Genomic DNA, 258,270 nt, shown 5'->3' with positions numbered 1-258,270 from the left:
ACGCAGAATAAAGTAGCACTCAGAGACTTGGCATGGGTTGAAAGTGGGATTAACATCATCAGGAAAGTAATGCACTACTGCATTGACCTGGAGATTAGAGTCCTAAACCAAACTTTGACAAATTTGGTTGGAAGGTGGATTGTAACCAATGTGTTCCAATATAACCAATGGTGGATGTCACCAATCTGAGATTTAAGGACTTTTTTAAGTATATCAACAACAAAAAATTCCTACTGAATATGATTTCTTTAAATAGAAATATAACTTTGATGCTTCTTCAAAAACCCTGTTATTGCAAGTTTTGTCAAAGCCTTGGACACCCAAATATGTTTGTCAAAAAGTGCACACACAAAACCTATTATATCTCACAAACCATGAATGGAAAGACCTTACAAATCTTAGATGCTATGATGGATGATAAAAGCAGGGGTATTGTATTTTGGGAAATTCAAGACACATTGAAACTACAATTTTTACAAAACAAATGGACTGTAACACTTTATTACACACACAGAGATTTTACCCTCCTGCCCTTAAAATGGGACTTCCAAACATTTTGTTAAAGCAAAACACAGCTTATCGAACTTGCGGTATACTCTGATCATGTACCAGAAGATTGAAGAGGAGGAGACAAAGGGAAAAGACTTCTCCAAATAGAGACATACTGAATCTTTAAACTTGATACCACCAAACTGAAGTGTTTGAAGGAACATCTGTCTTCTGATAACATACCCTAAAACCTATTCATCTTATTTACAGTTCTGGGGCCAGATGCACTAATCTTCATAAAGTTATAGTGGAGAGCGAGCAACAACCAGCCAATCAGCTCCTACCTGTCATCTTTCACACCCAGCCTTTAATATGGCAGTTAGGAGCTGATTGGCTGGCTGTTTATCACTCTCCACCTTATTACTTTTGAAGCTTAGTGCATCTGGCCCCATATCTCTTACATGATTGATATGTTTTTCCACAATTTTATGCTTATTTGTGTGTTTTTTATGTATGCTTGATTTTTTTATGTCTTTTAGTGTTATTTTTTGAAAGTGGCAATATATGCTTCTGGTGTGTTTTGTGTCATAGACTGCATCACCCCTGTACCGAAGTCCAGCATCAGCTTTGCCTGGCAACAAAACAACTTCATGATGCTAGTGACACATTGTTTGTGACACCAGAAGTGATGGACAATCCGAAAGTGTGAGGTCCGCTAGCAGGGAACCGCATGCTGGGATGATGCTAGGGGATGATATCCGGTCACTTGGTATTTACAGTATGTAAGTATGTTTAAACATGTCTTGGTCTTGTGAACCGAGTAAAATCCGAAACTTTGACTGACTGACTATCACTGTGCCCGGAGCCTGCTATTTATTTAGTGTGCCACCAGACATACTGCTCTACTTACTACTACTAGTGTAGTACACCCCGGCGAGTTTTGGTTGTTTTATGGAGTGCCGGATTACTCTCTCGCTGCAGTTCCACTGTTAAGAATTCCAGCGGTTCTGCTGCATGGCTTTATGTTGATTTCTATGAGTAACAATGCACTGGATGTATATGGACACCAGATGCCGCTGTTGATCTTTTAAGTTTGGACATATGTGCAGAAGTGTGTGTTATTTTGGTCAGTTATATTTTTTATTAATCAGATACAACCCTCTTACATTAAAATAGCACAGTTTCTTAATGTCATTAAGACTAGTATTGTAAGATTTTATTCCATAACTAGTCTATATATACAGTTGTGCTCATAAGTTTACATACCCTAGCAGAATTTGTGATTTTTCTGGCCATTTGTCAGAGAATATGAATGATAACTCACAAACTTTTCTTTCACTCATGGTTAGTGGTTGGGTGAAGCCATTTATTGTTAAACAACTGTGTTGATTCTTTTTTTTTTTTTTTTTATCATAATGACAACAGAAACTACCCAAATGACCCTGATCAAAAGTTTACATATCCTGGAGAGTTTGGCCTCATAACATGCATACAAGTTGACACAAACTAGTTTGAATGGCTACTAAAGGTAACCATCCTCACCTGTGATCTGTTTGCTTGTAATGGGTGTGTGTATAAAAGGTCAGTGAGTTTCTGGTCTCCTGAAAGACCCTTGCATCTTTCATCCAATGCTGCAATGATGTGTCTGTATTCTAAGTAATGAGGAAAGCAGAAAAATTGTCAAAGGATCTGTGGGAAAAGGTAATTGAACTGTATAAAACAAGAAAGGGATATAAAAAGATATACAAGCAATTGAGAATGCCAATCAGTAGTGTTTAAACTATAAGTAAGAAGTAATGAGGGATTCTGTGGAAACCAAATCATGGTCAATGTAGATCAACAAAAATTTCAGCCACAACTACCAGGAAAATTGTTCGGGATGCAAAGACAAATCCACAAATAACTTCAGCTGAAATACAGGACTCTCTGAAAAAATGTGGTGTGGTTGTTTCAAGATGCACAATAAGGAGGCATTTAAAGAAAAAAATGGGCTACATGATCGAGTCACCAGAACAAAGCCATTACTACGCAAATGCCACAAAGCATCCTGCTTACAATACTCCAAACAGCACAGAGACAAGCCTCAAAATATCTGGACCAAAGTCATGGAGTGATGAGACCAAAATTTTACTTTTTGGCTACAACCATAAATGTTACATTTTGAGTTGAGTCAACAAGGCCTATGATGAAAGGTATACCATTCCTACTGTGAAACACGGAGGTGGGTGGCTGATGTTTTGGGGATGTGTGAGCTACTGGAAGGCACTGGAAACTTGGTCAAAATTGATAGAAAGATGAATGCAGCATGTTATCAGAAAATACTGGAGGAAAATTTGCACTCATCAGCCCGGAAGCTGCGCATGGGATGTACTTGGACATTCCAACATGACAATGATCCAAAATAAAAGGCCAAGTCGGCCTGTCATTGGCTACAGCAGAATATAGTGAGGGTTCTGGAGTGGCTATCTCAGTCTCCTGACCTCAATATCATTGAGCACTTTGGGGAGATCTCAAACGTGCAGTTCATGCAAGACAGCCCAAGAATTTACAGGAACTGGAAGCTTTTTGCCAAGAAGAATGGGCAGCATATATGAGGTACATTTATCTAAACGTGCAAACTTTCCAGTTGAGATATATTCTTGTCATAGTTTTAAAATATATCTCCAAAATATTTGTGACATTTTACTTAAAAGCAAGCTAAAAATATGCAATGAGGATAAGTGAAATATATCACGAAAAATAAACTTGAAAAAAAAAAATACCTCCATATTTCAACACAGGTTTGCCATGAGAATGTAAGCTTTAACGAGCAGCTCCCTCTATCCTCATGTGTTTTTCTTAGAAAACATGCATTTCTGCCACTCTAATAATTGCTTCTGTGTACTGTCCCCTGATGCAACTATATTTATTCACTATATTCTTGTCCTAACTTACCTTGTACCACAATTATTTTCTTGGTTTTGCCCATTTATGTATTGTTTATCACTGCAGAACACTTGTGGCGCCATATAAATAAACAATAATAATAATAAAAAACGTTACTTGTTTAGTTTCATGGCGGCCGATATATTGGATGCGATATCGGCCAATCCGATGCGATTGTTTACTTTTTCATAACCCCACTATCCACTATGCATGGAGTTGATTTTATATAGTGTGGCGAGCGCAGTAATCCACGTCCTCTCACCACGCTTCGGGCTCACTGCGCTCGCCACACTATATAAAATCAACTTCATGAACAGGTCAAGAATCGGATTGGCCGATATATCGGACGATATCGCATTAGATATATCGGCCGCCATGAAACAAGTACATAACAAACTAAATAGAAAAAACGGTACTTCTTTACTTTCACGGCGCCACTAGAAATCGCGGTCATCGCTGGCATTGAATGCACTAAAAAATCGGGTGCGACGCGATGCCCGCGATTTCCCATAGGGACCAATGTTAAATTTCTCAATGGACACGATTTTCTGTTCAATGCCTCAATTGACACGATTTTTACATAGGAAAGAATGTTAAATGGCCCACAGAGGCCGAGATCAGAATAAGGGCCATTAAGAAGATGAAAAAGTAAAGAAAAAAAAATCTTAAACAAAAAAAATTATAATACAATACATGCAAAAGAAAATAAATGCTTGGAATCAAGTTTTTCCACTCACATTAATTTTATTTTACCTGCTCCAAAACTGCACATCTTTGTGTCCGAATGTTTATTGTGGGAGTCTGATCCCCTGTGGTCATTTACCCACCCACCCCTCATTACTCGTTACAGAAAGAAGGCGGAGGCCTGAGGTATGACATAAATATTTAGGATTTGGCAGTCACAGATTAAATTCCCTCATAAAGAGGATTAACGAGAAACAATTTGAGGGGATACGCCATAGTCCATCTAATTTGAAGCTCGGAAATGACTCTTCCATTCAGAACAAATTGTTTTCATCTGCAGCGGTTAATTGTAAACATACATAAACTTTAACAAATGTGGTCCGGGGTGAGTCCCTCTTTACATAAAACAATTCCCCAATGACTTCAAAACCACATTTCAAGGCACTCCCATATGCTTCCAAGCAACAATAACAGACACAAAACAAAACTTGGATGGGTAAATACATTTAATATGCCCAATTATAAGAGGAGCAAGATGATAAAGTAGGCTATATAGAAGCCAGAGATGATCTGCATTGTTTATTTCTGTCCTAGCTTTAAAAATTAATAAAGTCTAAGCTAACTTGTTATGTTTAAAGAGTGCCCAAAATCTAAATCTTAGTATCTGAAAACAATTGCTTAGAAAACACTTTTACTTCTAGGTTTTAATCACCTGAGCTTGATCTCAAGCTGACTACACCGGTCAACGCGGTATTTCGTTCTACAAATTGGCTGAATAATAGCTTGACTCATTCAAGTCAGTGGATGCAATGGGCCGTATTAATTTGTTGTTCTCTCTTCCTGCGTGGCCACTATTCAATTTCAGAGCCGACCATGATGAGCACTATGAAAAAGATCAAGCGCTGGTCACATTTTAGTCCAAAGGAATCACCACCTGGCCACCATCAACTTCCATTGACCAACAATAAGCCTGCCGGGATTTATACTCCAGTGGCCTTTGAGACTACGCCATATCATCCCCACAGCACAGTCATCTTTCCTATTGAGGAACCTGCTCTATCTAGGCATGGTCATCATATTGGTGGATTGGTAAATATTGCTGGTATTCACTTTCTACATCTAATACCAATGAGATGACATATGTGGACAACAAGGGCATTATAGGAACAGACTTTTTATCAATTTGGTGCTCGTAAGCAGCTATCCAGTGCATATTTTTACTACATACATTTATGTTGTTTTGTATAATTTTTTATTTACTAATTTATTGCTTGATACCCTTCATATGATTAAAGAGTAATATTGTAACCCCTCTTGTTTCCTTTCTCTTTTACCATCAACATTGAGTATGACAACAGAAGTGGGATTTATCTATCGTACAGAAACCTTGAGATCAAGCATCACTTGTGATCTTCTGGAGAAAGGATCTGTTGGTGTGATTCACATAGATAGTAAGAAGAATCCGGCGTACATGCTTACCAAAGGGATTATGTTGCAATTCTTGATCAGTATTCTAGAGAAATGTGAACTGGAATACACTTGTTAATATTAATATCTTGTTTCTAATGTAATGGGGCACACATGCAGGGTGATTTTAGCCCCATTTCTAAGCGATCTGACTAGATTGCTTAGAAATAAGTACGGGTCGATCAGGGTGTATGCCCCATAGTGATATGTTGTCCTGTGCTTTGCCATTGCCCACAGAGATTGACAGTGCGTGCACTGTATACCCTGCTAGATCTAATTTTTTTGCCCAGCAAAACACTGCTCAACATAGATCACTCAGCACACATCGGGAGTGCACCACTTGTGTGCCGCAATATGTGCTAAGCACCTCGCACGGAGGCTCTGTCGCCCCATGTGTATGAGGCTTTAGTCTCATTTACAGATTATTGCAGAAAATTTTGAATATGTATAAAATGGAGTAGCTTGTAACACAGGGGGTTTTGAAGATGTATAGTGTTACTGTAATCATCCACATTTGTTCTTAATGAAAAGATAGGGGGCTAGATGTACAGTACTAAGAGCATCTGTAATGTTAAATATTAATACTGTATTCCATACAGTATCCAGTGTATAAAAAGACCAATTATCAGGGCTGTTACTGCTCCCCCAGACTCCCGTACTTACTGCAGAGTAGGAGATTTTGGATTACATTTGGAAACCACCCCCTCTAAAAATCAGTCATTAGCCCGACGTCGGGATCCCGACTGGCCAAACTCAGACAGCGGGGCAAGCGCAACAAACCCCTTGTGGGCTCGCTGTGCTCACCACGCTGCGGTCACGGTGGCTCGCAGCGCTCACCAACTATTCTATTCTCCCTCTATGGGGGTCGTGGACCCCCACGAGGGAGAGTAGCCGGTGGTCGTCTGGACCCCGAGTGTCAGGTATTTGACTGTCGGGATCCCAACGTCAGGGTATTGACTGTTGGGAAACTGTCCGGCACCCGAGTATCCAACTATCTACATACACATACTTCGAGTATGGCTGTACAAACAACTTCTGCTACACTTCAAATAAACCAAACACTGGTTAAGAACTTCATCTTTAGTGCACACACATTTATAGTACTGATTTGCTTTTTAAAAGCGGACTCCTGTATTATCTAATCTCCAGGTACTATATATATATATATATATATAACCAACACATCCCCATGTACACGCAGGGAAGACCAGCACCAGTTCTTTTGAATTTTAAAATATGCAATTTATTGTCCAAAAGCAGGGCATCTCAATGCTTCACAGCTCGATAAATCATGTAAAGTGACACCCATTAGGCAATACTCATCATATTCAGCATCTCCTCGACAGCCGTTTCGGTGCCCATAGCACCTTTTTCAAGAGGGGTCAGCCAAAAAGGTGCTATGGGCACCGAAACGGCCGTCGAGGAGACGCTGAATATGATGAGTATTGCCTAATGGGTGTCACTTTACATGATTTATGGAGCTGTGAAGCCTTGAGATGTCCTGCTTTTGGACAATAAATTGCATATTTTAAAATCAAAAAGGCCTGGTGCTGGTCTTCCCTGCGTGTACATGGGGATGTGTTGGTTGTATTATTTGGACCTGGCACATCACGAGGCGGCACTCTCCGGATTTTTTTGAAAAAGTATGTTAAATCACAGCATACAAAAAATGGTTGAAAAACTCCGGTCATGGCTGTCAACCGTTTTGGGGAGCAATCCCCTTCATCAGGACGACCAACAAGGTGAGGTGATGAACAACAAAATAAAACATTAAAAGTGCAACATTTACAGCATTTATATACCTGTGTGAAGTGTCAAGCCGCTGCGTGGGAGGACAGAACTTCCGCTGGTGTCCCAGAATCAGCTGTGCTGCTACAGCTGATTCCGGGACACTAGCGGAAGTTCTGTCCTCCCACGCAGTGGTTTGACACTTCACACAGGTATTGACACCCATTTTTTGTATGCTGTGATTTAATTTACTTTTTTTTAAAAATCCAGAGAGTGCCTAACATTATGAATAGGGGTATGGTAAACTTGCATGATATAATTTAATTATCAGATTATAATGCAATCAAGTAATTGATGGCTCTCAAAACACATATTCCTCACCACTTCACATAGAATATTTGTTATTTGCATCAGTCTATATCCCAGTGAAATTTACAATCTCTTAGATTTTACAGATTAGGATTATTACTATGGATAATGTATTGAATTTTCTATGAACCATATAATGATACATGGGAAGACTTCTGCTATAAATCTTAGAATTAAACAGAGCAAAGAGCTTCCAGGTTGAATTTATTAAGAATATTTTATAAAACAATAGAAGCAGACAGGCAATTTGTCCGCTTAATACCCATCTGCAGATTCCATATGCTAAAATGCAAAGCTTGTGATGCTGTCCTTGTCCACCACAATAGCATTCATTTCTGTAAAGTTTGGCCACCTTTGGAAATCCATAAAATAATTTGTCAGCAGTCCAGAATTTATATATTTACTTACATTGAATATTGGGCCACCTATAGCAAGGATAGGGGTTACTTGATGAGTGACCGATCCGCTATCTCTGTTGGGTAGATGGGGCGCCCACGGTGATATTTTTTTTACCATGGGTATATAGAGCCACTTGCTTGTTTAATCAGAACGTATTCTAATATTGGGATAGTTCATAGAATAGAGGCGATCATACTTTTAGCTCCTGCATCATAGTTGCTGCAAATAGTGTACATCTCAATTGTACACTATGAGGTAAATTTACTAACGCGTCTACAAAACAAAAGAAGGTGATGTTGCCCATAGCAGCCAATGATATTCTGTCTATTTTTTCGGTACTCTTTACTTAGAAGGGCGCCCACGATTTTGATCGTGGGCATCGTTAGTAAAAAATCTCGGGCATTGAATGCACTAAAAAATCGGGTGCGATCAACCGACGAGATGCCCGAGATTTCCCATAGGGAACAATGTTAAATGTCTCAATTGACCCAATTTTCCTGTTCAATGCCTCAATTGACCCGATTTTTCCATAGGAAACAATGTTAAATGGGCCACAGAGGCCAAATAGGCACCCTGAAGTGTATAATGGCCACCCGAATTGTTAACGCCACCCCACGATCAACGTCAACCCGATGCGTGGCGAGCGCAGCGAGCCCGCGAGGGGCGGCGGTACGCGTCCTACGACCTTTTCATACCCCCACTATCCACGTCGGCGTGGAGTTGAGAATAGAAAGTGTGGCGAGCGCAGCGAGCCACCGAGCCCGAAGCGTGGCGAGCGCACGCGGACAGCTGTGAAGCCCGCGAGGGGACGCTGTGAAGCCCGCTCGCCACGCTTCGGGCTCGGTGGCTCGCTGCGCTCGCCACACTTTCTATTCTCAACTCCACGCCGACGTGGATAGTGGGGGTATGAAAAGGTCGTAGGACGCGTACCGCCGCCCCTCGCGGGCTCGCTGCGCTCGCCACGCTTCGGGTTGACGTTGATCGTGGGGTGGCGTTAACAATTCGGGTGGCCATTATTCACTTCAGGGTGCCTATTTGGCCTCTGTGGCCCATTTAACATTGTTTCCTATGGAAAAATTGGGTCAATTGAGGCATTGAACAGGAAAATCGGGTCAATTGAGACATTTAACATTGTTCCCTATGGGAAATCTCGGGCATCTCATCTGTCGCATCGCACCTGATTTTTTAGTGCATTCAATGCCCGAGATGGCCGAGATGGGCGCCCTTCTAAGTAAAGAGTACCATTTTTTCTCTATTGCATCCTCTTTTTTTTGTCATCCTTATTCCAGTTCTAGGTTTATGTAACTTCAGCAGAGTAGAGGTTTGTACTGTATTATGATTTCGGTACTTGTTTCCTAGCACGGCCACAATCGCGTCCATCGTGTACCTTAAAGTTAAGGTACACGATGGACGCGATGGACCCGATTTCCTTTGAAATCAGGTCCATTTTGCCGGAAAAGGCAAAATCGGGGGCATTGCGTCGGTTGCGCGCATTAACATGGCCCCCGACGCGATGGACGCGATTTTGCCATAGGCTTCAATGTTAAAATATTTTTAACATTGAAATCGGGAGCATCGCGTCGGTCTTGTGCCATTATAATGGCACAAGATAAGATGGACTTGATTAAGTCCATTTTACATAGGAAACAATGTGAAATGGGCCAATATGACCCATTTCACATTGTATATGGGTCCGTCATGGTAAAAAAATTACGCAACCCCATTGTGAGCGTCACCCCACGATTGACGCCAACCCGAAGCGTGGCGAGCGGCGGCGGTGCGCATTCTCCAACCTTTTCATACCCCTACTATCCACATAGGCGTGGAGTTGAGAATATAAAGTGTGGCGAGCCACCGAGCCCGAAGCGTGGCGAGCGCACGCATATACCTGTGAAGTTATACGCGTCCCCTCGCGGGGCTCGCTGCGCTCGCCACACTTTATATTCTCAACTCCACGCCAACGTGGATAGTAGGGGTATGAAAAGGTCGGAGGACGCGCACCGCCGCCCCTCGTGGGCTCGCTGCGCTCGCCACGCTTCGGGTTGGCGTCAATCGTGGGGTGCCGTTGAGGGGGTAAAATTGGGGGTCTGGGGAATACTTTACATTGAATCCAATGTAAAATAGGGTCCCAGGGGCCTTATTCACATTTGATTCAATGTAAAAATCGGGTCGATCGATTTGGTCGCATGCGATGCGACCGACGCAATTTTTTCGACACGATCACCCTGATACAAATCGGTGTGGCCGTGCTAGGAAACAAGTACCTCGATTTCTATATTCATCTGAAAGCTCATCTCCCTTTCCCTGTATTACGCATAGCAGCAGGCACCCTTTGGGTGTAACAATGGGTACACACTATGTGCAGGGCCGCCGAGAGGTATGCCTGGCCCTGTTAAAATATTGGGGGTATGGCTTAGCGGAAAAAATGTAAAAGCCTTCAGAACTGTCCTTTTTAAAGCCTTTAAACAAGCCTCAATCCACCACCAATCCCCCCCCCCCCATGCTCAGCAGCACAGCACATTCACCAGCATGTGCTGTGCTGCTGACAGGCACAGCATGAGTGCTTATACGCTGTAACACACTGACAGTGTGAGAGCTCATGCTGCTGCTGCCTGGGAGGAAGGGGGGGATTTGACCACCGGGCCCCTCCAACAAACACAGTTAATCAGTACACGTCCCCCTCTCGGCGGCCCTGACTGTGTGATCTATCATACACATCGTATAGTGTGTACAACCAATCTGTCATTTATTGAATTATTCCACTGGATGTGCTACACGTCCATTGGGATGATCGCACGGCCTACATGGTGTAGTTATATGCAGCATGATGTAACAACACATTGCACCATTGTACTTTACATCATATAGCATGTGTGATGTTTCTCTGCATTGCATATCCTATTCCCATCAGAAGATGTGGACCCAGCTTTAGGCTCTGATAAGTCTAGGGAGGAACTAGGGGGGTTATTCTGTTTGACTCGTTCGTATGCTAATACGCACCCTTGCTACTCAACCAAACCCCGCCTTGCAAATGGCGGCCAGCTACCACCCATTCACAAGGTGGATTTGTACACAGGGCTTGCGAACGGATGTTACACCGTAACATCCATTCGCATCCTTGTATCCGCTCCCATTATTCGATGGTTGGCAACCATCAAATTATGACGAAGGAGCACGCAAAATAAAAGTGACTCTAAAGTCAATTATGATATGCGTGGATGCTCGGGGGAAGTGGGCGGGTAGCTGACATCCGGTGACCAAAAGTAGAATAACATTCATACCTGGACACCTTGAGCCATATCTGTTACCTTTGGCTGTATTCATCTTTTCTAATAGCTCATTTAGAGGATGTGATAAAAAAAAAAACTAGCATTTTTTTAAATAACCCACCTGGGGAAATGAAATAATTTTAAATCTTAAACGTGACACCAAGGAAAATAGTGTATAAATAGACATGAAAATTCTAGTTACACCAATGTCTGTACTTTCCATTTAATGTCAACTAATGCATTAGGCTAATAAAATATGGAATAATACAAATAAATTATGTGGTTCTAAGAGAGGGAATCCTTCATCTCAACAGCATAATAACATGTTTGCTGGTGCCCCAATGTGGGAAAAGTATCATGTCTTATCTATAGGGCAACTATTTGCAAAGGGTAATCTAAAATGCTTTGATAAACTTGCAGAAGAATGTGGTAAGTATTTCATACATTTTATCGCTGCCTTCAGCTAGGGCTTACCATAAAAGCTCAAGCGTAATCAAAGGACCACAATTAGGGAATACATCTACTGTATGAAACTGTTGATACTTAAACATTTCTAAATGTCTATTCTCAGACTTGGAGAAAATAAACTGGGTAAAACAAGAGAAATAAGCAAGGGGCCAAGATTGCATGCAGACTGGTCTTATACAGGGACTCATTCTGAGATCTCTATATACAAACACAATTGGGGAATTTGTGCTATCTGCGCAGGGACTGATGTGAATGTTCAAATATTCTCTGTAAAGTGCTGCGGAATATATGTGCGCTATATAAGAAACTGTTAATAAATATAAATAGTGAAAAGATCACATCCCCTCAATAAGAAAGAAGCAGTTTTCCTTATTTGCAGCAGGTAGACAGCATATACATGTTCTATCGCCAGCGGCCGGCTACCGGCATGGGCGTGCGTGCACGAGACGCTTGCGACCCGTGGCAACAGAGCCTGCCGGTGGTCCGTGCTGCCGGCACCGCTGGTCCGCCCCGCCCCCCCTCCCCGAGCTGGGCAGCGTCTCCCTGAAGTGGAGATGGGAGGAGCTGCCATGATACTGGGACGCGTGTGAGATGTACGCACGTCCCAGTCCCTAACGCCGGCGCTCGTCAGTGAAAGTAATCTGGCAGGCGCCAGGCAAAGATGTAGCATGCTACATCTGTAGGTTCATATAGCTTGGCTATTCAGATCACATCGTTAGCAGGTTTTACAGCAGACAATTTGCAGGCTTCACAAGTGGGTACAACAATCCAGATGTCCCTAGTGTAGACCCCCTTCCTCAAGCCTATTGCCCAGCCACTAACTGGCATTGGAAACATTGACACTCTATTTAAGAGCAAACCATAGGTGTTGATAATTAGCCCAAATAGGATTCTTATCAAATATTCGTTTAGAGCAGCAACAGGACTGATTAGATCCTGCTATTCCACATTAATCTCACGTGGAACTATACTGTCCAGAACAGCTGTCACCCTGTTGATGTAGGGTTCCTCAAGAGACTCTGCTACCATTAGGGTTTCGAACACAAATTTCCCGGGCTGGGTGTGTGTTTAATGCTTGTCATGCATGCGAGGAAGAGAAATTTGTTTTAAGGTGCCCATACATGGTACAATATTCCTGTGTATTTTGCACTAGATCGCATTGCATGCGATCAAATGGCATGCGATTTGCGTGCAATGCGCTTGGTTCCTAGTTCAAAAAGCACGGGCTGCACAGACTTTATGTGCTGTGCGATGGGATGTCTGCGGGAGCGTGCATCGCATCACACAGCACCCTTACACCATGTTTGGGCACCTTTTAAAGCAGGGGTGGGGAACCTTTTTTTGTGCCAAGGGCCATTTGTATGGGGGGAAAAAATCCTTCAGGGGCCATATGTAAAAATTTATCTTACAAATTGTCCTGCTGCAGCCATCCCATGCTCCAGTGGCTGCCGCTGAATGGGACTGACAGTCTTCGGCTGCTGCTGATTAAGAGGAATCTCGCCAGAACTACCGACCTCTCACGAGAATTCCCCTGTACTTGACTCCTGGCAAAGCCGCCGGGCAGGTGGGAGGGCCGCATACGGTCTTCGGGCCTGAGGTTTCCCACCCCTGTTTTAGAGGAATCTCTTGCATTTAGCATGTGGCTTGTGTTCCTGCCAATACTAATGATTACTGTTGCAAGGTTCGGGGTAAAATAAATGGTTGGCAAAGATTTCTGCCACTCTGCACAGGGATCAGGAGTCTTGTTTTAATATAAGGTATCTGACTTTACCGGCTACCAGCATAAGGACTCTTTTATTATGTTTATCTCTGCAGTCATGTTAGCAAAATGTTCCCATGATAATGTACTGTAGGTAGTGGTCTAAAATTTAAAGTGGCAATGGGTATGTTTAAACCTCACATTTAATGGGGCAGGTGTGCTGCCTTCATGGACATTTGTTTGACATTTTTCTGATTAGTCACCATATTTGTATTTGTATCAACATACAAAGGAATGTAACTTAAGCTTAATTACAAGGTGTACAAAATAGTGTGAGTGGTATAGGTACAACAAGAAGAGGCAAAAATACATAAGTAAAAATAGAACATAAAACATGAAAGGAAAACACATACATGAAAATATGGCTTACAGCATAATCAGTACATACAATTAGATTAATTTATACATTATCACTACAGCATATTCCCTTATGCTTTACAGTTAGAAGCAAAACAGTCATGAAATAAGACTGGGTAATAAAACGAGAGAGAGATGAGACCGACTGGCAATCTTAATCTAAAATAAACGGAATGCATATGATATCCTGGGTTTCAGGATGCTGGCAGTCAGAAAACTGACCCCGGCTCACAAAAGAGAGCTTCCTGACAGGGGCTCCATAGTACCCTAACCCTCTCCCCCTTACCCCATAACCCTCCCTTGCAACAGCCTAACCCTGCCTGAATAGTGCCTAATCCCTTCACCCCGCCACCTGAATCTTCCCCCTCTTCTAACGGCTTAGATTTAGCCCCCTTCCATGCCGCCTAACATCCCCAACTCCCAAGCTAACCCTAAGTCCTTCCACTGTTACCTAAATGCTAGCCCGTCCCACATACATATCGAGAGGTTGGCTGTCTGCCTCCTGATCCTGTTTGAGGTTCCAGCACTGGTTTTCTGACGACAGTCAGGATGCCAGAATCCACATACTGAATGCTGGCATCCTAACTGCCGGGATGCTCACCACATCCTAAGTAACAATAAGGTTACTGATATGAGACGTAGGGTAAAAAGGTCTGCTTCTGATGGCCTACAGTCTAGATGGCAGGACAGATGTAAACATTAGGACAAATTTGGATTCAACGATAAATAGAAGGTGCATGAAATAAGTGGGGTTTCCACAATGATCCAAACAAAGGAAAGCTATATAAGAATGAATGATGGATTTTGTTGGAATGCTGGAGAATTTTACAGTGGGAAGTGTCACAGACTCAGCACGCTGTCGCTGGCATCCGGGCTCATGCTACATCCATGCTGGTGCTACAGCTATGTTTAGATGGTGCACTTGCCGAAGAACTGTGCGGGCCATCTGTGTCCAGAATGCTCAGGTTCATGCCAGTATTTGACGTGGTCTGTTTCCCTCCAAGCCGGCAGCTTGAGCAGTGCCATCTTGTCCATTATCATGTGATCCAGATTCTTCCAATACTGAGCACCCATTCTGTCAGCTGACTGCTGCAGCCAATCTCATGATTCCTCAGGGTATAAAGCTTCCTGACTCACAAGGGGCAGATCACCAGTGCCATAAGTCACATAGCTCTGTATATGAAGTTGTACCCTGCACTCCTCATTGTACCTGATAGCCTGTTGCCATGGACTGCTCTCCTTTGCAGACATCTGGCCATCAATACCATCGGTCATCCGATTCACCTACCATCGATTCCATTGGTCTCAACCAATCCTGCTGTCAACATTGGTACCAAATATTCCTGCTTTTACCATCGATCCCAGTTGTTCCTTCTCTCATCATCGGTCCCAGCCGATACTGTTCTCCATCGGTCCCAGGTGATCCTGCTCATACCATTGGTACCAGCTGATTCTGTTCTCCATCAATCCCAGCTGCTTCTCCTTGTCATCGACCCTAACTGATCCTGTTATGCCATTTATGTGATGCTAAACAACAATACCTAAGTTCCTTCATGAACTCTTGTTTACTACTTGGACTCTAGTTGTTTCAAAGAACTCTATTGGGGGGCCAAGACCTAGCTGTCGGGGCCTGTGAAGTCCAAAACCCCTTGTGGGGTAAACACCACCGACAGCTTAGATTCTGCACCTCTGTTTTGAGGTAATCACTACCTTGGGTTCTTTCGTTTCTAACAATTCTATTTGTGTTTTATCATTTCAATTTCCGTTCCTGCTGTTTTTATCATTTGTATGTGGAAGAATTATATTAAACCTCCACGTCTTCAATTGACCACTCATTGCCTCCAGTTCGAGGACATCAATCACCAAGGTTCTGACAGGGAAATTGGGTCATGTAATGGAGGGAGTTCTATAAATAGGAGCAATGCAGGAGAAGACTGAGGCCACACATAGCGGCCCAGGAACTTTCAAGTAGTTTGACAGCAAATGACAGAAGAAAAAAAATGGGACAGTATTTGGAGAGACAAATAGGTTCAGGAAATGGTTTGTGGAGCTGAGATAAAAGCATTTTGAAGGTGGAGCAGAAGATTATGAATTTTAATTAGGATTGCTTGGTATGAAAGAAGGTGGTGTAGTAGCTACATAGGGTTACGGCACAGATGGTAGACAATGTCTAAGTTGACAGTCACTAGGTCATCCACTAATTGTCGACAGTGAATAAGTCGACACCTAACAATGATCCACATACCCATGGTCGCAAGCTTTAGGTCGGCATGAACATTGTCAACATGAACAAGGTCAACATGAGTTTTTCGTGTCTGTCGACATTGACACCATATACGTGTACCCTGTCCCCTCGCTGCACTTACCATGCTTCATGCATGGTGCCTTGCTGAGCTTGGCATACTATTATATTTTCAATTGCCAATTTGGATAGTAAAGTATGAAAAAACGAATAAAAGAATTTTATTGTTCACAGCACCCTATGCACTTTATGTACTGCACGTCCTGAGGAAAAAGCCTCACCGGCTTTGAAACGTCGACACGACTGTATGCTGACATGATGCACAAATTGTCTACATAAATTTGGATTTATTCCTTAACCCTTTGAGTGCCGCCTGTTTCTTGGGACCAGCCCCAGTTGGGACCCCCTGAGAGCAACCTTTCTATATATATATATATATATATTGCCCTACGTATATACGTGTGCAATGGTTTTCTTTTGTCGTTTTCTGTTAAATGTACTATTTTTCATTTAAGATTAAAAAAAATAAGACTCCCTAAGTGACCATTTTACTAAATAAATAGAGGAACATTTTGCAATACAGTATGTTCTAAACAGTACGAAAACATATAAAAAGTACAATGTATGGTACCCCGCTGAGATTATATGAAGAGGAATATATGAAATAAAATCTCTGGTATTTATTAAATGTGTTGAAACATTCAGTGCCTTAAGGACAAAACTACTTTACATATGTATATGGAAAGCATATATATAATAAATATACAGTGTGTGTGTTAATGTGTATATAATATGTATGTAGCATTTTTTCTTCACCTTATCGTTGTTTATACCAGTGTCGCCTCAAGCAGCTGTGTTTTCAGACCCACGCCGTGGGGTATCCATAAGAGGACACATATATATATATATTAGGGCCTGATTTTAAATCCCAATACACACTAGGCTATATTGTTAACAGTATCGTCTAGTGCAGGGGAAGCCAACTCCAGTCCTCGAGATCTACCAACTGTTCACATGTTTTAGCTTACCTCACATTTACACGGGTACACTCATTAGTGACTAACGCATTTTAAAAGATCCACAGGTGGAGCTAAATGCTTCACTTGTGATTCTGGGGTAGATTTATGACCCGGCGATCAGGGGAATATGCGCTATCCCCGTGCGTTATGGCAGGGGATAGCGCTTCCCCTGATCTATGAAACGTGCCGAGCGGGTGTCTAACGTGCGGCGCTGTGGGGCAGGAGGCATAGCGCAGCTACGATATTTCGTGCTGCGCCCCTGCCTGATTTATCAACGGTCAGCATCGCTGACCGTTCCGCCGCCTGCAGCTGTCGACTTCACCAGCTGCAGGCGGTGATGCCCTATACCTACAGCAGGGACAGCGCTGTCCATGCTGCTGGAGCTGAGCTGCGCTGGGATCTCACGTGAGTAGCGAGATCCCGCGCATGCGCAGTCCAGCCGGCCGGGGAGAAGCAGAGAGTGCGTCAGTGTTAACTGATGCGCTGTCAGCTGGAGGGGACATCGCCGGAGGAGGGAGTTAGCGCTCCCCCGCTTCGGCGGCAAGATCTTAGTAGATCTTGTCGGTGTCCCCTCCTGCTTCGCCTCGCTAATGAGGCGAAGCAGGGAGTGTTATAGCGGCGCTCTTATAATAAATCTACCCCTCTGTGTGGAGACCTGGAAAACATTAACTATTGGTAGCTCTCGAGGACTGGAGTGGGCTACCCCTGGTTTAGTGCGTACAGTCAATATCGCTAACGATGCATGCTCCCACACATCGTCAATGACCCCCTCCTTCATCCGGCAGGTTCAGACGAGGGAGGTCCTCGTTAATGATGGCCGTGCTCCCTTCCCGGTGTAGGTGGCTTAAATCAAGCATATATGATAGATATACAGTAGGTTTATTATATATGCTGGTCCAAATGTGGCAGTGTTTGGCTTTTGAATGGAGCTCATAATTCACTATTGCAGTGGTTCCCAAACTGTGCGCCTAGGCTCCCTGGAGTGCCTCGGTTTGGTGGTCCAGAACCAATTCAAATTATTTATGGTCAATGTAATAGGCAAAATCAGAGCTTGTGGCTTCCAGTTTTAAAATATGTAGATAAACAGAAGTGAATTCTGTCCCTCAACACATTACTGGACCTAAGGATGACATATAAGCACAACTTATTTAATTTAATATTGTTTTCTGAAATTCTCGGTAGCAAACATTGCACCTACTGTAGGGGTGCCGTGACAAATATTATTATAATCTAGTGTGCCGTGATGCAAAAAGTTTGGGAACCACTGCACTATTGTGTTTCTCATCCTTTATATACAGAACTTAAAACCTGTTGTGCAGTAGAGATTTTTATATTTACAAGGTTGATAGATAAGGGCAGGAGTGGAAAAGGTTGACATGCTAATGGTCGACACATTTTTGTTTTTGTTTTGCTTTTTGTGCCAAATCTGGGCTATTTTAGGTTATGTAACCACTTTCAGTCTGAAAGTGTACCCTCGTCAGCTTGCTTTGCTTTACATGGTTCAGGCAAGATGGCTCACTTCGCACCTCACAGGATACTATTTCATTTAGATGTCCACCTGGATAATAAAACAATGTTGTGAAAACATGTTTCACACTTGTGAAAACAGGTGTTGACCATTTGTGTGTCGACCAGTGTCATGTCAATCTTTTGTACCTGTCAAACTTGAGCTCTGCCAACCTCGATCTAATGCATGTCGAACATATGTGTCGATGTATTGACTGTCAACCAATACATTGTTGATCTATCATCCGGATACCAAAATACAGACTTGAATTTAGCCAACCACAGAACCAGTGTGCATCCTTTAACACCTGGGGGGGGGGGGTTCAAATGTTTTATCACACCTGATATCCCATCTAAAGTGATGGGGCGATAATCAAATGGTGAATTTTATCATATGACGCCCATTAGGTCAGGTTTAGGCACATAAAGCACCTAAACCCAACCAAATTAAGGGGGTGACGAGAAAAGTCCAGTTTGGGTGCTCAAACGGGCGACTTATCTCGTCCTTTAGCTCGCTACTCCCAGGTTTGGTAAGTTGAAATAAGTGTGCCCGCCTGTTGCCAGAAACATTTGAATACCAGCAGCGGGCGCATTCATGATATATAATATGACTCTGTTGACAGACTTTGGCACGTTATTCTGGTTGATTCGCTAGGCTGCGATTTCGCAGCCTTGCGAGTCCGCCCACACGCCGACCATCGAATGATGTGTTGCGTGCACGCATATATAAGTGACTTTTAAGTTACTTACATATGCGTGCACGCTGGCACGGATATGGCCGGGCATCTGACATCCGGTGATGTCAGCTACCCGCCCCCCGCACCAGCGTCACTGCCTCATTACCATGAGAATGCAGACGCACAACATCGGACCGAACAAACGTGAATAACCCTCTTTATGCATAATGGGGTAAAAAAAATGTAAAGCCTAAACAAGTGATAACGTGGAGAGTAAATACCAGCCAATCAGCTTGTATCTGTCATTTGTCAAACATAGCCTGTAACATGGCAGTTAGGAACTGATTGGCTGGTACTTTATCACTCTCCACTTTATCACTTGTTAAGGCTTAATAGTTTTGGCCCAATGGTCTTACTGTAGTCTCTAAATGACACATATCTTTAGTCTATTTTTATACTAAAACATAAATAAATATTTTAATTTTTTTTTTTACTTAATATGATGTTCTGCTCACTCTAATACACTGTGGCTTTACAGTCTCTTTGCCTAACTGTATGTCATCAATAATTGCCTGTATACTCCTAACTACAGTATCTGTAGACCCTGGTAGAGAGGAATACCAGAGGGATCAAGGCATATTCCCCTAGGGGCTGTTTTAATATCCTCCTCTCCCCCCATTCTGTCCCTTACAGCTTAAGGTCATTCATTGAGTTAGCATAAGGGAGGAGGGAAAAAGGGAGCCTGCCATATATCTTGTTTTAAAGGGTCTGTTGCTAGTGATTTATAGGACCAGGCCCCCTCCCTCACTTCCCTCCTTGAATGCCCAGCCCTCCCCAGTTGGGGTTTGGCTGGTGAAACTTACACTCCCTTTAGACTGACTAAGTAGGGCTCACACAATTCTAAAACTTGCTTCATTTACTCTACTGCTCCATCATGCTTACTGTGGAGCACTGTGGTTTGCATGTGAGGAAAGCTAGCTTAGAATGGCAAAGGGGGTACAATAAGAAGTGGGGAGGTTATAGACAGTGAAAATAAGTTAAATAATATATTAGAAAACAAAGAAGAAGAAGAAGAAGGAGAAAAATATAGCACCTACTGTGTGTAGAGAGAAATATTAGAGATTAGGTAAATAGTTCAGGAGAGGGAACTGAATTTACAGTCATACCCAATAAGGAAGAGTACATTGGGCAGAACCAAGATATACTTTGGAAGTCCGGATTATTTACAGTAACAAGCACTGTGGAAGAACAAGTCAGAACAAGGGTTAAATCCTTCACAAACTTGGAAAGGGGGGGAGAGCAGAGAGCACACTGCTCCTTCCACCCTCAGGGCACACTCCCCCCTCCTGTGCTGTATGCTTGGAAAAGAAGACAGATACCCCTGTAGGGGCACTGGGTAAAGTCCTGCGTGTGTACTGAACTCTGCTTGTTGCAGAATATGTCTATCCTGTGGATTTTGGGGATCCTTTGCAGTTTCAGTAACGCACAGAATATTCCGTAAGTTGTCCCCCAAAAATTCTCTCTTATTATTTTTATTTTATTGTAATTATTTATGTTATGTGTTTGCCTTTAAAAGCTCCCAGGTCTGAACACTGCCTTTATAAGAAGAAGGACAAAGTGTTTTTGATGACAAAAATCCAAGATACAATGATGCTATAGGATGAATTAACAATTGCACATCAGTATCATAACATTTATCAAACATGACGATGAATCGGTTGTCGAAAGACAATTATTTTGTTCAGCAGTTAATTTAATTTCAACATATTACTGATGTAAATGTACATTTTATAAAAATTCACCAACATGGAGAAAACCTACATCTATACATGGAGTTTAAACTAAAAACAATTTTGTCATTAATCATCCATAGATGATTATATTAACATAGTATAATATATCATTGGCTTTATAGTTACTTTGTGATGCCAAGGGGTTTTCTAACTTATGAGAAGTAAAATGGGAGTTGAATCACAATTGTTAGATAATGCTGATAAACGTCACTCAGACTCATTTTGTTTCGTTTCACTAATGTGTCAGTTTGTACAATAAGCCTTAATTAATTAATGATAGCAAAAATGTTGTTAAACAGATTGGTGGAAATTTACTAAAATGTGTATTCTACTTCACATGTGATGTTGCTATGGGCAACCAATCAGATCCTGTCTACTATCTTCTAGTGGGTGCTAAATAAAAAAGTAGATTCTGATTGGTTGCCCATAGCAATGTCACATGTGAACTAGAATACACATTCTTAGTAAATGTCCCCCATTGTTTTATAAGAGGGGGTATTCGCAAAGCTATGAGAGAGATACAATTATGAGAGATAAAGTACTAACCAATCAGATTCTAATTTACATGTTATAGCCTATTTTTGAATAATGAAAGGAGCTGATTGGTTGGTACTTTATCTCTCACAATGTTATTGCTTGCCAAGCTTTGGTAAATACACTGCTTAGAGAGAATTCTATAAAGTGATGTATTACCATTGACCTGACCAGTAACATATCCATCTTAAATGTGTATCTGTGGGGAGCTGTAGAGATATAGCACAGAGATGTGATATACACAAAAATGTAATAATATACAGAGATGAGTAGCATCACACAGGAATATGACACCCAGATGCTATAGCCAAGAAAGAACAACATGTACTGTACAGACCATAGATCATTTTGGTTGGAGTGATCAAGAGAGAGGGTGTAATACACACAATACACACGTGGTAAAACCAGGCAAAGGTTGGAATCAGGGAATCCTCTATTGGTGCCCCTGCCCCCTGCTATACCTGGTACTTACCAACTACAAAAAAAAATGTAAGACTTATTTTAAAAAGATAAAAGTTATTTTTTTTTACTAATGATTTGCAAGCAACATGAATTTTTGTAAATAACCTTTGTCTCTTTTAGAAGAAATACTTAGATTTTTCAGTGTGGGGAGAAATCAATTACTAGCCAATAAGCTTATGTCATTTTACATGTTGTGGTTAAAAATTTTGGAGCTGATTGGTTGGTGCTTTTTTTCCACTTTATCTCTCTACAAACTTGATAACCTGTCCCATTATGGCAAGGTTATGGCAAAATAAAGATATGTTGATAAAAAATAGGAGCAGGTCAGTTTGCAGAGGTGTGATGGGGTATGGGTAAAAAACTGAACCGGGACAATCACGCCGGACCAGACATCAAAATCTACAGTCCGGAGCTTGCAGCGTCTGGTCCTGGGGGTGTCCTGTCCAGGGGGTGTCCTGTCCGGGGGGGTGTCCGGGGGAGGGGGGGGGGCGGCTGTCTGTGACACCTGTCACCAGGGAGTAGAGGAGGGGGAGAATAAGGCCCCCTGTATGGTCCGGGCATGTAGCAAAAATCGGACGGTCCGGACCACACGGGAAGGCTGTAGTCTCCCCTTCCCCATGTCCCTGGTGAAAGCTATCACAGGGACCCTCCCGGACAAGACACCCCCCGGACGGGACACTCCCCCGGACCGGACACTACAAGCTCCGAACTGCAGATTTTGATGTCCGGGGTCTAAACCGGGTCTGGTTTTTACATAGTCCCAATGTGATGTACTTACAGTGTCTAGCTCCTAACCACCTGCCCATCTTTCTTTAACCCAATGTAGTGTCCCTTACCAGATATCAGTAAACTACTGCGCTTTCACCCTTTTCACATATATGAGTGCTATAATATAAGGTGTTTGTAACACAGTAACAGTATGTAGTAAGTTATACTAAACTGTATGCAACAAACTTTTTGTGTGTAGTAATCAATACTAAATAGTATGTAGTAAGCCACACTGAATTGTATATTATGTACGCTCTACTTAACTGTAGTATGTAGTAAGCTGTGCTTAATTATAGCATGGGACACGCTGTGCTTAATGTTTGTCTGGATGCAGTCACATGCAAAAATGTAAAACTTCTTTCTTTATACATTTTGTGTGCTTTCAGGTATCTGAGTATTAAGTTTAGCCCTAGAGTTGAATCAAGGACACACTGTTCGATATATCTGATGCACATTTGCATATTGTCTGCTTTGAATCAGTGACTTTCTACAATGTTTTTATGTTATTATTTAGTTCTCCTTGTGGTCATTGCTTTTTACACTTGAGTAACATTCAGTTTAACAAATTTATGGGCCCTACACATGGGCCAACGAGCAGTCGGACCTCCGCGGGGTTTAATTTTGCTATAAATCTAGCCACATTGCACCATGAAGCAAATGTCTCAGTGCAGCACCCGGTTCCTGTCACTGCGGAGGAGTTGGCTTTTTGGTGTCACCCCTTGGAAGGCTGACACCTGGGTGCTGTCACACCCATACCTCCCTGCTGTCCCGATTCTCACAGGACAGTCACCCAGCGGTGGTGTTAACTTGCGAGACCGCCTGTAAATTGCTTCTCCGTTTAACCTATTCACAGGAGACAAAGGGGCTTATGATGAAGATGGGCGGCATGGCTTGCAATAGCATTATTCTTGTGAAGCCACGCCCCGTTTGGCAGAGGGTGTAACCCCTTTCTGGGCACTCACGCTGCACAGGAGTCCCTAGTCATCCAACATGTGCAGTATACAGGTTTGTGGGTAGCCCCGTTGTGACGCCACTGACATGCAATGCTACATACAGTACTAGTTAACTGATTTGCAATAATTTGAAAAAATTTTAGGGCAAGTGTAATAAACCGTAATACAGTAGTAAAACTGTGTCCGGGCATGCTGCACTGTGTGTTTCTACAGCAGTGGTTGCCAACCCGTCGCTTGCAATCTACCGGTAGCTCGCGGCAGTGATCCGGGTGGGTACCTGGGTGGCTCGACCACTGCAGCCGCCCGTCCGCCCGTTCCACCCTATGCATTAGTGTGCGGCATAATGTGTAAAGGGCATTCTTAAATTATTATGCATATTTTTTTATTTTAGTAGCTCTTCATGTGGTTTATTTTGTCTTGAGTAGCTCACGCCCCAAAAAAAGGTTTTGAGAGACCACTGTTCTACAGTAACTAAAGTATCACTGGGTGCCTACCTCTGGCCTAAAGAAGGGCATTTAGAGTTGCAGAAGGCCCAGTTCACGATTTCAGAATTTTTCATGTTTGATGTTTCATTAATGTTTTAAAACTACACTTAGAAAAATAAAATGTATCAATGTATCACTTGTCAAGTGGAAGATAAGCAACAGTCTCTGTACTACTGAAACACTAGGACAGGCTCTCTGTATGTATCTTTCTCCAGTCTCAAATATGATCAGTGTCAGACTGGTCCAGAGGGGTACATGGGAAACCCCCGATGGACCCCAATGCCTGGGGCCCCAACCTTCTCTTGGGGCAATGGTGTATTTTCTACAGCGCATTGTTATTATTGATCTGGTACATAATCATGAGTGCACTATCAGTATTTACTATATAGAAATTGATATTGAAAAGGTTTAGCCAATCCTCTGTGGCAGCTGGCCACACCCTCTCTGCTGATTAGCCACACTCCTGGAGACAGGTTAGTTATAATTAAATAATATTTCATCAAGCTTAATACATTATGAATACAAATTAATAACGGTGTCTTATTTAAATTTGTCCCCTTCTTAAAGGCACCTACACACATGGCGATGTGTGTGAGCTTTCATAGTGATGCTAGGTCACTTTGATCGCTCAGCACACAATGCTGCTCAGCCCACACACCCCGCGATGTGTCAGCGCTGTGTGCTGAGCGAGCTGTTAGTGACAGTGCTGGCGATAGCGACATTTGTGCTCACCGAGCATTCTTTTTCTATCAGTGATAGCGAAGCGCGGTTATGCGCATTGCTACCGCTATGGCCCCAACACACACATCGATGTAAGTGATTTTTCTTAGCGATTTAGCAAAATCGTAGTCTGTAGGGGCCTTTACTCAGGATTTCATGTATTTTCGTATTTTCAACTATAAGTTTATCTATTTATGTTTTTTTTACTTATTTAATAGTCTTCACAATTTTTCATATACGTTGTTTTAATCAGTGTAGGAATTTTCCCTCCAATAATGTTGTATGCTGAAGCTTCTTTTTTACCCTTAGCCCTTTCATTTTTAACATGGCACATGACACCTATCTCCACACTGAAGACACTGTGCTCTAAGGCTGTACAGAAAGGCTAGTGTTTAAGTCCAGGTAAAGCAGTGTCCATTTTCTCTCATTGTGCAGGTTTGCCAAGAGTGGATTGCATACATGGTGGCCAAGGTTTCTGTTCCTCACACCTCATTAGAAACACTGTGTAGACCTTGTTCCATTATTGGTTATTTTGGTCAGTTGTCATTAACCACTAACACGTTATGTTCCTTTTTGAAGTTTTCATATTAGAATTTGTGTAAAGAGAGTTGTCATTTTTATGCTACTGAAAATATTTCTAATGATTCTGCTATATCTCATTCTTAAGGTCCATACACACTGGGAGTTTTTGTGTATAGCCAGCAATGAAGTGAGAATCGTTGGCTGGAAAATCGCTCAGTGCATACACACTGTGCTATTTGTATGGGAGTGAACAACTTTCCAAAGAAAGTCCATAGGCGCCCAGCAATAATGCGGGAGCGCGCATCAGATCTCACCGCTCATTGTCCGCTCATACACACTAGGCGGTTTCTAGCTAAATGCAGCTCACATGGCAAAAAAGTGAGTTGCTTTCAGCTCAAAATCAACTAGTGTGTATGGGCATTAAGTTATCCTAATATGCCTTATGCCAGAACACTATCCTGTATTTAACAATGGGCCTGATTCAGAGTTGATCGTAGAAGCAAAATCTTTCTCAGATGGACAAAACCATGTGCACTGCAGGTGGGGCTGATGTCACATGCGCAGAGGGAGTTAGATTTGGGCATGGTGTGTTAAAACTGAAATCTAAATTGCATTATATAGACAAAGCAGCCAGTATTTACAGAAACAAAATAACACCCAAATCTAACTCTCTTTGCATATGTTACACTTGCCCCACCTGCAGTGCAGCGTGGATTTGCCCATTTGAGAAACATTTTGGGCAGTATTCAATGAGAATACTGACGACGTGCAGCGAATCCTGTTTAGGATTCGCTGCACATTCGCCACTGCCAGCCGGGTTCCGGAGCCTCGCCGGCTCCAGTATTCAACGAGTCAGGGGCTCACTGCCCCTGACTGGCGAATTTTAACTCCTGCGGCGATGCCGCAGGGAGCCCGAGGACGGCGGCAGGCAGGGAGATGGAAGTCTCCCTGCCTGCCCCAGAACGTTTGTGGGGGAGAGGTGGGCTCCCCGGGTGCCAGGCAGCACAGGCTGCCCCCCGGGGGTGCCAGCAGGGGACCGGGTATATTCACTACACCCGATCATGCATATGTAATGATCGGGTGCAGTGAATATATGAATATCTAATGAGCGGCTCGGCTCCGGCCCCCTGCTGGCTGGTCTGTGTAAAAAAAAAAAAAAAATTTTTAATTAAATATATATTCATGTGCTTACAGCACATGAATAAAAATAGCATGCCCCTCCTCAGAATAAAATTCCTGATTTTTTTACACCAAATGTAAAAAACAAAACACTTTATTTTGAAAGTTCACATTCCACTTCACCATAAAAAGATAGCGATTGAAATGTAGTTGCCATCTGGTCATTGAATAGGGTGATTCACCGTTTTAGTCAAAAATTCGCCTTACAGCACAAAATCGCCATAAAAACATGGCGAAACAGCCTCATTGAATACCGCCCTTTGTGTTTGTGATCAATTCTAAATCAGGCCCAGTGTCGTATAATAATGTAAACTGAAGTTATCAATTGTTTATCTTTTGCTGCATATTACAACCCCTGAATTAATGACTTAACTATAGTTTGTAACTTAAAAAAAATAAATAAATTGTATTATAATCCAATAAAATGAAATGGATCATTCTCAGGCAAATTGAAAAATGTGGTTGGGAGATGAGTGCTGTCAGCCTGTGTGCTGCTATATTCCGATTTGGATTTACAGTACTAGAATGTAAGCATTCACGAGCAGGGCCCTCTTCCCTATTTTGTTTTTCCTTCTCTTACTTTAACCATCTTTGATGGCACCAAATCTTATGGTTTTCTGCCATGGTGATACTTATTCCAGTGTCCTCCGCTGATATATCTATGGTTATGGTTATGGTTATGGACCCTGTACTTGTCCTCTCTCATTTTCTACTGTAAGTCACTGTTTTACTTATCCATTTATGTACTCTGTAATTGGGTGCTCTTGATCCCCTGTGGCGCCATATAAATAAAGGATAATAATAATAATAATAATAATAATAATAGAGGTGACCGGATTGATTCTGACAAGAGCCATGGTTTAGCCAAACCACATATTGATCCTGTCATTCAGCACTTAAGCCAAGATATGGTTTCAGTCTAGGTGTGGGCACATAAATATTGTTGAGCTATTTAAACAAAAAATGTAAAATAAATAGAATTAAACATAAACAAATATTAATAGAAATATTCGGTACTTGTTTCCTAGCACGGCCACACCGATTTACATCGGGGTGGTCGTGTCGGAAAAATCGCGTCCATCGCATGCGATTTGGTCGCATGCGATGCGATCGACGCGACCGACCCGATTTTTTGATTGAATGAAATGTAAATCGGGTCCCTGGGACCCGATTTTACATTGGATTCAATGTAAAATATTCCCAACCCCCCCAAATTTAACGGCGTAAACCCCACCCCACGATAGACGCCAACCCGAAGCGTGGCGAGCGCAGCGAGCCCGCGAGGGGCGGCGGTGAGCGTCCTCCAACCTTTTCATTCCCTTACTATCCACGTCGGCGTGAAGTTGAGAATAGAATAGTGTGGCGAGCGCAGCGAGCCACCGAGCCCCGCGAGGGGACGCGTATACCTGTGAAGTTATACGCGTCCCCTCGCGGGGCTCGCTGCGCTCGCCACGCTTCGGGCGCGGTGGCTCGCTGCGCTCGCCACACTATTCTATTCTCAACTCCAAGCCGACGTGGATAGTAGGGGAATGAAAAGGTCGGAGGACGCGCACCGCCGCCCCTCGCGGGCTCGCTGCGCTCGCCACGCTTCGGGTTGGCGTCTATCGTGGGGTGACGACGGGGACATCTATAATGTGAAATGGGTCATATTGGCCCATTTCACATTTTTCACATTTTCTCACGATTTCAATGTTAAAAAATATTTTAACATTGAAGCCTATGGAAAAATCGGGGGCATCGCGTCGGTCGCGTCGGGACCAATGTTAATGGTCCCGACCGACGCGATGCCCCCGATATTTTACCTTTCCCGACACGATCCTCACGATTTCAATGTTAAAATATTTTTTAACATTGAAGCCTATGGAAAAATCGGGGGCATCGTGTCGGTCGCGTCGGGACCAATGTTAATGGTCCCGACCGACGCGATGCCCCCGATATTGTGCCTTAGCCGGCAAAATGGACATGATTTCAAAGGAAATCGGGTCCATCGTGTGGATCGTGTACCTTAACTTAAAGGTACACGATCCACAAGATTGTGGCCGTGCTAGGAAACAAGTACCAAATATTCTATTATGCTTAATTATAATAATTGTTATTAATGGTCAACAGAGGCGTAGGGAGAGCGGAGACACTGGAGCTCACGCTCCGGGCGCCGATTGGTAGAATGGCGGCGCCGCCGGCCCGCCCCCCCCCCCCCCTTTGCAATCGATCCGTGCACTAGATCAATAGTACTAACGTGCAGCAGGCAGCGTGCGCTGCCACCTGCCCTGCCCGGCGCCTGCCTCCTGCCCTGCTCACCCGGTCCAAACATCACTGACGGTGAGGCCGCGCAGGTAACTCACTGCTCTCTAAGTTTCCAGAACTCCAGACTCCTCCCAGGGTCCCGGTCACCTGCCCATGCTACCCTCCTCCCTGGCTACAGCAGCGCGTCATCAGCCATCCCAAGCGCTGGCTGTAGCCTGGAGGAGGAGAAGGTGTTCTGCTGCCGCCCGTGCCGCCCTGGACCTGCTGCAATCATTTATCCTATTTCAAGGTGAATGTGGATTTATTTTTTATTTTTTTAATACAGCTAGTTGATAATGTTATAAACTTGGGGTTTGGGGGATTGGTGGGGCCCGGGGGAGGGGTGGGGGGGGGGGTGGGTTTGGGTGGGGAGAGTGCTGTGCTGTATATATCTTTATGTGTGTATATATATATTTATTTATTTACAGTATCTTATATAGCGCAGCAGATTCCGTTACAGTGTCTAATATAGTGCAGCAGATTCCGTTACAGCATCTTATATAGCGCAGCAGATTCCGTTACAGCGTCTTATATAGCATAGTAGATTCCGTTACAGCGTCTTATAGAGCGCAGCAGATTCCGTTACAGCTTCTTATAGAGCGCAGCAGATTCCGTTACAGTGTCTTATATAGCGCAGCAGATTCCGTTACAGTGTCTTATACAGCGCAGCAGATTCCGTTAAGTGTCTTATATAGTGCAGCAGATTCCGTTACAGCGTCTTATAGAGCGCAGCAGATTCCGTTACAGTGTCTTATATAGCGCAGCAGATTCCGTTACAGTGTTTTATATAGCGCAGCAGATTACGTTACAGTGTCTTATACAGCGCAGCAGATTCTGTTACTGTGTCTTATAAAGCGCAGCAGATTCCGTTACAGTGTCTTATATAGTGCAGCAGATTCTGTTACAGTGTCTTATATAGCGCAGCAGATTCCGTCAGTGTCTTATATAGTGCAGCAGATTCTGTTACAGTGTCTTATATAGGGCAGCAGATTCCGTTACAGTGTCTTATATAGCGCAGCAGATTCCGTTACAGCGTCTTATATAGCGCAGCAGATTCTGTTACAGTGTCTTATATAGCGCAGCAGATTCTGTTACAGTGTCTTATATCGCGCAGCAGATTCCGTTACAATGTCTTATATAGGGAAGCAGATTCTGTTACAGTGTATTATATAGCGCAGCAGATTCCGTTGCAGTGTCTTATATAGCGCAGCAGATTCCGTTAAGGTGCGTACACACGGGGGGGAGATATATTGCTAGCAATATATTGCTCAGTGTCTCCTTTTCATCAGTGACCAGAGATGGTCGTTGATGAAAAGGAACCTCTGCTGGGGGAGCCGCAGAGGTAATTAGCTGGTCGCAGGAGCAAGCTCCTGCGACCAGCGATTACAATGAGGCAGAAAACGGGAGCGCGCACCTGGCGATTTATCGCTGGTGCGCACTCCAATCACTGGCAATATGGTCGCCTGCGACCATATTCCCAGCGATTATAGCCCCTATCGCCCCCGTGTGTACACAGCATAACAGTGGTTTTTAAGTTTTTTTCTTTTCAAATGTAACATGCCAACAGTGCTGTGCTGTATATATCTTTATGTGTGTATATATATATTTATTTATTTACAGTATCTTATATAGCGCAGCAGATTCCGTTACAGTGTTTTATATAGCGCAGCAGATTACGTTACAGTGTCTTATACAGCGCAGCAGATTCTGTTACTGTGTCTTATAAAGCGCAGCAGATTCCGTTACAGTGTCTTATATAGTGCAGCAGATTCTGTTACAGTGTCTTATATAGCGCAGCAGATTCCGTCAGTGTCTTATATAGTGCAGCAGATTCTGTTACAGTGTCTTATATAGGGCAGCAGATTCCGTTACAGTGTCTTATATAGCGCAGCAGATTCCGTTACAGCGTCTTATATAGCGCAGCAGATTCTGTTACAGTGTCTTATATAGCGCAGCAGATTCTGTTACAGTGTCTTATATAGCGCAGCAGATTCCGTTACAATGTCTTATATAGGGAAGCAGATTCCGTTACAGTGTATTATATAGCGCAGCAGATTCCGTTGCAGTGTCTTATATAGCGCAGCAGATTCCGTTAAGGTGCGTACACACGGGGGGGAGATATATTGCTAGCAATATATTGCTCAGTGTCTCCTTTTCATCAGTGACCAGAGATGGTCGTTGATGAAAAGGAACCTCTGCTGGGGGAGCCGCAGAGGTAATTAGCTGGTCGCAGGAGCAAGCTCCTGCGACCAGCGATTACAATGAGGCAGAAAACGGGAGCGCGCACCTGGCGATTTATCGCTGGTGCGCACTCCAATCACTGGCAATATGGTCGCCTGCGACCATATTCCCAGCGATTATAGCCCCTATCGCCCCCGTGTGTACACAGCATAACAGTGGTTTTTAAGTTTTTTTCTTTTCAAATGTAACATGCCAACACATGTTAGCCACGCCCCCAATTCATTACCCGGGGGGGGGGGGGGCGCGAAATATGCCCTTGCTCCGGGCACCATGACACCTAGCTACACCGCTGATGGTCAATGTATATTTTCTTTTAAATGAGCTAGGTTTGTGTTAAACATAAAATTTCCTTATTAATTTTCTGTCGGGCACAGTTATAAATAAAGATTTAGCATGCTTTGCATTCCAGCTGGATTTTACTGAAGCTCTGCACTGTAACATTTTAAAATATTGCCTCGTGGGTTCTTTAGGAGCCACTATCACTGCAGGTCAGTGAGGTATAAGACAGCTCCCCCATTGTCGGCCATCATGGAATTTGCTTATTGGAACAAACTGTCAGAGATCTATTTGAGACATTGTTATAAGGCAGTGATGGCTAACCTTTTCAGCTTGGTCTGTCGAAAATCATAAAAAAGTGTAGCCTTCCTCGAGTCGTGTGTCACTTCAAGAAATATCATTAATTTGGTTATATTTGCAGCCATTATACATATGCCACACACTGGGATGCCCATTATACATATGTCACACACCGTGATGCCCATTATACATATTCCGCACACTGTGGTGCCCATTATAAATATGAAAGTCTTCTGTGAAAGCGAAAGCTATAATTTAAGAAGACTGCATTAATTAATACAGACCATACACATTTTGTAATGGACAGCTTCTATTGAAGTTCAGTGCCAATTTTAGAGACCTGGGTAGGGTTAGTTTCCAGGCACCACTATGATTGTATGGGCACATGTGTTTGTCAAAAAGGCAGCTACCAGTGCCAATAGAAGCACTGAATAGTGTGGCATCTGGAGCCTGCAGAGTTTTAAATAGAGCCCATGTGTGGGAAAGGTGTCCCAGGGAGGGTAATCTGCGGGTCTCCAGGACAGACAGACCAGGGTCTCCCCTTTCAAAAATGGCAGCAATAGCAGCAAGACACCGGAGCCCAGTCCTCAACTCGCCTAAAGCTCAAAGCTCCTCTGGTAGCCCCTGAGGGTCCTCCAGGTTAGGTGCCAGGACTCTGGAGGTGTCTCAGCGGCAGGCGGGTCTGTAGTCCCCAACCGGCGCTTCCACAGGCCAAGGCTCAACTACAGCAGCAGGGGTGGACTATAGGAGAGCGGGAGCTAGCTCCGTACAAGTCTGCTCCCTCCAGCTGACAGGCCACGTCCCCTCTGTTCCCTTCCTGTTGGTGGCGCAGCATTTGTGCTGGCTTAGCCGCTTCCCTTCTTGCACACTTCTGGGTTTTTGTAGCGTCCAAAGCTCTTCTTGCATCAACTGCACAGAGCCTCATCTCCAGTGCCGATGGATCAAATGTCAGCATAGCGTGTGAAGGCGGCGCAGTTGAAGGCTTCCTCCATGCGCCGCATACTCACTGTGACACGGAATTTCCTCCGCGCCACGTAATGTCACAACCCTTCTGCCCGACTCCTCTGCTGCAGAAGTCTGTCTCTTGGTGTAAAGTCCCAGGCCAGGGGCAGGCCAAGGTTCAGGAGCTTCATAATGGCATCCGCCCCGATTGACTTTTATCAACATGGATTGGCAGCCTAGAGCAGTATCAGACATATCGTACATCCAAGGTTCCCCACACTGCGCACATATTGTCCCAGCCTGCACACTCTACCACTACCTAGCCAGCAGGGCAAAGCAGTGCCGTGACTCGCGGGTGGAAAGGGGCAGGGCCTAAGATATGCACCATCACTAGATTTTAGGTAAAATATGCAATAACCAGTGAGAATGGGCAAAATATGCAAATGCATATAATCCTTTCTCTAATTATTACCTTCCACTTTATCACTTCTCTAGGCTTAATACATCTGCCCCCATATGACAGGGCCCTAGTTCATTGGCACAGAGCCGGCCTTAGGCATAGGCAAACTAGGCAATTGCCTAGGGCATTTGGAATGCCTAGGGGCATCAGCAGCTTCTGCTGATTAAAATGATATGCAGCATGCCTATATTCTTTGTGTGAGTGAGGCTGTATCTGCATATGAAATAGTGTATTCATGGAAATCACTGTAACATAGCATTCAGTAAGCAGGTACAGCCACAGTCAGTTGCGTAACTATAGAGAATGCAGGGGGTTCGGTTGCTATGGGGCCCGGCCGCTCCAGGGGCCCGCGGGCCCAGCAAGCAACCCCCTGCACCAAGTTTTTCTTGTGGCAAGATGAGGCAGAAGCCGCCTCTAATCACCCGCAGCGTGCAGCCTGCGAGCCGCTGACTTTGGCACCGGCAGCAGTGACAGGGCCCCCACCCAGCAGCAGCAAAGCGCATAAGACGTGACAGGAGAGGGGACACACAACTCCCCCGCACCCCCCAGCAGCAGAGCTCTGCCTGCTAGGAGCACCATAGTGCCGGCAGCAGTGACAGGGCCCCCAGCAGCAGAGCCAACCACCTGGGCCTGGAGCTGGACGCAGCACCCAGCATGCGGTAAGCTTACCTGAATGTGTTAGCATTCAATGGCACAAAGGGGTGACGGTGGGGGGAATTGGGGTATATATGTATGGAGTCATTATATTGATGTATATATGGATTGATGGATGTGGGAATCAGTGTATGTATGGACATATATGCAGTTTGTACTGTTTTTATGTATGCATGTATGTATATATGTATGTATGTAGGTGGGAGGCACTGTATGGATGTATGTGAAAGGCTATGTATGTATGTATGTATGTATGTATGTGTGAGGAAGGCAGTGTATGTATGTATGTATGTATGTATGTATGTATGTATGTATGTATGAGGTAGGCAGTGTATGTATGTGAGTGTGAGGAAGACAGTGTTTATATGAGGAAGGCAGTGTACCTATGTATGTATGTATGTATGTATGTAGAAGGCAGTGTATGTATGTGTGAGGAAGGCAGTGTATGTATGTATGTATGTATGTATGTATGTATGTATGTATGTGGAAGGCTATGTATGTATGTATGTATGTATGTATGTGGAAGGCAGTATGTATGTATGTATGTATGTATGTATGTATGTGGAAGGCAGTGTATGTATGTATGTATGTATGTATGTATGTGGAAGGCAGTGTATGTATGTGTGAGGAAGGCAGTGTGTGTATGTATGTATGTATGTATGTATGTATGTATGTATGTATGTGGAAGGCAGTGTGTGTATCTATGTATGTATGTATGTATGTATGTATGTATGTATGTATGTATGTATGTGGAAGGCAATGTATGGATACCTACGCTATTAGGATGCTGGCGGTCAAAAGACTGATCTTGGCACCCCGAATCTGAGAATCATGACAGGGGTTTCGTAGCACTCTTCCCCTCTTCCTCTACCCTCCTAACCCTCCCTTGCATCAGACTAACCCTTCCCCTCCCCACTAGTGCATAAACCTAACCCCCCCCTCCTTTGAAGTGTCTAAACCTAAACCTGCAACCTAACCCTAACCTTCCACTGCAGCCTAAGTCGCCCCACTAAACCTATCCCCCCTTTTCCCAGCCTTCCGCTCCCCGCATACTTACCATTCGAATGCTGACTATATGTATTTATGTATGTATGTATGTATGTATGTATGTATGTATGTATGTATGTATGTATGTGGCAGTGTGTGTGTGTGTGTGTGTATATGTCTATCTATCTATCTATCTATCTATCTATCTATCTATCTATCTATCTATCTATCCTATCTATCTATCTGAGAAGCAGTGTATGTATGACCTGTATAGATAAGAGTGGCAGTGTATGGATCTATATACGAGACTCAATGAAATACAAAAGAGAGAATGCGTGAGAAATAAAGATAGAAATGCAAATATGAGAGCTGAGATAAATGCATAGTCCTACCCCTCTGCAACAGATGGAAGCACAGTGACCAGCACTGTCCTGGTGACCCCATCACCCACACTGCCTCCGCCAGCAAGCATCCGGGACACACAGAGTTTTAATACAGGATAACTATTGAAAAAAAAAATCTTCACAAAGGAGTGGGTTGCTTACTGTGCCAACATTAAAATGCTGGCAACACTTACCAACCTTCTTGTGCCGCAATAGACATGCTGACTTTATTGGGGACCTGAGTTGGGGGGGGGGGCCTTAAGAAAATTTGCTATGGGGCCCACAAAGTTCTAGTTACGCCTCTGGCCACAGTGTTAGCGGCTGTGCGAGTGCTGACTGCAGGTGGGTTGGTTGTGCAATAGTGTTCAGCATATGTGTAAGGGGCATTATGTGTGTCATGTATAAATGCATTAAGAATGTGCGACATATGTGTAACTGGCATTCATAATGTGCAACATATGTGTAATGGGCATTAGGTGTGTCATGTGTATAAGGGTATTAATAATGTGCAACATATGTGTAATGGGCATTATGTGTGTCACGTGTATAAGGGTATTAATAATGTGCAACATATGTGTAAGGGGCATTAAGTGTGTCTTTATATGTATGAAGGGCATTAATAAAGGTTGGCATAATGTGTAAGGGGCATTATGGTTATAAGGACATTAATAATGTGTGTTATGTGTAGGGGCATTACTGTGTGGTATTATCAGGGGTGCCTAGAGAAAGGGGTAGGGGGTACAAATTACCCAGGCCAATGTCTGATGGAAGGGCCCAGTGGGGGCCCCAAGCCCCCTCCCCTTAAGTGACAGCAGCAGCTGCAGCTCTTCTCCTCTGCCCAGCACACACTGCTTTGTGCTGGGTTGCACTGTGGCCATGGAGGTGCTTAAAATACAATATTTTTCAGGATTTTTTTCTAAGGGTATAATGTGAATAATGTGAGAAGTAATGTACATAAGGTAAAGTGGTACTACTGTGTGATGTAACGTGAATAAGGGACACCATTGCATGATATAATGTAAATAAAGTTGCACTACTGTGTGGCATAATTTGAATTGGGGGTACTATTGGGTGGCCATGCCACTTCCCATCAAGAACACACCCCTGTTTGGGCTGCGCACCGAATGTGTGCACTGTTTCTATTTAAAATATTGCTGGTAGGAGCACCAAAATGATGACTGCTATGATGAGGGTTGATGGTGCTGCAAAAGGGGAGATGGGTCAGAGGCGGAACTAGTGGCGGTGCTAGGGGGCACCAGCCAAAATCTTGCCTAGGGCGTCATTTAGGCTAGGGCCGGCTCTGCATTGGCATGCTCGTGCCTACTGGCAGTCTACGAATTTGGCTGCTTTTTTCTTCCCCTTGTGGTCCCGTGATCCACTGTGAGGAGGTGGGCTGTTAGAAGTGCCAACTACTTGCAAGCAACAATCTATAGCAGTTTCATAGTGAGTAATTTGTGGAGTGTTCCTTTATGTATTTAATACAGTTTTACATGTTTTTACCAAGCTGATTGGTTCTGATGTGAGCTTTGTGTAGTAAAGGTGCTTTCAGAGGTGGGACCTCTAGGACTCTGGCATCCACTGCATATCTTTCTTGCTGAGAGATACAAACTGGGTTGAATTAGCTTTTATAGTATGTCTAAGCATGTCAAGGTACGAGCCATGTGTTATATGCCTACAGTACTTCAGCACCACTGCTAGTTTGGTATATGGTCACTAGGTTGAGAAGAGGAAGGTCGACATGCATGAAGGTCGACATGATATTAGGTCAACACGTGCATTAGGTCTAGGTTGACAGACAAAAGGTCGACAGTGGGTTTTTTCACTTCTTTTGAGCCGACATGTGCCGACGGGCGGTATTTCATGCCCTACCATCCACTAGGGTGTGGTGGGAGAATATAATAGTGTGCCAAGTGTAGTGAGGCACCCTGCCCTAAGCATGGCGAGCGCAGTGAGCACTTTTGAAGTCTCCATGTCGACTGTGTCGACATCAGGGATATAAAAAGTGAAAAACCCCATGTCGATATTTCGACTGTTGGCCTTGTCCATGTCAACCTAATGCATGTGTCTACCTAATGTCCCTGTCGACCGTGGTGCATGTTGACCTTCAGTGGTCGACCTAATGCATGTCGACCTTCCTCTTGCCTACCCTATGACCCATACCAGGGACTGTAGTTTGTTTGTTACTCTGCACTAGTCTTGTCAGCCTCCTGTAACCTCTGTCATCAATAGTCTGTTTCCAACCACAGAACCAGTGTTGTCTATGAGTTTGAAAAAACTCAGGAGCCTGAGGTGTGCTCCCTACCACCAGTGCTGTGCCTAAACACATGCATAGGGGCTCGTGCGATCGAATGGACCCTCTCCCAAAGGAGAAGGGCCCCGTAACTCCCCTAACCCCTCTCAGCCATAAGGCCGAAGAGGGGAAAAAAGGGATCGGTGGGTCCTCTTTGCCGAAGCTTAGAGAGACCCGCTTTCCTCAACCCCCGGTAGGGTTAGGACGGTGGGTCCTCCGCACCCGAAGGTTTGTAGAGACCCGCATTAGGTTTCCCTCTGCCTTGAGGCTCGGGGTCGCCCTCGAGGGGACCGAAGCTCTTGCCAAAAGGATGACAGCTTCCGTACGTTGGGGAGTGGATGGCCCATAAGGGTCAAACCACACAACCCCAAAAAAGTGACAAACTACAGAAAACAAACCGTGAAAAGTGACAAACGTGAGAAGGAAAATAAATAAATAAATAAATAAATAAATAAAGATACCCCAGCCAGAAGGCCGGGCTGGGGGTGTGAACAATTGTCCTACCCCATCCAAAAGGACAAGGGAAGTGCGCAGTGCTAGTGCTTACTAGTGCAAGGTGATTTGGGGATCACCCGTGCATGTTCGGCACCCCCGAGTTTCCCCGGGGGCACAGTGCAGCCTCGGACTCCAGCCAGCCAGTCAACGTCCAACCAAGTGTTTCTTTGCTCCACCAGCAGGCCTGTTCCGGCCCCTGGCATGGGAATGGATACTCCACTGGGCTTTTCGATAAGTCTCCCCCAAATAGACCAACTGAAGGAGAAGAAAACACCTACTCAGTCCCGACGTTTCCCCTCTCCCAGGGATTGAGTACTAGGCTGGGCTTTTCGCTGTCTCTCTGGCCAAGGGAACTGGGAACTCGTCCCCAGCTTTTCCCGTCTTCCTGGGATTGGATACTAGACTTGGCTTTTCAAGTGACTCTCCCTCAGAGACTATAGACCCCCGAACAAGAGCCCCATCTACTAAGCCCGATGCTTCTCTCCTCCCTACCAGTGGGAAAGTGTGTCCCCCCCACGGCAGGGTGTAGATACTCAGCCAGACCTTACACCCGCCCAGAACATGTGGTTCACTACTCCTCAGCTCAGTAGCAAGGTGGTTCGGTCCAGCTTTTCTCTATTCTCTGCCAGGGGGCGGTCCAGACCTAACTGATAAGAACAGATACTACACTTGATCTTAGCCAAAAGGCCGAGAGCCAGTGTCGTCTATACTGTATGTGATTTAGGTTGTGGCACAATCATGCATGAAACTCTCAGCAGCATTCTTATTCCTTATACACTGGTTTTAACTTTTACCCATATATAATCAAGATTTTTAACTATTTATCCTAACCCTTGTCTATTCTCTCTTCCAGCTACACTCGCACACATACTGTACTGTACTATATGTTATCTGGTTATCACCTGCCTGACTTCTTTAAATTCCTATGTCTGTACATCTTTTCTCTGACTGAGGAATGGTGGGAGGGGCAGGCCACTGTCTATGATATACTTCTGTAAATTGTCTTTCAGTAGGGGTGAATGAAAAGTTAATCTTATCCAACTGGCAGTTGCAAAAACACATTTGATCCTTTCATCCATAGGCCATGTTTATTTTATTTGCGAGTCATAGCAGCTAACATAGCTTGTAATGCAGTCATCTTTTTCCTTATGAGTAGTATATATCATATGTAAGTAACAGAACCCAGAGCCAATGATGTGGCACTGATGCTGCTGAGGAGTGACCACTCTCCTGGCACATATTAATGCAGGCTGGGAGAAATCAGAATACATCAAGAATTGATAGAACTATTTCAAAGAGGCACTTTTTTCAAAGAGGCAAAGTGGTCACTTTTTCAAGTAGTACTTATGTTTACGGTTTACACATACCTCCCAACATTTCAAGCTTGGCAGGCAGGACAGTGCGCGCCATGAAATTTTGGGGACGTGGCCTGTACTTGCAGCACTACCGTGAGGCCATGCACCCTGTTTTCGCCGCTGTGGGGCATGCCCCTCTGGCTGCAGGAATAGACACACACAGTGTCTATTCATGGGTGACAGGAGGGGACTCCCAACTTCTCAACCCCGGGACACTGCCGGCCCCGTGCGGGACCCAGGAATGTCCGAAAAAATGGGACGTTCCCGCGATAAGCGGGACAGTTGGGAAGTATGGTTTACAGATGTTTATGGTTATATTTTTGTTTATAAAAATAAAAAATATCTATAACAGTTGTAGTATACTGTATAAGCAAAAATTCCTCACTTCTAATAAGTTATTTGGAATTATTGAAGCCTTGATCTGCTATATCACATAGCTATCAAAATATCCTCTGGCCATAGTGGTTTCTAAATCGTACACGTGCATAAATGCATTTTGCTAGACAGCCAAGAGGTTAAAACAGTACCATGAATATGCTTTGAAGTAACCCTTCTCACTGGCTAATTATAGTAATCAGAATCCATCTTACTACTTTTATGTGGTTATTAAACCAGGCACAAAACCCCTTAAAGATAATTGACATTAACATCAGTGTTTATGGAATGTTCTTTGTAAATGAAAAGTGAATCATTTGCAATTATATTTCCCTTTCTTGTTTTGTGAGATCTTTAAAGTATACTGTGACTTTTTTCTTTATGTATTATAAATCTTATAGAACTCTGCTTTATTTGTAAACTTTTATTCAACACATATGCAAATATAGGGACAGTCATTCAGTAAAACACAAACAAAAGAAGTAATTTTGTGTCTGGAACAAACTATGTTGCTATGAAAGAGGACATTTATACAGGAAAAATACTTTTGTGTGCTTTTTTGCTTTGCTAACATGCACAACTGTAATGGCTGCACCCCCCCCCCCCCCCTTGCCTAGTTATGTTCATTAATTGGTTAAAAGCCTTTACTTGATTATTTGATTTTTGAGATAAAGGAAAATAGGCATTCCTGGTCATATAGCACCACCTACTAAGGGCAATACTGCTTGGGGTCTAGGTGACTGTAAGATAGATAAGTCAGTTTGGGGCCTGCCTATAGTCACTCCACCGCTGCCACCTAATTATTTGATATTTGATTATACTGTAACTAATTTACTAGAATAATAAAAAATCCACTATGAATTTTTTTTTATAAATATGCATACATTTTTACTAATACACCTTTTAAAAGAAATAAACCGGGTTGTTGCCGAGTCAACCCGGGTCACTTCTTGGTGTAAATGGGGTAAAAAAAAAAAAAACGCTGGGGCTGTTAGCCAGCAATTCAACCCACAAATTTTCCAGATTGAACACGGGTGAGACCCGAGTTCAGGGGCAGTGTAACGGGTAACCTGAGTCATTTGACTTGGGACCGGTTTCCACCAAGGGGGGAGCCCATACCTCCAGACCCCAGCATTTTACGTGCAATCCGGAGGTTGGGCAGGGGACGCATACCGCCTCTACTGCTGTCTGCTGCACTATGTAGATGGCAGTGGATCCGGATGTGTGCTGCATCCATTCACCTCGCAGATGCAGGCTAGTGGTGCACGGAGACTGGGAGCAGCCCAGCAGCTTTCCTGGCATTGCAGAGGACCCACCTCCGCTGACGTCAATCACCTAGCATTATGCCAGGTGGGGACACCGGAGTAAATAGGGTCAAACGCCAGGTCCAAAAACCTGGGTGCGAGACAGCGTTTTGGTGTAAAAGGGGTATAAGTAGAACAGTGTGCAGGGGAAGTAAGTGCATGTCCTACCTGTTTACTCTCCATTCAAGATGGCATATGATACAGTACAGTGGAAATATCTTTCCATTTCTGGTACATTGTCAAATGACAGTACACAAGTAAACAAGCATCCAAGTGTGACTCCCCCAAGCAAGTGTTGCCCCTAGGCAAATGCCTAATGGTAAATTCATTAATGCCCATACATCACTTACCATCTGCAGGATGGACGGGACGTTTGTGATATTGTGAACCACATCATTGAGTGCTGCTTATGGCCGCACACCAAGTGACTGGATTATAAGGCTTGGGTTATCGTGTGCTTTGTCTCTGCTCACTTGATTATGCAAATTATCTAATTAAACCAGTGGTTCTCAACCTGTGGCTCCTGACCCCAACTGGGTCCCGACCTTCTCAGCATGGGGTCGTGACTCCATGTTGCTGACCATCAGGTTGATGACTTTTCTCATCTCAGTCCGTGATTTAAGGAGTCTGAAAAATCTGTTGAATTGTCTGTTGTTTTAGACTCCTCCCATCATTTTGTTCTGCCATGTATGTGCTGTCTGCTGACTACATATGTGATGTGATGACCTTATGCAGTAACTTGCTGGGGTCCTGTCATTATTTTTATTGTCTGATGGGGTCCCAGAGCAAAATAGTTTGAGAACCCCTGCATTAAACCAATGACTCCCTTTTCATACCTCGGCCTTCCTTGACATATACGCTGCAGTCCTACATAGATATGATTGTTTTGTAAACTCACAAGTTGTATGCCTCTGTAACATGGATCTGATTATTTTTTGTGACGCTTCTCTTTGGAAAATGACCCTATGGCATTTAGCCCAAAGTGTAGAAGTTCTTAATATGCCTCCCCTCTCTAATTCACCCAATCTTCAACCTAACACACATTTAGTCAAAACTGATGCACCAAATGTCAACAAACAGAGAGTGTTCTGCCAAAATAGTTGGGGTGTGTGCTCTATGGCGGTTGAAGACTATGGGGCAGATGCACTAAGCTTCAAAAGTGATAAAATGGAGAGTGATAAACAACCAGCCAATCTGCTCCCAATGGCCATGTCACATGATTGTGTTTGAAAAATGTCATGCAGAAGCTGATTGGTTGATTGTTTATCATTCTCCATTTTATCACTTTTGAAGCTTAGTGCAACTGGCCCTATATATGGCTCTGACTGTAAAATGGTGTATTTCAGTTTGAAATCCTATCCTTAACTTTCATCTAAATTTATTTCCTGGGGGAGTGTAACCTGGTCTGTGAGCCAGTCAAAAAGCAGCTCGGTGGTCATGTGATGGCAGAGAGATGAGGGAATGAGCAGCATTCCAAAACATCTCTGCTCACTACAGTATATTGTCATGTGACTATCATAGGAAACACAATATAACACTTAGCAAACTGTAAATGAATAATGCTAGCTTAAAGAAAAGAAAACAGAGATTCATGCTAAGAAGGAGTTTTTATTGGATGCAGCAGAGGCAGAACTCTGGGAGGCAATGGAGTCATCTGCCGCCGGGCTCCTGCTCCCAAGGGGGCACCTCTCCTCTCCTGCAAGTTTGAATCAGTTAATTGAAAGCCATTGATATCACTTCTGTGGCTGACTCCCCCTCCCTCCCAGCAGGACCATAGAAGTCACAGTTTCTTTATTTTTAAACATAATATACATAATATAAATACATATATATTTACTGTATGTAAGGAGCAGTGTGTGTGTGTGTGGGGGGGGGGGGGCACCAATATTTATCTTGCCTCCGGGCAACTGGGACAAACTTATGCCACTGGGATGCAGCATTAACCATTCTGCTTAGCCAATTTTGTATGCTGAACCACTGTCATAATTCTCTCTTTCCTAGGGGCTACCTGGTAGCAGCACCATCTGTTTTCCGCTCAGGGGTAGAAGAAGCAGTAAGTATCACCATCTTTAATACAGTTTCAGAAACCAAGGTCCAGGTGAAACTGGTGGTGAAAGGTGAAACTGTAGCTACCAGCCATGGGACTGTATTAGGTAAGCAAAAGCCTTTATTCACTAAAATAACTTTAGTTTAGTTCTGATAATGCAATTTAATATATCCGTACCCCTTTCTGTTATTGCTATTACATCCGTGTGTGTCTGTGTCTGTCATTCTACTTGTTTACACCTAATTGCTACTAATATGCTTTTTGTCATTAAATAAGTCTCCCCAGATATTAATAACTCCTCCAGAATCATATCAACAGGGAGTAGGGAAGGAGGGTGGGAGTGATAGTGCAGAGCAGGGAGGGAGAGAGGGAGTTATAGTGTGGAGCAGGGAGGGAGAAATTGTGTGTGAAGAGAGAGTGGGAGTAGTAGTTTGGAGCAGGGAGGGAGGGTGGGAGAATGCCTTACTTAGCCAGCCGCCGGGGAGCCGCGAACTTTATTCACAATTTATAACGATTTCATTTCTCATTCCTATTAATAATTAAACACTGCATGGGATATGAGTACTGCAAGATAGGCGTTCTTCTTTTAAAGAGACTACAAAATGTACTAAAAAGTTATGGCAAATTCTATTTCTAAAATACATTCAATGGTACTGTATATTCAATGGTTCTTTGTTTTCTATATTATCTCTCCCCCCCCCCCCCCCCCCCATTTTACTGTATGCATACTTTTGAAAACTCAATAAACATTTAGGGGGAAATTTACTAAAGGAAATTTGTAAAAAATAGGTGTATTTGTATCCAGAAATACACTTATTTTTGACATTTATTATACCGAAAATACGGCAATTTGTATTCGTAGTTATAGCACATCAATACGAATTGCCGTATTTTCGGGATAGTAAATGTCAAAAATAAGTGTATTTCTGGATACAAATACACCTATTTTTTACAAATTTCCTTTAGTAAATTTCACCCTTAATATTAAACAAACATGAAAAATAAATCCAAATCCGAAAAAAGGTACACAGAATTCTCCACCAACATAACCCCCACATAATTGATCATCCTATTACCTCCCACAGGGCCAGATATATCAAGCTTCAAAAAGTGATAAAATGAAAAGTGATTAATAGCCAGCCAATCAGCTCCATGTAACACTGCCATGACACTGCCATGTTACAGGATGGGTTTAAAAAATGGCAGGTAGTATTACAGGTAGGACATTTGCTGGCTGTTTATCACTCTCATCATTGTTCTCTCTTTTTGAAGCTTGATACATCTGGCCCTCAGCCTCTTCAAAATAAGTATTTTATATCACTGGTATATGCTATCTATCTCTAATGCATGCAGGGGACGTGCATTGGCCATTTTCCCAGAGAAATGTTCCCGGAGACCCTCACACAGAAGGTGGCCTCTGGCACAAAACCAGTGTACTGCAATATCAGAAAGGAGGGAACTTGCATGGATTTTGCAAAAGGGGGCCCTCCTCTCATAAACTGCCCCTGCTTCTTATTAATAACATAAAATCAGTCAAAAGCATTATAATACCTTTGTTGCACAACATACAAAATGCAATAATGATAACTAAAACATTTGCTTGATCAGCCACTTCTCACACAGAAATGGAGCCTCTGTGCTTGTGCTACACAGGATACAATCCAGACATGGAAATAGAGAACATAGATGCAATGGCCCCCAAATCTGTGGTGGCTTGGAGGCATTGGCTAGCTTGTGGTCGCTGGGGGTCTGTGGGGGCTATTGCTACCACTGCTTGGACCTGCAGATACTTGTCTGCAGTCCCATCGTGAGAATCCCCTGACAATGAGACGATACCATGGGGGGAGACTGAAACCTTTCTGGTGGTGAGGACAGCACACCAGATTAATACAGTAGTTACGCCACTGACTCCCTGTGCTGACAAAATATAGAAGCTACACTTTACACCCTTCTCCCCTGCACTCATGTATATAAATGTGTGCAACGTCAAATGCAATGGTTTAACTTTATAGCTTCCGTATGTATTTTATTCTGTGTTTTTAAAGCAGGGAACATTATATCACAAGGAGAGCAAACTGGAGCTGTGATGAATCCCAGAGAAATGAAAATAAACAACTCTGATTGCTCATATAAATAAATGGCCGTAATGCACAGACGGATGCTGTGGGTATAAAGGGGTACAAGCCAATAAATGAAAGTTCATCTCAGGATGGATAAAACATTTGCAACAATAGACCTACTGGGAAGTACAGTACATTCATGGAGTTCCTCACTAAAGGGCATATGTACTAATTATCGTGTTTTAGAACCAACAATTACAATTCTTAATGCAGTGATAAAAAGTATTGTCAGAATGTACCAATACACACATGCAGGGGCTCCCAGTGTGAGCCTGTACCCGTAATGTGTTAGAAGTGAAGAAGTCGCTAATACAATCAGTTTATATTAAGAAACCATGCATGCTACTGCGCAGGTGCAATCATCCACTCACATATGTGCAAGTGGCCATTGCTAGGCAGGATTCTTCAGAATCCATTTCCCCCATATCAGCGTATCTTGCTCGCTTCCATAGGAAGCACGATGGGGGAAGAGCACCCACTCTTCCAGGGATTCTGACGACTATGGCAACTTCTGGGAGAGTAAATAGTGTCATTAAAGCACAATCAGTGTAACTGCAAGACCCCACTCAGGAAAGGAATGTTCCTACAGTAATATGGCCAGTGCCTCTGCTAAATCCTTTAACCAATGGACTGGAGATGTTATAAGAAGGACCAGATTAAGGGCCTGATGGGCCTGGAAATGGAAATGTTTAAGGGCCAATTATGAGACGTGGAGGAGGTGAGGCCAATTCCATGTAGAGATGTAGAATCCATACACTATAAGCACCATTGTCTCCCTAAATATACAAAATAGCATAAATGTGTCAAATAGGAATGGAATTTTTACACTTATGTATTGTGGCCAACCATATGTCTCTCTGGTGATGATCATGCTATAATGATGGTGGGCGGGCCTGTTTTTATGTGGAGGCCTGAAGCTGCAGCTCCATTCACCCCATTGTTAAATCTGGCTCTGGTTATAAGTAAGACACAAACCCAGTCCCCATAATATCTCTTGTCTGCCTAGATGTCTGAGCACCATGAACTGTATGTCATGGTCGGTGTCTCCACTGTGCTCAACAAGGCACCAGCTGCACTGTCAGTGTGCCTCCACACCCTTGCAAGAGTCTGAACTTGGAAGTAAAGTGAATAATATAAACTATGACTGAACTTTTTACTTTTCATCATAACGGTTTCTCATACCGATGCTATATAGTAATGGTTTATTACTATATGAATGTTTCTGGCAAGCCAGATCTTTATCTCTCGCCACATCACTCTGAAAAACCCCTACCATGGCCAGCTGTCCTACTCAAGTGGTATATCTTTACCTACAAAGTGTCATGCCTGAGGGTTGAGGCTATCCTGAAGAAGCCTCAGGTGTAGGGTCAGGCGTGTGCGTAAACCTTGGTGGTAGAATAGGATCTCGCAGCGGCGCCTGCGGATGACGTTAATGCGTGCAATCAGTCACGCTACTCGAGTAGGTTGCCATAGTAACTCACAGCTGTTATTTTTAAGTTCTAACAAATCCTGTGAGTGCCGCCGCCTGTACTTTAGTACAACCTGGTTCTATATATATATATATATATATATATATACTGTATATATATATATATATATACTGTATATACTGTATATATATGTATATATATATTGTAGAGATTTTATATATAGATAGATTGATCATTGGCACTCAGCGGGATTTTCAAAGTTAATTATGCAAGGCAACATTTACGGGCTCACCTTGACATATATACGGCAACGTTTCAGTGCCCTTGGGGCGGGGGGGGGGGGGGTGGGGGGTGTCGAGGGCACCACCGTTTATCTTGCCTTCTGAAAACTGGTGTGAACTTACGCCACTGATATATGTTAAGCCTTTATCTTACATAATCAAAGTGCTGAAGAAATATTTTGAGGTTGAGGAAACTTAGATTTATTTGTCTACAGTACATGGTCACTGAATGTCTGAAAAACTTTTTTAGTTGCAATCACTTTAAAAAAAATGACACAATCACTGATTTCCCATGCATCCTATAAAGTTGTGTATAAAAATTGGCAACCATAATCTGTTCTGAAGTACAGTATGCAGCCAAACAGTGCAGCTGCATATTGTAAGGACTGGAATAACCATGATAGTGTCTTATAATAAGATTTCAATTGAAGTACTCTACATATATTGATTTGATTCTAGAATTATGATGTTCAGTAGATACATTACTTCATGGCTTCTCATACATATATGAATGATGCTTTGTTGATCTGTTCTCAAAAGTAATGGTTAGTACTTTATCTCATACCTTCCTGTTCTTTTATGTTTCAGATAAAGGAGTGGTGAAGATCAAGGTGAGTTCATGTAGACAATCCATAATATCTGCTGTGACTTTCATGTCATCTAAATAAGATTATGACATGATTATAAGAACCAAAAAAAGAAGAAATATGAGTGATCAAAAACCCAAAGAATTTATTAATATTATTATTTACATACTTCAACCATATTATATTGCACTTTATAATCCAGTACATATCAGAATTTGAACGATACTGGATAATCGAAGAGGGGACAATGATTATATATTAATAGACAACAGGGCAGCCATCAGGGGGGTACTGCGGGGACTCCAGGCCCAGGAATGGAATCTACCAAGTATAATTTGTAAATAACAAAGTTCACATTTCCCTTAAAGCAATGTAGAGGTAGAGTAATGCGGTCAGTGCTGCAGGTACTGGTCTCACAGGCATGCCAGGTGTTCGAGAAACTGTTTGATAGTACCGGGCCCCATCATTTCTAATGGAAGCCCTGATAGACAAGTCAGAATGTTCATTGAATAACATAACTAGTAATAAACATCAAATTTTAAATATAGAGGGTAGGTCCTTTTATGCAGTGATAAATGCTGGCTATAAAGAGAACAGCCCAGCTTAAACCTGCCATCCATATACCATCATATGCACAAGTGCAGCCAGATTTCAACCAATGCACATTGCTATGCAGAACAAGATGGCAGTTTCTATGAAAGAGCACAAGGTTGCACTGGCAGAGAGGATGGATTGTGAGAAACTATATAGTGTTACTTTAATTGGACAGTAGTCATATCCTGTCACCTAGTTTTCTGGAGCAGTGCATAAGTCTGATTTCATTAAATACAGTATATATATGTATGGAGAGCTAGTGTGCCATAGACTATACTATGTAAAATGTATGTAAGCAAATACATCCATCATATATGTCCGTAACCTAAACATGAGCTGTAACTAAACACACAGTGGCATAACTATTGCGCCGCAGACCCCGCGGTGGCTTGAAGGAACAGGGTCTGCGGGGCACACTACAAAAAATGGAGCTGCAGTGCAGGGAAGTGCAGCGGAGTCTGCTGGAAGTGAGAGGCAGAGCGCCCGCACCCTGCTGAGAGCCCGGCTCATGTGTGGAGAGCCATCCACCGCCCCATCTTTCCTCTCAGATACCCCTGTGCTCCTGGATCAGGTGGAAGAGAGGAGTGACACCATGTAATGTTCCACGCTAGCACTTTGTCAGCCGTGGGCGCTGAAGTGCCATGCTGGGCTGCGGCAGCTGAGTCTGACCGTGAAGCAACAGCCTGCACACCAGCCACTCTCGGCGCAGGCTGCAGCTTCACAGTCAGACTCAGCTGATAGGGTCCCAGCAGCGGCTTCTAGCATGCCGTACGGATGGTCATCTCATCTCCCTCCTCTGCCCGCCCCACTGCCGCATCTCCCACCTGCTGCCTGCTATTAATTAGAGGATAGGAAAGAGACATTTTGGTGGTATTTTTAGGATTTATTTATTTATTTATCTACCTATTTGTTTGAGTATTATACAGTGGTGAAGGGGGATGGGCAGGGTGGACAGGGGGACATACTGTAGATTTGCAGGATGGACAGAGGGATAGGGAAGAAGTGGTGCAGGGGGGGATAGGTGGGCGGAGAGTTGCAAAGGGAGACTGATAGGTGCAGTGAGCATGTGACCGCATGTAGCCCCTGGCAACAAGCATGTTATCCCTGGTAACAAGTAAGAAAACCCCTGGTAATGAGCGTGTAGGGAAGAACATTTATAATTAATGTTGGGGGGGGGGGGGGGTGCTAGAGACTTTTTTGGCTTGGGGGAGCAAAATTACAAGTTACGCCACCGTAAACACAGATCAGGCCATGTCACATGTATGTTTCTGCAACTCATACACTGTTGGGGCACCTACAAGGATAGTTCATGTACTATATAACATCCACCTACAGAATGCCTGATTGCAGTGATAAAGATAAAGCAACACACAGAATAACAGCAAATCAAAAATATTCACCATATAAATGTGAGAATGTTTCAGATTTTCCATTTGTTTGCTTCTTGTGGTGGGAGAGCTCCCATGTGGAGAGGTGGAGAGCACAGGGAGAGGCACTAAGATGTGACTGTACTGTGTGCATTTGGCAGGATGGATTGGGATCCATGTGTCAGGAATGGGGCTCTGTTAACATGTATTAGTCATTTAAGGAAGGGAGTGGATACATGTTAGCTTCACATTGGAGGAATTTGTACATTTCCAGAGAATATATATATATACGAAGCTCACTTTATCCTTTTATCACCCAGTGTCAGCATTTCTAGAATATATTCAGATATCCAGTATTAATTGTTTGTAATAATGTGAAAAATCAATATATGAATAAAGAAAGACCAATAAAGGAGAATGTGAAGTGATAGTCACATATCAGTTATCATAGAAAGTATAGGTAAAGTTTTGGCATATTCCATGTTCAGGGCGAGATGTACTAAGCTTGAAAAGTGATAAAATGGAGTGTGATAAATCATCCATCAATTGGCTCCTACCTGCCATTTTTCAAACCCAGCCTGTGACATGGCAGTTAGGAGCTGATTGGTTGGTGTTTTATCCATTTTATCACTTTTCAAGTTTAGTACATCTGCCCCTCAGACTGTTGTGGGTCCACTTCACAAGAACATGGACAAATGGTGTCCCACAAAATAAGTCACAGACGGAACAACATTAATCATAAATATAATGTTGATATCTACATTTTTAAGTAGAGAGAACATTATGTAAAATTGCCCTAATTCCCCCAGTCTTTAGGCCCCCATCGACTAGTCAGATTTGGCCTGTTTTCGTCAGATTCAGATGGATCTGACAGACCGATCTGATGAAAATAGGCCAAATCTGAGCTCAGATCAGATGTGCGGCTGAGTCTCAGATCCATCTGATGAAAAAATCCTCTATGCTGCACCAAAGATCCATCTGATCTGAAGCTGTCAGGGGTTTAACATAGAATTGATCAAATTATCTGAAGTGAATAGAGTGAAAAATTAGTCCAAGGGAAATCTGAAGAGATGTGTAGCTTCAGATATGTCTGCATACATTAGTCCTACTTGTCCTAAGGACAGGGGCGTGGAAACTTGGTGGGCGGCGTTTATCTGCTTGCTGGGTTTCGAACACTCGCAGCCCAGTAAGCAGGTCTTAATTAGGCCTTTAGCCTCTACCACAGTGATTTTCATCCTTTTTACCTTGCGGCACACTAAACACGATTTGAAAATTGCCAAGGCAGACCATGAGATCCCCACAGGGCAAAACACATTGGCCCCCACAGGAAAAAAACAAACCTATTGGCCCCCATTTAAAATAAATCACACTGGTCCCCACAGGTAACAAAAATAAAATACATTGGCTCTTTAAATGAAAAGAAAAGACCAGTAAATAACAGTTGAGCTGGTGGTGGCTGTAAACAGTTTTGGGCATCTCTAGATCTGGGGGCACACTTGGGAACAGCTCAAGGCACACTAGTGTGCCACGGCACAGTGTTTGAAAAACACTGCTCTACCACCTCTGATGGGAGGCTATTCCACTTGTCCACTGCCCTTTCTGTGAAGTAATTTTTCATTAGGACTATGTGCTCACCCTTATATTCTTTGCTGCAGGTCCCACCAGGACTGAGAGGTCAAGCTCATCTTAAGGTTTGGGGCAATCGTCATGTCAATGATGAAGGATTAATTTTCCACAACTCTACCACTGTAACATTGGATAGCAAAGGAGTATCATTGTTTATACAAACTGATAAACCGATGTACAAACCCAAGCAGAAAGGTAAGATGGATGGATGTATGTGTGTGTGTATTAAGAAAGATACATGAAAACATAGAATTTGACAGCAGATAAGAATCCTATGGCCCGTCAAGTCTGCCCTTTTAGGATTAGGGGTTTAGTTTGCTTATTAGTGTTAAGGGCCCCATATACCGGTCCTATTTGGCTTCTTTTCACCTGATTCTAATGGATTGGGCTGAAAAAAATTTCGGGCCTGCACGCAAGCCTGCGAATGGATGGTTATGCAAAACATCCATTCACATCCATGCAGCAGGTACATTCGTTGTGTAGTGGGGGGCATACATTTGCACGCCCGGTGGGCGGTGTTACAACGCTCACAAAGCAGCTAAATATTGCCGCTTTGTGAGCCAACCAGAATGACCTCCTATGTCGCTTAATTTTCCAATACTAAATAACGAAGAGCTATATATTTTTTTTACCTTGTGGAATATACATTTACACTATCTCTCTGAAATCTGTCTTTAGTTCTGATCAATATGTACATGGTGACTCCAGACCTACAGCCAGCCAAGGAAAAGGTATTTTTTTCTCTCATCTTTATGAGACATGTTATGTTCACTATGGAACACAAGCAAAAGTTGAAAGTATTTAAATTACGCTTTTTATTGTGTTTTATATAGTAAAGTATGTATTCGCAATGGAACAGGAAACCATTGGACTGCAGCATTCAGACACACATAGCTCATATGTTTGTCCCATCAATTTCCCCATACAGCACAATTTACCTTTGTAGAGATAGAGGGTGAGATTTAATAGGATGAGAGATTCAGAAAGTGAGAGATTTGGTAAGAAATCTCCAGTTTTTTTAAAGCGGCAATCATTTACACTGCAAAACCAGTTTGATATTGAAGTGTAAATGATTTCTTACCAAATATCTCACTTTCTGAATCTCTCATCCTATTAAATCTCACCCAAAATGCCTATATGGACAAACAAAGGCTACTAGTAATGGTAATGGTTCAAGCTTTAGGGATGTATTCATTTGGGAATATGATTTTCCTGTGGGAAAACAACAGATATGCTTTATTTTTTGTGTCGTATAACCTGTGTTTAAATGAATACGTAACAGTAAAAAATGAACATTATTGTCGCAACAGTATAGAAAAATATTTTCTTTCAACAAAGCCAAAAAATGTGTAAAAAAATTACGAATTTAATTTAATTACAAGAGAATTAAACAAAAAGCTTATGCAAGTCCAGACAAAAATTTGACCTACTCTGAAGCTGCAACAAAAAAACAGTTTCAATTTCTATACAAATTAAAATAACACAGCTCATTTTCTTGCAGGTAATCAGTGGTGTAGCTAGAAGTTTATATTTAAACTGCATATTTAATGAACAGGTCCCCACCCCATGCATATGTGATGATTGGGATCCGCTCATTACATATGAACTGGCAGGGACCCGCTCATTCAATATGCACAGTACTGGGTCCCCGCTCATTAGATATGTGCAGGTCGGGACAAGCTCAGCGCTCACTGCTGCCTGGGTCACCTGTCAGTTCAGCCAGTAGTGCCCACCACAGACCCCGCTGGCACCACTCCCCCAAGCCGCCACAGAGTCTGCCACATATGTAGCTACGCCACTGCAGGTAATTGAATAGGAAACACCTTGCAGCTGCGCAAAATCCTGCCTGCCATAAAACCTTAGCCATAACACACTACACAATGGGGGTGACTCTGATTTATTCGTTCCCCTGCACGTTCGCACAGGGGAGCGATGTTTATGCGCATGTTTATGTGCATGTGCAGACGCTTGGTGGGAGCGGGCAAAGCAAATTTCTTGTTCGCCGTCCTGTTTGCATCTAGCAGTGTGGGCCGGTGGCGAGGGGTCGTGCCCATGGGAATGCCCAGCGTTTCATGGACATTCCCATGAAAACACTGGGCGTTTCCAAGGACATGCGCCCATGACGCGAAATTTGCAGCTTTGCATGTGGACCAGAATAAAGTCCCATGTGTGTTCCCAGCGACATTGCCTGCAGCAATTGCATACACACTTGCTGATGCCGATAGCACTGGTGGCAGCCATGCTGCATTCCGCAGCATGCAGGATTGATGGAGGAAGTCACTAGAGATGCACGAGAGAAAGCAGTGCCAGCGACATAGTGGGCACGCACTAGTTCAGCCTGATCTGTCCGTCTAGTGTGTATCCAGCTACTGTTGCACTATGGAAACTAATCAACATTGCAAATTATAAGTAATAACTAGAATATCTTACTTATTTAGGGCATAATTCAGAGATGGAGGATGAAAAGCCAATGTTCAATGGAACTAAGCGATTATCGACAGAGTGCACATTTGCTGCATTCATATTTTGCATGTGCCAAGATGCCGCTGCGTATTTGCACACAATGAGAATATCACTGCAAAGCTATTGACAGGAACTGATCATTTGGGGATGTTAACGGGGAGTGGTTGGAACAATGCAGGCGTGTCACAGCTGTTTTCAGGGCGTGTATCTGCTGTCAACTGTGATCAAGTACATACAATGACATGGGATCCTCGTGATTACTAGAGGGTCCAGTCTCCGTAACCATAGGTCTACCCTTAAGCCTGATGTTCATTTTCTTGGGTATATGTTGCGAAGGTGTATGCAAATTGCGAATGAGATGCACTGGCTCTGGTGGGCGCCTCTTTTAATTTATGGCCGGCATCTTAACTCAGCAGTTGCACGTTGAAAATTCCACTTTAGTTGTATTTGCATCCATCTCTGAATCAGGCCCTTAGTGTAGACTATATTTTGCTTCCTGAAATGTTTATGGAAATTATTTTTGAAAGTCAGGATTGTTCTGTAATGTTAAAATTTCAAAAGCACAAAAACTTCTTGTTTAACAAGTGAAGTACTGTATATTCAGTTAGTGAATTCAATGTATTACCGATCTTATTGTTCTATTAAAATTATTGTTTCTATTGCAGATTGAAGCTTATATATTGGTAAGTGTTTTTTTAAATTAGATTTGTTTTACCCAGTGAAGTGCTATTGAAGGAGTATAAAGTAAAAAAAGTCATATATAAAGTAAAAGAGATATCAATTAAATGTTCAGAAATGCTTATAGAGTAACAATCTATTTACTAAAAAAGGTAATTAGGGAATATATACATAATAGCTTTAGGCGGGAGATTATTCAAACCTCAAAGAGAGACAAAGTTGATAGATCTAAAGTACCAACCAATCAACTTCACAACTGATGTTTGAAAACAGGATCTGATTGGTTGGTACTTTTATCTTTCTCCACTTTATAGCTGTAATTCTCTTCAAGCTTTCCTAATGATCTAAGTGTAAAACACTAAAGGCATACACACATTGAGATGTGTGCTAAAGTGTTATGCTGAGTAATTAAAGTGTAGGTGATTTCCCTTGAGCTTCTCAATGGCTAGATTGCCCATACACATATAGATGTGTGCTGAGCGATCTGTAATAATAACCAGTGTAAAGTATGCACTTGCTAGGTGTTCTATCTAGACTTTGCCTGCATGTGCTAAAGATCTGAGCAGGTGATGGTGACCGCGCATTGCCATTGCTATGGGGTGTACACATGGAGCGATTCTAAGCAGATTGCTTAGAAAACACCCAAAAAATAGCCATGTGTGTATGACCCTTTAAACAGTTTTCTGGAAGCCTAGCCTTATTTAGGTCTTTATCAGTCAGACAATTATGACATAAACTAGATCCATTTCTCTCAAAGGAGAGATTTAAGCAAATCCAAGGCCACCAAAAGGTTTTGTTTTGGCTTCGGACACTTATTGATTTAATTTGTTAGCAGGAACATCTGGTTGTTAGAAGCCTGCATATCTGTCACTGTCTTGCTTATTACATTGCCTCCTTTGCTTTTAGGATCCAAGAGGGTCAAGGATTATTCAGTGGACAGATTTACAACCAATCTGCTGTGGTGAGTTCAATGTCCAGTACATACGCATCCACTCCAAAAAAACTTAAACAGAACGTCAGCCTATAGATGCAAGGAAATTTGGAAGTGGCCTAACAACATTTTCATATCACGAGTTATAGCCAAAACATACATAATCCAATTAGGTACTTTTTTAGTTTCACAGCGGCACTTCACTGCGGATGAAGTGTATGCAAATCGCATGTGATTTGCATACGATATCGCATACGATTTGCATACGGTTTGATCTGCAATGCGATTTAGCACACCCCCACTATCCACGTCAGCCGGAAGCATGGCGAGCAGACGCTGCACGCGTCCTTCCAACCTGTTCATACACGCACTATCCCACATGGATATTGGGGGTATGAACAGGTCGGGAGGACGCGTACCGCTTCCCTTCGCGGGGCTTGCTGCACTTAACACGCTTCGGGCTGATGTGGAAAGTGGGGGTGTGCTAAATCGCATCGCAGATCAAATCGTATGCAAATCATATGCAAATCGTATGCTACTGGAAAGTGCCGCCGTGAAACTGAACAAGTACCATCAATTTATTTTAAAGTCACAGTAAAGAAGGCAATATAAAAGCCTCCCAAAACTCAAAAAAATTGTCCATATCAGTTTCTTTATGCAAGACAGTCTCAAGCCAATACATTTGGAAACACAAAATGAAGAAATCGAGCGGGCTCTACATTGCGATCATTGTAAAATGCGATCATATCGGCGGAATGTATAATATTTAAGGGCACAGGGACAGGGCTCCGAAAAGACCCTGTCCCTGCGAAGCCCTAACCCGGAAGCCGGGGGGTCAGCGCATGCGCGGTTATGCGCTGACCCCCGCCGACCCCTCTTACCGCACTGCCCTGCTCGGGCAGTGCGATGTGTAGCCATAGGCTACAATGGGCTATCACCATATCAGAATGGCGATAGCCCAGAGGTGCGATGCCGGGCTGCCCGATGTTGATACATGGGGGATGCGGCCGGCGGTGCTGCAGGGAGGATCGCAGCAGGGTTTGAAGATTCCTGCTGCAGTCCCCCTATGATACATTTAGGGGATACTTAATATTTGCGGCTAAATCCCTGTTTTCAGGGATTTAGCCGCAAATATGGTTTGATAAATGGGCCCCTGAGTCTTTTAGTTCTCTGACTCTACTGCCAGCAGAGAGGAGGGCAGACAGACGAGGCTGAATATCCTCTCTTAAAACACTTCTGGAATAATCATGTAGTACTTTTACTATGGTCCGTTTACTAAGGTTAACAGATTTATATAATATAAGGTTTTAGTCCGGCGCTCCACAGGTGGCTTCTTATAGGTATTACCGTACTACTGTCTTGTAGCATTGTACGGAAACCCGATACCCTGCGAGCCGCCCGGGACCTTCCCAGTTTGTTGTGAAGGATCGTATGTGTCATTGCTTCCCGCCCATCTCGCCACCAGGAGGGAGGTCCTAGATTGGGCGGTCCGATGGCCAGCAGGTCCAACCACCCAACACTGGTCCGATTCGAACAGGAGCAGGCATTGGACCCGTCGGCATGTTAGGGGCAGCTGAATTGGTTCGATTTTATGGCCTGATTGGTCGCAATCGGACCAAATCGTCTCAGTGTATGGGGGCCTTAACCCTTACGACGCTATGAAGCTATATAGATAGATAGAATTTGTGTCAGACACCAAGATGGGTGTTCTGCAAAAGTTAAATTTTTTTAAATAAAAAAATAAAATAAAAAAGAAATAAGGTACTTGTTTCCTAGCACGGCCACAATCACGGGCATTTCCCATTGAAATGCATTGAAAAAGGCAAAATCGCGTCGGTCGCATCGCATGCGGCCAAAAAAAGCATGCGATGGTACCGACGCGATGCCCGCGATTTCCCATAGGGAACAATGTAAAATACCTCAATTTACCCAAATCAACATAGGGAACAATGTTAAATGGCCCAGAGACCCCAAAATACCCCCCTGAACAGTGACATGGCCCCCCAAAAATAGTTAACGCCACCCCAGATCAACGTGAACCCCAAGCGTGGCGAGCGCAGCGAGCCCACGAGGGGCGGAGGTACGCGTCCTCCGACCTTTTCATACCCCCACTATCCACGTCGGTGTGGAGTTGAGAATAGAAAGTGTGGCGAGCGCAGCGAGCCACCGAGCCCGAAGCGTGGCGAGCGGACGCGGATACCTGTGAAGCCCGCGAGGGGACGCGGATACCTGTGAAGGTATCCGCGTCCCCTCGCGGGGCTTGCTGCGCTCGCCTCGCTGCGCTCGCCACACTCTCTATTCTCAACTCCACGCCGACGTGGATAGTGGGGGTATGAAAAGGTCGGGCTCGCTTCGGGTTCACGTTGATCGTGGGGTGGCATTAACTATTTTTGGGGGGCCATTTCACTGTTCAGGGTTTTTTTTTGGTGTCTCTGGGCCATTTAACATTGTTCCCTATGTTGATTTGGGTAAATTGAGGCATTTTCCATTGTTCCCTATGGGAAATCGCGGGCATTTTTTTACCTGCGATGCCCGAGATCCTAATCGTTGTGGCCGTGCTAGGAAACAAGTACCAGAAATAAAAATAAAGATGAAATAAATGAAAAATACTTCCATCAGCTTGAAGGACTACTTAAAGATGATCTTCTCCTTTTTGGAAATTGGCTTTTAAAGGTGTTTTTCTATATATAGTGGGAAACATAGAGAAGGAACATTGTGTATGTCCGTTGACATTCCTCTTCTGCAGTGTATATGGTACGTATCGAAGTGATGCGTACCTAACTTACATGAAATTATATAATATGTGTCTTTTATATAATTTCATGTGTTAGTTACGCACCACTTCCAGGGCCGGCGCCACCACTAGGCAAATCTAGGCATTTGCCTAGGACGCCGGCCACTGGAGGGCGGTATTTCGCCCCCCCTTGCCACCCGGGTACCTGTCCTGCGGCGTATATGTGCGTAAAAGCTGGCGGTGGTGGCAGCGGGGGTCCCTGCAGTCAATAAGAAATAACGAGCGCTATCCCCTGGGCTATGCGAAAGCGCTTCTGTTTTGGAAACACTGGCCGCACGCTGATTGGCTGAGATTCAGCCAATCAGCGTGCGCCGTGCGGCCAGTGTTTCCAAAACAGAAGCGCTTCCGCATAGCCCGGCGGATAGCGCTCGTTATTTCTTATTGACTGCAGGGACCCCCCCGCTGCCACCGCCAGCTTTACAGCGCCGCAGGACAGGTACCCGGGCGGCAGACACCGGGGCGCCCCCACCTCGACTTGCCTGGGCGCTCTGGTGCCTTGCACCGGCCCTGACCACTTCAATACGTACCATATAAATACGTACCATATACACCGTAATAGAGTGCCAACGGATATACACATTGTTCCTTCTCTATGTTTCCCACTATATATAGAAAAACACCTTTGTGAGAAAAATCAATCTAAAAGCCGAATTCCAATAAAGGAGAACATCATCTTCAAGTAGTCCTTCAAGCTGAAGGAAGTATTTTTCATTTATTTCATATTTATATTTTTATTTATTTTTTACTTTTACCGAACACCCATCTTGGTGTCTGACACAAAGGAGGTGCTCAGTCTGGTATACCACCACTTTTTCTATCTGTTTAATAAGGTATTTCAAGGATTTTATAATGTAGGTAACTTTGCCCCTTGTTTTACATTTTTTTGTGGGTTGTTATACATTCTATTACCACTGTAAAACAAGCAATATTATGCCTCAGATCATCATAAATGAAATAATACAATCCATATAAAATGTGAGTTACTATCTCCTATTCTTTCTCCATTCGACAGGTATTGTTAACATGAGTTTTCCACTTTCTGACCAACCTATGTTTGGGGAATGGCTGGTTTTCGCAGAAACCCAAGGCCATACATTTAACAAATCATTTGCAGTGCAGAAATATGGTGAGTGGAAATAAATTGTGTCGGTGTAACCTCTATTATTGCATCGGAAAAGACAAAACAAAACATTAGTGTGCTGATCCTGTGGTGGTAGCACAGCAAAGCAAAATAGAGCAAATCACTGTGCACCTGGGCAAATCAATGTTGCACCTCAAGTGGGGCAAGTGTAAATAAGAGGGGGGGTTAAAACTCAAAACTAAATAGCAGTATAATGTGTAAACATAAAGCTGTCCTGTACGCAACCCCCCCCCCCCCCCCAAAAAAAAAAAAAACACAAAAAAAACATACAGCATGGTTTGTTCCAGTGGTCGAAGTGGAAATTTTGAAGTGGGGGTATGGAAATTTTGAAGTAGGGGTATGGAAAAGTAAAGAGTGAATATAGTGCGCACCTTCGGACACCCCCCTGTCCATCAACGTCCCCTGCCAGACTGCACCGTTGTACAGGGGTATTACAAAAGCACAATATGTGCTGCTGAGTGATCAGAGAGCATCCTGAGGGGGAAAAAAAACTTTTTTTTTTTATCTTCAGATTAAAGTGGGGGTATGCCATACCCCCGTATACCGCCCCACTTCGACCACTGGTTTGTTCCATATACAGTTTATGTGTTACTTGCTTTGCTCCCATTTCACCTCACAATCAGCCCTACTTTGAAACACTTCACAGTTTAGGCTCAGAGGGGTAGACTAATTCCTTCCTGACCATTTCCATAGTACTTTCTGTTAACTGCAACTACAACTAACATTACTTATAAAGACAAAAGGTAGCCAATAAAGTTTTAAATTCTGTTATAAACTTTGCGTCACAATTTCATTTACCTGTCATTTATTAATAATTGATAACCATTTTCCTCTTTATGATCCTGGGTAAAATGAATGAAAGAAATCTTTATATTGACCTCAGATATGTGCTTAGACAAAGAGACACCCAATATTGATTTGTTCAGTAATTGTATTTGGTAAAAGTTTATCACAATTAAGGACATCATTGCCTGTAACTGGATTCAGTTAGTCTAACAAAAAGAGGCGCCTGATTCAGAGTTGATCGCAAACGCAAAATCTTATATAATGGACAAAACCATGTTGCATACCTGATTGCAGTGCTCTCCTACAGCCACGCCCCATTTTCACTACTGTGGGGGGCATGGCCAGCACTGTGAGATCTGCCGGCCATGCCCCTTGCCCCTTTCTCCAGCATCTATACCCTGTTGCTCAGTGAGTAGCCCCCCCCCCCACATACACACACACACTCACTCACACACACACCACAAAACACTGCTGGCCCTGGGTGGGACACAGGACAGTCCCAAAAAATGTAACTGTCCCGTGAAAATCGGGACAGTTGGGATGTTTCGATAATGCACTGCAGGTGGAACTGATATAACATGTGCAGAGAGAGTTAGATTTAGGTGGTATGTGTTCAAACTGAAATCTAAATTTCAGTGTAAAAATAAAGCCACCAGTATTTACCCTGCACAGAAACAAAATAATGTACTCTAATCTAACTCTCACTGCACATGTAACACATAGGGGCATACTGTATGTAATAGGGTGCCAGTTTGCCAGAGGTGCGGGATGCCGGCTAATCCCATTTTTTTAAAAGCAGCAATAAATGATAAAGCAAAACCATGCCTTTTAAAGGATTGATGCTATAAAAAACTTAGACCCACAGAATCCATCCTAGATTTCTGGTCGAATGTATTAGCATGGTTGTTAGCAGGCTATATTTTTGGGCATTTTGTTTTGAGCCTCCTCAGGCTCAAAAATAAAATCCATTATCTGCAATCTGCAGGCTGCCTTCAGTCTGAAGGCTTCAGAGCTTATTAAATTGCTGCAGGGGATCAATAAGTCTACAATAAATTACAGAAGCTAGTTGAATTCCCCGTATAGATTTCAAATCGACATTCAGCAGTTTCTTCATGAGGGAATGATTGTCATGTGAATATTGCTTTGTGAAATATTAAATCAATATATTTTATTTTTTGCTAGTGCTTCCAAAGTTTGAGCTGGTAATAACTCCTCCCTCATTTATTCGAGATATAAACACATGTGAAAAAGGAAATGTCCAGGCAAGGTACAGTAAGTGGCTGTATTAACAGTATTACATTTCTGTCCAAACATTTTCTCTTTTTTTCATCATAGAGCTCTTCCAGGTGTGCTGCTTATTTACATAGTAACCAGTGTAACTACTGTTGTAGGTGGCTTACCAAGGTCTCTACTGTCTTAAGGAAAATGTCCTTGTTCATAGACAGTAAAGACAAAAACTTTTTTTTATCTGCCATTTCTTTCTTATTCACATATCTATAATTTTATATATTTTGCTTATTTTTATTTTATTTTTTTTAATTATTTTTTATTGTTTCAAGGCAATGCAATGTTATATTAAAAATAGATACAGTGCGTCCAACACATATAATTGTAGTTACAATAACATTACAATGAGTTGTACAAAATTATTTTTTGTACTTGTTTTATACAATCTAAATGATTAAACATTTGTATATTATTAACAGATCTAACATCAAATTATTCAATAAATGAGGTTTTCTGGTTGTATTGTTCTAAGAGTGGGGTTTCTTTATTGTATATATGTGATATGTCTCGGAGCCTGGGTTGTATCATTCCACATTCGTTCCTTGTCATCGATCTAAATTAATTGGGGGGTCATTGGCTGCTAATCTGGTAAGATATTTTGCTTATTTTAATGTTTAGTTTGCAGTTGATTCATAAGACTGTATTACAACAAGTCACAGTGGGCGGTGGAATGGTTAGCATTACTGCCTCACAGCACTGAGGTCATTGATACAATTCCCCCTATGGCCTTAACCGTGCAGAGTGTGTATATTCTACCCACGGGTTTCCTTTGGGTACTCCGGTTTCCTCCCACAGTCCAAAAAATATACTGCTAAGTTAATAGCTCCCAAAGATGATCTGTGTGTGTGTGTGTGTACATGTGGTAGGGAATATAGACTGTAAGCTCCACTGGGGCAGAGACTAAGGTTAATGTTCAAGTAGTAGCCCAGATGCACTAAGCTTCAAAAGTGATAAAATAGTGATTAACAGCCAGCCAATCTGCTCCTGCCTGACATTTTTCAGACACAGTCTGTGACGTGGCAGACAGGAGCTGATTGGCTGGCTGTTTATTACTCTTCATTTTATCACTTTTGAAGCTTAGTGGCCCAGTGTCTGTAAAGCGCTGCGGAATATGTGTACACTATATAAATATACTGGTAATAAATAACACTAAAGGGTTATACCATCCGTTCTTTGTTTAGCAAACAATGCCATGTCCAGCACTTACTGCTGTTTCATGGCATTTTAGAGGTGTGGTCCACTTACCTGGCAATAGGGAACCAGCATAGCCTTTTCAGTGAAGCGTCCAGGCTTTGTGTTGTCCCTGTCGAGTTGAAGAGCAGCGTACAAGCACAGATGCACAAACTGATAGAACAAACTGGGCAAAAACAGATGGACATGCAGGTAGTGCTGCAAGCTTACAATCTATATTACAGTACCTTCTGTTTAGGCCTCTGCCTGCTTTCACAAGATGTCTTATTCCTTACATCAATATATCTACTATTACAGGTACACATTTGGAAAGCCTGTAAGTGGATTACTGACTATCAACATGACAGTGACTGGTGTAGGGTATTATAGGCATGAGATAGGACACCAGGTGCTCAAAACCATGGAGGTAAGACCCTGTGTACATATTATAACACTACAGGAAATGCATTTGTGGTACCCCCAAATAACATTTATCTTTGTTTGGCATCTGTCACATAACCTGGAAGGAGTGGCTCTTGTTCCAGTTTTTCTCTAGATTGGCTCTTGCTTTAATTCCCCTCTCCCACCACAACAGAAATGGCATTAGTCAGACCAAATACTTTGCCAAAATAAACTTATATTGTTATTGCTAACAAAAGGGGCCCATGCATCAGGAGAGTACCTGGAATATTCCCCATTCTCTTGATGCCTGGCCTGGGCTGGGGAATCTGCAAAATCCAACATGTAGTAAATTCTCAATATATAGTCTATGCTTATGCTGCAACTGATAGTAGATTCAGATATATGGTATTTTTTTCTTGTAATTACATTTTAATATCAAACCTATGAGAGTGACTTATCTATATGTTGAACCTAGCACTCCTTTTTCATCAGCTAAAACATTGCATGCATTTTTTTAACCTTTTTGTTATTATTCAGACTATACAGCTGTCTTTGTGCTCTTTCTTGCCTACCTCATTTAGAGAATAGAACAATACCATTGGCGCTTGGCATATAAATAATGAAAAAAGAAAACAATTATATGGTTAAAAAACACAATTTTAATTAAAACAAATCACATACTTTACATAAATCACACAATTAATATACCATAATCACTATGAAATAGTTTAATTTAATATTTTACTCAAATGCGCCTAGAGATATTCTAAAGGCCAGTAGATTTAGTTCCACCTTAAACGGATTTTGACCCCATATGTTTGGAGCCCAAATGCCCTTACGAGTGGTGTGAAATAGTCACCAATTTTACACTTATATACAGTGCAGATGGATGTCCTCTTGGTTCGTAGGGTTAAGGCTTAGTTGTAGTAATCGCCAGAGGGCACCAGATGTACAAATTGTGTACAGGGCTGTAGGTATTAATATCTGTAGGTCTTCTCACTGCAAGTTACCAGTGAACTGCAGCCAGATGTAAACGGCAGAGGCTCCAGTGGTAATTGTAAGGGACAACCTTTATCCGCACTATCCCAGCGTTGCCGTCCTGCTGTGGGTCAAAGGTCCGTTCTAGTATGCCGGCACTGATGTGCTGCTGGAGGCCGCCTGGATGTCACTCAGTACGGCAGCAGTGAGCTGACCCTGAAGTTGTGGGTATAGCGGCTTGGGGTACGGGTGCGGCTCCCTGGCTGAGTAGATGCTGCGCTGTAAATGTGAATGGAGGTATCAGGGGCTTCAGTCAGCACGGCTAATGCTGCTTTCAGACCGCATAACTGGCTTTGGCCCTGTATTTGAAAACTTTTCCAAAAACGGGTCTGCCAGGTAAAACCCCTTTCACACCGCACCTCTTAAACGGTATATTACCGTTTAAGTGCCGATTTTTTGACACTGGCAGACCCGTTTTTGGAAACTTTCCAAATACAGGGTCAAAGCCAGTGCAGCCTTCAGCGCCGCCTCCCTCCCCCCCCTCCCCTCCGTGCAGCCCCCCCCAGCCTCCTGCTGCTTATAAGAAAAGGGACTTTCGGAAAATGGCTGCCCCCACACGAAAGACAGTTTTTTAAAATGGATTTTCCTATGGGGCAGACATTTTAGAAAGTCACTTTTTTTTATAAGCACATCGGTCCTTACTACTGCCGGGATCTGCAACCGAACTCAGGTACCGGCTGCACGGAGGGGAGGGGGGGCTGAAGACTGCACTGGGAGATCGGGGGATGTTACCCCGGGAGATCGGGTAATGTTAACGCGCGCGGGGGGAGGGTCGGCGGCGGGCGGCTCCAGTGCTATGAATATTTAATGAGCGCTCATTAAATATTCACTGCGCTGAATTTAGGACCCAGCTCATTGGCTGGGTCCTAAATACCGTTTCAGACCTGATTTTGATCCCAAAATACCGGGTCTAAAACGGGTAGGACCCTGCATTTTAACCGGTTTGAAAAAACGGTATTTTCAAACCGGTTAATTGGATCTGCACCTTTCAGACCGCACAGATTACCGTTTTAAACGGTAAAAAAACGGCAATATACCGTTTCCAAAGTGCGGTCTGAAAGGGGCATTAGAGTGCAGATACCGCTATTAGGGGCAGATGTATTAAGCCTTAACAAGAGATAAATTCAAGTGTGATAAGGAGAGATAAAGGTCCAGCCAATCAGCTCCTTACTGACTTTTTTCAAACACAGCCTGAAACATGGCAGGTGATTGGCTGAACGTTTATCTCTCCTTATCACACGCATTTATCTCTTGTTAAGGCTTAATACATCTGCCCCTTAGTCCGTTGCACGTTCCATGGTCGGCAACTTTCAATATAGCCTGGGGATATCAGTGCCTTCCAGACAGCGTGGTTAAGAGCACAAATGCCGCTCCCAGCAGACCAGGTGAGGTCTCTGTTCCTCCGTTGCACCTTCCTTTGTCAGCAGCGGCTGGGGGTGTCGGGGAATGTGTAGAATCAGTCCCCCAGTTTTTTTACCCATATAATTGTTTTATTGTTTAATTATTTATATGCCAACGGTATTGTTCTCTTCTTGTATCCTATTTAGAGGGTGGCATCCCTCTACCGTAGAGGCTGCTGGCATATGGTACACCCAGCAATTGCCCATAGCACCTGAGATACTTTTTTTATACTCATTGAGACAATGCTGGGACTCTGTCACTTGACCTGATTTCATAATACATTAAGCAGCTGAAAATGTAAAATCAAGTAGTAAAAAAAAAAAACTCCAGTAATGAATACAGTGAATGGATTTTACCTAGCTCATTTAAGAAACTCAGGCATTTTCTCATTTTTACCCTTTGCCAATTGCAGATTTACGGTTCATCTGTGTTTGACATCTGTGCCAGGGATATGATGCCGGTAGACTTCTCAGAGCATTTTCGGGGGACAGTGAATATTTGGGCGACTGTGACTGCTGTAGATGGCAGCAAGCAGGTCACTTTCGATGACACCACCCCAGTACAGAAACAGCTAATTGATATCAAATATACCAAAGATACCCGCAAACAGTTCAAGCCAGGTCTGCCTTACCAAGGGAAAGTAAGTTCTGACTCCGTAGATGTTGCCAATTATACAGATGTATCCTTTGTACATATATCAATATTGTCACAGCAGGTTGTCCAAAGTAGACATTGTTTTTGCCAACAATCCAGTGCGTGTGTGGTTTCTAAAGCATTACTTTTATAACATGAAATGTTTCTCATGTTAACATTGGGTGCAACAATCCATCAGCTATATTGGTTCTTGCTTCAATGAGGGCAATCTCCCCTGTAATTCCTAGCTCTATAACTGCTTAAAAACTAAGATAATGTACTACCATATGAGCGTGATAATGAGATTCGAGGCATAGAAGCTTCCATATCAAACCCTTTATCATTCCAATATCAAGACTCCAGACGCTTACCTTGCCTGTTTATGTGTCTTGTCCTTTTGCTGATTACTGTAGGTTGAAGTCACATATCCAGATGGAAGTCCAGCAGATGGAGTTACCGTGCGGATCAAAGCTGAACTCACCCCCAAAGATAACGTGTATACCAGTGAGCTTGTGTCCCAGAATGGTTCTGTCGAATTCCAGATACCATCTATTCCAACAGTTGCCCAGTATGTATGGCTGGAGGTATGTTTGATAGCTCTGTATGTTTATATATTATTTTGTTTTTCATTGTTTCAGTCATTTAAATCATTTATTATTTAATAGTTTATTTTATTCCTATTGTATGTTGCTGATCTTATTCTCATCTCTTCAAAGTCCAAGGTGATAGCAATAGATGGGAAATCCACAAGAGAGCAATATTTGCCCAACTACTTGTCCATAAGTAGCTGGTATTCTCCAAGTAAATGCCACCTCTTGATTCAGCCACCCGAAAAGCCGTTACAGGTGAGTACTGGGAGCATACTGTTATTAGTATTATCATTTATTGTATACATTTATATACTACCAAGAGTATTCTGCAGCACTGTAGAATCACAGAGAATGTGACAACTATGATTAACTATAGAGTAGCAAACAGAAAATATATATGTGAGAATATACCCAACCCATCACATTCTCCCTGCCCAGTTTCTACCCTGAAACACCAATTTTACTCATATAGCTAAGATCTGCCTGACTAAATAAATAAAGAAAGCTATGCGTAAATCAGGGCTGGGCAACACCGGCCCTCCAGATGTTAATGAACTACACATCCCAGGATGCTTTGCATTAGTTTTGCTATGTGGCCATGCTGAAACTGATGCAAGGCATGTTGGGATGTGTAGTTCATTAACATCTGGAGGGCCGTTGTTGCCCAGCCCTGGTGTAAATTCACTTATATGCATGCACTGTGTTCAAAACTCACAATTTCAATCCATTAAAAGAGATGCATCCAACTCGGAATCAACCTTAATCAGTTATGAATTTGTCACCATTAGGCATGTGCAGGGCAGTAAAGAGCCTGTCTGGGCCCAGGTACAGTTCAAGGGGTACGGCCTAATCACAGGAGGCATGGCCATGTAACCTTAGAATAAAATACAGAAATATAACACTTGAATCACCTCCCTGGCCAAAATGCAGCCCAGCACACAGCAATATGTGCTGGGGTAAGAAGAGCTGCAACAGCTGCTGCTGCCAGGTAACACTGGGCCCCTCCAACAGACCCAGGCCCGGGTAATTAGAACCCCCCTCTCTGTGTCAGTGGGCATGTGAGGCACATGGTTAAGGGTGCTACTTTCTTGGGGGTAGGGGGCACTTTGGTGTTTGTTTTATTATATTAAACTAAGAATTGAAAAACGAGGGCTTGTAACCAAACAATGCAAATGATACATTTGGGCAGTGGAAGGTGGCCATTATTGGTGATCCAGCCTGGGCCATTATGCCCTAAAGTTCTTTGCAGTTACAGTATGTATGTTGTACAGAAAAGGTCATACATTAAAGCCCCCCCCCCATATACTATTTCCAATTTCAACCAATTCTGATGTATCGGGCCCATAAATCGGTTGAAATTGTGCTAAATTGCATATGTTTGACATATGCCCTGGCACGATGCGTGGCCCCACCCCAGTTATGGGGTGGGAGAAGAACAGGGATCTCCGCCATAGGATGGAGATTTCTTGGTGTCTGCGGCGGGCAGTTTGTTTGGCACCATGAATGCTGTAAGCCTCCCAATGGTGGTAGAGAAATCATATACTGCATCCTAGGATGAAGCTTAGATACTGCAGCAGGAGGTGTCTGCTTGTAATAGACGCCTCCTGCAACATTAACTCCTGCAACTGTGACTGCACCTGAATGAGCCTCTGAAAGTGGATTTGGAAATTTAAAAGAAGATAAAGTGCAGCATGAGTCTTGTCACTTGTTTCACCTCTTCTGATGGCAGGTGGGTGAGGATGCCCGGATTGCCTTAAAGTCCACTTGTCCATGTAATTTCACTCTGCACTATGAGGTAGCATCCCGTGGAAACATTGTGCTATCTGGGCAACAGTCTGCAAATGTCACCCTGCAAAGGACAAAGAGGTCATCAATTGTTACCTTTCAAAGGGACTTCAATGAAACATCCGAGAGTGAATCAGGTAAGTCAGGTTAAGTCTCATTTGAGTATCTTGTGAATATTATCCCCCAATCTGTAAACTCAAGTGTTAAAGACTAGAGGGAGTTTACAGAATCTGCATAATATACATCAACACTGATTGTAGGAACTGTGGTTTGGGGTCATATTTGCCACATGGCAGCTTCAGCAATTAGCTGCTTCTTGGCAGGCTTGAGATCGAAGAGAACAGAAATGCCCCCTAATAGTGGCACAACGTGTTTTTACTTAATGCTTCTAACAAATGCTTTACTGTAAATTACTGATCCCCCTATATTGTTGTTATTCACCATAATCATAGCCCATAAACAGTATTTTATCTTTAGCTATGTATGTTCAACAAATCATGCATGGAAATGAATGCATGTTGCCCTGTATGCCAAATGGCATGCATCAAGGAAGTTGCACTGCCCCATTCGTCTGCTTGTAAAAGTAGCCATCTAGCCACAATACCAGCCTACTCCTGTTGTAAGTGTTCCATCCTAAATCAGGTGGATCTCTTTATATGTTCAACTGAGCATAGCCCACAATTCTGCTTACACACCCGAGCATGCCCTTATGTGGACACCCTGATGCTGCCTAGTTACACCCAGCCTCAGCCGAAAGCAGAGATATGCTTAATATACATACAACTGTAGATAGCTCAGCACAGAACATATGCAGTGGTGCAGTCTTGTGGGTAACCCCTATATAGGCATTATGAGATGTCAGCATGACACGCTTATGCTAAATGGCAAATGCTGAAATGGTTTTACCAGGAAATTTTACCAATGAATGGCCTATGTGCAGACTCTGTGTGGGTCTCCTCAGAGGCTGATTTAAAATTCATGGGGCCCTAGGCAAGATACCAGTTTAGGGCCCTCCTCAAAACAATCCATAGCACTATTTTTTTTATGCTGATTGTGGGCGGCATTGGTACCATGGTGTGTGCACAGTCTACCGATAAATGCTCAGATGCATGAACATCAGCATTGCGTACTAATCTGAATCAGGCTGTAGGTCTTTGGAAGTAGCCTTAATACCTGCATCACATTTAAAATAAACTGACTGTTTACATAAGGTGGACATTTTGTGTGTCCAAACATTTTTTATCCTACCAAAGAACATCAAGGGAGTTTAGGAGTTTGGGCAGATCCATGTGATGTCATGATGTCACAATGTCACGTGATAGTCGCTTTTGGGTAGCTAGGATATCTTTATGGAAACCATTGGGCCATGCTGGGCCCTAGGCAGGTGTCTAGGTTTCCTTGGGGAAAGTCCACCTCTGGGTCCCCTTCATTCTGAGGTACAAATCTCTGGTAAAATGGTCACCATTCCATTTTACCAATGAGATATGATGTTGCTGCAGTGCCAACCTAAAACTTCTGAGAAGTTAGTATTTAATCGTGGGTGTAGGGTGTGGGTTCCCCCGCACCCAGGGTCCTGTGGTGGGATGCAGTCAAAATCCCGATGGTCAAAATCCCGACAGGGTCAAAATCCCGAATGGGTCAAAAAAACGACAAGGACAAAATCCCGACATTTAAAATCCCGACAGGGTCAAAATCTCGACATATAGAATGTACAAGTGAAACAGTCTACATGCCTTTCGGTCGACAGGTGCGAGGTCGACATGGGTTTTTTCACTGTTTTTTGAACCGACATGTGCGGTATTTCATGCCCTACCATCCACTACGGCGTGATGGGAGAATAAAATAGTGTGCCGAGCGCAGCGAGGCACCGTGCCCGAAGCAATTCGCGAGCGGCTGCGGTTCACTTTCAACTCTGTCCACATTCGGGCAAAAAACAGTGAAAAAACCCAAAGCACCTGTCGACCGAAAGTCATGTAGACTGTTTCACCTGTACATTCTATATGTCGGGATTTTGACCCTGTCGGGATTTTAAATGTCGGGATTTTGACCCTGTCGGGATTTTAAATGTCGGATTTTGTCCATGTCGGGATTTTGTCCTTGTCGGTATTTTGACCCATTCGGGATTTTGACCGTCGGGATTTCATACGGAATCCCCTGTGGCAACCACTATACATATGCCTATGGGCTTTTCTCTCTCTCTCTAACCACTTTTTGTTCCAAGGATGACCTTCCCCTGATCTATAAACAAATGTTTTCTGTTTTCCAGTATTTATTGCCATTGAGCTTGCTGTTTTATGTTTTTGCCATCAGCACATGATGTTTTGCTGGCTTGTTATGTAATGTTTATATTAAGTGTTGTTATAGCTGCTATGACTTCTTGCAGCAGAGCTCTCATCCAGTGACTCTGAGGTGTGGATGACGTATGTTCATTTCAATGTAACTCACACCATGGCCCCCCTGAGCCGCCTGTTGGTTTATTATGTGAGGGAGAATGGAGAGGGGATTACCGACAGTGCCCAGATACTGATAAAGCCAGCTTTTAAAAATAAGGTATTTTGCAAAATGTCTGTGTTCACATGGGGCTCCTCTAATGTAACTGTAATGTAACAGTGTTACCCTCTTCCTATAGTATCCTACTGTATGTGTCCGTTTATCCCTTGCCTCATGCTTGTTTTCATAGTGATTCATAGACTCCGTCTATATTCCCACACCTATATCTTTATAATTTACTATGCTCCGTTTCCCTTTCCTCATTCTCTATACTGTTATACTAGTCATCTACACAATAAAGTGGACAAGTCATCACCACAATAAGCTGGTACATGAAGACAAATAAGGATTTACCATTGCAAACCTGTATAGTTTCTTTTATACACATATTTTTTTTATAAGAACCACATCTCATCACACACATCATGTACAGTGGTTTGTCATAAAACAGTACATACTGAATATAAAAGCAAGTCTATGTCTACATTGGTCTATAGCATTACAAATGACTTTAGCATTCACCATGTCCATTTCCTAAGGACTCAGTTGAAACCATAATTTCAGTCAATTAATAATTGTGCGTTTTCTTCTAGCAAAATTAGGATTAGCCCAGAGTCCGAGGATGCTGCAATACCCTTAAAAGTCTACTCACTGAGTATTTTAGCATAATCTCCCAAAAGCAACCTAGTCTCATACCACTCAACATTTTTAAGGGAGTTTTGGAAAGTGTATGGGGAGGGTAGAAACGTAACATAAAGTATCAAAAAATGTTAAGGTCTGTTTTTCTTAATCTAACGTTGTATCAAACCAATTAATCTTACAAATATTATGCAAATTTCCTTCAAAAAAGGTTAGAGTAGGGGGATAGGGAAGGATCCATGTCTTGCGGACTAGCACGCTAATAGCTAGTAACAATCTCTTGGCTCTCATGGATAATCTCAAAAGTGAAGGCAGATAGTTTACTAAATGCTCCACTTGTACCTTTGAACCTGTAACCAGAAGGTGTGGAGCAAGGGACATGTCCGGAAGCAGTGAAATAGATCTATTTCCGGTGTATGACATCGATCACACTCACCCATAGTGTCACGATCCGAGCTGTCAGACAGACTTTCTTACCGGCTAAGTGCCTCCGCAGGTTCAGCTTGCGGTCCAGACATCATCTCTGCCGGCGTCCTGTCTCCCAGTGACAGTCCCCAGTGCACGGCAATCCACCTGTCCGCCGCCATTGCTCCCAGTATCCAGCATGGTGTGCACAAACACACTTTCCCGCCATAGCAGACATGGGGGCTGCCATGTTCTTCCCAGTCACATGTCTGTGCTGTCCAATCCTGTTGGTTCTGATCTCCCTGTCATACTTCCTCGGCCAATCCTGGCCACCCAGTGGGGATAAGTATGCTGGGAGCTCTCAGAACCATTGCTAGTACTTCAGTTGTCTCCAGTGTATGGTCAGCTGTCCTTGTCTCCGTGCAAGTGTATTTCTCTGCTGGTGTTGTCTTCCATGCTGCAGTGTGTTCCAGGTTGTTCCATCTCCTGTGAAGTCCAGGTTATTCCATCGCCTGTTTTCCTGCCTCGTCAGCCCAGCGACCAAGCCTAGCTCCGGGACTCTGGTCCTTCCGATGCTCCAGCATCATCCACCATCGATGTTTCATCGCTAGTCCGATATTCCGGATCTCCTGCTTCCGTCCGTCATTCCGGACCCACAGTCATCTCCCGTCCGTCATTCCGGACCCACAGTCTCCTTCCATATCCGATACCCGAATCCGATGTTCCCACATCATCATCGATAGTCCGATATTCCGGATCTCCAAGCCAAGCTTCCGTCCGTCATTCCGGACCCACAGTCATGCTCCAGTCTTCCGTCCGTCATTCCGGACCCACAGTCTTCACATCCGATGTTCCACCATCGATCCCACATATCATCACATCTGTAAAGTATTGCAATCTGCATGAACTCTGTCATTTCTCCTGCATACTTTACTGTCTGTTTATATTACAACCATCTGCAAATAAACTCCGGTTGTATTTTACCTCTGACTGCTTATTGGCTCTGGGTGCACTGTCGCGCACTCCATGCGCAAGGGTCCTCTCCAACCTTCCCGGTTCAGGTACCGGTCCAGGTCCCCACCAGAGGTCTCAGTCTCGTCGACTAAGCCCCTGGTGTGACAGTAAGCACTAGCCAAATGGATCCAGCCGCAAACCAAGCATCTCCACCCAGCCCTGTACAGCAACTGGCTGTTCGCTTGGATCAGCAAGAGGCTGCGCAGAGCCAAGTGATTCATTGTCTGCAAGATCTGTCTTCCCGGCTGGATAAGCTACAGACCACTCTCAGTGGCCCTGAGCCTGTCAGAGAACTTCCAAGTCCAGTTCATCCTCCTTTAATGGCTGCTGCACCGCGCCTTCATCTGTCTGTCCCCACCAAGTATGATGGGAACCCCAAGACCTGTCGAGGTTTTCTCAATCAGTGTGAGATTCACTTTGAGCTGCAACCCAGCAACTTCCCTACTGAAAGGGTCAAGATCGCCTACATCATCTCCCTCCTGTGTGGAGCAGCGTTAGAATGGGCGTTTCCCTTATGGGAAAGATCTGATGCCATCCTGTCCAACTACAAGGACTTCGTGTCAACATTCCGGCGTATCTTCGATGAGCCTGGGCGATCAGCATCTGCCTCCACTGAACTCCTCCGTCTCAGACAGGGATCCCGCTCCGTCGGGCAATATCTGGTCCAGTTCCAGATTCTGGCGTCTGAACTCTCCTGGTGTGATGGGGCCTTATACGCAGCTTTCTGGCATGGCCTATCCGATCATATTAAGGATGAACTCGCTACCAGAGACTTACCCTCAGGTCTAAGTGACCTTATTTCATTGTGTATTAAAGTAGACCTACGCTTCCGAGAAAAGGCTGTAGAACGTCACAAGAGCGCTCCAGTTAAAGTGCCAACTCCTCCGCCTTCTTTACCCACTGCTCCTGAGGTCCATTCCAAAGAAGAACCGATGGAGATAAACCGTTTCCGTTTGTCTCCAGGAGAACGTCGACGTCGACGGTTGGCACAGCTCTGCCTGTATTGTGCCGATCCTGCACATCAAATTTCTGCATGCCCGAAGCGTCAAGGAGAACTCCTCCTCCTAGCCCGTCAAGGAGAGGGTAGGCTAGGAGTAATTAAGTCCTCTCCATCAGCAACTGATTGTGTCCTTCCAGTTTCCCTACAAGTTGGTCAGCATTTCAAGACTGTCTCCGCACTTCTTGATTCCGGTGCCGCTGGCAACTTCGTTACTGCAGAACTGGTCCGCAAGTGGGGTTTACCCACTGAAAGTCTTTCCAAGACTGTCTTCCTTACTGCTGTGGATGGCAGTAGGATTCCTGATGCGACAGTCTCCCGCAGAACTTTGCCACTTACAGTAAAAGTGGGAGTCCTGCACACTGAACTTTTGTCCTTCCTGGTTTTACCCCGAGCCACTCATGCTCTGGTTCTGGGTTTACCCTGGCTCCGTCTTCACAATCCTCGTCTTGATTGGAAGACATCGGAAATCCTTTCCTGGGATCCTTCCTGCTCCGGTACCTGTCTCCAAAAGGTACTCCCAGCTCGTCATTCTTCAGCCGATGCAGCAGACCTTCCACCTCTTCCCTACCAAGAGTACTCAGATGTATTCAGCAAGTCTGGCGCTGATGTCCTACCTCCTCACGGACCGTGGGATTGCCCTATCGAACTTATCCCAGGCAAAGAACCACCCAGAGGTAGAACCTATCCTCTCTCTCTTCCAGAGACTCAAGCCATGACCAATTACATCAAGGAAAATCTGGCAAAGGGATTCATCCGTCCTTCGACTTCTCCTGCTGGCGCAGGATTCTTCTTCGTCAAGAAGAAGGATGGAGGCCTACGTCCCTGCATTGATTATCGCGGCCTCAATGACATTACAGTAAAGAACCGATATCCGTTGCCCCTCATCACCGAGCTGTTTGACCGTGTCAGCTGTGCAACCATCTTTACGAAACTCGATCTGAGGGGTGCATACAATCTCATCCGCATACGAGAGGGCGACGAGTGGAAGACGGCGTTTAATACCAGAGACGGCCACTATGAGTACCTCGTCATGCCCTTTGGGCTCAGCAATGCCCCAGCCGTGTTCCAGCACTATGTCAATGAGATTTTTCGGGACATTCTGTATCGTCATGTAGTTGTATATCTCGATGACATTTTAATCTACGCCAATAACATCACAGAACATCGTTATTGGGTCAAAGAGGTTCTGTCCCGGCTGCGAGCTAATCATCTCTACTGTAAACTGGAGAAGTGTGTCTTCGAGGTGAAGTCTATACCCTTCCTAGGGTACATTGTCTCCGGTTCTGGTCTTCAAATGGATCCAGGAAAACTGCAGGCCATCCAAGATTGGCCAATTCCCTCTTCGCTGAAAGGTATTCAACGTTTCCTGGGTTTTGCCAATTATTACAGAAAATTAATTCGTAACTTCTCTTCTATTGTGGCTCCCATCACTGCCTTGACTAAAAAGGGGTCTAATCCAGCGAAGTGGCCGGCAGAAGCCATCGAAGCCTTCCATCTGTTGAAACAGAGGTTCACTTCCGCTCCTGTTTTAAGACAACCTGATACCACCTTGCCCTTTATTCTCGAGGTCGATGCCTCCTCCGTGGGTGTTGGGGCAGTCCTCTCGCAGAAAGCGCCCGATGGTCGTCTTCATCCCTGTGGGTTCTACTCCCGTAAGTTCCTGCCTGCAGAGCGTAATTATGCCATCGGTGACCAAGAGCTCCTCGCCATCAAGTTGGCATTAGAAGAATGGAGATATCTTCTAGAGGGCGCTGTTCATGAGATCACAATTATCACAGACCACAAGAATCTTCTGTATCTCAAGTCTGCTCAATGTTTAAATCCCCGTCAAGCCAGATGGACACTTTTCTTTTCCAGGTTCCGTTTCAAGCTGTCGTTCTGTCCAGGGACACAAAACCGAAAAGCTGATGCCCTTTCCCGCTCATGGGAGCAAGAAAGTGAGTCTAAGTCCACACATCAACATTTTATTATTGATCCAGTGGCCTTCTCCGCAACGGGAGTTTCAAATCTCACGCCCCCTACAGGGAAAAGATATGTAAAGCCAGCTCTAAGAAAGAAGTTGCTTTGTTGGGCCCATTCTTCAAAATTCGCTGGCCATGCAGGCATTCAGAAAACTTACGAGTTTATCACCAGGTCCTACTGGTGGCCGTCCCTCAAACAGGATGTACAGGACTTTGTTTCCTCTTGTGCTAAATGTGCTCAGCACAAGATCAGTCGTCAGTCTCCTCCTGGGCAATTGATGCCACTGTCAGTGCCACATCGTCCTTGGACGCATATTTCTATGGACTTTGTAACTGATCTTCCAGAGTCTGACAAATTCACCACCATCTGGGTGATTGTTGACCGGTTCACCAAGATGGCTCACTTCGTTCCTCTCACCGGTCTTCCGTCAGCTTCCAAGCTGTCCCAGCTCTTCATCAAAGAGATATTCAAGCTTCATGGGCTGCCTCTTGAAATCATCTCCGATAGAGGCGTCCAATTCCCTGCTTCAAATCAAGTTAAAGTTTTCCACAGCCTACCACCCTCAAACCAATGGCCAAACGGAGAGGGTGAATCAGGACCTTGAAGCATTTCTCCGCACATATGTCTCTTCTTCCCAAGATGACTGGGCTCAACTCCTTCCATGGGCAGAGTTCTGCCATAATAACCAATATCATTCTTCATCAAATGTCACTCCATTCCTTGCCAATTATGGGTTTCATCCTCGAGTTCCTGACTTCACTCTGCAACCTGTGTCCTCTGTTCCAGCGGTCGACACGACCATCCGGCAATTCGTCAAATCCTGGAAGCTCATTCGTTCTTCACTTCTGAAGGCTTCAAGCAGGTACAAAAAATTTGCCGACAGGAAACGCAGAGCTGTGCCAGCCCTCCGTCCAGGAGATCGTGTCTGGTTGTCAACCAAGAATCTTCGATTGAGAGTGCCATCGATGAAGTTCGCTCCCCGATATATTGGTCCTTTCCCAGTTGAGCGAGTCGCAATCCAGTAGCTTACAAGCTCAAGTTGCCGCCCTATTTGAAAGTGCCAGCTACATTCCACATTTCGCTGCTCAAGCCGCTGGTTCTGAATCGCTTTCATTCCAAGCTCCCCAAGGCTCCTAAGGTTTGCACCCAGTGTGGAACAGAATATGAGGTCAGTAAAATCTTGGACTCTCGCATCCGATATGGTCGTCTGCAATATCTGATCGATTGGAAGGGCTACGGCCCCGAAGAGCGATCATGGACCAATGCCATCGATGTCCATGCTCCCAGACTCATCCGGGCGTTCCACTCCAAGTTTCCCCGCAAGCCTAAAAGGTGTCCTGGGGCCACCCTTAAAGGGGGGGGTGCTGTCACGATCCGAGCTGTCAGACAGACTTTCTTACCGGCTAAGTGCCTCCGCAGGTTCAGCTTGCGGTCCAGACGTCATCTCTGCCGGCGTCCTGTCTCCCAGTGACAGTCCCCAGTGCACGGCAATCCACCTGTCCGCCGCCATTGCTCCCAGTATCCAGCATGGTGTGCACAAACACACTTTCCCGCCATAGCAGACATGGGGGCTGCCATGTTCTTCCCAGTCACATGTCTGTGCTGTCCAATCCTGTTGGTTCTGATCTCCCTGTCATACTTCCTCGGCCAATCCTGGCCACCCAGTGGGGAAAAGTATGCTGGGAGCTCTCAGAACCATTGCTAGTGCTTCAGTTGTCTCCAGTGTATGGTCATCTGTCCTTGTCTCCGTGCAAGTGTATTTCTCTGCTGGTGTTGTCTTCCATGCTGCAGTGTGTTCCAGGTTGTTCCATCTCCTGTGAAGTCCAGGTTATTCCATCGCCTGTGATCCTGCCTCGTCAGCCCAGCGACAAAGCCTAGCTCCGGGACTCTGGTCCTTCCGATGCTCCAGCATCATCCACCATCGATGTTTCATCGCTAGTCCGATATTCCGGATCTCCTGCTTCCGTCCGTCATTCCGGACCCACAGTCATCTCCCGTCCGTCATTCCGGACCCACAGTCTCCTTCCATATCCGATACCCGAATCCGATGTTCCCACATCATCATCGATAGTCCGATATTCCGGATCTCCAAGCCAAGCTTCCGTCCGTCATTCCGGACCCACAGTCAAGCTCCAGTCTTCCGTCCGTCATTCCGGACCCACAGTCTTCACATCCGATGTTCCACCATCGATCCCACATATCATCACATCTGTAAAGTATTGCAATCTGCATGAACTCTGTCATTTCTCCTGCATACTTTACTGTCTGTTTATATTACAACCATCTGCAAATAAACTCCGGTTGTATTTTACCTCTGACTGCTTATTGGCTCTGGGTGCACTGTCGCGCACTCCATGCGCAAGGGTCCTCTCCAACCTTCCCGGTTCAGGTACCGGTCCAGGTCCCCACCAGAGGTCTCAGTCTCGTCGACTAAGCCCCTGGTGTGACACATAGTGGACAGAAATTCACTAATCCAGTATAATGCTGCATCTGGGAATATGCCATTGGGTATCATTGAAGTTGCAGTAACTTTTGCTTCAGAATTCTATAAGATAGAAACTTAGAATTTGACGGCAGATAACAACCGCTTGGCCCATCTAGTTTGCCTCATGAACATACACAAATCACAATATACTATTTTTTTTTTTGTCAGGAGCCAATTACCCTACCAGTAGCTTTATGGGTTGTGGGAGGAATCTGAAGAATCAGGATGAAACTCACACAAACACAAGGAGAATATACAAACTCCGCACAGTTAGGGCCATGGTGGGAATCAAACCCTTGACCTCAGTGCTGTGAGGCAGTAATGCTAACCATTCCACCATCTTAGTTTCCTCTTTTTTCAAAGCAGCAATCACTTACAAGGCAAAATACTTCTTACAATCACTTTCTTGATGCTGCCAAGCAAGGATGCCACAAACTTTTTTGGTTGTGGGGTGGGGGGGGGGGCTGTTGACTGTCCCCCCATAAGGGCAGCCACCATACCACCTAGCTGATGGCAGATATATATATCTATATAAATAAATAAATACATACAGACTCTTACAAACAAATGTAAACAGCAGCATATAGGACACTATAGAAAAGGCAGATAATATAGTATTAGAAGATAAATACAACATTAAGTGGCCCATTTACTATTTATCTATTAGATTTGATAAACAGAATTTATTATTGCTGCTATTTGAGCAATAATAAATTAATATTTACCCAGATGCAGATGTATTAAGGGACATGTGCTATTATAGGAGCCTAGTGTAAGTTAAAGTGATCATATCAGGGATATATCATTACACTGTAGACCAGGTATGCCCAAACTATGGCCCTCCAGCTGTTATGAAACTACACATCCCAGCATGCCTTGCCACAGTTGTAGCATTCCCTAATAGCATAACTGTTGCAAGGCATGATGGGGCTTGTAGTTTCACAACAGCTGGAGGGCCGTAGTTTGCACATGCCTCTGTAGTCCTACTGCACTTGCATGGACATTAGACAGTGCGTGCCCCACACAATACCTTTCAAGGTAAATTGGGCAATATTTAGCTCATAGACTACAGTGGATGACCCCATCACTGTTGAGATGGGAAATGGAGAAAGTGTAGCATATATATTTAACATATACTGCAGAATCCCTGTAATGATTTCGGGGGATACTTACATGTTAAGGACAATGGGGATCTGAGGGAGGTAACCCTAGCACCTGCAGATTTTGTAGTGAAGGAATGTAGTTAGCCTCATCTATAGAAAATTAATGTTTGCACATTGCCAAGAAATCTTGAATCATTATTGCAGCAATAAATGGAAATAAATCAGAGAAACAGTTATGTCAGTTTCTGTCTCATGTCAGTGATAACAAACATTAATATTCACCCAAATTCCCTACCAGGGCAAGTAAAAATAAATGTACAATCTACAAAAATCTTGTGATGGGAAGGATATAGAAGTTTTTTTTTGCAAAACAGGATGAAGAGCCACCCACATCTGTAACTTATGGACATACTGTAACATGGTGATTCATACTTGAATTGCTCTATAGTACTTCCACTTCATTGTGATCCCATGGAATATTGGCAGAATAATTATTTTCAATTGCCATTGAAACACTTTCCTGGCCATATTGAAGTATTTTGTCTAACCGCCTATTCTGTGCAGCAGGTGGAAACGTAACTGATGAGCACAATCACTCGTTTCCATCAAAGCACAATCACTTGTTTCCATCAAATAAATGTATCAACAATCGTTACCGCCTAGTCCTCACCCTGCACAACAAGAAGTGTATTATGTAAAAAATGTACTGCATCTCACACACACACACACACACACACACATATATTTGTGGTCATTGTTGTTATTATTATATTTTATTTATAAGGCGTCACAACTAGTTTGCAACGCAGTACATATGGCACACATTAGAACAATGCACAGGACAAAAATGATAACTGGAAAAACTAAAACAGAGCACATGTAACAATTAGCACCACAATACTCAGAACACAATACAGCTGAGATATTGGAAAGCACATGGTGTTGTCCTTGTATTACTAGGGGTGGGCTGATGTTTCACCAAAAACACGTGGATTGGTGAGAAATTCACTGATCCATAAGTTTTTAGACTGAGTAATTTTTTCACCTAGTCAAAACATAGGCACTTTGATTGAATAGAATGAATTTAAATTAGACCTAAAATAGGCAAAAAAATGGAAGTGGAAGAAATCCCATGCCAAAGCCTGCAGCAAAGATTATCACTTGGGATTACCACTCCCAGAAATTGCATATGACAAAAAAGAATAGTGGTAAGCACAGATGCCCTGTCTATCTCTACTGGGGTACACTATACTGTAAATGTTCTCTTGTTCCATATTTGTTTTTATGGAAGTTCACAGATTAAAAAAAATTAAAACCTAAAACAATAATAAAATGCAAGGTCTTCCTGAAATGGAGCCACAGAAATTCCACACAACAGCTCACCTGGAATAAAATGTGGTGGGCTCCTGAGATGAAAAACTGGACAATAAACCTCCAAAACCACCGATGCATTTCAGGCACAAAAAGTCCCTTTCTCAAAGTGTGGATGTGAAGCAAACTGAGCAGATATTTATGCCCAGACATTATCAAATGACTAAAATGTTAAATAAAACAAAAATGAACAAACATACATAACATACTGGATCTATTCTAACATAGACCAAACTAACAAATCCCACACATAGAAGCAGATAGGCACTTAATTAAATACCCCTATAAGCCAGAAAACATGTAAGAACATAGCTGATCACTCCACCTGTTAGCAGTCTATGGTGGCTTTCTGGCAGTGGTCTGCTTCATGTTCTGCATTCTTAGTAAAATTGAAGGAATAAGATAGACCTGTCCCCCACAGCCATCCATTTACCATAAATAGCCTATAAGACCGATTACAATATTATAGTAAACATATAGTTCATTATTATATTATTAAACATTTCTTACATAATGCAGCATATGCCATGCCCTCATGCTATATAATGCAGTGATTCCAGGCAATACACAGATAGGCTAGTATAATGCGATTCATTGCATATTGTTTCATCAGCTGTCTGGACCGCCCACTTTACTGACAAAGTGCACAGCTTGGTCCAGGGGGTGTGGACATGTTAGGAGACTTGCCTACCCCTCAGGGAGGCTGGGAGGGTCACCTTGATTTCGGGACCCCCCGGCTTATCCAGGAGCATAGCCAAGTATACGTAGGTGGGAGCAGGCTAATGCATCTGATGACGCTATTAGATCCTGCAGCAACCCTGATAAAATAGCACATCTGCAACATATATTTTCTATCTCTCTCTCTCTCTATATATATATAAATGTAATAGACTTGTTACCTTGTTGTTATGATTATTATTATTACTGTTGCGAAATAGATCCCTGCATATTTACTTTTCAGTGTATGTAAATGATCAAGCATTCTCTCTTCCTGCATAAAGATTGACTACTTATTTATTTTACAATTTTGTACAGGTCTCCTTAGCCTTGTCCTCCAATGACTCTAGACCAGGTGATGTGATAGATATTAAAGTGCAAGCTACCAGAGGAAGCTGTGTCTGTGTGTCCAGTGTGGATAAGAGTGTGTACCTCCTGCGCAATGGCTTCCAAATTACTCCTGAACAGGTTAGCTGCTCTTCTTGGTATATACAGTATAGGTGGGTGTATATACCGAAATTGAGATAATGTACTGTATCTGTCTCAAGTTTTGACTATAGCTACTGGATGTAATCTTTCTTATTGCAAAGTTTCTTGGTTGTCCGTACAGGTATAACTATGTTTAAAGTGGCAATCTTATTCAACAGTTGTATACAATTGTTTATGTTATGTATTGAAGGTTATAACTTTTATTACACAGCAGTGACATCACAAGGAAGGTGTGGGTGCACTCAAGGGGTTAACCACCGAGGGCTAAGACCAAAATGTAGGCTCCTGCTCAGTTGCAGAAGCTGGGTGCTGCACAGCAACATTACAAGCAGGAGCCAGCGGGATGATAAATGGGTTTAGGCTTCGACGCCACATCCCTCTCATAAGGGCCTGCCCATCACCATTAAGCCACACCCTTTTCTATGACATGCACCTTCAGCTGATCCTGCCCCGGTTTGCACCTGCAGTGCACATGGTTTTGCCCATGAAATAAGTAATTTGCTTTTGCAAACCAACCAGAATCAGGACCTAAATGTCTTTTGCCGCTTTTTTCTATTTTTTTTATCCATGTTAATTTCACTTGTTTTGTGGGTGCCCAAACGTAATGGATGCCCACTGGTGCTATGGGTGCACAAACTCCTGTCTGGGTGCCGGAAGTGCAGACTTATCACACAATTCAGCTTGCCACCTCAGGAGTCAGTAAGATGACATCTGCCCACTCCATCCCTGTGCTATTAGGACCTGAATGAAGCAATAATTGAATTAATCCATTCAATACCAACTAGTAGCAGCTGTAGGGTAAGGCAACTGAATTGCTCCCTTTATGTCTATTGCACATACATCCTCTTGCAATTTTTTGCTATTTTATGTAAAACATCACATTCATATTAATTGAGCTGGTCTTTGCTTAAGATGTACAGTACATATTAATATTAATAGTATAATTTGATATAATAAAATGTAATATGTACCTTGGCTTCTACAGATATTCCAGGAACTAGCTGCCTTTGATGTTTCAGATGCTTTTGGGACAGGGAAGGATGAAGGACATTTTTGGTGGCCAGGACTAGGCTCTCAGAGAAGACGGCGTTCATCAATTTTCCCATGGCATTGGGACATCATTAAAGATGCACGGTTTGCATTCACAGTAAGTGTGTGACCAAGGGGAGGAGGGATCTGTAGTGATTGTAACATTTAGGCTAACTTTTCTGTTTGTTTCAAAGAAACCGTCAATGTTTTGTATAGTTTGTTACCATCGATGGCTACATATAGCTTTTTCATCTATGGAAACCACTTACAATTCATTGACTGCGTCTTTGAAATCAGTTGTGGATCACAGAAGCGAGCAGAAGTGGCCTCATGCAGCATTATAATAATTTAGTGTTCGCGAATGTTTATAAGTACGGATGGGTAGCACATGGGTTCGTTTCCCACCATGGCTCTAACTGTGCGGAGTTTGTATATTCTCCCCGTACTTGCGTGGGTTTATGAATTGCAAAAAGGGGGGGGGTTTTAGTGTAGCGCTCCGCTCCTTGGGTGTGGGGTGTGTGGCTGATCCCGATTTGAAAGAATGTGCAGTGGGTTGGTTTAAAACAATTTTACTTCAAATGGTGCAGTCATATAAACAATTAATTACACATGAAACATTTGCTGTTACAATTATTGCAGTCAATTGATACATACGCTGTTACAATAATGTTACAGTTAAACAGTAACACAATGAGTGTTGCGGGAGTGTGGGGGGGAAATATAAGGGGTTTGAGGGTTTTCCCTCTGATGCGGACGGGTTCAAGGGGGGGGGGGGGGGGTTTCCACAGTACAGTCCTGGTGTTCCCACGACTGCGGCGTCCCGCTGTGCCGTTCCTTAAGTTAACTGTGCTGGTGCCTGGCTGCCAGAGGCTGCCCGTCAGTTGTTCTAGGCTCGGAGGGTGGTGGTGGTGGGTCTGGGCGCTCCGTGTGTCCCCTCTCCCTATCCAGCCGGCAGCCAAAGGTGTCCGTTGTTAAACCGTATCCCCCGGCTGTCTGCGTGGGTTTACTCCGGTTTCCTCCCACAATCCAAAAAGGTACTTGTGTAGTTTCACGGCGCCGCAGCATGCACAGTCTGTCTCAGAAACTTGGCAGCTTGCCGTGCGCTCTGTTTAACTGTGCGCATGCCGCTCTAGCTGTTCTCAGCGTAGCGCGTGGCTGCTTTCCATATGTAAGCTACGTTATCAGCATAGTGTCAGGCAGCAGCAGCAGCACGCTGCCCAGGCGCTGACAGGTCACTGTGGAACTTGTAGTTCCACAGTGAAATACGCAGTCCTGCGCACCGCTGACAAAGCGTCTGAATCCATACTCCCTGCAAGCCGCTAAGAAGGGGGGTATCTGGATTTAGACGCTAAAGCGTCTAGATTTACTAGGGTGTAGGGGTGCAAAACACTCTTAAACCTGTTCACAATGACACTAGTCGATGTAACAGCTGTCAACCTTTTTAATTCCACTATCCACGCCAACCCGAAGCGTGGCGAGCGGCGGCGGTACGCGTCCTACGACCTTTTCATACCCCCACCATCCACATCGGCGTGGAGTTGACTTTATATAGTGTGGCGAGAGCAACAAGCCACTGAGCCCAAAGCGTGGCGAGCGGCCGCGCATAACTTCACAGGTATACGCGTCCCCTCGCTGCGCTCGCCACACTATATAAAATCAGCTCCACGCCGACGTGGATAGTGGGGGTATGAAAAGGTCGTAGGACACGTACCGCTGCGCTCGCCACGCTTCGGGTTGGCGGGGATAGTGGACTTAACAAGGTCGACAGCTGTTACGTCGACTAGTGTCATTGTGAACAGGTTTAAGAGTGTTTTGCACATTTCACCCTTATGTACCCCTACACCCTAGTAAATCTAGACGCTTTAGCGTCTAAATCCAGATACCCCCTTCTTAGCGACTTGCAGGGAGTATGGATTCAGACGCTTTAGCGTCTAAATTCACCCCCTTTGATAGCGGTGTGCCGGGCTGTCGCAGGGAGTCTGGATTTAGACGCTATGCTACGCTGATAACGTAGCGCTGCGCTGAGAACAGCTAGAGCGGCACGCGCACAAAGTCTGGCAAGCTGCCAAGTTTCAAACAGACTGTGCGCGCGGTGGCGCCGTGAAACTACACAAGTACCTCCAAAAATATACTGGTGGGCTAATTGGCTCCCAACAAATTAACCCTAGAATGTATGTGTGCAGGTACATGTGGTAGGGAATATAGATTGTAATCTCCATTGGGGCAGGAATTGATGTGAATGTTCAAATAATCTCTGTAAAGCGCTGCAGAATATGTGTGCGCTATATAAGAAACTGATAATAAATAAATCAGCTTCTATGTCAAGGGTCATTTTACTTAAATGAGTCATGTTAACTGCACTCTACATTATATCTACAAATTATTTCTGGTGACTTGATGGCAATCGCAGTAGACATTACTAAGGAGGTCCAAAGTTTTATATGAAACCTAGCATAGGTAGGAATAATAATCACATTTGCACTTGAGAAGTTTTATGTACAGTAAGTAAACTACGGATTGATTTTCAGTGCAGTTCTGTTAATTGACGTCACTTGATTCATATTTATTTACCTCATCCCAATGAAACTTGCAAATGTGTGCAGGTAAAAATGTAATAACTTGCAGGTACTAACAAACGTAAATTCTGTAAACTTAGATTTTCTCACAAAAGCAACTAGAGGTTTTAATTTTATTTATCAAATACTATTGTTTCTACTCAGTGGCCTAAGTTCTTCCCCCTTGCTTGAAGGCAAGATAGAGTTTGGTGCCCCCCATTTCTATAGATATCACCACATCTTTTTTTCTTGCAACTCCACGACAAGTCTGATTTATCACCAGAACTTGCTCTGGCATTCCAGCAGTATTAATTACTCACTAATTAGGCATGCCCCTTCCCCATGAAGGGAAGACAACCAGACTCAGAGGCGTAACTCTGGAGGCAATGGAGTCATCTGTCGCTGGGCTCCTGCTCCCAAGGGGGCACCTTCAAGTTTGAATCAGTTAATTGGAAGCTGTCGATATAGTATCATAGTAACTTAATACCAGCTCTATAAGTAACAATAAGATTGTTCTTTGTAGACTACTCTGAAAACATTTAGAAAAGAAGGTTTAAATACAGTATAACAAAATATTTTATCAATAATAATAATAAAAATATTGTTTTTCTGCATGTTTACAGGAGACCGGACTGGTTGTAATGACAGACGTTGTAAGCCTAAATCACCAGCAGAGTGGTGGTATGTACACAGATGAGGCAGTTCCAGCCTTCCAGCCCCACACAGGAACACTAGTTGCGTCTTCCCATACCAAAGTAATGCCTCGGTAGGTTAACAGAATATCTTTTTTTTTATCTACTGGGTAGAGTTAGAGTGTGAACAAATCACTCTCAGGCTAAAGCTATCAGCAGAAAAAAAATACTACAATAAATATTATTCAAACTGCGTATAGAACCCTCAGTTTATTGTAATAAAAAAAAACAGCTGGTCCAAGGTGAGCGCTTATCATGCCAATAGGACAATAGCACTAATTTAGTATCCCACGCACATTAGCAAACAATTGCAGATCGCGTTTTTGTTAATGTGGAAGAGGGCGTGAACTGCTGTCGCATTGTGAAAGAACAGTTCTATGGGGCGGTAACACAGCATGTTCGGGGTGTGGTCGGGACAACACAGGAACATCTGGACCATTCGGGGGGGGCGGGGGGGGGGGGAATCAGCATCTGCATGATGTAACATGCAGTTGCTGCTTCTCAAATCCACACTAACTCATATTTTCCAGGTTTATTTACAGAATAACATTTGAAATAATTAGAAACACAAGCGATATGGAAAACATGATCTATTAGAGTGTCCTTAGCAATGGCTGCTCCTAGTTATGATTAGCAGGGGTGCTACTGCTCCCCCCTACATGTGGGTGCTGGCACCTGTGCAATCTATTTAGCAGGTACCGGGGTCGGTGCATGTGCAGTCACAGCGTGTGCGACTGCGCATGCACAAACACTAGAAGCTGTATCGCTAAGGCAGGGAGTGGATTCCTAAACCACTGCCTGCCTACCTCTCTCTGCTTATTGCAGGTTGGACATTAATAGTCAATGAAGAGTACACACACAAAAGCAGCTGGGGGGTACCCTATGGGTGTTTCTCTGCATCCCAAAAAGTATAGATAAATAGGAAAATCAAGTACCCTTCACCAGCGCTATACACAAAATAATACTTTCCTGTTATAGAAAGACATAGCTGACGGGAAAACACCAGAAGCCTTCATAAAGACCTAAGAATAGGTTGAAACACCTTGAGGTAATCTAGATACAGAATCGTTACCTAAGGGGTAATGTAATCTGCTGGCTTCCCAGACTGCTACATAATCCCTGATTGACAGTTCCACCAAATTCAGACATAGTGTCTGCCTACTAGAATGCCAAGGGGCACAGGAGTCCAGGAGCCCACTTGCTGGGGTCTGTTGAGTGGACATCAAAGGTTAGATAGCCTACATCTTTGTACAAAGAGGCAACGTAAAAAAAATGAAATGCAGCAGAAGGTGTTTGTGCAGAAATATGTCTACCGCCAGCTTCTCTAATCCTCTGGCTACATCTGGAGAAGCAGCATCAGATCAATATTATGACCATCATTCTCAGTATCAGACATCTAAGTAACCCTGTTTCTGTTTCCTGAAATAAACTACAATAATAGTTTACAATAAAAAACATTCCATCATCAACTCACAGTAGTATACAAAATATATGTATTGTCTATATAATTAAAAGAACAATATATTGTTTTAAAAAATATATATATATACAGTATTTGTGTGTGCATTTTCTGAACAGGTTCGAGAAGCGGAAAAGGACATTCTTTCCAGAAACCTGGATCTGGCACTGTTTTAATGTCAGGTAAATGTTTGCACTGTGCAATAGAAATCTGCCAGTCAGAAATGACCACTGCAGTAATCAGCAAAATTTTCCATGTGATCATGTAAAGCCCCATACACACTTGCCGATGCCCCTCGCCGCTGATAATGCCGGCATTGGGGATACGGCAGGGTGGAGGTGGGGCAGGCATCGGCAAGTGCATACACACTTGCTGATGCCTGCTTTGAGGTGAGTGACAGCAGGGGACAGAGGGGGGAGCGATGGCAATGCTGCTGCTGCAGCATTGCCATAGTTAACAAGGACTTTCCTCATCTGGACATGTTGGATAAGGGAGGGGGTCGTTAACGACACCCGGGAGTGAGCATCCTTAATGACAGCGGAGTGTACACACTAAGCGATATTATCCACAATATTTCTAAGAAAGCCCTTTCTGAGTCATATTGTGAACAATATCATCTAGTGTGTATGGGGCTTTACACCTTTGGTTGAATAATCTAGTTATTGTGTCTGCAGTGCAGTCATAGTTGCTGTACTTTATATATTCCGAAATTTAAATTTTTTAGTATGAATGAGAACTTTTTATATTGCACAGAATTAATCATATTTTGTATAACGTTAAGGCTGTGTGTGTAAGATGTATCTGAAACATTAATTACATAGTTACATAGTAGATAAGGCTGAATAAAGACTTGCGTCCATCAAGTTCAACCTAGGTTTTAATAGCTTATCCCTTCTTATATAGTATATTCTGATATTTTTAAAGAAAGATTATGATTCTTATTTGTACCATTGGATGTTTTTAGCCAATAAATGCTTCTCCAACCTTATTTTAAATGTATTTATTGTGTCAGCCGACACCACTTCTCCAGAAAGAGAGTTCCACAGTTTAACTGCTCTGACCGTAAAGAAATTTTTTCTTATAAGGGAACAAAATCTTCTTTCTTGTAATCTAAACTCATGCCCGCGTGTCCTAGACTCCTTTCTTGCAGTAAAAAGGGTGCTTGACAGTTCCTTATATTCGCCCTTTATTTATTTGTACATGTTGAGCATGTCCCCACTTAAACGTCTCTTCTCTAGTGTAAACAGTTCCAATTTGCTCAATCTATCCTCGTAGCTTAAATTCTCCATTCACTTAATTAGCTTTGTTGTTCTTCTTTGGGTTTTTTCCAGTTCTATGATATCCTTTTTATAGTGTGGGGCCCAGACTTGTACTCCTTATTCAAGGTGATGTCCAACCAATGCTTTGTATAGTGGCATACTTACTTTTGAATCCCTAGTTCCCATGCCCCTTTTAATACATGCTAGAATTCTGTTGGCCTTTTTTTTGCTTTGTGACATTGAGCACTACACCCCAGTTAGTTATCTATTTGAACTCCTAGATTCTTTTAAAGTACTGAATTACCCAATGCCTCCCCGCTTAGGTTAATTAATTTAGTACTATTTAAACATATTTTGTTTCATCCAAAAAATGATTAAAATATTATAGGAAATTACCTTTAGACTAAGTGTACATAAAATATAAATGTGTCCCTGAGTTTGGTGTCATATAAAATAGTAAAAAAATATTGATGACTTTACAAAAAAAAAATTAGGAAAACGAATAAAATAATGTTTAATGTTTTTTATGTTAAAAATTATATACATCTTCATCTTATTTGCATTTTGGTTTTGGATTTTTTTTTATATGATCATAAACTTTTATCTGTATAAAAAGACTTTCTAAAAAGTTTTTTTTTTTCCCCCTCTAAAGCTATATATATTATTTTGGTCTACATTTTAACAATAAAACAAATATTGATATAGATACATTTGCAAAAAGTTATGTTCATTTACATATGTGTATGTATATACATGTGTCTATATATATATAGATATATATACATACATACATACATACATACATACTTTCATTGTGTTATGTTTGCAAATTTTAAACAACTATTTTCTTAAAATGTGTATTTCCTTTTATATTGCCAAAACTGTATGCTCCAAGCATTATTATAAGTTAGTCAATGGGAACATGTATCAAACCTTGGAGAGAGGTAAAGTACCAGCAAATTAACTTATGTCATTTTTCAAGCACAGCCTGTAAATGGCAGTTAGGAGCTGATTGGTTGATACTCTATCTACGTTTGATATTTTTCCCTTTATATCTTTTTGTATACAACTGTTACTTTTTTCACAGTGATGTTACTGGGGAGGGTGAACTGCGATTGGAGGTCCCTGACTCGATAACTACATGGATAAGTGAGGCCATTGGTGTGTCTGAAGAAACGGGACTTGGGGTGGCCAAAGCAGCCCACCTGAAAACATTCAAACCATTCTTTATTGACTTCACCCTGCCTTACCATGTAATACGAGGGGAGCAGGTCAAAATACCACTCACGGTTTACAATTATCTTCCCGTCAATGTTGAGGTGAGGAGTTTCTTACTTGTATGGAGTAGTGCAGCCATTTTATGGGATGAATAAATATTTATGATGAATAAATATTTATGCCAGTACAAGCAATCACTTTATTACTGAAACATTTTTTTTTCTAATGAAAACATAAGTTTTGTCACAGAATTCAAAATGGTAGTGATGTAGGTACACTTTAAAATTGGTTCTGGTTGATACAGGGGCGTAAATTGCCCCCCTCCCCATAAAAAAGGGAAAACAGTATATCAACAAAACAAAACAAAACAAAAAAATTTACTTACAGAATTATATACTCTCAGCGCAAGGTTTGATTCAAGACAGGAGTCATCCTGTGTCCTATTTCAGGTGTTAGCAGGGCTCCGGGTATAGAGCCAATTAACTGTTCAGCAGCAGTCTGTGTGTGTGTGCGTATGTGTGTCCGTATGTGTGTGCTGCAGAGCTTTATTGGAAGAGCAGCGGTCACACTTGGATCCCACTGTGAACCACACAGATGCTGCTGTATATGCAGGTACCCCTTCAGGGCTTGGAGCCTGGAAGCAGACGACTCCATTGCCTCTGGGAGTTACACCCCTGGATTGATAGATCTACAGTGTCTACATAGACAGTCAATAGGTCTACCCCAAAAGGTTGACATGCAATAGGTTGACAGGGTCAAAATGCAGACATGACAAGGTCAACAGGAAATTTTCATTAATTTTTTTTTTAAATGGCTTGTTATCACTTCACCATCCATGTCAGCATAGAGGAAGACTATAATAGTGTGCCGAGCACAGCAAGGCACCAAGAGCCATGCGAGGGTATGCGTTACACTAATTCGTGTCCATTTGGACAGTTGTTGACTGACACAAAAAGTTAAAAACTCATGCCTACCTTTTCACATGTCTACCTTTTTCATATATATATATGCGGAATGAGGAGCACTCTCCAATATAATCCAGGAAACTTGTTAAATATGAAAAAACTTTTTGGGGTATTTATTCCAGCCAATATTGTTTTATCAAATCAAACCAGCTTAACATTCATATATGCTCTGACGTTTTGGTCCCAAATCATGGACCTTTCTCAAGGAGCTTAGCCATTAGAGGTACAGTCAATCAGCACAGTAAGAAAGACCCAGTGTTGGGAAGGATCAGCAAACCAACAGGATCCTTGATTATCTTGATTATATTGGAGATTGCTCCTCATCCCACACCGGTCGTTGTGGAAACAACGGACTATTTCTGGCACATGACTACACATGTACCATGGATGGGCACCCCACTGCTGTTTGGTTGGGTGAGAGTGCAGGTTTCTTGCTCTCTATCTATCTATCTCTATCTATATCTCTCTCTCTATCTCTATCGGTTTTGTTTGTCCAACTAGAATGATGAGTGTAGTTTCATACAGTATCTTACTTTTTGTTATACATCACTTAGTAACTTTGTAGTCTAATGCTCACTTTGAATACTCTTTTTTTGTCATCATAAAACTTACTTCATTTGACTATAAATAACTGATTTTTATTGATAGCAGCAAGTAATTAGTGTTCCTTTAAGGTATAACTCCATGAAATATGTTTTCTACCAGGTACACATAAAGATCATGATCACTAAAGGAGTAAAGTTTGTGGGGTATCCTGGCAGACAACATCTCATACGCAAGCTTTGTGTGGCTCCGGGAGAGACCAAACCTACATCAGCAGTCTTCTCATTTGCTGAGCTTGGACAGGCAAACATCTCAGGTGACAACATCTAGTTACGTTCATTGGAAACAAGATCTAAATAAATATCAGTCCAATATGAGAAGATACATTGCAGTACCTACAATGTTCACAGTTGCATGTTTGATGGACATACTACAGTACATCACCATGGCCAACATTTACTGTAAGATACAACATTAACAGTAAATTACATCTTTTCATGTTTGTTAACCCGTCAGCTGAACAAAAATCCATAGCATACACAGTGTGTTCTATTGAAAATGTCAGTAATAAATTGTTTTTTTTTTTTAATTCAGTATTTCTTTATTGAAAAAGATTTTTTTTTTTCCCATTAAAATTTACATACATAACATTTGCAATATATAAAACATAAGATACTTTACAGACATCTTCATAGATATAGTATTCCAGCACATTTTTTACATATATACTTTCTTTCTGAAAATTCATCACAAATTGACACTTTTTATTTAATTTGTATCTAGGCATATCTATTACTTATCTGCTTGCATTTACCCCCCCGGCCCCCCCCCCCCTCCCTCCCTAATCCCTTGGGCTTTTTACAATTTATATTATAGAATAGCGAATTGTTAGCGATGTTAGTCCTTAAATCTACGCCGTGTCTGATCCTTTTTTTTTTTTTTTTTTTTTTCACAAATTATATTAAAGTGCAATAGTATTTCGATTTCATCCATTTATCCCACTTCTTCAAAAATTTACTCAGCTTATCCTTATTATTAAAGTGCATATGTTTTTCGTGTATAATAGTGTCATTCACCAATTTAATCCATTCTGCTTTTTTCGGGCAATCATTTGCCATCCATTTCCTTGCCATTAAAACCTTGACAAGTGTAATCAAACATTCAATCATATCTCCCTCCATCCCTCTTAAGTGGTTCATTTTTATACCCAAAATACATAGCCTACAGTCTATATCCTGTTCCCTACAGCCTATTTCCTTTAATATATCTATTACCTCCTTCCAAAGTTTTTTTATTGCGTTGCATTGCCAAATCATATGAAAAAACGTTCCAGGGCTGTTCTTACATTTAGGGCATATGGCACTCCTGTTCCCGTCATAGAGGTTAATTTGAACCGGAGTGACGTATGCCCGATGAGTAATGAAGTACTGAATTTGTTGAAATTTTATGGACTTGGTAGCTCGATTAAGTGATGATATTGCTTGGGCCCATTCCATATCGGTAAATCTACCCATATCTTGCTCCCATTTAGATCTAATATTTTCTATCTGTGGGACTGGTAAAGCAGTGATAAATATTTTATAGAGCTCGGCTATTTTTACTTTCCTCTCCCTGCTTAATAATTTTTTAATTGGTGAATCCTGAATAATTATTTCCTTGGTTCCTAGGGCTTCTTTTAATCTATTTCTTAATTGTATATGTCGAAAATTATATTCCTGGGGGAGATTATATTCCCTTTGAAGCTGGGCAAAACTTTTTAAATTACCTTCATGGTATATCTGATCAATATTCTTTATGCCTACTTTTTCCCAGGTTTCCTTGGTCTCGATCATATTGGCCATATTATTTTTATCCTTGTTATTAATTCTACTAACCCATATTGGGCTTTCTGGGTCTATCCATTCGTAGCCCAAGAGTTTATGGACTGCAATCCAGGTCTTAAAGATCAAACACATAATCGTGTTTGCTGGTTTCATTTTATCACATACTAATAAAAGCTGTTTTGGATCTATGTTTACATAGGATTGTAAGACCATATTTTTACTGTATCCCTCCATTTGGCCATTTATCCACCCCTGGAGTTGGGAAATTTGAGATGCCATATAATATAACCGGAAATTTGGAAGACTTAAACCCCCAAGTTGTTTTGTTTTTGTGAGGGTAGTTAATCCTAATCTGGCCCTTTTTTTCCCCCATATAAATGACGTGGTTATAGTGTCTATTTGTCCGAATATTTTCCCTGGAATATGGCAAGGAGTATTCTGGAGAATATACAATAGTTTCGGTAATACCGTCATTTTCACTAGATTAACTTTCCCTGTTACCGTTAATGGTAGTTTTTGCCATGCCCGAGCTTTTTCCCGATACCACTTAATCCCAGGTATCAAATTATTATTGATATATTCCTTGGGGTTATTAGAGATCGTTACTCCCAAGTATTCCACCTGGTCAGTCCATTTAAGCTCCTTATTTATTACTTGGTGAATGGCTAAACCTTTTTTTGGTATTATATTTGATTTTTCCCAATTAATCACTAAACCTGAGTACTGCCCATGTTTTTCAATAGTTTGGAGTAATATTGGTAGCGCCCGAGTGCGATGCCCGGCAAATATCATCATATCATCGGCATATAGAGAGATAATCTCCTTTTTATCTAAACCCTCTGACTCCGGAACTTCCCTCCTATCTATTTCTCTAATTTTGCAAGCAAGGGGCTCTAGGGCCAGGTTGAACAGGATCGGGGACAGTGGACACCCCTGACGAGTCCCCCGGCTTAATCCAAACGGTTCCGTGGTGTAACCGTTCACCACGACCCTAGCCATTGGGGATTGATATAACATTTTGATCCATCCAATGATTTTTGGTCCAAATCCGAATCTGCTCAACACGGCCCATAGGTACTCCCACTCGACGCAGTCAAAAGCTTTGGCTGCGTCGAGTGTGACCACCCGATCCATCTCCGATTGGGGTGCCTCCAGTTGGACGTTTGTGAAGAAGCGGCGGATGTTAATTGCCGTGCTTCTCCCCTTTCGGAATCCCACTTGATCCTCGTCTAGGAGCTGATCAACTGCTCCCTCAATTCTTTTCGCTATAATTTTTGCCAATATTTTGGCATCCATATTTATAAGAGAAATTGGCCTATATGATTCTGTCCGTCGTGGGTCCTTTCCTTCCTTGTGTATCACCACAATTAGTGCCTCCCCCATAGAGTTTGGCAAACTACCAGCTTCCAAACATTTCCCAAATGTCTGCAATAATATAGGGGCACACACATCAATATAATTCTTATACAATTCAGCCGGTAGACCATCGCTACCCGCCGCTTTACTCCCTGGCAACGCTTGAATCGCCTCCTTGATTTCATTCAACTGTATATCACCCTCGAGCGCCACCATATCCTCCATTTCTACCTTGGGTATTGGAATATCCTCCAGGTAGTGACTTATTTCCTCTGCATTTCTCTTAATACGGGAAGAATATAATTCTTCGTAATATTGGGAAAAAGCCCGGGCAATACCTCGTGTATCCTCTATTAGGACCCCCTGTTTATCAATTATGTTACTTATATTATTTTTCTTTTGAGGTAATTCACTGTTGATCAGGTAAGCCATATATCTTCCGGCCCTGTCTCCATGGAAATATCTATATTTTGAGCTGAACTGGGCTTGTTTTATAGCGTTTTCTTGGCTTTCCCGAACCCAAGCTGATTTGGCTGCCCACCATGTCGATTTATCTATTTCAGACTTACTCTGCCAGTATTTTATTTCTAACCTTTTACTTTCTAGTTCTAGAGTGTTATTTTTTTCCCTGGTCAGTTTTTTTATTTGGGCTATTTGTTTGATCAAGGCTCCTCTCATCACCGCTTTTCCCGTATCCCATACTATACTCATTTCGGCAGAATCCATATTTCTCTGAAAGTACTCTAACCATTCTGTACCAAGATCAACATCCGGGCCCATTTGCAGCAGCCAATTAGGGTGGCATTTCCAAAGTCTATTCCCTACTTCTACGTTATCCGCTAATTGCAGCATGACTGGTGAGTGATCTGAAATCCCACGTGGGAGGTAGTTGATTTTTTCCACCCACCCTAGTGTATTATTATCTGCAAAGGCAATGTCGATCCGGGATAGTGCCTCGTGGGATTGTGAATAGCATGAATATGCAATCTCGTCCCCATGCTTCTCTCGCCATATATCCAACCAGCCTATATTTTCCATGAAATTATGCAACCCTTTATTATTTCCCTTTCCAGATCTCAAATTTTTTGACCAGCGATCAATTGTGGGATTCATAACATTATTTAGATCTCCTACACAAAGCAATTCTTTATTTATAGATTTGGAGGCAAATGCAACCGCTTTTATCAATATTTCATATTGAAACGGAGGGGGGATATAGATTGCCAAAATACATATTGACTTATGCTTTATATTTCCCTGCAGGAACACATACCTTCCATATGCGTCAATATCTTGCCTGACGCAATGGAAGGGTGTGTTCCTGTGGAACAATACTGAGACCCCTCGTGAATCATTTGTAAAACATGAGTGATAGGACTGTCCGATCCATGTCCTTTTTAACATTCCAACTCTTTGGTGTGTGAGATGTGTTTCTGCTAAACAAATAATTTGTGCACTATATTTCTTAACCTGATTCATAACAATAGATCTTTTCAGTTTATCATTTAAACCCCGCGTGTTCCAATATATCAATTTAACCATAACTAACTTTAAGTATTTTCTCTGAAACTCTTAAATATTGTGTTCTATTCAAAAAATTCATACCGGTGTATCCAATACCTCTATTCGTTATTTTCCGTAAATTGCCCATCTTCTTCCCCCCCTCCCTGTATGCCATCACCCCAATAGCACACTTAAATCCCCCTATCTCTCCCCCACCAGCCCCCCGCCCCCCAGCACTCTCCCCTTCCCCCTTCCCCCCCCCCCCTCCCCGAACCCTCCCAAATGGGGCGTATTTACCCCCATAACCTCATTGATGACTAGCTGGTTCCCATGAAGCGGCTTTCTGCTTAATTTTTGTTTACATTGACTGATATAGCATGTGGACATCATTAGCCGCCAATTATCTTTTGGTAGACCACCTAGTATCTCATATTTATCTAATTACGAAGACCTTTCCCTATCTTATATTATTTCTTATTTTTTTTTTTCCCCTTTTTCCCCCAGTCCCCCCCCTATACCTAGATCACGTAGCTGATATATACATTCCCGGACCCCCAGACTTATAAAGACCAAGTCCTCATAATAAAAAACAGTGTCCCCATAATTTCAAGATGATATATTATTTCCTCCGGCCATCCAGCCAACTTGACACTTCTTCTGGGGTAATGAAGAATTTACTTATACCGTCCACAATGACTCGCATCTTTGCCGGGTACAACATGGCATACTGTAATTCTTGCTCACGGAGCCTTTTTTTAACATTTATGAATTTTTGCCTCTCCTTCTGAACCTCCTTTGCAAAGTCAGGAAAGAACATGATGTTGGACCCATGGATCTCTATTGGGTTTTTTCCCCGGGCAAGCCGTAGAATAGCATCCCTATCGCGAAAGTTAAGAATCTTTGCAATCATGGCCCTGGGAGGAGCACCTGGGGGACCTGGTCGTAAGGGGATTCTGTGGGCCCGTTCAACACAGAACACATTGGAGAAGGCCTCTTTTCCAAATTGAGTAGTTAACCAATTCTCTAACCATTTTTGCGGGTCTACACCTTCAGTTTTCTCGGGGATCCCGACAATTCTTATATTGTTTCTACGAGCCCGACCTTCAACTTCTGTCAGCTGGCTCTGTAGACCTTTTATTATATGCATGTAATTGTTGAATTGTGTCTCCATCTTAATTTGTCTGTCCTCTATTGTTGAGATCCTCTTTTCGGTCTCCTCCACCCTGAGTTGAATTTTTTGTAGATCCTGTCTAATCAGGCCAATCTCTGCCTGTGTTTGGGAGATTTTTTCCCCAATTCTGGTCTCACTTCCCGTTATTGCCTCTAATAACTGTTGTAAGGTAGGTTCTCCAGATGTTTCTACCTGATTACCCATAGCCGAGGTGTTTGGGGATATAGATTCCCGCGTCTCCTTGTTTCTAGTTTGAGCACTCGTTCCGCTGGCAAAGCGTGCCAGCTTTGCAGCTGCTGTCGTCTGCGTTGTTTTCCCCATATTTTAATTTGATAGGTGATTGATTAATTAGGTGAAAACACTTTTGTAAAGCTGCTAAAGAATCGATTATGCAGCTTATAATGCACACGCCACACCTGAAAACGTGGGAATTTACTAACGGCACTCTGTCCAGGTATCCCCCCCCTCCTGGGGTACAATCACCAATATCTCCAGGTCTTAGCCTACCACTCCTCTCTGCACTGGGGCTATACTAAATTCACTCCGGGCTGAGAGTGAGCGTTTTCCGCACAGTTCCACGTTCAGAGTGAGAGAAAAAAGAGGGTTTCAGCACAGAGCTAGTCTATTGGGTACAGTTCCTTTCATGCTGCCATTTTATATATTATTGTGAAGGAAAAAATAGTGCTCCGCTGCGTTTGCAGCTACTCACGTGCCCCCCGGGCTCTTGCTGCTGCTGCGTGTTTCTCTTATGCCCGCTTGTAGCCTCGTGCTTGTCGGCGTCTGGAGCGAGCCCTACGGCAGGTGTATAGCCTCAGCGCTAGCCGGTATGGCGTGACGCAGGCTCCAGCTCCTTCCCTTCCTCGGTTCCCAGCCTCCCGTCTGCTGCCGATTGATGTCTTCACCTGGTATATGGGGGGGGGGGGTGAAGGGACTTAGGGTATCAGGTCACCGTTCCCGCTTGTAGTTGTTCTTGGCTTGCTGCATGCTGCGTCCGCTGTTCCTCGCTCGGCTTGATTTAAAAGAAGGTGCATCTATTGTGAAGTGCCGGGTGATCGCACTATCTCAGCTGGGCTCAAATAATAGCGCCGTCGCAGCATTCAGCAATCTCGGCTGGTCTCAGGCAGTAGAGCCGTTACAGCATTCAGCGGTAGTCACGGCCTCCATCTCACCCGCACCCCGCCGCCTCTTGCTCACCAGCGTGTTACGTCATCACGTCTGAGGTCACGCCCCCCCAGTAATAAATTGTTCATACAAATCTATGCACCAAGTACAAGTGAATATGGTGCCAAATAAGGAACCCAGGGAGGAACTGGTTGGTTTCCTTACTTTTAGTATGGAATTAAATTTCTGAATGATATGCTACCAAACATCACAATATCCGGGTGTGCACATGATTACAGTAGGCAATCACCACTCATTTCCCTGCTCACCTCTAAGGGGTGTAAGGAAATATGAGCAAAGGTAGTAGTTGTGGAGTACATTCATCCAGCCATGCCTGTGATATACTACATACATTGCACTGAACTGGGTTACTCCCAGGGCAGCTATCAAGTAGGGGGGTCTGCAGACCACAATGAAAGGCCAGTGTATGGTCAAACTTACAGACATGAGGATGTATGTGTATAAATGTTGTTATGAGACGGTGGCGCTTGGTATGAAAAACTGATAAACTGATTTGGCAAAAATACTAAAGGTTTAAAACACTCTTTGTTAAATATATTGACTACATCTATTATCTAAAGAAACCTTTAGTATTTTTGTCACCTCACTTTATCGGTTCTTCTTACTGGGTTTCAACTACTTTTTGGGGTTATAGGGATATCCATAGGTGTTAACACCAAGGTTGTCTGGTATAATAACATTGCGTTTCCGAGAGACTAAGATGTGGATACACTGCACTCACCTGGGATATATAAAATGCATCAGCAATGCTCTGCCTAGAGGGTTTCCAAGAGCCCCCTGTGGATTAGCAAAAAATCAAGGTGGGCGTGAGCACTGCCTTTATGGGGTATGGGTCACAGGGTCCACTCAATTTAGGTTGACATACATTGGGGTCACCATGGAATGTCGACAGGGCTTAGGTCGACATGGTTAAGGTTGACAGGGTCGGAAGTTTGACACAAGCATTAGGTCAACAATGGGAAGGTCGACAGTCAAAGGTCGACTTCAGTTTTTCACATTTAGTAGAAAGCCCTACTTACAATGGATTTCTGCTTGAGGGGTTGCATAGAATTCGCTGTGGGCTGCAACTGAATAGTGTTGGCCCTTAATGGGAACAATATTTAGAAATGCTGTAGAATGGTCTCAGTCATTCTTCATAGTACAACCGATCAGATTGCATCAATAACTCATCATTATGTTACCTGGGTCATTTGCTTTCTTTGGAAGTGGTGGATAATACACTATTGTATTTAACCTATGGGCCTTTTTTCTGCAGCCAGAGGTCTTGCATATGGAGGGATGAACTGCCTTAGCGAGGGGAGCAGCAGTGTGAAGAACAGCAGGTATACAGAAGATGTGTACAGTGAGAGGAAATCACCGTCTGGGATTGACTTTGTCCGTAGAAGTGTGATCGTTGAGGTGAGTACATGATTAGCAATTCACTACTTCCAGGATTTATTTCTGAGCTTCAAGTGTTATATTGGAACTCAGGATATTAATACAGTACATAAGATAAATGAGCGTGGTAGGCATCTCCTCTCTAGGTACATAAAAAGATCTCCCAATAGATTAAAATAAGCAGAACATTTGTCAGCCTGCAGATGGCAAGGAAATTGGTGGGTCGCCAAACAAAATCCGATTTTCATACGAGGTATAGCGGAAGCACACCTTTAATATGTACTTAAGGACCACTTCTGAAATAATCAATAATCATGTTTTGCACTCCCCTTTACTGGAGACCAATTGTGTCTGAATACCTAAAAGTACCCATTCCACTTATAACAGGAGATAACTTACAAGATAACTAGAACAGAATTTATTTAAAGAAGCCCAAAACCTTCTTATAATGGGGGCAATCCCACATACAGGGCAAGCACTATAATCTGAAGAACCCATTAAGAACCTGTGCTGGGGGAGAGATACCCACTGTGATACATGTTCTAGAACATTCTCTATACGTGCTAGACGAGAGTACCAACTGGGAGTATAGAAGTGATCGTAAAAGTTTTATTACTAGAATTAGTTTTTTTTAGTAATATGGGGAAATCACATTCCAATTTTAGTGTGGTCCAAATGGAGCTTTTCCTCCAACCAGGAGCCTCTCAATTTTGGAATTCAGGATTTATAAGTAATGGGATAAAAAGAAAATGAATGCAAGACTCTTCATGCTACATTATCAGGGGATGTCCTCCAATGGATTCGGCTTATGCATACAGTAGGTGTCAATTCTGTGGGTGCTCAAGGGCCCGAGCACCCACGGAAATTGATGAGCACCCAAGGGCCCGAGTCCCGCTGCTGGGCCGCCATATTAACTTGGTAATTTGCGGCTGCAGCACCCACATCGCCGGACCCGCCACCTGGGAAACAGTATGCCGGGAAGAGTGTATTCTGTCCACGAAGTACCTGCACTGTGGGGGCATTTATGTACCTGCACTCTGTTGCCGTAATTTGAATATTGGAGACAACTGTGCTCCATAATATAAATTGGTATCATTTTGCGGCCACACCCCTTCCCCATGAAGACACTCCTCTATATTTTTGGCTTGAGCACCCACCAGCAAAAACATAAATCGGCACCTATGGGCTTATGAGAGTGCGGTAACACCAGGTGTTGATCAAGTATAAAGGACTGATCCAAGTCCGAGACAGTATTGCAATCTGCTTGTAATGCATTCTCATATTTAATACTGCATGTGACACACTAAACTACTTGGGATATATTATTATATGATCAGTACAATGTGCTGCATGTGTGGTTTTTCCACCAAATGTATCATATCATTTTATTGAAATTACTGAATGAATGTTATATCTTGACATATTTCTATCAACAACTTTTAATCTTAAATTAATCAACCAATAATGCTTTAGGTAGGGTTAATTTTTTTTATGCACAAATAAAATAAAAAAAACCTTTGTCTTCTGTTCCAGCCAGAGGGCTTAGCACGAGAATACACATACAGCGTCTTCTTATGCCCCAATGGTAAGTCAAACATAAACATCCCTACAACACACTTTATTTGTTATAAAACAGCCACTGTGCATAAAATCTACATTGGTTTTTAATAGGAAAATCCATCAAGTTAATAGATTTACTTAATTTATTTTGAAAGTCTTGATATGTGAAATGCTCTGAAATGCAATTTGACTAAGATGGGAGCAATTGCCAGTAGGACTGTGTCTAGTTGTAGGCACTGTACATTTTGTTTGCCTTTAATATTTTTGCAGCTTTTTGTGAAACACAAGGGAATCGTTAGTAAACATCCTGCTTTGTAACAAAAGACAGATGCATTTATAAAAAGACCTCTATGAATGAAAGCTTATGAACTAGACTTTCTGTTGGATTTCATTGCTCAAGAGAAGCAGTTCCGTAATTGGCTCCACTGACTACTTTTCAAGAATAAATGCCTGCAGGCTATATGACATATGACTGCCCAGTTCCTCTCTGTCTATGCCAATTGACCATTAACCAATGATACAAATGTGGTAGTCAGGGGCGGATCCAGGAGAAAATGACAGGGGATTGTGCCAAAATTAACATAACGCCACATGTCATGGATTGATACAAAATAAATTTAATGCCACACGGATTAAGCGAAAATCACATAATGCCACACGGATTGAACCAAAATTAACACAATACTACACAGATTGAGCCAAAATTCACAATATGCTTCATAAACAGGGACATTAAAAATGTACACCGTAATGCCCACTACATGTTAAGCCCCACACCAAAATACATATTATGCCTAACCCCATAATGCATATTAAAAATTATGTTAAGTGCTGCTTACCTACATGCTCATTGCCAAGGGTTCCGTCCTCATTGCCAGGGGTTTCATGCTCATTGCCATGTGGGATTACATGTCCATTGCCAAGGGGGAGTACATGCTCGTGGTAACTGGGGGACAGCCGCCGCCGGGCAGAAGTGACAGCCATTGACAGCCAGGCAGAGAGTGGGAGGGCTGCCCGGCTGTATTCAGAGCACTGCAGGTCCCGGCTATTTGAAATAATACCCCTTTCACACCAGGAAATGCAGGGACCTCCCCGGGAATATGAACCCAGGATCATGCAGGGACATTCCCAGGCTGGCCCCTTTTACACCAGCCTAGTCTCTTCATTTTCTGGTGTGAGGGGCATAGAAATCCACCCCCCTCTCCCGCACCCTCTTTAACTGGCTATATCGTTTAACTGGCTATATCTTCGGAACCAACTAACCCATATATATGAGATTTTGGTCCCGTGAAACTGGGCCATTTGGTTCCAGAGAAATCTGCCCTCAAAAACATGAACAGCCATGAAATTACAGTTCAGAAATAAAAAAAATTGGTTTACCCGCAATATCTCCGGAACCAATTGACCCATATGGACCAGCCTGATATCAGATTGAAGACCCAGTGATTTGGGTTCAAATTAGTTCAACAAGCTTCTGTGATGCCAGAGGGAAACTGGCAGCCATCAGAACCGGGTGGGGGTCAAAATTAGTGGGTCCCATGTTATTCTATGGGGAAAACGTTTCAGCTTTGCCCAACGATATCTTGGGTTCACGGGGGGCTAGTGACGCGGGGCAGAAATCCTCCCATGGTGGTAGTGTAAAAATAAATAAAATGTAACGTAACACTTTGCCCTTTAGTAGCCAAGCTAAAAAGAGCTATATGAAAGCTTTAACTATGAACCCTGATGGATTATTTCAGATAATCTCACAGCCCTGCAATTGATGGTGATTTACTCTCCATCCTGCATATTTTCAGTAGGATGTGGGCAGGATGCAGGAGATCAGCCTGATATTCCTGGGGGTGTGGGGGACTACCATAAAATCAGGAGTCTCCCGCAACTTCCGGGAAAGTAGACAAGTATGATTCTCTCTCACTTATTCACCACACAATTTCCATATTTTCTTTGTACTGTCTGTTACCTATCTTTCTTCAAAATGTCATGTTTTTGTGAATTTATGCAGTGTCTTTTTTGGCCTAGAGAAAATTCAGATTTCTACTCCCAACAAGTTTGAGTATCAGTACGTACAGAAGCCACAGCGCATGACACACTTTGACTTGACTGTAAAAGCCCACAACGATGCCCATGTAGCACTTTCTTCAGGACCCCATGATATGGCTGAAATGATTGAAATCGTTATTGGTGGCCAGCAGAATTCAAGAACATGGATAACGACCAGCAAGATGGGCGATCCCATCTCCAGTGCAAACACTGCGGCAATTTTGTCTTGGGATGAGTTTCGGGCTTTCTGGATCAGTTGGAAAAATGGACACATACAGGTATATACAGATATATATACGTATATATTTATATAAAATGAACGAGTTGTCCTTATGATAAAAATCAACTTTTTGTGTTTTAACTTTCTCCTATGTTTTAAATGTAATATTATTTTCTTATTGATTGCTCTAATAAATTAAACTAGATGTTGAAATGGTAGACAAGTCTTAAGGGTGAAAACCACCCACCTCCCTTTCTTCTCTGTCTCCACCTTCCCCAGGTAGGACACGGCACCAAAGGCTCAAATGACTCTATTATCGTGGAGTGGGAGGCGGCTAAGCAGCCAGACGTGAAGTTCATCGGCTTTTCGACTGGCTGGGGTTCCATGGGGGAGTTTAAAATCTGGAGGAAGGAAGAGACAGATGAGAACCACAATGAGGCTTTTACCCTGGGAGTCCCACACAATGTCATCCCAGGGTCCGAGAGAGCTACGGCTTCTATTATAGGTCAATATTCTTATTTTAATTGACTGCATTTGTGCCAGAATAGTAATATTTGTATACAAAGTATTCACAAAGGTTAGTATATTCTAAGTTTTATTAATTTTCTTCTTGGCTCCAATGTGATTAATCCTGGCCCTTTTTAGCATTGGGAATGAGCAAAAAGTGTAACGAGACAAGTGTGCCTTAGATGAAAAGTTTGTTAGAGGGATAGCATTTGTGATGATAGTGGAAGTGAAATAAAGGTGGTGGATAAAGGGGGAAATTTACTAAAGGAAATTTGTAAAAAATATAGGTGTATTTGTATCCAGAAATACACTTATTTTTGACATTTACTATCCCGAAAATACGGCAATTCGTATTCGTATTGATGTGCTATCAATACGAATACGAATTGCCGTATTTTCGGCATAGTAAATGTCAAAAATAAGTGTATTTCTGGATACAAATACACCTATTTTTTTACAAATTTCCTTTAGTAAATTTCCCCAAAGTGTCTACGGAAAGTGGATAGTGTAAATGATTATAACATGTCGATGAAAAAGTTAGATAGATAGCAGAATGTTTTGTTTCCTCAATGATGTTATAGATATACTGGGCAAAAAAGATGAAGGAGATTATTGGCAAGGTGGGGAAATAGCAGATAAGTGTATTTTTGTTATGCGTAATGTGACCATCAATAGTGCTTTGAGGGAAGGAAGCTAATGGCTAGAATGATATGTCATTGGGGGCATCTCAGAGGGCTGGAGCAGTATTTCTATAGAGAACTCATTGGCTGTGTGATATTTGGGAGGAAGGAGCCTTCCGTTGTCCCTATTCTGCCATACCAAGGTCTGTATAAATAAAATCATAGTGTAAAATGAGTAAGGGCGTGCCATCAGTCTTTATGGTGGCAGAGATATGTTTGTGCTGTAACTGAGTACTGTATTGTTAGCAGCTCCATGTGTAAAAAGATACAGCAATTTCTGCTAAATACTTTCTGCAGTGCATGTGCATTATAGGTGCCTCTCCAATACACATAAAAATAATTCTGAATGTAAATGTTATGTGTAAATATTATTATCCAAAGGTTGTAAGTAACCCTGTTCAAAATACAGTAGTGATCAGATTGGTTACTATGACAACTGTTTGAGGCTGTGTGGTATTATCTGGGTCTGGTATTATCTATATTTGTGGTTGTTTGGAACTATCTGGGTCCTGTCCAGTTGTTACAGCTGATGGTATATTAAAGATCAGTTACAGTATGTGATATTTTCATTAGACAATGTTGCCTGTAATAAAAGTAAAGCACAATACCAGCGTATATACAGTTCAAATGCAGACCGTCGTAAGTTTTTGAAGAATTTAAAATTATATCCGATTATACAAAAAGTTGTATTATCTTAGTTATTTTTGCTGTCACTAGTGTTTGCCATCAGGGTTTGGGGTAAAGATGGAGGGGTATAGGGTATAAAGCAACATAAATAAAAGTGTTGCTTTACCTTCCTGATTATGCTTTATTTCTACACCTAGGAGACGTAATGGGTCCTACTGTGAGTAATCTGGATAACCTTCTTCGCCTCCCTTTTGGATGTGGGGAACAGAATATGATTCACTTTGCACCCAATGTGTTTGTGCTGAAGTATCTCCAGAAAACCCAGCAGCTGTGTATAGAAGTGGAGACTGAGGCAGTGGACTACCTGATTCAAGGTGGGCTATACATTTTGTGACTAATCTGCTACAAAGTGCTAGGTATCCTGTAGTTTCGTAATGATTAGATCAAAGTAACGCCAAAGTCCAAACCATTTACATAGGATTTTCTGCTTGAGTTATTTTCTATGCTCAGGGTTGCTTTAAGACAGTGTTGTGCCAAGGACAAAGATCACATTAGTGGGCCCCCATGCAAAAAGAATCACAGTATCAAGTTTTCTCATGAGAGCAGAACATTTACATTTTGAATATGAGATCTCTGTTAAAACTCAGAATAAATGTGTTGCTTTGTTTCCATTTGAGAACTTGTATTGGCACAACAGTACATGCAGGGGAAGGTATGCAAAATCACATTTATTACAAGTATACACACTTACAGACAACGGGCCTTATTCAGGCTGGACCGCTAGTGTGAGAATTCGAAAATCGAGCAATTATCGTACGACTGCACATGTGTACCATACGCATAGCATAAACATAAAGGAGCCGCTGATTGGGGGTGGAAACCTGACGTTTTCTAAGAGTGGCTTAAAAAACAAATAACAAAAATTGGAATAAGACTTAGCCGGCGCTTGGAATAATCACGGGTTGTCACAGGTTTTTCTCCCATGCAGCAGGTAACATGTGAGGGTAAGAAATAGTATATAATAGTGAAGTACGTTTAAAAAGGTTCATTTAATACATATAAAATTCATACATGGCATATGCTTATGCTAAAAACAACAACAAGGTGGGCACATAAAATAGGTGCTACCACTTTAAAATAGTTCAATCCTTGTAAGCGACAATGAAGGGTAATTACCGGATCCACAGGGAACTAGCTGTTTAAGCAGTTCCACAATCGCATGTGAGAGTCACAATCCAACGTATATCACTGCTGGGCTCATCACCGTGTGTACCTTCCGGTCCCTTCTGGCTTCAAGGTGACTTTAGTGCAGATCACCAACGCGTTTCTTCCCCTATTGGGGACTTTTTCAAGGTGTCCTGTTCAAGTGCACTAAAGCTCTTTATATACTCTTCAAATTCCCGCGCCGCAGCTGGACTCCTAATCAGAATGGTATGCCTACAAGTCCCATAGTCCCCCGCTGCGGCGCGGGACTTCCTGCTCGGCCGTTTCTGGCTTTCAGGGTTTCTATGGCTACCACGGCGTCTGACGCAGCAGCACGTCGGGAGCCAATACGTCAGTCCGGCCAGGCGTGTTTTATCCATTCATTCGGCGGCGTCACATGCTGCTTGTTTTACAGGGTCCAGGGTGCCGATACGTCACTACCGGTCTCTCCTCCATCAATTTGTATTGGAGGTGATTTTGATCAGTGTCTCCTCCCCCTGTAGCCGCATCAAATGTAAACATTTCGTTACTAAGTACCGCCTGCCGGATACTAATACCTATTGAACAATAGAAGATGAAAGACAGAATAAAATAAGTATTTAGATACAGCAAAAGTACATCAGAGATAAATAGATTCTTATAGGACATTTGCTTCATAGAAACCATTTAATCTCGAAGTCTGCATTTAAGCCAGCGGGGCTCAATGTATTTAGATCGTAGATAGTCTGCATTTCTGCTTTAGCTAATCTACTAGCTAGGTCCCGCTGTCTCCAATTTGATTTTATTTGTCTAAGACCACAAAAGCACTTAATCCCCGAGGGGCAGCTATTATGCTTGACCCTAAAGTGCTCGGACAGCGCATGAGTTGTAACCCCTTTCTTTATGTTTCTCAGGTGTTCGCTGATCCTGGTCTTAAGTGGTCTCGATGTACGGCCTATGTACCATAAGTCACATTTGCAACCAATAGCATATACAACATTACTGCTATTACAAGTCACAAAATCCCTTATTTTGAAATTGTTATTATTGATAGTAACCTCATTGATTTTGGAGGAATTCCCTGGTATTCCCCTGCAACCGAGGCACAGTCCGCACCTAAAAAAGCCCTTTGATTTAATGGTATTCATGGGCCTAGTTAGAGGAGCGGCACTTCTGACCAGGCTTGTTCTAATTGTTGGTGCTCTTTTATATATACATTTGGGTTGCTCTGGTATTAATTTTCCAATGACGGGATCCTTTTGTAGCACCCCCCAATGCTTTTTAAGTGACTTTTCAAGCAGTCTAGTCTGGCTGCTATATGTGGTCACGAATGACCATTCAAATCGTGTATTTCCATTTTCAGCATGCTTTTCCCTGGGTTTTAATAAACACTCTCTGTCTAAGTTCGAAACTTTAGTGTTAATAATTTTTAATTTGTCTTTATCATACCCTGAAGAAATAAATTTGTTCTCCATTGTTGCAGCCTGTTCTTTATATGTACTAACAGTGCTGCAGTTTCTTCGGAGCCTCCTGAACTGGCCTTCCGGAATTGATCGTAGCCAGTCAGGGTGATGACAGCTACTGGCCTGGATGTAGGCGCTTGAGTCAGTAGGCTTACTGTAGTTTTTTGTAAGTAGCTGACAATTTTCCACATACACTGATATATCCAGGAAATTTATAGTACTTTTGCTAGATTCAAATGAAAACTCTATGTTCAATAGGTTAGTATTTAAATAAGTAAAAAATTGATTTAAAAGCTCTTCCCCACCGTTCCAAATAAAAATGACATCGTCTATGTATCTTTTCCATAGCACCAGGTTCGCCCCGAAAGGGCAGTGGTTCCAGATGACATCCTCCTCCCACTGCCCCATGAAGATGTTCGCGTAACTGGGGGCGAACCTGCTGCCCATAGCGGTGTCAACATTTTGAAGATAAAAATTCCCGTTAAAAGCAAAATAGTTGTTCTCCAAAATGTAACGTACTCCATTAATTAAAAATGTTTGTAATGCATCATCCAGGTCACTAATACTAAGAGCTTTGGTTAGTGCCTCAACCCCTTTTTGGTGCTCTATTATAGTGTACAGGGATTTAACATCCGCAGTCACCAGTATCATGCCTTCTTCCCATTTGACCCCTTCTAGGGCATTAAGTGCGTCCCTAGTGTCCTTCAAATGTGACTTATTATGTGAGACCAATGTTTGTAGGAAAAAAATCGATATATTCGGATAAATTGGCGCTGACTGACCCAATCCCGGAAATAATTGGTCTTCCCGGGGGGCAGATAGGGTCCTTATGGACTTTAGGGAGGATATACAGAACCGGAATTGTTGGCTCCTCATTAAAGATGAAGGCAAATTCTTTTTCTGAACAATTCCGGTTCTGTATATCCTCCCTAAAGTCCATAAGGACCCTATCTGCCCCCCGGGAAGACCAATTATTTCCGGGATTGGGTCAGTCAGCGCCAATTTATCCGAATATATCGATTTTTTCCTACAACCATTGGTCTCACATAATAAGTCACATTTGAAGGACACTAGGGACGCACTTAATGCCCTAGAAGGGGTCAAATGGGAAGAAGGCATGATACTGGTGACTGCGGATGTTAAATCCCTGTACACTATAATAGAGCACCAAAAAGGGGTTGAGGCACTAACCAAAGCTCTTAGTATTAGTGACCTGGATGATGCATTACAAACATTTTTAATTAATGGAGTACGTTACATTTTGGAGAACAACTATTTTGCTTTTAACGGGAATTTTTATCTTCAAAATGTTGGCACCGCTATGGGCAGCAGGTTCGCCCCCAGTTACGCGAACATCTTCATGGGGCAGTGGGAGGAGGATGTCATCTGGAACCACTGCCCTTTCGGGGCGAACCTGGTGCTATGGAAAAGATACATAGACGATGTCATTTTTATTTGGAACGGTGGGGAAGAGCTTTTAAATCAATTTTTTACTTATTTAAATACTAACCTATTGAACATAGAGTTTTCATTTGAATCTAGCAAAAGTACTATAAATTTCCTGGATATATCAGTGTATGTGGAAAATTGTCAGCTACTTACAAAAAACTACAGTAAGCCTACTGACTCAAGCGCCTACATCCAGGCCAGTAGCTGTCATCACCCTGACTGGCTACGATCAATTCCGGAAGGCCAGTTCAGGAGGCTCCGAAGAAACTGCAGCACTGTTAGTACATATAAAGAACAGGCTGCAACAATGGAGAACAAATTTATTTCTTCAGGGTATGATAAAGACAAATTAAAAATTATTAACACTAAAGTTTCGAACTTAGACAGAGAGTGTTTATTAAAACCCAGGGAAAAGCATGCTGAAAATGGAAATACACGATTTGAATGGTCATTCGTGACCACATATAGCAGCCAGACTAGACTGCTTGAAAAGTCACTTAAAAAGCATTGGGGGGTGCTACAAAAGGATCCCGTCATTGGAAAATTAATACCAGAGCAACCCAAATGTATATATAAAAGAGCACCAACAATTAGAACAAGCCTGGTCAGAAGTGCCGCTCCTCTAACTAGGCCCATGACTACCATTAAATCAAAGGGCTTTTTTAGGTGCGGACTGTGCCTCGGTTGCAGGGGAATACCAGGGAATTCCTCCAAAATCAATGAGGTTACTATCAATAATAACAATTTCAAAATAAGGGATTTTGTGACTTGTAATAGCAGTAATGTTGTATATGCTATTGGTTGCAAATGTGACTTATGGTACATAGGCCGTACATCGAGACCACTTAAGACCAGGATCAGCGAACACCTGAGAAACATAAAGAAAGGGGTTACAACTCATGCGCTGTCCGAGCACTTTAGGGTCAAGCATAATAGCTGCCCCTCGGGGATTAAGTGCTTTTGTGGTCTTAGACAAAAAAAATCAAATTGGAGACAGCGGGACCTAGCTAGTAGATTAGCTAAAGCAGAAATGCAGACTATCTACGATCTAAATACATTGAGCCCCGCTGGCTTAAATGCAGACTTCGAGATTAAATGGTTTCTATGAAGCAAATGTCCTATAAGAATCTATTTATCTCTGATGTACTTTTGCTGTATCTAAATACTTATTTTATTCTGTCTTTCATCTTCTATTGTTCAATAGGTATTAGTATCCGGCAGGCGGTACTTAGTAACGAAATGTTTACATTTGATGCGGCTACAGGGGGAGGAGACACTGATCAAAATCACCTCCAATACAAATTGATGGAGGAGAGACCGGTAGTGACGTATCGGCACCCTGGACCCTGTAAAACAAGCAGCATGTGACGCCGCCGAATGAATGGATAAAACACGCCTGGCCGGACTGACGTATTGGCTCCCGACGTGCTGCTGCGTCAGACGCCGTGGTAGCCATAGAAACCCTGAAAGCCGGAAACGGCCGAGCAGGAAGTCCCGCGCCGCAGCGGGGGACTATGGGACTTGTAGGCATACCATTCTGATTAGGAGTCCAGCTGCGGCGCGGGAATTTGAAGAGTATATAAAGAGCTTTAGTGCACTTGAACAGGACACCTTGAAAAAGTCCCCAATAGGGGAAGAAACGCGTTGGTGATCTGCACTAAAGTCACCTTGAAGCCAGAAGGGACCGGAAGGTACACACGGTGATGAGCCCAGCAGTGATATACGTTGGATTGTGACTCTCACATGCGATTGTGGAACTGCTTAAACAGCTAGTTCCCTGTGGATCCGGTAATTACCCTTCATTGTCGCTTACAAGGATTGAACTATTTTAAAGTGGTAGCACCTATTTTATGTGCCCACCTTGTTGTTGTTTTTAGCATAAGCATATGCCATGTATGAATTTTATATGTATTAAATGAACCTTTTTAAACGTACTTCACTATTATATACTATTTCTTACCCTCACATGTCACCTGCTGCATGGGAGAAAAACCTGTGACAACCCGTGATTATTCCAAGCGCCGGCTAAGTCTTATTCCAATTTTTGTTATTGGTGATTGGTGATGGTTTAGAGGAAACCTATAGGAATATTTAGACTGTCTGGCCGCTGGAGGCGCAAATTACTTGTTTACTTATCCATTGTCATACATTTAGCTTAAAAAACAGTATACAGTATGTCTTTAGCCTGCAATTTGGGCATTTCTGGTAAAAACCCAGTTTAGCCCATTTTTAGGGCCAGATGCACTAAGCTTCAAAAGTGATAAAATGGAGAGTGATAAACAGCCAGCGAATTAGCTCCTACTTGACAAGTCACAGACTGTGTTTGAAAAATATCAGGTAGGAGCTGATTGGCTGTCTGTTTATCACTCTCCATTTTATCACTTCTGAAGCCTAGAGCATCTAGCCCCCAGTATTTGAGTTACAGTAATGTTCAAGATGTGTCTTCTATGACCATTCATTATAATATTAGTTTTCTTCATCTTCTCTATTTTTTGCATTCAATTTGACCAATCACAAGATAAGCAATTTTGGAAAAAAAGTTTTCCCTCTTGTAGCAGTTTCTTGTATACCAAGAATACAAGGGTCTAACATGACCATTGTTAACCAGGTTCCATTACTAGGAAACATAATGGTCGTTCCCCTGTCATGATAAGCCAGGATAAATATATTTTTTTCCATTTATTAAAAAGTGTCCTATTGTTATCTACATACCATTTTCCATGTTAATGAATAAGACTTAACACTGATGTTGCCATGTCCTTCACACAGGTTATCAACGTCAGCTTACATACAAGAGACAGGATGGCTCCTATAGTGCTTTTGGAGAGCGAGACTCATCTGGAAGTATGTGGTAAGGGAACTATAAGCAATCAGCACTAGTATTGTTCTCAGTCCCTATGTCTGTACACTCATTGTACTCCCGTCCTCTTATCAGGCTAACAGCTTTTGTGCTGAAGTCCTTTGCCCAATCCCGTGGCTTTATCTTCATCGATCCTTTAGAACTGTCAGCAGCAAAAGACTGGATCATCCAGCATCAGAAAAAAGATGGTTCCTTCCCAGCTATGGGCCGGATTCTAAACAAGGATATCCAGGTACAATATACAGACTGAGGTCATGCATGTATTTTCAGATTTATAGTTCTCTGTGTACAAGTTAATTTACCTTTAATATTATTATCTTAATACATGGCACCTGTAAAGCTAATAAGATCCTAACAAGTATTCCTTCATTCCTAAATTCCCCTCTTTCTTTAAAAAAAAAAAAATACAAAACAATATAAAAAAATTATATGATGTTACAGAACTGATGTTGGAACAATCAATTCTCATAGTGAGAAATATTGCTGAAGCTTAACACCCCTAAATTGTACAATGATCCATCAACATATATATATATATATGTTAAAATATTATCCTGACCACTTATAAGTTTGTATGGACACAGCACCTTGAGTCTCCCAGAAAATTGTTAGGCAAGGGAGAAGAGTTGTTTTATTAAACATTGTAATAGCAGATGTGCGACCTCTAGCATGTGTATGATAACAACCTTAAACTTAACCACTTTAATCAGAAATAAAGACACGGAGACTTAGGTTTGGCAGAAATTGTTAGCTGAATTTATTTATAAATTTTTAAGCTAATTTTAGTTTTGATTAATTAGTTAATTTATTTTAATGGTGGCCAGAAAGAATGGCTATGAACTAAACTCCACCCCAAACAAGCATACGATATTCGGTCTAACTCAGAAAAATCGGTATCCTCCCCACCTCCCCATTGACTGCCCACCCATCTGGGTGGGCTCGCTACCCCCGGTGCGGGTGGTCTAGCGAAAGGCCTAAGCCAATGAGAGGCGAGCGCACCGAAACAACACCAAATACGCTGCAAAATAACTTAGGGAAACATCTCCAAATGTATCAACAAGCTGTTCTTTTCCGCCAAAGCGGGGACCCCGGTCCCGGAGGCCCCGCCCTGCCACCAATTAAAGCACTGATCCTACCACTACCAACAGATCCTCCACAAACAATAATAAACCAGCCTTAACTAGATGAATTCCATCGGGCCTAAACAGCTGATGATAACGCAATCTAATTCGTTCATGCAGCACCACTGCACCGCCTGCTTCGTATACCCAGCGTGACACCGCTGCGTTTAGCTTTTTCCTAGCTTCGTCAATGGCCCTAAAGTCTCTCACTCCTCTCCAACACAAACGGGGCACTATACAGGACCAGATTAGGGTGCACTCAGGCCACGCTGTTCTCACGGCGGCCAGATCTCCCAGGATCAAAGCCCTCAACTCCATTTGGGACATTTTCCCGAGGTCATTACCTCCCAGATGAAGGACTAGCACTCCAGGTAAACCAAACAACTTCACCTTTTCCATGAGGAAAGCCCTTAGCTCACGCCAGGACATCCCCCTCACTCCCATCCAACGCACCAGGCCATTCCACTGAAAGACAGGTCCTTCACCTGAAGTTACCAACTTCTCAGCCCAATATACAAACGAGTGACCCACTATCCACACCCTGAGGTTGTCTTTGCCCACACCTGAAGGAAAGAATTGCGTAGAAAGGAGTTAGAATGCGTTGAGTAAGGACAAGTATAATACATTTTAGGAGGATCTGCCAAAAAGAAAATTTTTTTAATTCTGCACAAATTCAGTGCGGTAGAACTGCTTCAACACTAGTTGAAGCCACTCCAGAATACAAGGGTAATCACGTACAAAGGAAGGGGGGTTTCTGGAGGGGTATAGGTAAGAAGGGGATTACTCGGCCGGAGAAAAAGCGTCTGGACCTGCTGAGGGACTCTTAATTGGAGCCTAATTAGCCGAAATGTGTGAAGCCAGATTCAGTCCGTCAGGTCAGGTAAAAAAGCGTGAAAACTCCAGACGCTGGCCCAACAGCAGAGCGTAGCTAATCCCTGAGTAGGACTAAAAAGGGGGGGGGGGTACACAGGAGTGCAATCATCACTGGAAACCATACACGCACAGACCATCAGGGAAGGAGGTGAGGACGTATGTACTTTTGATAAGTCGCCGAGCGCCAACGCCCTAGCCTCTTTATGTCTGATACCGGCCACCCAGCGCCTGCGGCAGACGTGGCGGAGCCTATGCTGAAAGAATGGGTGCCATAGTCCGCAGGAGACAGCCCCAGTCCCTTTATACACATCCTTAACATCCAGCTGAACTGATACCTGGTCAATGGGACACCATCATAGTGAACCAACCAGGAACCCGAAACCTCAGGACGGACTGACGCGTACTGCGCCGATAGAGTCACAGGGCAGACTGAAGGCGTGACCCCAGGGCCCATCTTTACCCAAATCCCCATGGCTGACTGATCTGTTTTGGAACGCCTGATCCTACACCACATAGCCCCTTGGTTTAAACGTATATCTGAGCAATGCAGCGTCGCATGCCTATGCTTTGCTGGGGATACCAGCTCTGACACTCTCAGTGCCCCATGAAAAGCTACAGAAAATGCCAATCTAAATAACAATGCTTCAAAAGCGAAATCCGCATAGCAACTAACTTTATCACTAAGAAAAACAAGAAGCGAGGAATCAATAGGGCGTCTGCGATCAGCTTCTACTGGTGCTACGCGTGACCAACCCTTCATAGCCCTCCTCACTAGAAACCCCTTTGTGTGATCTGGGAAGCCATGCAGCTGCGCAAAAAAGGATATTCCAGCTAAGTAACGCGCTGTCACCGCCCTAGACTTGCCTGCGTTGTACAGCTTCCAAACAAAAGAAAGCAAAAGCTTCTGGCCACGCCTACCTTGCCGCGCGGACCCTCCAGAGAAAGACTCCCATTCTGACCAAGCTTGGCGGTAAGTCCTAAGAGTAGCTGGAGCCAATGACAGCTCCGCTAGCCCCTCCAGTCCGGCCCGATCACCTGCCAAACATAAAGTGGGCATGAAACCCCAACAGCATCAGCGCCAGGAGCTAGCTGTCTGAAGCGTTCCCATTGGAAAAGAGACAATGCGTCCGCAATCTCATTCTGAACCCCTGGCACGTGCCTAGCTTTGAACAAAATGTTATAACGCAAGCATTGTAAGGACAGCTGTGCCAGGACCCTTAGAACTAATGGGGACTTAGCCTTCTGATTGTTGATTGCATGGACCGTGCTGAAATTATCACCCCAAAACAGGACGCTGCGATTAGCGAGACGGGGGCCCCATATCTCTATGGCGACCATGATGGGAAAAAGCTCCAGTAGAAGCATGTCCCTGTTTAGCCCATTATGCAACCACTCTGATGGCCACGCCTGCGCACACCAGCCTCCCTCCAGGAAGCAACCGAAACCTGTTGCCCCAGTGTATAATTGAAGCGAGGAGTTGTCCATGGCAGGAGCCAGCCAGATCCTTATGCCGTTGAAATCATCCAAGAAGGAGGCCCAAACAGCCAGATCTTGTCTAATCTCAGCCGAGAGGCGTACGAGATGATGGGATCTGTTGACCCCCGCAGTGGCCCGCTCCAGCTTCCTACAGAAAAGCCTTCCCATAGGAATAACCCTGCATGCGAAGTTAAGCTGGCCTAGCAGGGACTGAGCTTGCCGTAATGTAACCTTGCGCGATTCCCTACACATGGCAATAGTTTCTTTAAGCTTCAAGATCTTATCTGGAGGAAGGCGACATAGCCCTAGCTTAGTGTCGATCTGGATCCCCAGAAACGACAAACAAGTAACGGGACCCTCCTTTTTCTCTTCCGCAATTGGCACGCCGAATTCCTGGAAAAGGCAACGTATGGTTGTGAGGAGGTGAGCACATTGTCACGAGTTCGGGGGGGCGACATATAAAAAATCATCCAGTTAGTGGGCGATCCCGCTCACACCGGCTGACTTTTCAATGCACCAGTGCAAGAAAGTACTGAACCTTTCAAAATAAGCACAGGATACCGAACACCCCATTGGCAAGCATTTGTCAATGAAGTATTCCTCACCTATGCGAAAGCCCATGTACCTAAATGCACTGGGGTGTAGTGGCAGAAGTCGAAAAGCTGATTCGACGTCAATTTTAGCCATAAGGGCCCCCAGCTGGAATGAACGAACCATGGTCAATGCCACGTCGAATGACTGGTAAACCACTGAACAAACCTCCTCGGGGATAGCATCGTTCACTGAGAAACCTTCGGGGTAAGAAAGATGCTGGATTAACCTGAATTTTCCAGCAACTTTCTTAGGAACCACCCCCACAGGGGATATCACTAGGCCTTCTATGGGAGGTCCTGGGAAGGGACCGGCCATGCGCCCTTGGCGGATTTCCTTGTCTACTTTCTCCCTGAGAACTGATGGGAGGGCGCGGGCAGACTGCAGGTTCCGAAAGGAACCCCCCCGCACCTCACCCTGAACTGGTAAAACAAAGCCAACTGTAAAACCTTTTAACAAAAACTCAGCTACCTCTTTATCCGGGTACAGGCGGAGCCAATGATGCATGGTGTCGGCCTGTACCGGGGTGGGCGCTCTAGGGAGGGTTTGGGGGCCGATTGTACTCCCGCCCCTCTAGCGGGGCGGCTGCCTCGAAAGCAGTTCGAGGCAGGGTGACTACCAGAGCAGTTTATGCAAACGTGCTTATACTTGCATCGCTGACCCTGCTGGCAAAAGGAGTTATTAAAGGCATAGCATTTTCCTTTTGCCATACCCGGGGTGAATGCTCTTCCCCCAGGAGGGAAACGTTTCTGTGCCTGAGCCTCTGGCCCCGGTCTTTGCTGACCTGGAGCAGCAGGGGCTACTGCCACCTGTTGTCTAGACCCCTCGGCCGCCTCCGTATGCAATCTAACCACCTCCATCCAGACTTCCACGTCTTTGCATCCGAAATCCATGATATGAAGACAGTCCTGCTTTCGGCGGAACTGGTCATCATATGACCTCCATGCTACTCCCCGTATTTCATGTACATGTCGTGTACCATATGAATATACCTAATGATATTCATATGCTCGTCTGGACGGTCTTCTAGGTAACAAGCTGCGAAGACGCAGAATCCTGCCAGCCAATTGTCATACGAGCGGAAAGCCTCTGACCCAATTCCGCCCTTGGCCTTAGCAGCCTTGTATGCTTTTTTGGACTCATCAGTTAAGCTGAATAAGTCCACAAAATCACCCTTCTCAATCTTTATACGGCAACTTTCCCTCAGGCCACGCAGCACGGCAGTGTAATCACAATGCACCACCGCGGGCAAATTCCTCCTCTTCCTCTCCCTGCGGGAAATGGAAGCTCTCTTGCGCTTACCGCGGCCCAACTGACGGCCTGCCTCCTTTTTAGCATATTTTGCGGCACGTTTCCGTGCCTTCGTGGTACTACCCACGTCAGATCCCGCTGCAGAGGAAGAAGAGGAAGTGGATGTGTGGTGAGTAGAATGTGACCCTGCAGTAGAGGAATCACACATAGAATCACCATCCTCATCAGTGTAGCCCTCACCTAGCTCCTCGGGCTGCACAGCCCAAGTGTCATCGTCATTGTCTTCTTCCTCTGCCTCAAAATCACCATCCTCCGCCTCTTCGTCATCTTCCACTTAAACATCTGTGGGTAGAAAAGCAGAAGAGCGCCTCCCGCTGCGCCTGCTCCCAGAGCGGGATGAGTGTGGTTCCCTACCACTCTGACCAGCTGATCTGGAAGGACCGGGCTCCACTGTGCCCAGATCCCTAAATGCGTTCACAAATGCTGAGCAGAACGCTCTGGTTGTTCAGGGGTACCATCTACCAAAGGAGCCAGGGCACCTGCTACAGAGGACAAGGCTGCTGACAGGAAAGCAGGGTCAAAAGAGGGGGCGGCATTCTGGGGCCTACTTGCTGTTCTGTGAGCAGAAGCAGCGCCCTGTCTTCCACCACTTCCCGAGGGCTGCCCTCTGTGACGCCCACTGCTCCCCTCACTGTCATCAGCTACGCTCCCTCTGAGCGTGTCCCTATACATGCGGTCCCAGGAGGGCCTATAGGGTTCCAATAAGGGCCTCAGTGATGACACCTGAGCGGCGCGACTGCCCCCACTCGCTGACCTGGCCCTACTCCTGGGCGAACGGCCCCGTCTCCTACCCGGTGGCGCCATGTTAGGGCGGTCCGCCATTACCCGGCCGGCATCTCCCGTCTCCCTGGACCTAGCGGCAGGCGACCGCCCTCTCCCGCTCCCCACAGACTGCACCGCCGCAGGCGGAGCAGCCGTTCCTCTACCCTGCCCACGGTGCGCCCGTCCTGTCGACGAGCGTTCACCGCGTGACGCCATACAGCCGCGACTGCCAGCCCGACCCCTTGTGTGGCGAGCCGCTGCAGCAGTCCCGCGTCTGCGAGCCGCTGAAGCAGAATGCCCGCTCAGAGGTAAGGCCCCGGGCACAGCGTCGCTGGGCTCGGGTGAGCCGGCACTATCACGGCCTAGGCCTGAGTCCTGAAGCAGACGGGCAGGCGGGCGGACATTGCGCCGAGGGCGCGGGGAGGGGGACTGCCTAGCACGGGGCATAATTCACAGACTGTGACCGCTGTATCACCAATTAACAAGGCAACTTCTATTCAGAGTCCCTTTATACGGCTACTAACCAAGAGCTACAGCTCAAAACGTCTACTCACCAAACTTTCTGAGGAAAAAGAGGCAGGCTCCTCCTTTTCCTGTCCTAATAACTTCAGCTAACAGAACATCTACATCAAACCCATAGGCTCCTTAAAGTCACATGCTCCTGATAGTCACACCCATCCCATCATGTTTAAGTCACTACATGGTCTATTCAGCCATTACGTTGCTCTTAAGTAAGTAATTATTCTGTGCCTTTTAGGACAGTGGACTTACTGTCTTGCAGTGGAGTCTGGCATGGAGAGTCTCTCTCACAGTTACATGGGAATGCAGATTCTGATTAAATTGTTCAAGTTTAAACCAATGGAAAAGCACTAGCTTCAACCTTGTGATCTGTTTAGTCAGAAAAGTTTCAACATTCAAAGCAAGTCATCATAACATTCAGTCTCCACTTCCTATATTGGCCCTCCCTTCCTATATTTGCCGGTGGCCCCCCAAGGGTCTATTCTTGGCCCAGGATTTCTCTCCCTGTACACAAATTCAATTAAAAAATATCATCAGTTGTTTTAGCCTCCAACACCAAAAGCATGCTGATGGCACTCAAATCTACATTTTCTCTCCCTCGTTCCATTGTTGTTTCTCTAACTGCCTTTCAGCTATCTCTCTTTATTGAAGCACAGAGCAAGCATTAGGACATCAATTACAATCAATGTCCCACCTCACTGTCCAGGTTCCTTACTTCTCCCCTCTTCTTTCTTTCTTTCTTTCTTTCTTTCTTTCTTTCTTTCTTTCTTTCTTTCTTTCTCCCACCCTGTAAATAACATCATCTTCTCTTTTGTCCTCCTTATACACTGCCTTCTTCGACCCTTAATTTAGCTGCTTCCACCTCAAAAACATCTCCAGAGTTCAGACCTTCCTCTGCCAATGCCACAAATCCCCTAATACACCTACTCATGATTTCCTACCTGGACTATCTGATTCCTCCTTCCTGGCCTCTCTATCACTCACTTCTCACCATTGCAATCTATCTTCGGTGCTGCTGCTTTCTTATTTTCATCTCTGCACGTAAAGCATCCACCTTCCTCCCTTCTCTGGCACCAAATCACCATCCACATCCAGCCCAAACTCCTTAAAATCACAAATAAAAAGGAGCACACACTTCAACTCTTGCCACTTCCTCTAATGCCCAACTCCAAGATTTGTCCACAGGGCCCATCTCTTCTGGAACTCATTCCTTTGTCCAGTTAGACTTTTTATCAGTCTCCCTATCTTGTCTTCCTCCCAGTTCAACCAATCCCTTAAGTACATAAGCTCTTGGCCAGGCTCTCTTCATTCTTGTTATCACCCTAGTAATATCCATCCCATCAGTCCCCTTCAGTGACTGACCCTGTTTGCTCACCAATAGGGTGCATTCATTAAGAGCTGTTGTCCCCCCCACACCACCACCACTATCTGCTCCCACAATCTATAGCAGGTTCAACCTACCCTTGCTCTGTCTTTGTACTTTGTTTAAATTTTTATCATATGTACACTGCTGCATACACTCTGTGCTTGTCATTATTATTATTATTACTACTAATATTAATAAAAATAATAATAATAATATTTATTTGTTTTTTTAATTTTCCACAGGGTGGGAATCATGGAAAAATTGCTCTAACTGCATATGTTACAGCTGCTTTCCTGGAGACTGGAATCACGTCTGAGGTAATGGCCAATGTGGGAACCTTTAAAGATGATGTACTTACAAAGCCATTTTCCTTCCACAACTGTATGGAACATACTTAATACAAGTGTTCATATAAGTTCAAGTACTGTAAGCTATGTAATAATGCACATTTATCAGTGGCAGCCCCTCTACTGCAGCCCACACTGACTTTCATAGTATAGCACATGTAAGAAAGATCAGTTACTTGCAGAAGGGCTATATACCTAACAACTTACATCCAGGAACTGGGAGTGGGTGGCACCTGCAGTTGTAGTGGTCAGCACTGGAACATGGTAACAATAAGAATGACTAGTGTATTACAGAAATGAAAACCTATAAAGTATGAGCCATAATAAATAAAGATATAATAACCTTTACAGTGCTCTATAATATTTGTCAATTTGCATACCGTGATGTGAAACTAATGTCATTAAAAATGCAGAATTTGAAGTATATAACAAGCAGTTGGATATAAGACATTGGATCTGTGTTTGTTTCCCAGGAGGAAAGAATCGCTGTCTCAAAAGCCAAAGTGTATTTGGAGTCACACCTGTATTCAGCAGATGACTCCTACACCACAGCCCTGACCACATATGCACTGACTCTGCTGCGTAGCACATATGCTCCTGTTGCTCTCAGGAGACTAAACAGCATGGCCATAACACAAGGTATTTATATTTATCTGTTCATCCAAAAAAGCTTTTCATCAAAAACACTAAACATTCAGATTAAGTTTTTAGAATATAATTTTACTTTATTTAGATCTGCTCCATACAGTGTACAACAGTGGTATGGTTTTACCAAGGTGCAGTTACTTGTGTTTTTTTATGTGCTCCTGCCTCTGGCAAGTGTTATATATTCCCATTCTCTGATCTAGGAGCTATCCTTATCAGACAAATTATGTCCTGTATGTAATTACCAGCATTGCAAATGGCCATAAAATGTCAAATGAGCATATTCACTAACATACATGTGTTTTTACTTTTTCTTAATAGTGCAGTATACAAAATAATACTGCCCAGTATTGACCCTGCAGGGAATAATAAATACGTATTTGCACTTTTTGTATAGCATGGTTTGTCCAGGTCCAATGTTACTCATGTTATTGGTCTTTCTCCCAACTCAGAATCAGGTCCTGTATGCTTTATATTCCTATTTCCTGCCACTATATAATTACTCTCCTTGCTTTTAGATGGTTTTACTCATTGGAGTTTAACTGGGTCTTTAGCAACAGAAGAGGACACTTTCATGGGTTTCAGTGATGGCCTGTCACAGTCGGGTAAGTAGTATCAAGGTTCGATAGCTACTAAACATTTAGCTATATCATACAGAGGGGTCCATTCAATGAATACAGAATTTACTTATGGTTAGTTATGGTTCTAATTATTGTTCTTTTTAAGCTGAGCTAGTTTTAAAAACACAAAATAAAAAATCTTTTTCTTTGAACTTTACCATCCACGTGGACTCAAATTAAGAATGTGACCTGTAACCTTGCAGTACATTCATTTGCCGTCCATGTGATGAAATCTTCAAATTGACACCATAAAAAAAACCCTTGTTGACACTGTCAACCTTATGACTGTCGACCGAATAACATAGCCACTTTTATCATGTAATCTCTTATGTTATTATACATTCTTATACAATTTATGTTCTTATTATATAGACATAAATGTGTTTATTGTAATATAAAGTACATCCAAAGGCAATGTCTTATATATTTTATTATTCCATTTATATTCTATTTATAATCTCCATGTTACTTGTGCCTAACACCATAACCATGCTTCCACATCATTGGAGATGGTGATTGAGTCTGTCCAACCGAGACAGTGATTTAAATGTCTCTTTTACTCCTCCAGTGATCTCTGCAGAGGTGGAAATGACGGCATATGCCCTGCTTACGTACACCCTTCTTGGAGATGTGGCATCTGCTCTTCCAGTGGTAAAATGGCTCTCCCAACAACGGAACGCTCTCGGGGGCTTCTCATCCACACAGGTTAGATATTGATATGTAGAGTACACTATCAATTGCAATGAACTTTACTATCTATGATCTTTGCCATTATGTCTACCAACCTACAGTATGCTACAGAACTGTGTAGTTGAAAATACCAAGGTATGTAAGGCCACATTTGTGCAGAAGTGTATTTGTCAGAACAAGTAATCTTTAGCACTTATTTCGCGGTCTCGGAATTACACTTTGTCACCCCTAAGCCATAAACATTTTAGTAATTCACATCAGCCCTGGCCCCTGTGGTGCTTACAGTCTACATTCCATATCACATTGACAAACACACATACATTCCTCCCCCGCTACCAGGCTGTAATGCTAAACAGTGGTAGGCGTTCTAGTGGAATGGCTTAGACTGGCATCAAATGCAGTGTTATTATTTTACAGATAATTGTATTTAAGCTTTTTAGCCCCAATCAGGTGAATGTAAAATACACTATCCTGTCACAAACAAGATGCTAAAGTCTATTCTGCAATTTGACGTGCAACCCGTTAGCACACTTGTATACTCGTTCACTAGACTTTAATCTAATAATCATTCAGCTTTCCATTGGATGTGAAGAACAAAGTACCAAATATATACCCCATCGTAAATCGGCCACAAATGGCACAGGATTGGGAACTGTAAAATAACTGATTAGATCTGGTTAGACAATCTACAGAATTGGCTGGTTTGAGCAGGTATGCAGCCCTCAGGGCCACAACAAGGGGGGTGCAAGGGGTTCCATGCCCCGGGTTCTGGATGTGATATTGTACTTATATATTCATGCCACGTGGGTTCTGGAAATTGGAGCCAAATCACTACCTTGCCCAGGGTCTCAAAAATGTTTCAGTTTCAGCCCTGGTAGCCCTAAACTAGTTTCCGTGTAGGAATGTTTCAGCTAGACATCCTACTGTTTCATAAGTACTCCTTTTGTAGGCACTTAAACTTTTAATCCTAAAACAGAGTATTTTTACCACATTAGATCCAATTTCAGAAATCTACTCAAAATCGCGTGGTGATGTTTAAGTACATATTCCCTTAAACATATTATACCGCTTTGCTTCCAGGACACGTGTGTGGCGCTGCAGGCTCTTGCTGAATATGCCATCCTTTCCTATATTGGCGGTGTGAATCTGACCATATCTCTGGCATCTACCAACTTGGACTATCAGGAAACCTTTGAGCTCCATAGGCTGAACAAGAAGATCCTACAGACAGCTGTGGTGAGCTCACGGAGAAACTTGGTCATAAACCAAGAAGGAAGCTTATGAATGTTTGGCTGGAATCAGCAGCGAAAGATGATAATTTAGTAAAAAATGTGTTTTATATACAGATTCCAACCATCCCAACTGGGTTGTTTGTCAGTGCAAAAGGAGAAGGCTGCTGCTTAATGCAGGTAAACATATACATTGAAATGAGAAATAAGTGTAATAATAATAATAGTAATAATAAACTAGTCATTTTCCAATAGCAGACACACAAAGAGAACTTGGCTAGAGTACTAATTTCCATGTTGTTAGTATTACATTTATTGTTGCTAGTATTACATTTATTCTGCAACCTTTTTGGTGGGGGAGGAAGCCAAGATATAATTTCAATTTGCTGCTCCTAAATCTCTGGCTGTCACACCCTCATTGGCAGCTGGACCTGCCACACCACCTACTCGATATCTATCCATTTGTGGGCCTGAAGGGAGAAAATAATAGTGTGCCGAGTGTAGCAAGGCACTGTGCCCAAGGTATGGCAAGCGCAGCGAGCCAAGTGATGGGACGCGAAGCACCGATATGGTGTCCATGACGACTATGTCAACATTTGGGACAAATTAAAAGTGAAAAACCCATATCGACATTTTGACTTTTGACTGTCGACCTAATGCTTGTGTCAACTTTCCAACCACGCCCGACTTTAAGCATGTCGACCTATTTCAGGTGTCGACCTAGCCCATGTCGACCTTTAGTGGTCGACTCAATGTATGTTGACCTATAGTTGGTCGACCCAATGACCCATACCCAATACAGATAATAGGGAATAATAAAACAAAATACAACATAATGGGCAAATTTACTGTTTATTGTGGTTTAGACTTGATCAGTTGGGCAATAAGAAATTCATTTCACCCAGATTTATTACAAATCGCATCCAGGGATAGGTTTTGTGATAGGAGCCCATCCCAACAATGTGTAAACTACAGTAATAGGATCACTTTACTTGATGCTGCAGACCTATTGGACATACTGGTCATTAGAGTATGTGCGAGACGAGCCACCGCCTTGCAGCCATGTTCCAGTGCCTATGAATAAAAGCAAATTAACCAATTATAAACACTTATCCTAAAGGGAAAATGGTGACTGGCATTTTAGCAGATACCTTAGTAAAGATTACAGAGGACATAACATTGCTTTGGTGAAATATTTTCTTATATTATTCATCTGCTGAAAATAATTCTATGTGCACAAATCGTCTTATTCAGTCATTTTATAAACCTCTTTCCAGATCGATGTTCATTACAATGTTCCTGACCCAGTGGTCAAGCCAGCATTCCAGCTTCTGGTCCATCTCAAAGAGCCAAAGCCAGGGAGGGAACGACGTCAAGTTGGACGTCCCGAGACTCTACTCAGAGAGAGGGCTCTTCCCGATGATGATGATCCAGGCTCCCACCAGGACCATGAGGAATACAAAGTGACCCTGGAAGCGTGCACAAGGTATGAGCAAAGAGTTTGGAGGGACAAATGAGAGGATAAAATGCAAAAGCTGCAGCGCACGTTACAAAATGCCAATTTCTGAGGATCATACATTATTTAAGTGTGCCATCAAAAAGCTGTCTCTATGGGATGCATTCAGCATCCTGGCTGACGGGATGCCGGCAGTCATAATGCCGACACAAGATCCCAGCTACTGTAATGCCGACATCAATGAGGATGCCGGTGCCGAGAACTCCCAAATGCTCTGATGCTTATTAAATATGCACTGATTAAGTTATTGTATCATATGCATGATTTCCCACATCTGCTTAGCGACCATTATTCAGTTACTTTAATGGGATTGGGTCCTAAGCAAGAAATAAAAACAACTGCCAAACTTCTTGCTTCTCAGATAATAATAGGCCAATGCATAATAGTTAGTTTTCCAAACTTGTAAATAAAACAGACCTTCGTTGAGCGAGCTCTCCAGTGTCATTATTGATATATATGCTCTTACTGTTTTATTCAGATGGCTTCATTCTGGTGCATCTAACATGGCTGTGTTGGAGCTGTCGCTGCTGTCAGGGTTCCGAGCAGACGTAGAGAGCTTGGAACAGGTAATGCTATTAATTTGGGTGAAATTCCTATACCTGCTCCTGGTAACGTTTCTGGACTTATTGTATTAGGATGTCATGGGCAGTACGGATGGTGTAATGGTTAGCATTACTTCCTTACAGCACTGAGGTCATGGGTTCGATTCCCACTATGGCCCTAACTGTGCAGAGTTTGTATATTCTCCCCGTGTTTGCATGGGTTTCATCCGGGTACTCCGGTTTCCTCCCATAATCCAAAAATATACTGGTAGGTTAATTGGCTCCTAACAAAAATGAACCATAGAATGTGTGTGCGTATGTATATGTGGTAGGGAACATAGATGGTAAGCTCCACTGGAGCAGGGACTGATGTAAATGCTCATATATTCTCTGAAAAGCGCTGCAGAATACGTGTGCCCTATATACATAACTGGTAATAAGTAAATGTAAGTGTATCTTATTAGAAGTAATATTTCTTTCCATAGTCAGAGAAGTAAGAGGTTTTTTTTTGTGACATAACAGCACCAGTGTTGTATAGTTTGCATGCAACAGTATCAGGATAAACAATACAATTCCTAATTGCTAGAATGTTTTCAAATGCTGGTATTTGGAGAATTCATTGGAGGATATCCAAAGTGAGAGAGATTATTCTTTACAGGAGGTGGACTATTTACAAAAGTCTACGGCTCCCCTGCTGGGCAAGAGGCATTTAATGTGCATTTTAGAAGGACTAAGGCGACTTATCCGTTGTGGTGGGAGCTGTTTTTACAACTTCCTAGAGGTCTGCAAGACTTTTCACATCTGGATTTAATTGGGTCAGATTCAACTGGCCTTGGAATTCTCCTGTATGTGACCAGTTTAAGGGCCGCAGTTTGTTTAATTTGGATGTAAAATGTAATTGCTTAGTTTAACCCCAGGAAGCTGGCAATAGTAAAGACTTGATTTAGTGATTAAAGGGACATGCAGCTTAAAATACAAGTGGATCCAATAAGAACTGGCATCTTGTAGCATTCACAAATATGTATGTAAATGTTCTACAACATGAAAGAACATTGCTTTATGGGTGTAAAATCTGCCCTACACCAAAGAAAACAGCCAGACATTTCTGATTGGTTGCTGTAGATCAATGCAGATTTTGCACTTAAAGGCAATTTTGGCATACAGTATAAGTCCTAATATTTCTGCTCTGTATAGACATGTGAACTTCTCTCAGTATTACTTATGCTTCCAGAGAATCTGCAATTGAGCATTCCACAGACCTAGTGTGTGTCTAATGCATTGCACTAGCTAACTGTCTGCTAGCATAGTGTTTTAAAAATATATTTACTTTTTCACATGATGCTGGAAATTTACTAAGCCAAATACGGCTAATATATTCGTATTCTTAGTAAATTTCCCCCAATGAGTTTGCTTTACCTGTCTCGGAGTGTCTTACAGGTCATTGCGATTTTGCTTGCTGTTCCTGCTGTTCCTGTGCTCACTGACTACAAAGGGTTAATTCATTTAGCCGTCAGAGAGACTAGTTGTTGTTGCAATGGCACAGCAACTCGCTCAACTTCTTGCAACATGTACAAAAGGAGGCGATTCAAAAGCTTTCTCCCACGGCTTTCTCTCTAGGGAGGCACAAAATGGAGCAATACAGTTGTTGCACAGTACAAGCACCCATTAGCCCTAAGAGAGACATTTCTTATCACTGACCCTGAGTTGGGAGAAAATATGTGCAAAAAGTCTCTGGTGTAGGTGCCCAAACGGGAGTTTGGACGCACTAACCAGGGCTTTAGACAGTATTAACTCCATTTGGGATCTTAGAAAGTGTTGGGAGCCCGATCAGAGCAACAATGGAATTGCTTTAATTAATGCAAATTACCTTTGGTGTACAAAAAAAACATTTTCTGTTTAATATCAAAAGGAATACATATGGTTATATAGTCTGCATGCTGGGATAATAGCAGAAATATATCAGTTATACCGTTTTTACGCTGCCCTAAACATCCCGGTTTATTGCATATAAATACGCATAGACCCGGGATTTTGTGCAGTGGAAACGTACCAAGTTGTAATTAAATGGAGTAAGCGACCCGACACTTTATTCCAGGTTAGCGAGCATAATTAAACAAGGATTCGCTCCGGCTTGCGGTGCTGTGTAACTTAAGGTGCCCATACACTAGTAAGATTTATCTTCAGATCTGGCTGGTTGGAACAAAACCTTGGTTATGGATGAGTGACAGTTTGTCAGTTTTCCAGCATTTCCAAGCAAATGGTCAACTGTCATTTGCTCTCATCCATAACCATGTTTTTGTTCCAACCAGCCAGATCTGCAGATAAATCTGCGTGTGTATGGCCACCTTTAGGTCAATGCATTCCAAGACCCAATCACAGGGATGAAACGTGCTGGGAGATGATCTCAACTGTAAGCACCGGCTCAGGACCCACCTTCGGTGAGGTCGCTCACCCGGTAATAATGCAGCCGCCACTTTGCAGCCAGATGCAAAACCCTGGGTGTGAGCTGGCTATGCAGTGTATTGATCCCGATCATGACTGATGCCTATAGGACCTCAAACACTTGTGAAAAGTATCTCATGCTAGCATTGCATGCAATATTCTGGCAAGTGACCCGGCAGCTGGATCACATGCAATATATCGTATGAGGTCCTATTGCATACCATAATTGTGCATGCGATCCCAACAAGAGCTGCAACGCCAATAAATGTATAGTGCAGTACTTGCAATCCAGGTTCTTTAATCCGATGCACACAAGACCGCGCATTGGATTGGAGGTAAACCACATTTGATTTGCCACTTTTCATCCAATTAATTTTCCCGATGCGTCAAAATCAGATGAAATTGGACAGAATCGCATTAGTATTTGGGCACCTTAAGGTTATTTTAACCAGATTTTGTACACATCCAGACTTTCCTGTTTCAGCCCTAACTTCTGTGATAACTTTGAAAGAAGGCTCACGACCCTCACAAATGGAGAATAGAACCTTAATCCAGCAGCATGGCAAGCACAGCGAGTCCGCAAAGGGTGTCTTTGAGCTCGCCTCCCTGTCAGAGTAACGATGGTTGGGATTCTGATGTTGGTATACTGACAGTTGAAATCCCAACTGTCAGCCTGTCATACCACACTCGGCTGTTGCTAGTGCCTTATTAAACCCTGTGGTGGTCCCTAAGCAGTCGAACTTTCAGGCCCCCCTAGCAATTTATCTCCTAATACATCTTTTATTTTACCAACAAACATCCTATGATCTGGGAACTGTAATGTGAATCTGATTTCTATGGTTTATGTACTTTAAGTTGCTAATGGGTACCTTACATTAGAATGGATGGATTACATGGATGTGCAGATAAGAGTGCACCCGGTATGCTGACATTAGGAAGACAGTGTCTAGGTCGACAGTCTTTAGGTTTACCCCTATTGGTCGACAGGCAGTAGGTTGAAACTTGAAAAAGGTTGACACACACTAAGTTGACATGGTAATAAGGTCAACACAAGCAATAGGTCCATATGCAAAAGGTAAAGGACTTGATCATACTTTACCATCCCAGTGGATATGGAGGGGGAATGCAATAGTGAGCCCAGCGAGCCACACAGTACACTGATATGGTGTCCATGTCGACATAGATAAAAAAAATGGAAAACCCCTCATGTCGACCTTTTGCATGTCTACTTATTGCTTATGTCGAACTAATGCATGTCAACCTTTTTTCATGTGTCAACCTACTGCCTGTCGAGCAAAAGCAGTCAACCTAACGACACATACTCGTGTAACCTAACATTGTAATGCCTTTGTGGGAAACTGTAAGAGCAGTGAATTCGGTATGTGAATATCATCAAAAAACTCCTAATGTTTAACCATGTAACACCAGACGTGTACATGTTCTGCAGAACTCAGGTGAAATGTGTCCTAACTGAGTATGACTGGTTCTAATTTAAATTCCCAAAATGTGTCATTTAGTCCAGCACTGAAGATGTTACAGGTTTCAAATCACATCTATTTAATATGGAGGGGGGCAGTTTGGTGTCTCCAACACCCCATGGCACATCGTGTCCTGGGCATTCCACAGCCCAGACGGAGCCCTCTCTGAAAGATATAGCCGGAAAATGTGTGGCATGCCCAGCAGGGAGAGGAATTTTCTTTTATTGGCCTCATTAAGAGTCTTTAGGACCAGTTAGCAGAATCCATCAAATTAGTTAATCAGCTCATGAACTTAAAGAAATAGCTAGCTGTCATCATCCATTATATATTACACAAGATACAAATACTTCAGTATGTTTACACTGCACATAACTGTGCTTCATAGTCACTATGGGGGTTATTCTGGTTGGTGCGGCCAAACGTGCGTACGTTCCATATTAACGTACGCTCTCCGTACGTGGCCGTTGAGGTTAAGTCCACCCACAAATCTGCCGCATACGTACGGCCAGAAACAACGTCGAAGGGGAGTGGCGTACAATTGAGCGTACGCCAACGTACACGGACGGATCAGCTCTTAGACTCCGACAACTGGCGTACAACAGAGCGTACGCCCCCGTTTACGGACGTCTCTCGTCCGTCTTCCCACCGACTTCTTGCGGCTATCTGAGCGTACGCCACCGTGCACGATGGGTCTCTATTGTTTTCAATGGAAAACTCAGCGTATGTCACCGCTCATGAGAGTGAGCGTACGTCCGTGCACGCTGGCATACCCTTCACATATATGGACCTGCAAATCTAGCCTTTCAACTATGATTAAGGCAATTAAATGAATTATTCTAATTGTTATTCAATTATTGTTTTATATTACCTCAGTTGTCTACCTTAATGAACACCCTAATAAAAATACATTTTAACCCTCCTTACATGTATATTTATTATGTTCTAATGTTGCATTTTAATCACTATCTATGTGTCCCCACATTGCTGTTACTTTTAGATCAACTTATGTTGATGTTACAGTGAAAACGTTGACACATGTCGACTTGTGTAGATTGAGTGTGCTACTGTGTAAAGTCTATGAAAGCACGTAGTGAATGTGTATAACTGTTTAACAAATACCTACCTTAGCATATATAAGCAGGTCTTACAAAGATTCTTACCTTAAATTAAACAAACCTTTAAATGTCGAGAAGTATAGAAAGATAAGCTTCCAAGGTGTTTGAGTGCTGTGTGTGGCTTGCAGGTAGTGAAATCATGGTTTGGACTTAATAGACTGCAGCATTGCTTATTACATTCAGGTGTATGTGTTTGAGTAGTAATCAGCGTAAATTAGCAAACCCAGGCGCACGCTGTCATGCGGTATCTGTAGGGGTGGTCTGAGGTGGCGGTTGGCGGCAGCCTGTTTTGTGTCCGAAATGAACGGTGCTTTAGCCGATCGAGCGGTAGTAGCAACGTTCATTTTTGGTGCACACCCCCGTGTACGCCCATGTTTACGCCCATTTTCCCTCATTATTTCGGCCGCTCCCCTCAACACGCCCCTATGCCGCCCCCAATGCCCGTACTCTCGCGTACAGGTTTTTTCGCACGAAGAGACCAGTCCGTAAGCGTTGTGGAGTGTTCGCGCCTGCGCATTGGAGATGGTACGCATGCGCAGATCATTAAAAACCCCGGAACGTACGCGTACGGCCCGCCCGCACCAACCAGAATAAGGCCCTATATTACTAGGGGCAGGATTACTGAAGATTGTGTGCAGTACATCGTGGTAACAGCAATATGTATATCTACATAGATATAGATATATCTCTATATATCTATATATATCTATATATCTATATATATATATATATATATATATATATATATATATATATATATATATACACCATTAAGCCTGCTCAAAGCAAAAGCTTCGAAAGCTAGTCTGCTACCTTCTGTGTTTCTGCATGTGTGAGAAAGAGATGTAGTTTCATTCTCTGACAGCAGATGGCAGTGTTTCGGAGACTCATAGATACTAGACACACTGTATGTATATATAGATTATATATATATATATATATATATATATATATATATAGATAGATAGATAGATAGATGATATATATACAGTATATGATATATACTGTATGTATATATATATATATATATATATATATATATATATATAAAACTACCAACATTTCTGCATAAATAAAAGAGCTATATTATTATTAAGGATACTTATGGAATAAAGGGCCTGATTCAGACCTGTTCGCTAGGCAACATATATTCAGTGCCTAGAGGGCAGGTAAATGCATGCAACAACAAGGTTATGGCCAACATTCATTAGGCTGACACCAAAAAGTCGACAAGCATTAGGTCATCAGGTACAAAATGTTGACATTGTTTAAGGTTGACAAGTTTATAAGGTAGACATGATATTGGTCAACACTGAATGGTTGAAACAAGCTTTATGGGCCAAGTCTTGTATATTTCATGTTATTTGACCATCAATGCAAATGTGTTTGACACGCTTTGGGCTAAATTCCCAACAGATGTCCACGTTGATCAAGCAGTCAAGCAAATATTGAGAAAACATGTGAAAAAAAAAATAACAACCACATGTTGACCTTTCCTCTACTGACCTAATGCATGTCGACCATATGGTGTTGACCATCTGTTGACTAATACATTGTCGATCTGTTATCCATATACTAATACTATAGAGCAGGGGTGTCAAACTCAAATTCATCGGGGGCCGCATCAGCAGTTTGGTCACCCTCAAAGGGCCGGTTCCCCAAAAAGTACAAATGATAGAAAACTTGTACAAGGTGTACCTTAAAGCAGTATGAAACAGGACATGCATGTAACAATAATGCGATAGCAAAAATGGCGGGCCATCAAACACAGAGCTATGCTGCAGAAATGTAATTCCACATCCAGTACTAATTATATTGAGGTGTAGGGTTCAGTGGTAGACAGGGACAGAAGGTACAGAGCTGCCTTAGGGATGCTAGAGGAGGTGACACCATTTTGGGAAAGACATTTTAATGTGGGCTAGCAAGATAGACACGCAGTGACTAGAGGAGAGCATGGCCTGGTGTGTAAATGTCACCCTCAGTGACAGAGATCCCCACGTACAGCGACCAGCCCGAGCTATACACTACTAACCTATTTCAGTCAGCCGCCTCGCACACACGGTTACCGCTACTACCAGCAGTCCAGCACGGATCGCCAGCTGCGTGACGTCCCAGTCCCAGCAACCAACCCCGCAGCTCCGGCGAGCGAGTGAGTGCGCGCGGGGTGGGGGGTGGGTGAGAGGAGGTGGCCTAGGCAGGAGCTGGGACACACTGCCCCTGCGTGCTATCTCTTCGTGCGGGCCACATGACGTGGTCTGGCGGGCCGGATTTGGCCCGCGGGCCTTGTGTTTGACACCCGTGCTATAGAGGATTACAATGCCCAAGATGAGGTGTCAGTATTGATTGTGCTGTTTGTTGTATTTAATTAAAATAATTTTGCTCTGTTTCAGTTGCTTTTGAACAAGCAGATTGGCCTAAAACGCTATGAAGTAGAAGGAAGAAAAGTATTGTTCTATTTTGATGAGGTAAATGTGTTTTAAAACATCAAAGAGTTGTGTGCAGGTTTCTCATTTACAATATATCAGTTCTAGTGTAGAGGAAGAAATGGAAACATTTTATATCAGGTATCTGAGTCTTCAGTTTGCCTCAATGTTTAAACAACACCATACGCTTGTAGTCATTAAAATGCATTACAATGCACTTGAGAAAAGGTTAATTGCATAACTGGACACTTAAGGTAAACTAGTAAATAATCTAATCCACAATGTGACATTCCAACTCCAGTTAAGGTCCCCATCCAGTAGTGCGATATGGCTACCTTTTATGTGATTCTGATGCACTGCGGATCGCATGAAAAGTAACACATTGAATGTCATTTTCATGCGACTGCGATGTCACGTGTGCATAGCATCGCAGTTGCAGATCCTACAGGCTGCAGCATTATATTCTATGCATATTAGCTGATTCCTGTCAAAGAATGCTAGGGGTAGTAGCTCTACAATACATAGAAAACAGTGACATTTAGGAGGGTGCAGAACACAGCATAGTGAAGTTCCTGTGTCTTCCAGATACCAAGCCAGTGTATGACATGTGTACAGATGCAGGCATTCAGGGAGTACATCATGGGGAAAACTGCACCGGTCCCAGTGAAAATCTACGACTACTATGAGCCAAGTAAGTGCCAAGGCATTGGGATAGCCTGCACATGGCAGTTCCTGTACGTTGGGTTGATAATATTAAATCAATATACATAAACTTGATTTTTTCTTTTTGTTTGCAACATTAATATCAAAACCTTACCCTACATTTAAAAGCCTAATACTATGCTTGATATGGCTATTTCTATATCACTGTGCCAATGGCACCTTTCATTTTGTATTGCTGCTTTCATTGGCAGATCTGGAAGGGTCGATTTCATGTGTGTAAATACATTTATGATATGTGTAAAGGAGTTGTGCACTACCAGGGGCAGGTTGCCTTTTGGAAGAGATGAATGGTAATGAGCAGGCGAGGTTCCAGAGGAGGGGCTACAGCGCAGTTCAAAATTCAATAGGGAAGGCACAGCAACTGCCATTCCAAATTGACTCTCTGGCAGTTGGTGTGAATCCCTTCTCTGGAACCACCACTGGTTACGAGTGAGAAGACATGCAGGTATAGATGGTGGGCCGAATGTAATGCAGTGCGAGTCCATCCGTGCGTGATGAAGGCCAATCTTAGAGGTTTTTTTTTAAAGGGACAGTCATTTACAAGGCTTGTTTTTGCCATGTAAATGACTGCCCCTTTAGAAAAATCCTCTGAGTTCGGCCGGCATTGCGCACAGCCGCCAGACTCGCACTGCACAGCATTCAGTTTGGTAGCTAAGTATGAGAGTGCTGTATTTGTAGTGTGAGAAAAGAGGGTTGTGAGAACAGGAGGGAAGAAGGTCCTACTTCACTGAGCTGACAATCTACAGAAAGGCAGGAAGTGAGCATGGCAGAGATAGCCAGGACAGTACTAGGGTATGTGGAAGAGTACGCTTTGATGAAGAGTTGGGTTTTCAGTGCCCGTTTGAAGCTTTGCAAGGTTGGGGAGATTTTAAAAAAAGTAAGGGAGCTCATTTCATTTAATGGGGGCAGTGACCAGGGTAGAGGAGATGCAATGATCATTGCATGACCGGAGAGGGCAGTTGGAAGAATTGCAGATATCCCTTTGAAACATACTGCAGATCATGACACAAAAACCTGATTCCAGGTGGAGAGGTTGGGTTTGGGGCTAGCTAAAAACTTCTAATTTTGACTTCATTTTAAAATCAGTGTTTTAGTCCAGGAGTTACTCAGAAGTATGATTAATATGATTTGTATGTCATCATGATGTTGTCATTTAGCATGTCAACAGTAATTAATCAACATTGATTATGTCAACATGGTTAAAATGTCGACAGTATTAATATTGATACCTGCAACATGTTGACATTGACCGAAAGTTGACATGACAATACTGTATTGACACTTTCCTAATGTTAATATTTCCAGGAGGGCTAGAGAGGGTTAGGGTTACGGGACAGAACCAAAGAATACCAAGAGGTTTTAGAAGCTCAATGATTGTTCAATGTCAACATTATGAGCATGGCAACATTCTTATGTTGATTTGATGAATGTCGACATTGTGACCAACAAACCGCATATGGAATATGGAGCTCCATAACTCTCTCAATAGCAGTTGTGGAAATATACAAATACTAATGTCAGCCTTCCCTATGTGGTATGTAAGGGTTCAGGGTATTTGGCCCATGCGCAGTGGCAAACTAAAAACCACAGCATACAACAACACTGCACCAACCTCGGAATCAGGCCCTTTGTCCCCATACAACAAGACTATTGCAGAGATCATTAGTTGTTTTAGAACTATAACAATATTATTATTTATAAATGAGCTGTACGTGTATTTTATTCCTGTAATTATGATGGACAATTTGTGCCTTTTACCACCAGCATTTGAAGCTACCAGATTCTACAATGCCAGCGAGAACAGCCCTCTATCCCGAGAGTTGTGCGATGGTACCACCTGTAATGAGGTTGAAAGCTCCATTAACCAGTGGACAGGTAAGTCTTACATCTCTATCTTCATTGGCACACAAAACGTGTGGAGTGCCAACCTGTGCCTCTCTTCATACAAGGTCAGAACAAACAACTAGCAGATGATTAGACATTCTCTTGGTTTTGTGCCTCCTGTGGCCGTGGGAGATTAATATGTGCAGGTTCCATGCACTGTATATACAAAGTTACCTCCATTATTAACATAATATTATTTTAATGCTCATTTAACCTGCATTTGCATGTTTAGCAGCTCTTGCAAGTAATGAAAGAAAATTAATGTGTTTTATTAATATATTCTGTCTCTGTGCTTGGGGGATGTCATCAAACCCTGGAGAGACAGAGATAAAGTACCAACCAGCTGGTTTCTGAGTGTCAAACACAGCTGATTGCTTGGTACTCTTTCCACTTGATCGCTATCCAAGGTTTGATACATTTGCCACGACTCTAATAACTGACATACATTTTAAATCCCATCGGTGCCTTTGAGTCACTTAGGAGTATTTGAGTCATCAGCTACTTATATATGCATTCAATGTAGTATTCATTGTCTTTACAGGCTTTGCTCCCACTGGTCCGTGCAACGGTGGCCACCCCTGTCCTGAGGGGGATCATTTTGAACGTTGCATGTGCTACCGAGATTGTGGGTATGATGGGGACCCCATGTGTGGATCTGATGGGGTCCTCTACCAGAATCAGTGCCAAATGGAGGTTACAGCCTGCAGGAACAACACCAGGATAGAGCGTGTGGCAATGTCACAGTGCACCCCAGGTAAATGCATAGAGACACGTTTAGAGAGTAGGAAACCAGTTATTTTAAATTAATTTTACATTGGTTACATTGATTAATTTTAACTAGTATTTACATTTTGGTTATGTGTACTTGCCATGGTGGCATCTAGTTCAGAGAACAAATGTTTTGTAATCATATATCTAATTGTTTTGACAATCAAGGAATGATTAAACTGTGGCTGATATTCAGTCACCGCTGCAAAATCATCGGGTGTATTTTCCCAATGTTTCAAAGTTTTTTTTCCTGCTCTATCCAATTTGGATGTCCGGGAAAAAAATTTGCGCCTAAAACACACAATTTTAGTAAAACTTGTGTGTTTCACTTGAAAAAGCCCAATTTTCATCCCTATTACGCTGCGGCACTCACCAGATTACTGTGCCTAATAGAATAGCTCTGCAGCTGATCATTGATCAGAGGTAATTGAACATTGCCTGTATATTTTTATGCATTCTGTAACACAATATATCAAAGATACATTTACGGTAATAACCAGCATGTACATTTGTTTACATGCTGGTTATCTATATTGTGACATCATTATTTTGTACAGATGAAACCAAATCAGAAGAGGAAGCTGAGTCTGTCGTGTTACCAGAGCAGGAACCATCCCAAGAGAAAACAGGTAAATTGCTCCATCAGTCGCAGTTCTAGGTGTACACAAACCACACTGTAACATACAGTAGTATACTAAGCGAAGAGGGTCTTTTCAGAGTATAATGCTGTTTCTTTTCAGTTGCATGTGTTTTAAGGCATACAATAGTGTGTAAGAATCAGAGCCAGAATAAGACACTTTGGGGCAGGAATTTTAGGCAAAGTAGCTGTTCTGCAAATAATGCTGACATAGGATATCGGAATGCGTATAAGAACAGAAAGGTGACGATGGTATGCAAAGACTAATGAAGGTGATCACTAAACAAGGGCTGAACAATGCGATTTATCTCACTTTGAATGCTGAATGACCCCCCCCTTGAATGCTGAATGACCCCCCCATTATTAGAAGTTTGTTTCGCCTGTAGGCCATAGGGTCTGATTCAGAATTGATCGTTGATCGTGTGGATTCGCAAATCCATTTGATTATAAGATGACTGCGCCAGCACTGCCAAAATAGCAACAGAAATAGTGAAAACATCTAATCGCAATCCCCACAAAATTTGACGGACAAGTTGGTGTTGATGGGTGAACACCTGACGTTTTCTGGGAGTGTCAGAGAAAACATATTGCACAGACCAGGAAATCATTCGATTTCGCAATTCACTCGCAGATTTACACAGGGCAGGGTTTCACTCTGTCTGTCGGCTAGTTACTCGCAGTCATCGGATGGAGATAAATGAGTATAATGAGATGCAGGCAATTGGCACAGTATCCCAGTAACCTTCTCGTTACACACAGAGGAGGATATGCCTATTCACCAGCAAGAGGACTCCTACTATTCATACGAATATGAATCAGATCCTTATGCTGCTGACAATGAAGATGGCCTTGAAATTGCTGTGCAGCTCACAACCGTTGCAAACTTGGCTGAGGAGACCGGAAACGTGGATGTGCTGCCAACCACAGGTAACCATAACCAGAGCTCTATAATAATCTTGTGTAAGGCTGCAAACTCCAGTGATCAAGGGCCAGTCATTGATCAAGTATAGGATTGTTAATGATGAAGCATTTACTGCTTAAAGCAGAGTATATTGCGTCACCTATATACCGGAACTGTGCAGCCGCCATGTACAAACACCAACAGCTCACTAATCTGACCTTCCTCTTTCTTTACTTTTCTTCAACAGAAAATATTTTGTAAGAACAAACATGATGATGGACCAGTTTTAACATTCTTGGCATCAGGAGACCATAGAAAAAAAACAAGTGATCTAGCTGGTTATGGACCAAAACCATTTGTTAGTATTTTCTATAACTTCCCTTTTTCTAGCTTGATTTCTTTTTTAACACAGATGTAACCGACTAGAAAATTCTGCACTCAAAGCAGTAACTAAGGAGCTAATTTATCAACGAGGGATAAAAGTATGCGTGGATGATAAAACTCCTGGTGTTCCAGACAATAATATCCCAACTGTCATGTGTACCTCTAAGAATGCTGGGTACTTATATGTTAGTTGGGTGCCCACTAAGCTATTCGCTTAGTTTTCTGCGTCTCCTCGCTTGGCTCGCTACGCTCGCCACGCTTTGGGCACGGTGGCTCGCTACGCTCGCCACACTATATAAATTCAACTCCATGCCGACATGGACAGTGGGGGTATGAGCGTAGTAACTATAGTGGGCGCCCAACTAACATATAAGTACCGAATGCTGCTTTATCTTCTGTGACATATGCTGACCTCTCTTGAATCCACTAACCCTTTCATACTGTACTTGCCTTCCCCATATCTGACTTCATATGCCTTGCCTTGCTTCCTGTTTACGTTCTCTGATATACCTTCACCCGCAGCAGAGTGTCCTCCTCAGGACTGCAGCCATTGGCACTTCCTGTTTCATCTTCCTATCACACTCTCCTCTGGCAGTACTGTATGTCACAATATGCTTCAATAAGTAACTGATTTTGTCAATGTAAGTGTAAATTGTGTACAGAATTTGTCTATATGCAACCACAGTCCTTGATTTTTTAATTCATTGATTTAATACTTGTATAAACATATTTAGAGGTAAAATGTTAAACTTAACACACACAAAGTAAAATTTAGAAACTAGGAGTTATATAATTGTCAAGAAGGTAGTTCTTACAGCTAAGCGTGTAACAGGTGTACAGTACATGTGTAATGGAATGGAATTTTGTGATATCAAGTCCTCATAAATGGATAGGTATTTCAGCAATCAAGGTGACTAAGGGCCTGATTCAGAGATGTATGCAAGGTGACTAAGGGCCTGATTCAGAGATGTATGCAAGGTGACTAAGGGCCTGATTCAGAGATGTATGCAAAGCAGTGGCATACGTACATTTCCGATGTTCACTTAAATGTGCAGATTGGGTCTTCAAATAGGCTGCAGCCATTTGGGAGTGGGCGAGACATACTGTGTACCATACCATTTTCTGAGAGTAGTGAGGCCAGTGACTGTATCTTCTTACACAGATTTACTGACCTCTACTGGAGCAGAGACAGCCATTCCGGGCCAATGGCTGATAGTCACAATGGTAATTATGACACAGCACTCGTATTTGCAATGCTGGCAGTGGGCATCTTTTTGTTCTCAGATGTCTCCCGCGGAATTAGCATATTTTCAAATTACTGCTGCATCCAAAAACACAGCATCTATGCAAATAGCTCCCCCCTCTGAATCAGGGCCTCAGTTACTAGATATGTGTCATTATTAAGTCTGGCTAGGGCCTACAGCAGGCATGTCCAACGTTGGCCCTCCAGATGTTGTGAAACTACACATCCCAGCATGCTTTGCAATAGTTAGCATTCTCTAATAGCAAAACTGTGGCAAAGCATGCTGGGGTGTGTAGTTTCACAACATCTGGAGGGCCAACGTTGGACATGCCTGGCCTACAGGAATGGACTATGTTCAGTTTAATTGAAAAAACTATTTCAATTAAATTGAACATCGCAGACTTAAGAAGAACATACATACATACAAACAAACATACATACATGCATGCATACATACATACATGCATACATACATACATACATACATACATACATAGAGAGGGCAGGCAACACTATATAATGCAGATCTGCACTATATAGTGTAAATTGTGCCCCTCTGTCATGCCGTGAGATGCGAGTCCCGGTGCGATCTGATCGCGTCGGGACTCGCATCTCACGTCAGTATCTGCCGTGTGTACACACCATTAGATATGGGAGGCCAATATATATCAGCAGCTCTGCCTCATGTTACAGGTAATCAGTAATCCTGCCCTGGTTATTAGAATTTGTACTTTCAGTATTTCAGCTGAAATCTCAGTGTCCTAAACCTGTGCTAGCCAACTGATGTCCCCAAATATCTCCAAGCTGCGCAATATGGATGAACACAGATGACCTTGCATTACCAAATCTTTGTCTTGTCTCTTACAGTATCCATTGATGTCTTGCTACTGCTACTATGTATTAACCACACTACCCTCTCCCCCACAGATAACTTAATGTATAAAAATAGTATGTTAAATTATATATAATACTACAGTCCTTCCTAATACATGTATATACATTTAATGTTAAACAGACACTTATATTTTTTTCTCTTTCTTGCCAAAGGGGTTGTATTTGTTTAAGATTTCTGGGTTTTCTTATGGCCTAGGGTGTGGGCAAGAGAAATGGCATTAACATACTTTTAGTCGTTATTTTTATTTTTGGGGAGGGAGAGGAGGACTTCAAATATACACTGAAAATTAAGTTTTGTCTTCGGTCCAGCGCCTGGCAACAACGTGCTTGGTAAAGTGATGTTAGTTGCCTGGCAACAGAGGAGCTGATGCTAACTGTTACTACATGTGTTACTGTCTGACTTGTAGAAGCTTGTACCAGTTGTTTATGGTAGATATGTATAATAAATGGATTTTGTATCTGATAGATGCAGTGTTAGTGTTTCACACATGTTCTTTTTCTTAAGTTAAAATAAACTTTTTACAGACTTTCTAGTGTCTTCATTATTTCTCCATTTTTGTTTGTAATTCTAGTAACAATTACCTCTGTGAAGATTGGACTCATACAATAGTTAATGGTATTTAAAACTTAAGCAATGAAAAGTTCCTATTAATTTGCAGCTTAATTATTTATGTTTGTCTGTTATATGACATACAGTATTTTATGTTGATAATTACTTGTAAAAATGTACTAATAAAATGCCACAATAATTGTGGGGATGCAGTTCATATCCCGGCGGCCGGAATCCCGGCGTTCAAAATCCCGACACCGGAATCCCGACTGCCGATATCCCGACACTTTCTTCCTCCGTGGCTGTCTACGACACCCATAGATGGAGAATAAATTAATGTGGCGAGCGTAGCGAGGCACCGGGCCTACTGCGTGGCGAGCGCAGCGAGCCCGCAAGGGGGGGGCGCGATACACGTCCCCCCCTTGTTGGGATTCCGGCGGTCGGGATTCCGGTGTTGGGATTTTCAACGCCGGGATTCCGACCGCCGGGATTTCATATCAATCCCTAATTGTGACTTTCCAATCATTATGATCAGTGCCTCCACAGTAGTTTGGCCATTGCCCTTACCTAAGGGAGGTGTAGCTGAACTTGTATGTCTGCAGTAACATCAGTCTGCTATCTCAGCCAAATTGAATCCTGAGAGATTCTGTCAATTAAAGGCAGCTTGTTAAATGTCATTTAATGGTAAAATGACATATAGGGTGAGATTTTGCCGTGTAAATGATTGCCGCTTTAAATAAAATGGAGATTTCTCACCAAATCTCTCACTTTCTGAAACTCTCATCCTATTAAATCTCACCCATAATGTCATTTATTTTGGCATCCCCCCACTATCCAAGTCATCCTGAAACGTGGCGAGCGCAGCGGTACACTTCCGACCGACCTTTTCATACCCCCACTATCCACGTCCGCGTGGAGTTGATTTTTTTATAGTGTGGCGAGCGCAGCGAGCCGCCGTGTAATACATGTAACATAATACACGTCCCCTCGCGGGGCTCGCCACGCTCCGGGCTCGGTGGCTCGCTGCGCTCGCCACATTATATATATTCAACTCCACGCCGATGTGGATAGTGGGGGTATGAAAAGGTCAGTCGGATGCGTGCCGCTGTGCTCGCCATGCTTCGGGATCACGTCGATACTGGGGGGCATTAATAAATGACATTATGCATTTGTGTTACATTATGCTGCACAGGACAATAAGGTGTTTTCTATAGCGCATTGCTGTTATTATTTGCAGGTTCGGATTTGCTCTGATTTACTCGGTTTCTCAAATCTGGATTGTATTAGCTATCCAAAACATGTGACAGACGATAGCCTATACGATATGGATTTGAGAACCAAGTAAATCCGAGTGAAACCAAACCAGCACATCTCTACTATATATTCATTTATAAAGGATACCAAACCATGTACTAATGGTTAGACAAGCCACCAAGCATGGGGTCCTACCTCTGTGAACCGTTCATGCCCCAGTACGACACTGGCCCTCTGCTAAAGAAGTCATTGAATATATATATATATCACATGTGCAGAAAATAGCAAGACCCTGGCATAGTTCCAGAGCTGCTGCATTCTGCGCAGCTGTCATACAGTATTGTCACCACTTTTGTCACATTTTTCTGGACCTGCACTTCAAATGGTCTGATTATGCCCTCTCTGCATTGCTAACTGCTGTATGATATAGTGAAAGTTTTTTTAAGGTGAATCATATGATGTAATCATACCCTACATATCCTATTGATGAGGATATAAAGTCTACTTTTCTAGAGTCGTGCCATGTTAGATACCTGTAACAAATAAAATTGTAATAAAACGGGTTGTGAACATGTTATGTATGATGGCATAATGGGGCAGATGTATTAAGCTTTAACAAGAGATAAATCCAAGGGTGATAAGAAGAGATAAACATCCAGCCAATCACCTGCTAACTGCCATGTTACAGGCTGTGTTTGAAAAAAAGTCAGTGAGGAGCTGATTGACTGGACGTTTATCTCTCCTTATCATCCTTGCATTTATCTCTTGTTGAGGCTTAATACATCTGCCCCAGTATTTGGATTTACTGTCCTCTGTGTGCATACAATGTAATCAAATTGCACTGTGATCAGTGACTGCTCCTACCATTTGCTTTATGGGGGCACTGTCAGTGTGTCCATCCCCGATTGGATGTCCACTCGCACAAGCGCACAGAATGGTGAGTAATTTATGTTAATATTAATAATATAGTAACTGGGAGCAGGTATTTTGCCATATAGTTTCTGTCATAATGTGGATTAAAGCAAATTATTCCAAAACGACAGTATTTAGCAGCTTTTAGCCTTCCCACAACACATGCCATCCCTTTAGTTAAAATATATTACCTGCATGGTACATGGATTTACCAATTACACTAATGTAAACACACCTGTGTACCTTTATTTATTTATTTGATATGAAATATCAGCAACCCAGTTTTAGATCATGGGATTTATCTTGGAATGAATGTTTATTCCATTTGTTTTTTTATTGTATATAGATAACTTAAATTGTCATCATTAGACCTCACAGGCGTAACTGTGTGGCACTGTATGCTACTTTGCACTTATTGTGTATGCCACTCTATACAATGCAGTGGTCCCACACAAGAACCTTAATAGTTTATGGGCTTAGAAAGTTCATTGTCTGCCCCCGTTCAGTCGCTTCTGGCAGTTGAAGACATCTTGTCCAGTTCTATGGTTTGGAAAGTGGTACCTTGGAAGCTGGGGAAGAAATACAGGTCACAGCACTGAATGGGTGTGCGTGTTGGAACAACTTGTTGGAAGAGTCTCTTTAGATGTCTTATGTGATATCAAGGTTAATTTGGATCTTTTCCTAAACTTGTCTCTCAACTTATCACGAAACTCTTCCGACACATAGTAATACACAAAGGGATCCACACAGCTGTTGAAGGCACTCAGAGTTAAGCAGACCATGTAGACTGCATAGAGGTCAGCATAGTATTGAGAACAGTGCTCTGAGTAATGTATCAATAGCACCACATTGCTTGGTGTCAAGAAAGCGATCACTATAAGCAGAACCAAGGCGCTTAGTTTCACAGCATGGATATATTTCTCCCCACTTAGAATCAGTGCACGAATGACAGAAACATAACAGAAAATGATAATGACCAATGGTAAGATAAAGCACAGTACAATGATGGACATGAAATAATAAAACAGGTACATGGCTTGCTCCTGCCTGGGAAGGGCATCATGGCACACTGTAAGCTCAGTGTTCTGAAGATGGTAGGATTGTTGCATGGTTGCCAAAGGTATGGTAGATATAATGGCAAATAACCAGGAAATTGAGCAAATGCCAACAGCAAAGTTCCTGCTTCTAAATGTCCTGGAGAAGAAGGGGTGAACCACTGCCAGGTAACGGTCAATGCTGATACTCATAAGAAGCAGAACTGAGCAGTACATGTTACCATAAAACAAGCTGGTTACAATCCTGCACATCGGCTCACCAAAGATCCAGTTGTTGCCTAGAAAATAGTAAAATATCTTAAAGGGCAGCACCAGGATAAGCAGGAGGTCTGCCACTGCTAGATTCATCATGAAGACAGTGGAAGTCATTTTTTTCACTTTGGTCATTAAAACCCACAGTGCAAGGCCATTGGCAGGTAAACCCACCAGGAATACCACAGTATAGGTTGAGGGTATCAGCACGACTGTGGTAAAGCTTTTCAGTTGATCCATTGATGATTGTGAAATTGACAACATTGTATTGTTATATTCTCCTGGAAAGGATCGTGGGCATATGATATACTCAGATGTACTTGTGTCATTAGATTGGGCTTCATCAGAATAATCTGTAAGTAAAAATGGAAATAATGGATTAGACTATATTGTTCTGGCAACAAAAATATTGGCTCTTGCATAAATTGGATATAATTTTATGTACATTCTTCTTCCACATATTCATATTATTTAGTGTTATAACTGTTTGTTGCCCTGTAGAGCCCACTTTCATTGAGATACAAAAATATGTAACATGGCATCTCCACAGGCATGAGCGGATCCAGAATAAAATGATAGGGGGGAGCACCATGATAAAAGAGGGTTTAGGTGGGGGAGGGGCGGTGTTAGTGGTGCCAGTGTACATGCTAAGAGAGCGGCAGAGAATGGGAATGGGATTAAAAATAGACCCTGGCATTTAAAGTATGCAGGCCCACCATGGCGACAAAAGTGAAGGATGTAGTTGTGCGCGCGCCAAAGGCGCGCTCCGGAAAAGGGGTGTGACCACTCAACAGGGGGCGTGTCCTTGAGTGTAGTTTACCACACCATATACAACTTCTACACATTGGGGGTTATTCTAGTTCACTCTTTCTGACAAATTCCTTCTTAGATGGACAAAACCATGTGCACTGCAGGTGGGGCAGATGTTACTTGTGCAGAGAGAATAAGATTTGGGTGGGGTTTTACTTCATAGTGAGATCTATATTGCAGTGTAAAATTAAAGCAGTCCGTATTTTCCCTGCACAGAAACAAAATAACTCACCCAAATCGACTTCTCTCTGCACATTTTACATCTTCCCCCCTGCAGTGCACATGGTTTTGTCCATCTAAGAAGGAATTTGTCAGAAAGAGTGAACTAGAATAACCCCCATTATGCAACAAAATACTAGACACCATTATACTTGCCCCTTACACATGATGAAAAATGGAATGAGCCAAAATTCACATAATGCCACACGGATTGAGCCAAAATTCACATAATAACACACGGATTGAGCCAAAATTCACATAATGCCAAATGGATTGAGCCAAGATTCACATAATGCCACATGGATTGTGGCAAAATTCACATAATGCCACATGGATTGAGCCTAAATTCACATAATGCCACACGGATTGAGCCAGAATTCATATAATGCCACACAGATTAAGCCAAAATTCACAATACGCTTCATAAACAGGGACATTGTCTGCCAAAGGCGCGCATTAAACGTTTCCACCATAATGTCCATTACACGTTAAGTTACACGCCATTATATCCATTACGTATTATGCCAAACACCATAATGCCTATTAAAATTTATGCTACATAAGTGCTGCTTATCTACATGCTCATTGCCAAGGGGTTCCATGCTCATTGCCAGAGGTTCCATACTCGTTGCCATGTGGGATTACATGCTCATTGCCAAGGGGGACAGCCGCCGCCAGGCTGAAGAGATAGCCACTGACAGTGGCAGAGCCTGGCTGTATTCAGGTCCCGGCTATTTGAAATAATACCCCTTTCACACCAGAAAATGCATTCCCAGGTTGGCCCCTTTTACACCAGCCTAGTCCCTGCATTTTTTGGTGTGAGGGGGAGAGAAAACCACCCCTCTCCCCCTTTAACCAGTTATCTCATTTAACCGGTTATATCTTCGGAACCAACTGACCCATTTACATGAGACACAGTGGCGGAACTACGGAGGGTGCAGGGGGTGCAGCTGCTATGGGGCCCGGCGGCTGGGGGGGCCCGATGGACAGCAAGCACTCCCCTGCACCCTCTCAAGGGAGCCGCTGGTTCTGCCGCCTGTATTAGGCTGAACTGAATGGAGAGAGTAAGGAGCTGGGCGAGCGGACGGGATCGCGCTGTTCCGGGCAGGCAGTCGGGCACTTAAGCTTGGAAGGGGGACTGCGAGGGAGGAGCTGCCGCCAATATCCGCCCCGCCGCCTAAACCCACTGCGGTCGCCGCTGCCATCCAATCCTCCTCATGCTCCCCACTAGTGACAGGGGCAGGAATCCGGCGTGAACAATGATTGAAAGCTGCTAAGCTGAATGAGACCACCAGACCGCTGCTACTTCCGCTCCATAGGACTGCCTGTTAACTAATCACTGCTCGCAGATCGGCAGTCGCTCGCTCCTTATTGGCTGCCGGCTTGTGAGCAGTGATTTGATTCAGGAGAGCGGCACCTTTAAAATGTCGCTGCGCTCAGTGCGCTGTCTGTACAAATGTGGCTGCCAGTCCCCGATCTGCTCGAGTGTCTTAGTCCTAGGAGCTGCAGTAGCAGTGGTCTCCTGCAGCTCAGTAGCTTTATATTTGGGTGCACAATCTCCTGCCGTGCCCTCTGTCTTTGAGGCACTAGTCCTATTTGTCCACCTCCTGATGGTGGCTCTGCAGCATCATGCCCGCCTGCCCCCCCACTCCAGCAGTAAGGTGATGGAGCACAGGCACATGAGAGGAGCCGCGGTGCCTGAGGAGCAGCATGGGACAGAAGAAAGAACGTTGGTAAGTTTGTAATTGTCGCATAATGTGTAATGGGCTTTGCGGTGTGTCCAATAATGTGTAATGGGCTTTGCGGTGTGTCCGATAATGTGTAATGGGCATTGCGGTGTGTCCGATCATGTGTAATGGGCATTGCGGTGTGTCCGATAATGTGTAATGGGCTTTGCGGTGTGTCCGATAATGTGTAATGGGCTTTGCAGTGTGTCACATATGTAATGTGTAATGGGCTTTGCGGTGTGTTACATAATGTGTAATGGGCTTTGCGTTGTGTTACATAATGTGTAATGGGCTTTGCGGTGTGTCACATACGTAATGTGTAATGGGCTTTGCGATGTGTCGCATAATGTGTAATGGGCTTTTCGGTACTGTATGTCACATAATGTGTAATGGGCTTTGCGGTGTGTCACATACGTAATGTGTAATGGCATTGTGGTGTGTCACATACATAATGTGTAATGGGCTTTGCGGTGTGTCGTATAATGTGTAATGGGCTTTGCGGTGTGTCGCATAATGTGTAATGGGCTTTGCGGTGTGTCGCATAATGTGTAATGGGCTTTGCGGTGTGTCGCATAATGTGTAATGGGCATCGCGGTGTGTCACATAATGTGTAATGGGCATCGCAGTGTGTCACATAATGTGTAATGGGCATCGCGGTGTGTCACATAATGTGTAATGGGCATCGCGGTGTGTCACATAATGTGTAATGGGCATCGCGGTGTGTCACATAATGTGTAATGGGCATCGCGGTGTGTCACATAATGTGTAATGGGCATCGCGGTGTGTCTCATAATGTGTAATGGGCATTGCGGTGTGTCACATAATGTGTAATGGGCATCGCGGTGTGTCACATAATGTGTAATGGGCATCACGGTGTGTCACATAACGTGTATGGGGCATTACCCTTTGAACCAAGGCCACACTTTTTTTTTTTTTTTTTAGAATGTGTTTATTTTTAAAATATGTATTGGAGGGGCACATTTTTACTTTTCACAATAATGTTGGCCACACATGGTGCGATGCACACTGGTAGAGATCCGAGTTAGGGGGGCCCCATTATAAATTTTGCTATGGGGCCCACAAAGTTCTAGTTACGCCTCTGATGAGACAAGTATCATATTGAAGAACTTTTGAGTGGGCTTTGAATGATTTTGGTCCAGTGAAACTGGAACATTTGGTTCCAGAGTAATCTGCCCTCAAAGAACATGAACAGCCATGAAATTACATTTCAAAAAGAAAATAATTGGTTTATCCGCAATATCTCTGGAACCGATATAGACCAGCCTGGTATCATATTGAAGGCCCAGCGATTTGGAATTGAATGAGATCAACCACAAGCTTCTGTGATGACAGGGGAGGAACTGGCAGCAGTCAGAACCGGGTGGGGGTCGGAATTAACGGGTCCCATATTATCCTATGGGAAAAAACATTACAGCTTTGCCAGGCGATATCTCCGTTTCTCAGGGGGCTAGAGACATGGGGCTGGGCTCGTTGGAAAGCCCTGATCCTCAGCTACAAAACACATGACTGGGGGGCATGTGCCCGGGTGCCCCCCCCCCCCTTGAATCCGCCAATGTCACCAGGCAAACTTGCCATTCCCATGTGTGCACGGAGAGCACTCAGCATCAGCTCCAAGTGTCACATGTAACATCACTCAATTCCCTCTCCTGATTTGTCTAAGTAATAACCAGGCCATAGGTTAGGATATAATCATTAGTGTTTTTTTAATAATGAATCAACTACTGGTTAACAGATGGATGAATATTATAACACAAAATTAAGGATTGCAAACATATACCACTGATGTCATGGATTTGATTCCCACCATGGCACTGTGTGGAGCTTGTATATTCTCCCAGTGCTTATGTGGTTTTGCTCCGGAAATTCCAGTTTCGGAAACCAATTTGATGCTCTCCGCTCTGCATCCTGCTGCTGCCGGGAGTGAGAGAGAGAGAGGCGCTGAGCAGCAGAGGAATGGTGACAGTGGGTTGCAGATTTAAAAGTCCCATTAAAACCAATGGGCAGCCGCTAATTGGCTTAGAGAACCATCTGTCATGGCTCACAGCCAAACAGTAGTTTAACATTGACATTAATTGGACAACCTTCCACCTTGCACTGCGCTGCCGTCACCCCTGTGCTGCCGAGAGCACACACATATTAAGGATACTGCTAGCACTCCTGTACTGCTGACACAACCACCACCCTGCAATGCAAACACCGCTGGCACTCTTGCACTCCTGGCACTCCTGCACGGCTGACACCCTTGCACTGCTGACACAGCAACAATCCCCCCGCACTGAGGATAACGCTGGGAATCATGCATTGCTGACACAATTGTCACCCCACAATGACGACACCGCCAGCACTCCTTCACTGCCTCTAGCCCAAAGTCTCCCAGACACGGCCAGCGATGCATCCACAGTGTAAATGGGCTGTTGGCAAGGCATTGCTGGCACACACCTAGATACTGTCTATTATTTTCTATGATGCAATGGAGAAATGATAGACAGAATCTGATTGGTTGCTATGCAGACCCAGCCCTAGCTAATTTGATGCCCTGGGTAAGGTTTTGTTTGGTGCCCCCTACATTTCCAGTTCCACCCCTGGCCTATTGCTTCTTATTCATATTACACACCAATGTATTTCTCCTTATTCACACTGCACCAAACAGTATACACATTACTCCACAGCATAGTGCACCGCGCCACACAGTTATAGTGACCTGTATACACATAATGCCACGCAGTAATGCTCCTTACACATTATACCACACCAGAGTAATGCCCTTATACACATAATGTCACACAGTAATTCCCCTTACACCTTATGCCACACATTAGTAATGTCTTTATATACACAATGCCGCACAGTAATGCCGCTTAGACATATGCCACACAGTTTTACAACCCATTTACCCCGCTCTGCTGTGGGTTGCTGGGGAGTAGGGTAAGTGGGCTGCACAAAGTCAGTCAGTGCACGGTCATTCTGCTGAAGCTGGGCATGCACAGCAGTCCTCCCCCAGGGAATGTGGCCATTTTTGTTACTTTCTGATGCTGCCCCCACTGGCTCTGCTCCTCAGACACACTCACACTGGCATTCCCGCTGCTACTGGCTTAGTTGTATGAGCTGCATGCCCCATGGAATTTTAAATGCTCTAGGCATTTGCCTATGCCTATGGCCGGCTCTGAGAGTAGTAAACGTATTTAATTGGAAGTAAAGACATGCTATGGGAAAAGATGTGCATATGCACCAATAACAACTAAAGAGAGCATATTATCTCTGAATGAGGCCTAATAGTAGGAAACCAATCTTTCCAGTACATATGTAATTACCGTTACATCCACATAAACATACACGGCAATAACAGATGTTTCATTAAATACGCTATAGTACAGTAGTTACTAAAGTATGCCCCCTGAATGGCTGTGACATGTTTACAGACGATCCCTATTTACCCATCTACTACAATGTGTTTTTATTTATTAGAAATTGCCACTTACAGGCATTTACTGTTCCCTATCACTTGTATTGCACTATATTTGCCAAATATAGAGACAAAAGACAGACTTATCATTTTCAGGATAGGAAACAGGCATCACACACCATCGCACACAATATCCACAGACAGCACTACATCAGACTGGCTAGATATCATACGTACCATCATAGTCTTGTGTGGCAAAAGATTTCACCCATAAAGCTAGCAGAAGTATAGGAATAGAGAATGGCCACAAGCAGCCTGAGGGACCCATGATGTCAATGAAGTGCTAAGAACTAGAAACAAGGGATGTTGTTTTCCTGACAATTATCCACTTCCTATGTCTGTAAATGTACTGAAAGGACCCAGAGAGGAAATATAGCTGTGTATACAGGGGGGAGGGAGCGTTGTCTATGTGGAGCAGATGTGGGCAATTTCCTTTTAGGGAGGTGGGCAACGGGAGCCACAGTGGAACTTTTGGTGCGACAACTTTGTCCTGTTTCCTTAAGGATCAATGATGTATGTTTAGACGTGCTTGTGTAGGCCTGTGGGAGTTTGGATTATTTTGTGATTTTTATGTAGAGAGAGCTAAATTCTGGGAATATTGTAACAAGCAGTCAAGAGATGATGAAAAAAGTCATTTGTGAAAAAAAAAGGGTCCTCTATAGATGCACATAATGCATCTATAGCATCTATAACATGGGCTGTATTTACAATTGGGTGCTACCAGTTCAATAATAATGCAAAAGCATTTGTCCACCTCTTCTAAACATGTTGAACAGGAAAACACACCCTAATGAGCAAATAAAATAAAAAAGGAATGTAAAGAAAGACAAGTAGCATGGGGCGCTGAAGTGGTACACTAAAACAACCAGTAGTTCAATAAAACTATTTATTGAGTACACAAAGCACAAATTCAAACAATAGTGTGCAAATGCACAATTATAAAATCAAGAGAAACAAAATAAAAATAAAAATGTGTAAAATAACAAAAAATAATAATAAAGAAATCAACACAAATACAATAAATTAAATTGAAATGAAAAAAAAGAATGGGGAGAGAAAATAAAATAAATAAAAATAAAAATAAATGGGCAAATAAAACCAATTTGCAGTGCTGATTAATCAACCTTAAAATAGGCACATGGCACTGTCCGTAAGTAATAAGTGCAGTCACCCGCGTCCGGGTTTTTTATTTTTATTAATATCCTTAAATACAGACTTAGATGATAGTGTAAAGGTGCCCTACCTGTCATACTAGGATGCGGTCAAAATCCCAACGGTGGAAATACCGACCCCGGAATCCCGACCGCCGCAATGCCACCACCTTGTCCCTATATGGGTGTCCACGACACCCATAGAGGGAGAATAAAATAGTGTGTCGAGTGTAGCGAGGCACCGGGCCCACTGTGTGGCGAGTGCAGTGAGCCCGCAAGGGAGGGGGGCAATCCATTGTCCCCCCTTGTCGGCATTGCAGCGGTTGGGATTCCGGCGTCGGTATTTTGACCGTCAGGATTCCGACCGCCGGGATTTCATATTGATCCCTTCATAGCAATGCTTGCAGAGCTACTGACTGCATTGGTGTGCTTTTTGTAATCCCTAAATACTTTACTCCTAAGACAGATAAAGCACTGGAGAGAGATAAAGTGGAGCTGGAAGATTGGTACTTTATCTCCATTGACATTATCACTTTATTCAAATACAGCTTGTAACATGACAGGAGCTGATTGGCACTTTATCTCTCTCCAAGGCTAAGCTTGAAAAGTGATAACATGGAGAGTGCTAAACTGCCAGCCAATCAGCTCCTGTCATGCTCTTCATTTTATCACCTTTCAAGGCTTAGTACATCTGGCCCAGTGTGAGAAGCAACTAGCTGGAGTGAAGCACTAACTCCTTAGTACTTCTACCCTACTATTACCTTGGTTACTGTACACCATTTGCAGTGGTGTATCTATAATAGTTGTAAGGTGTACGGTGCCCAACCGCATACCCTCAACTCATTACTTGAATACTTACCCATCCTGAATCCTGCATCGACGGCAGCAGCCCTGTGTAAGTGACAGTAAAAATGGCATGGTGGCTATGTTCCAAGTGTTTTGCGCAGTAGGAAGGACACTGGGAAAATGTCCACCATGACTTTTCCTGGAGTCCTGCACATGTGTGCTAGTTTCCTAGAGACCCTTGGGTACTTGTGTAGTTTCACGGCGCCAGTAAATCGCATGCGATATTGCATGTGATTCGATGTGAAATGTGATTTATTACCTGTTCATACCCCCACTATCCACTACGGTATGGAGTTGATTTTATGGTACTTGTTTCCTAGCACGGCCACAACGATTTAGATCGTTGTGGTCGTAAGATAAAAAATCGGATCGATCGCATCGCATGCGATTTGGTCGCATACGATGCGACCGATCCGACCGACCGATTTTTCACCCGATTTTTTTTTTTTTTTCACCAGATTTTTTTCAATTGCCCCCCCAAATGTTACTAAGTGGGCTAGACCCCACGATAGACGTCAACCCGAAGCGTGGCGAGCGCAGCGAGCCCGCGAGGGGCGGCGGTGCGCGTCCTCCGACCTTTTCATTCCCCTACTATCCACGTCGGCGTGGAGTTGAGAATATATAGTGTGGCGAGCGCAGCGAGCCACCGAGCCCGAAGCGTGGCGAGCGCAGCGAGCCCCGCGAGGGGACGCATATAACTTCACAGGTATACGCGTCCCCTCGCGGGGCTCGCTGCGCTCGCCACGCTTCGGGCTCGGTGGCTCGCTGCGCTCGCCACACTATATATTCTCAACTCCACGCCGACGTGGATAGTAGGGGAATGAAAAGGTCGGAGGACGCGTACCGCCGCCCCTCGCGGCCTCGCTGCGCTCGCCACGCTTCGGGTTGACGTCTATCGTGGGGTCATGGCGGGCACATAAAAAATGTGAAATGGGTCATATTGGCCCATTTCACCTTTTTTATCATTTTTCCCTATGTGAGATGGACTTAATCAAGTCCATCTAATCTTGTGCCATTATAATGGCACAAGACCAACGCGATCCTCCCGATTTCAATGTTAAAAGATTTTTTAACATTGAAGTCTATGGAAAAATCGGGTGAATCGGTCGGTCGCATCGCGGCCGATTTTAATTGGTCGCGACCGACCGATTGACCCGATTTCTGTCATTCAAAGTGAAAAAATTGTAAAAAATCGGCCACATCGTGAGGATCGTGTCCCTTAATTAAGAGCCACGATCACTCACGATTGTGGCCGTTCTAGGAAACAAGTACCGATTTTATATAGTGAAGCCTGAAGCATCGCGAGCAGGCACGGATTACTTGACATGTATTCCACGGCCGCTTGCCATGCTTCAGGCTCAGTGAATACATGTCAAGTAATCTGTATCCGCTCGCCACGCTTCGGGCTCAGTGGCTTGCTGCGCTCGCCACACTATATAAAATCAACTCCATGCCATAGGGGATAGTGGGGGTATGAACAGGTAATAAATCACATTGCACCTCGAATCGCATGCATATCGCATGCGATTTACTGGCGCCGTGAAACTACACAAGTACCGACCCTTGTGCTCAGAAACTACTGTGCATCTGCCTGCTATGAAGGACTGGGCACAGATGGAGACTGCACATCCATGTGACCGTTGTCAACATTGACACACAAAAAAAGAAAAAAACTCATGTCAAGCTTTTCATGTGTCTACCTTTTTTCATATTGACATTTTGTCCTGTTGACATTTTGACACCGTCGATCTTCCCCATGTCAACAGCTCCTATATTGACATTTTGAGTCCCTGTTGACCTATTGCCTGCCAACCTTTTGGGCCTTGACTTTTTGGAGATAGACCTATTGTCTGTCTATCTAGAGACACTCTATCTAATAATCCACACCTGTGAACAGCGCACACATTTGTACATATTTATGAATGAACCTGAGCAATTTGAACAAACATACCATTTATGTTCTGTGTGCAAACAGTCTGGACTGGCCATCAGGGGCAATCACCAGTGGGCCCCACTGCCTGGCTGAGAAAATGTTGTGGGCTGTGGCTGAGGAAGGTGTTGATAGATGTGGCAGAGTGTAGTGATGGGCTGTAGCTGTGGCTAGGGATAGGGGATGTGGCTGAGGAAGATAATGAGGGAATGAGGACAGTGTTGATGGACTGAGAAAGATAATTGAGTTACTGAGGTGATGAGGGCTTAAGATGGTGATGAGGAGCTAAGGCCAGTCATCTGTAGGGGCTGGTGGAATCGAAGGTGGGGAGATTACCTCCTTTGAGATCCTAACCAGCCGTATGTATCCTGTTATTATACCGTATGTATCCTGTTATTTGATCTACACTGAATAAGACAAATGTTACTATGCAGTTCATCACATCATGAATGAAGGAATATCACACATAACAACAATCTGTAAAATATGGAACTACTTTTAAATGAGTTACACTTGATAAGTACGCAGCAGCCTAATTATTGCTGTGCATTGGTGCCAGAGCCTGGCGTAAGTTCATCTCATTCTCCTGGAGGCAAGTTGGAGTTTGGTGACCCCCGCCCCAACACTAGCCCACAGTGAACTGGCAAGGGTCCAGCTCTGATATATGACAACGGCCAGTGGGTTAGAGTCAGATATAATAATATTCAGCCATCTGTAGCAGGCAGTAGTCAGTGTTTACAAAAGGGTCCCATCCCATCTCACAGTCCAGCAGCAGTGGTGGGTGCTCCGATGCTTGCTGCATCACAGGCTGAGCGGTACCAAACAGAAGCAGTTCTGTTCCCTGTTACGGGTATTAGCAGGGCTCAAGGTATACGGCCAATTTAGGGGGTTATTCTGGTTGATTAACAAGGCTGCAAATTCGCAGCCTTGTGAGTCCACCAAACCCTGCCTTGTGAATGGTTGGCTGGTCCTACCCATTCACAAGGGCTATTTGCACGCAGGTGTTTGCGAATGGATGTTACACAGTAACATCCATTCGCAGGGTTAAGGGGAACCTCCCACATCTTTCGATAGTTGCCGACCATCGAAAGATTCGGAAGGTGCACGCATATAAAAATGACTTTTAACAAATACGCCACACATAGAAGAAAGCTTCAAAATGAAAGGGTCTCCTCTCTTACCTCTCAACTCTCCCAGTTGGAACATATACACAAACAATCTCACTCCCCCTCGGTACTGACACAGATTCAAGGGGTCAGGGGGGAACTACAATCTATTTTAGCAGAACGCACTGAAAAATCCCTACGACATCTAAACCAAAGATTTTATGAAAAAAGTAATAAATCAGATTCACTCCTGGCAGCTAAACTTAGAGCACAGAGAGCCTCCCAAACTATTTCCGCAATTCGTGATGCTCAACAAGCCCTTAGCTATGACCCAGTTCACATAAACGACTCTTTCTATAAATACTACAAATCGCTCTACAATCTGAGGGACCCGGTTTCCGGCCCCTCTTTACCATCAGCTATAGCACAGGAATATCTCGACACATGTCACCTCCCCACACTATCGGACTGAAGACGTAAATAATGCGTTGAAATCACAGAAACCGTCAAAGGCCCCAGGACCAGACGTGTTCCCTATGTCTTATTACAAGACATTCTCGGGATTACTGATCCCAAGGTTGACCGAGGTTTTTAACAAAATTATGTCAGGGGAGAGGTTTCATGCCGAGTCAATGAAATCTGCTATCATTGTACTGCCAAAATCAGGTAAAGACCCCACATGCTGCACGAGCTATAGGCCGATATCCCTCATCAACGCAGACCTGAAGATTTTCGCGAAAGTGTTGGCCACAAGATTAAGTGTATACCTTACCTCATTGATTGATGCAGATCAGGTGGGTTTTGTTCCCACGAGACAGGCCCTGGACAACACGAGACGGGCCATCAACCTGATCTCATACATCAATAAGACCAAAACCCCGGCGATCCTGCTCTCACTGGATGCAGAGAAGGCCTTTGACCGCCTCTCTTGGCCTTTTATGTTTCAGACACTGAAGACTTACGGTTTCTGTGGGGGCTTTATGTCAGCCATACAAGCTCTGTACCACAGTCCAAAAGCTGTGGTTAACACCAATGGAGTCGTTTCCCGGCCCTTCGGACTGGGGAATGGCACCAGACAGGGGTGCCCATTGTCCCCCTTGCTGTACGCCCTTAGTATCGAACCCTTGGCAGCCCACATCAGGAAGAACCAGGATATACAGGGGATTACTGTTCGGGGCTCCCAATATAAAATATCGTTATTTGCAGATGATGTCCTGTTAACACTGTCCTCCCCACTGACCTCACTCCCAAACCTTCAGGCTGAACTATCACTATACGGTAGCCTATCAGATCATAAAGTAAATAACTCAAAATCGGAAGCATTAGCATTTCATCTTCCCAACCCCACCAAGGAATTACTACAGTCAAACTTTAATTACATTTGGCGCCCCCAATCTATAAAGTACCTGGGTGTACAGATAACAAAACACTTCGACCAATTATTTAAAGCCAATTACGTACCTCTTCTCTGCTCCATCAAAAAAGACCTAACAACCTGGTCCCCTTTATTTATATCCTGGACAGGCCGAATAAATTTGATTAAAATGAATATCTTACCCCGATTATTATACCTATTTCAAACAATCCCCATAGTGGTCCCTACTTCTTACCTTCGTACAATTCAATCTTTATGTGGCAAATTTATATGGTCAAACAAATCCCCTAGATTAAACAGACCGTGTCTAGCGAAATCTTCCTCCAATGGTGGACTAGGCCTTCCCATGTTTGAACGGTACTTTCAGGCTACGCAATTGAGCCATGTTGTAGCCTGGCACACTCAGGCGGGCGTCAGGAAATGGGTATCTCTGGAGAGCGAACTAATAGACTACCATTCGGTCTGTTTCCTCCCCTGGCTACCGCCGAAATTGAGACCAGCCTCTGTACTGGACACCCCTTGTGTCCACTCTGTGTTAAAAACGTGGGACTATCTCAACAAAAAACTTAACCTAGCGCCATATCCCTCCCCTCTCACCCCTCTCTGGCGACACCCGGATTTTCCTTTGGGATGTATGTCTCCTTACTCACAACCCTGGATCTCGGCAGGTATCACACGTCTGTCGCACATCTCAGGGGAATTTGCCCCTCAAAACTATAAAGCACTGTGTGAAAAATATGACAGTCAGCGCCTCAGATACTTTGACTACCTGCAGATTTCCAGTCTCTATACAAGTCAAGTATGCCCAGATCCCCACATCCCTTTGAACGTTTCTGTATACACAGCCCTGACCGACCGCAGAGGAGCAATCTCATATCTATACTCCCTGCTGGCAGACAAACCCCCGGCTAAAGAACCTTTCGAGGTAGCTTGGGAAAGGGATTTGGGCGTTGCACTGGAGGAGGAGGAGTGGTCAGAAATAATAACACTGATAGCAAAATCTTCAATAAACTCGAATCTCAAGGAAAATGCCTTCAAGGTCTACACAAGGTGGTACATGGTTCCCACAGTAATACACCGTATTTTCCCTTCTAGCTCTAGTCAGTGCTGGCGGAACTGTGGATCACAGGGTACGTTCATCCACATATGGTGGGACTGCCCCCAGATTAGCACCTACTGGGATGACATTTTTTCTCTTTTAGGAAAGATATTTGATTCCCCGACCCCAAAAAATCCCTTGTCGGCCCTACTTTGCAGACCAGTTGCAGGGACCCCAAACCCTAAAAGCAAGTTATGCAGCCACGTACTCAACTCCGCCAGGTTGCTGATTGCGGCAAACTGGAAACAACCTACCGCCCCTTCCATTCAGGCCGTTATCAACAAGGTCTGGTTTGCAGCTTCCATGGAGTATATCACTGCGCTGCTACACGACTCAGTGGGGAAATACAGATCAATTTGGACTCCCTGGTATGTACACTACCAGAGGCAACTCCCTGGGTAGAGGCGATCACTGGCTCTTACTACTTGTTGCTCTGATAAATTTAGTTCTTGAACAGTAGATACCCTTTCATGTGCAAGGTTAAATGTTCCCTACTCCCCCTCTCTTTTTTCCTCCCTCTGTCCTTTCTTTTTCTGGGTTTCCCCATTGCCATTATTTTGCTGTTTGTTCGCTTAACTAACTAAAAAAAACAAAAAAACAGTGGTACTCATAGCAGTATATTTTTATTACATGCATTATACCATGTTGTTTGTTTACACCAAGTTTTATGTAACTGCATCTTTCAGATATCTGCCTCATTCAACTGTATTGTCTGCCACTGCAAAAATAAAGAGTTTAAAAAAAAATGACTTTTAAAACACTTACATATGTGTTCAAGCTGGGAAAGAAATGGGTGGGCACCTGCGTCATGGCCACATCAGCATGAGAACGCCCAGCTTGCACACATATGCGTTGCCATATACACCAATCTCCGCCCCACATCCGCTGTCCTGGGTGTCTGTCATGGGTGCAGGGGATGCAGCTGCTACGGGGCCCGGTCCTTTGGGGGGCCCGAAGGCCCAGCAGGCTATCCCCTGCACCCTTTTATTGTTTTTCACATACTATTATGCCGGTAAATGCTGCTCCACTGTCCGCTCTTGGGAACCAGACACAGGAGATCGGCAGACTGCTTGCAGGAATCCATGCCCTGCCCACAGGACATCCTGCGCACTGATATTCGGTGGCTGCCTGCCTGAGCCCTTTGCAGGAGGCTGAAGCCCATGCGCAAAAGACACGAACCTAGGGCACAGGAGAAGGAGATTGGCGGCTGCCTGCGATGCCTGAGCAGGAAACACTGCACACAGACACCTGGCGCACAGGAGCCAGGGCACAGATGAACGGCAGCTGAGACTTGGCACAGGAAAGAGCAGGGGCCGGGCAAGAGAAGCTCCACTGCCGGAGCCTGATGGCCGGTAAGAGCGGGAAATATGCCTGTCATAATCCTTTCACTGCTTCACCCCTCTATTTCCCCTCCTCACCTCACTCCCTCCCCACAGGACACCCGGCGCACATTCAGGAGCCTCTGCACACAGGAGACGTGGCAGAGGGCACACCTCACCCCTCACTCCCTCTAACTCTTCCCAACTCTCTCTCCTTGTTCTATCCCACTCTGTCCCTTTCATCTTTATTGCTCTCTCCCCATCGCCTTTTCTCATTCCTTTTTTCTTCCCTGCTCTCTCTCCCCTTCTCTCTTACCTGCTGTCTCTCCCCTTCCCCCTCTCTCTCCCCTGCTCTCGCCCCTTCCCCCTCTCTCTTCCCAGCTGTCTCTCCCCTTTCCCCTCTCTCTCCGCTGTCACTCGCCTTCCCCCTCTCTCTCCCCTGCTGTCTCTCCCCTTCCCCCTCTCGCTCCCCTGCTGTCTTCCCATGACTTTCTCTCTCTTTCTTGATAATGGGGGGGGGGCATAGCAATAGTTTGCTATGGGGCCCACACAGTTCTAGTTACGTCTCTGGCCGTGGGTGCACGCACCCTGCATATGCACATGCGAAGCAACCAGAATAAGGCCCAAACTGTGCAGCAGTGTGTGTGCTTCAGAGCTCCATTGGAAGAGCAGTGGCAGGGACGTGCAGTCAGGGGAGACAGGGGAGGCATAATGATGAAAATAATAAAAGAAGATATTTATATATCTTCTTTTATTATTTTCATCATTTCTACCTCTCCGGCTGCCTCCCACCCTCTTACACTGCTGCATGTGAGGGTGGGAGGCAGCGGGAGAGGTGCCCCCACTGTTAACATTAAAACTCCGGGGGGGGGGGGGGGTGGGCAGGGGGAAGGGTGCAGCAATGGGCTGTAAAAGCCCATTGAAAATGAATGCTGATACTGATGCGCAAAGACAGGGGCACCAGTATAAAGGCACGCCCCCAGATGTGATTGGGCCAGCAGATCCAGTGCTGGATCCGCTGTCCAATTACACATATGCAGGGCCCTGGAGAGGATGCAGCAGTGTGGCCAGCGGGGAGTTCGGCGCCACTGGGAGAAAGCCAATGTCACTCACCGCAGCGGAGGACTGGCCGCCGCCACCGCCGAGGAGAGGACAGGTGAGTCTGCCGGGTGGTGGGAGGGGAAGCGCATGTACCGGTGGCCGCTGCATATGTAGCACCATGGTGTCAGGGCCTGGCCGCATGGGGGGGGGGGGGGGTGAGGTGAGATCAGTGCCTCCCCAGGTACTGACCTCACCGCACGTCACTGAGCAGTGGTCACACTTGGATCCCACTGTGAACCACACAGATGCTGCTGTACATGCAGATGCCCCAATCAGGGCTTGGAGCCAAGAGGCAGGCAACTCCATTACCTCCAGGTGTTACGTCCCAGATTGGTGTAGTGTGCCATATTTTAGTTATACTGTAAGTAGAAATGTTTTAGTAGCTATAAAGAAATATAAATAAAGAGTGAGCTCACACCAATAAATGACCTTTAATGCACTAAAGGCCATATATTGAGAGGAATAAAGCTTCCTGCTTTTTGTTCTATGATATAAACATTATCATCTTCTAGCAGACATCCTATAATGATAACATAGGGTGACGCAGCCAGGAAACTGCTGCTTTTTCTCTTGACTCATACAATCTATACAATAATAACACAGTGACAAATCCCAGACCTTGCTGCTTTCTACTGATCCTTCCCCAAATGCTAATGTCTGACTCTAGAATGATTGATGCTTTTCAATGAAAGAAATGATGTCACAACTATAATGTAGTTAAAATCAGATATTTATAATGTACAGGATACATTATAATTAGTTATACCGCCTTACAATGTTCATGTACAGGGTTGTAGAATGTATCTTATCCCTGCTTTTCTTTTGGCTCTTCTTTAGGACTCTGCAAAAAAAATTCAAACAAATCCATCTTGCAGTAGAAACATCAAGGCAGGTAGAACAATCCATACTTATCAAAGAAGAAAAAAAGCAAACCACTGTAAGTCAGCCATGCTGTACTAAAATTGTATGGCATTGTATATGGCATACAATGCCATACAATGCGATGCGATTATAAATTGTATAAGCACCCTAATGGGTGCTTATAATGTTAAATGCACCCCCACGCCACCGCCAGTATGAACGTGAACCCAAAGCGTGGCGAGTGGCGGCGGTAAGCGTCCTCTGACCTTTTCATACCCCCACTATCCACGTCGGCGTGGAGTTGATTTTATATAGTGTGGAGAGCGCAGCAAGCCCAAAGCGTGGCGAGCGGACGCGCATTACTTCACAGGTATACGTGTGCGCTCGCCACACTATATAAAATCAACTCCACACCGACGTGGATAGTGGGGGGTATGAAAAGGTCAGAGGACGCGTACTGTCGCCACTCGCCACGCTTCGGGTTCACGTTCATACTGGGGGGGGGTGGCGTGGGGGTGCATTTAACATTGTAAGCCCCCTTTAGGGTGCTTAAAAGCACCCATTAGGGTGCTTATACAATTTAAAATCGTAAAGGGGGCTTACATCGCATCGCAGTGCATCGGGTGTATGGCGTGCGATGCGATAAAAAATCGTGCGACTTAATATCGGGGACGCCGTGATAATACACAAGTACCCTCATTTTGTCCCCCCGTATTTTGGGAACCAGGACCGGCCCTTGGGCCTGGTGATGGTTTTAAAAAAATAAGTGGAACCCTACTCAGTTTGTTCCCTGATTTTCTTAAACCAGGACCAACTCTTTGAGCCTGGGGCTGATTTCGGCCGTGGTAGAGGGTCCCCACACCATTTTTTTTTAAATAATTTATTTTTCTATTTTTTTCACACTGCAGCCTGCACGGATCAGTCAGATCCGTGCAGGCTAAAGCTAAATACACCCGGAAAATTTAGTGTATTTTCCAGGCGTATTTTACCGGCAAATAGCGGCCAGATCCCCCTAATTGCCGGTAATTAGCGGCCACTTAGTAAATTAGGAATCGCCATTCTTTTGAATGGTGATTCCTATTCGTATTCTTTCGATGGTGTATTTGTAAATACAAATACGAATGTGCCATGAATACAAATTTATGTATTTTATAATTCTGAAAATAAGAATACGTATGAAATAGGCGTATTTTTGGATACGAATACGCCTATTTTATACGTATTTCTGTTAGTAAATTTCCCCCTACATGTGAAATACAGAGTCTTATACAGAGTGTTATAAATGTGTTATGAGCATTCCTAGGTCTATATAAGGCAAACAACCCTGAACTATATCAGTGATGTTAGGGTTAGGAATACTGTACTTTATACTATTAAACATTATTTTGTTCACAAAATGAAAAAAAAAAAAAAAAAGTACTGATTGGTAATTTTGGCTCTAACTGTTGGAATGAGTGTCACAAATTTATGACAAGGAGACTTTAATCTAAACCAGACCAGTATGTAGTAAATCCACCCCCTGCAGTCCCAAACAAAGGCCTGTTTGTATAAGCAGGGTCTCAGAGGGGCAGTTTTCTCTAGCACTCACATTGTATACAAAACCCGCCTGTGTGTATGGAAACAGATGATACCAGTGACTTAACAATCCCTTGGTATCCTTTAAAAACGAATGGTTTATTGAATAAGTCATGGTCCTGCAGGGTCGGGTACAGAGCAAGGCATCAGCACAGGCAGGATGAGAGAGAGAGAGAGAGAGAGAGAGAGCGAGAGAGAGAGAGAGAGAGAGAGACAGACAGAGAGAGAGAGAGAGAGCGAGAGAGGTCTGGTAACTATAAGAAGCAGATCTGTCAACACAGAGGGGACATAGCTAGCAATGCAAATGGTTTGATTTACAGCAAGTGTGACTTAATGACAGTGACATGTCACAAAGGAAAATGCCATTAGGGGAAAGAAGAACCAGTCATAGCTTAAAGGCCTATACACACTAGGCGATTTTGATCACAAAGTAGCTAACTTTTCCCACTTTGAGCTCAAAATCGCTTAAGGTGCCCACACACTAGAAAGATCTGCGATCTTAAGGTGTGCGCATAAATTATTTTGTCTGTCCTGGACAAAAGATTTCAGGCAAGCGCACATCTTTACCAAAGATTTTTCTTAAGATCCAATGTGCGTTCCTATGGATCTTTTGTTAAATCTTCTGATCTTTCATGCAGCACGTGGTGGTCCATACACACTGGACGACTATGCCCAGCGTGTATGGACAGCGATGATCACTATCATCACTGTGGGGAAAGCCGCTCAGTGCATACATACTGAGCGGCTTTCCCCCTGCCCGGTGCCGATGGAGGACGGCGCTGCATAGCGGAGCGGTATGCAAAGCTGTCCTGAAAGCTGCTCATCTGCTGGTGTAACCAGCAGATGAACGGCTTTCCCGGCGATGTTGCGGGAGCGCGCAGCAGCGCTCACCACTCATCGCTGGGGCATACACACTGGGCGGCTTTGAGCTGAAAGCCGCTCAAACCTGCTGTTTTGAGCGACTTTCAGCTCAAAGTTGCCCAGTGTGTATGGGCCTTAAGATCAGAAGATGGTACTTATATGTTAGTTGGGCGCCCACTATAGTTTTTAGAGAAAGAAGAGTGTCACTGCATGGTGCACATGAAAGAGAAATAAAGTAAAATATAACCTTTATTAAATTCTTGATAAAATGTTGCGAAATATATACATAAAAACTATACATATATTGACAAGGACAGTGTGGTTAAAAAGGATACTTAATCCTAGCACTGTGGTTCCCCTCCACACTGCTTCCCCACTATATATGTCAGTTTCTTTATAAGTTACAAAATAAGTATATACTGCAGCCTTATATTGTTAAATATTCCTACCCATTCACAAGATATAGTAAGAAAGGATCCATACGGGTACGCATCATCTGCCCCAACAAAGGGCTGTGGTGCAGTACACACTGCCCGATATTGTATACCTGATTGTTCACTTACAGCCACCCGTTATACTGTAGCCACGCAATCCATTATACACCTACCCCAATACCGTGATATACACACTGACAGACTCCACAAGGGAGCCAATCCTTTCTTACTATATCTTGTGAATGGGTAGGAATATTTAACAATACAAGGCTGCAGTTATACTTATTTTGTAACGCCTGCTATAAAGAAACTGACATATATAGTGGGGAAGCAGTGTGGAGGGGAACCACAGTGCTAGGATCAAGTATCCTTTTTAACCACACTGTCCTTGTCAATATATGTATAGTTTTTATGTCAATATTTCGCAACATTTTATCAAGAATTTAATAAAGGTTACATTTTACTTTATTTCTCTTTCATGTGTACCACGCAGTGACACTCTTTCTTCTTTCTCTAAAAACTGTCTTGCCCTGTGTCCAATGGTAGCAACCCTCTACAGAAACTAATCTAGAAAGAATCTAAATAAAATCAATACATTCCTTGAAAGGGGTTTCTAAAAACCACATACTAAGTGTAATATCTCCAGTGCGACTGGCACCATCTCTGTTTTTGTGGGCACCCACTATAGTTAGTACGCTCATACCCCCTCTATCCATGTCGGCATGGAGTTGATTCTATATAGTGTGACGAGCGCAGCGAGCCGGAAGCGTGGCGAGGGGCCGCGAAAAACTAAGCAAATAGCTTAGTGGGTGCCCAACTAACATATAAGTACCAAGAAGATATAGCAAAAGATCCACGGGAGCGCGCAGCAGACCAATATCAGTCGATATTCGGCCGACAATTGGTAAACATCGGGCAATATATCGTCCGATTTATTGGAAATCGTCCAATCTGCAAAAAAATCATTTTAGTGTGTGGGCACCTTTAGTGTGTATGGGTGGACGGTGAGTGCTTATGCGCACTCCCACATCATCGCAGCCTCCGCCATCCATCGCTGGGTAAAACAGGCAGAGTTAACTACTTTTCATAGTCTTTTACTATAGAAAGTGTTTCACCCCCATGAAAATCCCAGGAACAGGTGAAACTCGCTTAGTGTGTATGGACTGAACAATTTATCAGCCAGTGATTTTCATTACATCATTCATGTGCAAAAAATAACCAGTGTGTATGGACCTTTAGACTGCACCATTATTTTCCTATGAAACACAGAATATTTATTTTAATATTTTTCTTGTTACTTTTTAATTTCTGAACACAGCACTATAAGAAATGATAAGACATGAAATGACAATGACTGGTCAGTAAAATTTCTCCTTTGTTATAAAGGACCAGCATTTCCATAACTTGAAGCAATCAGTAAGACCATTTGACAACAATAAAAACACTCAGGGGCTGCTGCTTATACATTTATGGCTTTTGCTTGTTATTGTTTTTTCCATTCATCTATCATGAGCCTAGGTAGAGGCCACCAAATAATTGCCTCATTCATTCATTCATTCATTCTATTAAAATTCCTTGATAAAAAAAACCTCTCATGGGCCCTTACAATAGTAGAGTTTGTGCACATGTGTGTATGAGAACATGGGGAATAATCAGATCAATGGGACACATTGGCATACCTCCCAACAGCTGTGTCTTGCTAATCGGGACACTCGCGCGGCTGAGATGCACATGCCTGAAAGGGGGTGTGGCCTCACAGGATGCAATGTCCTCAGGTCATGCCCACGCCCCTCTGCATCGCTAGAATAGACGCTGTGCACATGCGTCCCCAAAAACCGGGATGTTCCCACAGAATGAGGGACAGTTGGGAGGTATGCATTGGTTATGCTGTACGCTTTTGGTGAGATGCACAAAATGCATGATCTTTTGAAGTATGAGAAAGAGGCTAAGAACCAATGTGATTTAAGTTGGGCGTTAACTACTAAACTGATACCTAGGAGCAGGCCATTTTAATAATATGGTGTGTTCAAGAAAAAGGTGAGCTTTTATAGTGTGTGTGCAGAATGTGCTCAATGAATCCAGATAAAAAGCATTTCCAAGATAGTTTATCCCAGTGCCTGTATATCTTGGATGTTCACAAAAATATAAAGCATGAGTCACTACACTACATCATTTTACAGCACATTTCATTGGAACATGGCGTGAATAAATTCTGCTGGGCCCAGAATGCAGAGAGTGGAATAGCATGATTAGGGTTATCTTGTTATCCATTTTGAGCAGTGGCTCAGAGTGACAAGTTCTTCATGATGTAGACCAGTGGTAGCCAACTCCAGTCCTCGAGAGCTACCAACAGTTCACAATTTTCTAAATCACCTAGCTGCTGCACAAGTGCACTCATTACTGACTGACACATTATCAATGATCCACAGGTGGAGCTAATTACTTTACTTGTGATTCTGTGAGGAGACCTGGAAAACATTGTTGGTAGCTCTTGAGGACTGGAGTTGGCTACCACTGATGTAGATCCTAACAGGGTTTACATGGGGTTAATTAGAAAAATTCCCACCCGGCTCCTTAAAATAACTTTTGAAAACACAGGTAAGATTATTTGACGTCAGATAAGAACCCTATGACCCATCCAGTCTGCCTGTTAGGGTATTAGGGTTAGAGACTGGGCTATAGGTTATTGTAAAGGTATTAGGGTTGTTTTATTATTATTTATATGGCGCCACAGCTCTTCCGCACACCTGAAATAATGATATACAGTAGTACATGGTACATAAAAGACAGTTGCAGCAGGTTTGAAGTACACCCCCCACCCACATGTAACTTTCTCTGCACATGTTACATCAGGCCCACCTGCAATGCATATGGTTTTGTCCATCTGAGAGTGAATTTGCCTTTGTGAGTGAACCACTCACCCATGCAGCTGCATGGAGCACCGGGGCTCTGCTGCTGGACGGGATGTGGTGTCAGTGAGCAAGGTTCGGCTGCAGGGGCTCTAAGTAGCTGAGGGGTAGATGTATTAAGCAGTGATAATGGAGGAGAAGTGAGGAGAAGTGATAAAGTGCCTGGTACTTTATCACCAACCAATCAGCTCCTGACTGTCCCTTTTTAAACCCAGCCTGTAACTGAACAGTCAGGAGCTGATTGCCCAGTGATAAAGTACCAGGCACTTTATCACTTCTCCTCCCTTATCACTGCTTCATGCATCTACCCCTGAGTGGGCTCTGTTTTAGCTGTCAGATGGTGGTGGTGGACGACGACAGAGACTGCACAGCTGTCTAGGAGCAGCACTAGCGGTAACGTACCAATTCTGCTAGTCTTATTAGTGCATGTTTTTCATACACTGAGCGGATCTGGCCATCCCCTATGTTTTTCATAAAGTGAGCGGATCCGGGGCAGCGGGAAGGTGGAGGGCAGAGCTTACTCCGCCAAAGTAAATTTACTAAATGTATGTGTAAACAAACAATACAATGTGCAATTGTAAATTATCAATTTGTCAGAAGGGGAGAACTGAATCTTTGAAATGGTAGCTCATTTATCGATTTTGGTTAAGTATGAAGTGATGCTAAAGAAATTTAATCTAATCTGTTTTTTTTTTCAATGTCATTATGGTTTTAATGTTTACGTTTCCTCGTGTTATGCAATAGATGGGGACATGCATAATTCCAGCAGGAATATATGTGGCACCCCAACACCATAATTAACTTTGATTTGTAAACAAACAATACAATGTACAATTGTAAATTAACTATCTGTCAGAATGGGAAAATTTAATCTTTAAAATGGTACCTTATTAATTGATTTTGGTTATGGGGTTCGGGAGCATTGAATACTGCTTAAAGTAAATTTAATATTTACTTAAAGTAAATCAGTGCTATACAGGGTAGTTACACTGATGGAGAGAGCGCAGTGATTCACTCCAAAATTCCAAACTGTAATTAGATAACACATGAAATTTATTTATCTGAAATCATCAGATTTAATTGTAACTGTTATTGCTTTAGTCAGTAGGTATATCATTGTTTAGACCAGAAGGTAACCACACTTAAACATCCATCGATCCCCACCACTGCTAATATTGTGGGCCATGGGGGCCCAGAGGGGTAAAAGCATCGGCAAGTGCATACACACTTGATTATGCCAGCGGGGCAGAGATGTATATGCAAAGATGATGAAGCAGGTGGTTAACAATCTGCATGAGCACTCATCATTCATAGTACATAGTAGAGTACACACTGGGCAAAATAATGAATTTTTCCTATTTCTGTACCCTTTGGGAGCCTTACACCCTCCCGATACAGCAGCTTTAGCAACACCGGTGGTTCACCTTTTGCAACATCTATTTAGCAGCCTAAAGTGTTATTAGTATTGGCAGTGTACAACAAGTAGATTAGTCTTCTATGCGGTAGGTAAATGTGACAATTAGTTAAGATAAAAATCTTCTTAAAATGTATTCCCTGCATGTTGTGTAATTATTCACAAAACAATGCAATGTGTAATTTGTGAATACAAATAAATTTCATGCAATAAGTAAACAATAACATTATAGGGCCTGATTCAGAGTTGATTGCTGATGTGCAAATTCACAATCCAGTCAATAATGGAATGACAGATTGTAGCACACATGTGCGAGCCAAAATACAGACAAAAATAGGAAAAATATCTATCCGCAATGTTATCGCAATTTAATGGACAGGTAGTCAGCATTTTGGATGGACACTTGGGGGAGCCAGCGCTCTGGGGAAGCATGGTCTCTGCAGATTCCAATGGGTGTAGCCGCCCGTGTGGAATCTGCTGAAAATGGCCCTCCAAAAATGTCTGCAGCCTTGGAGGAGACAGATGCTACAGGTCCTACTGGACAAATATATAGATGCTAGAGGTCCTACTAGGTCGCTACCCAGAAGTTGTGGATTCTGGGTATTAGATTTTATATATATATATATATATATATATATATATATATATATATATATATATATATATAAACACAGGCAGGAAAAGGTGCGCTGACACCTGTTAATTAGAATACCACAAATACTGGTGATTTCAGTCCAAAAAGACACTTGTTCCAAAAATCTTTGAACCGCAGCTCCCTTTTTCAGTCTCAGTCCCCGTGAGACAACGCCACTGCAATCTACAACAAACAAGATGAAAAAGGGGTGCCCAATAGTGTAGTATTGTCAAATCAACAATATATTTATTGGTTAAAAATGCGATATATCACTAATACATTCAGCGTACCATAAAAGTCCTCAGTGGTGGACTTAAAAGCACATGGTGTAAAACAATCCACTCAGGCAATATTGCAGGAACAATTTGTGTGACCCCACTGACGAAGTCTCTGACGAAACGCGTAGGGGGGTGGCCTAACTGACACGATTCTGAAAGCAGGTGACGCGAGCCGACAAGCCGCTGTGCTGACCGCCGGATTCCTCTGGAAGTGCCGCTAGCGGGGAAGACCTGGCTGTGGTATCCGTGCATTTTTAACCAATAAATATATTGTTGATTTGACAATACTACAATATTGGGCGCCCCTTTTTCATCTTGTATATAGCCCTCGGCAATGAGCTTTTAACTCCCTGCCAATGACTACTTAATAACCAAAAAAACACTGGCAATGAATAAGAAACCCTGGGAAACAAGCATGAAACACAATGAGCATTTAGGAAAATAAAATTCTAGTTATGGCATTACTGTCTCTGTTGAGTTGTGGAAGGATCAGACTAACTCACATTTGCACAGACTGGGGAAATCATTATATGGATGTGCGACAGAATACCGGATAGCGATATTTTCCCAATTCGCTCACATGTTACACGGGGCGGGTTTTCTTTGTCTGGGCAGCAGATAACTTGCAATCATCTGCAAATTTGACACTGATTGTTGCTCTACTGAAGGAAATTATGGTAATATTTACTAAAATATACTTTTTTATGCAAGAGGCATACACTGTAAAGCAAGCAGGTGGCTTACCCACTATTCATACACAAAATTGTCAATTAAAATTAACAAATAAAAACAATGACAATTAAAACAAACAATAACAAGAGATAACATACATAGCTTAATTACTTTGTCCTAATTTCATATGTAATAAAATAAACACTTGTGGTGTTTTATAAAAAAAAGTATCAGTACAAAAAAATATCACTTGGCAATCCTGATTTTTCTCATGCCTCTCCTCAGTGCCTTGATTCACTGGTGTGAAAAGGAAATGTTGTTTTGCTATTAGTCATGGAGTAGCAGCACCACCTAGTGTCCAAATTGCAAATAGAAAACAATACAATTCAAATGGAATCCGATTAACATCCCGGCATTCAGGTTGCAGGCAGTCTGAATCCCGACGCCGGTATCCTAGCACAGGTGAGAAGACTGGTGCTGGAACTTTGCGGACACCTTTCGCAATGTTGGCACCAGAATCCCAACTGTCGGCATCCCAAAGGTAGGTATTCTTGGGCTGGTTAGTGTTAGGCCAAGGGGGGCTGGGTGTTAGGTTTAGGCAGTATAGGGGAAGTTAGGATTAGTGAGCAGGGGGTGGTGGTTTGGTTTAGGATGCTGGCATTCTGAGGATCAGGGTGATTTTTTTGGACTTCCAACAATTTCAAGCACCGACATCCTGATACCATCCCATTCAACAGTAGAGCTTCAAAAGTCATGCTGTCATACTTACAGAACAGAGGAAAGTTGCTACATGACGACAAATATTCTAATAAAGAAAAAAGGAACAGAAGATAAAAAGCCAGTGTGGTAATTTTATATTAACCCTTTGAGTGCCAAGTGAATTTGTCAATATAAGTATGAAAATTGGCAAACATTGTTATTCATCATAATGATATGAAATGTTTACCTTCTAAAGAAAATATCAACTTTATACACAATTTTTTTTGGGGGAATTTATATAACAAATGTGAGGGATGCTGGCATTTTTAGCAGGTATTTTGCACATCTCTCAGAGATGTTGGTGATCAAAGGGTTAATAAAGAGCCATAATACAGCAGGAGGACAGCACCCATTCTAAACAGACAAGAAATCGACATGGCATGTACTTTATAACACAAAAGGAATCTCCTATGTAAAGCAACGTTTGCCTGATGGCTTCCAGGGAGCTAATACTCTATAAACAAAACAAAGTCACATAATAATATACAGCACAGAGTAAAGGTTTTAGGCAGGTGTGGAAAAAAAATCTGCAAAGAATTCTTTAAAAATAGAATTGTTAAAAGTTTATTTTAATCAATTAAACTGCAAAGTAAATGAACAGAAGAAAAATCGGATTCAAATCAATATTTGGTGTAACCACCCTTCGCCTTCAATACAGCATGCATTCTTCTACAGTAGGTACACTTACACACAGTTTTTGGATGGTGGCAGGGAGGTTGTCCCATACATCTTGGAGAACTAACCAACAATCTTTTATGGATGGAGGCTGGCGCATATCCTTCTGTCTTTTGATGTAATCCCAGACATACTTGTTGAGGTCAGGGCTCTGTGGGGGCTAGATCATCACTTCCAGGACTAGTTATTCTTCTGAAGATCGTTCTTAATGACATTGGCTGTATGTTTGTGGTTGTTGTCCTGCTGCAGAATAAACATGGAGCTTATCAGATGCCGCCATGTTGGTAATGCATCATGGATAAGTACCTGCCTGTACTACTCAGCATTGAGGACACCATCAATCCCAACCAAATTACGAACATAATTTGCTGGAAGGCAGCTCCAAATATGCAAGAAATGTCCACCATGCTTCACTGTTACCTGCAGGCACTTGTTAATGTGCCACTCTCCAGCCCTTCACCAAACAAACTGCCTTCTGTTACAGCCAAACATTTAACATGTTGACTCTTCAGCCCACAGCACCTGCTGCCATGTTTCTGCACCCCAGTTACTATGTTTTCATGCATAGTTTAGCCACTTGGCCATCTTAATATCTCATAGATCTGGCTTTTTTTTGGTGCATTTCTTCTATAAAGACAATTTCTGGCCACGTCTCCAAACATTAGATGGGTGTTATGACAGATTTGAGCTTATGGCATGGTTGGAGATCTTTTGATTTTAAAGGGAAGCAAGCATAATCTGTCTTTCCTATAATACACCAAGGGCGAAATGTAATAGGGTGCGATTTTTGGACGAGTTCCAAACTCGCCAGAAATCGCACCTTTAAAAATCGCGTTTTTTGCCGCGAATTCGCATATGTAATGAGATGCGAATTAGCGTCAAAAAATGCGATTTGCCGCGATTTCCAGTCATGAAAATGTGCGCATTTTCAGTCATGAAAATGTGCGCATTTTCATATATGCGAGTTTGGGTAAAAAAATTTTTTTTTTTTTAAACGGCGTGGGGTCCCCCCTCCTGAGCATAACCAGCCCCGGGCTGAAAGAGCCGGTCCTGGTTTCATAAAATCAAAGGAACAATCAAGTTGGGGTTGCCATGATTTTATAAAACCAGCACCAGGCTCAAGGGCCGGTCCTGGTTCCCAAAATACGGGGGACAAAATGACTGGGGGTCCCCCGTATTTCAAGAACCAGCACCGGGCCCAACCAGCCAGCAGGGTAATGCCACAGACTTTTTATACAAGTCCCCCCGGCCAAAGCATTCAGCCCTCTGACTGGTCAGCATGGGCAGGGGCCCTGGGGGAGTGGGGACCCCCCCAAAGAAGGGGTCCCCCCCCTCCAGAACTTACCTGCCCATGCTGAAGCCCGGGGCTGTCCTCGATGCCCCTGGGCTGTGGGCATCGAGCTGATTAATGGTGTAAAAAAATAGATAAAATCCTATTGTGTATTGCTGTGGAACTATGAGTCCCAGCAAGCCTGCACCACATGCAGGGACTTGGAGAACCACAAGTCCCAGCATGTGGGGCAATAAAGGGCCCGCTGGGACTAGTAGTCCCACAGTACTACAAATAGTTAAATAAAAACACACACACACAGACAGTACAACTTTAATACACACCAAGCCCATTCATCCATACTCACCTATGTTGACACGAAGCTTCGGTCCCCTTGTCCAGTAGAATCCAGAGGGGAGGCTGTGGAGAGAAATCATACTCACCACAGACGTCTTCAGCGCTTCCCCGGGAGCCCTGCAGCATTTTCCCCACGATCACCGTCCTCCGGTGTTCTGTTTACATCTGGGGCTCCGCCCCCAGACCGGGACTTAGCCCCGCCTACCACCAATGATGGTCCGGGAAAACCCCCATGCTGGACCATCATTGGCTGGTAGGCGGGGCTAAGTCCCGGTCTGGGGGACTCAGTGCTACAGAGGCTGAGAGCGCGTTTGGCTGAGCTATGCGTCTCCATGGAGACGCATAGCTCAGCCAATCAGGACTGAGCTATGCGTCTCCATGGAGATGTATCGGCCAATCGCGCTCTCAGCCTCTGTAGCGCTGGAACAGCGCTACAGAAGCTGTTAGAGGCAACGGAGAAAGCCGGTTCTCCCCGCTGCCTGTCAGTGCGGGGGGAGCCGGCTGTGAAGCAGCCAGACCAGCGCTGGATCCAGGAATGGTAAGTAACGCTGGTGTAAAAGTGAGGTGTGTGTGTAATAAACTTTTACTTCTCTCTGTGTGTGTTTTTTATAAACATTCTTTTTACAGGTGGACTACAAGTCCCAGCGGGCCCATTAATGCCCCGCATGCTGGGACTTGTGGTTCTCCAAGTCCCAGCATGCGGGGGAGGTCTGCTGGCACTTGTAGTTCTCCGGTATAAAGCAATGTAACGTATGATCGATTTAACCCTATCAGGCCGGCGTCCACTGGCCACGGACGCCGGTGACAGCCCCGGGCTTCAGCCCTGGACGGGTGAAGCCTGGGGGGGGGGGACCCCTTTATTGGGGGGGTCCCCACTCCTCCAGGTACCCCATCCAAGGCTGACCAGCCACGGTGCTCATGTTTTGGCCGGGGGACCTTGTATAAAAAGTGTCCCCCGGCTGTGGCATGACACCGTGGGCTGTTGAAGCCCGATGCTGGTTTCAAAATACGGGGGACCCCCAGATTTTTTGTCTCCCGTATTTTTGGAACCAGGACCGGTCCAAGAGTCCAGGGCTGGTTTCAGAAATACGGGGGACCCCTATGCTTTTTGTCCCCCCATATTTTTGGAACCAGGTCCGGCTCAATGAGCCCGGGGCTGGTTATGCTTAGGAGGGGGGACCCCACGCCGTTTTTTTTTTATAAAAACACTTTTACACATTTTTATTAACAGGACCATGCACAGATCTCAATGATCTGTGCATGGTTCTGTGAAATTCGCCTGTCAGAACCTGGTCTATTTTTTTTGCGATTTTTGGTAACATTTACCAAAAATCTCACCCTATTACATTTGCGAGTTGTATACTTTATAATGGGAAAACATCTGGATGCGATTTGAAATGTGACTAAAAATCGCACTTCTAAAAGTGCGATTTCGCGGTAAAAAGTGCGATTTTTTACCGCGATTTTCAACCTATTAAATGTGCGATTTTTGGAAAATGTGCGATTTCAGCCATTTTTGACCAAAAATCGCACATGTCTAAAAATCGCACCCTATTACATTTCGCCCCAAGTGTTCTTGGCCGACTACTTTGTGAACGGTCCTCAGCATTGCCTTTTTGTGCTTCTTCATCTTCAAACCTCAGTCTGCTTTGAAATCTTTCCCTACATATTTGTACTGCGATCAGATCTGAATAAGGGCCTATATGTAGCTCCTAGACTACAATAGGAAATCACAGCGGATAACTGATATCGGATCTGAAACCTCTAATACTGTGCTTCCAGGAGATATTAAAATTAAGGGTATTCTGATTTTTTTCAAGTGATATTCCACCAACATAATTTCACTTTATGTAGACTACGAAGAGACAGGATCCACTCATAGCTCACGCCCTGGCTGAGGCTGTACATGGAAGGAAATGAGACTTTACAGGTTAGTTACAGCCAAATCCAGTTGGATATGGTTGGAGGTCACGGAATGCTATGAGCATATGATGATATAAAAGAACAGTGGGGAAAAAGGTGAGGAACATATGATGATGGAGGTTTGAAGGGCACAAGGCTGTGCCAGAGGAGAGGCCAGCCCACATTAACTGCATTGGAGCTGGTTGCAGGGAGCGGAGGGGGAATTGAGCCTGGATAAGGGCTGTAAAGGGTATTGTTTCCATCCCTAAACTACCAGTATTAACTGTAATTGGTGACCACATTGCAACCCAGTACTTTGACTTATGCCTCTTATGTAATTGGTGACCACATTGCAACCCAGTACTTTGACTTATGCCTCTACCCTGTTCCAGCGCCTATGCCATCATCCATAACATTTAGAGCACCTGCCAAATAATGTGTAGTCCCGATTGTGCTTCCAAAACAGCCTGTCTGGACTCCCCAAGACCTCTTAAGGTGTCCTGTGGTGTCTGGCACCAAAACATTAGCAGTTGTTCCTTTAGGTCCTGTATCTATAGCAAGGATTCTAAAGTACAGGAAGAGAGAAACATTTTTCAAAAGGAAGACAAGTATTCGAACACAAGACCATGCACTAAAACTTGAGGGAGGTAGTTTCACAGGAAATTTAAGAAAAAATATCTTTGCAGAAAGGATAGTGGATAAGTAGAATAGCCTCCTGTCAAAAGTAGTAGAATCTAAGACAGTAAAGCAATTTAAAAATGCTTGGGATATGAATATACTTATCTTAAGCAGTGGTTCTCAACCTTGGTCCTCAAGTACCCCCAACAGTTCACGTTTTCTAAGCCACCCGGCAGGTGCACAGGTGCACTCATTACCCAGACACTTATTAAAAGATTTTTTCACTTGTGATTCTGTGTGAAGACCTGGAAAACATGCACGGTTGGGAGTACTTGAGGACCGAGGTTGAGAACCACCGAACTAAGGGATAAAAATAGAGAGACAGAATTGGCTAAGTGGTTCTTATCTTCTCAAATTCAAAGTTTCCATGATACACAAATGGCTTTTGATCTGGGTAATTTCAAGACTAAGTCAAAACCTTAAACTACATTTTGTGTTCCTCAGACAATTTCTAACCAATAGAGTAAATGGAATATGGTAAGCAGTGAATATTGCCGGAAAGGAGCAGCTATTCTGATCAGTGCGCCGCTAACTCCAACTAGTGCAATTTCTGCTCACACCCTGCACGCCGTTTTAAAAACTAGCACAGCACAAACCGCATTGCCATGGGGCATTCACGTCAGAAAATGCTGGTACTCGTGACACAACACCAGCAAGTACCGGCATTCTCCAATATAGCAGCACACATTAGACACCTAGATATAGCGCTAGGGACCCCCAATATACAGAGAAGCCTTGACGTGGCTTGGGGGCATAGCATACACCTGCGCAGGTATATGTAACCAATATCTCTGAATTCTATTATCATGTAGTGTTCAAGATTGGTTACTAATACCACTCAGTGAGCTGCGGGAAAAAAATGTCTTGTTTACTTACACATTAGAATAGCTCCAGGAGCTCCCTCCCTGCGCACCGTATTGTTTTCAGTGTGGTAGGGCACATGATCCTCCTAATTGAGGCCATTGCCATCAGGGACTACTGTTGCCATAATTTGAGGTACTTGTTGTCTGCAACCATGTTTATGTAGATAGTACATGTCAAAGGAACACACACTCACACACGAATGCTAGATCCCAAGGTTTCCCAGCAGCACATTGCCCACAGCATCACCCTGCCTCAATCGACTAGACTTCTTCCCATAGTGCATCTTGGTGACAACTCTTCTCCAGGTAAACACGCACACACACCATGCCATCCTCATGGTATATATTTATAGCTCTACCAATACAGAAAAAGGTGATTCAACAGACCAGGATACATTCTTCATTTGCTTCACGCTCATTTGACAATTGTAGGTGCTTTCTGCAGTAAACAAGGATCTGCAGGTGCAAGCTCTGAGAGGTGTGCTTAGACGCATATCACAGCCAGCATTAACATTTTCTACAATCTGTGCTACAGCTGCTCTTCTATGGGATCAGACCAGCCAGGCTTGCCTTCAATCACCATATGAGTCTTTTGTACCCATTACCCTGTTGCTGGTTCACGATTTAGGCTTCCTTGGATGCCGTTTGGTAGGTAGTAGGGATGCCAATCCCTTGACATTCCATGATCGGCTTCCATAATAAAAAAACACCCTGGCCGCCAGCATATTTACTTACATTTGCGGAGTGGGCGGGTGGGTCAGCTGCTGGCTTGCCAGGTTGGTAGGCTGTCTCCAACAGCGGGGTGGCTGGGTAGCCAGGAAGGCTGGGTGGGTGGGTGGGCGGACGGACGGCTGAGGCGGGATGTGCGGCTGTGCCCTGTGCAGTGTGACCTCGGACCTCGTCACGCTGCGCAGTGCTGCACTGCCAGGTAAGGGAGAAGCCGGGCAGCGTCTGAGTGCTCAGACGCTGCCGGGCATTAGACTGCGCGCATGCGCAGTCTAATCCCGAAATCCCGGGATTAGAAACTCCAATCCCGGTATTGAAATCCCGGCGTTTTGGGGGACCGAATCCCGGAATCCCGCCGATCCCGGGATTGGCCACCCTAGTAGGTAGTAACCACTGCATAGCAGGAACACCCCACAAGAGCTGCAGTTTTTGAGATGGTCTAATTCAGTCATCTAGACTTCACAATTTGGGCTTGCCAAAATCACACAGATTGTTAGGCTTGCCCATAGTTCATGCTAACACATCAACTTCAAAATCTTCTGTAACTTAACATTCTGCCAATATCTCCCACCCGTCGAAAGGTGCCAATGTAACGAGATAATCATTGTTATTGACTTCAACTAGCAGTTATTTTATTGTTATACCTGATTGGGCAAAGTATGTATTTATGTATAATACACACACTATTTCAAAACTATCTTGAAAAAAATAAAAACAAACAAACAAAAAAAAAAGACACCAAGAGGGCGCAATGAACCACAAAAATAGGATTTATGGTCTTACCTTGGTAAATCCTTTTCTTTGAGTCCATAGGACGCACAGGAGGAATCATTATAGTGGGTATAGGCTTGGCTGGCAGGCACAAAAAGTAAAACTTCCACAGTGCCTGGACCCCCAATATCCCATCCCCAATCCCTGGCATGCCAGTTAAGGAGCGGGCAAGGAAGGAAGGTACCATACACACACAGTCATAGTAGTTTAAATCGCACACACCACCCAAGGATTTTCCAAGGTAAGACCATACCTGTAACTTTTCAGAGCAAAAAAGCGGGCAACAAAGATACTGAGATTTATGTCTTACCTGTTAAATCTCTTTCTTCGAGGACGTCAGGGGCCACAGGGATTACATTGGGTAGAGAGTGAGGTCACGACCTTTCCAGCACCAGAAAGGATAAAACTTCTGGACTGCCCAGAGACAGCCCTGGCTCCTCCCTCCTCTACCCCGCCTCCTAGGCTAGCTTACTTTCAGTTTTTCCCAAAGCCAGGCAGGAGACAAGATAGAAGGAAGAGAAACCCATACAGTAACACATTCAACCAATATATGTGTGTGTGGTTGCTCAACAGAGGAACCATAACTGACATGTATAAGTACCTCAACAAAGGAACTTTTAACTAAGTTCACTCAACGGAGGAACTATGAACTTCAATACCATGAAGCAGGCGCGGCAGGGAGGGATCCCTGTGGCCCCTAAAGGGCCTAAAGAATCAGAGAAAGATTTTATCAAACCACCATGTTTGTAACAACCAGAGGTTGGATCTGCAAAACCCCCTGCCAGAATGAGCGGAGATCGTACCACAAAGCTCATAGGCTGTGGAATACAAAGGAGAGAGCCGAGCCCTGTTCCTTTAAAGAAAACAGGCGGAGGCCAGCCCCCACTACTTCTACCGAAAGGACAAAACCCTAGACAAACGGTAAATTCTGGGATTGAATTAAATCCCGTGGCTCTTAATAAGGTTGTCTTAACAACCCTGTGAGCAGTTCTGGCCCCAGAGGCAGACAGATAAGAGAGACCCCTAACAGGGTTCACAGATCCGAGAACCAGATTCTCCTGGATTAAGGTGCCCCCACCTCCACTTTTAATGTACAAATTACTTTGAGGAGGAGCAAAAATGGGGAAAAGCCTACCTTCGAACGAATAGCCACTGGACTGACATTACAGAGCGTGGACTCTGTAACCTGCAGGGTCTCGAGACCTGGACACATACAGGGTGACCTGGTAAATGTGACGCAAAGCCATCAATCCACCATTGGTCCACCCCAATGGCCTACCAACCACAGGAACACCTCCGAAGGGAGGGTCCATCTGCCGGTATAGTTTTGCCAACAAGGCCGGGATCTTGCGCTGCACCCATTGGAAGAAGCGGGAGGCCTAAGCCTACAGCACCTGGTATTCCCAGACGGTCTCCCATCCAAGTACTAACCAGGCCTGACCCTGCTTGGCTTCCAAGATCAGACGAGATCAGGCGTGTTCAGGGTGGTGTGGCCGTAGGCTCATAGCCAGGCCCACTCAGAGTGTCACCCTAGTGGTTGATAACAAACCACCCTTTTTGCATCACCCGACTGGACCTGCACAGGGTGACCTAGAAACCAAGGTTCTACCTTGCAGAAATCCCACAGGACTGTCTTTTTCACTTAGGTTTCAAGACAGAAGCATCTTTTCCATAATAGCATTATCCAGTCTATGCCTTAAGATGTACTGTTGCGTGTATAAAACACGGATTTACCAAAAGGATCAGTTTTGGTTATAATGTACAGTAGGAGCACATCTCATCTATCTTGCTTAGGCCATGGCTCAGGATGGCTAGCCATGGCTATCCTATTGTTCTCAGATGCAACACAATACATAGAACAATAGAGTAGGGGATTAGCAGAGTAATCCAATTACTCACTTAATCCTATTATAGAGAAAGATGGCAGTGGCTCCCACTGTATGTGTATGTAGATACATTAGAAAACAAACAAACAGGAAACTATATCGAACCGCTGTTTGAATGTAAGAAGCGAGAATGCTGACCTAGCACCGCTATATATATATACACATATATATATGTCAGTGTGAGTGCCGGACACCTGCTACAAATCCACATATATATATATATATATATATATATATATATATATATATATATATATATATATATATATATATATTGTGTATGTACATGTATATATATATATACACATGTACATACACAAATGCCTACAAACATAAACATATGCATTCATGTACCCCTATATAATAGGTCGTACAGATTAAGAGGCAACATATTGGTATATAGCATATGGTGGCGCTGAAATGAACAAGGCCGTCAACATTGGCAACCAGTAAAACTTCTACCAAAGTGAGATTGCGTCCCTGAAGGGATGCATAGTCAAGGCCATATTAGCTTTTAATTATAAAAGCTACAGCCAGTGTTACTCCGCTAACATAACTTAAAGGAGAACCATAAGAAATGACAAACCGAATTGTTTGTGGGAGAAAACGGGAGTACCTGGAGTAATCCCACGCAATTACGGGGAGAATATACATAAACTCCACACAGTTAGGGTAATGGCATTGTTTGAATGGAACCCATGTTATCTACAACAGCTGGTGTTCCCATGTGATCTCAAACGAGATTGGGCATATCCAGTGTGTTATGAATATAGATTGACATCAGTGCCGTGAGGTAGTAATGTTAACCATTACACAGTTCGTACTGCACCTCCACAGCTGCATCTCCCAAAAATGCTACCCCGCTGGGGTGCAAGGCTACTAGAGGCCTGGAGGAATTCTAAGTCAAATTATCTCAAATGTGCGATCTGCATGTTACATGCATGTGATCCGAATGTAAATCCGACTACATAGTCAGATCCCACACTGGATTGTATTGTGCGTACACCCCACAACCAGCTCTATATGTGACAGTGCAATGTTCCAACTTCCAATGACCAGGAATACAGAAGGTTATCCTGTGAAGAAATTACACTTCAGAGTCCACCGCTGGTGACGTTTGCCATAGTGCCCTGTCAGAACATGAAATAACCCCTGGTATTGTGGGGACTGAATCCTTATAGCCGTGCGCCTTGTCTACTTAAGAGAAGGGAGCGTTGCTGATTGAGCTATTGCTCTATTAGGGTAAAACAGGCCTGGACTATGTTCCGACAGGGTTTAAAAGTTAGCAGAGGTGTCTGGACCAGAACTGTAATGGCTGCACACACTGTGATTTCTAATTGACTTGCTATGGAAAACTTTGCTAACTCATGAGTTAGTAACATACAAGTCATGCTATCTGCATTAGACATTGCTGCCCTTGCCTAAACTGTCCCCCCATAAACTGTAATCTGAGAACACAGTATCTTTCTGGAAGAAAGCAAGAAGGGGTTTTTATTTTGTCAGCCAGCAGATACACATTGCACAATTAGAGGCTTATTGCAGAAATCTAACGATCTCTATGTCACAGAGGAAAAATACATCAGGGAAGGCCACAGACGACAATGTAAACTGAGTTATACACTTTCCACCTGACAATATATACACTACACACACACACACACACACACACACACACACACACACACACACACACACACACACAGGGAGAGAGAGTAGGTATAGGTAACCAGAGATAGAATCACTGGATAAGAGAGACAGTATAAGGAGATGAGCTGCCACAGGCCATCAACAACACCATGGTATATAACACAGGAGTGCTATGACCTAATTTACATACAGCCCAATACTGTCCCACTATGCTCTAAACCCCACTGTCTGAACACAGAACCTGGGGGAGCAGCTGCATTCAATATGCAGTTAATCAGGACAAGCTTGAGCACAGCCCTGGCATTAGTAGTCAGGAGCCTCCAGCAGCGTGCAATGGTGGCAAGTATGTTAAAATGACCGCCAGAACCGCGTGATAGCTGGGAAAGTACCATGGACTCCGTCCTTACAATGGCGTCCCTTTTTGAAAGGGTAGCCGCGCCATCAGGCTATACTCATATGCCCAGGCTGGCCGGTGGTACTTGGGCCAGCCTTGCAATGTGTGCAGGACACCAATATAGGAGTTCCTGTGTCACTATCGCTGTCCTCTAAGATTGTACAAGAGGCAGCTAAACTGGTACAGCTAACACCTATACTTCTGACATGCAGTGATGGTGTTAACACAGTGATGAGACATAGCACAATGCAAATAATAAAGTGGCACTGAGCTCCGCAAAGCACAAAGGCCGGCAGGAGCATAAAGTACTGTACCCTGTGCTCCAGTAGGAGAGGTACAGGGGGGATTTGCCCAGATGGCCCGGCAGTGAAGAGATGGAACTCCAGACTGGCAGAGAGCTCTCTGTGTCCTTCTTACACTTGCAGCAGGCAGGCAGGAAGAGATCAGGGCTGGAAACCACGTGGGTACATCCTAGCTCCTGTCTCCGGGAGAGGGGCTGTGTGAGGAGAGGCTCCCTCCCCCTACTAGCAAATGGCCACCGGGATTAAATGACTCATGTGGCGCCGGTAAAATCGCGGGGATCCGGCGCTTGCCAGGCGGCCCCGCTTACCGACGCCACTGCCCACACTCAAAGTCTCCCTGGTGGTCCAGCGGGACAGAGTGCACAACACTACGAGAGGCTGCGGTTCTGCCGCTTGCTAGTGCAGCCCGGCGATCCCCCTCGCCGAGCTGCTCAGCCGCCATTAGAAATGCGCACGCGCGCGCTCCCAGCAGGGAGCACGTTACCTGTAAGCGGTGCTCACCGCTGATGTCCCGGTCCCCGTCGCGGCTGTGCTCTCCAGTGCTTCAGAGCCAGCCGAACACCTCCGCTTGTGGGAGCCACGTGGGTGGTGTTGGGCTGCCGGGTCCCAGGTGATGGAGCGCAGTGCAGGGGTCTAAAAGACCCCCAGCGCTGCTGCTCTGTCACTGACTCCAGTCAGTGTAAAAATAAGAATAAAAAAAAAAAAATTAAAAACGAAGTTTAAGCTGCTTTAACAGCAGCCCTTTCAAAATGCGTGTTGGCTCCTGCCAGCACAATCAAAACTGAAAGTAAGCTAGCCTAGGAGGCGGGGTAGAGGAGGGAGGAGCCAGGGCTGTCTCTGGGCAGTCCAGAAGTTTTATCCTTTCTGGTGCTGGAAAGGTCGTGACCTCACTCTCTACCCAATGTAATCCCTCTGGCCCCTGACGTCTGCCGCAGAAGAAAGTCAAGGACCAACAACATCCCGGCCATGGCTTGTTTAACCTGCTGCCATCAGGCAGACGCTACAGGGCTATTCCCACCAGAAGCCTAAAAAGTTTCTTTCCTCAAGCAGTTGACACGTGAACACCTCACTGTCTAGTCGCGCCATAACCCTTTGCACATAATCTAACACTGTGTCCCCTCGGAATAACTTTCTATGACTGTACATGTTCCCCCCACCTGTTTATATTGTTTATACTGTATGCTGTTTACTTGTTACACACCTGGCTGCTGCACAGCAAACTGAAAACAAATTCCTAGTATACGCAAATATACCTGGCCAATAAAGCTGATTCTGATAAATCCTATTTTTCTTTTTCATACACTAGGGGGCACAGGAGGAATCATTGCAGTGGGACTATTTTTCTTTTTCATACACTAGGGGGCACAGGAGGAATCATTGCAGTGGGACATCCCAAAGCTATCCCTATTAGTGCCAGGGATGCTTCTGTACTGCGAAAAGGACATTGCATCCAAAAGCCGCATCTGGAGAATTAAACATGTCAAATGCGTAGAAGCGGAAAAAGATCTGAGGAGAAGGCCAAGTAGCCGGCTTCCAAAGTTGTTCTGCTGAGGCCCCAGCTGAAGCTGCCCACAAAGTACGCACAGCTCTAGTGGAATAAGCAATAACTCCTGCCAGTCAGCTGGTTAGCCATAGAGTAAGCACAATGAATAGTCAAAAGGAGCCATCTGGCCAAAAGTTTGATTAGATGCTGGCCAACCTTGTTTGAGGAGATCAAGCAATAAAAACAAGGAATCCGTCTTGCGGATATCTTTATAATTGACATATGTACAAAGTGCTCGTACCACATCCAAGGAACTTTCATCTGGATTCCCACCCGTCAAGGCAGAAACCACAATCTCTTGGCTCACATGATACCACCTTAGGCAAGAACCCCACCTAATGCTGAGAACCGCACTAACCGGATAGACCACCAAATATGGAGACCACCGAACGAGCACAAAGATTGGAGACTCTGCATTCTGACGATATTGCTAAGAGAAACAGGGTTTTCCAAGTAAAGTAGCAGAGATTTAGCGAAGATCTACGGAATGTAATGGCTCAAACAGAGCTGACTTTAGGGCCCCAAGGACCAGGGATAGATCCCATGGTGCGACAGGGATGGTAACCATGTAAAACCCTTTGCAGTATAGTCTAAACATCTGGTATTGAAGCCAGCTGGCGTTGAACACAGATCGAGCCTAAACATGGACCTTCAGTGTGAACAAATTCAGACCGGCCAGCACTCAAGAAATAGAGAAAGCTTTCTGGACTAACCGTCCTACCGTGCGATAGATCCTAGCCGAAGAAGGCTTTGGTGCTTGAAGCATAGTCGTTAGCACCCTTTGAGGAAAAAAACTTTCCTTTTTAAGATGGCAGACTCAAGGGCCACCCCCGTCAAAGTGAGGCAGCTGAGGTCTAATTGAACCTTGAGACAGAAGGTCCTGACATAGGGGAAGACGCCATAGAAAGTCAATTGATAATGCTTGTAGATCTGCGTACCAGAGAAATTGTGGCCAGTCTGGGGCCACCAAAATAATTTGCCCTCCTTCTGGTTTCAATTTCCGAATCACCTGCAGGATTAAGGAAAACTGTGGGGGAAGACATACACCAACTGAAATGGCTACTGTCAATGCATCCATTAGAAATGCTCATGGGTCAGGATTCCCCGCCGCTGCAGGATGACTTTAGGAGCTGCTGCTAGGGGAAAAAACACTGTTTTGGATACTGCCAAGGAGGTGACAATTTTGGATAATTCCTGACCAAACAGTGTATGCCCGCTTACGGAATGGATTCCAGCGCTTTCTTTGAAGTGGCATTTGCATGCCATGAACACAGTCGCAAAGTACGCATAGCTGCAATAGCAGAGACCGAGGACCTAGGGGCAAGGACAGCCAAATACAAAGCTGCCTCCCCTAGATAGGAATTAGCCTTTTCCAAATTATTCACTAGTAGCAACATTTTTTTCTGACTAATGGAAGTAGAAAGGCCCAATTGGAGTTAATCTATCCTAAAAGAAATGGCTTTGTTCACCCATGCCGATGGCAGGGCTGGCCTGGCAATAGTGCCAACATGAGAATAAGCCAACATTAGGATTTTCCCATTAAGACCTTTCCTTGGAAGGAAGTGGGTAAAAGAGACACAAAACGTTTGGTTTCAGCTTTCTAATCAGGTTTAGCCCACGCTTATTCCAACATGTCCTCCTTTTGTTTCCTAAAGACTGCGGGCCAGAGTCTCCTCCTCAATATTAAGAACCGTTTGTACCTCTCTAACCTCTCTTGTCCACCTCACTAGTGTACAAGACGGTACTTGTGTACTTTCACGGCTCCCATCGCATGACAAATGTAGTGGCATGCGATTTTTGCAGTTTTTCAGCATTTTTGGAAAAACCGCATGCGATCGCATCGCATGCGATTTTTAACAGAAATGCATTGAAATTAGTATCAAACATGTTCAATGTCCCCCAAATGTAATTTTTGAGGCTGTACCACCCCCACTATCAACGCGAACCCGAAGCGTGGCGAGCGCAGCGATGCGATTTTTTTCCTATACGATCGACATCGTGGGAGCCGTGATTGTACACAAGTACCTACAAGACCTCCACACCTCTGGGCAGCGAATTAAAAAGCTTTTTGTGGCGGAGAAGTGCGGTGGACCACAATGGAATCACCATTCTCGTGCTGGTGCTGCCGCCCCACCGTTGGGTATTGGAGCGGCAGCGCCTGGCGACCTGTCCTCTGGTGGCATGCCCAGATGAAAAATTAAATAAATTAAATAAAATAAAGAAATGAGCTGAGCCCAAACTCAAAAGAAACACTGGGGCTTGGTACAGGGGTTATAGGGGATTTGGAGGGCAGGTACTGTGGAAGTTAACTCTTTTGGTTAACTCTTTTGGTTCTTGCCAGCCAATCTTATACCACGGTTAGGAATCCTCCGGTGCCACCTTCTGGATGAAAAAGTAAAATAATTAACAAATGCTGGATTAACACACAAACTACAGTGATTTAGGGGGGTATTCAATGCCGGAGCTCGTCTAGTTCCATCCTCAACTAGCGGCCACGCCCCCTTCTCACCGCTCGGCGGCCGGGACATTGAATCCCGACCGCCGAGCAAAGAGAGAACGGGACAGGTGCACGGCTGTCTAGCTTGCTCGACAGCCGTACCCCTGACATTGAATACCCCCCTTAGTATGTACAATAACAGTAAAAATAATTTCCTCTGTTCATGAATAAAGATAATTATTTTGAATCAGATTTATCCATTTTTCATGAGCCAGCAGAGATGTTCTTATTTGGTCCAAAGTCCAGTGGTGTCTGGAATTACCCACTCACCAAGAATCACCTGAAAGAAAGGCCAATGGCCACTTATTAGTATTATTTTTTATTTTGTTATAAAAATGGTATATAAAGTATCTCACAATTCATAAAAAATAAAAAAAACATCATAGTACAGCCACTTCAGAAAAGTCAACACCCTTAAGGATATAAGCTCAATGAAATAGACTTCAATCGGGATAGTTAGATAATGCACCAAAGATCTAAGCGTTTTGTCCCTTAAAGGGGATTTTTCATAGTATTAATCCAAGTTCCAATAAAGCATGTTACAAGGTAGAAGGGCCACGTTCCTGGCACAAGCCATAGTTTTATTCTCTTGCAATATTTTACAGTATAATTCTGAGAAAAACAGACAGTTCACGGACCGAATTCAAGGTGGCAAGCGAGGGAGTTAAATGGGGGGATTGCAGAAAACCTGTGATCCTCGCTGTTTAACCCCCACGCCAGCTGCTCACCCTATTCTATGTTCCGGGGAAATCCTCGCTGTCACAGGACAGTGAGAATTCCCCCAAACAGCGAGGTTCGCAGCTAATGCAGGGAGCCTGCTGCATGTAGCCGCGACTCCCGCTGCTTCTGTGGCCGTATACGCCAATTCCCCCATGCTCCAAAAAAACTAAGCAAGGGAGAATCTGCGTATGAGGGAGCAGGCAGCCCTGTTCGTTGTCACAGCTCCCCCGGCATTGAATATACCCCTTTAAGTTGCAATGGTAATATAGATAGATATACACATACATATATACACTCTCACACAGATAGTTATAGAGAGATTTTATTTTAAACCAAGGGATTTGAAGCAGCAAAATATGAAAGGCAAACCCTATATATTTCCGTTCTAAAGTCTGCATGTAAAACCGTTGAAAATCACCAGTTTTGAAAACCACAATCACAATGGTTACTATCCTAATAACAGTTTTTCCTCCATGTATATAGATAAAAAAAAAAAGTTGATACCTTCGGTAGTTAACATCGATTCTTTAAATTCGTACATATTACATTAAAACACATACCATTGATCGTTTTACAGCACTTGATTTATTTAATATAAGTTTTATGTGGGTCAGTATAGACAAAACAAAATAGATTTGTGGCATTATTGAATACCATAGACATATAACCAAACCGTTCAAAATGCATTCTCAGAAATCCTGGGACTGAAATACTGTGAGGGCAGTGCCAGACCAGAACAAAGGTTTATAGGAAACAGGTAATACTAGTTCAGATCCAAGATTTTTCCAAGTGCTTTAATTTCATGAACCACAGTTAACCTTTTCAGAGGCGGTCTGATAAATGGTACTCACGGAAATCTGAGTTTCTTCAGTTTGGTTGATACCAAACAACTTTAAAATGGACAGCAATTCATTAAATTTTTTTTTTTTATTAAATACAAAGGTGGCAATCTTCCCAGAACCGTTATTTACTTTGGATTCAAATCAAAATGCCCAGAGAGTAATTTTTACCATCAACAGTTAATAAATGTAATTGATCGCTTAATTTGTAATTTTGTAGACAAAATATCAGTTGTACTTCTCCTGACAGGTTGCTGAGTTTGGCGATTAAATAAGAGTGCGTGTTCTAGAACATTTAAAGGCTCTTTTCACCATTTATTTGGCAGTGGTGTGCCAGAGGGTGAAAGTTAATTCATGGAGTCCAAAGTACAAAACTGAGCAATAATGGCACTGGTAATAACCGTTGTCTAGTGTCAGTCAGGCACCCCTTTAAGAACAACAGCAAAAAAGAAAAGCCCTGTAAAAAAGTTATTGAGCAGCAAATGCAGACAGGGAATCAGTGTGCGTATATTAGGGAGATGATGCCCGGCGTGTGTACTGCACTCTGTATCTGGTAACTGTCATCCCATGAACCTCAGAGACCTCACATATGGTCTTGCAGGGAACCATCTCTTCATCTTCTTCACCAGTCAACCAGTCTTGTACCAATTCTGCTGCCCTGGGACTGACATTTTCTTGCAACCAGCTCTTGTGCCAGGCAGCAAACTTCTCATGGTGCTTCTGGAAGACCATTGGCTGGAACTAAAATTGGGAAAAAAAGATTATTTGTTTTAAAGAAAAAGGAAAAATCTACCAAAAAAACTAAACAAAACACTTTTACCCTCTAAAGATCCATCGACACTTTGTAACAATTATACATACATAAACACAATACACAATAACGTAAGTAGTAAAAGTAGGTGCAGCCCAGAAATTTTAGCTAGCACTAGTAGTAGTGGAAGGGGATCACATCCCCTACTTTAATTTCAGCATTAATAACCATTGCATTAATGAGACTGACTTTTTTGGAGCTTGTCAAAATAAAGTTTGAAACTGTGAGCAGAAGGTATGTACAGTGTAGGGAGTGTATCTGATAAATATTACAGCCTACTGCCTTGATGGCTAACCTTGACACTCCAGCTGTTGTTGAACTACACATCCCAGCATGCTCGGCTTCAGTTTTGCTATTTGGCCATGCTAAATCTGATGTAGGGCATGCTGGGATGTGTAGTTCAACAACAGTTGGAGTGTCAAGGTTAGCCATCAAGGGCCTACTACTCTGGTGCTGCAGTTCTATCCTCCCACAGTTCCTGCCCTCTAAAACGCCAAGTCTCCAAGCTTTTATGCCTGGAGAAGTAATCATTACCTACACATGTGGGGTAATTAGCTCCTGAATCACATCAGGTTCTATTAGTTTGGAGGGAGGTGACTTTCCTTGAGTAGTTCTTCAAGTAAAGAAAATGCTTGCGTCTAGTGTAGCTTTATAAATGTGCTCACCTCTTTGGCTCTTGTCAGTGTTCCCCAGCGGTACATGTAATCTTCAGAGTTTACTATAAACATCATCTTGTGACTATTGAGCCTGAAACGGCAATCCATATTGCTGGCACTTTCTACTCCCATTAGCCTTTTCCAAGAGCTTTTCACTTCATCTTTCATCATCCGCATTGTCCTGCACTGCCATCTTTGGAAATGTCTGATATTCCTACAGAGGGGGACATGGAAGAAGATAAAAACAAAAACACAGGATTTTATGTTCTTATCGGTTGTTGTTTTTTTTTTCAAAGTTTGTTTTTAATCCAAAGGGAGTACAAATACCATCTGTATAGGTTGGTCACAAAACTTAAAAAATTTCTCAGCAGCCCCAGACTTCTCCTCCACTATAACACATCCCCAGAAAGCCAGTTAAGATAGCAAGCCATGGCAGAAGAGGAGAAGAGGGAGACAAAAAGGCCAGCAAACACAGAGAGCAAAAAACACACAAGAGTTGTCCAAAAACTTGTACAAATAGGAAAAATCTCAGCCGAACCGGATGCATGAGGGTGGGCAATATCAGAAACAGCTTTATTGGCCAGGTATATTTGCATATACTAGGAATTTGTTTGGATTGCTGTGCAACAGCCGAGTAGGTAACAGTTCAACAGTGACAGTACAGATATACATGAACACATACAGGTATACAATACATGTACCCTGTGGGACACAGGAACATATACCTGCCAAACTGCACAGCGCCTAGGCAGTCATCAGCGGCGCCACTGGTCCCACAATAGCCAGGTAGGTAACAATATAAGCAAAGACAGTACAGAAATCACACAGGGAACAAATACCTGCCGAGCTGCACAGTGCCTAGGCAGCCACCAGTGCCACCACTGGTCGCCGCAACAGCCAGGTAGGTAACAATATAAGCAGAGACAGGGGAGACACGAGAGTACATATGGCTGAGTGCACAGTTCCTAGGCAGCCATTAGCCCCGCCATCTTGATCATGCTGCTCGCTGGCAGCAGCAGAAGGGCTCAACAGTCCATCTCCCTACAGCCCTCCACAGGATGGACATAAGACAGTAGGCTTGGGTGGGCAGCATGTCAGAGCCCTGGCTGGAGCTGTAGCTGGGTGGGAGCCAGGGTGCAGGGAGAGGGGGTAGAGACAGTCAGTGAGGCCGGAGTTGGAGGTTTGTTTAGGAGTTTTGGGCCCTCACCTCCGTGGGGGGCTCCCCGTGAGGTTGTACCCAGGAGCAAGTGGAAGGAGGGGGTCTGGGGGCCACGGACACTTTTTCATCGCCTGTCAAGCTGGGATCATCCACTTCCCTCATCACCTCTGTCCTCCTCTAGACAAAGGCCGGGAGGGTCTGCCACGCCAGAGGCATCCATTACTTCCATTGAGGTTGGGGGGCCGCAGCCGTTGTTCTGATGATGCTGGGGTCATCCGCTTGCCTCCTCATCCTCCGTCATGATATGGTTAATGCAACTATTATCAGACAATGAGTGGTAGGCCTGGTGTTCTCCGCCGTAGGGGTGGTGGGCCTGGTCCAGGTGTTCTCATGGCAAAGGTAAATTGAGGCCACATGATGTGCCTGAGTTATGTGGTTTTAACGCAGTTGTTTAGAAGCAGTGTTGGTTGCTTCTGGTTTCCTTTGGTTTAAAGCCGGTATAACGCTGCTATTCGTTTAAAGCTGACCGTTTATAACTAGACCCTTCAGACACTACACCACTGACGTCCCAAGCTATACGTGCCCCATTTAGGCTAAAAGTAAAGGATTTAACAGGTAAGAACATGAATCCTATTTTCTTTCATGCACTAGGGGCCACAGGTACCATGGGTCTTCCAAAAGCTGTCACCTTTAAGGGCTTTGGGTGTTCCTTTCTCAGTGCATCTATCACAAAAGGTTTATGGTGCCCATACACCAGCAGTGTTATTGGGACAATCACCCAACGGTCATCCTGGGGGATCAGATATTGAACATGTATAAGAATTCTGAATCCTCGATCCCGGAATTGGGACTCTAATATGCTTAATTTTCCCCAATCCCTGACGGATCATCGATCAGCGGGCAGAGATTATTTGCGCATCTGGTCAGTTTAACAGCAGTGCTGGTGGGTCGGGGGTTTGAGCCTGCAAGTGTATGGGTGCACCTAAAGATAAAGAAGCGAAGAAAGGCATGGGCAGAAGACCATGTGCCCACTGTACAAACTGCTCTGTGAAAGCCACAAGCTGGATTGTCTACGGAGGTACAACCAGTCAGGTGGAATGACTGGTCACCTCAGTTTGAGCAGGGAGATTATTAGTAGAGCATGTGTGGTGGAAAGTCAAGTGGAGCTACTCTGCCAAGTGTTTGAAAGTCAGCCAAACCAACTTGCGCAAAGCATACAAGGCAATAGGGAATCCGACTTGCACAGACCTCTTGCCCTGCCTACATAAATGTGGAAAGCCCTCAAGAAATCCAGAGAGTCTATCTCTGGGGAGAGCTCAGAGCATTGTGAGCCAGAACCATAATGTCTTTATTAATGTGGAACCTTAGGTAAATACCAAATCTGTCTGTAGAACTCCCCTGATCACATGTAAGAGTAGAAATGGAGAGCAACAAAATAATACAACCAGGTTATGCACCTGTTGGGCCAACGCAATAGCAAGTAAGAATACAGTCCTCTACTTGTGCTAACCAATGTTAACAGTGACCAAGACTGAAATAAAGTATGTAGGGTACTTGTGTAATAGCACGGCGCCAGCTACGCTATGTTTTCAGCATAGCCCAATGGCTGCCTAGCATAGTGACTCCGCGGCAGCCCGGCACTGTCCCCGGCGTCCATGGGGGAGAGGGGATCATACGGGCGCCGGCCCGTGTCCACAAGTGCGTATTATGCACAATAAAGGAGGCATTTGCCAGTGCTCCATGTTACATACTGACAAATGCCTTTTCAAACCCCCACTATCCACGCCAGCCCGAAGCGTGGAGAGCGCAGTGAGCCCAGCGAGGGGACACGTTAAGCGCCCTCCTGACTTGTCCATTTTATAAAGTGAGGCGAGCGCAGCAAGTCACTGACCCTGAAGCATGGCGAGCGCACTGAGCCCCGCGAGGGGACGTGGAATACATGTGAAGTAATCCACGTCCGCTCGCCACGCTTCGTGCTCGTGGGTTGCCACACTTTATAAAATCAACTCCACGCCGACATGGATAGTGGGGGTATGAATAAGTCAGGAGGACGCGTAACGTGTCCGCTTGCCACGCTTTGAGCTGGCGTGGATAGTGGGGGTGTTTCAGGAACACATTCACACCTGTCCTCTTATACATCTGAGACCGTAATGACGACATGTGTTAACTGGTAACTGGATTTTAGTTATTAATAATAATAATAAGAAACCAACTTAACAAAGTACTGGCCGCGGGAACAGTACGCTGAATCTGACAGGGACGCTGACTATATGCTGGCCGTGGGAACACAGCAAAATCTGCAAGGGACACTGACTACGCGGCCGCGGGAACACTACGCTGAATCTGACAGATACGCTGAGCGTGCGAACGCTACGTTGATTCTGACAGCGCCGCTACGATAACTACGTACCGGGCGCTGTGATAATACACAAGTACCGTCTGTAGTGCCCAAAGAACTAAGGGCAGGTCCCATGGAGCTACTGGAGGAAGAAACGGTGGCTGCATGTATTAAGGCCCATACACACGGGGTGATTTCAGCCCCGTGCTAAGCGATCTAGTTTACCACACATCGCTGACACACGTTATGTTGATCTGGTGAGAACACTGGTGATCTAACTAGATTTGACTGCATGCAGTCAAGATCTAGTCAGGCGCTGGCGACACGTGGGACCGCGCATCAAAGTCATTTGAGGGCAAACCTTCCTGAGTAGGAAATATGATGGTAATCTGGCCACACCTGAATATTTATTAGCAGGGGAGGTTGCAAGCTGGTTAGTTAACTGCAAGAGTTGGCAGCCCCGGCGAGTTTCTCACTGGTAGCCATTGCCTAAGGAACCTCAAGTAGAGTAGCTGTGAAACACTGGACACAGAGGCCTGTGACAGAGAACACTTCTATTAATAGGATCCTGAAAAGAAAATATGTCAGTTCAGTTTTAACATCATCGACTTCTCTGGGTGCCTTAATCTTGGAAGACCTTTTAAAGCAATCCAAGAGTATCCCCCGCACAATTTATATAACAGATATTACAATATTACACAATATTTGTGTACTTTATGGGGTTGTGCCATGACTGGTAAAGCGCCAGAAATAGAAAAATAAGTGGGGCTATAGAGGATCTCAGGTCACACTGTTGCAAAGCTATTTTGCGAAGATTGTGCTTAGAATGGCTCCATCACTGTTACCAAAGAGGCATGGATATATTACGCACACCGACCAAACAAATGGGCAAATAGTGCCCAACAAACCAGCTATGCAGAGGTATACAAGAATACATGAGCCCAAAGTACTCTCTACAGATGTGATGAGGTAAGCACACTTTAAAAAGTCTCCCCAAGGGGAAGAGTGTGTGATGAGGTATGCCTCACTGGGTAGACTCTGGGGTGTATTCAATGCGGCTGGCGAGGGGGTTAAACGGAGGGGATCACCAAAAACGCTCACCCTATTCAATGCACTGGGGAAATCCCCCACACAGTGAGGCTCATAGTGTTCATGTTGACGACAACAAAAAGGTGAAAAACTCACAGCAACCATAAGCTTGTGTCGACCTTTTGTCAACATCGACCTTGTTTATGTCGACCCAATTAGTAGGTCAACCTAGACATTGGCTATAATTTATAACGTAACTGTGCGATGAAACCTCCTGAGCGAGCAAGCCTATTTGTTGGGGAAAGGCTAACAGGTGGAGCCTGCTTCCACATCTAGTGTGGACCCAATGGCAAATGGCTGAACTGCTGAAAGCGGAATCCTGTTCCCATGGTGCCTTGGTAGTCTAAATTATGGAGTAGCAACCCCCAGATCCGACACAACCAGCACTGTCAGTGGTCTCCACACTGGTGGAGTATGGATGCAAATATGTGGCTTCCTATAAACAGGGAGCCTTGCTTACCTGTCCCTTTGTGGCTGCGGGCTCGGGGAGAGGAGTGTTGTGCCTCCTGGAGTCCAGCAGTGAAAGTCACTTACCCAGTCGCAGGTGCAGACACCACCAGCGCTGGAGTCATTGAAGCAGCAGTGAGGACATCCTATAGGATGCCGGAAAGTACAGATTAGTACCTGTTAATAGGCTTTCCTCTACTCCACCATGGCAGCATACATATGGGTTACGCCCTCTTGGGTAGATATCTGGAAAGGAACACAAAAAAACAGACACTGCCCCTATATAAGGACCTCCTCCCTTGGGCTCTGTGTCTTATTAAACAGCTCCTTATAACATAATACTTAAATACTTAAATGGGACGGGAAAAACGGCTGCCATGGTGGAGTAGAGGAAAGCCTATTAACAGGTACTAATCTGTACTTTCCTCTACCTCCCCATGGCAGCATACATATGGGTATACCCAAGCAGTTTTACTTCACTGGGTGGGACATACATAATTATGAAAGGATACGGTTACTTCACCACCTCCGTCTGTAGCTTGTACGTATTACTATCATACGACTGCGCTCAATATTTTGCGCCCCATGCTGGCATCTTGGGATGCTGTGACGTCTACCCTGTAGTGCTTGGTAAACGTGTGTGCAGATGACCAGCACGCTGCTCTGCATACTTCTTCTATTGATGTGGACTCCCTTTCGGCCCAGGATGCTGCCAAGGACCTGGTCGAATGGGCTTTAAGCCCCACCGGGATTTCCACTTTCCTAATTTTGTATGCTTCACTGATGCATGCTTTAATCCATCTTGAAATGGTAGTTTTGGTAGCTCCCAGCCCTTTATTCCTGCCTTCCATCAGTACGAACAGCCTTTTTGATTTCCTAAAAGCCTGTACCCTTCTTATGTAAGCTTTTAAGGCCCTCGTCACATCTAGATTGTGTAGCCTTTCTTCTTTAGTATTCTTAGGATTCGCACAGAATGAAGGAAGGATTATTTCTTGGTTGAGATGGAAGCTGGAAACTACTTTAGGTAAAAATGTAGGATTCGTCCTCAGCACTGCCCTGTCTTCGAAGAAGTTTAAAAATGGTTCTTGCACCCACAGGGCCTGGAGCTCAGATACTCTCCTTGCTGACGTAATGGCTATAAGAAAAACCACTTTCATCGTAAGATACTTGAGCGATATCTCCTCTATAGGCTCGAATGGAGCCTCCGTCAGTGCGTTAAGTACCAGATTAAGATCCCACGGGGCCATAGGGTTGTGGAAGGTTGGCCTGATCTTTTTAATCGCCTGAACGAACCTCTGGATGTACTTATTGTCCGCAATTTTTGTATCTAACATCGCCCCAATGGCCGAAATCTGTACTTTTAAAGAATTTGCCGCCAGCTTTTTCTCTAATCCTGCTTGCAGGAAGTCCAGAATGGTAGGTATTAACTTAGGGTTTTTGTTATTTTCTTTACAGAAGAATACATACTTGCTCCATATTCTATAATAAGTCACGGATGTCGACTTCTTCCTTGCTTTCAGTAATGTGTCGACTACTTTCTGGGAAAACCCTTTCCCTCTAAGTGTCCTGGTCTCAGTAACCAAGCCGCCAGGCTCCAGCTTGCTGGCTGTCGTTGATGAAACCGACCCTGCCCGATGAGATCCTCGTGGTCGGGTAGGAACCATGGCCCCGCTATCGCCATCCTTACTAGTTTGGCAAACCAAGGTCTCCTTGGCCAGTAGGGCAGGATTGTTATTACCGTGGCAGTCTCTCGCTGTACTTTGTTCAGGAATCTGTGGATGATTGTAAACGGGGGAAACGCATACACCAGCTCCGCTCCCCACTTCGCCGTGAGAGCGTCCGTCTGCCATGCTGTCGGCTCCCAGTGTCTGGAGATGAACCTTGGAACCTTTGCATTGCTTGCCGTCGCCATCAGGTCCACTTCTGGTACCCCCCATTCTTTCGTCAGTTGTGTAAACACCGCTGCTGACAACTCCCACTCTCCTGGGACTAGCCTGTACCTGCTCAGAGCGTCTGCCCTGACGTTTTCTCTTCCTGCCACGAACACTGCAGATATGCTCCTGACATGACGTTCTGCCCATTTCAGGATAAGCGTGACTTCTGCCATCAGTTTCCGGCTCCTTGTACCCCCTTGTTTGTTCAGGTACATGACCACTGACTGGTTGTCCGATCTTATTATCAGATCTTTGCCTCTTATTAGCTCTTGAAATTCTTGACATGCCAAGAACACCGCCCGCATCTCTCTTACGTTTGAATGCTGCCGGCCCATAGCCTGGTCCCATTCTCCTTGTGTCGACTGCTCTTCGCACACCGCGCCCCATCCTGTCTCGCTGGCGTCCGTCGTCACCACTACTTGTGGACTGGTCGCGAATGACTTCCCCTTGGTCAGCCTGTGTGCTTTTGACCACCAGAGCAGATCTTCTATCGCTCCTTTTGACAGATATATTCTCTGTCTTCGGTCCTTCGCATCCCCGTTCCACTGTCTCAAGAAGCAATTCTGCAGCGTCCTGATGTGGAACCTGGCCCAACTGGTCGTATCTAATGCGGCCGACAGGATACCGAGTACCCTCATGCAGTCTTCTGAGTACACCACCTTTTTCCTTAACATCCCTTTTACCTCCTGTAGAAGCTTTAGGCGTCTGTCTTCTGTTAATTTTATAGTCATTTCTTTTGTATCCAGAATGACCCCTAGGTACTTCACCTCTTGTGTTGGTACTAGCTGACTTTTTTGGATGTTGATTAACCATCCGTGTTGTCTCAAGTAGTCTAGCACTATCCTTGTGTGTGCTTCCGCCATTTCTTTGGTATCTGCCGCAATCAAAAGGTCGTCCAAGTACGGCCAGATTGCAATGCCTAACACCCTTAAGTTGGCCACCAGAACCACCAGAATTTTTGTAAAAGTTCTCGGGGATGTAGACAGGCCGAACGGCAGTGATGTGAACTGGTATGTTATTTGTCTTAGGCGAAACCTGAGAAACCTTTGGTGTCCCAGAAATATCGGGACGTGTAAGTATGCATCCTTTAGATCGATTGTTGTTAGAAACATCCCTCTTTCTATATCTGGTATGATGGATCTGATTGACTCCATTCTGAATCGTTTCACATGAACATAGGTATTCAGCCTTCTTAGGTCTAATATAGTTCTGAACCCCCCTGACGGTTTTTTCACGACAAAGAATCTTGAAAACCATCCCAGATCTTCGTCTTGTTTGGGAATTCTTATGACCACTCCTTGTTCTATCATGGTCTGTAGGCTGCTGAATAAAGCAGCTCTTTCTTCCGAATTGCTGGGGATAGGTGATACTTCCATCCAGCTTCCTGGTACTGTGACAAATTCTATTTTGTAGCCTGATGAGACTACTTCCAATACCCACTTGTCCTGTACTGACTGATGCCAAGCCTGTTGATATTGCATCAGCCTGCCGCCTACTTTCTCTCTGGCGTCATTGCTGGTTTTGCCTGAAGGCAAACCTGCCATCTTTGCCTCTTTGTCCACGAAAATTATATCTGTTACCCAGCCAAGGCCTGCGAAAGCCTCTGCCTGGCCTATATGTTTTCGCTTCTCTGAAGTCCGTGGACTGGTACCGGGATGATTTATTGAATGACCCCCTTCTTGCGGCCTTATCTTGCGGTAGCCATACCGACTTACCACCTGATACTTTAGTGATAATTTCGTCTAATTGTTGCCCAAACAAGTAACTCCCTTGGAAGGGCAAAGAGATAAGTTTGTTTTTGGACTGACTGTCCGCCGCCCAAGGCTTCAGCCACAAGGCCCTTCTTATTACCGCAGTTGTAGCGTTAGATCTGGCCGCCAACCGTACCATATCCAGGGAAGCATCACATAAAAATTCTACAGCAACCTGTATGTTTTGTACCACCTTCAGCAGTTCTGACCTCTTAATGCCATCCAGCATGTCGGACTCCAGGTCCTGGCACCATGATCTTAGGACTCTGGTAGTTACTGCTGCTGCTGATGAAGCCTTCATAGAAGCCCCTATTGTGGTATGTTGCTTCCTCAGACTCATCTCAATTTTTCTTTCCATTGAGTCCTTAATATGTTCGCATCCTCTAATGGGAGCGTCGTTTTCCTTGAGATGCGTGCTATAGCCGCATCCACCTTGGGTGCCTCATCCCACTTTTTGACCTGCTCATGGTCAAAGGGGTACATCTTAGATACTCTTAAGGGTACTGCCACCTTTTTATCGGGGTGTCCCCATTCCTCTTCTACTACCTCTTGTAGCGTTTTAGATAATGGAAAGGCTTTATTTTTCCTCTTTTTGTCCTTAAACAAAAGATCCTGCAGCTTACCCTCCTCCTGAGGGTCCTCTATGTTGAGTGACTTATGCACTAAGCAAAGTAGGTTCTCCAGTAAGTCAGGGTTAAACTCCACCCCATCTTTTTCCTGGAATACTTCTCCTTCTTCCATCTCTTCCTCTGGCTTCCCAGAGGGGCCTGGCTCTGATCCTTCGGAGTCAGACCGCACTGCCCTAGGCCTCTTCCCTGAGGACTTGACAAACTCATCTTTAGACATAAAGGTGTCTGCCAGCTCAGTTTTAAGCAATTTCACTAAATCAGTTATCTGTATAGATCCCATCTGCACCGAGCTCCTGCATTTGCTGCATTCAGGACCTGAGCATTTATCAGGTAATATTTTATCACAGGATGAGCACTTCCTTTTGTGCTTAGCCTTAACTTCTCCTTTTTCTTTGCCAGTATCAGACCTAGCAAGAAAACCCTATTTTAGTTATATGCATAAAACAAAAATTTTTCCTTAGCCAAAACAGCGCTATTTCAATGTGGCTTACCCTGGCTTACTCGGCTGTTTTTTCTCTTCCTCCATTATTATTTTTATCACAGACTCACTGAAACAACATGAGACCTCCGTTATAGGTAAGTAAAACAACCAAGTCCCAGCAGCGCTGCTGCTTGTCGGGACCTTACCCCAGTCTGCTGGTATCAAACACACGCTTTCCGCTTGTCTGCACCTCCGTATGGACACAGTCCTGTGCACGATCACCGGCATCCAGACACTCTGAGACGCCTTCCGATGACCTCAGACGCTCTCAGGCGTCTCCTATGTACCACGCGTGACGCCCTGCGTCATCACGCGCCGCGTCACGGAAGTGCGCCTCTCCCTCTGTATGCATGCCTGCTGCTGATGCCGGCGTCGTTACCCGCAACCGCTCCTGGCGGCGGGGCACTCCAGCAGATGGACGCCCCAACTGCCCTCGACAGCGGGGGTCCAAAAACGCCATTACCCCTTACTGCACTCGGCAGGGGAGCCAGCCTTCTTCTCAGCCACTTCACAGGGTAAGCCACGCACATCTACCCGGAAAGGAAAAAAAGACACAGAGCCCAAGGGAGGAGGTCCTTATATAGGGGCAGTGTCTGTTTTTTTGTGTTCCTTTCCAGATATCTACCCAAGAGGGCGTAACCCATATGTATGCTGCCATGGGGAGGTAGAGGAAATATAAGTTACAGAGGACCATTTAAAAGCATCCCCCACAAAATGGCACCTGCTCCTGCTGGCACCAAACTGAAACTGGCTTGCTGTGGTTGGAGTATAGTCTGGAACTGCTGGGTAAAGTCTAGGGCTGCTGCAAAAATGGTATAACCATTTGGTAGCCAGACTCTAACCTCAATCTATATCCATGGTACATGTGCCCCCCTAGTGGATGGAAAAAAAAAAAACTATCAAAAAAGTAGCTAGTATCGTTGTAAATAAAATGGACCCCAATGTCTACACAACAGTTTTTGTCTAACACCCACAGCAGTAGTTCTCCTACTTACCTCTGCAATAGCACTGGCTTCAATACAAATCCCTCATTCTGGCTGTGCTGTTCTCCTTCTGCAGCAATGAACTGCTCCATGTAATTGGATAAGTGCTGCAAAAGAGAAGGATGATCCTGAAGGTTATTGTTATGCTGTGCTTCTATACAAACATTTCCCATCTCATTTTTAGCTGCAGGCAAAATACGATACTTCTAAATCATGACAGCCTATAACAGCCCTGGGTTAAGGCAAAGTGGGAAAAAAAATCAGCTTTTTAGATGGACAAAACACTAGACTCTGCATATCCTCAATTTTATATTTATCAAATCTCTTTTTTAAGGCTTATGGGGCCTACACACGTAGAGATTTTGCTGAGCAATCTAAGCGATGCTAGATCAGGTAAGAACACTGGTCCCTGCCCAACGATCTAACTTTATTTATACAGCATGCTGGATCTTAAATCGCACTGTACTAGCGATGCGCGGGGCCTACACACAGAGCGATGTAGGGGCATTTTCTAAGCGATTTAGTCAAATTAAATCAGATCACTGCGAATGCCCTGAAATCAGCCCGTGTGTAGGCCCAATTAGTCTCACTGGGGAATGTTAATCATGCGCTTATGTAAAAGTTTCCCAAACTCCGCCATTACAGTCCAGGTTTTAATAATATCCATGCTTGAGCACAGGTTACTTAATTAGTACCACAGTCAATTTGATTTAACCGTCTGGGCTCAAGCATGGATATTGTTACATCTGCACTGCAATGGCACAGTTTGGGAAACTGTCACATACAAGATGGTGTGGCTCCCTGGCCTCAGGAACTTGTCACACTTAAGGTGCTTACACACTAGGCATTTTTGCCCAGCATGTATGCACAGCGATGATGGGGAAAAATCGCTGGGCTGAATATCGCACTTCAAATCTTCACGGGGGTGGACGGCTGTCCATAGCATCATGCTATGGAAAACTGCCCATCCCATCTGCTCATAACATCAGCAGAAGAGAAGCGGCGGCCGGTAATGATGCGGGAGTGCAGCATCAGTGCTCATCAACGAGCTATACACACTGGGCGGCTTTGGAGTTGAAAGCAGCTCGAACAGTAAAAGTGCGCTCCTTTGAGCTCAAAATTACCCAGTGTGTGCATGGGCCTTAAAGGTGCCCACAGACGCATCGATCCCGGTGTGCGTTCTGTGCTTAACTAGCACACATAGCATCGCATCGTATGCCTTGTGCATGCGATGTGCATGCGATGCGATAAAAAGCTAGTACAAAAAGTATGTGCAGCACATACTTTTTGTACTGTGCGATGAGGTGCCGTGGGAGCGCGCACCTCATCACGTAGCATTGCACCGCCGGGATCGGTGCGTGTGTGGGCACCATTACAGAGATGCTGAGCTGCCTTCAAGCTCTGCCTTGCACTGAACAGATGCCATGCGCATGGCATTTATTCACAGCAAAGCCCGTAGTTGGGAGCAGCAGGGACCAACTTGCCTCTGTGTGGTGCCCCAATAAGAGCATGGTGCATTTCTATCATTTTAAAACTGTGCAGGGCGCTACTTAAGACTACTTCCTCTTGGGGGACACACATTTTTCATTACCTGCTACAATCTGAACAGTTATTAAACTATGAAAAGGACTAATGCTCCGGACACACATTGCGATTAGGGTTAGGTTTCAATTTGATTTTGACTATATAGTAAAAATTTAATCGAAATCAAATAGACATCAACTGACTTTCAGCCACCTTCGATCCTGATGCACGGCCCAATGGAATTGAAATTGAATAGAAAAATAGGCTTTAGGCAAGACTATAGTACAGATCTGTACTATATAGTCAAAATCGAATATGTACACTGCACTGTGAGCTTGGATCCCAAATAGGGATTGAATAGAAAATTAATTGCAACGTGTGGAACCCCCCCCCCCCCCCCAAAAAAAACGAAACAAAACACTAGCTAACCAAATGCTGACCTATTCCTTCAAAACGTAATAATTTAGAAAGGAGGAAATAGGACAAGAGAACCTTAAACCTATAAGTACTAGCTCCTCAAACCTCAAAAATAGTGTCCTTCAAATGGAGAAAAGATAAATAATTCACAACCTTTACATTTATTGCTTTCTGTTTCAGAATTATAAATAGAACTACACATCTATATCCAGCATCGATTTAGTGTACGGTTTTTGAACAATTGAAAAACCTCTTAAATCCTTGAAATGCTTATACAGTACCTCATTAGAAAGGTACGGTGACAAAAAGTTCTCACCTGCACTTCAGCGGGATCCTCTGTCTGAACATCTTCTGTGTCAAGCAGTTCAATGGTCATTATTACCTGGCCCTGTCTCTGCAGAAACATCATCTGGAAAAAAAGCAGAATAAAATAAATGGCACATAGAGCATTATTATTCTAGAAGACTAAAGTATGTTTTTCTAGAGACTGCTTGTATGAATGTATTTGAGTGCGTTTCATTTAACAAAACACATTTTTGTATACCGAAACTGACAAAAAGAAGCTTTTCGTTCCAATTTCACCCAAAAAGCAGGTATGAGGTGGGCTACCAAAATAGTGCAGAGATTAAAATGGGGCTAAAATAGATACATATTTGTCCCGAAGATTAGCATGACTTTAACCCTTTAGATCCAGGAGGGTGTAGCTTGCATATGGAGGGTATGAGCTGGCCACAACGTAGTGTGAACCCACTGCGAGGTCTTAAAAATACACAGATCACACCAAACAAAATCTCTATAGTTGGGGGTTCTCTCATCTGGAAATTTGTTGCGACTGCTCTCCATTGCAGGCAATGCTATCAAATATATTACACAAGAATAAAAGATACTAAAAAGAAGACAGCAGGTGTACATTGGTGTCACTTAAGAACATATTGTGTAACTGTAAATGCACACAGTCACCTAAAGATGATTGAACAATGCCTTATTCACATTAAGATGCTATCTGATGTCCCCAGTAATTGATGACAGTGTCAGATGTTCCTTTTAATACCTTGAAGCAATTCTCATCTGCCATACAGTGTTCAGATTTCCACTGATAACTGGTTTCCTTGGCTGTGCGGACACACTGGGTGACCAGACTTCCTCCTGCTGCTCCCCTCTTTTTCTCAGTCAGGTACAGCTCCACAACCTTTAAGCAGATCTCGTCACTCACCAGATGGTGGAGCTATGAGAAAGGGATATAACAGGCCAGTGATAGAACACAAGTGATAGGCCCTAAAGAAAAAATACAGTGCTATAGTCACCAAAGAAGAAGAAGTGTTCTCACCTGCCTTGTGATGTTTTGGATCAGCTTGTCCATCGTGAAGCCAATGTAAGCATGTATAGTGAACATTTCCCGTAATGTGTCCTCATAATGTGTGGGGTCTAGATTTCCAACAAGAAGGTTCCTCACCATGTCTAAGAATGCAGGATAATACTCTTCTAACTCCACCTCGCCTGAAAAATCAACACCACCACGTTTATATTACAGAGACTAACAAATGACATTTACTGGGCTTGTCAGGCCAAATTGTTCATACGCGTGACATTTTTACTTTAATAAAACAAATTGTAAATAATCATATAGATAAAGTAACACACGTCTATCCATCAAACTGAAAAAAAGTAAAAAATAGGGACTTGTGTATTATCACGGCGCCACCTTACGCTACGCTGTCAGCATAGCCCAACGGCAGCCTAGCACAGTCAGCGAAGCGTCCCCGCCAGGCAGTGTAGTCACCTTATTGTCCCTGGGAGCAGCAGCTCTGTCCCCAGCAAGCCTAGTGAGCTCATCTCACACCGCGCCGGTAACTGCCAGATCCCCATGCGCTGGCGGATGCCGGCGGAGAGGCGTTCATGCGGGTGCCGGTGGAGAGGCGCTCTATCTGCCTGAGACGCACAAGCGTCTCAAAGGCTTGTACGTCTAAGTAATTCTTGCGGCAGGGTACGGCACCCCTGCCCGTGTCCGCTTCAGGGAGAAGGACAGGGTTAGGGGTTTGGTAGCGCGTGCTTCTCGTGCACAAAGGGGTGGGGGGGGGGGGGTGCGAAAGTGCGTCACAATAAAGGAAGCATTTGCCAGTGCTCCATGTTACATCCTGGGAAATGCTTCCATTTCAAACCCCCACTATCCACACCAGCCCGAAGCGTGGCGAGCGCAGCGAGGAGAAGCGGTGCGCGTCCTACCGACCTGTTCATACCCCCACTATCCATGGCACATTGTCGGGAAGACGCATACTGTGTCCGATCGATACGCTTTGGGCTGACGTGCATAGTGGGGGTGTTTCAGGAACACATTCACACCTGTCATTTCAGGCAGGTTAAAAATTGTTAATGGTGCCACACAATGTAATAAGCGCTGACACAACTGACTGACTGTGCTAATTACATAAGCTCCGGCTAGCCGCAAACGTACTGACTATGCTGGCTGCAGGAACACAACGCTGATACTGACAGGGGCGCTGACTACGCTGGCCTCAGGAATTCGGACAGGGACACTATGCTGACTACGTAAATGAAATACACAAAGCTAATGCTAGTATACTTACATATTCCTCAACATCTGGACTAGCTTATTTATGTGCAGATACCGAGAGAAGACCTTTCTTTGCATTAACCCAACTGGGGAAGCCAATCCCGGGGCATTTTTTCAATCCCGAATTCAAGATTGAAAAATGCCCAATCCCGGGATTCCCAGGATTGGCTTCCCTAATATAAAAAACATGCCTCGGCCGCCCCGCATATTTACTTACTGCGTGGTGTGGCCGGGAGCTGGGTGGGTGGGCGAGCAGGGGAGATGGAGCCGGTGGGAGGACGAGCTGTGTTGATGATGGGGAGCGGGCTGGTCCGCTGCTGGGCGCCGGCGGGCTGGTCTGTGGCTGGGCGGGTGTTCGTGCCCGGGGTCAGTCACACCTCACAGACCGCATGGAGACATCCTATGTGACCTGCGCAGCGTGACCTCTGACGTCGGCACGCTGCGCAGAGCCGCGCTGCCCGGGACGGGAGAAGCCGGGCAGCTGCTGAGCACCGGCTCAGATGCTGCCCGGCATTCGACTGCGCATGCGCAGTCTAATCCCGAAATCCCGGGTTTGGAAACTCCAATCCCGGTGTTTTGGGGGCCAAATCCCGGGATTCCGCCGATCCCGGGATTGGCCACCCTAAACCCAACGGTTTATACCCAACGGTTTATACTAGGACACAGGTTCTCAAACACACACAGTGCATGTTTTGCAGTTCACCACACAGAATCAAGTGAAATATTAGCTCCCCCAGTGGATCTTTTAAATGCGTCAGTGAGTAATGAATGCACCTGTGCACCTGCCCGGTGACCTGGTAAACATGAACTGTGTGGGATCCTGAGAAGCGAGTTTAAAAACCACTGTACTAGGATATTTCTGTCTTGTCCACATATCTTAATCCTGACTCCACCATAGATCTTATATAGCGTTCATTCTAGCACCCTACACCCGTCACAACCCGTGCAGTTCCTTTTGTCGCTCTCTGCTTTTACGATTCTAGTACACTATGGTCTGAACTGCAGCACTGAGATACAGACCAGAGTGTGCTAGAAGCACCAGAGCAGATAGCAACACCCCAGGCAGGAAAGGGGAACTGCACAGGTTGAGCCTGGTGTAGGGTGCTAGAATCAACACTACTTTAAATAAATTCATTCTGCTATGCACAACATACTAGCACCTGAAGGTTATACAAAATAAAAATGATCTTGAACAAGACATGTTAGATGCTATAGCTCTTTTCATACAATTTATCTTCAATACAGTAAAAAGGGGGGAAAAACAAACCAAAATAAAAAAAAAACAGCTTTCAAAATGCAGCAATTTAAAATGTAAACAATGCTCACTGGGCTGTTTTAACCGAAGCTCCATTGCAGGTCCATTAGACTTGTCTTTCTTGCCCTCACACAACAATTTTTCCCGCTCTTTCTCAGTCCGATATTCCAGCAATTGAATCTGTGCCTGGCGATAGATCCTTAGAAGCCGGGAGCACAGTGTGTGATGCAGCCGAAAGAAGAAATACCAGTTATTATTTGTGAAGAATAAGCTGTACATTTCTTCTGTTGTCTTGGGTGGAGGCTCAGGGGGTGAGCGGGTTGGGGTAGTTGGTTCTGGAGTTACTCCAGGGGGGTTTGCAGCCTTTCTCCTGCGTTCAGGAAGTTCTGTTACAGAAGGTTCTGTTACTGTTTCTGTTGGAGTTTCTTCATTAGTGGCACTGAGTAAGGACTGACAGGAAGTAGAGGAGGAGGAGAAAAACAACTCGGGGATGAACTGATGTAGGACTTGCCGGATAGTGTCTTTGTCTTCCTTCTGAATAGCTGGCTGCCTTTTCACATAGTAGGTGATTAATGACGCGGCATCCTCCAGAATCTGCCAGTCCTCATATGTGTAAATGAGGTGTGGTCCACTGGATGTGGTCGTCCTGCCTTCTGGTTGCTGTTCCTGGTGCTGTTAGAGCAGAAAATGAAGGACAATGAGACTGTTGCTATAAACATATGAATTTCCAACAGAAAAGAGCTTTTGTAATAATTTTTTTTAAGTGTATAAGAAATTGAAAGACCGTATGGGTTCAATTCTGGACATAATGAACTAACTAGTCCTTTAACTAACATTTAATGTTGCAGAGTTGAACCTGTAACTAAAACTCTAGTATGAAAAAATATTTTGGAATCCGTTATAACATAGAAAAAACAATCTAGAACAGTGACGGCTAACCTTGACACTCCAGCTGTTGAACTACACATCCCAGCATGCCCTGCATCAGTTTTAGCATGGCCAAATAGTAAAACTGTAGCAGGGCATGCTGGGCTGTGTAGTTAAACAACAGATGGAGTGTCAAGTTTAGCCATCACTGATCTAGAACATCTCACCTCATCATAGACACTCTCAATCTCATTCAGTAGACTCTTTGACCGCAGAGCCTTTGTGTCATTCTGCTTGAAGTTGACAGCCTGGTGGTCTAGAGATTTTAGGTATGCTCTCTCATACTGTTCCCGCCAAGTCTTATTAAATCCTTGTTGAGCTTCCCTCCACTCTTCTTCTTTTGCTTTCAATCTGTACAACAGGAAGGAATTAAACATTTAATGCTTCCTACGAAACACACATGCACAGAAAAGCAGTGCTTCAAACTCATTCCAAATATTTAGTTGGAGGTCACCCACGAAGACCTTCGTTACATTTCATGTGTTGGCAATTCAAGTCTACCTAGAATAATTGGTGAAAGCAGCTGACTGTGGTCACAGCTATAGTCAAACCCTATATTCACCAAACATATCCTGTGGTAGCAGACATTACCTGATGAGTCATTAGCACACTGGGCACAAATGACTAAACAAAAAAAAACCTGCATGCACAAATTACATTTTACTACACATATGCAGAGCGGTAAACATTTTGAGAGGTGATCGGATCTTCATATGCAGCACGTACGAATAATCATCAACATCAGCGTGTACTTGCCCTTTTCCTGCAGCAGATCATAAGATCATATTTGCCATTGAGCAGGCAAATATTCGTGTCATTTCTGCTCTAATTAAAACCCCTTTGCCGCTGTGAGCATGCTTCCTCCCATCCCCATTCTCACTCTCCAGAGAACTCCCTAGACCAGTGGTTCCCAAACTGTGCGCCTAGGCTCCCTGGGGTGCCTTGGAGCACTTGCAGGGGTGCCTCAGGTTGGTGGTTCAGAACCAATTCAAGTTATTTATGGCCATTGAAATAGGCAAAATCAGTGCTTGTGGCTTCCAATTAAGAATATGTGGGTAAACAGAAGTGAATCATGTTTCTCACCACATAAGTGGACCTAAGGAAAACATTAAAATCATAATGAATTTAATATTTTTCCTGAAATTAGTAACCAACTTTTGGCCTAGGGGTGCCGTGAAAAATATTCTGATACTTTAGGGTGCCGTGATTCAAAAAGTTTGGGACCACTGCCCTAGACCACTTACTCTGCCATTATAGTGCATCATGAGTAGTTATCTTGGGATTGGCTACATATTTTGTTATGCCAATTCCGTGTTTAAATTACCACATTTAAAACCGGTACCATGGATACATAAGGAGACCATGGAGCCTCACTAAAGAGGGACATGGTATATAGAAGTTTAAAGTGTACACAAACTATAGAAATAGACAATTACTCTGGTCTCCTCTGGCATACTGCATATACAGGATTGTGCCAAGGAGGCGATGGTGGTAGAACGCAGCGCACAACTCAAAACATAATTTAAATCATCCAAAAGACATTCAGTACACAAGCCAATGCAGATCACTGAAGATGCAAGCAACAACCTTGAGGGGAGATTTCCAAAAAGGTGATGTCCGATTCCACTTAACTGTGTTTGAAAAGCATACAGAGGACCTTCACAGGCAATTAATCCAGTTTTCTATGTTGGTGTCAGACAGGCAAGGTTGTGGAAACAGCATGGCTTTTGGCATCAGTAAATCTAGTCAGTACAGTAGTACCAAATTACCAACTTCTCTACTCCTTCCTCTCTACTACAGCATGAATTCTCAACCAGGTGTGTGGCAGTAGACTTGAGCAAATGGTTTTAAAACCGCACCTGGCTTCATGGATCCCTTAACTAAGTATGGGCACCAGGATTCCATCTTAGCAGCAGTATGAGTTACTAGCCGATTCTACTGCTTGGCATAAATTGTACAGCTATCACGCAGAAGAGACTTTAGCTTGGAGGTATGTCGTATGGATGACAATAGCTGTTTTTACCATGTTAGCATCAAATGTATCCTTTAGTACAAACAAACATAGGCCACTTTTAGCTAACCTAATTGCAAGGGTGCCATGCACATTGCCCATGAAAACCTCCAGCTAGGAGTGGTTACAACATCCCTTTAGAATGTGGTTCTAAGTCCATCAATATAAATTTCATAGGATATGAGGGCAACTAGTAGTAAAAAATAGGCAGAATGTCATGGTTGCTTATTATGGCGGCACCCGAGGCTCTTGTGGGTATAGCAAGTGGCACTATTAGTCTGGCCTATTTTTAAACCCAACTGTAAGCACAGGCTCCTCCCCCTCTATTAACAATGGCTCATTACTTTATGTGGCATTAGTGTGCCTGACTTGGACAGAGTAACTATTAAAAAATTCTGAAAGCCAAGGGATATATAGACATTGTGCTCAAAACAATATAAACAGGGTGAAACCTGTTCTAGGAGAAAATAAACCATAGGATAGGGAGGAAGTTTATTGTATATCCTTATTACAGTTAATCCTTCCGGATGAATTTGAATCTGATTGATTTCTAAATGTCTTCAAGAAGCAACTAGCAGTTATTCCTTTTCTATGAATTAGGAGGGTCAAGGCAAGCAGTACTTAGACAGAGTAACAGGGTTAGCAGACTATACGCTCGGTTTTGAAGATAATGGGCCCCATACATCAGCAATCACAATTGATGGATTTTCAGATATAGGGATATTTTGGCCAGATAAATGGATTTTACAATCTATCTGACTTTGCCCACACATTACAGATTTATTTCAGTGATCGGCAGATTTTTCCATCTAACATTACATTAAACACCCAGGCCTTATACATTCATCTTTATATTACTTACTCACCAAACTGCTCCTAGGTTGCAGCTAACACTGTAACAACAGTTCCTATGTTACAACTGAGAAAAAAAACAAAAACCCACACACTTTTCTGGTTAAAAAATAAATTGTTATGGTCGCTCCCTGCTGGCACGAAACAATGGGTTGATCTGGAGAAATCATTATAAAATCGACCTATTTTGCAAAATACTCCTCAAACCATATCAGATTCCCTCAGGACATGGGATGAGACAGTGATAATACCAACTGTTAACTATTGCGCTCTCCCAGCTAAAAACCTCTCTGCCTAGCTCTCATATGGACTTGATAGCATTGCTAATATAATAGAGGGAACTTCAAGGACTCTTTCCTCCAAGAACACTTTATCTTGCCCTACAGAGAACCATTTTCATATCCTCGCATAAATCATTCGCCCACAGCAAGGAGGTGGCGGGAGAGATGTCCACTCAGTTACATCAGGAGAAGGACTAATGAAGTACTTTTACAAAATCAGCAGTGAGAGTCAATTTACCTTTCAGCTTCTCTAAATGCAACAACCATTTAGGAACTGGTGGAAGTTAACTTCTTTTGAGAAGTGTAGCCCATGGCTCCTGCTCCCTTTTGACTTGCAGCCTAAATTGGATGCTGGGACTATGGGACATCGCAAAGAAGTACCCTTATGGGTGGGTACGCTTCCAATTTCAAATTTGCCAAACGTATGCGCAGTGTCCCACGCCGCTGCTCTGCAAAAGCCCTGGCACGTACCAGTCGACCGAACAGAGTGGGCCTTCACCGAAGACGGCTTCCTAGCCAACAGGTAGGCATGTCAGATGGTTTGGCGTAACCAACACGCCGTTTGTTTGTATCAAGGACAAACAAGGAGTCAGCTTTACGAAGGGGACCGTCCTGAGCACAAGACACCACCTTCAGCAGGTAATACAACCTAGAGCAGTGGTAGCCAACCCTAGCCCTCGAGAGCTACCAACAGTTCACAATTTGGAGACAACCTAGCTGCACTCATTAATCACGGACACATTTTAAAAGATACACAGATGGAGCTAATTAGCTCACTTGTGATTCTGTGAACATGCACTGTTGGTAGCTCTCGAGAACTAGGGTTGGCTACCCCAGACCTAGAGCATAACACCACTCTATCCTCATAGAACACCAGAAAAGGTGAACAAAAAGAAAAAGGCCACCCAAGTCAGATACCCTGTGGGCTGATGCAATAGCCAACAGGAAAAAAGGTTTTCCATGCGAGCCAAAGATGATCAACCAATTCCAATGGCTCAAAAGGAGTACCCTGTAGTTTGCTCTGTGCCAGGGACAAGTCCCAGGGCTGCACAGGAGGAAGAACTGGAGGCTGTAGGTGCAACACTCCCTGTAAAAAGGTGCGTATTGTGGAAGAAGCCGCCACACGCCTCTGAAAAAGAAATGAGAGGGCTGAGACCTGCACTTTCAGGGAGGACTGAGATCAAAGGGGCCTGAAAGGACAGTTGTCTAGCCCTGGTAGTCTGACGGCAAGAAGGGCATCTTGGGGGCTGCAATAGTAGCCACTATTTTGTCAAGCTCTGAGCCGAATAGTATAAGCTCCAGAGAATGGAAGAGATTCCAGGGCCCATTTAGATTCATGATCAGCCTTCCAAAAGTGAAGCCACAAGCCTCAGCGTGCTGCCACTGAGGTAGCCTATTCCTTAGAGGCAAATATCCCCATATCCAGCGACGCCTCGCTGAGCTACGTACTGGACTCCCTGATTTTGTCCACCAAGGACATGAGATTAAAGCGATGGGCCCCCGACTGCTAACCTTCCAGGAGGGCGTCAGAACAGGAGCAATCACCAAAGAAGTCCATGAGGCCGAATAAATTGGATAGATAGTTGACCTAGCATTAGTAAAGATGGTCTTAGGGACTGTTCCTGTTTCTTATCCACCAGGTATTTAAGGAAGGTTACATCTGAAATAGGCAGGGTGGACTTGACCAACCTGGCTATATGGGCCCTACAGTTGGAGGCAATTCTCATGCTTTCCTATCCACTGCACGAGGATAGAAGAAAGAAATACGCTTGGCTACCAGAAACTTCCTATTTGGATATTTCCATGCCTCTCCAAACAGATCAGTTAGTTGAGGAGATAGGTGAAACACCGCAGGGTTCTTTTTGCATTTAAAAAGTGGAACCTCTGAGGAAGGAGTGTCTGCATCCTTAATCTGCAGCACAGAGCATATAGATTTAATAAGAGTCTCCACTCTAGCTTTTGTGTCATATCATCTTCTAAGCTGGAAGACATTCCATCTACCTGGGCAGCCTCAGACCAAGTGTCTTCAGCTGAGCATTAATCCAACTGGGATTCCTTTGTTTAGATAGGGAAGACCTCATGTTTGGCTCTGTAGCATGCAAACAGCTTAGTTGCTTTATCATTTCACAATCTGTTGCATGCTTTGGATTGTACAAAACCCATACGTCAAAAAACAAAACAAAAAAATCCTTTCAATCCCTGCACTTGATGAAACTGCGGTGAACATCTGCTTCAGTAGATTTACTACAGAAGTGTGTAACTAAAGCTGAGCTACGTAGGCATAAAGCGTCCACTTTAAAACATGCATGGTGCAAATGGGAGCACGAAAGTTGATGACCAGCATAATTTGAAGATTATTGGCATGAGCAAACTCTACACCTACACGTCTATTGCTTTAACAATTTGATTTAAATCATGATTTAAATCATGATTTAATCATTTGCATTAATAAATCCATGATTTGATCATTTGATTTAAATCGTGCAACCCTATCTGTGTTATTGCTGTTTTATGGTTATGGAATAGTGAATCGACTGTCTAGTTCGATCATGCTATGGTGGACCGTGCTTAGTCGAATCAGTCTAGTTAGACGTCTAAAGGTAGTGGACAGTTTCTAGATCAACAGTAATGAAAGTTAGATGGAAGTAATGAAAGTTAGGTGGAAGAGAGCATGACTGACAGTCACAAGTTAGACATGGGTTTTTCAGACTTTTGGTGGCTATGTCAAGATGGACACCAAATAAGCATAGTGTCCCCTTGCATGGTTTGCTACACTATTATAATCTAACTCTGTGACCACTTGGATGGTAAAGTATGAACCAAGCTCATCTAAAGCAAAAATAGTGAAAAGTCATTTCGACCGTGTGTCTGTTGATCACGTTCCCGACAACCTAATGCTTGTGTCTAACTTTCCTTATGGTTGATGTGTCTAACTTTCGTTATGGGTCTAGATGCTGTTGTCTATTTTTAGGCGTCTAACTAGACAGGTTCGACCAAGCTTGCTCGACCAAAACATAGTCAATCTAGACACCGTAGATCAGATACACTGTTTTGGCAGAATTGTCACTTTTTATGCTAACACCCACACTTTACTTTTTTTTCTGTATCCTACACCCCTTTATGTTACATGGATAACGGAACAAAAACTTTAATAAATATTGATAAAAAAAACGAAAATAGACAGAGTTATCCTTTACTTTAGACAGGACATTATTTTTAACTGGTAAATAAATATGAAGTAGTTCTGAATAGGATATTGTGGCTTCCATGTACTCCAACTCACTCCACACTTACCTCTTTAACACAACTGGCACTGCAGTGACTGGGTTTTTCTTGAGGCTCTCTATGATGTCAGGAGCTTTGTCCCCATAAATACGGTAGATAGCACGTCGTTGGATAACTTCAGATGTCCCACCCAGGCAATCGTCAAGTCGAAATTTCTCCTGATCTTCTGCGGACATGCGAGAGAGTTTCTTCTGGACACTTTCCAGGACACGGATGGTTGCCAAATTGGTTTCCAACACAACGTCCAGCTGATATAAAATAAATGTATTAAAGTTGATTTGATTGCAAAATAAAACTATACGATTTACATTTAATGAATAGGTGCCGAGTTCCCAAACAAATACTAAAATAAAAATCATTTATGGAATTTCATCAAAGGTTTTGAAGGAACTGAATTATTGTTTTCAATTGGAGTTGGTTTAAAATCAACTTCTTGTATCTAGCTCCTCACATAGGGGCATGGTTTAGTCAGGTAATACACATATCCTGCTTATAAGTTTACTAAATACTTTAATCATTATAGAAATGTTTGTCTTTATTGAGCATTTTGCCATTTAAAAGCAACAGTACAAATGAAATATCAACTTCACAGTGATGTATGAGGGAGTCTGTGGTGAGAAATCAGTGTATGACAAATGTCTGTAAGACTACAATAAATGTATTGAGGAGGGTGATGGTTGGTCATGCACACCGCCCTTCAAAATTCGTGTGATAGTATACTTACATGACCCCTGTCCAGATTCCCTCCTTCGGGATGCTGGCATCACAATGTAAGCCAGTCTAATGACCACAAATAGCCATACAGTTTATGGACTGACAACACCGCTTATGAGAATAATATATAAAAAAATAAAAAATAAAAAAGAGAAAGGTGATCAGTTATCCGCATACCTGATGATCAGCTAACAAAGAGCATCCAGAGAATGACTAGATTAATGCTTAGTAGAGGAGCCACTGCAAGGAAGCACCAGAACTACAATCGCCCAATTAACTTTGTCTTGAAAAATAAGTTAAGGGGTAAGGCATCCAGGTCAGGCACCTTCCTGGTCCATCGACAAAAGTCATGTGGGAGGAAGAAACAGAGTTGCAGACAGAGGTTTATCTGAATAACCAACAGCAATTTAGGAAGGCAAGGTGACATGGAAAAAGAGCAACAGTGCCGAATCCAGCATATTCAAGGATTGCAGATGCATAACCACTTCAAAGCTTGCCTGGAGGAACAAAAGAAGATGTGAAAGATGAAAGGAGGAAACACTCCTCTCCTGTCTGGATTAATAAAATCGAGTCTTCCACAGCATCAGGATGTAGCCTCAGGATGGTGGCCTCAACAGCCACATACAGTAGATTTAAAAGTGGAGGCCACAAGTTGTTCATTATAAAACCATGAAGATCAGAGTACCATGACTGCCTTGACCAGCCTAGAGCTACCAGAAGAACAATTGTCCATTTTTGCTTGGTGCGTTTCAAAATGTTGTCTATACTGTTCACTGCACAAGCTGGAGTGCCTAACATTCTGGCGCAATAATCAGTGTTGACACCAGTTCCTGAAAAAAATGTTTAGATGAAAGACCATTTGCCAATGTGAAGATCCTGGGGCTGAGGAAATTTTTCCACCAATTATTTTGACACAGAGAATGAAGACTGAGGCAATATGGCTATCTACCCACTGGATAATACTAATGATCTTGTGAAGGATCAAACACTCTCCTAGCATCCTTGTTATTGATAAGCCACTAAGGCATTGGCCAACTGGACTATCACCGGACACTACTGCAGATGCTGCTGACAAGGCATTTAAGATTGCTCTGACTTCTAGGACATTTTTGGGCAGAAACGTCTCCAACTCCCTGAAGTTGGAACCAGAGGACCACAGTTCCCAGTCCAGGAGACAGGCATCATTGGCTAACATCATGCCACAAAATGGGAGACTGATGCAGACATCTTCCATCCATCCACCAAAGAAGAGCCTAAGAGGGGACAGACAAATGTTGTGAAAATAGAAGAAATGTAAGCAGAAGACAGACCGGAGAGAAGGGGTCTGGCTTGTATCGCAAAGGGGGTCATCCTGCATCGCAAACCGAAGGAGGAATTGGCGAGATCCCGTGATAGAGACAGGCATCTTGAATGTCCAGAGACATGAAAAAGCAGGATTTACGTTCTTTCCTTGTTAAATACATTTATTCAAGTCCATAGGGGCACTAATACACTGGATATATCCTGGTGAGGTCAGATTCTGAGCATCAAATAGTTACAAAAATATTTCCAACATGCTCAGACTTCCTCTCATCTATACTACGCCCCTAGAAAGCCAGTCAAGTTAACAAGCAATGACAGGAGCAATTACGGTACTTGTGTACAATCACGGCTCCCACGATGTCCATCGCATAGTAAAAAATCGCATCGCATGCGATTTGATCACATTCGACCGCATGCGATTTTTAACAGAAATGCATCCAAATGCATTGAAATTAGTATCAAACAAGCTATGTGCCTCAGGGTGGGCACTCTGTGCCCTTTATAGACATAATGAAAATGATTTAACAAGGTAAGAACATAAATTCGGTTTTGATTTTCATCCACACGGACACTGGGATGTCCAAAAGCTGTCCATCAAGGGCGGGGATGACCCTGAGCTGCATTGAGAACTAAATGCTCAAAGGCTGCATCTGAGTACACAAGGCAGCACAGGCAAATAAACTAACAAAAAGTGAAGGAATAAAACCCTGTGGCCGCTTTACCAAGCTGCTTCGTAGATGCATCAGTTGAACTTACCAAGCCAGTCCTAATGACAGGGTGGAAAGAGAAGTCACCACAGCATTAACATAAAGAACCTCCGTAGAGTCAGCCCTGAGGATAATAAAATTACCTGGCCAAAACCATCTAGGAGCCTGTCAGTCTTGTTGCATAAATAGACAGGACAAAACAGACCAGAAATACTAGGGAAATCTCTAAACCTTTTCCAACAACTCCTCTCAATATTGAAAGCGGCCTGCTGACAAAATGTCTGGAACCTAGGATAAGATAACACAATCTCCTGGTAGATAAGAAATCTAAATGTGACTGCTGAAAGGAAACCGAATCAAGTCTGAAATACGGCATATGCAAGAAAATTATGAGCGGAAGGAACACCATCTGTGCCAATGTGATGGCAAGGAGGAAGACCAGATTTTACAAAAAAGTTAATGAATGCAGCTATCCTGAAAAGGCACAAAAGAGATGACTGGAGAATACAAAAGGAACCACTGGGGCACAAAAAGTGGCTGCCCATAGAGGAACCTCCAAGGAATTTCGGTACATCAAGGAAGAGGTCAATTTGATGCAGAAAAAAAACAGACAGCTAAACCGGATTGAAAACACGGGGGAACCAAAGACTGGCCAAATGTTAATGCCAGAAACTGTTAATTGATGTTCGCATATTACAACCTCTTCGAATGCTGGTGATTGACTTAAATGGAAAACCGCAAACAGGCATCCTGTATGCCCTAATATCCATCAGTTCCAGAGGCAGGAATATGGAGGAAAGAGCCCCCCCCTATGGAACCTGCACATCCACAGTAAACTTTTTAGCGCTTTCAGAATGGAGGATGGCCCGGAATAAGCTGTCCAGGTCTTAAATCAGTAAGTCTGGCACAGAAATCCATACCTTTTTAAAACGGAGGAAGCAGAATTAATTCCCTGGGGACGTCTTTGTGTACCAGAACATGGTCATTTATACATTTCTGAAAAGTAACCGCTGTGTGCTGGATCCCTAGGGGATACATCCTATAATTAGGAAAGCATTGTTAGCAGCAACCAAAAGGTGACTCCTATCTGAATGCATTGATATGGGAATGCTTAATGCCCCATAAAGAGGTCCACAAAGTACTCAATATCAGAGAACACAGTTTTGACAATTACCAGGATAGAGAACCTGGCGGTCTCTAGAAGGTGATAGGACAAAGCTGAAACCGACTTCCACCTCTGCCTTTCGTCGCAGGATAAATGGCCATCACCACACTTTAGTGGTTACCTTTGCCAGGGCTTCCCTGACTGTTTAGAGCAGGGGTGGGCAATAATCGTCCCTCCAGCTGTTGATGAACTACACATCCCAGCATGCCTTGCATTAGTTTCAGCATGGTCAAATAGCAAAACTAAGTCAGGGCATGCTGGGATGTGTAGTTCATCAACAGCTGGAGGGCTGCTCACCCCTGGTCTAGAGGATGGTGCAGAAGAAGTGGAAAGCCCACTGCCAGCACGGTCGGTCTCCTGCACCGAAGCTGTGGCTTCTTGCTCTTACCGGTCTCCCTGTGAGCTCCAGGAGATGTGTGCCATCCTCTACGAGACCCGAAGCAGAAGTCACTGACCTGGGCGGTGCGGCAAGCAGTGTGGGCATCCTATAGGATCTCTTTCACTGCCAGCTCTATTGTTAAAATAAAAAAATTAAAAAGTTACAGGGCACCACTGAAAAGCAGCCCCCGCAAAACGATGCCAGTCATACCAGCAAAAACTGAAATAGACATAATGAGAAAAATGTTGTAAATATTTGGTGCCCTAATGATGCCAGTAATCACTAAATCAACTGAGGTAAATTTCAGGTTTTTTTTTTTTAGATAGCTACCAAAGGTGGGGAATTTCCAATTTGGCCTATCCACAGCTGGCAGAAGATAAAAGGAGAACAAACCTGTGTCGTAAAAAAGCAGATCCTTCTGGAGGTGCTCTTGTAGGGGGCAGACTCCTGTAGCAAAAGTCTGCCAGGCAAGAACAATAAAGGTAAGCATCCTGAAGAAATAAGCCAGTCTCCTAAGGACACTTAAACTAAACTGTATTCAGGTGAGATGTAGAGGGGGAGGAGCCAAGTTCAAATTATTTAGGTTTTTAAGTGTCAGGGTCTATACCACCAGTGTTTGCAGAGTCCCAAGTGGAAGATAGGAAAAGGTTTAATGAGAGCTATGGTGCACTGGCAGTCAAGAGAGTAAAGTATTTTATTTTTTGTGTTAGACAGCGGTACAAAAGCATTAACATGTGTGAAATGTCTAATGTTCTGCAGTATTCTGATTAGTACAATGATGTTTGGAAACCGTAAAAAATGCAACACACCTCAAACCTCTCATCCTCACAACGGTGAAGTTGCTCCTCGTATGGGGTCTTCTTAGAGCTGACAAAAGTAGAGTCCTCAGACCAAGCAGGAAAAGATACCCAGGTATCATTTAACACCTGCAGAAGAGAGAGAACTTTGGAATGACTGTAAAACTTATTTACTATGTTATTTTTTTATTAATAGGAAACAAAAAAACATTGTACATGGTTAACCTGTAGGCCAGTGGTTCCCAAACTCAGTCCCCAGGACCCCACACAGTTCACATTTTCCAGGTCACCCAATAGGTGCACTAATTACTGACTGACATTTTAAAAGATCCACAGGTGAAGCTCATTATTTCACTTGTTTCTGTGAGGAGACCTGCAAAACATGCACTGTGTGGTCCCGAGGAGCGACTTTAAGAACCTGTGCTGTAAGTAATCAATACCAGAGAAATACATACATATTAGGGTGTGTACACAGTGTGAATCAGACTAATAGACGATTTTGACAAACTGCACTTGCGATATGGACTATTTTGCCATGTAGCCCTAGGTCAAATGCATTCTACAGACGACAGTCAAAATAGACTTGCTTGCACAGACTATTTTCCCTTGAGATTCTGACGCTTTAGGGCAACTTTTTATTTTTGTTTAGAATGAGTAAACTGACCAATTTGGTAGGTAGACCTTTGCTCACCAGCTTTTGGGGATCCTTCTATTAGTAGTACCTAACAATTACCCTTCTTTCATTATTCATAACATATTACTTTCAGTATGTTGATGCATACAGGGTACACACCTCTTTGCAGACAGCCGTCCTACCACTGCACTTTGGTTGCTGATAGGTCTTAGGAAGTGCTCTGTAGCTGGATCCGATTCGTTTACAGGATGCATAATCAATCTCACGTCCTATGCCTTCATTAGAACGATCATTAGTTACCGGTGAGGCAAAGGTGAGCTCTTTAACCCCCAAGAAAGACTTAAATTGAGCAAAGAGCTCAAGAAACTTTCTGTGGAAAGACAAAAAAGCAAACAAAATACGAAAAGGAAATATAATTAAAACTATATCAATTAGATAACCATACAATAGCTTAAGTTGTTAAAATTAGTTTAGTACATTGTTCTGATTAATCTCTTTTACGCAACAAATTGTTTCATAAATAAAGATCACTCAATGCTATGAGTGTGTAATGTTCTAGGTTTCATAATAAGGGGTGTATTCAATGCGGCCAGTGAGGGGGTTAAACGGCGGGGATTGTCGAAAACACGTTATCCTTGCCGTTTAACCCACGCTCCAGCTGTTCACCATTTTCAACGTTCTGGGGGAATCCTCACTGTTGGAGGGCAGCGAAGCTTCCCCCAAACAGCGAGGCTTGCGGCTAATGCAGGGAGCCCGCTGCATTTAGCCACGAGCCTCGCTGTTTTAGCGGCTGTACACTCCATTTCACCCTCGCTTCAAAAACCTAGTGAGGGGGAAGCGGCATGTGCAGGGGGTCAGTTGAATACTGACCGTGCTAGCTGTCACAGCTCGCAGAAAACATTAAATACGAGTGTAATTGTCTCCCAGCTCAGAGCAATTAAACCACTGCTTTCCACTGCATGTGCCTCATACCAGTCATTTAGCCCCCAACATCAGTTTTAAGGGGGCTGGTTAAAACAGTGTTATACATTTCGTTGCATAGCGTAATAAGCACATTAAAGCTGAAATTAATTGCCAAATTGTGAAGGGGTACAGTGAAAACATGTCACAGAAACAGGTTTGGTGCGCAGCCTTTGATAAATGCAGGACATACGTTTAAGATGAATAGCGCTCTGAGCGGCTGGGTGTTTTTCTATACCAATGCAAGGTTCATAAATCACAGCAATTATTGATTATGAAGCAAATATCTTTTGGAAACATGCCAATTCCTTCTACATACATCACAGAGATCCAGAAGATCTCCAGACATGTGTGCATGCAATATATTACTGTACTGCACACAAAGTGTATTCAGTGTGACAATAGAATTCTGGAAAAAACTGAAGGTGTGAACAGTTTCACTTGCAGAGGAAATTTCAGTACTTGTTTCCTAGCACGGCGCCCAATATTTTCATCTTATGCGATCGCATCGCATGCCATATAGCCGCATGCGATGGTATACAATTTTTTACTGTACAACCACCCTGATGGGTCCTTACAATGTTAAATGGCCCCCCATAGTCAACGCCACCCCCACGATCAACCCCAACCGGAAGCGCGGCGAGCCCGCGAGGGGTGGCGGTACTTGTCCTCCGACCTTTTCATACCCCCACTATCCACGTCGGCGCGGAGTTGATTCTAGATAGTGAGGCGAGCGCAGCGAGCCACCGAGCCTGAAGCGTGGCGAGCGCAGCGAGCCCCGCATGGGGACACGGATTACTTTACATGTATTGCGCATCCGCTCGCCACGCTTCGGGGTCGTATTCCACGTCCGCTCGCCACACTTCGGGCTCGGTGGCTCGCTGCGGTCGTCATACTATCTAAAATCAACTCCTCACCGACGTGGATAGTGGGGGATATGAAAAGGTCGGAGGACGCGTACCACCGCCCCTCGCGGGCGCGCTGCGCTCGCCACGCTTCGGGTTGGCGTTGAGCGCGGGGGTGGCGTTGACTATGGCGGGGCCATTTAACATTGTAAGGACCCATCAGGGTGGTTGTACAATAAAAAAAAAAATCGTATACGATCACATCGTATGCGATATTTTATTGTACAACATCGCATCGCATACCATCGTATACCTTAATTAGTCTTATGGTATACGATGCGATGGGCGCCGTGCTAGGAAACAAGTACCGAAATTTACATGGAGAGTCCTGCAGTGAAGTGTGAATTTCACCATATTAAAAAAAAAAAACTAATGGAAGCCTTTTTGTTGTAAAAACACCACGTGGCACTGGCAATATAAAAGGGCAAGACTTGAAACTGGTAATGGCACAAAAGGACTGCAAAGCACTGTGGTTCGCCTAGATTGGAATAAACAAATAAGCATACTTGACAGCTGGGACACTAATGACTCCCCTTGCTGCAAAAAAAAAATAAAGCATGATTGTTTTGAGATTGCATAAAGAACCTCAGAACCCTGAGATAGACATTGAGCGACCTGAGATTTAGGATGGGGGTAAAGCAGTTACTTGGTTTATGCACAAGCAAGAGATAAGTCTAAAGACCAATTGCTCTTTGCATAGGAGTATGGGTGCTGAATGACAGTCCGACAGTAGTGAGCCTGACTGGCAGGGGCAATTTTACCTTGTGGGGGTCTATGACCATCACAGAGGGAGCCAGCACCGTGGCGAGCCTGTACGGGGACGTCATTGCATGCCTACCTGTCCAAGTCCCAGCGGTCGGGATTCCGATGTCAGGATGCCATACCACACAAGAGGAGTATGACATAGGTTGCCAGAAGAGCCATGATGGACTCCAGTAAAGTACAGCTCTGACGGAGTAGTCTGGTGATGAAAAACTGGCATTGCCAAATCTTCTGAAAGTAGAAGACATAGCAATGTGCCTTGCAACCAAAAGTCGATTGATGCTTGCAGCCATGTCTTGCAGAAATGTAACTACATCCTGACTAAGTGTGCTTGCTCTTGAAGAGAATCCTTTTCCTCAAGAAAACAGACCAAAGCTCAGCTTGCCCTGAGGAGCAAAAATAACTGAAAATCTGCTTTTCACCTATGCAGTACACTGAAGGCCCAGGCCACACCAGCCTCTTCCTGATCAGAGCAAGGCTCGGATTCCAAGGTACATACAGATGGAGAGGCGTAACTGCCCCTCAGTAATGCGGGCGCTTAGCAGATTTATTGTGCAGAATCTGCTGTAATCCCTGCACCAATGAAGACAAATGAAGGTGGCTCAAGCATGGGAGGAAGTAAATCCGCCCAAACTCATGTTGTAGGCCCTATGGCTACCGCAGGAGTAGCCTCCAGGCATGCCACTAGCTGAGCCTGTGTAAGGGAGGTAGCACACGCCGGTTCGACCAGAAACTGTAGTTGGGCCTCTCGCTGCACGTTAAAACAGTGTGCTCACAGACAGACTGTCATGCACTTGATCCTGGGGTGACAATCCCACTGTGCAAGTGCACAGCACAGGAGCTCCCACCTCCTTAGGTGCCTTGCCTCTTGAAGACATAGATTACCAAGACAAAAGCCCACCACACTATAATAGTAATAAATTAGTGTGATCCTTTGGGCAACTATTGGGGAAGATGAAACTTTGTGTATCAACAAAGGGTTAAGAAAGAGTGAAGTAGATATGAAGTCACCCCCTACAAGTGCGCACGCGCACACACAGACACACAGACACACACACACAATGCAGAAGAAAATGTGGGCAAATAAGTAACTAACCAAGCCTTAGGCTGATGTATAGCCTGGAGGTAAGGTATACTGGGGACAGGAGCCCAAACTTTCCAGTGATGCAGCAGGCAGTATGGACCAGACAACGATAGCCAATCCATGTCCTGTGCAGGAAAGGAGAGGGGAGGAGTAAGCCTGTGGCGGAAAGCCTCTGCGAGGGAGCTAACAGGTCAGGGGAGGAGCTAACGGGGAGTACCTACCTTCCACTAATGACCACGGATCCCCAATGGTAAATGGCCGCCCACATTGCCAGCAATATGGCAGGGTCCCCTACTGAGCGCTGTATCCCCAATGGCTCCACCCTGGTGGTCTAGATGGGGGCGTGAGCGACCCGGCTTCCCACTGATGAGCACAGGCTGGAAGTGCCCCACGCAAGAGCTGCTAGCCACGCTTGGCTCCCTCCTTGCAGTCTTGGTGATGTGGCCACCGGGGTTAGGTCCTACATCCAACCAATACCCAGTATCAGCCCTGTGTCTCCTATGGAGCTAAGAATAAAAGACGCCTGACTAACAGTCTCACAGGACCTTAAGCATACAGAGAAGCTGTTGGTATGACTGCCTCAATGAAAACTAAAGACACATCTATTATGCAAAAAAGCATTAGTACTCAATTATTTCCTGTTATAAAAACAAAGAAAAAAACCCATATAAACAAAGTTCTCCTAAACCAGTCATGCGTAATCCACACACAATTGCTAATCAGCAAATCAGCCTGCAAATTACACTGAAATCAAAATCACAGTAAACGATCTGCTACACACCAAAATTCACAATATGCCCATTACGCCAACAGTTTAGGAAGGAAACTCATCTCAAGGATATCAAAACGAATGCCACAAAAGGCATTTCAGTATATAAACAGGCAACATACTTAGCCCAATTCAGACCTGGGCTGCGAGTGTACGGAGCGAGCAGGTAAAATGCTACTCTGCAGAACTTACTCAGCGCTGCGAAAGCCGTGAGCAGGAGGCTGCTGCTGAGGTCAGCTGCACTCACTCCCAACAGCCGGGCAATGTCTGCGTTTCTGGGACACTCCTAGAAACCACTGGCATTCCGTCCCATAGGACAATACCTGTCAACCACCTTTCATACGGCCAGAGAAGTCTAGCCTTCACATGGTCTGTACGCAGGGGGACCTCACACGTGCGTATTCAGGGTTTTCTGATTATCGGATGTGCTGCAAATTTGAAGCTGTTCCAATGGGTCTGAAATCGGGCCCATTTTATTTTCCAATAATTATTTGTTTGTAAAAGCAAAAAGCAAGTAGATTTTCTCTGTATACATACACAGAAATCTGCACGTTTTACATGGTGGACAAAGTTCTTAATTTTGCTTTAAATACGCGTGGGTGGCGACAATTGCTTCAAGTACAGTTCATCACATACAGTCTATACATTGGTTGCAGTCTATCTAGTTATGTGAATAAATGTAATGCAATAAACATTCTGTATAAAGGAATGCCCTTGCAACAAATAAAGCGGTGTTCAATGCAAATTCTTATTACATTATTTTGGCAATCTTATTCGTTTAACATACCCCAGAAATGGTGTGACCAGCTGCAAAAGCTCTGAACCAGATACTAGTTCTTGGTTGAAGAGGGCAATGCATCGTAGAAAATTCTCATAAACCTCCTGGCTCTTCAATACTCGGCGAACCTTAAAATGAAATGGATCCTTAACAGAGGGAAATCTTGCGGTCTCTCTCTTGGTATGAATGTCCCACACAATGCGAGAGAAATTAAGATCAACTAACTCCACAAATAAAAAAAATACAATACACACCTCCTGCTTCTCACAGAATATTATAATTTACCCCTTATTAATGTCATTAAATCTGTACAGATGGGTAGCAGATGTTTTTTTTTTTGCTATTTACTTTTGCACAATTGTTGGAGCTTTTCATTTTAAATATGTATATAATATCTGAATCCATTCATCTCGGGCACTCAAAACATTACATATGCCCATTTGTAGATCACATGCTTCTGTCCCTTACAAGATCAACAACCCACACCTATAGATAGAGTTTAATTATTTTATTTCAAGAACTATAGTGAAAACCTTTACATTGCATTATTTAGAATACCGACTAAACTACTTTTGGGGCATGGGATGGTTGGGCAGAGGACACTGAGGGTGGGTGTAAATGGTGCATTTTAAAGTTGGATACGAGTGGGAAAAGTCTAGTCCATACTCAGCACTGCAAAGGCCGTGAGGAGAAGGAGGCTGCTGCTGAGGTCAGCTGCACTCACTCCCAACAGCCATGCAATGCCTGCGTTTCTAGGACACTCATAGAAAACACTGGCATTCCAGCCCCATAGGCGGGGTGCCTGTCAATCACCTTTCATTCGGCCAGAGAAGTCTAGCCTTCACATGGTCTGTACGCAGGGGGACCTCACACATGCGTATTCAGGGTTTTCCAACTAAACGGGGGAGAATTGGGCAAGGACCTAGGAGTCCAATTGACAATTAACTAGGCTGCAGTACTTAGTGTCATAGTGAAGCCTCTAAGTCCAACAGGATACTAGCCTGTTTAAAAAAAAAATTGTGCAATTCTGTGACCCACACTACAATAAGGACATTATAGAAATGGAAAAAGTCCAGAGAAGGGCAACCAAGCTAATAAAAGGGATGGAGTTTTTAAACTAAGAGGACAGATTAACTAAACTACAAATTTTTACACTGGAAAAAAAAAAAAAACATTTAAGAGGAGACCATGATTAACATGTATAAATATATCAGGGGGCAATAAAAAAAAAAAAAAAAAAAAAAAACTAATCAGGCAACCTATTTGCTTTTGATGTTGGTGACTAGGACACGCGGGCATGCGCTTGGACTGGAGGAGAGAAGATTCTGTACCCTTAGAATATAAGGCTTTTTTATGGTATGGGCAGTAAAGGTATGTAGCTCTTTTCCAGAAGAGCTGGTGTTGGCAGACACATTAAATATATTTAAAATAAGGTTGGAAAAATAGGGGCAGATGTATTAAGCCTTAACAAGAGATAAATGCAAGGGTGATAAAGAGAGATAAACATCCAGCCAATCACCTGCCAACTGACTTTTTTCAAACACAGCCTGTACCATGTTACAGGCTGTGTTTGAAAAAAGTCAGTTGGCAGGTGATTGGCTGGACATTTATCTCTCCTTTTCACCCTTGCATTTATCTCTTATTAAGGTTTAATACATCTGCCCCATAATTATTAGAAATAAAACAAAGTGCATCATGCAAATATGGATACCACACCTAGTGTATGTTCTAATGGGTCCTGTTAAAACAAAAAGTCTAACTCAATGGACGTATTTCTTTTTTTGCAACCTCAAATACTATAAGATTATGTTACACGCGAGGCACAAGTATGTGCTTTCGGTCAGTTACCATTAATAAACTATGGGAGATACATCTTGCCAGAGGGTGAGGAGACAATGAAGGTATTAAAGGGAGACAAATGTAGATGTATTTTGTCCAACAGATGGAATGGCCAACACAAACAGATTTACGGAGTTTGGACATTTAAGTACATTGTTTCCACTTGCCTTATTGAAGAAGGAGAATTCCTGCAGTGTACCATACTTTCCCACACTTGCCACTGACGGGTCCTTAGACTTTCGCATCTTCATCTTTTTCTGTGTAAAAGACAGTAGTTTTCCACAACTGAAACACTATTCATCATGAGGCTATTACGGATTATGATGGAATAGTCTAAGCAAATTACCTTGGAAGGACAAGACATAGGGCGCAACAAGAGAGATCTTGACCGTTTTCGACTTTGCTCCAGGTTCCTCTGGTACTCCAGTTTTCTGGCACTACTAAGGTCACATGCTCCATTTCCAGTGAACTATGAAGGAAGCAAGGCATACTGTTACAATTAACACTTACCTGTGTTTGCCTGTCATTTCAAAACATCGTATGTACCACTTCTCAAAAAACATAGCCATACTACACATTTAACAGTCAAAATCATACATGTAAATAAAGGCTTCTTTCCATTGATGCCCATAAAGGAAATTTCAAGTCTCACAGGTCAGAAAGCCCATCAGTTTACTCCCATACCAGTGATCTCTTTGCCTCTGGAAGGAACTGGCCAAATTCAGACAGCAAATCCTCCTGTCCACGAAATAGATTGGCCACTTCTGTGAACACCTCCTCCTCTGACATGCCACGAAACGGACGGCCTTTTGGATTTAGTTGGTCCTTCTAACAGAAAATGCAAATCAAATAAAAATGATGCTGTCAATACAATGTGACAATGTCAAAATGTAAATAAAAAAAACAGAGCTGTAATTTCTGTGCCATGCCTGTACAATATGCTCTAATTTACTGTATATCTGTTACTCACTCTGATTGATACACGAATTAAGAACTTTTAGATGCTAACCATGATATCTAGTACCAACTGTATCTAGTTCTGCTGGTCCAGATGGAGCCAGCCTTGCCATTTCCATCCCCAGCGCACCAATCCTAGGGTGCTTCGGGGATTCTGGCGCGTGCGCATCCCAAGCGATCAAGTGTCCCATTGTCGGCAATGGCCGTGCGAGCGTCTATTCACAATCCCATCTATTCAAATTCCCCCAAAAGTTTGATTGAAGTTGCCGTTTGTGGGTGGTAACCATCCATTTTTTCAGCGTGTCAGAAAAGATTCAGGAGTACCCAGGTGTTTTAAGGGAAATTCTGTGATGTCAGCTCCAGCCTCGATCAGCCTGTCTCTGTTGCACAGTTGTGGAACGGTCTAAGTTGCACACACTTGCACAGACTGGGAAAACCATTAAATCATAGAACGGACTTGCACAAGGAGGGATTTCATTTTGTCTGAACGTCAACTATCTGATCGCAGGCCTCTGCAAATTCACTCAGCATCGATTTAATGGAAATAAGTCCATACCCATAAATAGGATATGGAATTAAAAGTAGGTAAACAGCCTAAACTGTGCTTTGCGGTCACAAAATAAATTAATCTAATGCCCACATGCTAAATGCTGCTTTACAATTATGCTAATAAATTACCTGGTAAGTATGGAGAATTTCCAAAAATGACCGATAGATCTCAGGCCGGTCGAGGAATCGGGTTTTGATTTTATTGACATAACTGATGGCATTGTGAAACTCCAGTGAGTCAGATTCTGGTGGAGCTTGGGTCTTCTCTTTATCATGTGGCCGAGGTTCCTGGGCTGCCTCACTAAGTGAATTTTCAGGCACAGCAGGAGCTACTACACGAGTGCTAGGTAAGTTGCTGGTGGCTGCATCAGAAGATACCTAGTGAGATACAGGCCAAGACAATATCACCATCTCGTTTGTAATATTAGAGCAGGAAATACAAATACCCTAATTATTTTACTCTCTTACCGGACTGGCCAATGATGTCTGTACCACCAGTTTGCCATTTTTTGGAAGCTCAATTTTATAGCCAAGTGGTAAAAAGGCATTAAAGCCCAGCATTAAATCCGGATGCTCATGGAACAACTGGGAGACACGGCGGATAACACCAGGAGTGTCAATACTGCAAGAAAGTGAACATGGTGAATTTTGTTAGGACAATTCTTATACACAATAATTAAAAAAACATTTATACAATGAGAATACACCTATTCGTCACCACCTTACCTTTGACTCCTATCTTGCTCAATGGATTCAATCCACCTGGATCAGCTACTAGCCTGTTCTGCTATTCTACTATTAGCTAAAAGCACAGACATTCTAGTGGCGCTCGATGGCAAATGGAAAGGGAGCACCACAAACTTTCCAGGATGGTCACAGGATCATGACTTGGGTACTCAGTGTCACCAGTTTTACATGCTTTTATATATAAGATATTAGTTTAATGTTCTATTTTATTACAAGGTAATTCCTCCAGTTATCATTCCCAGCATAGAGCCTACTTGTTACCAGACTGAGACTCCGTTACGGCTCACTTCGCTAAGTTTTTCCCTGGACTATGGATCAGGTATCCAACAGTTTTCTGGAAGAACAAAAATTTCCCCTAGAAAAAGCAGTTTGTAAATGAATAAGAAGTCATCATAATTATACAAGTCAGCACTTGTGAGATTGTCAGATTTTACCCAATTCAGGTGGATTGGGTCAATTTATCTGACAAAATCTGATGTGTCTGATGTGTAGGATCCAATGCACAATCCCGTGCTATTGGGTATAACCAAGAGATTAATCCTCCTGCATATAGGATAAATCTCGAGTCAATCAGGTCCAACTTGTTGGACAAGTGTAAGGGGGCCTATAGATCAATTTTATATATTAGCTGCTAGCAAGAGGCCAGCTTTTAAACTAGACAAGAAGGAACTGGATGTATAACTGTATATAAACAAAGTGAGAGCAGCAATGTGAAAGAATTTGCATACCATATATAGCTAATAAAGATGGAGAAACTATCATTATTATACAATGTTGTTACTAATAAACTGGTGTTGAAGTGGTGGGAGATTATAATTAAGAACAAATTTCTAAAGTATATTTGATACTTATCTACACAATTATGGAATGTTGCTAATTATAAAATCCTGTCAAAATGATGGCATAAGGTCCCTACACTTGTAACATTTTGTCAGATTTGACCCAATTCAGATGGATTGGGCCAATTTATTTGACAAAATCTGATGTGCCTGATGCTGTAGGACCCGATACACATTCCCGCGCGCATTGGGTCTAACCAAGAGATTGATCCTCCTGCACATAGGATAAATCTCAAGTCAATCAGGTCCAACTTGCCCCTCAGACAAGTTAGACAAGTTGGACAAGTGGGGCCAGTCCCGATCGACTCCTACTTCCAATATCTGTCTTCACAGCTCCATCCGTCTAAATCCAGCAAGTTTGAAACCTATTTTGGTTTCATTTTCTGTTGAAGGAGTAATTTGGTCCGTTAAGTGGCCTCTAGTGGTAACTGGAGGTACGGCACATCAAAAATGTGAGATTTAGGGCCAGATGTATCAAGCTTCAAAAAGCGATAAAATGGAGAGTGATAAACAACCAACTACTACCTGTCATTTTTCAAACTCAGCCTGTGAAATGACAGGTAGAAGCTGATTGGCTGGCTGGCTGAGGCACTAAGGAACACATAATGAATGGGCAGACTGAAAACATAAAAAAATGGAATTAAAACGAAAAAAAGAAAAACAAGACTGCAACAAAGTGGTGAGAGTAGATGTAAAAAAATGAGAGGATCAAATTTATGTAAATTGGGGGAGAGGAGTTCAATGATTGCATTGCTGTTAACAATTTTCTAATATAGGTCTTGTATGTAGATGACTTGATCTACTCACATATAACAGAATCGCAAATGTATTTCATTTTGCTTCCTACACTATTTACTTTGTTTCTTGAGCAAACTTTTAAAAAATGTATATTGAATGTCTTTATGATGCATTGCTTCGACAAAAATGTAAAAAAAAAAAAAAACCCTGAGAGGAAGACAATGTTGAGAGCATCACATGAGATGGTCATCTGCCACAAGTAAGCATGTTCTAAGGTCTTGTAGGTTATCAATGGTAGGCAACTGAGCAACGGAAACACTGCACGCTGACCGCTCTTACCTCATATGTACACTAAAGTATTTACAGGGAACGTCAAAGTTGTGTCTTGGGATAAATTCACTTCCCATAATGCTTATGCCAAATTACATAGAACTTATATTTCCATAAAGTTTACTTTGAAAAAGCATATGTGACATAATCTATGTCTTCCATTGATGGTGTATCTGCCTCTGACAGACCTGATACAGCACTATTCCACCAGTTATTGATTTTACATGCTCTATCTGGGATCACTGTAAAATGTATTATGAAATTGCCTTGTTTCCATCTCATTACCCCTCTATAGCATAATCCAGCATTCCTACCAAATTTCAGTCAATATCACTTCTCCTCCTGTATTGGGGGGACGTTAGGGTGGTGTCTGCCCTCCTCAAATTGGGCTGATGCAGCCTTCCTTCGTTTTTTTGCAAAGCAAGTTGGGTTTACCTACTATAAGCTTGTTTGCCTACATTCAAACTAAACTCCCGACCCCCTCCCTCCACACACAGACACACTGGGCCTTATTCTGGTTCACTCTTAGAGGCAAATTCCTTCTGAAATGGACAAAGCCATGTGCACTGCAGGTGGGGAGATATAACATGTGCAGAGAGAATTAGATTTGGGTGGGGTTTTTCTTCAAAGTGAGATCTATATTGCAGTGTAGAAATAAAGCAGCCAGTATTTACACTGCCCAGAAACAAAATAACTCACCCAAATCTAGATCTGTGCACATGTTACATTTGCCCTCCTGCAATGCACATGGTTTTGTCTATTTGAGAAGGCATTTGCCTCTAAGAGTGAACCAGAAAAAGGCCCACTGAATCAATCAAATCGATTGCTAAGTCTCTGTGCCTTCTGCCTTCATAACCCTCTGTTGAATGGGTATCATCTCTGTCCTTTAAAACCTTTTGCTCCATGTTAAATAACCAGTTGCCATGAGCTTTAAGAGGTTATTCTGGTCCACACGCAAATCTGTGAAATTTGCAGCTTTGCGTGTGGTTTAAACGACACCTGCATGAACAACTGAATTCCCGGCACCTGCAGCATCTCCGAATTAACATGGGAACACCTAGCGTTTTCATTGGGATGCCCATGAAACACTGGCCGTTACCATGGGCGCAGCCCATCGCCGCCACCCCACGCACTGCCAGGTGCAAATGGTATGACGAACAAGAAGCTCGCCGCGCCCGCTCGGACCAAGCGGCTGTACATTCACTAAACATCCCCCCCCCCCCATGCGAACGTGCAGGGGAGCGAATGGACCTGAATAAGGTCCTTAGTGCAAGAGGGATCTGGGATGCCATCTCATCATAACACCTGATCTGTGGCACAGAAGAGTGTCTCCAAGAGGGTTATTCTAGTTCATTCTTTCTGACAAAATCCTTCTTAGATGGACAAAACCATGTGCACTGCAGGTGGGTCAGGTGTAACATGTGCAGAGAGAGTTAGATTTGGGTGGGGTTTTTCTTCAAAGTGAGATCTATATTGCAGTGTAAAATCATGCAGTCAGTATTTTCCCTGCAAAGAAACAAAATAACTCACCCAAATCTAATTCTCTCTGCACATGTCACATCTGCCCCCCTGCAGTGCACATGGTTTTGTCCATCTAAGAAGGATTTTGTCAGAAAGAATGGACTAGAATAATCCCCCAAGTCCTTTATCTCCTCAATTAAGGAGGAGAATGCATATAAGTGCTCTAACAGATGGTACCTGGTACCCACCCATCTACACAAAATGTATAACTATGCCTCAGACTGGTGTTGGAGAGAATGATGCAATGTACTCTCTTACATATTTTGTGGCGATGCTCGAAAATAATATAATACAGGGTTGAGTTTACATTTCTCCTATTAAATGTTCGGTACTTGTGTATTTTCACGGTGCCCGATATATCGGATGCAATACTGGCCGATATATCAGATGCGATATCGGCCGATATATCGATGCGATCCGAACCGATGTTTGACCTGTTCATAACCCCACTATCCACTATGCATGGAGACGATTTTATATAGTGTGGCGAGCACGGATATTTTGAAAAAAATAAAGAGAGAATCTCTCTTATTTTCAAATTCTTTATTTATGGTGCATAAAACAATAGTGGCTGGAAGTTGGAAAATGGGCAGTACCTGAAAGTGCACAGTGGCCACATGCGCAGAACCTTCACCGTCCAAACAGAAGTCACAGTCCACAAAGTTTGGCACCCCTCTCCACGACGCGTTGTCGATAGGCACTCCTATCTTTGTCAAGGCCTTGACAAAGATAGGAGTGCCTATCGAAACACGTATCTTTGTCAAGGCCTTGACAAAGATAGGAGTGCCTATCGAAACGTGTCGGTGGAGAGGGGTGCCAACCTTTGTGGACTGTGACTTCTGTTTGGGCGGTGAAGGTTCTGCGCATGTGGCCACTGCGCACTTTCAGGTACTGCCCATTTTCCAACTTCCAGCCACTATTGTTTTATGAACCATAAATAAAGAATTTGAAAATAAGAGAGATTCTCTCTTTATTTTTTTCAAAATATCCGTGCCGGAGTTCATGTTCATGGAATGAGAGTTATGGTCCTTGGAGATCGAGTTTTGTGACTCAAAGATACCATTATAGGAGTCATTTGATTATTTGTTATGGGAGTACGGTACATCCTTTGAATTCCATCTGGTGGAGGGGACTATCACTAAGATCACCAAGTGACCCGTATTAAAGATACCTTTATACACAGGTGTATACCTTCCTTCATGTGAGTGAGGGTACGCATTCTTCTGGGTTCACCTAATACACCCCCCCCCCCCCCCGAGTATGATCTGAAAAATAGACGTACTAGACATTGCTTTGTCTCTTTTTCTTTCATATACATGAGGGATTGTGAAAGTTAAAGAGGATATTCTGGTGTAAGAACAACCGCCATCGCCGCATGCCCGATTTGTTGTGAAGATTACCATTGAAAAAAGGACTTTGGTCCTACTTTGAAGGCTTGGCTGAAGGCGTTTGGTAGAGCCTTGGGACTTTTTGCATCTCTATACTAAAATTGTTAATGTCTGTATTCTATATTCTACTATCATCTTAATTGCTTTCACATCTTTGTACCTTCCTTATGTTAAAACTTTAAATAAGTAGACTTAAAAAAAAAAAAAAAAAATTGTCAAAGGATTTACACCGCAAAAAAAATTATTTTATATAACAAAGAGCCCTAGATGTCCACCACCTTATTAGATTTCACCAATAGTCATATTTAAACAAATATGGAAAATATAAACAATTGTTAATAAAATTTGTGTTTGTATTAAAACAATTCTTTAAAATTCTTAATCCACAACTGTTTTGCTCAATTTGAGATGATACAAGGTAAGTCCAAACCCTACGGGCCCACACTTCGGCTCCTGCCGGGCGGAGAAAAGCCGTGCCGTGCACAGTAGTTGTCAATGGCCACTATTGTGTCCATTCACACGGGACGGCCACGGCCTGGCAGTCCGGTTGCAGCCGGATCCCACCACTGGAAGGGACGACTGCCCTACGTGTTTCATCTTATAAAGACTTCATCAGGGGTTCAACAAACAGGTAGTAAATCAAAAGTGTAATGTGAATAGGTCCTTTCACATGGATTCTTAAATATCCAATGATCAACAACACAATGGTGTGTCTCATAAGATTTTAGGCGGTATAAACGGCAAATGTCTCACAGTGGTCCAATGCCAAAACATAAGTGGTAAGTCACACGGGACTTCAGTGATGTAGAGGCAAGTGTACCAAGCAGGATTAGTGCCCAGAAAAGGGTCTGTAATAGGAAATCCTCAAACAGCACGTCTATGAGGATTTCCTATTACAGACCACCAGAGATTGTAAAACAATAAAAGATATAAAGAAAATAGGACTAGTTTCGCACAGTGCACTCTTCCTTCCACAAAATTAAACGTAATTTTAACTATGTATTCCTTTATTATGATGATATTAAAAACTTTCAGTTTCCATTTTTAATGGTATATTAATAAGTATCTCCTTTTATTCAAACTGAAAGCCCTATGGAAGGGTGAATCAAAAGCAAAATATAGAAAAAAAGTTTCTTTAACATTGATAGAAGGTGTTCTGAAGAAAAAAGTGAAATAAAGATATTAAAACAAATCTGTATGCTGGTTTTTCTATTATGCCCCTGTTGGGGGTTTACATTTTCCAAATATTAGTGTGATAGTGCACCAGTGAGTCCCCACTATCTATCAAAATGGTGGATTAGAAAGTTTTTTTATATCCAACAATGGATGGTAAGGTACATTTGTGAGGTTAGAATATATAGTATACTATCCCTTTAATTGAAAATTAATATGTTTCTAGGAGTAGGACTTCAAGTACAAAATTGGCTGTGTGGGCAGATATACACAGTAACCGGATTCAAATATTCCCTTTTATAATTTCTGCAAAACATTCCGTTTACCTCTGGGATTTAAACTCCTTCATAATCTCAAGGAAACCATTATATGTTGCTGGATCACTGCCAAAACGTATTTTCACCTGATCCAGATAGGATAAGGCATCCTCAACCTAAGAAATATATTTCATTATTAGTAATAAAGGCAGGATCATCATACAGTATCTGCACTTTATGTGATACATTGGTTGCCAACATATTTTGTGACAAAGAAAGTTAGGAGAACACAAGAAAAAAAAAAAAAAGAAAGGATGAACATAATCTCTTGCAAATACAGTAATCAATAATCTTTGTGGCAAACATGCCATAAGGGTACAATTAAGTCTTGGACCCACCAATCAAATATGCTGCTTTACAACAGAGGACACATTCAGAAGACATGATATACATAATGAAGGTAGGTCCAAGTAAAGGAAAGTTGCATAATAGGGGTCATAACCAAGGCTTCCTTAGAATATAAATAATGGTCCGAAAACGCTTTGACATACTCCATTGTTAGATCTGCTGTGGCTCGCAGTCTCTAGCATCACATTCTCTAACCACTTTGAGAGATGCTTTAGGAACTTTGGAGTTAGAACAAATTGGTCCTTAGCTCAGAAGAGGTAGTTACCTTCTCTCAGCCTCTTCCTTCTAGGTATAACTAGATATAATCAACACTTAATTAACTGCTTGTGCAGTCATTTTACAAAATATTTTGACCTCATGCTTTTTTCACAGCCAAGTGACTCCTTCCAGCTGGATTTAGAGAAGAACTTGCCGATATGTCACTGTCTACAGGACTTCTGATCCCCATTACACAAACCAATAGTGATTGAAGCACATTTTAGAAAAATTATCTTGTTTCCATCACAAAGGTGGCATTATCTATTGTTATTGCATATTGTAGGCTAACCAAAAACATGGCAAGTCTTAAAAGTTGCCCACACACTACAGCAATATTTCAACCGATCAGCTGATAAATCGGCTAATTTTAACTGCAAATCGATCGCTATCCAATGTGGATCTTTAGCAGAATCTTTTGATCTTACCTGCTGCAGGGAAGATCCGAAGATGAAGCTAAAGATTCAGGTAATCATGTGGTCGGGTATTTGGGAGTTGGGGCACTCAGACGATCGGGTGCATTCGGCCATGATTAGACATGTGGGAATTGACGTGTTCAGATGCAAGAAAGTTTGGTTACTCAGGGATTCGGGTGCATTTGGTCACATTCACGTGATTGGGTTTTCGACCACGCTTGGTCTCGTTTGGGCTAGTTCATGGATTTGGGCGCATTTGCATACTCATTAGAGTTCAGCCGAATTTGCGCAGTCGGGTATTTGGTCGCATTTGGTTGCGTCCAGGCACTCGTGCAAGTTCGGATACTTGGTCGCGGTTGGTTATTTGGAAGTTGGCACGAGTTAAAAAGAGAGCAAGGGAGAGACTGTCAGAGAGATGGAGGAATCAGAGGGAAACCATGAAAGAAAAAGTAAATAACAGCCCCATCGAGTGGGTATTCAGATTTCTGTCAAACAATGTCTAGGTCTGCAGTCAACACAAGCAATATGTTGACATGGCTATGGTCAGCATGCTTTTGTTGATACTATCCACATCCACTATGATTGGGAACAGTCAAGTAAGGCAAGCGCAGCCCGAAGCATGGCGACCAAATGCTGTACACTAAATCACCAAAAAACGTGAACTATTCACGTCAATCTTTTGCTTGTTCTGGCCAGAAGCATGGCAAGCAAAGCGAGGGGACGCAGCAAACTAATTGTCCTCGTGCAGTCCACGTGCTCAGGTGTTGACATTGACACCAAACAGTGAAATAAGCATGTCGAACTTTTTACGTGTCAACCTTGTATATGCCATGCTTTTGGGGTCGACCTACTATACCACACCCCGTGGAGTGATTACCTCAACATGCAGGTATAAAAGTATGTAAACAACAGTTAAAGCTATACAGTGCATGAATTCACGAACAAAACAAATGGCAAACTGGTATTCCTACAGAGAAGATTTACACAGAGCAATGTCACGGCCACTTCTCAAACAAGAGATGTTTAAAGGTTCTCTGTTACAGAACTTACATGAACAGGGAGCTTTTCTTGGGGCTTGCACCAGCTGTTGGAGCTTGGCTTACAGCTGTCACCTCCACTGCTACTTGCCATTTTGCCTTCCAAAATGAATACCTGTCACCAGGAAAGATGGACTTCTCCACGACGGTACAACGTGAAAGTTGAAGTGCTCAAATTTCAGAAAACATAGTGCTCTGCTTACTTATTCATTTAGTTGTTGGAAACAGTCAGCACTAAAACAGAATAAATATTTGTATATATTAACCCAAACCAACACAATACACACATAACAAATATAGAAAATATGCCCATACACCGAGCAAAAGTTAGCAGATAGAGGAGAATCAGAAACTGATCCAACATGTGTCTTTAAGCAAGCTCCCATCCTTTGTGCTATGTACCCCTTTGGTCTGAGATCATGAAGATACATTTTTGGTTTAAATCACTGCCCACTCACAACCAGTGGAGAAACCAATTAAAATATATTTCTTTTAGGAAGACATTTTATTTCAGGCAGATACTGAGGGGCCTATGCAAAAGCACTTGAGTTCGCTAAAAGTGCCAGATGACGACCGCACGTGGACGTTTTTTTAAAGTGGCAATCATTAACAAGGCAAAACTATGCCTTCTGAATGATTGCCACTTTAAAATAAGTTTGAATTTGGCTGGCATAGAACTCCTCTAGCAATCTGAGATGCTATTACCTATGCCCCTGAAGCTTTGATATACAAGTTGTAAACAGAACAGATGTATTGTTAGGATAATAATTTAGGATTTTATTGGTGACAAATAGGATATATTAATTTTAATCACAGAAAGGTACAATGTAAGCGTTGGGGAGAAACAGTTACAGAAATGATATCACTTGACAACATGTGCACAGAACAAAACAAATGACTGGCTTCTTTGTGGGGGAATAAATGGCAAATCCAAGCGCTTTTTATGCGGTGCAGGCAGAGGGATGTATATTTGTCTTTGTCCTTCTCAATCTGTGCGTGTCACAACAATGCATCCACCTGGCCTAATGGAGTAGAGATGAATTTCTTACCATGAAATGGTGTATTTGCATATTACAACCTGACTTTATCAACATGCAAGTGTGTACTAATGTATAGACAGCATTGGCAATTTCAAGTGCCGATATACCAGACACAGTATATTACTGAAACATACTGTACAATGTTTAATAAAGAGGCTGTCAATGCACTAATTATTGTCCTAATATACCACATTGTTATAAATGTATAAATATATATTTTTGCATGTCCTTGTCATGCAGACAGGCAATACTAAAATATGAAAATAGCGACATTTGCAAAACCTATGCAAAATGAGTGGTTACTAATTACTAATTTAGTTTCCATACTATCCCACAACATATGGATATGTAGCCACACTCCAGATCCTGTAATTACAACATTTGACATAACTATACAATTGAATCGGTAAAATTTTATAGGATGTGAGATTCAGAAAGTGACAGATTTGGTAACAAATTTCGTGGGGGGTTTTAAAGCGGCAATTATTTACACTGCAAAATCAAACTGGTTTTGCAGTGTAAATGATTGCCGCTTTAAAAAAATACTGGAGATTTCTTACCAAATCTCTCACTTTCTGAATAGCTCATCCTATTAAATTTCACCCCTTGTGTTGCTTTGATTTTACATAATAAAACTCAAAGGGTTTTTTTTTTATATAAAAAAATAATCCACGTTTAAATGAGTTTAATATGTTTGTACATTATATGTATGATGTGTGTATTTTGGTGTAAATGTAGTATTTTCCCAACTCTCCACCTGTCAATGCTCCTCACAAATATTTTAGGAGCAAATATTCTTTAACTACTGCCTTCCGTGATCATGCCCAGCACACATATACTAGCAATGGATCATCCCAGTACCATATAGTTACTCTCAATAATGCTCTACACCTTTGTTAAAACCACTTCTGCTTTTTCGGGTATTGATGACTGTTTTCTATTTGGTAATGCATGTTCCATCACGTATAACAGCATCTACACTACTACACTCCCTTGTCCCCACTGTATCATCTCACACCTTATTCACTTGTTATCCTTTCCATCCTCTATGATTGCCCAACTGCACTCCATGTTATTGATGTCTGACTGTTCAAATGACCCCCCCCCCCCCCCCCTTTATTGTAGTCCCCATTCTGATGTGGAGCAGTCCCCCCCCCATATATATAGTGTGTATGTTACACGCAGCTGGTCCCTACTGACATCATTACCTATTGTCCTCTCGCAACATATCAGCCCATCTCTGCTACTATACCGCTGCTTCCTCTCCTCTACACCGCCGGTGCCGATACCCAGGTACTCCCCAGCCCAGTACGTGCCCCCCCTCCAGCAGCCTGTGCCCATTGTACTGTCCTCACTGCCACCTTCGTATCACCTGGTGCCTCTGTGCCAGGCTTCCTGTACCCTGGTATGTGTTCCCATCTTCTCCTCCACACTCCCTGTCACTTCCCCGCCTCACACCCTCACAGAGTCCCACCGTTCGGGCTCCATCTATCCGCTTTGTGACTATCCTCCATTTTTCTCCTCCCGCTGCCTGTGTCACTGCTCGGTGCGGCCCCGCTGCTGCCGCCTCCCTCTATTGTGTCTCCCTGCTGCTCCTGCAATAGTTATTACCGGAGCCGCCATCTTCCCCGCACTCCCCGCTGACACCGGGAACCGATCGTAGCCTTCCAAATTGACACAAGGTACGACGGGAAATCCGTCGCCGTCAGTGCACGCAGCGTGACGTCAGCGCGCGTATCAGCTCCGACCAAGGCACGCACAGGTCGGGATTGCGAGGGGGGGAACGGATGGGGGTTGAGGCCCTAGTGTAGTGCCTTGGGGCCCGATGTACTATCTTCCTGGGGACCCTGGCCGGGTGGGGCTGTCCTTTCGCGACTGGCAGAGACGTGTGGGGAAAGACCGTGAGGAGATGCAGAGAAAGCAGCACATTCCCCTCTGACTCCGCCTGCATCAGGGCTGGGAGCAGGGGTCTACTTGTTATTGATATGTGTTTATTAACATAGTGCACCTATTCTGCATCGCACACATCCTTTGCGTCCGGAACAAATTATCCAACCATAATGTATAGATTGTGGATGGAAGCCTGGGTGAAACAGATGTAAACAGAGAACAAGAACATACAAACTCCACACATATATTTGAAGATAGGCATTTTTTTTATTGCATTTTACAACATGGCAGCTTTTGTAAGGTGCGCTTTCTAGGCGTTTGGAGGGGGGAAATTGAAAGTGTGAGGCATGTCTGCAATTGTGGTTTTAGATTTTCACCCCATCCTGCCAGTAAGTCACTGCTTTGAAAATAAAGCCCACTGTATGGTATCTGTTAGGAAAACATGAAAAGTGTTTTATTGCACTTCATTATAGCAAAATGGTTACAACTATGGGGGTTATACAGACCTGATGCAGTTGTGCGACTTTGCAAGGCAATTGATGGTCAAGAATGCGTACGAATTGTAGTTCGCATACGTAAGGCCAAACAGTGACAAAAAATCAGTGATTAGTTTTTTTGCAATCCCCTTGCAACTTGATTGACAGGTGAGATAAAGTCGAAGTTTGGGGTGGTAACCACCTGTTTTCTGGGAGTGTAAGAAAAAAACTCAAGCATGTCCAGGCGCTTTAAGGGAGAGTGGGCCAGATGTATCAAGCTTCAAAATGTGATAAAATGGAGAGTGATCAAGAGCCAGCCAATCAGCTCTTTACAGCCATGTTACAGGCTGGGTCTGAAAAATAAGAAGTAGGAGCTGATTGGCTGGTTGTTTATCACTGTCCCCTTTATCACTTTTTACAGCTTGATACATCTGGCCCAGTGTGTGGTGTTAGCTCCGGCATCGATCAGCCGGCCTGTTTCACAGAGTTGTGGAAGGGTCAGAGTTACATAGGGAAAAACATTCGACGATGAGTTGCATATGGTTTTGCAAATTAGCAATCCATTCACAGAGTTGCACAGGGTGGAATTTCACTCTGTCTGGCCAGCAGCTATCTGATTGCAGACCACTGCAAATTCGCACTACAGGGATCAGGTCTGAACCAGGCCCAATGGTTGATACTGTTGTTTGTTTATGACACAAAATATGAGAGACATATAATCCCTTACTACATGGTGGGCATGTGAAAGCGTTTGTACTGGCAGGTGGTCATGCAGCTGTTCATGAGCACATGGAGTGGTCGTAGTTATCTGCTGACTTCTATTTTTAGCTATGTCCACAGTTCTTTTTGTGTCACCTCAAGGTATAGAAACTCCTACAGTACATATACATTGGGAACTGAATAATATGTCTGTCTTGGTTGACATTAAAAGGTCAACATTTACTTGGTCGACATTAACAAAAGGTTGCATGACAATGGTCGACACATGAAAAGGACCATATGAAGTCTCTCTTTTTTTTTTTTTTTCAAAAAGTCTTCATTTTTTGGGACTTTTTCATGCCTTACAATCCTCATGGACTATGACTGGAAACAGTAAAATGTGCCGAACGCAGCTGTAGTAGAGTAAGACACCATTCCTGAAGCATGGCAAGTGACGTGAGTTATATGGAAGTATGCGCTACACTAAATGGGGGCTCATGTTGACAGGGACGCAAAGAAAACGTGAAAACTCAAGTCAACCTTTTCCATGTAGGCGTTTTGCCTGTCAGTGTTGACCTAGTGCGTGTCAATATTTTGGTGTTGATCTATTGACTGTCGACTTCAACACTGTAGACAAGCATTTTTTAACCACTGTGCCGTGACACACTAGTATGCCATGAGCAGTTCTCAAATAAGCCACTGCCAGTGTACAATCACCACCAGTTGAACTATAACTTTTGGACAGCAGTCGTCGCTTCGTGCTCTAGTCCTGTGTCTACTGTATATGGGCAGATGAGATCACCCCTCTCTATTGTCAGTCCAAATCTGTACGCTAGCCACTCCACTTTCTGTCATTCGCTAATCATCATTGGTTGATGGCAGCTGCTGGTGCTCCCTCTCTCACAACTGTGGTGTCAGTGGCAGTCCAGGTTTGCTTGTTCAAGCGTTCATTGCTCATGAGTGCTGTGTTTAGAGAAGACAGGTCACAAAGCAAGGTGAGGAACTGCTTGGATGTCCTGCTGCTTTACTATCTGCACTAGAAGCCAAATTCAGACCTGATCACAAAGCACCTTTTCTTCCCAAATGGACAAACCATGGTGCACTGCAGGTGTGACCAATGTAAAGCCATGCTAGAGGATATTGTAGAAGATATCACTCAGAAAGGGGCTTCTGAGTGATTTCTTTTAAAATATCCTCTAGTATGTACACTTAATATCAGGGCCATGGTTTCCACTGGGCTGGGTTTGCTACTGCCCTTGGCAGGCATTCCCCAGTTTTTGGGAGGGAGGGCCAATGCAATCAGTTGCCTCCTCCCCATGGCATTCACAGCTGTGTACAGGGGAGGGGGTGGGAACTTGCTCGCTGGGCTCCGAGCACTCACAGTATGCCAAAAGATTGGTTCTGAATTAGCGCTGATAATCTGCAGCAGGTCTCCTTATTGGGTTAAGGCCCAACCCAGATGAACATAAGCAAATACAACAGTGTAAGGATCCCTGCGCTTTAATAATTCTATTAAAGATTTCTTTATAGGACTCTTCTTATATTCCTATATAAATCCGGAGGAGAGTCCACTGTATTCAAACAGATGGACATTAACTTACAATGGAATTCTTACAGGTGTTCACGTAACGCAGGGGTTCCCAAACTTTTTTGAATCACGGCACCCTAGAGCATCAAAATATTTTCAAGGCACCCCTAGGCTAAATGCTTCTTATCGAGAAATTCAGGAAAAAAAAATATTAAATGAAGTGCATGGTGTTTATATGTCACAGTTATCTGGTGAAGGACAGGATTTGCTTCTGTTTGTCCACATATATTATGATTGGCAGCCACCAGCACTAGTTTTGCCTGATACATTGACCATAAATAATATGAATTGATCCTGGTCCACCAACCCACAGCATCCCTGCAAGTATCCTGAGGCACCCCAGGGTGCCTAGGCACACAGTTTGGGAACCACTGACGTAAAGGTATATTTAAACAGCTATGGCACAAACAGCATGGACTCAACTTACTTTGTGATTCATTCACGCGTTCCCATAACAGTATCTTTTCCACCAGTCAGTAGTAGGCGATATGGTAAAGCAGACAGGATTTATTCCAACGACAGCAACAATAAACAATCTTGGAAAAGATACTGTTGTGGGAACGCGTGAATGAATCTCAAAGTAAGTTGAGTTCATTGGAATTTCCAATCCCGGGATTTCGGTATTAGACTGTGCATGCGCAGTCTAATGCCGGACAGCATCTGAGCGAGTGCTCCCATCCTGGTTCATGCGGCTCTGTGCAGTGTGACCTAGTCAGAGGTCACACTGCACAGGCCTCAGCCAGCCTCCAGCCGCACCGGCACCCCCCTGTACTGCTGTCCGAGCCCGGCTAACTGCCTGTAATTTTTCAAACCAAGCCTGTAACTTCAACGTTAGGAGCTGATTGGTCGGTGATAAAAACCAACCACTTTATCACTTCACCAAGCTTAATAAATCTGCCCTTCAGTGATTTATTAGTAAGCTCTAAGCAGATTACAAGAAGGGCAGTCCCTTACTGAAATTTTTTTTTAGATTTTCAGCCTTGGTCTATATACTTTATATTTATTTATTTATACGGTAGCTAACTTATACCCATTGGACTGGAAAATATATGTTATTGATATTTTTTTATTTTGTTGTCATTTAATAAATACTGTATGTACCTTGTGTTGATATTTGTCTTCATGTGTTAGGTGGCCATCTGAGATAGATATATATATTTAGCGCATGACTAGTTCTATCAACCTTTTGTTTATACCCCTTTCAGACATACGCGAAAATCCCGGGTTTTTTCACATTAACGCGCCCAAACCCGGGACTAGCGTATGTCTGAAATGGTATACCCGGGACTTCACTCCCGGATACTGAGCACCTGCAATTGACCAGGGTTTTTCCCGGTATTTAACTCCCGGGTATAATACCCGGCTTATGTCTGAACGGGTTTACCCGGGTTTTTCAGTTTTACACATGTGACAACGCTTTTTTTTGCTGCCCGGGCGTCTTCTGATGAGGTCATCAGCTGCAGCCGCGGAAGATGCCTCAGGCACACGTGCGGCGGAGCAAGCAGAGGCAGTGGCTGCATGTTGCTCCTATGCTCCCTTTCCAGCAACAGGGTGCAGACTCCTGTGGGAAGACAGGTGTTATGGCACAGCATTGGAAGGATGAGGAGGTCAGGGAGCTGTTACATGTCCGTGGAGAAGAGGAGATGGAGGGTGACATTCTATGGGATGCGATTTCCGTTTTTTGGCGTTATTTAGACCACAAAATGGCGATATCGCATTTTTCATTGAAATCGCAAATTTAATGTGATGCGTTAAGGGACAGAAATCGCATATTATGTGCGTAAAGGTATGCGGACCAAAAGCGCGAGATTAATTCGCACTTTTATCGCATCCAGATGTTTTCCAATACAAAAGTATACAAACCGCTTATTTAATGCTATGCGCATTCGCAATTCGCACTTTTTAGGAGTCTAATTATCGCACTTATTTCAGACCTGGTTCTGTTTGGCGAATTTGCACAGAACTCATTTTGGCCAAGTGCACACATGGTTAATTTAAACACAGGTGCCCTCATTATCACTCACAAACACCCCTACATTAACCCCAACATCAGTAAGGACACCTGTGAGGGTTTATCATGTAGATTTTGATGACTATTTTCAAGTTGCTTATCTGTGATGTGTCCCATTTGGAGGAGCAACGCAGGAGGGAGGAAGCTGGCCAACAGATCCTGGTAGCCCCCCAACTACTGGGTACCCCACGTATGTATGGTGCTCGCCTGTACCTGGACTACCTGTCGGATCAACAGGTTGTGGGGATGGTTACGCTGAACCCCATTACCCTGTAGGAGTTATATGAGCAGGTGAGAGATGAATTGTACCATTTTGTAGGTGCCAACTATGCAGTGTCTGCCCAGCACAAATTAATGTGTGCCCTCTACTATTTTTCCACAGCCTCCACTCAGTGTGTGACCTCATGGGCCTTGGTGGTATCACAGGCCACTTTGTCTAAGCATTTTTCTCAACTGTTACTTGCTATAAAGAAGTTGTTGCGGACATACATCAGCATCCGTAACTTTTCTGCTAAGCACATGTGCCCTGTACTCCAAAATGTACCAGTGTTGTAAGTGTACTCATTAACAAATTATTGACCAATACCATCTGTTTCCACCCACATTTAACCTAACACCAGTCCCCAACGGATGCACATGGTGGTGCTGACCCATCCCTTGCTGCTATCTACCTTCTAAGTACTGTTGATACATGTATGAATGAAGTTTGCAGTCAAACATGGCTCACTGGTGTTGTGGAACTACATGTGCCAGCATGCCCAGACACACTACAACCATTACAGTCCAAACCATGAGTGTCAGAGCCTGCTAAAATATGTAGATCCACAACCTTTGCCAGCCAAGGAGTTATACCACACTACTTTAGTGCAATCCCATAGTCATATACCATTACAATATGTTATAATTCACACATTAATTTATATTGAGAAAAAGACACAAACACAATGGTATGCGGTTAGCAATTTTTACTTTTTTTTTTTCTTTTTTTGGGTGAAGCATTCTGCATTTTGACATGTGGTAAATAACAACTGTGGGGCCATGTACAAAGATCTTTGGCATTTCAATGACTAAACACACTGATATAGCAGCTACCTTCTCCCAGCATCAGGCAGCCCTACACCACTTCTCGACCCTGCACTAAGCCCACCACGGGTCCTCACACTACGACGGGGTGGGGAAGTGGGGGAGCCACTTATTGGGGTGCTGGATACACTGCTGAGGGTTGATGCAGTGCCACCTCCCACATTGCCTTCCTGCTGCTGTATTTGGGCCTGCATAGCTAGTAGGGCATTGGTCTGCGCTGTGCATGTTTGGGTTAGTGCTGTTAGACTTTGCGCCAGGCTTCCAATATGCATATTCTGCTCCCTTATTGCAGCAGTTAGTTCTGCAAAACGGGTGTCAATACTGTTGGCAATGCGCACTTGAGTGCCTACACCTACCCGTACACTACGTGCAATTTTGCGTAACTGAAGGAAGGTGTCACGCGTGTACCCCTGTATATTACCTATTTGGAGGCTTTGGGAGGCCATGAATTCTAACTGTTTGTCCTTGAAATTAACCAAGGAGTTAGCTACTTGGGAAGCAGTAGCTGCTGTATGGGGTGGGTGGTTGGGGGTGGGTTGGGAGACACCCCACTTGGGGGAAGATCACTCTGTGACGAGGTCTGCATTTCTTCCTCTGCCGCAAAGGTGTCGACCGGATCAAGAATGATGTCCATTTCGTCTAGCACCACTATTGAAGAATCTGTTGTGTTGCTCCCTAGTTGTATAGCACCTGTGGATACAGATGAAGAGGTAAGTATTGATGCATATATAGGCCACACTGTAGTATACACTGTTTTACATAGGGCTATAGATGGCTGACGCACATACCTAGGGGTGTTATGCACTTACACATGTACCCCGATACAGCATGCAACATTGGCATTAATAATATATCACATGCCTAGCTCAGATTACATTCATTTCTGTAGCAATGTAGCAGCAGGAGCTGAATGTAGTTTGAGATCTTGTTGATGTAACATGGGTGTGTGTGCTGTATGTGTAATGGGGTGTGGTTTGTTCATTTACCTGCTTCCGCAGATTCAGCAGCAACGGGCCTTCTTCTCTTGGATGCCGCAGCACTTCGGGACGGGCAATCTATACAAGGAAAGATGTACAGGCATTATGGACATTGCTAAGGCTAAGCATTTTCTGAAAACATGCATTGAATTTACAATAATGGACAATACCCAATGGATAAGGACTGCATTATATCTTGACCACCTTTTTTTTGGTTTATAGTCAAATATTTCATTTAAAGCTTAGTAGTAAACTAGTGTACACATGACAACTATTGGTTAATCGGTGGTATGTAGGCATGGCAGCTAAACCACCAGTACACCACAGGGTTTTTCTACACATACATGTTAGTCTGCTAGAAAGAATGGTACACTGTTAATCAATATGAGTAGTTGTGGAACTACAGGGCCCAGCATTATCAGCAATTTCAAAGTAGGAGCAGACATTTTCTTGTGCATGACCTTGCTGGGCTATGTAGTTCCACAGCAGCACTTTACAAAGCATAACAATACAAGTGCACATTACAGGTATAATACATTGGCATGTATGTTAAAGTTTGCATGGGGTCACACTTACCAGCTCGCCGTGGCGTTTGTGGCCTGTCGGAATCCGCCACATGCATGCCAGGCAGGACCTCAGGTGGGATGATGCGCTTCAGCTTCACCTCATACGCATTGTAGCTGACAGTGGTGGGGCTTCCTCCTCCAGTCCTGGTGGCCTCCTCCATCTCCAGGGCCATTTTATGTTTTAACTGGCGTTTTATATCGTTAAACCGCTTTTTCACATTGCGGACCAGGCGCTTTTGATTACTGACAGCGTTCACCGCCTGGGTGATGTCCTTCCATATAGCCCGTTTGCGCTGGGCAGTGGTCTTGTAGTTGCTTTTTCGAGCAGACGCTCAAACACTGGCATGATAGCCCGGACAAGTGCCACATTTTCTTCATACGAAAATCTCACCATCCGGCCACTTTTGGTGCGACCAGCTACCACCTCCTCCTCCTCATTTTCACCACCAGCCATGTCGCCCTCCTCCTCCATGCCAGTGTCTTCCTCCTCCTCACCAGCATCTTCCTCCACCTCTGACATGTGGCCCTCCTGCAGCTGGTGTGGGGTATGGTCTAGGGCTTGGCTGTAGGATGGGGATGCCAGCGGATCCTCAACCTCCTCCTGCTGGGGCTGGACGGCCAGGGTCTGGGCTGAGGCTGGCCTTGCTGTGGCCATGCTGCCTGCCACACTGCTGCCTCTCACACTTGACTGGCTGCTGCCACTGCTCCCTCTGCCACTGCTTCCTCTGCCACTGCTCCCTCTGCCACTCATCACTCTGCCACTGCTCCCTCTGCCACTCCTCACTCTGCCACCAACACCTCTTCCTGAACTCACGCTTCCACTGCTCCTCTCCATGCTCCTTACTTCCTATCAAAGAGTGAAATGGCGCCAATGCCCCTTTATATAGGGGGTGTGATGCATAATGGAGGGGACACAGGTGGGCCAATAGGTTGTGGGGTTCTTACTCATGCGGAGACAGTTTTGTAAATCGCACTCCGGTTGGTCCAAAACTCGCACATGACCGGCGGAAGAAATCGCACTTTTTTGTTACTAAAAATCGCACCTCTTCGCCGCAAATCGCCCCTCTTCGCACTTTTCAGCCTCAAATGCGCATCACATTAAATAATCAAATTTTGACTGAAAAGTGCGATTTTGAAAAAGGCGATTTGCGGCGATGTGGTGCGCGAATAAAACATGCGCATTTAGCGCAAACCATAGAATCTCACCCCAAATCTCAAATCACAGGCACTGTGAAGGATGCCATAGTTTATGGAAATATTGCAAAGGTCCTTGCTAGCAGAGGTGTGAGGAAGACACAGCAGCAGGTATTGAACAAGCTTAAGTCCCTGAAAAAGCAGTACCTAAAGGTCAATGACCAGAATCGCAATCGCAGTGGAGCTGGACGACACAGAGTGGCCCTTTTACGACCTTTGCAATGTTGTTTTTGGCCATACAGCACTATGCAACCCTGTTGCCTTGTCGTCATCAAGTAATGCCTCGTCTCTGGCACAGATGCCAGCAGCGACAATGGAGTGCAGTCCGCAGAGCCCGCCGCCATCGCAACTTCTATTTCATGATGATGGTGGCGAAACCATCGTTGTAGAATCGGACAAGTCAGACAGCACATCCGATGTGACAGCAGCACAACCGAGCCAGGGTGGAGAGACCCAATTGGAGACCCAGGGAGGCATGCCGACACTGCGCGATAACAGTAAGTACCCCTTGATTATAGATATGACAGCTAGATATAGTAGTGTCTACCTTTGCCGACATGACAGCTAGATATAGTAGTGTCTACCTTTGCCGACATGACAGCTAGATATAGTAGTGTCTACCTTTGCCGACATGACAGCTAGATATAGTAGTGTCCACCTTTGCCGACATGATAGCTAGATATAGTAGTGTCTACCTTTGCCGACATAACAGCTAGATATAGTAGTGTCAACCTTTGCCGACATGTCAGCTAGATAAAGTAGTATGCCTTTTTACTGGCACACCGTTATAACAACTTTTTTTGCACACAGTCTACAATGTCCCATCGAGGAAAAAGAAGAGGACCAAAATAGAGATTACCACAAGAGCCATGACTACCATCCTTGGTGAGCAACTGCGGGACCTGGATTCTGCATGGCAACGTCAAGAAGAGGTCCATGCAGCACTTCATGGATAGTGAACGCGAACTGCAGAAAAATTTACTAACCCAAATGGCAGTAATGCATGACAGGGTGAGTCAGGATCAGGCAAACCTTTGTCGAGAAAATCGTGATTTTCTACGACAATTACTGTCCCAATCCTGGTCACCACCCACAGCAACGTTGCCACCCCCAAACGTATATAGTCACCAACCACAGTCACCGCCATCATTTGCCCATGCTTCTCAGTATGTGCAACAGGTGCACTCTCCACCCTCATTTGTACCCAATTCTCAAGCACAATCTCCACCTGCATTTGGTGAAAGTGGCTGGAATGGGCATAATGGGCAACATTCCCCTTCTCCAAACAGTAACACGGAGTTCACAATTTACCGTAATATGTAGAGGTAAGAGAGTACATTGGGGTAGATATATCTCCCCTATATTTTTTCTACAGTGCATTCCATGTTGCTTGAAAAGTTTGCTGAAACTTTGTTTGCACTTAATATACGTCCTGATTTTATTATTATTTTATAATTATTTGTTTGGCCACGACTAAGGTATAGGTGGCAATTATTTATTTTAAAATGCTTGTTTGTTACTTTTGAAAAATTTTCAATGTGTGCTTTTATGGTTATGATGAAGCTCACTGGGCTTCCTGCTCGCTGACACCACTCGCCCTGTCAGTATTCAACTCACCCTCTCATACGCCAATTGCCCCTCGGTCCATTTTTGGAGCGATAGGGAATTGGCGGATGGGGCTCCAGAAGCAGCGACACTCGCGGCTAAATACAGCAGGTTTTCTGCAGCTGGTGAGGGGGTTAAACAGCAAGGATCGCAGGATATCTGCCATCCTCGCTGTTTAACCCCCTCGCCAGCCGCATTGAATACTACCTATGCAAGTTGTAATTTGACCATATAAATAAAAAAAAGTGTATTTTTGTATTGTCTGTTTTGCCCCTTTCAGACCGCACTTTGTAAACGGTATATTGCCGTTTTTTTACCGTTTTAAAACGGTAATCTGTGCGGTCTGAAAGGTGCAGGACCACTTAACCGGTTAGAAAATACCGTTTTTTCTAACCGGTTAAAATGCAGGGTCCTACCCGTTTCAGAACCGGTATTTTAGGCTCAAAATTGGGTTCTGAAACGGTATTTAGGACCCAGCCAATGAGCTGGGTCCTAAATTCAGCACAGTGAATATTTAATGAGCGCTCATTAAATATTCACAGCACTGGAGCCGCCCCGCGCCCCCCCCCGCGCGCGTGTCGACAACCCCCCCCACGCGCGTGTCAACGCCCCCCCGTGTCGACTTACCCCCGTGCAGCCGGTACCTCCGTTGTGGATCCCGGCACTGCAGTTCTGTATGGTCGGAAGCACTTATGAAAAAAAGTGTCTTTCAGAAAATGGCTGCCCCATAGGAAAACCAGTTTAAAAAAACTGTCTTTCGTATGGGGGCAGCCATTTTCCAAAAGTCACTTTTCATACGAAAGACAGTTTTTTTAAACTGGTTTTCCTATGGGGCAGCCATTTTCTGAAAGACGCTTTTTTTCATAAGTGCTTCCGACCATACAGAACTGCAGTGCCGGGATCCACAACGGAGGTACCGGCTGCACGGGGGTAAGTCGACACGGGGGGGGGGGGGTGTCGACACGCGCGGGGGGTGTCGACACGCGCACGGGGGGGGTCGTCGACACACGCGCGCGGGGGGGAGGGGGGAGCTGCACGGAGGGGAGGGGAGGGCTGAAGGCTGCACTGGCTTTGACCCTGTATTTGGAAAGTTTCCAAAAACGGGTCTGCCAGTGTCAAAAAATCGGCACTTAAACGGTAATATACCGTTTAAGAGCTGCGGTGTGAAAGGGGTTTTATCTGGCAGACCCATTTTTGGAAACGTTTTCAAATACAGGGTCAAAGCCAGTTATGCGGTCTGAAAGCAGCATTTGTGAGAATAGTTTACAAGACATTTCACACATGACCTATGTTATAAACGTACTTGATTTTTTGCAACTCCTTATGAAGGCATTGTTACACATGCTATCAAACATTTAATGCATGAAAGAAATGCATTTGAAATAAAAATTGATGGTTTAAGCAACAGACTTATGATTTATTAATTACTGCAACATGGCATCCAGATTATTTGTAATAGTGGCACGTATTACTTCAGCGGGATTCACACCACTTTGAGCCTCAGGGGGATGTGGGGGGGCAGGAGCAATTTCACTGCCAACCTGATCATCTTGCACATCCCACTCTGGCAAATAGTGTTCTTTCTGTATCTCACATATGTTATGCAAGATACAGCATGCTGCCACAACGTCAGGAACAAGGGTAATGTGAATGTCATTGCGCTTCAGCAAGCAGCGCCAACGTCCCTTGAGCCGGCCGAAGGCGTTCTCCACCACCATCCTGGCAGAACTGAGGGTATGGGTGTAATGTATCTGCTCCGGTGTCAACCTAAGATGCTGGGTATAACCTTTCATTAGCCACCTTCTTAGCGGATAAGCAGCATCACCAATGATGTGGATTGGTACCTCAACCCCCTGCACAAACTTTGACTTCTGCAAAGAAAAAACAGTATCAATATACAGCAGTGTAACGTGTAAACTTGGGAATTATGATACAGACTTTGTATGGGCATATATATTATAGGGGACACAAGCATAAATTTACCTCTTCAGGGAATAGCCTGCCATTGTTCCTCTCCTCCGCTATCTTGTAGATGTCCGAATTGGCCAGAACACGGGCATCATGAGAACGTCCTGGCCAGCCAATGAACACATCGGTAAAACTGTAAAAAAATTTCGTGTGTGAAAAATCGGGTCCATCGCGTCCATCGCGTCGCGTCGTGTGCATTAACATGGCACACGACGCGACCGACGCGATGGACGCGATTTCTCCATAGGCTTCAATGTTAAAATATTTAAACATTGAAATCGTGTCGGTCGCGTCGGTCTTGTGCCATTATAATGGCACAAGATAAGATGGACTTGATAAAGTCCATTTTACATGGAATAAAATGGGAAATGGGCCAATATGGCCCATTTCTCATTGTATATGTCCCAGTCATGTCCAAATATAACTGCCCCCCCCCCATTGTGAGCGGCACCCCAGTATTGACGTCAACCCGAAGCGTGGCGAGCGCAGCGAGCCCGCGAGGGGCGGCGGTGCGCGTCCTCCGACCTTTTCATACCCCTACTATCCACGTCGGCGTGGAGTTGAGAATAGAATAGTGTGGCGAGCGCAGCGAGCCACCGAGCCCGAAGCGTGGCGAGCGCAGCGAGCCCCGCGAGGGGACGCGGACACCTGTGAAGCCCGCGTGGGGACGCGGATACCTGTGAAGGTATCCGCGTCCCCTCGCGGGGCTCGCTGCGCTCGCCACGCTTCGGGCTCGGTGGCTCGCTGCGCTCGCCACATTATTCTATTCTTAACTCCACGCCGACGTGGATAGTAGGGGTATGAAAAGGTCGTAGGACGCGTACCGCCGCCCCTCGCGGGCTCGCTACGCTCGCCACGCTTCAGGTTGGCGTCAATACTGGGGTGCCGCTGACAATGGGGGGCATTTATATTTGGACATGACGGGGCCATATACAATGAGAAATGGGCCATATTGGCCCATTTCCCATTGTTTTCTATGTTAGATGGACTTTATCAACTACATTTGATCTTGTGCCATTATAATGGCACAAGTCCGACGCGACCGACAGTATTTCAATGTTAAAAATATTTTAACATTGAAGCCTATGGAGAAATCGCGTCGGTCGCGTCGGTCGCGTCGTGTGCCTTAACTTTAAGGCACACGATGCGACGCGATGGACCCAATTTCTCCATCGGGTTCAATGTTAAAAATATTTTAACATTGAAGCCTATGGAGAAATCGCGTCCATCGCGTCGCGTCGTGTGCCTTAAAGTTAAGGCACACGATGCCCGCGACGGGCGCCGCCAAAATACACAAGTACCAAATAAATTGTTAGAAATACAATACACAAGTGTACAACAACCTCTAGGCTCTGCAGCTGCTGTGAAACTACAAGTCACAGGATGCCCTGCAACAGTTTTGCTCCTAGAGAATGCAAAACCTGTGAAAGTGCATGCTGAGATGTGTAGTTCCACAACAGCAATCCTCCCTCTCCAAACTTACAAAGGTACTTACCAATATTTATGGTCCACTACTGCTTGTAGAATGATGGAATGCCACCCCTTGCGGTTGTAGTAGTCCGCTGTAGGAGCAATTATGGGTATGTGGGTGCCATCAATGGCACCTGCACAATGCGGATATCCGCGACGCAGGAACCCAGCCACAGTCTCATCCAGTCTCTGTCCCTGGGGTAGGGAAATGAAATGGTGATATAAGGAATCCAGGATTGCCTTTGTCACTTCCCGCACCAACACACACACCGTGGAGATGCCTACACCAAACAAACAGGCTATTGTGCGGTACTCGCCAGGGGTAGCATACCACCACAAGACAATTGCCAGTCTCCTGCTGGGGGAAATAGGCTGTCTCCAACGTGTTGTTTGCCTGGTAAGTGCCGGGGAGAGGAGTTCCAAAAGATAATTAAGGTTCCATGCGACATCCTAAAATGTGCCAGCCATTGATTATCCTCAAATGCCTCCACCGTAGCCCAGAAAACCTGCCCATGTTGCTGATCTCTAGCCCACAGTGTACGAGCTGACGCACCAGTCACACGTAGTATGGATGCGATGCTGGACATGATCAAGGTTCTCCTCCGGCGTAAGTAATGCCGGCGATTGGCCTCCCTCTCCACCAAAAAATGATACCTTCTCTGCATCTCACACTGTGCAACAATGAACAGCATGTGTAGCTTAATCCAAGCATCACAGCCTGTAAAACACAGCAAATCCACAAGAGCATACAAACTCTCCATCCTCCACATGTTCTCAGCAGCCATAACAGCAATGTATTGTGGGAACTCCCCACAGGCCCTTTTGTAGTCAGCCCCCACCTTTGCATGATGTCATTCTTGTGAGCCAGCAAAGTGTCCCATTTTAATGATGAAACACTGAAATGCTTGAAAAGCCTGCCTTATGTGTGAAAGGTGTATACCCGGGTTTTTCCCGGATCTGAGGTGTAGTGTGAAAGGGGGTCTGTTACTAAAATCCCGGGAGTGACCTGGGTTGAAAATCCCGGGTAAACCTGGCCAAAATCCTGGGTAGTATGTCTAAAAGGGGTATTATTCAGTTTGGGATTTGCTCTATGAGAGTTCTGCAAATTGTTTTCTAGGTGTGTCAACACAACACGCCATCTAGTCAGCTGCTTCAATTGTATTTATTTTTTCTATAATTGTATTCAATTTATTGAATTATTTTACAAAAATTAGCCTTACAGTGACAAAATAATTTTTATAAAACACAGTGCCTGAACTTTCAGCATTTTTGTGCTTTCTTATTTATATAGAAACCACCACATTCACTTTTCTTAACTTCAATTGACTAGCAAAATTGAATTGCCCCTTCTCAGTCACTTTGCAGATAAATCTTCACTGTGAGAGACCTCTGCATGCACAGTGCAACTTAGAAACTTGTGCAATTTCTTTATAATTGCTCAATTCCATTGGGGGAATCAGGTGCTGGAAGGAAGACCCATGAAACTCATGACTCTAAGTAGTACTCAAATTTGTCTCCTCTTTACTTTGGTTGAATATGATGTGATATAACCCTGTATATGCGTAGTGGATGTACTATACCAATAGAGTTTGAGTAATAATTCAGAATACTACAAGTGGAGGAATGAATGTATTATGGGGCATTAGCTAATAAGCCCAAGCTGATATAGTTAGGTTAGAGGAACATAATATAGCATAATTCCCTAATTAAGGACTGTCATCTGTCTACATCTAAGGGACTCTCATTGGTCCCGGTACCAGGGTAATCTCCTGTGCTGGTAATACCAACAGGGGTGACACTGGATCCGGGTCTCAACAGCAGATCCCTATTCCTCTTCCTTCTACTGATCCTACCACAGGTCTCCATTATAATCACCCCCTCATCTGGTCCGTTCACTGTCTATATGACACACGGCCGGACAGTAGGAATGATTGTAGACTAAGGGAAATCAGCTGTTTTTCCCCTATTATAACTGAATTCCTGATATTTCTCTATAGAGATAAAAACATAATAGAGCACCCTATCAATTAGGCAATTTTGCCCATATAAACCACAGAACTATATGCTGTGGTAAACCCGCCGTGACAGTCACCTGATAACAATCAGATATTTCGCCGAATTTTTATTAACACATTCTTGCACTTTTTTTCACTTGTAAAAATATAAAATATCGCTTGTATATTTTTATGAATTTCTCCTTTATGAGAGAAAAATATTTTTGTACAAATGTCACCTCAATAAATTTTCAGCCAGGCCATTCCAATGCCTCATGGGAGAATATCCCGATATTGAGACCATAATTGAACGGCTGATACATTCACATAATTTGGTGCCCAATGTGAGTACCAATCATTTTGTTTTTGTACCTGTTCACTATAATTCTGCATATAAAAATAATTTCTGTATGAGCCTCTTCCCATGAGTGGTGTTGTTAAGGGTGGTGAACTAGGTGGTGTAGTTATACATATCATTAAATAATTAATATCAAATGTATACCAAGTTGTACCCCGACAAAGCGAGTCATCCTTTTTTCTTCCTTGTGTGAGTACAGTAATTTATGACTCGCGGGAGCACCACCAACCAGAGATATTGTTGGGACGTGGCAAGTCCATTTACATTGAGTATGTTGGTAAAGGATGTGTATTATGCTAATAGATAGTCTGTGCTAGTCCCTCGTTTCCTTTTTGTCAACTCCATAAATATCAGCTCTGTGTACAATTCTGACTCAGGCACACAGAAGAGAACAAGATGTAAAAATATGCCCCGGTGCTGGGACCGTAGGCGGGCATTTACGGTCCAGGGCCATTGTGAGTCGGGTCCTCCTGACCCGTGGGCCCTGGTTCCAGGGTCTTCAGGCTTTAGGCCTAGTCAAACGGGCTGTAGGCCCATAGCAGTAGAGAGCCAGGCAGCAGGCACATGGGCACAGGCGCTGCCATGGTGGCTACCGTGGTGTGGCTGTGAGCAGCCAGAGGGAGGTAAGCCCTCCCTAGTGTTTGGTGCAGTGATTGCATTGCTTGCATTATGCTGTGTTTTCACTGTGAATTTCTTGCTGGTCATTTCACTGTGTGTAATCCATGCAATCATGTTCTTTTCCAGATTGTGTTTGTTACAGATTGCGCGGGCACTAGGCCCCAGGTTGCGCAACTCTAGGCCGTGGCATCTAAGGATCCGGTGCTAGGTCGCTGGTTGCGTAAGTAGCCATGGGCCCTAGGGAGCAGGAGGTTACTTGTGTTAATTTGCAGGTGCCGGTACAAGTATCCTCGACGAGTCGGAGGACAGGTAGATGACTGGTGAGTATAATCGGTGTTGCATCTGTTGATGTGTTGTTTGTGCTCCTTCCCCTGGAGCGTTTCCCCTCCAGAGTTACACCTGACGTGTTCCACAAGTGGGTGTGACTAGTCTGAGGCCAGTATTGCCTGTGATGACCATCCCCCCCCCCTTCCAGTTTGATTCTCCTCCCCCGTTTCTCCTACAGTTAGCGTCGCATTGGAAGCCAGTGAAGCAAGGGGGAAGTACCGGGACCCTCGTTGTCCCGAAGGTGAGAGACGGAGGTCAGCGAGGTGAGAACGCTCAGCGAATGTTGGCGCAGGCCCCGCCCCTTTGCCTCTCACATGGGGTCTTCACATGCAGCAATGTGTGTAGGAGAGCGTTCTGAGCAATGCTAGATCGCTCATAGCGCTCAGAACGCTCTCCTACACACATTGCTGCACAGTGATGTGTGCTAAGCGATGTGTCACTGGAGAACACTGGCCCCAATTGACTATTAACAAGCATACAGGTTATTAATCGGCAGGAGATACCGACAGGAGATACCGACACAGCAATACAGGGGCATTTTCTGAGCTATGTAGTTAAATTAACTAAAATCGCTCAGAAAATTCCTGCATATCCCTACTTGTGTAGGCCCCATAAGTTTCAATGTTAATGAACTTATTGTTAATGAACTTATTGTCAATAAAAATCTTTCTATGCATCTGCGGGTGTGCATCAGTTGGTCACCAGCAAGTTGTTAGACAGTCATTAGGTCGACATGCAAGAAGGTCAACATGATTCTAGGTCGACAGGGTCA

At 43.7% G+C, this 258,270-nt stretch overlaps 5 protein-coding genes, 1 non-coding gene and 1 pseudogene across 8 annotated transcripts; 1 reads left to right on the top strand and 6 right to left on the bottom strand.

The window, feature by feature from the left end:
- The first annotated feature begins 20,270 nt into the window (after positions 1-20,270).
- CPAMD8 (C3 and PZP like alpha-2-macroglobulin domain containing 8) lies at positions 20,271-140,445 on the top strand. 3 transcript variants are annotated; one of them, XR_014473293.1, is made up of 44 exons: positions 20,271-20,855; positions 43,121-43,272; positions 47,586-47,608; positions 51,201-51,366; positions 51,850-51,902; positions 54,300-54,317; positions 55,219-55,273; positions 59,050-59,163; positions 61,147-61,231; positions 62,740-62,848; positions 65,675-65,902; positions 66,309-66,479; positions 66,612-66,740; positions 68,215-68,407; positions 70,654-70,820; positions 81,775-81,924; positions 82,931-83,092; positions 86,153-86,295; positions 87,800-87,862; positions 90,027-90,258; positions 91,828-91,981; positions 99,956-100,098; positions 101,611-101,662; positions 103,657-103,955; positions 104,177-104,402; positions 105,909-106,085; positions 112,575-112,656; positions 112,741-112,897; positions 120,927-121,001; positions 121,505-121,670; positions 122,195-122,281; positions 122,865-123,001; positions 124,067-124,222; positions 124,333-124,395; positions 125,493-125,701; positions 126,210-126,297; positions 133,699-133,773; positions 134,317-134,422; positions 136,219-136,329; positions 136,880-137,092; positions 137,664-137,735; positions 138,503-138,670; positions 138,892-139,972; positions 140,007-140,445. XR_014473293.1 is itself a non-coding variant. In XM_083180884.1 (43 exons), exons 1-43 carry the CDS (start codon positions 20,797-20,799, stop codon positions 138,903-138,905), a joined length of 5,499 nt encoding a protein of 1,832 aa, XP_083037010.1. In that variant the 5' UTR covers positions 20,271-20,796; the 3' UTR covers positions 138,906-140,445. The 3 variants fall into 3 exon arrangements, 2 of the variants coding, with proteins under 2 accessions (XP_083037010.1, XP_083036997.1); XM_083180884.1 differs by having other exon boundaries at positions 70,657-70,820; positions 138,892-140,445; XM_083180871.1 differs by having other exon boundaries at positions 138,892-140,445.
- LOC146045431 (U2 spliceosomal RNA) lies at positions 38,678-38,784 on the bottom strand (annotated as a pseudogene).
- Positions 140,446-144,178: 3,733 nt separating the features above from the next.
- F2RL3 (F2R like thrombin or trypsin receptor 3) lies at positions 144,179-151,754 on the bottom strand. The gene is made up of 2 exons (XM_083158290.1): positions 151,606-151,754; positions 144,179-145,541 (listed from the first exon to the last, which is right to left on the bottom strand). Exons 1-2 carry the CDS (start codon positions 151,694-151,696, stop codon positions 144,469-144,471), a joined length of 1,164 nt encoding a protein of 387 aa, XP_083014416.1. The 5' UTR covers positions 151,697-151,754; the 3' UTR covers positions 144,179-144,468.
- A 28,622-nt stretch (positions 151,755-180,376) lies between these two features.
- On the bottom strand, positions 180,377-180,495 carry LOC146047895 (5S ribosomal RNA). The gene has a single exon (XR_014466070.1). It is a non-coding gene; the product is annotated as a 5S ribosomal RNA (ribosomal RNA).
- Positions 180,496-188,549: 8,054 nt separating this feature from the next.
- On the bottom strand, positions 188,550-240,441 carry SIN3B (SIN3 transcription regulator family member B). The gene is made up of 20 exons (XM_083180827.1): positions 240,286-240,441; positions 237,648-237,868; positions 235,588-235,694; positions 228,994-229,147; positions 228,655-228,903; positions 227,704-227,847; positions 227,366-227,488; positions 227,187-227,276; positions 225,190-225,308; positions 220,082-220,292; positions 219,301-219,417; positions 214,234-214,472; positions 207,963-208,146; positions 206,940-207,540; positions 204,369-204,538; positions 204,093-204,266; positions 203,358-203,450; positions 201,113-201,207; positions 190,299-190,503; positions 188,550-189,563 (listed from the first exon to the last, which is right to left on the bottom strand). Exons 2-20 carry the CDS (start codon positions 237,726-237,728, stop codon positions 189,333-189,335), a joined length of 3,387 nt encoding a protein of 1,128 aa, XP_083036953.1. The 5' UTR covers positions 237,729-237,868; positions 240,286-240,441; the 3' UTR covers positions 188,550-189,332.
- Positions 190,510-198,631, bottom strand: LOC146073585 (uncharacterized). Its single transcript, XM_083180842.1, has 2 exons — positions 195,336-198,631; positions 190,510-194,322 (listed from the first exon to the last, which is right to left on the bottom strand). The coding sequence occupies exon 1, from the start codon at positions 198,511-198,513 to the stop codon at positions 195,877-195,879; it is 2,637 nt and encodes an 878-aa protein (XP_083036968.1). The 5' UTR covers positions 198,514-198,631; the 3' UTR covers positions 190,510-194,322; positions 195,336-195,876.
- On the bottom strand, positions 198,802-200,705 carry LOC146073591 (uncharacterized). Its single transcript, XM_083180856.1, has 2 exons — positions 200,128-200,705; positions 198,802-200,043 (listed from the first exon to the last, which is right to left on the bottom strand). Exons 1-2 carry the CDS (start codon positions 200,343-200,345, stop codon positions 199,344-199,346), a joined length of 918 nt encoding a protein of 305 aa, XP_083036982.1. The 5' UTR covers positions 200,346-200,705; the 3' UTR covers positions 198,802-199,343.
- Positions 240,442-258,270: the final 17,829 nt, after the last annotated feature.

The sequence above is a fragment of the Crinia signifera genome, chromosome 1 (genome assembly GCF_055691185.1).
Source record: "Crinia signifera chromosome 1, ASM5569118v1, whole genome shotgun sequence".
Lineage (NCBI taxonomy): Eukaryota > Metazoa > Chordata > Amphibia > Anura > Myobatrachidae > Crinia > Crinia signifera.
Note: the sequence above shows the minus strand (reverse complement) of the source record. Positions and strands in the feature narration are given on the sequence as shown.

Excerpts from the sequence above, each read along its gene's own strand:
- SIN3B (XM_083180827.1), bottom strand. The coding sequence starts at position 237,728 with ATGGCAAGTAGCAGTGGAGGTGACAGCTGTAAGCCAAGCTCCAACAGC. Across the intron at positions 227,848-228,654 it reads AAATTCTCCATACTTACCAG|AAGGACCAACTAAATCCAAA; the intron begins GTAATTTATTAG and ends ATTTTCTGTTAG. Across the intron at positions 201,208-203,357 it reads AGGATCCCGCTGAAGTGCAG|CACTTATCCAATTACATGGA; the intron begins GTGAGAACTTTT and ends TCTCTTTTGCAG.
- LOC146073591 (XM_083180856.1), bottom strand. The coding sequence starts at position 200,345 with ATGCCGGTGATCGTGCACAGGACTGTGTCCATACGGAGGTGCAGACAA. Across the intron at positions 200,044-200,127 it reads AAACAGCCGAGTAAGCCAGG|GTCTGATACTGGCAAAGAAA; the intron begins GTAAGCCACATT and ends TTTTCTTGCTAG.
- F2RL3 (XM_083158290.1), bottom strand. The coding sequence starts at position 151,696 with ATGGGTCCCTCAGGCTGCTTGTGGCCATTCTCTATTCCTATACTTCTG. Across the intron at positions 145,542-151,605 it reads TGCCACACAAGACTATGATG|ATTATTCTGATGAAGCCCAA; the intron begins GTACGTATGATA and ends TTTTACTTACAG.
- CPAMD8 (XM_083180871.1), top strand. The coding sequence starts at position 20,797 with ATGTCTATCCTGTGGATTTTGGGGATCCTTTGCAGTTTCAGTAACGCA. Across the intron at positions 47,609-51,200 it reads AAGGAGTGGTGAAGATCAAG|GTCCCACCAGGACTGAGAGG; the intron begins GTGAGTTCATGT and ends TCTTTGCTGCAG. Across the intron at positions 125,702-126,209 it reads ACCCTGGAAGCGTGCACAAG|ATGGCTTCATTCTGGTGCAT; the intron begins GTATGAGCAAAG and ends TGTTTTATTCAG.
- LOC146073585 (XM_083180842.1), bottom strand. The coding sequence starts at position 198,513 with ATGGTTTTCAAGATTCTTTGTCGTGAAAAAACCGTCAGGGGGGTTCAG.